At 42.8% G+C, this 288358-nt stretch overlaps 1 protein-coding gene and 1 long non-coding RNA gene across 3 annotated transcripts; one reads left to right on the forward strand and one right to left on the reverse strand.

The window, feature by feature from the left end:
• Positions 1-9123: 9123 nt before the first annotated feature.
• Positions 9124-231551, forward strand: KCNJ6 (potassium inwardly rectifying channel subfamily J member 6). 2 transcript variants are annotated; one of them, XM_043538228.1, is made up of 4 exons: positions 9124-9513; positions 69657-69701; positions 170108-171028; positions 226264-231551. In XM_043538228.1, the coding sequence occupies exons 2-4, from the start codon at positions 69677-69679 to the stop codon at positions 226587-226589; spliced, it is 1272 nt and encodes a 423-aa protein (XP_043394163.1). In that variant the 5' UTR covers positions 9124-9513; positions 69657-69676; the 3' UTR covers positions 226590-231551. The 2 variants fall into 2 exon arrangements, with proteins under 2 accessions (XP_043394163.1, XP_007068314.2); XM_007068252.3 differs by lacking the exon at positions 69657-69701.
• Positions 184631-219252, reverse strand: LOC122464083. The gene is made up of 4 exons (XR_006287948.1): positions 219194-219252; positions 191356-191435; positions 187912-188034; positions 184631-185796 (listed from the first exon to the last, which is right to left on the reverse strand). It is a non-coding gene; the product is annotated as an uncharacterized LOC122464083 (long non-coding RNA).
• Positions 231552-288358: the final 56807 nt, after the last annotated feature.

Here is a 288358-nt window from a genome sequence, read left to right on the forward strand (position 1 = left end):
ATATGCCTGTGCTGAGTTCATTTTATTTTATTTAAAATTTACAAGGCAAAAAATCAAAGTGTATTTATAATTATAGGAAGAATGGTATCTATATGTAAAGTGTCAGGGTTTAGAATTACTAGCACAAAATTATGCAACACTGCTGTACGACAGATACAAAACAGTAAGTTCCTCTTGCATTAGCACAATTTGCCCATCTTTAATTAAACAGAAATTCATTCATATTTGTTTTCATGTCTTATTGGAGCTATTTGCTTTAATTAAAACTCCTTTTGGAACTCCTCTTGGAGCTTTGGGTAAGATTCTTTACTTCACACATACTAATGTTGATTTCACCACACTCTATGTCTGTATGTTTACATGTTTAGAGAGGAGTAAGACACTTGTGTCTCCTCTTTTAATCCATTCATCATTCCTTTTAATAATTGTCTGTGAGTCTGGCCAGACGACATCTTTCTTCTCTTTTGCCCATTGGCCAAACCATCACCTACCAAGGTTATTCTTCTGTAAGGGACTGGAAAGTGTGTTTTTGTGTTCAGAGGAGGCTTTGTCTGATCATTCTTCTGGGACAAGGTTTGCTCACCTGAGAAATAGCAGCATGGTCAGCCTCCCAAAACCCATATATCTCAGAAGATCAGTCTGAGGCCTATGACTCCACACTCCCTCCTGGACCCTTTGGGTACACATGGCAGCAAGGTCCCTGCTTGCCTGGGGTTGATCCAAAACCTAGTGAAGTAAATGAAGAGACTCTGTTGACTTCAAGGGGAGCTGCTGTTCAGCACTTTCTAAAATCAGGCCACTTATTTAGTTGCCTAAATATAGATTTAGGTACCTAGCTTTAGGCTCCCACTCTTGAAAATCTTGGCCTGTGTTTTTAATGGTTCGTCAGGATACACAGCTGTTTTTTATAAGCCTAGATTAAAATTAAAAAACAATAATCTTTTTCATTGGTAGTGTTGTTTTAGCCATGTTGGTCTCAGGATATCAGAGAGATTATATGGGTGACGTAATATCTTTTATGGGTCCAACTTCTGTTGCTGCAAGGGACAAGCTTTAGAGCTTCACAGAGCTCTTCTTCAGGTTTGGAGAAGGTAACTAGACTGTCACAGCTAAACAGAAGCTGGGACACATTGTTAAACATAAGGCGTTCGCACATGTTACAGAAGATCAGTTAAAATGAAGTGGTTTTACGGCCCATGACAACTTGTGACACACACTGCTACCTACTAACCCTCCATTGTCCTACAACTGCAGAGATGTTAATTACCCACTTCATTTTATAGGATCTCCTACAATATATGAACACCTTATGTTTAACAATCTGTCACACCTGGTATTTAGCTTGAACAGTCTGGTTTCCCTCTCCAGACCTGGAGAAGAGCTCTGATGCTCACAAGCTTGCTCCTTCCCCCAGCAGAAGTTGGTCCAATAAAAGATATTACCTCACCTACTTAATCTTTCATGTCAAATAACAAAAATCTATTCATAGTAATTTATGGGCAGTTTTCTTTTATTTGATATCCTACTGGCTTTAAAACTGTTGCAAAGGCTTCTTTATTTCTTTCCCCATTCATAGAATCCCTTTTATAGGGTCGCATTCTGATACCCTTACACTCAGTAGCGCCTCATGTGAGTTCACTGGAGCCACTTGTGGAGTAAGGTACTATTCAACACAATTAAGGGTATCAGGATCTGGCCCTAACTGAACCTAGGGCCTGTGAAAGGAGCCAGACTACCACACTGGATGCCAAATCCTCCCTCCCCAGAACAGGTACAGCAAAGGTAGTGGCAATATAAGCTTCTCAATCCAATCCAACCCAACCCATCCACCAATGTTCCTTTTAGTGTGAGAGGGTAGTTCACTCCACATGCTGATTCAGCCCAATATACATTCTATTTCAGAAATTTATTATTTTATACAAACAAATGGCTCAAGGTACTTGTTACACATTTGGAGCCTTACCAATACATAAATAATCCAACATTCAAAAGTGTACGTTTTAAGAAATAGGGATAGGGTGAAAGGTACAATGTATAAGCTTCTTTATACATTTTGATTAGTATATAATTGCTGAATTTTAGCTACTGTTCATTACCTGATGTCTGCTGGCAGTGTTTTACAACCATCTCTTTGTGAACTAAATTGACCATTTTATACTTATCATTTTGCAAAGCAAATTTTGCACTCTCCTCCTAATTAACCATGTTTGCTAGGACTTTTTTGGCTTTCAGTTTCAGCTCCCTGCATAAGTACAACATCTGGGGACGAGTGTAAAAACCAGCCTTAGCATTGAAATGACAATGCTCTAATGGTGATTTCCTACCCTATGTCCATACATAGAACTTCCACTAATGTCAATAGGTGTTGCATGCATGCTGATTGGCTAGTTTGCACAATTAGGTACTCATTAGAAATACTGACCCCAATCCTTTTATATGATCTATACAGGAGAATCCTTGCACCTGTGTGGAGGTTCACTGATTTCAGAGGAGCTTCACATGGACACAGGAGTCCACCCACTGGATCTGATGGCAGAACTGGAGTTAATGACACAAAAATCAATTATTTTGATACAACTTTTGTTACCAGAGTGTTACCAGAGTACAATCTCTTTAATACCTTACATTTGCCTAGGAAATATAACAATAGGATGTGCACTGGAATTCTGATTGTCTAGCTATTTTCTTTCTCCCATGTAGATAAATGAGGCTGTAAATTAGGGGAAACAGGATGAGACACATAACAACATTATCATACATTGTAAAATAGCATAGCATAAAAAAGCAGCAGAGTTTACTGCTGCTTTTTACAGAACAGCAGCCAAATATCAGGAAAACCAGGAGATGGGGGGTGGGGGCTGATTGTATGCAGTAAAAGAGAAGTAGTGTTGTACTTCTCTGTGATATAAAGGAGTGAAACCATAAATCGACCATGAAACCCATCTCCCAGAACAATAACTTACAAGCTGCTAATTAAAATTCATTATTGATTAAGAAATCCAAGCCAAGCAGCTGAAGGAAGTCACTGGTGATTTAAAAAGAGCTGTCATAATTACACAGAAAAGGAATAGAAGGGGATTAAAATAAAACAAGTCTGGACTAATTAAAGTGGCATGTGGAAATGTTTTTGCATATGATTAGTGCATGTGCTGGAGTTTACAAAAAAAGAAAGCAAAGTCCAGAAAAGATCTGCTGTCCAGATAACAAAGTACAGTAGCAGATGAGAAGATTGTTAGCAGATCTATTCGGGAAATTTGGAAAAACAAGTAGGGATTTTGCCTCGCTTTATGCGCAAAAATTGCAGGTGTGATGCCACACCTTTGCTAAGGATGCAGAACAGCTTTACATAAGTAGTTGGTATGATATTCTATACAGATCAATAGTTTTTCTAATGGTTCCCTATTTTTAATCATCATGTTTATTGCGGGGCCTGGGGCCTAACAGAGAACAGGGCCCAGCAATGCACAGATACAATGAAAGACAGCCCCCTGCCCAAAAAGCTTAACTGGGGCTAACACACCTTGCACTTCAATACCCAGAACCGTAAAAGTAAAACAAGTTTACTAACAAAAGAACATTGATTTAAGTGATACCAAGTAGAAGGAATAGGGATAGGAATGGTTACAAACAAAAATAAAAATACGTTTCTAAGACTCTAGTCTAACTTAACAAGCTAGAGTCTTTTGTTCAAAGTAGTTTTCTCAGCAGTCATTCTTCCAGCATGGCTGGCCAGCCTTTAGCTAGGGTTCAACACAGAACCCAAAGCACTCATTTTCTTTCTCTCCTCAGAGGAAGGATACCAAAATGGCTCTCTGTTTCTCTTTATATCTCCCAAAGTTCTTTGACCCTTTTATAAGAGGCAGGAAGGCTTCCTATTATCCTTTCCTTCTTGTTGACTTCCCAACCCCCTGCTGATTCATATGTAAAGGGGCTTCTGTTGTTTTGATTCCATAATGCTTAATTTACACTGGAGATCGGTAGATAACTTCCTTCCCTCCTGTCTGGGACAAAACCTGTTTCTCCCTTTGATTGGTCACAGACTTTAAAGCATACTATCAGTGAGTATTTATAATTCCTCATACAGTATAAACACATACATTGCACAGTGGTATTAATCACCAGTGTGTCACCAGCTTTCATAAAAGACCTTTCTTGGTGCACTTTTATAATACAGTAATATTGTATACAATAAGTTGAGTCAGTTGCTTATTCTTTGGATTCAGACCCTCCGGTCTTCCCCAAGGTGTCTGGACCCTGATTTGTTTTTAAGGTAAATGAACACTGGCTCAGATAAGCAGACTTTAAACATGCAAAGCTGTTTCCCACGCATGAATTGCACTTGCAGGGATTTTCTAGAGATCAAGTCAATCCATATATACCATATTGCATGACTAGTTCATTATATTGTACAATACAGTGTAGATGAAGGGTGGATGGCACTAGGTACCTAGCGGCCTGACCCTGCAAACACTTACATATATGTGTGAGTAACTTTATGTATGTAAGTAATCCTTTTGAGATCAGTAAAGTTGCTCACATGCATTTGCAGGATCAGGCTGTGAGAGGGAAGTTCTGGCCTCAGTTACCCCCTGAACTACTAGCTATATCATTTGAAAAATCAAAATTTATTTTGGCTGGCTTCAGCAGTAGGTCTGAATCATTCGGGACCAAATTTCAGAAGGATTGTTCCCTGTTTTTTACAGGAACAACCTACACCTACATTTTCCATAAACAAGTGCAATTCTTTCGTGGATGCCTATCTGCATAGGTGGATCTCTAGCTACCTGACTGGAGGCACAAATTGGGTAGTTATAAACTCAACTATATCCCTGAGATTTGTTTTTGCAGATAAAAAATGTGGGTGCAAATGATGCCTGCAAAAAAGAAACAGGAGCTGTAGAAATGTATTCCGCATTTTTCCCCCATTTGTAAAAATACACTAGCAATCACTAGTCATACGTATGAAAAACCTCAAAACCACATATATAATTCAATGTACTGGCACGTCAACTAATAGTAATAAACTTCCCAACCAGAAATAAACCTCAACATTTCCCATAAACCATACCTTCAGGAAAAGCCTGAGTCCTGTACGTCAAGCAAATTCACGGGCTGTAAGCCAAAGGGAAAGTGAGTCCCAGAGTTGAGGCCTCTTGATTGAGACCACCTGCCCCAACTACTACAAAGTTAGAGACTGCCAGATCAGATGTCCCATCAGACCTCAACTACGATGTTGGATTACAAAGGGAGAGCTGCCTCAGCAATATGCTAGTCAGGCATTAGCCTGTGATCTTTAGACTATATAGCCCTAAACACTGACTTCTGTGTGTGCTAGCACTAGCATTAACAGGCTCTGTGTGGTTCTGCAGCTAAATTCACATAGCTGGCTTCATAAAATAGATGGAGGAGGTAAGGCAGGCTAAGTATAAAATGATTATCGTACACCTGTTAAAGAGACATTTTAGTTTAGTTGCCTCAAGAGAGAAAGCACCATTCTGAAGGAACAAAGGACCATTCATTTTATCACTAAGCATATTGCTTGGCTTTATTGTGGTTCCAAGCTATTTAATGCAACCATCCATATGCTGCTGCTCATAAAATATTTAACAATAAACATAAAAGGTCTTCTCATGCAGCACTTTGGGTATCCAGCATACAGAGTAAGAGGGGATGAGTCCTGACACATCCCCTCTCAAATTTGAACCATGCCCACTTTTCCTGCTGTTCTGGTAGATAGAATCATAGGATTGGAAGGGATCTTGAGAGGTCATCTAGTTCAGTCCCCTGCACTCAAGGCAGGATGAAGTGGTCCCCTCATCTCAAAAAAGATATACTGGCATTAGAAAAGGGCAACTAAAAGGCAACTAAAATTATTAGGGGTTTGGAACGTGTCCCATATGAGGAGAGATTAAAGAGGCTAGGACTTTTCAGCTTGGAAAAGCGGAGATTAAGGGGGGTTATGATAGAGGTATATAAAATCATGAATGATGTGGAGAAAGTGAATAAGGAATAGTTATTTACTTGTTCCCATAAGAACTAGGGGCCACCAAATGAAATTAATGGGCAGCAGGTTTAAAACAAATAAAAGGAAGTTCTTCTTCACTCAGCACACAGTCAACCTGTGGAACTCCTTGCCTGAGGAGGTTGTTAAGGCTAGGACAATAACAGGGTTTAAAAGCGAACTGGATAAATTCATGGAGGTTAAGTCCATTAATGGCTATTAGCCAGGATGGGTAAGGAATTTTGTCCCTAGACTCTGTTTGTCAGAGGGTGGAGATGGATGGCAGGAGAGAGATCATTTGATCATTCCCTGTTAGGCTCACTCCCTCTGGGGCACCTGGATTTGGCCACTGTCGGTAGACAGGATACTAGGCTGGATGGACCTTTGGTGTGACCCAGTATGGCCATTCTTATGTAAGTATTACCTAGACCATCCCTGACAGGTGTTTATCTAACCTGCTCTTAAAAATCTCCAATGACAGAGATTCCACAACCTCCCAAGGCAATTTATTCCAGGGCTTAACCACTCTGACAGTTAGGAAGTTTTTCCTAATCATAGAATCATATAATATCAGGGTTGGAAGGGACCTCAGGAGGTCATCTAGTCCAACCCCTGCTCAAAGCAGGCCCAATCCTCCAATTTGTCTAGGGCCCTCTATATCCTATCCTTACCCTCCAGCGTATCTACCTCTCCTCCCAGTTTAGTGTCATCTGCAAACTTGCTGAGGGTGCAATCCACGCCAGCCTCCAGATCATTACTGAAGGTATTGAACAAAACCGACCCAAGGACCGACCCTTGGGGCACTCCACTTGATACTGGCTGCCAGTTAGACATGGAGCCATTGATCACTACCCATTGAGCCCGACAATCTAGCCAGCTTTCTATCCACCTTATAGTCCATTCATCCAGCCCATACTTCTTTAACTTGCTGGCAAGAATACTGTGAGAGACCGTGTCAAAAGCTTTGCTAAAGTCAAGGAATAACACGTCCACTGCTTTCCCCTCATCCACAGAGCCAGTTCTCTCATCATAGAAGGCAATTAGATTAGTCAGGCATGACTTGCCCTTGGTGAATCCATGCTGATGTCCAACCTAAACCACCCTTGCTGCAATTTAAGCCCATTGCTTCTCCTCCTAGCCTCAGATGTTAAGGAGAACAATTTTTCTCCCTCCTCCTTGTAAAAACTTTGTATGTACTTTTTGAATTGTAATCCTATCCTCCAAAGCACTTGAAACCCCTCCCAGCTTGGTATTGTCCACAAATCTCTATGCCATTATCTACCAGTTGAACCACTATCTGCCATTGAACAGAACCAGACTCAGGACCGATCCCTGTGGGACCCCACTCAATATGCCCTTCCAGCTTGATTGTGAACCACTGATAACTACTCTCTGGGAATGGTTTTCCAACCAGTTATGCACCCACCTTATAGGAGCTCCATCTAGGATGCAAGCACGGGGATGAGTAAAGGGTCAGCAGTTTGGTTCAGCATGTGGAGTAGCTGCAACTCCATTAGGTAGTCGTCTAGTCTAGCACACTGGAAGGGATGTGAAAGTGGGTGGTTACTGGGTGATACAAGGAGTGCTCCCATGAATCTCCTTGAAGGATGACGCCTTATATTACTACTTTCAACAATCACTGAAGGGTTCCTTTTACTGAAAATTTTAAAGAAACTAGAACATAGTCATTTACACGACTAGCATGATGTAATACATTTCAACATGAATTCTTGTGAGAAACAAATCTCAGACAGTGCATTAGGAAAATATAGGAAGGGGTTGCAGATGAAGAGACTGAAGAGATTTTACAAAATAAAGTGACTCTTTTAAAGGTTCCTGTCATTTTAGAAGCATAAAAAAGAAGGGTAATTGCTGATCTACTGTTACTGAGCAGGTGTGAACTCTGGAGCTGATGGTGGGGGCTGAAACTAACCTTACAAGAACACGCTGGAAAACTGATCAGACTTTCAGAAAAAGCAGTCAGCAGCCACGAGAGCCCTTCCTCCTTCTCTTGAATTATTGTATCAAGGATTATTATCTATATTATAGTAGCACCTAGGGGGCCCATTCTGCCAGGCAGCCAGGCACTGAACAGACAGAGTAAGAGACAGTCCCTATCTCTGTCTATGTACACATGACAAATGAAAAGATGGAAGGGAAAGGATGAACTATACAAACAGAGTGGTCAGAGTTATGACTGGCAAATATTGTGTTGGTTCCACTTTGTTGGATTTCTTTACAGGTAATCTGTTGGTGTTTTTTTTTCTTTACATGTAACATGGGGAAGGATTCATTTATAGGATTACAGAAACAGAAAAAGGGGAAAAGAGGGCATTACTGAGGAGGAGAGGAGGGGAAAGGGAGATAAGGAGATGAAAAGGGGAGGGGGGGTAGTAGGTACATGAGGGCCAGGAGAGTGAGGATGCTATGGAGGGACTGAGGGAGCAGGGCTGAGGTGAAGAGAGGGGGAAATGCCAGTCAAAACTGGGGAAACCAGACTCTGATGACAATAGTGTTGAAAGCCTAATGATGCCGCTGCTGGGTCTCATCCCTGCCCCACTTCTGCCGCTGCCACTCTGCTCCTAACCTTGTTGAGAGTCAAGGGGGTCCCTCTTAGCTCCCTGGGGCTCATTCCCCAGCCTGCAAGGCTGATTAATGCTATTTCCTCCTTCTTCCTTCCCTTTTCCTATTTTGTATATTTCCATTTCCTTAGGCCAAAGTAAAGCAATCAAAATGATCTCTCCCCCTCCCACCACCACCTCATCCCTTCTCAAGTTCGGCTGCAAATAAAAAGAATCCCAGGCCAGTCCTCCCTGTCCAGGGTGAACACTAGTTTCCTTCTCTCCCAATGAGAAATACTGCAGGAAAGGGACCAGGCTGGCTTTGCAAAGCTCTATACAGATCGTAAACTTTCCATTAGCCTCCCTGCTCTGTCAGAAGGTAGGAAAGAAAGAAAGAAAGAAAGCAACCGGTAAAACCCACCCACGCCCCTACTCCCGTCTGCTTTGTGCTGCAGCATTGCTCCAGCAGATGGCACTGTGCACAGTTTCATTTCCTCTGCCTTGTTTGTTACAGCTTCTGACTGGAGAACACAGCAGCCACTCGCCTGAAATTGAGTAGAATTCATTGAATCTGCGGATTTCATGACGTTTCCCTGCGTGGTCCAACACTTTTCTCTCTGCCTGTGCTTTTTTATTCCGCCCGGGTCTTCCCCACCCCACCCCCTGCTGTCTGATCTCCTCCAGGTCTCATTTAACTCTGTCCTAGCAACACAGAGAGAATTGGACTTGAATACTGCACCTGGCTGTGTATGTGGGGAAGCCAAGCTGGATCAAGAGGTGGGCGAGCAGAGGGGAGGATGGAGGCGCGAGAGAGCAGCTTAGGGTCGAGATAAAACTGAGCATCATCATCTTATTGTTTAATCCATCATTGAGTGAACCATCAGCCAGCAACATCCTGCTCCATTCCAAAAAGAAAATCATGATCGAATGAAAACAACGTGCCCCAAACAGGTAAGACGGTGGAGTTGCTAATGGGAAACCAGCTGTTGTCCATTCCCACAAGAAATCCAATTCTTGCCTTTTTCTTTTGTCCCTGAACTCCCTACTCTGGGAGAAATGTCACCCCCAAGTACAGAAAGACCGGGGAGAAGGCAGTTACATAACAGAAGGGAGATCAATTTCATATGCCTTTCATTAGCAACTGGAAACTCGCAGGGACTGGAAAAAACACTGGATTCAGAAAGATCCAGCAAATTGTGGTTTTAAAGATCGGGTCCGCCTCTCTTTCTAAAGCTGGGGGCGCCAGCTGTCAGACGTTGCATGCAATGGTTTTGGGGTTTTTTTGTTTTTGTTTTTTGGGTTTTTTGTTTGTTTGTTTGTTTGTTTTTTGGCAGTTTAGGAAATCAAGTATCCTAGTCATGTGAAGCTCGGGCTTCTGCTTTCTGGAGAGACACCCCCCAGTAGGGGTTTTGGTGAGATACAGCCCGAGGTGTGGTGTGATAATTAAGCAGTAAACGCCATGCAGCGTGGAGATCCCTGGAAGCTGGTGCCATTTCAGCCAGATCGCTGCTCAGGGAAGAGGGGACTTGTGCGTGACACTGAGTTCCACGTTTGCTCGTACTTTTAAGGCTTCCTTCGCTAGATGTGCCTGGGATGGCTCGGGGCTACAGGCAGGGAGAGCTGAGCTGAGCGTGTCGAATCCGTTGTCTCGCGGCAAGGGCCGCTGAGCTCCACGTTCCCAGCCCGCTGGCTGGGTGCAAAGGCGCGTCTCTCGCTGCCCGGGCTGTGCCTGGGGGTAGCGGCACCCGCCGCAGCAACCCACGGAAGCGCGGGGCTGGGGCGATTGGCTCTCCCGGGGCGGGGCGATGGCGGCCTGGGGAGAAAGTCCGAGTGGCATTGTGACGTAGGCAGGGGTACTGTTGCCGTCCGGAGTCTCCCGGCCGGGCGGTGAGCGCGGCGCCGCGGGGGGAGCTGGCTGCAGACTAGGAACAGCTGCGAGCCGGGCTCTGCTAACGCAGCGATGCCCGTTTTGTCTTGAGCCGGGGGAGAGGGAGCTCGGTATCACCATGGCGACCTGGAGGGAGCGGGGAAATCGGCTCCAGTCTCGCAGAAATTGCGGGACAAAACTTTCCTGGGATCAGGGGGGAAATACTGCAGATGCCTGTCATGCCTGCCACAGCTGGCTCGCAGCTACACCGCTCGCTCGCTGGGACTGTCGGCAAAGCTCCGCGCTTACATGCCATTTGCTGCCGCTGAAAACACAGCCACAAGATCAGCGGCCCGGGATTAGAGACCCTGGTACCAGGAAACACGTTTCAGAGGCGGGGAGCGGGGACACGACGCTTGAGTGAAGACGAGCTCTATATGTCTGCCCTAGAGAGGTCCGCTGTGGCGATCCCTCGATCGCTCTGTTAACAAACAGATTTCCATGTTCATGGAAAACTGGGAGACACCTGTTGTTATTCGTAGCATTACCTGGGATTGCACAGCCTGGAAATCATCCATTTCACTCCTGGAGGTGCATCAGAGTTGCTCTTGGGAGTCGAGAGCAGAGCTGAACTGAAAGTGTTCCAGTAGCCAGAAAAGGTCACGGGTCCGGCAGTTAGGAGAGACTTTCCTGGTTTAAATGGTGTCTATGCTCGCAAATCAGTCAGTCACTTCATGCGCGTTGGTTTCTCACTCCAACTTTTCAGGACCCAGAACAGCAGCCGAGAAGCTGTTTCAGCACCTAGGTTAGGGCTATAAATACAGGCCTCTGTGCTGGGTCTAGTAAGCGAGATAAGTGGAAGAGAGACAGTTTTAATGCTAATCACTGTCTCAATGACTGCTCGGAAATAAATGTGGAACTCAGCTAATCAGAGAGAGAGAGAGAGAGAGAGAGAGGTCAGTAGGTGCACTGGCTCCTGAAAAGAGGTTGAAATAAAATTACATTGAGCACGACAAAACTTTCTTTCTTACCCCTAAAGATGGGAAGAAGGCAATTGGACTCTGACCCCGGTCAGTGCAAAGACTGCCACTGACTTCAGTGCCTTTGGATCAGGCCCGTGGATTGTTAGAAACAGACGAACACAAAAGTAAATGATTCACTAAACTCCACCTGTGATTGTTTTCAAGCTAAAATAGCAAAGTTTAGATAAACTGCCTACTAACATTTTGCTGGTCTCTGATCATTGTAGTTTTGCAAAGACAATACTAAAGCGATGTTTTTTAGAAGTTGCACAAGTCCTTTGTCGAGTGCTAAAAAACACCTAAAGAAGCCTGAAGGTTCCAGAGGAGCGAATGCTGTAAAAATCCTGCAAATACTCATTCAAACGTCTTAAATGAATTTGCCTCCGCTGAGGTCCAATAACCCTTTTGCAGTCGCCTCCTAGGAATGTTCTGGCAGTGCTAGTAAGTTTACTGGAAGGACCAGTCACAGAAACAGCATATTTTAAGTGAACTTTGAGGGAGAATTCGCAGAAAAGTGAATTTTAAATTTACTTCCATAAACATTCATTTTGGGAAATTATTTCTCAGAGCTACAACAACCAATAAGGGAGCCGAAGCATACCATGTGATCTACATGACCAATGACACAGCTTGAATTTTGAATATCAAATAGTTACAATGAAGTGCTTGCAAATCAGCTCCTGATCAATAATTATCATCAGTAGCTGGCAAATAATTTCAAGTAATAAATAAAAGTCAATTATTCATTATGCTTATTGACAGTTCACCAACAGCAACCCGGGTATATTCTTCAAATATACTAGTCAGTTGTATATTATTTGCACAGTTCTAGACATGTTAATAAAAAGCTTACCGAACTACTAGTACATATAGATAGTTATTACTTAGCATTAAGAAATATACTCTAGAAAAAAATACAGCAAAATGAATACTCTTCATTCAGGGACAATATACTTGGATTAATCACCTTTGTGCGGTTCACTGTGTCCATATGTTCTTTTTTCCATTAGGCAAACAAGATTTGTTTAATCTTTCCATGGTCCTGTGAGGCAATAAACTGTAGATACTATAGTTTTATATGTAGAATTACAGATTCAGCATCCAGATACCTCCACTCTTGAGGGTATACTTTATCTATGTAATTAAGCAGTTCATTCACACAGCTCACTTTGCAATAAATTACCTGTCTCAAACTGATTATAATCTTGCCCTGTTCTTCTAAGACAACTGAAGGGATGGGCATACATATGGGCATATGTCCCTATGGAACCCTATTGAAGTCAGTAGGACTCTGTGCCAAGGGTGCACCAATGCGGTTGTTTATGAAGGATCACAGCCTGAAAGTCTAGATATAATCTCTTCAACTGTCTGATTTAAAGTTGCCAAAACACCAGTTCTTGACAGGTGGAGCAAGCAAGTGACCTAAATCTGGAAGGGACTGAGTATTTGCAACTCCAATACATGATAGAGAGCATGTAAATGAAAGAAAGATAAAACAGCTACAAATATTCTTGGAAGGATTAGATTTTTTATCAGTAAATGTTAAGAACATAAGAATGGCCATACTGGGTCAGATCAATGGTCCCTCTAGCCCATTATCCTGTCTTCCAACAGCAGCGAATGCCAGGTGCTTCAGAAGGAATGAACAGAACAGGTAATCATCAAGTGATCAATCTCCTGTTGCCCATTCCCAGCTCCTGGCAAACAGAGGCTAGGAACACTTCAGAGCTTGGTTTTGCACCCCTGCCTATCCTGGCTGATGGACTTATCCTCCATGAACTTATCTAGTTCTTTTTTGAACCCTGTTATAGTTTTGGTCTTCACAACATCCTCTGCCAAAGAGTGCCACAGGCTAACTGTGTGTTGTGTAAGAAATGCTTCCTTTGGTTTGTTTTAAACCTTCTGCCTATTACTTTCATTTGGTGACCCCCAGTTCCTGTGTTATGAGAAGGAGTAAATAACACTTCCTTATTTACTTTCTCCACACCAGTCATGATTTTATAGATCTCTAGCATATCCCCCCTTAGTCGTCTCTTTTCCAAGCAGAAGAGTCTCAGTTTTATTAATCTTTCCTCATACAGAAGCTGTTCCATACACCTCATCATTTTTGTTGCCCTTTTCTTTTCCAATTCCAATATATCTTTTTTGAGATGGGGTGACCAGATCTGCATGCCGTATTCAAGATGTGGGCATACCATGGATTTATATAGAGGCAATATGATATTTTCTGTCTTATTATCTATCCCTTTCCTAATAATTCCCAACATTCTGTTAGTTTTTTGACTGCCACTGCACACTGAGAGGATGTTTTCAGAGACCTACCAACAATGACTCCAAAATCTCTTTCTAGACCCCATCCTTTTAATATGTATAGTTGGGATTATGTTTTCCAATGTGATTTTACTTTGCATTTATCAACATTGAATTTCATCTGCCATTTTGTTGCCCAGTCACCCAGTTCTGTGAGATCCCTTTGTAACTCTTCACAGTCTGCTTTGGACTTAACTATCTTGAGTAGTTCTGTATCATCTGCAAATTTTGCCACCTCACTGTTCACAGTTTTCCAAATAATTTATGAATACATTGAATAGGACTGGTCCCAGTACAGACCCCTGGGGGACACCACTATTTACCTCTCTCCATTATGAAAACTGACCATTTTTTCCTGTTGTTAAACATCGATTTCACTGTATACACAAACCAATATATCAATCGGTAATAATAAAAATTTACAGATAGGCAAAATAAGAAAAATACTGCTTGAGAACTTATTAGAGTTTGATTTAAGGATATTTACTATGTATATTTTGATTTGATGTTGAAAATTTGTGTTTTAACAGTTACAAAGCTTTGTATCTTTTTGAAACTCAATGTCTACTGTCATTAAATAATTATTGTCTGTACCCCTTTCCCCACTGTCTGACCTCCCATAATTTCCTGCAATTATGAAAAATTTAAAATGGATTAAAAATTAAAAATGCATAACTTATACTTTTGTGCAACTGTGAAAATTTAAATTGAAAGCAATCAAAAATGCTTTAAAATAAACACTGATATTATCCACTGAAATTATTAAAAAAATATAAATTGAATTCTGACAATCCTACAAATATTGTTTCACTTTCAGGCAAAAACATGAAAAGCATTTTAAAAAGAAAGGTATTTAGAGTACATCTAAAAAGATCACTTAGAAGATTTTAGATTCTTAATTTTATTACACAAGCCAACATTCTAACATGGCAGTCTAACAAACTAATTTTACCTCATATAAAGCAATATAAGAAGAAAAGAAAGATCATTGAAATAAATATGTCAACAGCAAAGCCCAAAATTCTACCTTTTAGTCAGAAGAAGAATTCTTGTATAATTTCTGTGAGTATATTTTCAGTGAAATCAACATAAACTTACAAAGACACATATACTTTTACTCCAGTAAATATTTAATTGGTAGTCAAATGTATTTTGTTACATTATTATTTCAGTGTGTTTTATATTCACTTTACGAAACAAAACATTTTGAAGGTAAAACATGTTCACTCTCCAAAATTACATAAGAGAAATAGAATACCACATGCATTGTCATAACATGTCCCCACTAGAGGCTTATATAAATGCTTCAGAAAGGGAAGCTTTATTTAAGGTCCTTACTTTAAATAAATTAAGGAATTCAGGAGGTTTGTGGGACAATCATTGGGTCTTCACTATCATTTTTTAGATGTTTAGCATTTCCACATGTGCAATCATTTTTCTCCATGTATTTGAAATTTTGTAAACATACTTTATAAAAGGAATGTAGTAAATGTTTAGCTCCTTCCACATATAAGTAAACTGCTTCTAAAGTAACATTATTCTTTAAGCATGTAGAGAACACACATTTGAACTTTATTTTATTGCTTCTACTATTTTCATTGTAATTTAAAGTGTCTCTGCTGAATGATGGAAGTGTTTACCTGGGAAAAAACATTGGCAAATTAAGAAAGACTAGTACTGAATTAGCACATAAGGTTCATTTTGAAATTTGTGTATTTTTCAATATATATGAGTGAGAGGGTGAATCAGTCCAATAGTCTGAAAAAAATGAAATTTCTGATTCTAACATTAAGCATCAATATTTAAATGTTGATCGTTTTAAAACAGATCAGGGGTTCTTCAAGAAGAAATACTAATCCCGGTATCAATTAAACCCAAGGAGAGAAAATAACTCTTCTTCTAGAATGAAGAAGTCTGGAGCTGTGTTTCTAGAAATTCTGGGCTGTATGTAATACTAGAATGCTATTGATAATTGAAATCCAATTATATTGCAACTGGTGGAAAGAACAGCTGAGATGAGGAGTTGAACAATGAGCTATCGGTAACTATTTTCTTGTAATCCAGAAAAAACTTTCAGTTAGAGTCCAATCAGCTGTGCAAAAAGGGTGAAAGTCTCTGAAACACAAAGCCCTCTGCACTGAACCTCACGGTAGAGGAGGTGTGTGTGAGAGAGAGAGAGAGAGACAGAGCCATTCAAGCCACCTCCACACCCGCAGTGCACTGCAGCAGGAGAGTTTCATGGTGCCTCAGAACAGCAATGTACAGAGGAAACTGTGGGGAGGGAGGTAGCTGTGGCTAGGAATCTTGGATGAGCAAGACTGTGGCTATTGCAGTCTATATAAGCTAGAGTGGCCACTGTGCTGTGAGCTAGCTACCCTGCCTGCAGGTGAGAAGACTCGTGAATGTAATCTCCCCCAAAGTCCACTGAATTCCCCACACAAAGTCTGTTTATTTGGGCATTATGTGGCGAGTAGTGACTTTCACAACCAAGAAATTACATTTTGTTTGGGGTTTAAATGTCACAGGAAAATACATTGTTGTTGGCCGGTAATATGCACTTTATTTGTGGGCTTTTAGATTTAGGTTGTTTAGCTGCTACCACTATTCTGCCCTCAGCTGTATAAGCACTCTCCCAGTGAAGTGAATTTCAAGAGTCTTAATGGGCCTATTGCTGTAAGCACTAGTATTTTGTACTGCATCAATTAAAAATCAATCCATCCTGTAGATTCCTAATGTAGGCACGGATCCTACAATCAGATCCATATAGATGGACCATGGCAGCCACAATGGGTTTCAATGAAATCAATGGGGCTTCTGCATGAGTGCAGCAATCTGCCCACACAAACACAATGCAGCATCAAGGCCTTCAGTGCCAGTGGCTAAGAATAAAAGGTTGCTTTGAAGTGTAAAGCAGTAGTTTAGAAGTAATTTGTAACTGAAGTCAACCTGCTAATTAATTCAGTGGTTTTCTTCACTTAATATAACTTTTTTAGTGATATCTGAATATTAGATACACTTTCTAGTATCAGCATCAAAAAAGAACAAGAGTCATGCCTTTTCTTTAGGCTCACAGACTTTAAGGTCAGAAGGGACCATTATGATTGTCTAGTCTGATCTCGGGCACAACGCAGGCCACAGAATCTCACCCATCCACTCCTGTAACAAACCCCTAACATATGTCTGAGCTATTGTATTCCTCAAATCGCGGTTTAAAGACTTCAAGGTGCAGAGAATCCTCCAGCAAGTGACCTGTGACCCATGCTGCAGAGGAAGGCGAAAAACCACCAGGGCCTCTGCCAATCTGCCCTGGAGGCTTAACTGCCTGTAGGATTATAAATTCCTTTCAAAGAAACACTGTTCTATTTATGAATGATCAACAATGAAATATCTGCTTAGTATATTAGAATCAGTCATTTCCTTTTTAGTCTATTAGACATAGGGATGTTATGCTTAAATGTATGCTCCCTTCTAGTATTCCTTAGTCTTCACCCTCAGAAACACACATTCCATTCTCACTTTAGTAGGAACATAACCAAGGTCATATATTTGGTGTAGGATTTGAAAGCCTATTATTTACAGGTATAGTAGAACCTCAGAGTTACAAACACCAGAGTATGAACTGACCGGTCAACCTCATTTGGAACCAGAAATATGCAATCAGGCAGCAGCAGAGACCAAAAAAAAAAAAAAAATTACAGTACAAAACTGTGTTAAACATAAGCTACTAAAAAAATAAAGGAAAAGCAGAATTTTTCTTCTGCATAGTAAAGTTTCAAAGCTGTATTAAGTCAACGTTCATCTGTCAACTTTTGAAAGAACAAGCATAACATTTTGTTCAGAGTTACGAACAACCTCCATTCCCCAAGTGTTTGTAACTCTGAGGTTCTACCGTATAACCTACAATTTACACTGTGTGGCTCTGTCCCTCTCTAGTGCATGGACTATGGAGGTCTGAGTCTGTAAACCCTTTGAGATAACAGAGCTGGGTCTTTTGGCTCAGGTAGTAAAGCACAGAACTTACAGATCCAGAGCTCCTGAACTTGACCCCTACTGCCAACGATCGATCTACAGGGCCACATGGTGACTCATAAGGGGATTTGAGTTGCTGTGGACCTGAGAAACTCAGGATCAGCTTTCCCAGACAGGGGAACATGTAACCTATATGCCACAGGGTGGCTGGTCCCAGTAAATGAAGTACGTCCAGTGCCCCTATGCCAGAACAGGTGCTCCCATTTGTCTAGTTAAGAGGAAGGGGCAGCATCTAGGGGCTATAAAGGCCCAGGGAGAGAACAAGCTTGGGGGTGGGTGGTGACAGGGGGCCCAGAGAGTCAGAGCAGACTAGTTTGATCAGGAAGGGTGGATGAGAGTTGCCCGAGACAAGGGGACTGGAGCAGTCCTGGAAGGGAGCAGAAGTGGCTTCTGGGAGAAGGCTGAAGGCCAGAGAGCAGCAGAGGTAGCTGCCTGCTGGCTCTAAGCCAGAGAGCTGGAGCAACAAGCTGGAGAGGGCTAAAGGCAGGGTGTAGTGGAGGAGCTAACCTACTGACATCTTCAGGACTGGAGAGTTGTGAGAGGGGCAAGGAGAATGAGGGACACTTGCCTTATTCTCCTCATGCTCCCAGCAGAGAGGCTGTGTGGGTTTCTGCTGGGAAGAGTAAGGTTGCACTTCAACTGGAAGAGGTGGGGCGGCTGCCCAGGGACTGAAGTGGACTGGCAGACAGCACAGTTGTGCTTGAAGGCATAGGTATGTGGGGCATCAAGGGACGAGATGTCTTGAGTTTTAATGACTGCTTGCACTTTGGTAAGAAGTGGACTATATATTTAGGACTTTTGTTATGGACTATTTTGCAATACTTTTTAAAAATAATAAACCAGCTACCAAAGAGGGTATTATTGAGTCAAGAAAGCCTTGAAGTGAAGCTAATGAAGACTCTGAAGGAGGGAAACTGAGGCAGCACACCCATTGTGCCATGACCTGCCAAAGGAGGGCACTCTAGGCAGGATGGCCCTATCACTCTGTGTTAGTACAAAAAGTGACTCTGTCCCTTTCTAGTGGCTGGATCATGTAGAGGTTTATGAGCTGGTGCAGTTTTTGCACTAACAGTGTCTTTTAGCTCAATGAGTAGATGCTCATGTTTACATCCAGAAGTCTCAGGTTTGAGCCACACTGTTGATGACTCAGCCAGGACATTATACAGGTATACCCTAAGACCCAGATTTTGATACCCTTATTCTTACTTCATGAGTAGTCCCACTTGATTGAATGTATTCTTTCTTACTATAAGAGTATCAGAATGTGGACCCAAGAATTAATCCGTGCTCATAGCGCATAGGAACTCATTAGAGCAGAACTCTGGGGCTTGTTTTCCAGTAGAAGCCAAGACCCAGTGTTTGTGCTGAAAAGTCAGAAAAGTTTTTTACTTGCTTTCTTGAATGAGAAAACAATAATGTACAGATTGAGAGAATGAAACAGAAAGCTGAAAGGAAGTACAAGATGACAAGTAAAAGAGCAGTTAATTAAGTGGTCTAATCAACCTTGTTGTGCAGTGCTTATCATAGAGGATCCCTACGTTCAGCTCACCAGCTCAGATCTGTGCTGCAGCATTGCAGGAAATCCTCTGCCTTTTTCTTCCCATTATAAGCACTATCCAAAAAAACAAAACAAAAAAAGAAAGAAACCAAACAACAAGTGTCTTATTAATGTAGATTTTTTTGGCAGCACAAGCCAAGGAGAAGTTTGGCATGTGATAAATACTGAATGATTAGGAGGACAATCAAAACTAAGGGCAATTGACAGATTATTCTTCAAAGTATCAATCTGAAGAATGAGAAAATGACATCTCATAAATGCCTGAATTAGTTCCTCCCCTCCCCTACCAGTCTGCAACTTCCATCAGTTTTTCATACCAATTTCTCCCACTTTAAAACAATTATTAACACCCAAGTAAAATTTCCTTCCTCTTCTCCCGGTTCACTAGTCCTTCTGAGGTGAAGAGTGAAATCCTGGCTTCAGTGAAGCCAAAGTCAATGGGAGTTTTGCCATTAATGTGACCAGGATTTCATCCTAAATGATCACCCCTGGGTCACAAAGGAAGATTTTGGAGAAGACAGTAATTGAACCCAGATATTCTGAGTGCCAGGCCAGAATCTTCAGCAAAACATTTCAGCATCTGCCAGCTCCCAGCAGATGGGACATAAACATGCCTAAAGTTAAGTGCATGCTTCAGTACTTTGCTGAAGTGGGATGGGCTGGTGAAACAGGGCCTGAAAAATCAGGGATTATTCAGCCTTTACCCTCAGAGCTTGTAATAACCAGGAGCTACTGTTGCCTCAGAATGGGGCATCTTGCCAGTTATCCTTGAATTATAGGATAGTACCAGTTGTAGGTGTAAGAATTTTAACACTTCAGACAGGAACTGTGTTAAATAAACCGAATATATACTTATCTCAGCAAACCAACAGGCAGAGACATGAGGAATAATCAGTACGTTGTTGCATTTCAGCTGTAGAAAATCTTTTTTAAATTAAAATATGAACAGGACCAGAATTAAAAATAAAATCATATTAATATCTCTAGGGCAGCCTTAAATTAAAACTAGCCCTTATCAACTAGCTCTCACCAACAATCAGTTGTCGTACAGCAATATCTGCAGAATTATGGTGATTTCCTATTCAAAACTGCTGGTAAATGTTCACTTGGGAATGGTGACTGCTGTGCAGTACATGCAAGCACAAGTTTTGGATAAATATTATCCAGATGTTTTGTCTCCATGGCTTGTTTATTCTGTGGCAGAGTGGACTGAAGCTTTGCAGTAATGACCCCAGATCCCTTCTGCACGTGCTAGTGACAAATTCTGTGTCTCCATTAGTGTTCAATGATTGTAAATCTAACCCAAAACTAGAGATGGACTAAGGCTGAAAAATTCAGATCTGGATTTTAAACATCCCAAAGTTCAGTGTATTCAGTTTTCCTGGGTTTGGAGTTGGTCTGTTATAAAGATAAGGCTGTTTGCAAAATCTGGATATAGGCATCAATGCCCATTCCAGTTTAGTGGTATAATATTTCATGACAAAATTTTCCCCTGGACAGAGTTCTGGAATACAAAATCTCAGCCTAGAAGATGATTTGGTTTTGTTTTTTTCCCCTTTTTATAAAATTTCCACACAAAATATATCTTAGCTGTGTTTTTTGAGGAAAGCAGAACATTTATTGGGTGAATCAGACTTTATTTTATGAGGAGAGGAGGTTTTTTGGGGATGCTGGAAATTAACGTGTCTGTAAAATTTAACCTTTGTTTTGCTGAAGTGGTTAAACCCCCATTCTGTTCTCACTCACACATGCGAGTAACTTGACACACCTGAATTCAGTGGGAGTACTCAGGTGCATAAAGTTACAGGTGTGAGTATTTGCAGGATTTGGGTCTGAATTTGGTATGTGCTAAGGAGCCCTTACTATAAATTGGTTTCTCCTGATATTTCAATGTTTGCTTTTTGATATAGCAAAGATAATAACATTTAAAACATAGCTACTGCTTAGAGGCAGCGGTTAATCACACAGAAGGCCCCATCCAGTTCCCAACAATGAGAATGGGAGTTTTAGCATTAATTTCAGTGGGAGAAGAATCAACCCCTTAATTACATTTTGTCATCTCCACTGATCTCAGTGGAGGAACCTTTGCACAGTAACATTTCTCTCCTAGACATATTCTGACACGACAACAGTTGAAAATAAGAATCAATTGCATCAGCTGTCATGTAGTGAGCGTTTATTATAGTGCAGGCAAGTTTCTGATTGACTTACACTGATATGGTAGGGGCTCCAAAGAAGCTATTATCATTTCAATCTAATAATCATCACAGAGCAAAGCCCTTGCTAAGGATTCAGCAACTAGTGTGTACCCGCTCTGCTTTGTCTTTGACCAGCCAGTTTTCTACAACTCCCTTCTAAACTACATTGCTACACGTGCCTCTGGCCTGTATCCCTCCCTAGGGTGTGTGTGTGGTTTTTTTTCCCTCTCTCTCTGTATATCAATGAGAAGGCTTTCACCTTCCTAATGAAATTAAATATTTTGTTTCCAAGGACATCCTAGGGCAAAGAAGTGTTGAGATACACTTCATAGCATTACACCAATCACAGTAACATTCAAAACATTTAGAGAGTGTTTTCAAATTCTCAAGACAAAAAGCAGTTATTGTCCTGTTTTAACTCGGAGCACTGTTATAGGCAATTGGACAAAATGACAGAACACTGCAGTCCTGTGGATAAAGATAGAGAAACAAAGTTGAGTTTAGGCTTAGGAATCTTAAAATGATGCTATAGTCAGAAACGTGACTGTGAAAGGTTGAGGTTCCATATTTATTCTCTCTCAATGACCTCTGTAACCCATGTGCTCAGTTTCAAGTCAAGCGATGGTTTCCCTAACTACCAGCACTGTGAATTCTTAGTGGGTTCTGAAAGTCAAGCTGTGTTCTGCTTCTTACAGCATTGCGACTAATAAAGAGCCAATATTTGGAATTTAGCAGGCAATTGTGTTGCTGCTGCATGAGGAAGGCTAGAATTCAGTTTGCTTTTCTGTTTTGTCAGTGACCTAAAAGAAGACTATGATTAAAAGAGATAAAGGGCTATGTTCAGCCCTGTGCAATCTTATAGATTTATGGGGATTGCAGGAGATAGACAGTATACCAGAGAAGAAATGGGCTCAAAGGAAGCAGGTATGGTGAGTAGAAATAGGCACCTTCATAACCACAGCCATACTTTGCAGTAAATGTTACCATAGAGTATTTAGAATTTCAACATGGGCAGGGCACAACTGCGTGGAGGGGGCCCAGAAAGGAGACATGGTGTCTCTCCCCAGTCCTCATGCTAGTTCTATGCTGACCCGATTCATAGCATAGTTTAGAGCAGCCAGGCTGGCCGACTGTCGGCCCACAGGCCTGATGCACCAGCTGGAGACCACTAGAGCACAACAGCATTCTTACCATACTTCCTACATAGTGGGATGGTCACAAAGGCGTTTGGATATTCCTGCATCTCAAGTTAAGCCAACTGTCCATCCCATTTACAACACTGGAGCAGCACAAAGGGTCTGCAGCAGGGTCAAGAATCTGGCCCCAATAGGTGGTTTAATTTTTTCCCATCGGTCATAAATGTTGAATTAAATCATTTGTTTATTACATATACAGAGAGATGCATCTTTTCCCCTGTACACTTTTCTTGTAGTATACATGATCACTGGCTCAGAACTTCTCTCTCAGTTGTCACAAGCTGGACTGAAATTGTTCACCGTTCAAACCGAGTGCACTGCTCCATTCCACTGCTAGTAATTCTTGCCTCCCCATGCTGGGCTGCTGCAATATTATATAACTAGTCATGTGCAAGAGCTGCATGTGCAGGCTTAAAAGCCAAGCTTAACTTGTCACTTCAGTGTGGCAAACACAGGGGAGCAAGCTGTACTTATTCATTTTGATAGGGAGCGTAGGAACCATCAAGTGACCCATTCCTACCAATAATTATGTTAATATGCTGTGGGCCTGATTCTCCCCTGCCTTGAACATCGGGTGGTCATTTACAGTGGCTATAAAGCACTACCAAAAGAGCATGGAAGCATTTCACCTTGGTGTAAATGACCACACAAGGTACATAGCAGTGGAGAATCGGACCTTGTATCAGTAAAATAAAGTGAGAAATTCCTTTTTAAAAATACATTAGCGAGTTAAAGATAACACCTCCAGCATTAGGGTCTCAGAGACACATCTTGAAATGGAGTTTGGGCTTTCCCTCTGCACAAGGGTGAATTTCACCTGATGTGCTTGAATAAAGATTAAAAAGAGATAAAGGCAAGATATTTGACTATCAATATTTAGCATTTGCTACACACTAAGAGCATACTTGGCACTGAATAAAATACAGGTAAAAACACAGTCCCTGCCCTGAGAAGCTTAAATCAATTATTTTATTTTCATTCACTTAAATACAGTATTTATGTTTAATCCTTTCTCAACCAAATAGCCTCTTCTCTTAAGGCCTAAGGAAGGTGCTCAACACTTCATAGGACTGGCTCCTTCATTGAGATAGCTGCTGAATCAGGCTGTTCATGAAGTGAAACAGCCTAGTAGTGTGTGCCAGAGACACCCATCCTCTTAGCAGATGTTCATCCTACTTGGGAAGGATTAAGTGGATTCTGCTGACTGACTGAGGGAAGTGGCTCATTACCCTGTCTGGACAAGGAGGAGAGGGGAGCAGCTTTTTAGAGCAACAGAAAGGACAAGGAGGAGAGGGGAGTAGCTCTTTAGAGCAACAGAGATCTGTGACGTGAGCTTAGCAGTCCTGAGGTAGGAACCTTAGGAGCAGCCATGCCTGGAGAGGAAGCTTGAGCTGAACTTTGATTTTTATTCACACTACAACATAAATGCCTAGAATTTGTGTAGGATATGTATGAAAGCAGGTTGGAAACAGCACCTGTTCACACAAGGTTATTTCAATGCTCAAAAATCTGAGATCTTTTCACTCATGCATATTAGAACAACTCATTGTCCCTTTCTCATTTTTGGTGGAAAACCAACAATAACCAGATGTTAAGGCAATATTTTTTTTTTTTGCCACTGGCATCTGCTCCCTTGGCAAGATCCAAGAAACTCTGTTGGCATCTCTAGCGTTGGAGTCAGTTGGACTGCAGAATTGCTTCCTTTATTTATACAGTACCATTTTCCTTTGAATAATCTTGCTGCTTTATAATCCATCTTTTGGCAAGTCCCTCAATTCTAATGTGGTACTCCCCTGTTGTGTATGTGCTTATTCGTGCTGAAATCTGTCAGTTTGCCTTAGAACCTGCAGGAGTCTAGTATGTATCTCAGTCACACAATAAGTTTTCATGATGAATAGGTCATAAAATGCACAGCTTCTCTGCTACCCACTCAAAATGTACTTTCATGTCTGTGTGAAGGTGGACAGAGCTTTACTTCTACTGTAAAAGTATCAGCAAACATTAAACATCAACAATTTTCAGGGTTATTTTTCCAGTTTATGGTGTTACATTAAAACAGGAGAAAGACTTTGATACCATATTATACATTCCACTTTGATGTCTAACGAAAATATGTAATTTTAGCTAAAATACAGAAAACATCTGCAACTTAGATGTGTGATTTTAAAGTAAAAATGTCAGTCTGACAAGAAATCTTTTGAAAGATGAGTGATATGAATTTCAGCATTGAAAACTGGAATTTCAAAAATAATTTCCAATAGATCACATTCATTCTGATGGGATTTAAATGTGGTCTATTTTTTTAAAAAAAGCATCAAATCAAAGACCTGAAGGTCTAACCTGAAAAACATGCACTTGATCAAGTATAAGGAAGCTGATCCTGCAAAGCCGTATTCTTGGCAGGACATCAGAAATAACTTGCACTATATTAACCAATTATAATCTTCACTTATACTTTACAGTTTCAAAGCACTGTACAGACATTTACTCATTAACTCTTACATAACGCCTATGATACTAGGTAAGTGTTTTACAAATGGGGAAGCAGATAGAGAAAAATCAGCCTGGTATAAGTGGGTACAATTCTGTTGAAATAAAAAGTATGCAGCCCAGAGAAGTGGTGTACAGTATAGCCAAAGGGCACATAGCAAATTGTTTTCAGAAATCTGACATTCCTAGATTGTAGCTGTGTATTCAGCACAATAGACATCAATAGAGGCTAAAAGTGCATTTTTCATGGGTGAATGGTATGGTAAAAGAAAAAAGTGGAGAATTCATCCTTTATATCTTCTTTAATCCTCTGTGAAATATCTAAATGTGGTATTTCTACCTATTTCAATAAAAGTTTACAGAACGAGTTAGAAATAGGATGTGTCAATTTGGGAAAGCACTGTAACTGAACTCAGACACAGTAGTACTGTTAAAAGATCTGGGGGTTATAGAGGATCACAAATTGAATATGAGTCAACAATGTCAGATAGCTGCAAAAAAAGGCTAATGTCATTCTGGGGTGCATTAACAGGAGTGTTGTATGTAAGACACTGGAGGTAACTGCCCCATTCTACTCAGCACTGGTGAGATCTCAGCGGGAGTACTGTGTCCAGTTCTGGGCACCAAACTCCAAGAATGACATGGATAAATTGAAGAGAGTCCAGAGGAGTGCAACAAAAATGATAAAAAGGTTTTAGAAAACCTGAGCTCTGAGGAAAGGTTAAAAAACCCTATGCATGTTTAGTCTTGAGAAAAGAGGCTTGAGGGTGGACCTGATAATCTTCAAAATATGTTAACGGCTGTTATAAAGAGGATGGTGACCAATTATTCTCCATGTCCACTGAAGGTAGGATATGGTGTAATCAGCTTAACTTTTAGGAAGGGGAGTTTGTTAAATATTCAGAAAAATTTTCCAACTACAAGGATAGCTAAGCACTGGAATAGGCTTTCTGGGAGGCTGTGAAATCCCCATCATTGGAGGTTTTTAAAACAGCTTGGACGGCATGGTCAGGGATGGTCTAAGTTTACTTGGTCCTGCCTCAGTGCAGGAGGCTGTTCTTAATGACCTCTCAAGGTCCCTCCCAACGCTAAGTTTCAATGATTTTCAGATTTCATTGGGCATACGTAGGATGAAGGATGGGAGAAAACTGCAAAACACAGAGACCAAAACTAATCCTCCTTTTTGTGAACCTTTCTACAATAATACATTTGTTGTGCAGTATATCAGTGAATGCAGCTTATGCCTCTTTGTGAATCATGGATGGAACTCTAGTAGTCATTTATACATGGCTGCATGTTTTCACATGACATGAATTTAAATTTAATACAAAAGGGAAAGGGATACAAACTTTTAATTGATCTTAGAACTCCAAGAGTTTGAGACCACTGCAATAGGTGGTTCAATACTAAAAATAAAGAACCAATACTCGAGGGGTAGAAATGTAAAAATATATCTTGACTTAACAAAACAGGTGATTAACTAGTTGAACAACAATAGAATGTGTCACACAGGGACAGCAGAAAGGTCTGCTCTCTAATAAAGACAGAGCTGGAATTGTATTAAATGTTCATTATACTTATACATTGCAGAACTCATCATTAATGGCATGTGATTCAAAATCAACTTAAATAATTCATTAGGTTTTTTTCCCCTAAGCTGAATGTAGTTTTAGTGAAACACGGTTAACAGAAAGCACTAGAAACTGAAGTCCACAATACAGGTATGGCACAGGTCCCATGCTGTCCCACCAATCTGCCTCAGCACTAACCTGGAGGGATCGCTCTTAGGAGACAATGGTGTATTTCTGGGTCCATTCAGCCCTCAGCTTTACTATTTTATTCTGCTCTACTGAGCCTGCCAACAAGGAAGCCAATTCATTCATAGATTTTAAGGCCAGAAAGAATCACCTAGTCTGACTGCCTATGCCACACAGGCCATATAATTTCACCCAGTTGCTTCTGTATTGAGCCCAACAATTTGTGTTTGACTAAGCACATTTTCCAGAAAGGCATTCAGTCTTGATTGGAAGACACTATGAAACAGAGAATCTATCACTTCCCTTTGGTAGTTTGTTCCAATGGATTAATCACCCGCAATGTTAAAAAAAATGATGCCTAATTTCTCATTTGAATTTGTCTAGTTTTAACTTCCTGCTATTGGTTCTTGTTATGCCTTTCCCCACTAGATTAAAGAGACATTTGTGATGTAACTCCATTTATGATGCAGCCAGGAACTGGAATGAAATGGCCAGATAATTTCATAGAGACCTTAGATGGTAGGGACTTTCAGGACATGCTGACCTAAGCTAGACTTAAAACGAGGACCTAAAGATAAAAAGTTTTGTAACCTATTCCACATCCTCTGATCTATCAATCCAGATCCGTGCGCCAGTGTCCTTAGTCAAAAATCTTCTTTTCCCACTACTGTTTTGTAGTATGCTATATATCACCTGCTGCCTTCCTGCCTAGAGAGGGCTGCATGTATAAAGTTTTAAAGTCATGACAAATTTTAGTATTAAATATACTGTCATGCATAATAATAGTATGCCAAAATGAAATATTTAAATGTCTATAATTTTAGGTCAGTTGTGAAAATCTGGAAAGCTGTGGAGTTCCATAATAGTTTAAATAATACCATACATCTTTTCAAGTATATTTTAAGCCCAGGAGTAACTTTTGTGAACCCTTTTTTCCTGTATCGGAGGTTACTGGAAATGTAGCTAGAAATCTATGAAGGAGCTAGTTCATCTACAAGAACTGAATTCTTTCCTCCAGTCTTCACTGTGGATCACTCTTGCACACTCCACAGTGGCTCTGAGATCAGAATGCCCATTGACAGTATGGAAGGTGCCACATTCTTGAATGAGCCCACAGTTTACAACAGATACACACTGTGGTCTGCAGAGGAGAACTTTTCTCATGCCCTATTCCCTTATGCTAACTTCTCTGCTCATTTTCCTATGATATTAACAGCAATACTAAATAAAATTATTTAGGAATCAATGAGGAAAAAGGAAGACAACTGAAGTCACATAGGCAATAGCAAGGAAAAACAGAAATGCAATGTAATTGGGGTTAAAATTAAATAGTGGATGGTAAATGAAGGTGTGTATGTGCACACACAAATGAAACTGAGGTTGCAACATGTCTCTTTCCTGTGATTGGCAATTGCTGGATATTTATATGACCCACATCACTGAGTGCCTTGCAAGTATCACCACACTGCTGTGAGGGAGGGCAGTATTATTCAGATGGAAACAAACACTAAGAATAAAGTGATTTGCCCAAGGTCACACAGGAGGCCTGTGGCAGAGCTGGCAACAGAACCCAGATGTCCTGCATCCCAGTCCAGTGCCTTAGCAACCACACATCCTTCATGATAATTAAGGTAAATCTGAGGGGGAGGGGAAAATATACATGGTTACCACTCACAACCACCTGCCCCCAACGAAATTTTTCCTTTTACCACCAAATTTAAAAAGCAGCCTATGCATGTTTGATATACAAGTGTCTCAAATCCCTGGTACTATCAGCAAGCTATTTTGGCTAAACCACATTAAACAAGTCCAATTGATAACCAAGAACTTCTCTTTATTGAAAGCATATGGGACTTATTTTCTGATGTGTTTGATAAGCACCTTGCAACATCTTTAGAACTACTGCAATAGTCACATGACTAAAAAGTCATGTACCACACTGGAAATGCAGAAATTACAAACATACAAAAATACAAACAAGACAGTCTTGGAGGCACCGGTACTGACCCTTAGGGATGGGGTCCTGCTTGGGAGTTTCAGGGACGACACTGGTCCTTCTCTGAATGAGTTCTGTCTGGGGGGTCTTTGATGCAGTGTGAGACCTTCTGGGAGCAAGGTCCCGCTGGGTGGTCTTGGAGGCCGTGCTAGTCTGTCTAGGAAAGAGGTCCCATTGTGTGGGTCTTGATGGGCGACCTGTGAGGTAGTGCTAGCCCTTCCGATGACAGGATCCCGTGAAGTTACCTGTGGGGGCTGGGGGTGCTGACCCTTCTGATGATAGCATTGTGCTGGACATTCAGTGAGGAAGCACTAAGCCATCTGGAGACGGAGTTGCCTTGCATAAGCTACAAGGGGGCGCCAATCCTCCTATTGGTGGGATCCAGTTTAGGGATCTTTGAAGCAGCACTTATACTTTTATTGGTAGCATCCTGTTCGGTGATCCAAAGGGACAGGGGTAGTCCTTCCATCAGTCGTAAATTGTTGGTCCACCTTTTCTTATTGTGGCTCTGGGGGAGTTGGCTGGGATGCAGTAGCCAGGGTATTTGGGGAGTCGGAAGCTGGAGCTTGCAGCGTTTCTGCATTTGAAAAAGAGATGGGGCAGGGGCAACATAGTCTGCTAGCATAGGCCTCTTCTGGTGCAAGATGTCCTTTGCAGGCGACTTGATGTGACTTACATTATCTGCATCTCCAAGGCAGGTCGCAGAGGGCACACTGGAAAGCGATCCACTTGCTATGGGTTCTCTTCAGGTGTCTGCTAAGACCACAAGGGTTTGTTTAGGATTCTTCCATGTGTGACCACACATTCCCAGGAGAGCTGGTTAGCTCAGCTGATTATCAGGGCTTAAGTTCTCCCCGATGAAGTGTCTTACTTTGCAAGTAGTTACATTTTTTTCACCTTCCAGTGAAGCAAGGTTTCACACTACATGAATAAGGGCAGCAGACCTGGGCTATATATAGTTAAGATTTAACACATAATATAAAGAGGTATTATTCCTCCCTAACAGAATCTTGACTGGGAGGCTTATGTGATAGGGAGAAAACCAGGAAACCCACTTTTCATGAAGTAGTGTCAATTGTTAGCTGGAAATTAATAATTTATTGTTCAGTGAAGGATAGTGAGGGATATCAAACCACAGTGAAGACAGCTGATGTAAAGGGTGGTAAATATAGCACCAAATCATTTGTGTGCCATGAAAATACACCAGAAATAATTAAAATTAGTACCTCTATCCATAAAAGTGTGTTTATGTGTGTGTGTATTTTGTTATGTATCAGAAGATTTTTTTCTGTACAAGCATTACTGTTAATTATAAATCACTCAAATTCAGACAGCACTTTTCTTTTAAGGACCTTTAGATACAAAAAGGATCATTCGCCCACCCCTAAAATGAAGCCACCTCCAGGGTGACATCCAGAAGTCATTTTACACCAGCAACAGTACAGAACAATTTTGAGGAGGAGGAAAATTAGGAGTCACTTCTGCAGTTGAAACTACAGAGGAAATGTGAAGACTACAGAATGGAATTACAAACACTGGGATTTTGCCAGGACAGGAGCGTTATCATCAGTCTTATAAAAAGTGACATTAGAAATGCAATTGCCCCAACTGACAAATCAGATGGATTTGTTTCTGATCTGAAAAGTCGCAACTCAAGTAGCACAATGCCTGTGGACTTGGTAGAGCAGACAGTATCCCCCCTCCCATCCCTAAGGACATATTCCTAGCCCTCCTGAAAATCCTGCAGATCTTATGTATTCAATTCCCAAGGAGAAAAAAACCTAGGAGTTTTCCAGTCATAAAGACGGCACAATTTTCTCTTTAATGAAGAAAACTATTTGTAATTTTCCCCCTTCTCTTTTTGTTCATCATGACCCAGACAGAGGATAGTAACTCTCCAGCATGAGCAGTCCTACTAAAGCCAATGGGAACACTTGTGGTGTAAGATACTACTCTGTGTAAGTAAGGATATCACAATCTGGCCCCAAATGACTAGTTGGGAATCTCAGAAATCACAAGAAAGCATTCTTAAGTTTCAATAAAATTAAATTAAATGGAGCATCTATAATTACCAGCATATATTTATTTTCTTTTTCTATAGCTATTGCATACATTGATAAACCGAGCTATGTGGGTATAATTTTCAAAGGCACCTAAGGCCCAGATTTTTAAAGATATTTAGACATTGCTTTGCTCAGTGTTGCAACACTTAACTGACTTAGGAGCCTGTCGTCTCATTTTTTTAAATTGACTTCAGGACTGGCTCCACAAAGGAAGTTATACACCTAAGCACCACTTTAGGAACATAAGTCCAAAAATTAGGTCCTCATAAACCCTGCTCAACTGCCGCCTAACCCTGCAGGCACTTAAACTTCCATCGTGTCTAAATTTCCGCTGGTGGGCATGTGAAGAAACATCTTAGTTCTTACACTGCCAAGCTGCTCAGCACCTAAATCCCAGCTACATCCTCAAACTAGGCGTCCCTCCATCTATCTCCTTCCAGGGCCTTATCCAGTAGGCCTTCTCAGAGGGTACTTAAGAGCAGGCCTGCCAAATTGAGCTCTGCATGAAACCTCTTGTACACTATAGCTAGGCTTCATGATTAGATTTTTTTTTTTAAATCCGTAAATGTTGGTGATCGATTTTACAGTACACACACAACCAATAAAAAAACACTTCCACCAATCATAATTGAAATTTACAGATAGGCAAAGAAAGAAAAATGCTCCTGGAGAACGCAGAGTTTGACTTAAGTTTTGACATATGATGTTGGCAAAATGTGTTTTAATGGCTATAAAGCTTAGCTTTTTGAATCTCAACATCTACTGTCATTAAATAACTATTGTCCGACTCTTCCCATTGTCTAACCCCCCCCCATAATGTCCCACAATTGTGAAAATTTAAATTGATGAAAATAAAAAATGCTTTAAAATAAACATCAATATTACCTGTTGAAATTATAAAGACAAAATTGAATTCTGCCAAGACTAACTATAGTCCTATTACTTAATATTTCTTCACTGCTCAAGAGGTGTTACCCAAATGGTTTAATCCTGCAATATGGTTTGAATCACAGAGGTTATTACTGATAATGCTGTTTTCACAGGTCTCTCAACCCTTCCAGTCTGGAAAAACTAAGGGCTAGATTTGTAGGTGTCTAAAGAGGCAGACTTCAACAGGTACAGATTTTCAGAAGTGCCTACGTGCCTATCTCCTTAGGTGCTTTTGAAAATCCCACTAGGTGCCATCTGCATCTTTAGGCACCTAAGTACTGTTTAAAATTCTGGCACCGAGTTATTTTTAACATAGAAATGCACCTACCGCCCTACCACTAAGTCTTGTCAGCAGAGGGATGTGTTCTATACAGAATGGAACTATTCTGTAACTCTGTTATCCCTTTTAGGAACTGAAAAAAAAATGATGCAAAGATTGCACTACTGTTCCTATTAATGCTGCATCACCAATTCTTTTAAAATTGGTCTCTAATCTATGCTGCAAACACCAAACACATTTTTGCAAATACTAGCAAACTGCTTTGAAACTGTATTTAGCAATATTCCTAATTTTTCTAGAATATTGCTGGAATTCACCAATTGGGGTATACTTTTTTTTCAACAAAAGAGATAGTATATTGTTGTCTGGCATTCTCACCTCAGGGCCAGACCAACATGTTTTGTCATCCAGGGCAGAAAATGTTTTCAGCATCTCTCAAACAACCAAGCAAAAAACAAAAACAAACCAAAAAAACCCCCACACCCAACCCTATTTGGTACCCCACCCTAGATGTTGATTTGACACCCTTGGAAGTTGGTGCCCAGCGTAACTGTTCTGATTCCCCACACCTAAGGCCAGCCCTGTCTAATCTTATGGTCTATGGCTCCTGTGTCCTACCCCCAGGCAAGTCACCTTTCAAACCTAGTTTGCTTCTGAGATAAAAGAATAGTCGCAAAAGCTCTGGGCCTTCCCAGCAAGCCCTCACTCCCCTCGGATACCTTCTCAGTCATGTCTTTTCCCCACCCTGAGGCTCAGACTCTCTCCTTTGCTGAGGAAGAGATATGGAAACCCTGGCCAGTCTTCTCCTTTGGGTTCCAGAGCCGGACCCCACGTTGGGCACCTACAGATTGCTCCTTACAATTTCTCAGCACTTCCCTGGGCTGCTCCTACCTTTTCCCTGTTTGTTAGCATCCCTCTGAGGGTCACAGCTTCCACTCCTGCCACTCTGAACTGCTCTCTTTTCAACCATCTTCTTCGCAGCCAGTTACTGACGAGCATCCTCAATGCCACACTTAAAGCTGGTCTACACTACATCTGTAAGTCGAGCTAAGTTGTGCTGCTTAAGTTACGTAACTGAAGTCAACGTAACTTAGGTCGACTTACAGCGGTGGCTACACTGTGCTGTGTCCATGGAAGATGCTCTCCCACCAACTTACCTTATGCTTCTCAGGGAGCTGGAGTACAGAAGTCAATGGGAGAGCGCTCTGCCATCAACTTTCTGGATCTTCACCAGACCCGCTAAATCAACACCATTGCATCAATCACAGCAGTTTTGATTTAGCCATAAGTATAGACAGAGCCTCAGCCTCTCTGGTAGCACCTGGGTTGTACTTCAGGCAGCCAGTCTCTCTCTCTCTCCTTAAGACAGAAGTCCCCCAGCCCTCCTCATGGAGTTGCAGTTGTGGCTAAGGCAGTCAGGATCTCCGTCCTTGAACCAGGGGTCCCCACAGCTCTCCTCTGGTTAACAGACCAGCTATGGGGCCTTAGCCAGTTTCTCCTCCCCCCTGAAGTTAGTCCTCTAGCCCAGAGAGTTCAACAGATGAGCCTTCTTCTTGCATCTCCATTGATATGAGGGAAGAGACATCAGATATCTGGTCTACTTCCTAATGCAGAAAAGAAGGGAATCTTGCCCCACCAACTCTGCAGGGTTCCTGGTCCCCCTGATCACACAATAACAGGATTTCCTTCCAAACACTGCTTACTTCCAGAATAATTTCCTTTCTTCCAATATCTCCTTGGTCTTTGTATATATCAGACCTCCCAAAATTTTAGAGAGCTCTGCTATGTGATGGAGGTGGGCAGACCCTTAGACTCCACTACCATTAAGTGGACAGGCTACTCCATCACAACTGCCTTCAGAATATTATTTGCTTTTATGATTTGGCATATATCAGTGAAATTGTCTGCTTAACTGTAAATTTCAATTATCAGTTGCACATGTTGGTATTGCCCATACTTTATTTTTTTACTTAGTGAGAAATGATTGGGCTAATAACTTTTTCAGGTTAGACAAATTAAAGTTTAATAGTAGAAAATGTCAGCAATGACTACTATTAACCACAGATTTCAGGAGCAAAATGGATTTCTAACCTGTCCTTTTTATTTCTAATCCATAATTAATCTGTTTAGGCGCTGGACCAAATATCTAAACTGGCAAAGACACAAACCAGTCTATAAAACAGGGATAGTCAGAGACCCATGATATTAAATTGTGGCTAAAAATAAATGGACTCATTAGAATTAGAGACCAGTGACCTAATCTGGATAAAATAAGAAGCCGCCACTCTCCAAAGCTTTAAATTTATAGCACCACACTCAAAGGGTTTGTCTACACTCAGAAAAAAATTAAAAGTTAAACTGCATTAAATTCCTGTGGTGGACACTCTCATTCAGAATTAAAGTGGCCTTAATTCAGGTTAGTTTAATTTGCTTCCATTAAACTAAACCAAATTAAGGCCACTTAAAATTTTGAATGGAAGTGTCCGCCACAGGAATTTAATACAGTTTAACTAATTTACTTTAAATCCACACCTTTAGTTAATTCAGATTAATTTTCTTGAGTGTCCCCATGTAGACAAGCCCGAAGTGAATTTGATAGAACCAGAAGCAGCAGAGCTGAAAATCACCCGAGAGAGAGAGTCAGTCCAGTTTTTATAGATGGCTTTTTTATAGATAACATCTGAAATGAACCCTGGCAACTACTCATGTGTAGTTCTCATCTCTGATTGTGGATGGGAAAACGAAGCTTTTCAGAAAAACAAATTAAACTGTTTGCAACTCTTTTAAAGAGTTAAAAATACTTTCACAAGAACCTTGCTTGTCCAAGGAAGAGAATTCAGTGTGATTTAAAAACTACTTATTCTAAATGTTGTATATATCTAAATTCACATTCTGTGGCACAAAAGCTTCAATAATCCAGTCATCTGAGTTCTCCCCTGTTGGGAATCTCTAGATTTGCCCTGCTACTGAAGTGATCAGAATTATTGTCTCTCTTTTCCTCCTTTAAAGATCCTCGCTCTGTCACTAGTTTTATGTTTTTTCAAGAGCGATGTCCTGACCTTGTTGGAGTTTGAATAGATCTATCCACAGCACAGATGTATGCCTGTACTGTCTACACCAGTATTTCCCAAACTATGGATCGCAACTCCCAGTGAGGGAGGGTAGCAAAAGGGTACTGTGAAGGGGGTGATAGTGAGATGTTGGGGGGTGGGGGCAGATGTATGTTTTTGCTCCCCTCCTCATAATGTTTTCCACTCCCACACATCTCGCAAAAATAAGAGTGGCAGCCAGAGGAGGGGCTGGAGCCACCACTGGGGCGGACTCGATCAGACCAGCCACCATGGAGCAGGTGGGAAACACGTGGTAGAGACACCCCACCCAGGGGAAGGGCAGAACTCAGAGCGGGTGCACCAAACCATCACATTGGAGTTGGGTAGGGGAAAAGGCACCAGCACCTCAGTGGGGGCACGGGGTTATAGGTGCACAGGGCACACACACCACCAAGTCTCAGTAGCTCCTCTTGCTCCCCCTCCTATACCTCTGGTGGTCAAAAACAGTGTTCATGATTTTAATTTTCAACCCCCTGTCCACATCTCAGACTCTGGGGGGTCACTAACAGAGGTGAACAAAACATTTTGAATGTCATTTCAAAATGACATTTCAATTCAAAATGATATATTCAAAATGAAATGTCAGTTAGAAAAATTATTTAGCTTAACAAAGAGAAGGGCAAGTGGTGATTTGATCAGAGTGTACATGGAGAATAAATATTTGATAACGGACTCTTCAATCTAGCCGACAAAAGTATAACATGATCCAATGGTTGGAAGTTGAAGCTAGACAAATTCAGACTGGAAATAAGGTGTTAACTTTTAACAGCACAGGTAATTAACTGTTAGAACAATTTACCAAGTGTTGTGCATTTTCCATTTTTGTTTCAACTGAAACTGCTCACTGAATTTTATCTGAATTCACATATTCTCTCAGATGTGAAAAAAACCACACACACACACTTTTGATGAATTCACTATTCATTGAAAAAATTCCACCCAGCTAAATAACTATTCAACATGTTTTCTAATCCTTTAATAATTGTTGCGGCTATTATCTGAACCCTCTCCAATTTATCAACCTCCCTCTTGAATTGTGGACACCAGAACTGAACACAGTATTCCAGCAGCAGTTACACCAGTGCCAAATACAGAAATCAAATAACTGTTCTACTCCTACTGAGGATTCCCCGGTTTAAGCACCCCAGGATCGCATTATTCCTTTTGGCCATAGCATTGGACTGGGAGCTCATGTTCAGCTGATGATCCAGCATGACCCCCAAATATTTTTCCTGAGTCATTGCTTCCTAGGAGGGAGTCCCCCATCTTGTAATGCCAACATTAATTTTTCCTAAATGTATATGTTTATCCATATTAAAACACATATTGTTTGCTTGCTCCCAGCTCACCAAGTGATCCATATCTCTCTACATCTGTGACCTGTCCTCTTCATTATTTACCAGTCCCCAATCTTTGTGTTATCTGCCACCTTTACCAGCGATGAATTTGTTTTTTTCAAAGTCATTGCTAATAAATGTTAAATGGCAGAGGACCAAGAATTGATCTTGTGGGACGCACCCACGCAGTGACTTCCCCTCCCCCTTTACAATTACATTTGGTGACCTATCAATTAGCCAGTTTTAAATCCATTTAATGTGTGCCATGTAAATTTTGTATTATTCTGGGGGGGGTAATCAAAATGTCATGTAGTACCAAGTCAAATACTTTACAGAAGGCTAAATGTATTACATCAATGCTATTACTTTTATCAACCAAATATGCAATCTCATCAAAAAAAGATATCCAGGATCTATTTTTCAGAAACCTATGTGTGACATTACCCAAGGTGCAATCTGGTCTGTCTGCTGAACAGCAATGTCTCCTCAATCCTCCAACCTGGGGTGCCTTTTACACTGCTTCGCTATAAGAGCCACCACTCCTGGTCTGCTCTCGCACAGCCTCCAGCATGTAAACCACTCCGAACTACATTATATGAATGCTGTATCCAGCCACTCTTGAATTACACTACAGACTAACACCAGTAAATTCTCACTCCCAGACTGTCCCTGAAATGTTCATCTTATACTGCCCATCACCCTCCCGGAAGATACAAGCTCATATAAAGTCCATCATTTCATTAACAGAAATGGAGTTTCCTAAACACTTCAGTCCAAACATACTGCTTTAAATAAAGACAACAAAATAAGTGTATTAATTACAGAAAGATAGATTTCAAGTGATTACAAGTAATGAGGCATACAAGTCAGAACTGGCTACAAAGAAATAAAAGGTAAAATGCAAGAAACACCTTGCTTAACAAGCTGAGTACAAAGCAAAAGTGCCTCTCACCACATGTTCCAGCAATCTTACTGCCTGAACCTCTTTCTGTTAGAATCTCTCCACCAGTCCAATATGGCTTCCTTTGTTATTTAGGTGTTGATGATGCCTGGGTGGAGAGAAAGAGATATTTGGGGGCATCTGCTCTCTCCTCTTAGAACCCTTTCTCTTGTGCAAGACTCATCTCCAGTTGAGGTTCAGGGGGCAGAAAATTTGTGTGAGCAGGAACCGCAAGCTATTTCTTTGTCAAAATGTAAACTTATTTTTGCCCGCACCCTCTCTCCTGCGGAAGAGTGGCCACTTAATCAGGTGATGGTCCATTTGAGTTCATTTACACCTGTCTGATGCATTGGCGAGCCTTTTGTCTCTGGGGAACTGGTTTGTGACTGCCCTCCAGAACACATTGGAATATGTCTTAGTAATATCATGGAGTGGAATCTTGTAACTTTACATACAATGTTGCCACACATTTACCAGGACACTAATGATCAGCAAATCGTGAGTTTTCAAATGATGCCTTACAAAGCATACTTTGTACAAAATTTATCACAGTCAATGAAAAAAGGGAGAACATTGGGGTACAGACTGTCAAACCATGTTGATTAGCATTAATTATATTGCCCTCCTTTAATTCCTTATCAATCAGGATGGGTAACTCACTGATAAAAAGGAAGTCTATATTAAGTAGTGTGCTCCAGAGGCTGGATAGCATCTAAAAAGTTAATCTACTGAACATAAGATGACATTCCAGTTCAGAACATAACGTTAACTCAGGTCACTCTCTCTCACACTCACACACACACAAAGTTGGGCACAAAACCAAGCCCATGTCTTACCCCACTTGCAGCCCCAATGTGAATATTCAGCAGTATATGGCCCAGCTAACAGGAAGCCAGTGAGCTTACGAGAGCATATTTTGGATTGAACCATGCCACGGTTATCAGAATTTAAGTGATTACAAGTAATGAGGCATACAAGTCAGAATTGGCTACAAAGAAATAAAAAGTAAAATGCAACTAACAACTAGCTTAACAAGCTGCATACAAAGCAAAAGTGTCTCTCACCACATGTTCCAGCAGTCTTACTGCCTGAATCTCTTTCTGTCAGAATCTCAGACTGGTGAGAATCAGAATTAGCAGACTGGTGAATTTAAAAAAAAAAGCGAGAGACTGACTCAAGCCCTTCCCCACCTTTCTTTTGCAACAGTTACTTTTTCCAGATTAACACAATAGCAATCTTCATATTTTCTACTTACTCTGCACATCTGTTCTTCTTTGTCAGTGTTATTTTGGAACTGGAGGCTGGGATGTGCTTTTGTTTTAATTATGGCTAGAATGTGGGTACAATATTTCACCTAGTTTGGCACCTAGGTTATGGCTACGCTTGGAGCTGGAGGTGTGATTCCTAGCTCAGGGAGACACTCTGACTGCCAAGACATGCCAAGCTAGCATGCTAGAAATAGAGTGAGTATGAGGGAATGGCCACCCCACATAAGTACCTAGCATCAGCAACAGGCAAACACTCAGAGTGGCTAGCTCCTCCCACAGTGCTATGTTTACTTTCTATTTTTAGCATGCTAGCTCCATGAGAGGTAGCACAAGTATGTCTCCTCAAGTTGGGAATCACACCCCCAGTTCCAAGTGTAGACATATCCATAGATTGCCAGCGTTATTTAGATTGTAAGCTCTTTGTGGCAGGAACTGTCTTTTTCTTCTGTATTTGTACTGCACCTAGCACAATGTAGTCCTGCTCCATGATTGGGGCTCCTAGGCACTACAATAAGTAATAATAATTACAGATGCTTTATATATTTGCACTGCTCCCGAATCTACCAAGTTAACTTTCTCTTTCTTGATAAAACTTGGCAGAGTTCGCACCTTGAAGTTGGTTTGTTTAATAACCGTACTGGCTTGATACATTATTTTGACAAGTTCTTGTACTCTACCTATCAGTCTTAGCATTGTGAGGAAAATACACATTTTCCAGCTTAGGACAAATATGACAATGGAAATAAGAAAAGTATTTTCAATCTGGATAGTTTCACAGCACCTGATCATGCAGCACTGAAGTTGGTGCTGTTGGTGTAAAGATAACCAAGTTAATTTTTATTAGGTGTTAATATACTGCATCATGTTCCTTCTGAAAATCATTTCTGAGGCTCAAAATGCCCAGTAAATAGATAAATAAAAGGCTATACATGGCCATATCTATTGATGTTTTGAGGTAAGGAAATGATCCTCGATTTTGAGATGACACTTTTTACAAGATATAAAAACAGAGGAGTAACACAATACAGAGCACTGGAAATCAAAGATATGGTTTTTTGAGTTCCTGTTTGGAGTGCAAATCCCAGCTATAAGAACCACATGTGTCTTTGTGATACACTGTAAGTCAATCTTTATAGTCCTTTATGCCACAACCTTTGGAGGTGAATGTAGGCACAGCAATAAGAAGGCTGTTGTAGGGGAGCTCCTATTGAGATTTACTAGAACACTATGTATCCATTAGTAATTAAGTAGTCATACTATTGATGATCAAAGAAGTAGAAAGGAAAAATTGAGGAACATAATGCAATCAAAGAATGTCCAACCTTTAGATTTCTTTTTACCAAAACTGATATGGGCCTTAAGTTGAAAGAAATGACAAAATTGGTACCATTATCTTATGGAATCAGTGGCTTCCAATTCTAGCACACCAGCCCATCTGATACAGCTGGCCAAGCAAAGTCTTACCAGTGACAATATGTTCTCTATGGTTAATTCCACCCCCTGCCAGCGTTTCAGAGCCCAGGCTCCAGCCCAAGCCTGAATATCTATTCTACAATTTCTAGCCCTGCAGCCCAATCCCTTAGAAACCCAAGTCAACTGACCCAGACCAGCCATGGCTGGGCCACAGCTTCTGTTGCAGTGTAGACATACCCTTAAAGTCTGATCCAGTGCCCATTGAACTCCAGGGGAGCCTTTCCATGGACTTCAGTGGACCCTGGAGCAGGTCCTTAATTAGCTGTATTTCCGTTATTGCTCACACGTGTGTAAAGGCACACCCCTTATCAACTGTACATCTGGTAGTACCTTCCTGTCTCTTTTCTTTAGAATGTTTCTTTTATTGAAAATGTTATGCTGAACCTCCCTAAGGCTACAATGAAAAGGGTTTTTTTTGCATGGTTACACACTGCTCTTTTTTTTTTCCACATGGAGCAGCTTTTCCACATGCAAACATCCTACTAACTTCAGCAGGAGAGACTGGAGAAGACACTATAGGATCTAGTCTTAAAGTACATAGGCGATTATGAAAATTATAACCTAAGTGACTTTGGAGCCTAAATTCCATTTTCAAGTGACTTGGGTACCTAAATCCCATGAATTCCCATTGAAAATCAATTGGAGTTAGGCACCTAACTCACTTAGGTGCCTAGTGGGATTTTCAGAAGCACATATATGCATCTTTATGCACCTAAATAACTTTGTAAATCAGTTCTAGGGCCCATAATGCAATTCTTTAATTGGGCTTCTAGGGCCCATAATGCAAGTGCCTGATTCACTTTTGAAAATGGAACTTAAGCTCCTAAATCATGTAGGCCCAGATTTTTATAAAGTGTACAGGCATTGTTCTGCTCAGCACTGGAAATCTTAACTGACTGAGGAGCCTAAATCCCATTTCCAAAAGTGACATAGCCATCTAGGCGCCTAAGTCTCACTAAAAGTCAGTGTGACTCAGGCTCAGCATTGCAATGCCTAATTTTAGGCACATCTGCCACCCAATGGAATCCTGAGTTAGGCAAGCAGGCTCTCTATCCAATGCATGGGAATGTTAAGGAAAGTGAGCCTAAGAAAGGTATTCACTATAGCCAGCATACTCAGTGGGGAGCTGCCTAAACTAGCCAATAAGAAAGGTCAAGGAGAAGGATGGTGCCAAAGCTCCGCCCCTCAAGAACAGTTAGGCTTATCGCCACAAGCGAGTCACAGCTGTGATCCCTCTCCTGCAATTAAGCCAGGTCAGCCCTTTCACACAAAAAAACCCCAACACCACAGCAGTGGTGGTGTGGTTTTCTCTTACCTGGTTAGATTCCTTACTTGGGCCAAATTAGTATCTGGTGTAACTACATCTGAAGTCAGAGTTATTCTAGGGATACATTTGTGCCTTTGTTGGTTTGAACATCAAATGAGATGCCTTATAAAGAAGTTACGTCTTCGCTGAAGTCACATCAGGGATGGATTTGACCCTTTGTTGGTATGAATTCTCAATGAGATAATTTTTTAAAATCCCTTTATGTACTAAGTGTTGATCATAACACCTTCACTTATAATATCTGGAGCATACAAGCCTGATCTAGTTTTGGCATAATAGTTAAGACATTAACATTGTGTAACAGGGGTATGCCTTTGAGCCTGTTTTCTTGCCCTGAAAGAAACTGCACAGACTCCATTAGTTGTGTATTCAGAGTGCCTTTTATTTTGAGTTCCCCTTCCCCCATTTACCCCGAGGCTTTCTTCCTTTGGGTCTTTATCAGAGTTGAGCTGATGGGCTAGTTGGCATTTTATCCCACTCAGCCCACCAGCCTGCTTCTCTAATTATCTCAATCAACTTTCCCTGGTGAACCAACTGGCCTTTAAGTGATCAGAGTGCAAGCTGATCTGTTCACTCACTCCCTGCATTCTGTCACATGTCAACTGGCTGCAAACTGAAGAATTTAGTCAATTTTTTTTTTAGTCAAAAATACCTTTTCTAAAGCAGTTTCTGTTAAAGTGTGAAGGAAATGTTACCATTTTAAATTCATTAACTGGGCCTTGCCAGACAAGGCCCATGATTCATCCATTCAACTACCATTGTTTTGACTGGGGAAAAAAAATTTGAACCCAAATATCAATGGTATTTATTTGAACCTGAATGTCACCTCCCCCTCAGAATATTTGGAAAAAATATTCTATTCAGAGCTTTTGTATTCTTCTATTAAGGCAATGGAAATATATTGGGCCAGAAAACCTGAGGTTAACTTCTGAGGGCCCCAAACCACCCCCTGTAATCTGATTTCAATGGGATTAATCACAGAGGGCTAGATTCTGATACTTTTACTCTCAAGAGTAAGGTACCACTTTATGTGAGTAAATTTGGTAGAATCCGGTCCTGAATTAAGGACCTCAAGATTGGATCCAAAAAGAATACACATATTAGAGAGAGAAAGGAATAATGGAATAAAGGCTTTATAGTTCAAATAGAATATATTCCTTAGGTCACAGTTAGATCTATATAAATGGAAAATATAATGAAAATCAGATTTAAGCTTTATAATTCAAATAGAATTAATTCCCTAAATCAAAATGACATCTACATATATGAAAGATATAATGAAAATCAGATTTAAGTTATAGTGAATTTTACTTATTAACAATGTATAGAGAAAACAATCATGCTTCTATATTTTGGCTATACATTTAATCCAGAAATAGAACTCCCAGTATTACTATTATTATTCTAGATTGTAATGATAGAGTTCATTATCTAACTTGGCTCAAATTACCATTGTGATTTTCCACATGTACTGAAGATATATTCCACTATCTGTATCAGGCAGGGACTGTCTTATACAGTGCTAAGCACATTGTCTGTGCTGAACAAATCATTTAAAATAGTAAAAATTCTGCTGAAGATTAGCCCAAGAGTAAGGAGTATTTGGGTGTCATTTTTTTAAAAAAGCATATAGGTTGGATAGCAGGTGGTACCTTTTTATGGAGGCAGTGCTTTGACATGATAAATCCATTACTTCCTAACTACTACTAATTTGTATTCTGTAACGCCAAAGTGATTTTGAGAAGCAATTTAATAATATTTTAATAGTGCCTTCATGCATTAACAAGTGATTTTGGAAGTCTCCACCATTTTGGGAATAAAGTTAAATGAAGCCAATAAAACATAAAAAACAGCAACTAAGCAAGGAACTAAAAACATTTCCAAGGTGCTAGATGTCTCAAAGGACTGATACTGAGACAGAAAGACTTTTCCTTTGGAGACCAAGGCAAAAGTGAACAAAATGTAATTACCATATGACAGCTTACTGTACATGTAAGGAGTTGGTAGCTCCTAATGGGCAGGTGTCCACATTAGAAAAGCCATTAGATTGTCACTAATTGGTACCCTTACTGTCAGTCTCAAGCAGAGAGACATATGACTAAATGAGCATGGAGACCACAATGCTTCCTGTGGTGATAATTACACATACCCAAATTTATTGCTATTTACAGATGTAATTTGCCATTTAGGTCTCTACCCTTGAAGGGATTCAGCTATTCTGAGAAAACACAAGAATAATGGCTGTAAGCCTATTGAAACTTTTATGGCCTGATTTTCAAAGGTACTAAGCACCCATAACTTTAATAGAAGCTGTAAATACCTAGCACCTTTGGGAGACTTACCAATAATTTCAGTGTAACTAAGAGTCACATCTCAAGAAGTAACTATAGCTGCATCACTAAATAATAGAGATCACAATATAATTAAGTTCAACATCCTCTGAGGAGGGATCATAGGAATAACTAGCCTAGATACACTAAACTTCAGAAAGGATTTCATAACAATGAGGAAGCTAGGCAGTAGACAGAGGTAGCAAATGTTGTACCCATCTTTAAAAAAAAAAAGAAAAGGGGGGGGGGAGGTGTTAAGTACTGATCCTGGGAATTACAGACCAGTGTTACTTACTTCAATACCAGAAAAATTGGTTGAAATGATACTTGAAAATAGAATTATAAAAGCATTAGAAGATGTAATGGAAAATTGTGCTTCTTTTATCTACAAGAACAATTTGTGAATAAAATAATGGACGGATATGGTTTATTTGGACTGTTAAAAATATTTGTCAAAGTCCTTCACATGAGGCTGTTAAGAAACTAAGCAGTCATGTAGAGAAAGATAAAGTATTAGAATGGGACAAAACAAAAATCAGGAATAAATGGTAATTTTTCATTAATGGCAAATTTATTCAGATCACTGTATTCATTTATTTCATGGCAAAAGGCTTACAGTGGGGCCCCCATGGTTCTACACTTACCAGTGTTATTTACTCAAAATTTGGAAAGAGGGATGACCAATGAGATGGCAAAACCTGCAGATGATACAAAATTACTTGTGTTAGCCAAGACTTGAGAAGATGAGAGAATTTCAAAGGGACCTAACAACGCTAAATGAATAGGCACAATCTAAAAATGAAGTTCACTGTTGGCAAATGTAAGGCTAGGACATTAAAAAGTATAACTTGTACACATTTCTGGGTTCTTAATTTACTGTACCCTGCTCGGGAAAAAGACTAGATTCACTGGTACACTCCATCTGCTTTGCACTACTCTTGTGATATGCCATAAACTTATCTGCTCAGTTACAGTAGCAATTACCTATTGTCCTAAAACACAAAAATGAATAGTTTTTTCTTTGCACAATTGTAAGAAGACTTATTTTCTACTTTAGATTTTCCAGTTATTATTATTATTATTACTACTATTATTATTGTATCATGTCCCTTTTAAGTGTTTTGTACGAAACCTCTGTGGCAATGACTCTTAACAACTCATATATAATTAGTAATTAGAAAGCAATCATTTAATTTACCAAAATGAAAAACATCCCGAGAAGAGAAGCCACATTGAAAGCAACCCTGATAGTAGATACCTAACAGAAAAATAGATATTTCAATCCAATAAATGAAGGATGAATCTCCTAGTTTTGATCTTGGCCCCTTCAAATACTAAGGCAGAGCTCCTTGGCAGATTAGAGTCCTACACCCTGAGCATGAATTGAGGGCTGTTCAGGTAGATCCCGGAGCCCACATGGAGTCCCACTGTATTCAGCCCAGCTCCATGCAAATAGAAGGTCATGACTGTGTGCAGCTAATTGCAGGATCGGGCCCTCACTTTTGCACTGAGTAACATTTTCCAGACTTCCACAGATAAATCTACTCTTGAAAAAGAAGGAAAAAATCATTGATTATGTTCCACATCATTCTGTCCCACAAGTCAGACACAGCTGGCTGACTGCAGGCAAGAATGCCTGCAGCAGATTAGCTTTGCCTTCCTGGAAAGTAATGCTGCAGAATGAATGACAAAAATCCAGATTTTGGAAACGCTGGAACTTCACCTCAAAGATTTAAAGAAAATATAGATAAAAACAAAACATGTTTAGCCTAAGTCTTTCTCTCCCTTTCTATAAAACAAGCAAGATTTAGCACTAAGTTATCTGAAGTGCTATTATACAGTAAGCAAGTCAAACTAAGCTGAAAAACTCAGTGTGGTAATGTATCTCCTCAGTTCAGCACAATGCTAGAATGCTTATGTTAATACGACAGCACCGGAACTGTCATTTGCTTATCCTATGTAACACGCGATTGGCTAGGTCTGACCATAATTGAATCAATATTAGACTTAGTCTAGAATCTTGTGGGGGGAGGGGAAAATCAGGAGAACAGACAATACACAGCCTGAGGAACAAGTCTTACAAAAGGAAATAGCAAATTGTAGTCAAATGCTCTTTATGACCGCAAATTGTTCTTGGTGATTATTTCAAAAGCAAGCTAAAAGAATATATTCTCAAATGTTGGTAAGAATGTAACTTCAAACTCAGTTTAAATACAGGAAATGGTGTTTGGTCAAAAAAGAGAGAGACACAGACAAACCCAAACATCTTGGCCCAGATCTACAAAGGGATTTAGGTGCGTAAATCCAGGCTTTAGCTATGACTGAGATCCACTAGCTTCCCACTCAGCTGCTGTCTAATCCTGTAAATGCCTAATTCAGCTCCTACATTTTTGCTGTAAAAGTTCCCTAGGCACCTACATTTTTGCCCCTGGGCACATGCACAATGCCTCACTCTAAGTGCCTATATGCTTTTCTCAACACCTAAACCCACTGCAATCCTCAAACCAGGTGAAGAGAGACATTCCCCAGTTTACCTCACCTAATCTCAGAGCACACCTACCAGATCGGGGCATATTCAAAATCCAACCATAAGGAGGAAGCCCCTTATAACTTTCAGCCCAGTGACTAGAGCAGGGATTGGCAACTTTTGGCATGCGGCCCGCCAGGGTAAGCCCCCTGGTGGGCCAGGCAGGTTTGTTTACCTGCCGCAGCCACAGGTTCGTCCAATCATGGCTCCACTGGCCGCGGTTCGCCGCTCCAGGCCAATGGGGGCTGTGAGAAGCAGCGGCCAGCATATCCCTTGGCCCGCACCACTTCCTGCAGCCCCCATTGGCCTGGAACGGAGAACCACGGCCAGTGAGAGCCGCAATCGGCCGAACCTGCAGACACGGCAGGTAAACAACCCAGCCCGGCCCACCAGGGGGTTTACCCTAGCAGGCTGCATACCAAACGTTGCTGATCCCTGGACTAGAGCACTCACCTGGGATCACATTCCCCCTCTCCCTGATGGAGACAGGATTTTAACAGGGGTCTCCTACCTCCCTAGCAACTGGGCTATTCTGGTGTGGGTCTCTCACCAGTTGAAGCTGTTCCACACTGGATAAATAATTAGTCATGGGAGCTGGGGGCCTGGACCTCCTACCTCTCAAGTGAGTGCCCTACCCCCAAGACTACAAAGGAATTCTCACACTCACTCTGAGCCAATGTCTGTTTAAGTATTTAGCCAAAGTGAAACAGCTACAACAGAAGACACTGAGGGAGCCCCACCTCATGATATCCTATGGCTCAATGGTGAGGGCACTCTCCTAAGAGGTAGGATTTAAACAGAGGTCTCCTTTCTGCCTGTCTGGCAGAATCATAGAATATCAGGGCTGGAAGGGACCTCAGGAGATCATCTAGTCCAACCCCCTGCTCAAAGCAGGACCAATCCCCAACTAAATCATCCCAGCCAGGGCTTTGTCAAGCCTGACCTTAAAAATATCTAAGGAAGGAGATTCCACCACCTCCCTAGGTAACGCATTCCAGTGTTTCACCACCCTCCTAGTGAAAAAGTTTTTCCTAATATCCAACCTAAAACCTCCCCCACAGCAACTTGAGACCACAGTCTAGATCCATCCTCTTTGGAACCCCCTTTCAGGTAGTTGAAAGCAGCTATCAAATCACCCCTCATTCTTCTCTTCCGCATACTAAACAATCCCAGTTCCCTCAGCCTCTCCTCATAACTCATGTGTTCCAGTCCCCTAATCATTTTTGTTGCCCTCCGCTGGACTCTTTCCAATTTTTCCACATCCTTCTTGTAGTGTGGGGCCCAAAACTGGACACAGTAGTCCAGATGAGGCCTCACCAATGTCGAATAGAAGGGAACGATCACGTCCCTCGATCTGCTGGCAATGCCCCTACTTATACATCCCAAAATGCCATTGGCCTTCTTGGCAACAAGGGCACACTGTTGACTCATATCTAGATTCTCGTCCACTGTAACCCCATGGTCCTTTTCTGCAGAACTGCTGCCAAGCCATTCGGTCCCTAGTCTATAGCGGTGCATGGGATTCTTCTGTCCTAAGTGCAGGACTCTGCACTTGTCCTTGTTGAACCTCATCAGATTTCTTTTGGCCCAATCCTCTAATTTGTCTAGGGCCCTCTGTATCCTATCCCTACCCTCCAGCTTATCTACCTCTCCTCCCAGTTTAGTGTCATCTGCAAACTTGCTGAGGGTGCAATCCACACCATCCTCCAGATCATTTACGAAGATATTGAACAAAACCGGCCCCAGGACCGACCCTTGGGGCACTCCACTTGATACTGGCTGCCAACTGGACATGGAGCCATTGATCACTATCCATTGAGCCCGACAATCTAGCCAACTTTCTATCCACCTTATAGTCCATTCATCCAGCCCATACTTCTTTAACTTGCTGGCAAGAATACTGTGGGAGATCGTGTCAAAAGCTTTGCTAAAGTCAAGGAACAACACATCCACCGCTTTCCCCTCATCCACAGAGCCAGTTATCTTGTCATAGAAGGCAATTAGATTAGTCAGGCATGACTTGCCCTTGGTGAATCCATGCTTACTGTTCCTGATCACTTTCCTCTCATGTAAGTGCTTCAGAATTGATTCCTTGAGGACCTGCTCCATGATTTTTCCAGGGACTGAGGTGAGGCTGACTGGCCTGTAGTTCCCAGCATCCTCCTCCTTCCCTTTTTTAAAGATGGGCACTACATTAGCCTTTTTCCAGTCATCCGGGACTTCCCCGGATCGCCATGAGTTTTCAAAGATAATGGCCAATGGCTCTGCAATCACATCCGCCAACTCCTTTAGCACTCTCGGATGCAGCGCATCTGGCCCCATGGACTTGTGGCTCGTCCAGCTTTTCTAAATAGTCCGGAACCACTTCTTTCTCCACAGAGGACTGGTCACCTCCTCCCCATGCTGTGCTGCCCAGTGCAGCAGTCTGGGAGCTGACCTTGTTCGTGAAGACAGAGGCAAAAAAAGCATTGAGTACATTAGCTTTTTCCACATCCTCTGTCACTAGGTTGTCTCCCTCATTCAGTAAGGGGCCCACACTTCCCTTGACTTTCTTCTTGTTGCTAACATACCTGAAGAAACCCTTTTTGTTATTCTTAACATCTCTTGCTAGCTGCAACTCCAAGTGTGATTTGGCCTTCCTGATTTCACTCCTGCATCCCCGAGCAATATTTTTATACTCTTCCCTGAGTCATTTGTCCAATCTTCCACTTCTTGTAAGCTTCTTTTCTGTGTTCAAGATCAGCAAGGATTTCACTGTTAAGCCAAGCTGGTTGCCTGCCATATTTACTGTTCTTTCTACACATCGGGATGGTTTGTCCCTGTAACCTCAATAAGGATTCTTTAAAATACAGCCAGCTCTCCTGGACTCCTTTCCCCCTCATGTTATTCTCCCAGGGGATCCTGCCCATCAGTTCCCCGAGGGAGTCAAAGTCTGCTTTTCTGAAGTCCAGTGTCCGTATTCTGCTGCTCTCCTTTCTTCCCTGTGTCAGGACCCTGAACTCGACCATCTCATGGTCACTGCCTCCTAGGTTCCCATCCACTTTTGCTTCCCCTACTAATTCTTCCCGGTTTGTGAGCAGCAGGTCAAGAAGAGCTCTGCCCCTCGTTGGTTCCTCCAGCACTTGCACCAGGAAATTGTCCCCTACGCTTTCCAAAAACTTCCTGGATTGTCTGTGCACCGCTGTATTGCTCTCCCAGGTGATATCAGGGTGATCGAAGTCTCCCATGAGAACCAGGGCCTGCGATCTAGTAACTTCTGCGAGTTGTCGGAAGAAAGCCTTGTCCACCTCATCCCCCTGGTCTGGTGGTCTATAGCAGACTTCCACCACGACATCACCCTTGTTGCTCACACTTCTAAACTTAATCCAGAGACGCTCAGGTTTTTCTGCAGTTTCATACTTGAGCTCTGAGCAGTCATACTGCTCCTTTACGTACAGTGCAACTCCCCCACTTTTTCTGCCCTGCCTGTCCTTCCTGAACAGTTTATATCCACCCATGACAGTACTCCAGTCATGTGAGTTATCCCACCAAGTCTCTGTTATTCCAATCACATCATAATTCCTTGACTGTGCCAGGACTTCCAGTTCTCCCTGCTTGTTTCCCAGGCTTCTTGCATTTGTGTATAGGCACTTGAGACAACTCGCTGATCGTCCCTCTTTCTCAGTATGAGGCAGGACCCCTGCCGTCTCACGCGCTCCTGCTCGTGCTTCCTCCCAGTATCCCACTTCCCCACTTACCTCAGGGCTTTAGTCTCCTACCCCCGGTTAACTGAAGGGGGAATTGAATTGAACCCAGGTCTCCCACATCCAAGGCAAAGTGTATTATTCCCCTGTATAGCCTACAAGAAGAAAAATCCCTCATGTTTGTAAGCTTAAAAAAAAAAAAGTCAATATTACGAATAAGGAGGTGGAGGAAAAAGAGGAATCTTGGGACGGAGAGATAAGTAGGATTGCCCTGTAAATAGAGAAAGAAAAGGAGCCTAACATAGGTATGTCAGAACCCACAAGGGAGAGCCACACTGGAGGGAATGGGGAAATCTATAGCTAAGAAGTCCCTAAGGACTGAAGAGATGTTGAAGGACATGGAGCAGCTTAGGAAACTCATTTACTGGTGCCTTTGTAACGGAAGTCTGATAGGCACTAAAATGCTAAATATCTCAGTTCTACTGTGGCATGTAACTTTTTCCCCCTTATGAGCCAATAACTATTAACATTTTATTACCGTTAACACTTAATTAGATTAGAAGAGACAAATTGATGGCTTTATGAACTGACCTTTAATTTCTGGCACCTAGTGTATTATTTCAGGAAAGACTGAAGTTTGATAAATCAACATGATAAAACTGGTGGCTCCACAACATGCTGGAAGTAGCTTTGGCTGCGTTTATGAAGCATAGCCATGTGAACTGGCTCAGGGAAGCACACAACTTGGTACGTTCTTTGCAGGGGCATCATGTACATCTTTTGTTGTGGTTTGCATCCCACTCAGTTTCTCTTTGACACTCCAGTTCCAACACACCCAAAATCCAAAGAAAACTGCCTTTTGCCTTACTGTAGATTGAAACCACTGAATCCTAGTTGTCTCCAGTTTTAATCTGAAGCCATAAATCCCTCTCCAACACTAAACACAGGTTTAGTGGCAGGCTCAAAAAACCTTTGTTAACTTAGCTACAATATCATGATGATAAAACCAAAGCCAGTTAAGATTCACCTGCTATGGAGGTTGGTTAATAATGTTTTGCACAGCTTTGGGCTTTACATCTGCATGTTCTGTACATATTATTAAACGGGATTATTATGGTTGTGCCTAAGGACCCACCATTGTGCTAGGCCCTGTACAGACTCAGACGTAGATAGTCCCTGTCCCAAAGAGCTTAAAATCTAAATAGACAAGACTGACACAGGGTGGGGGAAGAGAGGGAGGGTGAAGGGAACAGAGCAAGGGAGAAGAGGGTAGGAAGGACAGGTGTGGAGTTAAACTGAGATGAAGAGGTGGGGGTGCAGTTTGGAGCAAACAGCCAATCAGCACAGGGCAGAGAACTTCCAGTCTAAACTGCAGGAAATTCTCAACGTCCAATGGTCCCAGCTTTGGAGTCTCTGGCTGCTTCCTCTCTGCAGTTTTTCCCCAAGGCCACATGTTGGGGGACAGGGAGAGGCATCACCTGAATCCAAGTTCCCCACAGAATAATGCCGGGGGGGCAGGAAGTCTTCTCTGAACAGTACTGGATCAAGAGAGGTGGTGCTGACTGGGCTCCTTTTTACCCCCTCCCGCAAATTGCACCAATCCCTACTCCGGCTGTTTCTGTAGCTGCTCCTATCAGATTATGCCTTAGCTCTGAAAAGCTGTATATTGTGGCACATAAAAGTCCAAATTGATTATTTAATTTTGAGCAGACTTGTTTCACACTGACATTATTAGAAGGTGGATAATGTCAGGCTTGGGTATTAGTCTTCAATAAATACAAACAAAAAACATAACTTTTGTTTGACTAAAAAAAAGTCTCTTTCTTTCCTGCGTGGAGATACTAAAGCAACTAAGAAACAGCAATTGTTGTTAAGGAGGACGTTATTGTGAGCATGTGGACTGAAGAAAGAATCAAAATATTTTTACAAAAATGTTTTGTACCTCAGTGGGTACAGCAATGCTACAGGTATGCTAACTCCATGCGGAAGACATAAAAACTTAACCAAAATCTGGATTTTTAAAATCAAACAGCCTGATTTACCTTGGCATTACTGTAGTTTGACACTGGTGTAACTCCACTGAGACACAGCTGGGTAAAACTGGAGCGATACAGTGATAAATTAGGCCCAACAACCAAAATCAATAACTGGAATTTAAATTTTGGCTCGGGGAGTAAATGACAATATTTAAAGAAATATTTTCATTGTCAGAGTTTCCATGCTGCCTGTCACAAATCCTATGCCTTATTTGTTTTCACATACATCCATTTTTAAAAGAACATGTTTGTAATGCTTAAAACACACATGGCTGCTAAAAATCTGTGATTATCTGAGCTACATTGGCATTACAAGGCTAAAACTGAAGAACACAGAACAAGGGAGATTACCATTTCCCATTAAAATAAAGTAGTTATACTTAAATACATATAATCAGAGGACAAAAGGGAAGGTTGGTTCCTCTTGTAACATGCTCATCATTTAGGCCCTGTCAGCTCTGGATATTAAATGATTTGGGATCTGGAATGCTCAATCTGTTAATTTGGCTACACAAGTGATTAATAAAACTTATTTTATTAGGCCCTTATTCTCTGAGATAATTAAGAGGTTTTCCAGATTAGTTCAAATGTGTTATCTAATTTTCCATTTCAAATTCCCAGTCTGTGAATATACTTTAGATGTATATTACAGAAGGGATATAAAAATCCTGGATTGTGATTGGCTAAACTAATTGTGTGACCATACAATAGGACTATCAATCAGTTTGGAAATTCCCTCTATACAGATGACTTCATGATAACACAAAAATTTGGATCACCATCAATTAAAATTAGAGTAAGGATTTATAAGACCCATTTTATAATAGTGTAGGTCTTGTTCTTATTTATTTTTTAAATTAATCAGACTTTTACATTTAGATAGCATCTGTCATCCCCAAGCACGTCAGTCTTTATACAGAGTATTTATGGGGATCACCACAGAAATATAGTCACCTCAGCACGGGATGAAAGTTTCTTAATGGCTTGATCCAAAGCCCATTGAAGTAAGTGAGAACACTGACTACAATGAGCTTTGGATTATGCCCTAATACTACACAGCAACTCCACATGGAATCAGAAGATATAGATGGAAAAGGTTCATTAGCTCATCACCTGAGGAACGTTCTCTGAGATACAGGATTATTCCCTGAGAGACTATTTCTAGTGTTTTGTCCAAGCTAACTTTTAAAATTGCAAGCAATAGGGTGTCCACCACTTTTCTTCACATGCTATTCCACAGTCTAGTTCATCTCATTGTCAGGAAGGTTTTCCTGATTTTCAGCACCAAGTTTTCCTGTCTTAATTTTCCCCTCGTAGTATCCTAGGTATTAAACATACTCAACAATTCCTCTCCCACCCTGGGGCCTACAACATTCAAGTACCTGTAGATGGTTACTGTGTCCACCCTTGATCATAACTCAGGGAAGCTATGCATATTTAGCCTTGCCAATCTTCTCAATTCAATCCGTCCAGTCTTCTACTCGTTATTGTTGCTATGCTGTGAATTTGCCCCAATTTTTCAATCTCTTTTTGGAAATCTGGTGCCCCAAAATTGACTGCAATATTGCAAGTGCAGTTGCAGCAGAGTCATCTAAAGGGGGAACGTTATGTCCATGCTGCATAATCTGATATTTCGGCATTGACAGCCCATAATTACTTTGACCCTTTTTGCTGCCATATCTCCTTGTAAACTCTCATCTAATTTAGTGCCTTACTATCACCCTGAGGTATTACAGCTTTCCAGGTTCTCCTTCCTATTGAGTACATGTGCTTCAGATTACTTCCCCCCAGATAAATTAGCTTAGTTTTCTATATGGAAGCTCATTTTGTTACTTTCTGCCCTGTTTCTAATTTCTGTGGGTTCCTTTGTATTATATCTCTCTCTTCAGTGGCATTTATAACAGCAGTTTAGGAGAGAAAGTGAGAAATACCTTACCCTATTCTAAACCAGAGGTGGAATTTGGCTTTGCAGAATGTAATTGCCCAGACTGGAACTTTTTCTAGAACTCCCAGTGGACCTGTAGAAATACCGGGAAAGGGAATGTCCCTGGTGAATTCTCTTTTAGAGGTTCACATGCAAATCTCAGAGCATTCCAAATTCACAGCTAATTCTGAAACCCAAAAACTGTTGAGTTAAAATAATCACACAGCTTTACTGACGGATACACAGCTTTAGCTGCTTCATCTGAAGTGTGCATTGTATGATATAATTTACAAAATGGTATCTACATAACTATACTCCACTTTCCTTATAGGGCTCTCCTGCAACACTAACTCTGTAGACTTCATTATTAGGCTACTTTACCTTGGTGCCCAACTGCCTTAAATCCCCATTGCAATGACTCTCTGACACGGCTTATCCCCCACTCCGGGGTGCCCCCTGATGTACTGGGGTTCCACCAGCCTGGACTCCCTCATCCTGTCCTGCTGTACACACACACGCACGCAGGAACACACCCAGTTGCACAATGACACCGATATTGAAATCGGCGCTACATGGGAAGGCTTTCAGCCAGGCAATTGCCCAGCAGTCAGGTGCACACCTCCTTTGGGGTGCAAACCCAAAATTATATTGTCTTGCACTGTACAGAGATCTATAACAACATAAGCTCATGAAGTTTGCTCCCTCCTTCAATGTGGAGGAAGATATGCACAGTTTCTTGGCCCCCATTATGAATTACACAAACTGGTTATAGAACAAACAAAAAAGTTTATTTACTACAAAATATATATTTTAAGTGATTATAAGGGACAGCAAACAGATCAAAGTAGATTACTGAGCAAATAAAATAAAATACGCAACCTAAATTTAATACACTAAATTAATGGTTAATAGTAGCAAATTCTCACCCTAAACGTTGTTTCATGCAGGTGGCAGAGTTTCTTGAAGGTAAACTGCACTGCTTGCAGCTTAAATTTCCAGGTATTCCTTGCAGGCCAGACCTTTCTTGCCTGGGCTCAGCCCCTGCCCCCCTCCCAACCTTAGTTCCTTTGTTCTTCAGGTGTTTTTTAGCAGTCTTCCTTTTTGGACAGGGAGGAAGTGGAGAAGAGCCAAGATTAACTCTTTGCCCAGCCTTAAATAAGATTTGCATATGGCGGGAATCCTTTGTTTCCCAGTTTGGCCCCCATCCCCCTCTTAATGGAAAAACACTAGAAATCCAAGATCGTATCCAGTACCAGGTGACATGATCACCTGACCCTGCAGTGTCAAAGCAGCATCCCAGGAAACTTCTCAAGAAGGAGGGAGATTAGTATATTCAAAATCCTATTGTTCTCCCTAATGGCCCATTCCAGGTTGATTGCATAGTCTGGTGGGCTATGAAAACACAGTTGAAATTGTTACATAGTCAATATTTCTAACTTCAGATACAGAAATGATACATGCATAAAATTGGATAATCACATTCAGTAAATCATAACCTTTCCAATGATATCTCACATGACCCATCTTGCATAAACCATATCTTAATTATGCCATATTTATATCATAAGCATATCTCTACAAAGAATATGGGGCATAGCGTCACACTTTCATTACTACCTTTTTATAGATTCCAAGGCCAGAAGGGACCATTGTGATCATCTAGTCTGACCTCCTGTATAACACAGGCCACAGAACTTCCCAAAAATATTTCCTAGAGCACATCTTTTAGAAAAAGATCTGATCTTGATTTAAAAATGGTCAGTGATGGAGAATCTACCATGAACCTTGGAAAACTGTTCCAATGATTAATTACTCTCACTGTTAAAAATGTATGCCTCATTACCAGTCTGAAATATTCCTGTAATTCTCCTATTTCCATCTATTAATGGACAAATACCATTGTTAGGATTCTTTTTCTTCCCAATATACTTATCGTCATTCTTGTTGTCCTTAACTCAGCTGTCCATAAATTTCTCCTTATGTCCCTTTGCTTCCTTTTCAATTTTCCACAATTCCTAGCTTCTGATTTATATTCATTATTGTCAACTTTCCCTTTCTTCCATTTGTTTTATATATAATAGCTGCCTTCACTTCCCACCTAAACCAGGTCTTTTTTTTTTTTTTGGTACTCAATACGGCTTTCTTCCTCAGCTGTGAGATTGTGGCTTTTGGGGCATCGAGTACAGTGATCTTCAAAAATTCCCAAATATTATTCCTATTTTTTCTGACTAAATTCTTCCTCCTAGCTGATCTGGTTCATAATTGTTTTCATCTTTGTGCAACTGGCCCTTTTAAAGTGCCAACTATATATATTACTGGTCTGGACTTTATCATATTTATAATATGAAAACACAATAAAGTCATGATCACTTGTACCTAAGCTACTATTAACTTTTAGTTCTGTGATCATTTTCTCTTTATCGGTGAAGATGAGGTCTAATATAGAATTCCTCCGCATTAGATGCAACACTTATTGAGCTAGGAAAGTGTCATCTATAATATTTAGAAAATCCAAGGATGTTTTAGTGCTGCCAGCATGAGACCTCTAGTATGTGTCACTCAAATTGAAGTCTCTCGTGATCAAACAGCTTTTATTCCTGCATATTAGGAAAGATATCAGGAGGGCCAAATCGCACCTGGAGCTGCAGCTAGCAAGAGATGTCAAGAGTAACAAGAAGGGTTTCTTCAGGTATGTTGGCAACAAGAAGAAAGCCAAGGAAAGTGTGGGCCCCTTACTGAATGAGGGAGGCAACCTAGTGACAGAGGATGTGGAAAAAGCTAATGTACTCAATGCTTTTTTTGCCTCTGTTTTCACTAACAAGGTCAGCTCCCAGACTGCTGCGCTGGGCATCACAGAATGGGGAAGAGATGGCCAGCCCTCTGTGGAGATAGAGGTGGTTAGGGACTATTTAGAAAAGCTGGACGTGCACAAGTCCATGGGGCCGGACGAGTTGCATCCGAGAGTGCTGAAGGAATTGGCGGCTGTGATTGCAGAGCCCTTGGCCATTATCTTTGAAAACTCGTGGCGAACGGGGGAAGTCCCGGATGACTGGAAAAAGGCTAATGTAGTGCCAATCTTTAAAAAAGGGAAGAAGGAGGATCCTGGGAACTACAGGCCAGTCAGCCTCACCTCAGTCCCTGGAAAAATCATGGAGCAGGTCCTCAAAGAATCAATCCTGAAGCACTTACATGAGAGGAAAGTGATCAGGAACAGTCAGCATGGATTCACCAAGGGAAGGTCATGCCTGACTAATCTAATCGCCTTTTATGATGAGATTACTGGTTCTGTGGATGAAGGGAAAGCAGTGGATGTATTGTTTCTTGACTTTAGCAAAGCTTTTGACACGGTCTCCCACAGCATTCTTGTCAGCAAGTTAAGGAAGTAGGGGCTGGATGAATGCACTATAAGGTGGGTAGAAAGCTGGCTAGATTGTCGGGCTCAACGGGTAGTGATCAATGGCTCCATGTCTAGTTGGCAGCCGGTGTCAAGTGGAGTGCCCCAGGGGTCGGTCCTGGGGCCGGTTTTGTTCAATATCTTCATAAATGATCTGGAGGATGGTGTGGATTGCACTCTCAGCAAATTTGCGGATGATACTAAACTGGGAGGAGTGGTAGATACGCTGGAGGGGAGGGATAGGATACAGAAGGACCTAGACAAATTGGAGGTTTGGGCCAAAAGAAATCTGATGAGGTTCAATAAGGATAAGTGCAGGGTCCTACACTTAGGATGGAAGAATCCAATGCCCCGCTACAGACTAGGGACCGAATGGCTAGGCAGCAGTTCTGCGGAAAAGGACCTAGGGGTGACAGTGGACGAGAAGCTGGATATGAGTCAGCAGTGTGCCCTTGTTGCCAAGAAGGCCAATGGCATTTTGGGATGTATAAATAGGGGCATAGCGAGCAGATCGAGGGACGTGATCGTTCCCCTCTATTCGACACTGGTGAGGCCTCATCTGGAGTACTGTGTCCAGTTTTGGGCCCCACACTACAAGAAGGATGTGGATAAATTGGAGAGAGTCCAGCGAAGGGCAACAAAAATGATTAGGGGTCTAGAGCACATGACTTATGAGGAGAGGCTGAGGGAGCTGGGATTGTTTAGTCTGCAGAAGAGAAGAATGAGGGGGGATTTGATAGCTGCTTTCAACTACCTGAAAGGGGGTTCCAAAGAGGATGGCTCTAGACTGTTCTCAATGGTAGCAGATGACAGAACGAGGAGTAATGGTCTCAAGTTGCAATGGGGGAGGTTTAGATTGGATATTAGGAAAAACTTTTTCACTAAGAGGGTGGTGAAACACTGGAATGCGTTACCTAGGGAGGTGGTAGAATCTCCTTCCTTAGAGGTTTTTAAGGTCAGGCTTGACAAAGCCCTGGCTGGGATGATTTAACTGGGAATTGGTCCTGCTTCGAGCAGGGGGTTGGACTAGATGACCTTCTGGGGTCCCTTCCAACCCTGATATTCTATGATTCTATGATTAGAGATAGGTGCATAAATCACTGGTCATCCTGTTCCCTACTGTGATTTGGTGGCCTGTAGCAGACACCAGCTAATCCCATATCTTTTACTTTACTGTTAGGACATTTATCCGCAAGCATTCAAGATTGATAACTCAGACAAAAACAGTGACTTTGAAACAGACAATGCCACTTTTGACATTGAATGCCACTCTCCTTCCTCTTTTGCCCATTCGATCCTTCCTAAATGAGTTATAATAATCAATTTTAATATTCCAATCACATGAATCATCCCACCAGGTTTCAGTAATACCAACTAGATTAAATTTATGCTCATAAAATGAACAATTCCAGTCCTCTGGTTTGTTACCCAGGCTCCAAGCATTGGCGTATAGGCAATTAAAGAATTTCTTCTCTTCATATCTTTTGGTTCCTTGATAAAAATTTTTCCTCAGTATCTTGATTTTGTGCTAAATGAGTATTCATTTCTTCCCTCTTTTTATCTTCCCTTTTTGCTATTACTTTAACACCCTCTTGACTACTCTAGCCAGCCTGTCCCAAGGTGATTGGTTCCCTTTCTATTAAGGTGAAGGTCATCCAAACTATACAGCCTCCTCTCCCCACAGAAGGTGGACCAATGTTCCACAAAACCCAAACCCTCCACCCTGCAACACTTACCTAGTCAGCACTTCAGTTTCAGAATCTTCTGTGCATTCTATCTTCCTTCCCTCATGGGACAGGAAGGATCTCAGAGAAGGTCACTTGGACATTCTTCTTTTTCAGCACCCTTCTGAGTTCCCTGAGTCATCTGTTATCTGTGAGATATTGGCACTGATGACACTGTTGCAGGATATGAATCACCAGCAATGGAGCCTTGCCTGTAAACTTCAGAAACTTTTCCAGTCTTAGAGTGATGTCTCATGTCTTGGCTCTGGGAAGACAGCACACTGTCCATCCTGCTGTCTGCCTGTCCTTTGCAGAATTTTTCATTATTGTTATTCTGAGTATTGAATACCCTACTAGGAGCATCTGTCTTCCTTGGGTGGCTGGAGATTTTTGTGGGCAAGCTTGATTTTCTTACAGGGTGGGCCAAGCTGCCATCTATGGGTGTGTCCCTTATATTTCTCCTAGCTGCTTCAAGGGAATGATCTCAAAAGATTTCTTTCACAGTTTCCATGCTGGGGACTTGGTATCAATTGGTAACTTTTAGTTATGTGGAATTCCTCCTGGTCCTCAAAAGGACTAGTTTTTTTTTGTAATTACAGACATGAAAGTTGCAATTCTTCAACAAAAAAAACTTCAAATCCAGACTTCAGTGAGAAACTGTTGAATTGGAATTCATTTGCAAATTGGATGCAATTAACTTAGGCTTGAATAGAGACTGGGAGTGGCTAAGTCATTATGCAAGGTAGCCTAACCCCCCCTCCCCCAGATGTTCTTGTTAAACCCTGGATTTGTGCTGGAAATGGCCCACCTTGATTATCATGCACATTGTAGGGAGAGTGGTCACTTTAGATAGGCTATTACCAGCAGGAGAGTGGGTTTGTGGGGGGAGGGGGGGGCGAGGGGGTGAGAAAACCTGGATTTGTGCTGGAAATGGCCCAACTTGATCATCATACACATTGTAAGGAGAGTGGTCACTTTAGATAAGCTGTTGTCAGCAGGAGAGTGGGGTGGGGAGAGGTATTTTTTCATGCTTTGTGTGTACAAAAGATCTTCTACACTTTCCACAGCATGCATCCGATGAAGTGAGCTGTAGCTCACGAAAGCTTATGCTCAAATAAATTGGTTAGTCTCTAAGGTGCCACAAGTACTCCTTTTCTTTTTGCGAATACAGACTAACACGGCTGATACTCTGAAACCTGCATAAGGAGAGTTATGCACCTAAAGAATGAGATCTACAGAAGTCAGCATGCTGAGCATGGAGCCACTTAAACTACCCAATAGGAAATGCTAAGGATGGGGGTTGGGCCTAGGCCCCACCTCTCAAAGCGACTTAGGTGCCTAAATTGAGGCTAGAGGGAGGCACTTATCTTCACTTGGGATTCACAGCAGCCATGAACTATGCTGGAATTAGGCACTACACCCAGCCAGTCCTTTCTCACAAACAAAGGAGGAGGAGGAGGAGGAGGAGCCCTCCTGATTCCCTACTGGGTAGAGTACTCACGTGGGATTCTGGCCAAGAGGAACAGAGACTTGAACCTGGGTTTCCTACCTAGACTAACCATGAAGCTATGGGGTACTCTGGGGTGGGCTGAACTGTTCCACTTTGTATTAAATATTTAAATATTCATTGCAGGAGGGGCATGATTATGACTTACCCACATCCCAGGAGAGTGCCCTAACCACTGGGCTACCAAGTCATTCTTACTTTCTGTCTAGCTCTACAAATATATAAGTGGCCTCAGAGCATGCCGACCAGCTCAGACCTCACTGGCAAGATAGGCAGGGAAATGCCTAGTGGGTGAATCTGGTTGAAGTTTAGGTATGAGCTAGGCACCGGACACATGAATTTTAGCAGCTCTGCACATGCTCAGAGAAGTTTAGGTCCTATGGGGACTTTATAGACAGAAACTTAGGTGCCAACAGGGTTAGGCAGCAACTGAACAGGGGTTTTGAGGATCTAAAATTTGAACTTAGGAGACCAAAGTGGATCTAAACAAAAAAGTCTAACTTCTCAAGGGACAGAAGTACATATACATGCCACCTTGGCTAAGAAAATAAATAAACGCTCTGTGGTTTTAGCTAGCACAGCTGTGTTGGTAGAGAGATATTTAAAAGGGCTTGAGGGCTTCAAGTTAAACCTTCAGGTGTGCTGTAGGACTTTTGTAATGACAGATGAAAATCAGATGTGTATTTTGTCTTTCATAGCAAAGAAGCTAAAGAAGCTAAGATACTAAGAAGCTAAATCTGCCTTTAATTACATGACAATATCACCACTTTTTTTACCTTTTACTTTTGCTCCACCCCCCCGATATTTCATCATTATTCTACAAACTGTAAATGCTCCCATTATTTCCTTACCAGTGCCTTCAAATGCTATTTAAATAGCTGTTCTACAGCTGACAGCAGAAGCTGCAAGTATTTAACTGCATAAAAAGGTAAAAGAGAAATGTTCATAAAATAACCTGCGTATCTTGGCAGCATTAGCACAATAAATTAAGTAGATTTTTGAAATCAGCAGTGCTGAGACTCACTGCCAAAGGTGGCTTCTTAAAAATATTTTTCAGATTCATGTTCTCTGCAGTGGAATATTTTTAATGTAAAGATATGAGAAAATCTTAAGGTTATTTGATCAAAAATGATAAATTGTGATTTACTGTAGCTCAATCCTTACTTAAAATGCCAAACATGACTTTCTTTCTCGTGAATACAAGTACACTGTACTCTCTCTTGCTCATAAATACACATCTTAGGCATTTTCTCCTGTTCAAAATATTCTTTCATTTATTCTTATTCTGGCAGATTCAGGGAGACTAATGAAAAGTATGCTTACATCCTAAGCATAACTAGGATCAACAACATTTACCTGTTATTCCTGCTCTTAGAAAGCATTTCTACCCCCACACCTATCCCACACCACCACCAGTGTGTGGAAAGATTATTCAAATGCTCCTAAGATGTTAATGCTTATATTATGCAGCTAATCAATTCAATTTTTTCTACAGCAGATTTCACATACTATTCTCCATGCTACGTACCTTGGCTCTAATAGGAGCTGAAAAACTTGCTCAAAGTGAGAGCTTGATTTTTGTGGCTAGGAAAAATTGAGGTTTTCAAATGCATATCTCATGGACCAATGTGAATGACGGGGAAAGTGCTAATACAGCACAGTACTAGAGTGTGCTGCATTATTTGAGGTCCTACAGATGAGATGTTAAACGTGGTCTTTTCTTCTGTGTCTGGTATGTGCCCAGGTGGAAATGAAAGATCCTGTGGCACTCTTTTGAAAAAAAAGAGTAACTCCAACACCCTAGTCAGAGAGGATTTTGACTAAATTAGGCTCTACTTTCCAAGGTTGCGTGTAGGCTATTGCTGAGCGAATAACGCATAATGACTGCTGCATTTGCCTACACACCATCACTGAACAACAAGTCTCTAATTCATTTCTGTAAAGCATTTGGGGATGTCTTGAGTATGAAAGGCGCTATATAAAATGAAATTCTATTATTCTCTTTTAATAGTGTATCAAACAGAACACCATTTCTGTGCAGTTTTGAAAAGTAATTTAAGATATCCCAAGATAGATTACACCATCCTACAAGCTCATTGAGGTAAAAGTTGCATTTAGTGGTTAATTAGCTACTACCAAAGAGGATATATCAATGAAATTACTAGGGATTTGTCACTGAATTTCTTTTGAAAATGACAAAACTCCACAAAAAGATAGTATAATAAAAACAGTATATTTGCGTTCTGATCCATAGTTGGAAATGTATGGCCAATAATAAGGTAAGGAAATACAATAAGAGGTTTTAACTAGAGATGTGCTAAACGCCCTCCAATTTATTAGTGCACATCTGCATATATAGTACAGTCACTCTTGTCACCACCTTGTTATCAAACCAAACTAAAGGACAATGATCTAAATAGCTTAATCCAAGTCAAAGGAAACACTATAGTCAGTGATGAGCTTGAACCGGTTGTTAAATTTAGAAGCCCTTTTAGAACCGGTTGTTCCGCGATGGACAACCAGTTCTAAAAGGGCTTCTAAATTTAACCGGCCAAAAGTGGCACCCTAGGCGCCGACTCCATGGGTGCTCCAGCCCTGGAGCACCCAAGGGGAAAATTTGGTGGGTGCAGAGCACCCACCGGCCCCAGCTCACCTCCGCTCCACCTCCGCCTCCTCCCCTGAACGCGCTGCCCCGCTCTGCTTCTCCGCCCCCCCACCCCAGGCTTCCCGCGAATCAGCTGTTCGCACGGGAAGCCGGAGCAGGCTGAGAAGCAGGCCGCAGCTTCCCGCTCAGGCCCATGGAGGTGGAGGGGAGCTGGGGCAGGGGGGCATGAGGAGGGCCGCCTGCGCCGCAGCAGGTAAGCCAGCGGGGGGGGTGGGGGGGGGCGCAGGGGAACCGCTCCCTGCCCCAGCTCACCTCCGCCACACTCGGCCTGAGCGGGAAGCCACTGCCTGCTTCTCAGCCCTCCCCGGCTTCCCGCCGAACAGCTGATTCACAGGAAGCCAGGCCGGGGGGAGGGCGGGGCAGAGAAGCAGAGCGGGACCACAAGTTCAGGGGAGGAGGCAGAGCGGAGGTGAGGTGAGCTGGGGCCGGGAGCTGCCAGTGGGTGCTATGCACCCATCAAATTTTCCCCGTGCATGCTCCAGGCCCTACACTCCTATCCCTACACTCCCCCGCCCCTAGGAGCTAGAGGGACCTGCCGGATGCTTCCTGGGAGCTGCTCCAGGTGAGCACCGCCAGGACTCCTCACCTCATGCCCCAGCAGGTGCCCTCTGGCTCTTAGGCGTGGGGTGGGCACCCACTACGGTGGCCCATAAGACCCTCCTGCCCGGTTCCGGGGGCAGTCAGGGGACGGGAGGGGGATGGATGGGGCAGGTGTCCCGGGGGGCGGGGGTGGGCAACGACCCCCTCGTGGGGTGAGGAGGGAACCCATTGTTAAGATTTTGGCAGCTCATCACTGACTATAGTTGAGGAAAACATTACAATAGATTTTACTATCCTTCCATAAGATTCACAGAAGAATTGCAAAAAGAGTATGTCTCATCCAGTGCTTATTCACTGCAACTCAAGTGGCTTTAATACTCCACATTTTGATTACTCTTGGGTTTCATTTGGGATACAGGTGATTTTCCCCTTCCACTCATGTGTGATTCACATATTGTGATGTACAACACTAGGACCTAAGGAATTTCAAGTCTCTGCTACCTTTCCAGACCGTCCTGATATACATACTGTGACAGAATGCCAAGGACTCAGGAGCAGGCAACCAGACAGGTTTTTACACAAGGGTCACCATTTTTCTTTAGAACACAGTGCATGATATGAAGCCAAACATGGTATACTGGCCAAAAGGGCATAATAATGCGGCTGCCACTGTCTCAGTACTGTGTGTGACACTGATCTAGACTAAAATCACAGCAAGTAGTGCCGTGCCACAGTCTGACAATGCAATATCAGGCTGGTCTATATTTGCCTTAAGACAGCATATAGAAAGCATGTATCCCTAAGTTTCTCAAAGTACATTGGAACAGGTTAACAACAGGGAACAACAATGGTGTTTGAAGTGTACTGCAGCCTCCAACAAACCCATCAAAAAGAACCACGGCTGAACGTGTAGCTCAGAGAAAGACAAGAAATACAGATTCTCTGGAGGCAAAGAGAATCCACAATCCCTTGAGTGAAATAAGGCCTGCTAATAGCTAGCCCATTTCAATTGAGGAGTGTGCTTTGATCAGGAGCCTTGTTACCAGCTCCTATCCTACACAGTGATCCTGGGTTGGAATGAAAGAGGCCATCTGAAAGTACTAATATTGGTGGATGGGGAGGAAGGTGGGATTTAAAGCAGTTTTTTTTAAATAAAGTCCAAGCTAATGTGCTTTATGTAGCAATATATTTTTCATACACCAGTTTACTAACACTACAAAAAGGTAGAATCTGCCTCCTGCACTTTGCACGCATATTGTGCTTTCCTTGCTGAGATGGATGTGGGCATGCAGGAAGTCCCTTATCCACACCACACGTTTGTTCAAGAGCAGGACATAGCAGCAGCCCAAACACTTAGGGCAGGTCTACACTACCGCCTAAGTCAATATAACTTACATTGCTCAGGAGTGTGAAAAAGCCCCTCCCCCACCCCAAGGGACACAAGTTTCGTGCAGTCTACACCGGCGCTATGTTGGCGGGAGACACATAGCTTCTGCTTCTCACCAAGGGGGAGCTGTTATGCTGACGGGAGAACAATCTCCCACCAACATAGCGTGTCTTTACCAGACGTGCTACAGCGGTGCAGCTGCACCCATGTAGCGCTGTAGTGTAGACTTGCCCTCAGAGGAGCACAAGGACTGCTTGCTCTTGCTTGCCCCAGGATCATACAAGAGGTGGGGCCATGGCCCTAATACGCCCTGTCCATCAGCCAGTAAAGCTAATATACCAGAGGGATCATTCTGTGCCAGCCTAATACTAGTGCAAACAACACACCTCCCTGTATCTGGAGAGACTGAGTGAGAGTTAATCTCCCTGGTGCTCCATCTGGGGTGGCAGCTCTGTACCATCTCTTACCTAAGGGAGCCTGGGAGCTTAAATTCATAAGTTTGCTAGACACTAAAAATCATGGTCTTAATAAAGACACTGATTTATGGCTTATTACAGCCATCTGTAACCCATTAACACCCCCCCCCCATTTCATCCTATGACTGCAGGGCTGTTAATGGCCCACTTCACCTTGAACTGTCCCTTAGAATATGTGGTAACTACTTATGCTGTCCTATCTGTTTGATCATGTATTTAGCTGTGGCACTCTGAGAACTTTCCCAGACCTGAAGAGCTCTGTGTAGCTTGAAAGCTTGTCTCTCTCCTCAACAGAAGTTGGTCCAATAAAACATATTACTTCACCCACCTTGTCTCTAATATTCTGGGACTGACATGGCTACGACAACACTGCATACAACAATGTCCACATGAAGTTCAGTTCTACTCTGAAAAGTGACAATGGTAAAAATAGCAACTTCTGTCTCCCATTGTGTGTTCAGAGTCAAAAAAAATTTTTTTTCTTTTTAAAAAATGTGTGTCAGAGCTCATCTAGCTAGAGGAGTGAGCGCTAGATTCCTTCCTTTTCATTAGAGCTGGTTGCAAATTCACAAAATTTGCAATTTTGACAACAGTTTGTCAGAATTTTTTTTAAAACAAAATGGGCTGAAATTTCTGACTAGAATTTAATTCTGCTTTTGGAGGTATATGAAAATTTCAAATCTTCACAGAAATTTTGATTTTCAACAGTAACAAAAAAGAAATGAAATTTTTTTTCAAACCAGCTCTATTGTTAACTAAGTTCCAAAAGCAGATTCTTTACCATCTGAAGAAGAGATGCCAGAGTATAAGATGATTTAGTAGTTTCCAATAGACAAAAAATGATTTGAATATTCTAAAACTGCTGCAACAAGCTGAATCTTGGTTGTCATCTTGGGTTCCCTCTGTGATAGGTGATCCAGGTTGGTAATGTTTTTAGAAGCTTGAATTGCTCAGATTTCTTTTTAAATCTGGTACAATACAATGGCAAAACTGCTAATTGAAATTCAAGTTTTTGCTCCAATAAGAGTCTGTTACTGATTCACTGATCATTGTCTCTGCTTCACGTAAGCATTTATCGGTGAGTGTTTCAGGTCATTATTGTAGGAAAGTGGACATTCTGTTAGGATTTCAGTGTGCTAGGTTCTCCTAAACCAGTGCTTCCCAAACTTGTTCCGCCACTTGTACAGGGAAAGCCCCTGGCGGGCCGGGCCAGTTTGTTTACCTGCCACGTCTGCAGGTTCAGCCGATTGTGGCTCCCATTGGCCACGGTGCTCACTGGAAGCAGTACATCCCTCGGCCCGCGCCACTTCCAACAGCTCCCATTGGCCTGGAGCAGCAAATCGCGGCTAGTGGGAGCCGCAATCAGCCGAACCTGTGGACGCGGTAGGTAAACAAACCGGCCCGGCCCGCCAGGGGCTTTCCCTGCACAAGCGGCAGAACAAGTTTGGGAACCACTGCCTAAACAGATACTTGGTCATTATCAGAGTTCAAAATGACAAAACTGTCTAGCCCTAGCCCTCTTTATTACACTAGATATTTTATTTTAACAAGTAGAATGATATTCTAGTCTCCTCCTCCCTCATTATGAGGCCTTATCATTAGCAGGGCTGTTCAATAATATTGAAGACTAAATACTTAATTGTTAATATTATAACTTGTTTCTGTCTGATAAATCTAGCCCTTTGTCTTCAGAGCCAAAAGTTTGTCTTCAATTGATTATTCGTTCATCTGTCAACTATAAATTCGGTAACAGAATTTGATCTTAAAAACACTTCTAAGTAATTTAAAAAAACAGACACATGATACGGATAAGGATTTTCAAAGGAATAAGTGTTTTGCCTTGATGCTGGATATTATAGAAGTCACTAATCTACAATATTCTGAATATTTCTCTCTATTATTGGCACTGCTGCGTTGATTCTAATTAGTGCTCTCTCTCATTCTTCCTTTTCACAACAATGCAAAAACCTGGCTCCACATTGCTACCTTATGAGTATGGCTTGGGCCATTAACCTCACTCACCTTCACTGACTCGGAGTGTGACCTTAACTCTGTCACACAGTGCGAAATATATTGTGTGACAGATACAGCAGTGCAACATTATTTAGTATCCTTCTGTTAAAGTCACAAATTCTAATTCTTTCTATTGCTAAGAAATGTTAGATTTGTGGGATTTTTGTTAGTAAAACTCTTGGATTTTGAGATGAACATAGAAGCAAATTAGTTCACATACAATTTTTCAGATACTTGTTCTGAGTAGCAGCCAGTGCTGGATTAAGACATGGGGACTATAGGTCCCGTGCCTAGAGCCTTGGCTCCCAGAGCCATGTGATATCAGAATTTCAGCTTTCATTTTAAAAAAAATACATGTGAGGGTTAGCTCTCATATTTGTGAGCAGCATGAAAACATGACCCAAGGTAATTCATGCAGTGATGTCTGTAGACCCATCTTCCAGCAGACAGAGTTGCCTGGCTCCCAAACCACCGCCTCCTACTCTGGGTGAGGCCCCCACAACAGATGCTCAAGGGAAAAGGGGTCCTTACCACTACACCCACCACTGGCAAGGGAGACAGCACCACCAGTCCAGAGTAGAAAAGTGGTCCCCACCTCCTGTACACAGCCAAGAGATGGGCCCCAGACACTGAAGAAGGAGGCGTCCCAGCTTCCAGCTCAGGTGTCATCTAGGTACCTGGGAGGAAGGGCATCACAGTCACTACCGCATCTCCTAGCAGATGGGAGAGTCCCAGCTACTGATACCCCACACAGGGGTGAGGCCGTGGGCTTTGAAGGAATTTGGGGGACACAAATCAGGGCAAAGTCCCAACCTGGGACACGCCCAGGATTATTTTAATTCTGCACTGTTAACTACCTGAGTCTGCATACATCTTGCACCAGAGAGAGCCACCAAACCCCAGACTGCCACTAGAACACACCAGGCCCTCACTGCTCTGACCAGGGCAAGTCTGCATAACAAACCATGCTATGCTGGGGACCAAACCACAGCCCACTGTCAGTCAGTGGGAGTCTATTGAATTCAATTGGCTTTGGATCAGGCCTTAGCAATGAGGGGCTTAGCAGCAGCAGACCCAACAAACAACGTGACCAGAACAAGGAAACAGATTTTAGGAAGTTTTTTATTTTTAAGCTTGTACAGTATTTTTTATGCAAACAAACAGCACAAAGGAACAAGTGGATGGTTAGGTGGAGCATATGCATCCTTGTGTGCCATAGGGATAAATGGACTGACTTGTTGATTGGTTCCTTGCAGTGTTTATTTTCAATGGTTTGACATTCACTCAAACTGCCTAACCTCTCTGAGATTCACTGATCTCTACAGTAGCATTTCTTTATCTAAAGTGTCATCTAAGGGGGTTCACTAGAACTGAGATGTCTTAAAGCATTGCAGGGTGGAAAAGAAAGAGCAATTTCCTCCTCCACCGTCTCTTTGATAGAAGAAATTCAATACCTCTATCTACACACATATGCTTCTCATACTTCACGAACACAATTCAAGCACAATAAGAGCTCCCTAAGGTAGGGCCCATTTAACAGCAAAATTAGAACAACAAAACACTGTAGAAGTATCTGGAGGATTTTCCTGTTCAAAAAATGTGATCATTGATTATTCCAACATTATTTAGGAAATAAGATATACAAAGAAGTGATTCAGACGACAATATCCCACATAGCACCACCTCCAGTCAAGTGTATTTTATATATATATATGTTTGTTTTTATTTTGTCTTTAGGAGAAGCACAAAAGAGAAAGATGGCCAAATTGACAGAGTCGATGAGTGAGTACAAATAGGAAGTTCAACTTTTTTCCTCCCTACTCGTTTTGTTTTTTCCATACAATAGCACAAAAAAATAGGAAATACTCCCTGGAAACAAAGATTTCTTCCAAGCCCACTACTCACCCCCACCTCCATGCCTTGAATCATTCCTTTCTTAAACCCCCCTTGAAGAAAAGACAAATTTCTCCTTCCTCACACCTATTCTTTTATTAAAGTAGATTTATTTGGGTCTTTGTGGATTTAGGTCCTTATCCAGCTAAGTACATGTTTGACTTCAATGGGATTACTCTTAGTTCTAAAGTTGATAGGACTACTAAAGTCAAGCACATGATTTAAGCACTATACTGGATCAGGGCCATAGTGTAAATTCTTACACTCAGCACAGTCCCACTGAATTCAATGGGACTGCACAGGATGCATGTCTGCAGAATGTGCCCCATATGAATTATGCCCTCAGAGGTACGTGAGAGGCCTCTCAATGATTTTTTAGGGCTCTGGTATACGTACATTGTTTTGAATATGTAACCTCTAACTGTATGTTTGGGGCTTGTTCTATAATTTGAGATATGGTTGATGAAGAATTGTCTATATTTCATGTGAGCCTGGAAGAGTAAGACCCAAGTTCATAAGCTGACAAAGTTATTTCCCCAATAGAACTGAGAGAAATTAAAGGAAGATCCTGGAAACTGACTATTTTTCCCCTGAAAGCTTGTCCAATGCATGGGTCTAGGAGAGATAAAAAAAGGTGAATTTTAAAAGGGAGAAAAGAAAATATTTTACTCTGTCTGGCTAATGCTAAGATACTGTTTTATAAAAAGTGAAACTATTCTCTTAGGGTTTTTCTGCATTTGAAAGTTGATCCAGGTTACGATTTTCCAGGTTAAGTGATCTGAAACTACTGTTCTAAAAGAAGTGCTATGATGAAGTGGGAGTTTTTTTGTAATATTTTTATGATGCCTATGTGTGCCTCAGTTTTCTTCTATACCTTGCATGGCTACCCAGTGAGGGGAAAAAAGATTATGTTTGATCTAAGGGACTTAGGTAGCTAGGCAACACACTCCCCTGGGTGGACTGAATGGGTCATTAAAAAGAATGGTCAAAGGCTGATGTGTGTGCTCTGCCTCACCAGGACCACAGCTTCCTCCCTGCACCTTGTGCCTGCAGGAATCAGGTGTCACTGGCCCTATGGCAGTACAGGGAGCCTTCTGGAGCCCTGCTGTCATGGGAGTGAGCAAGCAAGGCAGCACAGAGAGGCGTGGTCAGGACTGCAAGGAGGAGGTTGAGCCCTCAGCTGTGGGAGGAGGCCACCTCGCTGCTGAATGGCTCCTGCCTTCTTGATTACCCAAACTCCCAATTACATGAACAAAATGCGTGTACTCCATGCTATTCAGATAATCAGGAGTATACTGTTACCTTTTACAGATGGATTGTGTGTGCATAAATGCTATCTTCTGTGTGCGCAAAATCACTTGTGTAAGTAATTTGCATGTACACAAGTAGAAGCCCTTTGAAGAACTGGCCCTAAGTATCTATTTCTATTCTACACGACTAGTAGATCTCCCCAACAAAAAACCCAATTAAGTGAATCATGGGTCTCAAAAAGTGTTCCTAAGCATTATGATGAACTGTACACAGTATGACTTCTCGTGTAATATTTGAATACTGATGTGTCACATTGTTTAGTCAGAAACTGTGACTGTATAACTTAAAACAGATTTTTACTTTGCAAAATGAAATTGCAGAAACTCAAAGGAAGTTTTTGGGGGAAGTTTATGGCATGTGTTATAGAGGAGCTCAGACTAGATGATCACAGTTGTCCCATTGGGCCTTAAAATCTACGAATAAGACATTTAGAAGGCTAATTCAACTGAGCTATTATTAGTCTGTGCTTAAAGAGGTTTAGCTCTCCAACATATCCCGTTCCAAGGTGTGTTTGTTCACTTTTTCATCATGGTTTATGAACAGTAGAATAATTAGAGAAGTCTGTGTCATTCAGGTGACAGAATATTAATCTTTGTTTCCCATAAAATGTGTTTGCAGGCTCTCTTCTTATTCCAGCAAGGGAAGGGCCCTGTTATAACAGCTAATTACAGAAAGGTAGTTTCACAGTGGATACCAAGCCACTGCCGTGAATAGGGTGTTCTATTAATTTATATTAAATGGAACATGAATCACACTTGATTTGATCCTGCACGTACAGTTTGATGGAATTAATTTCAAGATTAACTCTCTCTTTGGGCAAATTCAAACTTAAAACAAATAAAAGCCTGTGTTTTTTTTCTTTCAGATGAGATTAGCCTGATCCATGTAATGAATAGAAAAGAACAGAGAGGACAATACAGTTGTAATAAAATGAAAATACAATCTCTTCTTCATGACAAAGGTTGAGTTCTGTGAGGAGAATGAAATTCTAAAATAGAAGTTCATTATGCAATAAAGCAAAGAGCTCTCTTGCCTCTATACAAATATGAACAGCATTAACAAAAGAATAGCAGGATTGTGAATTTATATCTATAATGAGAAATAACACTGAGGAAACAAAGATTTGCCTTAATCAGGAAACTATGTTATTAATACAGTATTGCTGATCCCTACCATGCAAAAAATCTTGATCCAGCCCACCATCATATAATATTTTAAAATAGTTGAGTTTGTTTGCCTTATGGTTTTAAGCCTTTCAGGTTCAAAATTTCAAGCTTTTCTCAAAAACTGTGAGGGACAGAAACTTACTATTTAAATGAACGTTGACCTCCCACATAATCATATGACTCCATGAGCTGGGCCTTACGAAACTGATCAGCTATCATCAAGTGGACAACACTGTTAATTCTACCATGTCAAGATGAGAAAATTTTATTTTTCTCAAACTCAAAAGAACTAAAGGCAGGCTGGCCAAGAACTGAATTCTAAGTGAAAGGAGTCATTTCTGTTTGCCTAAAGAGAAACGATGATTATAGGTGGGGCTCATTGCACCACCTATTATTAAAAGTTGGCCAACACATCACATTGTATGACCCAGTTTTCAACTGCTTATAACTTTGCCACACTTTAACCAGTTGACCTGAAATTTTCCATGCCAGGTGTCTGCCTTAGGCAGATATACTTTTTTAATGTATTTAAGTCAAAATGGTTCAGTTATTTCTAGATAAAAAAACATTTTGATCTGCCCACATTAAAAAATAATTCTGGTGATTTTTTCTTTGAAAAGCTCCAGAGCCCCCCATGTTTTGAAGCAGGGATTTGAAATTTGGCAAGGGCATGGCCTGTGTGTCAGGGATGCACCTTTTGCCTTCTCCTTGAAAATCTGCATAAATCTGGACAAGTTATAAGCCTTTGAAAAACTCACTGTTTGCACATGCTCAGAGACTTGCAGATTTTTGCAGCTAAAATGTCTAAAGATTCCGTCTGCATTGAGCATGCGCCAGACCAGGTTTGCACAGGATTTTCCTTGCAATTGCAGCTTTGGGCTATGGTGAGCTGTGCTGGTCCAGGGATAGGAACCGAAAGCAGGGAGACTGTCTGTCCTTGTACTCTAATACAGTGGTTCTCAAAGCCGGTCCACTGCTTGTTCAGGGAAAGCCCCTGGCGGGCCGGGCCGGTTTGTTTACCTGCCGCGTCCGCAGGTTTGGCCGATTGCGGCTCCCACTGGCTGCGGTTTGCCGCTCCAGGCCAATGGGGGCTGCGGAAAGGGGCGGCCACTTCCCTCGGCCCACGCTGCTTCCCACGGCCCCCATTGGCCTGGAGCGGCGAACCGCGGCCAGTGGGAGCCGCAATCGGCCAAACCTGCGGACGCGGCAGGTAAACAAACCGGCCTGGCCCGCAAGGGGCTTTCCCTGAACAAGCAGCAGACTGGCTTTGAGAGCCACTGTTCTAATACACACCCTGCTGGCACTCAGACACATGGAAGAGGAAGCTTCCTGATACAAATGCAGAGAAGATAAGAGCCAGGCCAGGAGAGTGGGGAATAGATACAAACAAGGAGCCGGGGGGGAAATGGACTGGTGTCTGGGGAGGGGTGGCGGCGGCAGGGAGTCTGGGACTGACTGGGCAAGTAGACTGGTACTGGGAGCCAAGAAAGGGAAATGGGGCGGATCAAAAGCCAGTGGGTTAGGGGTGACTGAAATCAGATGAGGAGGCAGAAGGAGGAGACTGGGACTGGGAGCCAAGGGGACAGGGGACATGGGCCAGGAGGAAGGGGGGACTGGAGGCTAGTGGGATATGAGAAAGATCAGATGAGGGGTCAGGAGGGTAGGAACTGGGAATATGGACTGGGGACAAGAGGGAAACTTGGAATGGCTGATCAAGGAGAATGGGACTTGGGTTGGGGAAGACTGGGATGAGAAGCATGAAGAGTGGAGACTGGAACTGGCTAGATGAGCAGAATGGGACTGAGTTGAGGCGCTAGGACTGGGACAGGGCAGAAGTTCTCTAGTTTGGGGGCCAAGGGGAAGAGTCTGTGCCCATTAGAGCACACTCCCCTCTAGATCCTGGACTGGACCCCAAGATTCCTGAGTCTCACCATTACTCTGTCAGCAAATATCTGTGAACCCACTGGCAAAATGTCCCGTTTACTTCTAGTCCTGGTGCATAGAGAATGCAACCTATTGTTGCTATCAGTTACTCCATTAAAGTGGCAGAGGTAGGAATGGTGGATCTAAAGATTACAACCCTGCTAATTACCCATGTGAGTATCAATATAATGCCATAAGATTCAATTTTTTCAATTTGCTTTTAAAAAAAAAAATCCTAGGAAGTGACACACATTAGATTAAAAGAACAGTATTAAAGCTGAAAAGTGGCAAGAACTCAAAAGTTAGGAAATACCAGAATTAAGGTTGCCCATGTCACTTTAAATCAGCTCCCTTGTGCTTATATATTATGACACAATCTTTAATTACATCATATAGTACCATTCTCCTCCCCCCAAGAGGCCTACCTCATTCATTGCACAGGAAGGCTCTATTCTGGGGATGAATCAGTGTAGTGTAGTGACATAGGCTGTTGTCTGTAGGACCCTTGCTTCATTTGTTGTAGAAGTTGCAATGCGTGTGAAGAGCAAGGTAGGAGATTACAGGACGAGAAAGACTGGGCTCATGGTTAAGGCAGTTGAATTCTGCCCTGAAGAACTGAATTCTATCCCTGCCTTTGCCTCACGTTCCTGTGTGATGCTGGGTGAGACACTTAAGTCAAACTTTTCACCAGTGATCACTAATTGTACATCCTTCATTTTTTCAGTTGTTAACTTGAGACCCTCGGGTCTGATTTGCAGAAGTGCCGAGCACGCACTATTCTAACTGAAGTCAATGCGTCTTTTGCTTTGTATTAAGTTCTATAGAATACTAAGTGCTCTGAAAAAAGCTTGTAACTTGTGAAAATCCACAGAAATTTGGCCAGGGAGGGCAAAGATTACAACCCTCCCATTCATTTAACAGGTTGTTGTGAAAATTAACTAATATTTGTGAAGCCATAGTGATGAGCACCAGAGAAGCCCAAGAAGAAATTATTAATTCTGTCTTCAGAGCAGGGTTTGGATAGTGTGCAGTAAATAAGGCCTGGGACCACACATTGAACAATGAGGAGAAAACAAAATATTGAATAGCTGCCCATTAAGTGAGCACAGTCCGTCCTGTGCACTGAATGAGGCAGTAGGGCTGTGAAAAAAAAAATTGTATGTGATCATGTAATTAAAGATTGTATCATAATGCATACACATAAGGGGGACAAATTAAGGTTGCACAGACATCCTTAATTCTGGTATTTTCTAACTTTTCAACATTTGATTTTGCAATCTTAATAATGTTCTGTTAATGTGTGGGGAGGGCAATTGGTTGGTTTTATTATGTAATATTTATTTCTTATCAGCTTAAATTTTCCAGAGATACTGAGCCCCTGCACCTCCCTCCACATATACTTCTATTGGAGTTGTTAGTTGTCTGCAATTCTGAAAAAGAACCACTACACAGAAAAAGCAGTAAGCTGGTGCTGACTCAAGAGAAGAAAGGAATTTAAAAATGACTCAAGTACTGATCAATTGTCTTCACACTGAGCAGATGACAACAGTGAAATGGTGCAAGAAAGGATCAGTGTTTCTGAAAGCTATACAAAACTGTCTGACCTGTTAGCAGGTTTATTGAGCCATCAAACAGATAAAGAAACTAATGGATTTCAGTTCTAGGATGTAACCACGGCATGATGAACACACAAAGCTGGTGAACGTTTAACAGAAGAGTGATCCTGAAATAACTGTATTTGAGGTAGAAGAGAACTGCTATTCATAAGGTAGTGCCGTAAAACTACTGGCTTTTAAAAACCCTAGACTTTGAGGGAAGGTAAGTTGCAAAACCCTGTAGAATCAAATGTCTGGAAAATCTTGTCATAGAAAAGTAAGAGCTAAAGGATTTGATGTGAAGGATAAATATCCCACTATCAAAACAGGGTCAAGTCTGAATTATTTTATACTCCTACCAAAGGGAGGTGGGTTTTCCCAGGCTATGTTTAGTGACTAATTTTTCAAAATCCTGTAATCTGCTATCAATTAAATCATTAGGTTAGACTGTATCCTCCCATCACAATCTTCTATTAGGCATTCAGCACAGGTAAGGGGTACTGTACACTACAGCAATACTCCAAGTTACAATATCTCATGGGGCCTAAACACCTTTTATTCACTCAGACTATGCTACTTATACACAGCCAGCTATCCCCACTCAAAATGCTGGATCTTCCAACTTCTTTTAAAAAAAAAAAAAAAAAACCTTTCCTTTTACCTTTCTTTTAACATTTTATATATAAAGAAGAGAAAAACACCAAAAGTTTAAAAAGAGCTATAAAAAAAGAAACAAAAATCATAAGAAGTTAGAGATGGAAAAGACCTATTAGAATACACAGTTCACCTCCTTTGCCAATGCTTTGCTTCCTTTAGCCTGAATAATACACTAAAAAGTGGAGAGTTTTTAAAATCTCTAGCTATGGGGATACTGCCACTTCCACAGAGAGGCTCTTCAACAGCCCAATATCACATTTTATGTAACTTTTTCCTGCTATATAGCCTAAGTTTTCCTTTTCTTAGTTTCTGCCTCTTACTACTAATTATACCCCCCACCCATGTCACACTAAATAATTCCTCTCCTTCATGATTACACCCTTCAGATATATGCAGGAATTTGGCCCCTTTAATAATCTCCGAGCTAAACCACACATTAAGCTCTTTTAATCTTGCCTCATCATTCAGTCCCTTCAATCTCCTCATCATTTTTGTGGCTCTTCTCTGAACTCACTCCAGTTTTTCATAATCATAATTCACAATTATTTCTCTTAATTAAACATCCACATACACAGATTTGAGAGCTGGTGAAAAACATCAAGGCCCTCTCAGAAGAAAACACGCTCATGCAGCTGTAAAAACAAGCACAGAGGGCTTACTTCCCTAATGGGCAATTTACCACCACCAACAACATCCACATATATGAAGTGTTTAGAAATGCTTCTTTTCTCCCCCTCCCAACACAGGAGCAGCTGCAGAGCTTGAGCATGCATCCCTGCCACAACCAGGAGCTGCTTCTGGGGGGCCTGTGCCTTTAACTAGCAGGCTCTGGGCACTGGGGCAGCACTGCTCACTTTTTCTTTGAGTTCTTCTACTCAGTCTGTCAAATGAGAGCCAAAACCAACACGGACTTTCTACTTCTCTATGCACCCAAAAAAACTCACGTTTCCATGAAAGGAAATGACAGATGTTGCTGGAGACAGAGGTGTAGTTCTCCAGATTCACCCTGGAGGACTTCAGCATCCAAATTGACAAGATCCACAAAAAAAACCCACATTCCCTTTCCACCCATTTTAGGACTCTCACAGGTCATTTCAGTCCAGCCCAGATAACTACACCTTAGACCTGGGCATGTCTATTCACCCCTCCTGACAATGTGAGTACAAGGGAGACATGCAATGAAACTGAAAGGCAGTGAATTTAAAACAGATAAGAAGAAATGCTATTTCTCACAACACACATTTAGCCTATGGAACTCATTGCTGAGAGAGAGAATTAGAGCGTTTAACAGAAGTCTAATAAGGAATGGATGGTATATATGAATATCCAGTTTCATAATAATACAGATTTTATAAAAAATGGTTTTGGAAGGGATATACAGTTTCACATTTAAGGGGATAAAACTTCTAATTACTAGAGACTAGGGAGAAACTTCCCCTTGAAGAGATTATTCCATAACAGCCCATTTTAGAGATTTTTACACCTCTGTCTTTAGCATCTGGTACTAACCACTGTCAGGATACAGGCCTAGGTGAATCACTAGTCAGATCCAATCTTTCTATATTTTTAGACTACAGATATCATAATCCAGCCTCTGTGTTGGACACAGTATCAATTTATGCCAGCACTGGTCAGAGCTTCCCCATGTCTAAAGCAATGTGACTGCCAGGCAATTACAATTAATCCCCAAAGGTTTATGGACCCCACCAAATTCCAAAATATGCTCAAGGCAATAGCTGAACAACAGACTGAGGAGCTATGGCGCCCATGAAACATTATGAACATACACTAGCTGCCACCACCACAGTGGCTTTCACATAGCTCCTTTCTCCCAGTTGCCAACACAGGTATCTATGGTTCTCAGATGCCTTGATTAAGGTGGACTGTGGTGGACACATGATTGACCAATAGCAAAATAATTCTTGGCCTGAAGCAGACAGTTTGAAACAAAGTTTCTATAGACTTATACCTGGGCTATATTACATGCCAAGAGATCCCTCTTCTCTGCCTCCATAGCGACCACCAAAATATACTAAAGGGAGTTATAGGGTAGCAAATCACTTCATCAGTAGAGTATCTGAAGCCCACAGCAGAATCTAGTACTACTCACTGCAAGGGGCTTTCATCCTTCTTTGAAGAAGGCTACACACATATGAGAAAAGAGGTAAAACCATACACAAATGCACAAAACCTTACCACCTTCCTCCCCAGATTCCTCATTCAAAAAACGAATTCTACTTCCCACCTAAACTCATTCTTTATTCTAACTGTCTCTGAAGAAACCCTTCCTAGATGCAGTGGACCTTGCCAGCGTCAAATCTACCTTTCCTAAGCAAGCTTATTAAGGACACAGCAAATATTTGTCACCAAGCACATCTGTCCACAACCAAAATCCCAGAACAGGTTTCAGGCCAGGATGGACTATTTCTGTTTCCCATGGATAAATAAGAGTCTCCTGCTCTTAAACCTCACCACAGCATACATAAGATCAGTCATAAGATACTGTTATCCTGCCTGAGAGCGGTCGTTTGAATCCTTCGTCACGAGCTGTATTTAGAGTAGTGATCACTAACTACACCATGGCCCTGACCTATTTGGTACCACAGAATTCTGTTCTCTCCCTGTCCTGTGCTATACTGACATACATCCATTAAGAGAAATAATGAGATTTCAAGGGCACCAACACCAAAAATATATGTCTGTCTCCTAGAGGATAGAAAATTTTTCAAAACCATCACATTTTTGTGGGAATGGATTTCCATTTTCTTGCCAGCTCTCTTTATAACCCAGAATACAAGACAAGGAACAATTTCCTGTATTTACATGCGTTCACTGAGGTCACCTTAAGATATTTGCATTGAGCAGAACCCCTCCGCATATTTGGCCTGTATAATCCCATGCTTCCAACCCACCTACCATAATCATAGAGCTCACAGATAGTACATAAAGCTGTACGAGGCTATATCCTACTACAGTTATTGTAAATGATTGATACCGAGAAGATTATGCACCCAAATCATGACATTTAAAAATCACATCTTCATTTCATTCATAAGAAACAGAATGATTGTCACAGCCTGACATGTTTATCATTGTCAAGCTGAGCCAGCTATTACATACAGTAGATTTCCTCTGTCACTCCTAGGAACTAATATAATGGGATCATGTCATGCAGGGTTTGCTAATCTAACTGTACATTGAAAGGATAAAAAAAAAAAAAGCACAATTACTTGTCCTTAGAAACAGCACATTTCAGTTTAGTTCAGAGAACTGATACCACATTTTTGAAAGTTTGGGATGCTGTTTTATTGATCTGTTTGCCTGTTTATTTGGCTAGCTGGGTAAAGATTGGTCCCACCAAATCTACAAAAACATAAAATGGTGTCTGGAGTTCCCATATCCCTATAGTTGCTCTTTTGTAGGTCAGGAAAGGACTAGCTAGAGTATTCCTATCAAGTCAAGTCAACTTGTTCCTAGGGGATATTGCTCCAAATGTTAAGAGGTGGGGGGGGGGGATTGTGTGTGCACCAATTTTCTATTTAGGGGTGTATTACTAGTCAGTATGTAAGACCCAAATAATTCTTGCTGTTGTATTAATCTGTGGCTGAATATTTATTTGTAGGACCCGTACGACTACATTTGCTTGACTTAAAATGTCCTTTATCCACATAAAAATTCTTTAAAAATTTGTTCATTAAAAACCTGATCTAAACACCTCTAAAGTCAATAGAAAAATTCCCACCGATTTCAATGGGCTTTGGCTCAAATCATCCTCCCTCCTTTTCCCCCACTCTCCTCATCCCCTATATGGTGATCTGGCTACTGATGTGCAAAGGCGACAAATGGCCTTGTGCATTAGTCTGAATGTGTTTCTGTTATCCTTGAGTAGGCTTGTAGGTTCCAATTCTGCATGTAATTCTGTATAGGCAGACACCTGTGCTTCTGTGTAGTGTCACTGATTTTACTGTGGATACGGGTCCACTTGCGTGGAGTCAGTTGCAGTATTAGGGCCTTAATTACCATGTACTGCTAAATTACCTTATTTGGGAAGGGTGGGTGTGCGAATGTACAACAGCTATGCAAGGCTTGATGTCTTCTCCACTCAGTTTTATGCCTCTACTGTAATATACTCTGGTTTGCATTTTGCAATTTGAACATGCAATGGTTTGATATTTTGTATCATCACATCTGCTGATGAAAATGAAGCCTCAGGTAGGGATCTTTGAACACAAAATTGCAATGCAACTTAAATGTATAAATTGCTACATTTGATTTCTTCTCGTTTGAAGAAAGTAAATTGATTGTTGAATAGAGCTGATTGAATAGTATAAAAAACCTGTTTGCAAACAGTTTATTGAATTAGGAAGCAGGTTTTGAATCACACTATTTGCACCACCTCTATTATTCACTGTTCATGAACGTTTGCACAGCTCCATACAAATGTTCATGAAGTATGGAGTCCATAACTGACCATTTAATTTTTAAAAATGTATTTGGGGTGTAAGTAATTTACAAAGTTTAAGGTCATACAGTCAGAATAGGAATGTAACCGTGTGCCTTATGTGACCAATTACAAAGCTTGAATAGCAAATTACAAATCATCAACTGAATGAACATTGTGGACAGAATACACCTGATCCAAAGTCCATAGAAATCAATGGAAGGATGCTCATTGACTGCAATCGGATTTTCATCAGATACCACCTGAAAGTCCAAAGCATAAACATGGTCATAAAAACTATTTGACAAAAGTTTTCAAATATGCACCATTCACAATGGCTTACAACTTCCACCCTGAACATCCCAATGACTTTGGAGGCAAGTGGCTGGCCTCTTCCCTCTTGCTAGGAAACTCACATGCCAACCAGTTGCCTCACTCCCTCAGCTCCCATTTTGGCAGGTGCAGTTGGAAAGTAAGCCACCTTCTCTCCCCTCCCCCCGCACCCCAAATCCCTGGAAAGAAAATTCAGTGTAGATCTCCCATTCAGCAGTGGGGAAATGCTCCTGTCCTGTTGCTGGCTCTTTAAAGGCACTGCATGAATAGGGAATCTCCATCCCAGGACTGAATGGGAAATTTTCATAGAGCTTCAGTAGAAACAAAAGCTAAACAGTGCAGTCTAATTTCTTTGCCAAGCTAAGTGAAATGCAAACCTTAAACAAACAGCATGAGCGGTGAAAAGTCAATTAGATTTTAAAAATGCATTCTGCTTTAATCATCTCACTAGTCAACTGTAACCTTTGTAAGTCTTGTTTCCTTTGAATACACAATTATCTTTTCTGCACATTATGAAATAGACAGCAGTAGTGATAATTAAAATTATTTAAGCACAAGATGAGGCCAAAACCTGATGAATTATACAGAATTCATGATGCTCATGTATAAGGAAAATGATTGCTTGAAAATGTGTATTTTTAACTTCAACAGTGCCATTAGATGCAGCTTCTTTTTAAAATGAGGAACTATTTTCAAATGTGCCACTAGAACAGAAGAGAGGTGTACCTCTGTGGCAAAGTCACAAAATTTAAAAAGAAACCTCACTGTGGGGAGGAGGGGAGGAAATACCCTCATCTTTGTTGAGAGATTATAATTTCAAATTAAGTCTGCATCATGTGTTACTATAGAAACTTCCATTTTGTGGCATGTTTGTGGAGAAAATAGTCAAAAGTTGCATTTTAATGCAGGCAAATAGCACATTTTCTTCTGCAGGGTAACAAAATAAAATAGAATTTTTATTAGAAATAGAATAATTAGAAAAAGGCAAGCTAATTAAGGTCATGAGGAAGGGGCATTAAATCCTGAAGTGACATATGCCATGTTAATTTTCAACTGCATCTCCGCCTCACAGATTATGTATTAGATACTGCAGGAGACTGATGGATTGAGAGGCTTGTTGCCATGGTGATATTTGCTGCTTTGCTGGTATTCCCTACAGAAAGTAAAGGATTTTTTTTTCTCCTCAGTTAGACAAATTGGCTATATATAGCAAGAGACGCTAGCAAACCGAAACAGCAGAGTCTGGTAGGGGGAGGCTGAGAGAAAGTCTAAGGAACCACAATAGACCAGAAAGCGGGGAGGGGGGTGAAAGAAAGAAGCTTATCGCATTTCTATTATTTTTCCCTCTTCAGGATGAGGGAGGAGAGCAGAAGATAAAAAGGCAGTGTTGCCTAAAAGACGGCTACAGCTCCCACTGGTTTAGTCTGCTTGAGATGGGTTATAGCCTGAGGCAAAGCTAAGAGCTAAAAGCCTCTCAAGTGGGCAGTGAAACAATGGAATTGCTTACCACCAAAACTGTCAGTGTAAATCGCAGTTTGAGTTCCAAATATAAGGTTTTTTTTAAATCTTTGCTTACAATGTTTTTAAGGCAAGGTGTTGATACCATTTCCACCCATTTCTTGGCACTGTGAAAGTGCTGTAGTCAGATACTAAGCACTGTATCTTATGGTTAAAATCTGTTGCTCCGAGGTGTGGGAAGTGTGTGACAGTGTGGTTTAATTTTTAATATTAGCCCATCTCAGCCAAATATCTAAAGACTATTGTAGAAGGCAAGAAAAGACAAGGTATATTTTGCTTTGATTTCCCACTCCCTCAGTCCCCTTCACACACACAGATGCATGAAGGAATTTACAGCATTTGCTCTGTGGCTTAGCAAGCTACTATCCCATAAAGATATACTGGGCAGTTCTCACTACACCCCAATTATAAGTTAGAATATCGCATTTAAATGTTTCCTATTCCTTTTCATGCTTATATTACAATTATATATATCACCATCAACTTACAGTGGGCTGTACAACAAGCAACATATAGCAAATAATTAAAGTCCCTGCCCTGAAGGGTTCACAGTCCTAAGGCAGGAGACAGAAAAATGCAATAAGGAATAAGCACAGGATGACTAGCGGTCGTTAAGGTTGGAATGCTGAGAAGAGGGATGACTCTTGGTGGACAGCACATTGACTGATGGGCTGTTTCACATATAAGGTGCATCCCGACAGAAGGTGTCTTAAGGTAACAAGATGAAGGAAAGCGCAGAGTATACTCAGGGTCAAAGTTACGGGGTACTTTTGAAAGGAAGAAGGAGAAGCTTGAATTTAATGAAGAGAGGAACCCAGTGCAGAGACAGAAGAGGGGGGCACAGGCAGAATGGGGGATGCAGGGAGAGAATGATCTTGGCACCAGCTTTTCTCCAATTGTTAATTATGTAATTAGACAAAAGGAATAACTAAATCATGGGATAGTGTCTTAGCAAGTAGAGAAACTCAAAGGAAGGGATGAGGGGAGAAGGAACGAGAACTCAAAGGATTACACTAAAATTATAAGCTTTGGGGACAGCCATCATGGAACTTGTGTTCACAGGGATACAGAACTGGGGGCAAGGAGAGGGCTTGGGAGGAAAATAAACCCACTTGTAGCCATGTTGAGTTTGGGGTGTCAGAGACACATCCAGGAAGAGAAAAATGGCTCTAGAACTGAACAGAGATGGTTATTTAGGAGTTATAATTGAAAAGCAGTAATAGAACCTACAAGATTTAATGAGATCCTGCAGGAAGATAACATAGGGTGAGAAGTCCAGTCATGGAGCTCTGAGGGATTCAAATTCAAATACAGAAAACAGCTGGTATCCCCAAAAGGGAGAAGACAGACAGAAAGGAAAGGAGATAGCAAAGATTGTGTAGCACCTTGTATGTGGAAAGGAAGGGACTGATCAGCTCTATTAAAGTAAACTGATCAAGGAATCTATTAATAACGTGAATGGGAGCTGTTTCAAATAAGTTAAATGAGTGAAAGTGGGATTGCACAGTAGCAAATCATAGACCTGGAGGAAAAGAATGCAAGGCTGACAGATGGACTATTTTCTCCTTGACAAAGCATCTCATAATTTCTACCTCCCCAAGAAAGACACTTGATACTTTACAAAATGTTAACTAGTTAATCCTCACAACTCTGCTGAGACATACCATTGGGGAAACCTTCTTCCTACTCCCAACGGTAGGCCATGAAGTCAATGGGGGCAGGTTGTCACGTTGTTGTTCTGATGCAGAACAAAAACAAATTTCAAACATCAAAAAAAAATTGCAAAAAGAAAAAGCTCTTGTTTTCCTGCCAGCTCTAAATTCATGTTCCTATACAAGTCTATACAACACTGTGACATGAGTTTCAATGGCAAACTTTGAGAGTCTTGTCAGACCAATTCCAAAGATCTACATGGGGTGTACAGTAGCAATCATTCCTTGTCAGGAAAGTGAGAGCAGAACACCACATGTGATGCCTTAGCTCTGATCTACCACCAATACTAGGGATAATTTGTCAGGAGTATCTATTGATTCATACTGCTTAGAATCCATTTATAGTGGTTGCCTGTTTGGAGATATTATAATTTACAGGGTCATGTAAATTATTCTTGGTCTGTGAAATATTGACCCCAATATATAGAGATGCTGTGCATGCACATGTAACTCATCTATTAAAATCCTTGGGGATTTTTTTTTTGGGCGGGGGGGGGTATTGACAACAAATTATTGCCCATGTGCATTAACCACTTTAATAAACAGTTCAGTTGTTCTGTGGTTTATCTTCCCTCAAACACCCAGAGGCAATAATCCATACAGTAAGGATTAAAGGCCTAAAAACTTTAGTTTAAACTGAAAGTTGTTTCTGAGATACAGAAAGCATTTCTTTTAATAATTTGCTTTCATTATTTAAATGCACAAGTTTTGAACTACTGATTTATTACAGGAGGTGCTGTGGAGGAATAGTAAATTTACCCTGGACTGAGACCTTCTATCTCAGATTTCAGAACAGAGCAAAATTTACAGCTAGCAAAAGGGATGTATGATACCAATATGGAAAGATATTCATAGCATGTATATTACACACACAAAATGTCAAAGACTTAATAAGGTTCAGAAGTCAACCACTCGAAAGTTAGGAAATACCAGAATTAAGGTTTCCCTTGCAAACTTAATATAGCCTCTTGTGCTTATTAAGTTTCCTCCTGGGGGTTTCTCGTCATAGTCTCTAAGTGCTTCACAAACACTAATGGATTTGACAGACTCCCTTTCAAGACAGGAAACTATTATCATCCCTGTTTTACAGAGAGAGAAACTGAGACAAGAGAACAAAGGGTTAGATTCCCAAAAGGATTTAGGTGCCTAACTACGACTTTAGGTACCTAATCCCAGAATCAGACCTGACTGGGATTCACAAAACCTCCATTCAACTGCCCCGAATCCTGTAGCCACCTAAATTTGCTCAGCCCCAAATTTTTTGCTGTGAAATTTCCCTAGGTGCTTATGTTTCTGCCTCAGAGTACATGCACTGCTACCCCACACCAGGGATCCAGATGCCTTAGCCCAAGTGGAATGAACAAGTCAGGGAGAAGTAGGTTTCTTCTGCCTAACTTGTCTGAGAGGCCCAATCCAGTAAGCATGCTTAGACCTCACCTACCAGATGGGGCCCCAATAGGCAAACAAAACAGAGAGGGAGCAAGAAAGTGGAGGCAGTGCCATCATCCACCTTATAACTACTAGGCTGGTGGTTAGAGCCCCCACTTCAAGACCCTCTTCCACCTGAGGGGGAGAAGGGATTTTAACTGGGATCTGCCACCTCTCAGTTGCATGCCCTAGCTATCGGGCTACAGGATATAAATAAATTTGGGGCACCAAGCATAGAACTTTGCACTTGTCTTTATTGAATTTCATCTTGTTGATTTCAGACCAATTCTCCAAAGTACTTACAACCCCTCCCAGTTTGGTGTTGTCAGTATTTTCATTAATGACTTGGATAATGGAGTGGAGAATATGTTTATAAAATTTACAGACTAGTGCTGGACCCAAGACAGACCCCTGTGGGACCCCCACTAGATACATCCTCCAGTTTGTCAGTGAACCACTGTAACTATTCTAGGAGTTCGGTCTTTCAACAAGTCATGCACCCACCTCATAATAATTTCATCAAGACCACATTTCCCTAGTTTGCTTTGAGAAGGTCATGTGGAACAGTGTCAAAAGCTTTATTAAAATCAAGATATAGCACATCTAGTGCTTCCCCCCACAATCTCAGATGACCAGATGTCCTGATTTTATAAGGACAGTCCTGATATTCAGGGCTTAGGTGCCTATATAAGACATTTCCCCTACACACACACCCTGTCCGGATTTTTCACACTTGCTGTCTGGTCAACCTACCCCACCCACTAGGCCAGTAACCCTGTCAAAGAAGGAAATTAGTTTGGTTTGGCATTAATTTGTTCTTGACAAATCCAGCTTAGCTGTTACTTTTCACGCTATTATCCTCTAGGTGCTTACAAACTGATTGTTTCATAATTTGTTCTAGTATCTTTCCAGGTATTGAAGTTGGGCTGACCATCTATAATTTCCTGGGTCCTCCTTGCTCCCCATTTTAAACACAGGTACTAGGTCTGTCAGTTTCCAGTCCTCTGGGACCTCACTCATCCTCCCTGAGTTCTCAAAGATAATCACTAATAGTTTCGAGACTGCCTCAGTTAGTTCCTTGAGTGCCACAGGACTCAGAATCTCCATGCTTAAGTTTCTTTGTGAATTTAGGCCAAAGTTATTTGTCTAAGGCCACAAGGAGAATCTGTTGCACTGTCAGGATTAGAATTCAAGACCTCCTGACACCCAAATCTGCCAAAGGTGCTGAGAGCCACAGCTCCCATTTGTCTGAGCTGCAGGTGCAAGTGCTTAGTGCTTCTGAAAATAAGTCCCCAGGTGTCTCAAGTTGGGCACTGAGAAAATGAAGCTCACACAATTAGTAGTCACCTACCAAACTTTTGGTTTAAGTGACTTTCCCAGCATCACACAGGAAGACTATGGCAGGGATAGAATTCAATCACAAAACCAGCCCTTTATCCACACACCTTCCATCTTATAGGGCAAATGAAACAGGAGTCCTACAACCAACAATCTTATTCACTACACGACACTGATCATCATCCATCCTGCGCACAGAATGAGGTAGGGGTTCTGTGGGGGAAAAGTATGTGACCATGTAATTAAAAACTGTATCATAATGCATACGGGCAGGGTAGCCAAATTAAGGTTACACAGGCAACCTAAGTGATGGCATTTGCTAACTTTTGAGTGCCTGACTTTCCAACCTAAATAGCTTTCTTTTAATATAGTTTCCTGTGTGTCATTTACTAGTTGTTTTAAAGGGAAAAAACAATAAATTCAGTTATTTGCAACTCTCCACCAGATAGCAGCTGCAGGATTTGATTCCTGAATCTTCAGTATTGCCGCAAAAAAGTCTACCATTTGAGCTATAGAACTAACTACACTAGCAGATGCCCAAAGACGACTTATCCTGCTTGAACCAATTACTAAGAAAGGACACAACACACTGAAACAGTGTGTTACCTATTTATGAGAAGCCCCACTTTACAAGGGCAAGGGCAAAAAAACACCGAGTTCTTTCTGAGAGGTAGTATAGGTAAGTGGATGAGTAATCATGCCTCTCACCTTCAGAGCATGTTCAGGTGCAATGTTGCAAGGGGGTTTGCAGTTTAGCACTCCCTTTACCTGTTCCAGTTACGCAGTGATCTGCCATTTTCCATGGCTTAGCTCTCCAGCCAGATCACTACTCAGTCCATTCCCCTTCCAGGGTAAACAGAAAAGTCCAAAAATAGGAAACAAATGGCCTTCAAACCTGTCTCCCAACGTCTATCTGAAACTTGCCTTTCTTGGCCTCTTAACATCCACGCATCTTCTGTTGGTCTCGGGGACAGGCAAAGGGAACACAGGCCCACTCTTTTCCTGAGGTCCTTTGATCCTTATGCAGTTTCTCGGAGCTGCTCCTATCTTCACCCCACTTGTTGACATCTTCACCAGTTCTCTGGACTCTGCTGTCCCAGCCTGGATCTGTGGTTCCCTCACAGCTTCTCCTTAGCCCGCTATGAAGACCATTCCCAGCCCTTCTCTGCAGCAGTTTGACCGTATTACATGCACTCCCTCTGCCTGTCACCTTTCAAGCAGTCATTATCTTCCTCCCCCAAACAGGAGTTACCTCTCAGCCCTCTTGCTGGAGCTGAGCCTATGTCTCAGGCCTCTTGCCTTGGAATAGTCTCAAGTGCAAGGCTTTTGCCAATTGGCCACAGCTGAACACGCTCTTCAGTTAGCCTTCCAATCTGGAGGGTTCAGCAGGCCAGCTTTCTCCTGTCAGCATCCATGTATTGTGAGGGAAGAGGCAGTTTTTATGCTGGCCCCCATTCTCCCATTTTCTTCCTAGCTGATCGAGTGAGCAAGGCAACCCTGCCCCCTCTGCAAGGTTTTGGGCCCTTAAAGGTACAGTGTCAGGATACCTTTCCCCCCAAGCACCATTCATTCCAAGGACCCTTAGGTCTCTCTGTACATCTACTGGACCTTCCAAACCCTGAAAGGATCATGTCAGGTGGTAGGGTGGACTGAGCACTAGATGCTACCACCTGCTAGGCACTTTATCACAGGATGAGATTAGAGTCTGATGTATTAGAGAGCTAGGTTCTATTTCCAGCTAGTGTATCTTCTCAGTGGATTATAAGGCCTAAATTATTAATAATTCTGTACCCTTCACCACCCTTACTAACATCAGTCACGATAAGAAATGAGTCTGGAACTCATGATCTCCTGGCTCTCCATGCAAAGTACATTTCTTTCATAAGAGAAATCCTCCTCCATCATCATCCTATCTGTGTCCATCCAGAGTTTGAGCTCTGTATGAAATGCTGAAGAGACACTAGGGCAGTGCATGCCTAGTGGTATACGACATTGGGGTGGGAGAAAGTGGGGTTGGCATGCACCCTAAAACAAACTACACTACACAAATAATAAATGGAAAATGGTAACTTTCAACAGTTTATAACTCACCCAAATCTAGGCAGATTTTCACAAGCCCAGCAAAAGGCACCTCCCGGGACTAGGCCCTATCCTCTTGCCAAATTTCAAAGTCCTGCTGCAAACAGCACAAGCCACAGAGCTTTTCAAAGAAGAGGTTACTAGAAATTGTATAATGGAAAGCCTTAGGAAGCCTTAACATAGGGATTGCTCATCTGCAATTGTAGATGGGAAGGAGGCTGCCAGGTTCCATGCATATTTTCCATGGTGATGAAAGTTCTCTGTGGGAGAGCAACATTTAAAGAAGATTCTAGATCTGCTCTATCAAGTTTATTCAAACCTCTAGGCCAAGTCTGCACATGGATCGTGGCACAGAGGAGCATCTAGCCCTCAGAAATTCTGATTAGCCAATCAGATATACCAAATGTTTGCTTAAAATGTTCCCATTTCTTTTAACATCAGTGAAAGGTCATCATTTAGTTGGTGCAAGATATCTGGCTTTGCACAGCAAATGACAAAGTAGTTTGAGATTATCTTGAGTATATTTGCAGAAATAAAATAGAGAAACTATTTTCTCATCTGTCACTTGTTATGTTGCCTGTCATATATCATTCAGCACATGGTAACAGTAAGCCAGTATGGGCAGAGGAAATTTTAACCATGTATGGATATGTCCATTAATGCAGTACATGAGACACAATATATCAGTATGTTGTGATTAATCCAGCAGTTCACATTTTCTTTTTAAAAAGGAAGACTAGTAAACCAGTTTAATTAACATGTCACGGGGTCCACTCACCACAGCAGAGCCTCCTGCTGGCCATCCTGGGGACTAGCTCTGCCAGTTGGTGCGCCCTCTTCTGGTGGTGCCTCTCCCATTGTCCTCTCACCCTGCGGCCCTGCCAGAAACCATCCATGTTTCCCGCTTCTGGGGTTAACCAAGTCCTTCTACGCAAACAGTCTCAGGCAGTCTTCTCCTGGGCTGTCCTGGAGGTGCCACTTCCCCAGTTGCCAGTAGGGGAACCCTGCCTGTCCTCTACTCCAGATTCCAGTCCAGGGACCCTCAGCTCAGCAATTCTGGGCTCTACCATCTCAGCCCTCACTGTTTCTTCCCTGAACTGCTTCCTACACTTCCTGGTTCCCCCACTTTTCTGGGAGTACCAGCTCCAAGCCAATTCCTTCCTCCCTCTTCCCAGAGAGTGACTGCAGACTATCTCCCTGCAGCCTCTAAACACTGCTCCCTCTTCTCAGGGAGTAACTGCTCTTTCCCCACTGCCGTGTCTGTTCTCAGCTCCTGGGCATTATAGGCCAGGTGCAGCCTGGGCAGTTAGATGGCCTACCTAACCCCTTCTAACCCTGTGTGGTGTGAACTCCCCATCATATAACTTAAAACCGCTCAGGGATAGATCCTCAGCAGATGGAAATGAACATAGCTCCACTGAAGTTAATGCAATTATGCTAGTTTCCACTATTTGAGGATCTGACTTCTATATGGAATCTCCCAATTACTGGAATCATTGCTATGGTCACCATTAACAAGTCAGCACTTACCAGCAGCTGTCATACAGTGGTATCTGAGATCACCTGTGTTTTCCCTTATCTTTATGAGATCACTATATTCCAAATTCTTGTATTATTCAACTTTGACAAATATTAACTATTTATGGATTCTACCGAGCTATGTTTCCATCTGAAAATCCAACATGCCGCTGATGTGTTTTTCTTATTGCCCGATCCTGCAGTCTCAGCGAAAGTTACACTGAGATCACTGCAGGATCCTAAGAAACTGCTGTATAAAACTATGAGGGAAAATAGTCTGTGGAAAAGAGTATATATTTAACAAAACCATTACAGTGTGGGCTCACTCCAGTATATTCAGACACATACATCTTAAAATAGGATTCAGAAGAAAATTTCTATCAAAATTTCAACTCTATGTGATGTGATAGGTTCTCCCCCCCCCACACACAGAGGAAGTATTTAACCAGATTGCAGTCATTTAGCACCATCTTCAGAATAATATGACAAAGTAACATAATACTCCCTTAATGCAGCAGTCAGTTCTCTTGTAGCAGTGCAGAAGGATAATGTGGTATAGGGTGACCAGATAGCAAGTGTCAAAAATCAGGACACTTTTTTCTCAGGTGGTGCGGAAGTATAGATGCATATATGAGACAAAGCCCCTAATATTATAGAATCAGAGAATCATAGGACTGGAAGGTACCTTGACAGGTCAAGTCGTCGAGTTCCCTGCACTCATGGCAGAACTAAGTATTACCTAGTCCATCCCTGACAGGTGTATGTCTAACCTACTCTTAAAAATCTCCAATGATGGAGATTCCACAACGGCCCTGGGCAATTTATTCCCATGCTTAACCACTCAGACAGTTAGGAACTGCCCTAGCTGCAATTTAAACCCATTGCTTCTTCTCCTATTCTCAGAGGTTAAGGAGAACAATTTTTCTCCCTCCTCCTTGTAACAACCTTTTATTGACTTGAAAACTGTTATGTCCGCTCTCAGTCTTCTCTTTTCCAGACTAAACAAACCCAGTTTTTTCAATCTTCCCTCATAAGTCATGTTTTCTAGACCTTTAATCACTTTTGTTGCTCTTCTCTGGACTTTCTCCAATTTATCCACATCTTTCCTGAAATGTGGTGCCCAGAACTGCACACAATACTCCAGTTGAGGCCTAATCAGTGCAGAGTAGAGTGGAAGAGTTATTTCTTATGTCTTCCTTACAACACTCCTGCTAATACCTCCCAGAATTGTTTGCTTTTTTTTGCAACAGTTCTACAAAGTTGACTTGTGATCCACTATGACGCCCAGATCCCTTTCTGCGGTACTCCTTCCTCGGCACTCATTTCCCATTTTGTATATGTGCAACTGGTTGTTCCTCCCTAAGTGGAGTACTTAAGCTGACTGGTCTGTAATTCCCCAGGTTGTCTTTATTCCCCTTTTTATAGATTGGCACTATATTTGCCCTTTTCCAGTCCTCTGGAACCTCTCCCATCTTCCATGACTTTTCAAAGATAATCGCTAATGGCTCAGATATCTCTGCAGTCAGCTCCTTGAGTATTCTCAGATGTATTTCATCAGGCCCTGGTGATTTGAAGACATTTAACTTGTCTAAGTATTTTTTAACTTGTTCTTTCCTATTTTAGCCTTTGATCCTATGTCATTTTCATTGTTGTTCACTATGTTAGACGTCCAATAGCTACTAACCTTTTTGCTGAAAACTGAAACAAAAGAGTCATTTAGCACTTCTGCCATTTCCACATTTTCTGTTATTGTTCCCCCTCCCCCATTCAATAATGGGTCTACCCTGTTCTTGGTTGTCTTCTTGCTTCTAATGTATTTGTAGAATGTTTTCTTGTTACCCTTTATGTTTCTAGCTAGTTTAATCTCATTTTGTGCCTTGGTCTTTCTAATTTTATCCCTACATACTTGTGTTATTTTTTTATATTCATCCTTTGCAATTTGACCTAGTTTCCACTTTTTGTAGGACTCTTTCTTGAGTTTCAGATCACTGAAGATTTCCTGGTTAAGCCAGGGTGGTCTCTTGCCCTACTTCCTGTCTTTCCTACCTAGTGGGATAGTTGCTCTTGTGCCTTTAATAAAGTCTCTTGGAAAAACTGCCAACTCTCTTGAACTGTTTTTCTCCTTAGACTTGCTTCCCATGGTATCTTACCTACCAACTCTTGGAGTTTCGTAAAGTCTGCCATCTTGAAATCCATTATCTTTATTATACTGTTTTCCCTCCTACCATTCCTTAGAATCATGAACTCTTATCATTTCATGATCACTTTCACCTAACCTGCCTTCCACTTTCAGATTCTCAACCAGTTCCTCCCTGTTTGTCAAAATCAGATCTAGGACAGCCTCTTCCTATAGCTTTCTCCACCTGCTGAAGTAAAAAATTGTCTGGTCACCCAAATGTGGTGACACTGTGTTCTCTCATTCTGTATCATTCAATATTCCCTCTACCAAATCCATTCCAAGAGCACAAAGTTATGCCATCATATTACTTGCTGATAGCTTCAATGTATACACAGTATGGTTCAAAATAGAATAGGAAGTTCTATAACTACAGTGGTAACATCCTTAATGAATAAAGTCATTTTCAAGTATATTATAATTTGATTAGTTTTGATAGAAGGCAGTACATGAAAGTTATGAGACAAAAATAAATACTATGAAGGCTGTAAGAAGCATGACAGTATTTCATGTAACTATTTATTTTGGCTTTAAAATGCAAATAAAAAGCTCCTTGGAAAATCCCCGTTAAATATTATTTTAAAACCCTTTTGTACAAATGAATGGTGAAAACTTTCATTTCAGTTCCCCTCACATTATTACAGGAGTTTGTTAAACAGAAAATTAAAAAAGGAAATATTGATCAAAATCTTATCTCAAATAAATATCAAGTTTGAATAGTAGCCAATACATTTCAATGTCTGTATGTATTTTATAAATTTATATGCACAAAGATATAGAAATATATTATATTGCTCACACTATTTCTAAGGATTAATATTTATTACTCAATGTATTTGAGGTTGCTAGAAGAGTTCTGACATTACCAAAATTAATAATTTATTAGTTGAATTTCATTTCATGTATATTTTAACAAATTTGCATAGGCAATATTTCAAATAACTGATGTCTGAGAAATTTAAAACTTCCATTTTGAAGGACACGTTTTAGGGCTTATGCAAATGAGAGACTGACAATAGATAAAGCCCAGAGCAGTTCAGGGAGATGCTTTGCACGCTTCCCTAAACAGTGTACCGCTAACTTGATTTATATCACTGCTGCTATTCCAAATCCCAGTTATGTCTTAAGCAACCATAACTACAGTAAGCTTGCATGTGTTTGCCTATGCCATTCCACTTCCAAATTCCCCTGCAAGATTCATTTCAGCACACTGGGATGGGGTGGAATATTTCCAAACACTAAGTATCAGACCACAAGAAAAGCAGCAATAATGACAGAAGTCTGCTTGGTGTCTGGGATCCCTAGTGAAACAATGACTTGTAGCTTTAACAGGAATAGAGGGGTCCTCTTCCCTCCATGTGCATGCATAAGAAGTTATGTGCACACATTGAGCCTTTTATTCATCTCAGCAAAAAAACATGCAGAAAAAGAACAATGGGCTTTGTTTCCCCATCATTCCTACATGTCTCCCCTATTCCCAGAGGCAGGGTTACTCACAGAGCAGGGTAGTGAAAAGGCATGCCACCAGTACTCAAACAGCTTAGATCCCTGAGAAAAACAGGTCTGTCTCCCATTGCTTTCAGTCTGTCTGCTCTCCTCCACAGGCTCCTCTGCAAATACAGAAGTCTGCACAGTCATGCCACCCTGCCCCCCCCCCCACACCCCCGACACAGTTCTCAAAGAACAGAGCAGGAGTTACTATGGCTCTGGAGAGTGGTGGCTTACGATGCATTTTGCACCAAAACAGAGGCTACTCCAAGATGGATATGTACAAATTGGGCAGTCCCTTCTCTCCCCACCCCAACTACTCCTTCCGTCTGGCTGGTCACATCTCCAGCCAGAGAGAGCTCGGAACCAGTGTATCATCCTAGAAGGATGGGGATGAGCATACTGCATAGCTACCTCTCCCTTCCATGTTCTGTCCCCAGTCCACTTCTTGAGGGTTTCTGCATTGTTTTTGGCTCCCCTCCATACCACCCACCAGAGGGGACAATTCGGGCTCAAGAGAAAAATATATTTCCTAAACTTCCTGATGACGCGAGGTTTCCCAAAACATAGACAGGCCTAAGTGGACAATCCAGACTGCAGAAACAAAACAGAAACAAGCCAAAACCTAAATCATTCCAAAGCACACTTGAGAAATAAACACCAGACGAGACGGAAAATGAGTGTTTACTACTGATTAACATGCAGTTGTGTTAAAAAGTACTTCACAGAGTTGGCAGGGATTGCTTCAAAGCCTGCAATTGCTTCAAAGCCTGCAATTCAAAGTCTGTTGGACTGGCACTGGCCCTTTTTGTCCCACTATTCCTGTGGCCCCCTGCTTTTTTTTTTTTTTTTAAACTTCCCCATATAAAGGAATGAGGAGTTTCTGGCGCCAGCAAGGGTGGTTGTTGGTCTTGCATTTACTGTAATCACAAACTAGAACGTATCATGTGTTCTATTTCATGACTGGAGCCTTAGCCTTCAAATGAATGAATGAGCACAAAACAAAATGTGGCAGTATTAGAGCTGGGTGAATAACTGATTTGTTGGTTCACTGGGAGTTCCTAAATAATAATCATCTGGGGGAAAGGGTTTGGTTCAACCTGAAGTGAATCCAAAATTTTTGGCATATTACACAAGTCCATTTCAGATTGAATGACACATTTCATTTGACCCAAACCATTTGTTTCTAGGCTAGAGTCACAAAACAGCTGGAGGATGAGGAGTTGATGGTGCCCTCCTTATAATCTTTAGCCCAGTGATTAAGGTGCTCACCTGCGATGGGGGTGACCTAGATTCAAATCCCTGCTCTGGGATAAGGATTTGAACCCACATCTCCCCACCTCCCAGGCGAGGACCCTCACCACCAAGGTATTGGATATTCTGGGGTAAGGATCTCTCAATCTCTCCAGTTGAAACGGCTTTACTTTGTATAAAATAGTTAAATAGTCATTGGGCCAGAGAGAGAGAGAGAGAAAGTGAGAACGACTCTCTAGCCCAATGGTTAGGGCACTCAGCTGGAAGCGTGGGGATCCAAATTCAAGTCAAGTCCCTGCTCCAATGACTATTTAAGTATTTATACAAAGTGGAACAGTTTCAACAGGAGAGACTAAGGTCTGGTCGACACTACAGACTGTGGTTAGATGTTGATAGATGTTTGGCTGCGTGTGTGTTCTCTCTGTGTGCCGCCCCGGGCCTGCGCAGACAGCTGGAACAGCAGACCTCAAGCGAGCTGCCCAATGACCACAAGATCTGTTAAGGTACAAAGGCACCCACCAGGTTTATGGTCAATGAAGCACAGTACTAGTATCCCACAGATTCTACCACTAATAAGTGTATGCCCGTAACAATGGACCTGCTCCTCCCTAGGCCAGACAAAGATATTCCCTCTGAGATACATTTTTATACCCCGATACAAACAAGTTAGTACTGCTCCTCTGACATAGTTAGTTACTGTCCCCTGATGTGGCTACTTATCACCCATCACCTTATACATGTTTGTTCGATAAAAACATCTCTATTACATACTGTTATCCTGACCTTATCTTTTAGGAGAGGTCAGTGTGTTCCTGTTATCCTTGGGGAATGTTTTTGGATCATCCTTGATATCGGGATGTTCTGGTACCATTTGATATCAGGATGTGTTTGTGTGAACACTCTGTGACTAGTACTTCTTAAAAATGTGTATTTCTGCAATATCAGCCCTGTTCTTGCCAAATTCTGTAAGCAGGTCCTGCCTTATACCAGGCCCCTTAAAGAAGGGCTTGTGTCTCAGGCTCTCTTCCTACTACACAGACCTATATTGGAATAGCTATGTCACTCAAGGCTGTGAGAAATCCACCCTCCTAAGCGACACAGTTATACCGACCTAACCCCTCATGTAGAGGAGCTCTCTTGCATGGTCTTAGAGAGTCTGCATTAAAGCACTACAGCTGCACCAGTGCAGTGTTTTAGGTGTAGACTTGCCTTAAGAGACCTACCCCAGGATAGCCTGGAAATAAGAGAATTTAGCAAGGAGGAGGGAGAGCTGGGTTCAAATCCCTGTTCCAGAATGGGGATTTGAACTTGGGTCTCCTACATCCCAGATAAGGGCCTTAACTACTGAGCTAAAGGTTACAAGTAGGCTTGGCAGAATTTGATTTTTAATTTATCGTGTTGATCAAGAATATTGATGTTTAGTATTAAGCATTTTTATGGTTTTGATCAATTTACATTTTCACAGTTGTGCAAAATTATGCTTTTGAAGCTTTTTTTATTTTTAATCACTAAGTTTTTACAGCTGCAGGAAATCATGGGGAGAATCAGACAATTTAATTTAAGAGTAGATAATAAAGATTCATAAAGTTAAAGCTTTCTTTCATTCGAGATTCATCAAGCTAAAGCTTTATAACCGTTAGCAAATTGTCCACATCATGTCAAAATATACAAAGTAAACAGCTTCTAATAAGCAGCATTTTTCTTACTTTGCCTAGCTGTAAACTTCAGTTATTAATAATGGAAATGTTTTTGTCTATTTGTGTGTATGCGGTGAAATTGACGTTTTCTGACATTTACTGATAATCTAATCCTTCTAATCCTAGTTATGGGTGGAAAGAAAGGGAGGGCTCTGTGTTGTGAAAGGGATTCTAAATCCCATTGAGAATCTAGCCCAGAAACCTTTTGGCTGAAACTATTCCACAAATTCGTGTCAAATTCACAGGTAGTTTTGGATCCACCAAAAACTATATTTTTCAGCTAATAAAATATTCTTCCAAAAATTTTCACCCAACTCTAGCAGAAATACAATTAAGCATAACAAGCAATTAGAATGATCTCATTTGAAGGCCATTTCTCCCTGCATGCCTACACCCATTATTTCCCAACACAGCAATATTACATGCTTCATGCATGTCTCTATATGGCTATAATTGCCCCTGCAAAGAACATCTACTGTGCGTTCCATGCTGACACATTTACAACACTAATTGCTCTTTGCAGCAGTAACACTTTCTTGATGCAACAGAGCGTGATTTGTGCTGACATCTTTGCCTTTTGAACCTACCCAGTGATCCATTCAGGATCACATCAGACGATTCTGATTTATAGGTTGAGAACTTCATGCAGCAGGTTTCCGTCTCATACCAATGACTAACATGAGCCTGCCAACATGAGTGAGATCCAGAGAGCTGTCAATCGAAAGCACAGGGACCTCAAGAGAAAAGATTTGAACAGATGAACATAATAGACTGCTCCTGATTTACCTCTTCACCACTTAAATAGGCTTAAGTGAGATGTAAGTGACTGAGGGGTCTTGTTTGGGCTCTCTGCACAGGAGGGACTTTCACCATATATGTTTCAGGGCTTAAAATAAAGATAAAAACATTCTTTTACTGATCATTCTCATTTAGTAATAATGTAGAGGGTTGCCAACAGTCTAATCACACAAATCCAAACACCCTTGCCCCACATCTGCCCCGCCCGTGCCCTGAGGCCAAGTCCCTTCCCTGAGGCCCCGCCCCCTGCTCACTCCATTCCCCCCTCCCTCCATCACTTGCTCTCCCCCCCTCACTCACTTTCACCAGGCTGAGGCAAGGGGTTGGGATGCAGGAGGGGGTAAAGGTTGAGCCTGGAGCAGAGGCTTGGGGTGCAGGCTCTGAGAGGGACTTTGGGTGCAGGAGGGGACTCAGGGCTGGGGAAGGCAGTTGGGGAATAGGATGGGGTTCCGTCCGGCAGCACTTACCTTGGGCGGCTCCCAGAAGCAACCAGCATGTCCTGCTCCTACACTCAGGGGCAGCCAAGTGGCTCTGTGCATTGCCCCTGCCTGCAGGCACTGCCGCTGCAGCTCCCATTGACCACGCTTCCCAGCCAATGGGAGCTGTGGAGTCAGCGTTTGAGGCAGGGGCAGCACACAGAGACCCCCTGGCCACTCCTGCACGTAGGAGCCAGAGGGATGTGCCAGTCGCTTCTGGGAGCCACGCGGAGCCGGGGCAGATAGGGAGCCTGCGTCAGCCCCGCTGTGCCACCAACCGGACTTTTAGCGGCCTATTAAAAGCTCCTGGATTGGTTTCAGTAGCCACTGGGAGATCGATTTGAGAGACTCCCGGCCAATCTGGGAGGGTTGGCAACTCTAATAATATAAAACTAATGTTGCAATATTTAAAAGTGGGAGCTTGAGGACAGTATCAATTTTGATAGCAATGGCTCCCTGAAGCACTTCCAGCTAACATCTAGTAATAATAATACTTTGCATATTATATATAATATGCAAAGCATTATTTTATAAGTAACTTCCAGCTGAAGATCTCAACACACTTTGGAAACATCAATCAATTAAGCTTTGAAATATTCCTGTGAGGTAGATATTAGAATCTCCATCTTACAGATCAGAAACTGAGTCACAGGGAGATGAAATAACTGATGAAATAACTGGCAAAAGATCATACAGGAAGTCTATGTCTGACATATAGTCTATTCCTGGCTCTGCTACTGACTTGCTGTGTCGTCACTTCGCACTAGTCCCAGTAATCACCCAATGCTTCAGTTTCCCCATCTATAAGAAGGGGATACCAATGGATTACCTCCCTTTGGAAAGTGCTTTAAGATCTATCAATGAAAAGCTAAATATTATTACAACACACACACTGTATATAGATACACATATACATTGCATAATTCTATCTCAACACTTTTCAACAGAGGCATCACTAGCTATGGGAAAAGGGGTGAGTTGCCCCTCTCCCCCAAGACTTTTCATAGCTCTGTAGTTTCCTTTATGTCTTCCACTTCCTCTCTCCCACCCCCGCAACTTTAGACACTGTCATTAGGAACGCAATAATTGTCTAGTTTTTCTTCATTCATGATGCTCTTTGGAACAGAGAACATTCTGTATGCTGACACAACTTTGTCACTATTGCCCTTGAATTTTTCTGAAATGATGCTCCTGTTTTTCCAAGGTTGAGATTTTCAAAGCTCTAAAGATTGTCCTTTCTGCCTTTGAACATCTCTCCCTAAAACTATATCAATAACCTACCTACATACGTATACACGAAATAACTAGCAACTTTAACTTAAAGGTCAAAGTTAACACTACAGTTGAAACTGATTTGTGCCAAAAAATGCTACAATCAGAAAACAAAAAACTAATCAGTTAAAATATGGAAGTTAATAGTTACAGGAATGTAGTTAGCATATTACAGTATCCTCACCATTTATACTATCACTTAAATGAATGTATATGTGTAAAATACCATATTGCTAATTCTAAAAACAATCTGCTTTTGCATACCTATTCACGCAACAAGGAAATACCTATACCAAAATAATTACAACTTTAGACAGTCTTTTAATCATTAACTATAAATGAATAATAATACATCCTCCAGTGAAACTGTGCCCTGACTGGCTTGTTCTGCTCTTCATGCCAGCCTTTTGAAAATGTAAGCAGGGTATTAGACTTCCGGCATGACAAGCTATGTTACCACAGGGCATGGCAAGATTGGATTAAGGACAGAATTACTTATAGCTTTAACTCTGGGTCTGAGTCAAACTCTTCATATAATCATAGAAGTGTAGGACTGGAAGGGACCTTGAGAGGTCATCTAGTCCAGTCTTTTGCACTCATGGCAGGACTACATAAAATAACTAGACCGTTCCTGACAGGTGTTTGTCTAACCTATTCTTCAAAACCTCCAACAATGGAGATTCCACAGCTGCCCTAGGGAATTTGTTCCAATGCTTAACTACCCTGACAGTTAGGAAATTTTTCCTAATGTCCATGCTAAACCTCCCTTGCTGCTATTTAAGCCCATTGCTTCTTGTCCTCACCTCAGAGGTTAACAAGGACAATTTTTCACCCTCTTCCTTGTACCACCTTTTATGTACTTGAAAACAGATATGTCTCCCTTCAGTCTTCTCTTCTCCAGGGTAAACAAACCTATTTTTTTTCCCAATCTTCCTTATAGGTCATGTTTTCTTGACCTTGATCCTTTTTGTTGCTCTCCCTGGACTTTGTCCACATCTTTCCTAAAATGTCCAGAACTGGACACAATTCCCCAATTGAGGTTGTATCAGCACAGAGTAAAGCGGAAGAATTACTTCTCGTGTCTTGCTTACAACACTCCTGCTAATACATCTCAGAATACTGTTCACTTTTTCTGCAACAGTTCTACACTATTGACTCATATTAAGCTTGTGATCCACTATGACCCCCATATCCCTTTCCACAGTACTCCTTCCTAGGCAGTCAGTTCCCATTTTGTATATGTGCAACTGATTGTTCCTTCCATTTTGAATTTTAATCCAATCTTCCAAAGCAGTGGTTCTCAAATATATTTGATATCCCCCCCCCACACACACACACCCATTCTTTCTGTCTATAGTAGTTTACGCCCCACCCCCAAGTACATATAGTGCCACCCAGCTCTGAAGGCAGAGCAGAGCAGCAGCAGCTGCTGGCCAGGTGTCCAGCTCTGAAGGCAGCGCCGTGCCAGCAGCATCACAGAAGTAAGGATGGCAATGTGAAAAGTGATATTAGTCAATTAAAATGTGACTAGTGATATTAGTCAATATCACTTTTCACAGCAGATTTAGCACCCCCTTGCCACCCATAGTTCTGCGCTGCTACAGCTACCCCAGAACTGACAGGTGGAGCCCCGCTGCCTCCAAGTGAGGGATTAGAGCGGCAGGGAGGAGAGCCTAAGCCTGGGCTGCCTCCCAGTGAGGGACAGAAGGGTGGGAAGGAGAGCCTGAGCCCGGGCTGCTTCCTGGTGAGGGATTGAGGGGAGAGGGAAGGAGAGCCCAATCCCTGGAGGCAGGGCTCTGGCCGTCTCTGTCCCCACCTCCCAGGAGTGCACAGCCCTTCTGCATGAGCCCTAGCCACCCAGGGATGACAGCCAGAGCTCTTATTTAAAAAACAAAACAGAGAACTCTCGCCTCCCCTGGGAAGCCCAGCCCATAGCTTGAGAACTGCTGCTCCAAAGTACTTGCAACCCCTCCCAGCTTGGGTATCATCCACAAACTTTATAAGTGTACACTCTATGCCATGATGTAAATCATTAAACAGAACCAGACCCAAAACTGATTCCTGCAGGACCCCACTCGATATGCCCTTCCAAGTTTGACTGTGAGCCACTGATAATTACTCTCTGGGAATGGTTTTCCAACCAGTTATGTGCCCACCTTACAATAGCTCCAGCTAGGTTGTATTTCCCTAGTTTGTTTATGAGAAAGTCATGCAAGACAGTATCAAAAGCCTTATTGAAGTCAAGATATACCACATCTACTGCTTCTCCCTATCCACATGGCTTGTTACCCTGACAAAGAAAGTTATTAGGTTGGTTTGTCAATTTATTTTTCACGTTACTTTGTATTTGCATTTCCTGAGCTTTAATAATACATCTTCAGTTGTTCGGGTCAAAAAGAAAGTAGCCAACTTATAAGGAAAATTCAAGCAATGGCAAGGTAGTTTTATTTTATTTTTATTATCTATAGGTATTACTGTAATATTTGAGCACCTCTCAAACATTAATTAACTTAGTCTCACAGTACCCGAGTTAGATAAGGAACTATTATTCCCTCAGGCACAGAGAGGTTGAGGCCTACATATATTCTAAGATCTCAGCTGAGTTTGAGTGCTAAACTGGAGACACTTAGGTGTGTGAAGTTGGACACACTAAATCAGTGGCCAGTTTTCAAAAACTTTGCCTACAAGACTTGCCCAAGGTTCACATGGGAGATCTGCGGCAGTACGGGGACTAGAACTCAGATGTCCCAGGCACCTGCTGCTGTGTCTTGAGCACAATACCATTCTTCCTCTGTAAGATATTACTTTATTGGCATGTCCAGGGAGAGTGCCGATGGAAATACACCTATGTATATAGCTCACTGCTATCCCATAAAAAGGAGTAAAAATGCCCGAGAGACTGATTTTAAATCTAGCGACATATATACACACACATTTGGCACAAAGAAACAGCACCAAGCTGACTCCGTCTTCCCTCTCTCATTCTATTCATAAGGAGTGGCCCATTTCACATAACCACATTGTAGCTTATTATGGGGGTGGGAAGGCATCTCTGCAGACAGCCAAGAAGGTAGAATTTTCCCTCTTAAAATGATACCTTCCCCCTAATTATGTATATAGTGCTAGAAGTGTGGTTACAGGCACAACAGCCTTCCACCAAAACACAGGCTCTGATTCACTGGATGCAACAACTCACTGTCTACAGCTTTGGAAGCTGTCTTTGTTCTGCTCTTTGTTGACTAGCAATATTGTATCCATTTAAACTTCCAAATTGGGGGTGGCAAATTCAGATAATTTCATAAACAATAATTGAGACTCCTGCCCGGATTTCTCAAACTGGAGCAAGCACATAATCCCTTTGTTGCTTTCACCCATGCTCAGTTAAACCCTAACATTAGGAGTGGGCAAATTTCCATGTATATTGGGGAAGGACATATGTTTTCCTTTTTTCTGGTAGCCCGAGTTGAAGGAGGGGAGGGTAATGTCAAAGAGAACTCGAAAACTCTGGCTGAAAAGGTGTTAGCTTGGTTCCAGACACAGAGTAAGACTCTTAGGCAGCTGCTCACAGGCCTGCTGATCCCCTGAGGCAAAAACTGCAGAACTCCATATTTTTGCTGGATAGGTCTGAGAGGGATGTGCCAAACTGCTCTTAACTAATAATCCAGTAGCAAATACAGAGAAGGTGCTTTTATTGCCTTCAGTGGGAAATACTGAAGTGAGTCTTTACATTGTGTTCTCAAAGACCACCCAGGTGCAGGCAAGATTTTTTCTGCGTAGTGCAAGTTGCAGAGGGGACTATTTTAAATGACAATTCAGAAATTGAATTGTACGGCGGTTCAGGAAGCAGAAATTACAACTGTGTGTCGGCTGGCAATCACATTGACAGGCGTATGATTTGTCCTGCAGATTCAGAGTTTTGCGCTTTCTCTCGCTCTCTCACTCAGACACACACACACACACAGCCTAGCCTCAATCTACAACACTAGAAGAACAGTACATATTTTAGGAGCAGACAATAGTCTAGGTAACTGCCAGCTCATAGTAAGAAACATTTATGAAGGAAAGCAGATCTTTTTCTTCCAGCTATCACTGCCTACTTAGGAGGCAGGTGAGATGTGTCATTCATATAAGCAGACATATCAAACTCTTAAAGGGACTGCTTCAGCTACAAAGCAATAAAGAGAATAGCTCAATACCAAACTTTGCTCCAAGGCACCTTATGGTTTTCATCTATGACCTCAGTAATGTAAGTACTGAACCTGAAATTCAAAGAAAATTTAACCCCTTCTATGCTGTCCATGTCAAGGGACTGATTTATCTACTGATTCCAATAGGGAAAGAACCTAAACACACACTATATGACTTTTTTTTTCTTTTTCTTTTTCTTTTTTTTTTTTTTAAAAAGAGGTATGTTCTATTCTCCATCAGTATTTCAACTTACTGGACCAAAAGCATCTTAGAACAGATTGTACCCAACAAAAACATATGAACTCTCATGTTGCAACACTTAGCAGACACATGAAAGACAATATAAAATTATTTGCAGTGTTGGTATATTAGACAGACTAGACACAGAGTTGTGTCCCCAAAATTGCATGAAAAATAGTAATATATAGATTGTATGTAGTTCTATTCATCCATAGATCATCAAGCATTTTACAAAAGAAGGTAAGTATCATTATTCCCATTTTAAATATAGGGAAACTGAGGCCCAGAGAGGGGAAATGACTTCCCTAACTCACCTAGCAGGTTAGCAGCCCAATCAGAACTGGAACGCCGATCTCCTAATTCTAAATCCAGCTCCCTGTCCACTGGACCAACTGCCCCCCAAAGAGTCACCACAAAATCCCACCTGTGCATTGCATAAAATTCTCCAAGTGAGATGGGTCAAGACAACATATCTCTGGGAGGCTGACCACCACCAGGACGAAAAATAGAAATAAGTCATTTCCAAGGAGTTAATGATGTGTCCAATCAAGAATGTACCTTAGGAAAAAATTCATATCCTTAACCTATGTATTATTCTGTGGTTTCTTCCCCACTTCTTTCATGGTGCTTCTCAGTTCCATATCTGAACTGTTCTGATAATTTTTACAGCCTTGTTTCATATCTTTGTAACTGAAATGCTATATTTTCCTTTCAAAAACATTACTTCTCTTGGGAAGGTGGTTAGCTTTATTTACATTGGTGGCATGAGTTCTTCATATGGAGATCAGAAATTCACATTTTCCTCTCAGTGTCTTGTTTTACTAAAATCAATATAATCATTCCCTAACCTGCCATATCAAAATATACATTTCACCATGTTTTTGTTACATTTCATTTGAATGGAGACACTAAGGAGGAGTTTTTATTAGTGTGTGTGTGACAGATGTGAGACTTGGGAAGTATAACGAGTTTAAATGACTATATTGAAAAGTTCCAGACAAGCATGGACTTCTGGGGCAATAAAGGGGCTAAATGGGTTTCCTGGGGAATCCTTGTGAGTGTTTTATGGGGATAAAACAGCCTTTTGAAGCTACACCCTGAAGAGAGGGCCATTAGCTGGTGATTACCTCTTCCCAGAGACTGGAGTTCAGAGGCTCAAGCCACATAAAGAAATGGCTGATCTACCCAGCCATAATTCTGGTTCCTTATGTAAAAAAGGATATGAACTTGTAACCTCAGGGAAAACCCAGCTGGGGAGGATGGTTGAAAGACTGACTCCTACCAGAGCCCTATGTTGGAGCTGAGAGTGACCTCTAGTAAGCTTTTTGGCATGCATGCTGGCTCATGTATTGTTTTAAATGCTTTTACCTTAAGAATAAATGTGCTTGCTTAGCAGGAGCTATGTGCTAACTTATGACTGCTGACAATACACTGGTCATAACCTTCAGAGAGAAAAGCAAAGCTACATTGGCCATGTAGGCTTGCTGGGGTATCAGAATGTAGATCAGGGGGCTGTGCAAACTTCAAACTCCTGGTCAGAAGGGAGTGACAACATGGAGTTCTGCCTGGGAGAGGTGATGGCTTGGAGCTGGAACCCTTTTAATGGGGCCCCTGAAGGGACCATCGAGGAGGAACTACAGGTTCAGTTACCCTGGAACTGTGACACTGTGTATTTTAGATCTAAAAGCAGGCTGTGTGCTCTGTAATAAACATGTACGTATATATTCTCTCTTCCCTTTATTGTGACATTTACTGACTATGCTCGAGACCAGATAGGTTCTCATAGATTCTAAATTTGTGCTTCAGCTGGACCATTTGAGCACAGGCTCTAGATCAGAGACCAGGAACTATTTAAGAAAATGAACCAAATCTAATAAAGTTTGATGTACAGAGAGTAAAGTGGAATGGCAACACTTTTCCCTCTGGCCCTTCACCCTTCTCCAGAAACAACTTTCCCCCTTTCCTATGCTCCACAGAACATAGACAAATAGGAAACTTTAATGCAATAGTACCAGGTACTGCTGAGTTGGAAAAATCTGCTAGTTTTTCTTACTCAGTTTACCTACAAAAAAGCAAGCCACGATTTCCTTTACCATGATACAATCCAGAAGTCATTTTACAAAATATCAGTGGCACTGTTCCTAGAAATAGCAAGTGACATCATGTCTCTTTAAATCATGCCTCTCAATTTCCATATTCAAATTAGGGGCCCAATCTCACAACCTTTACCTATGCATGCAGTTCTTACAAAGACGTGATTCAGTGGAATTATTCAGAAGCTAAAGAATCAAGGTCTTAGGCCCATTAAAATAAAGCAGTAGTCAATTACATACTATAGTTGTCTAACTGAAATGTCACCCTCATAAAAATCTGTAGTGCTGGGGAGACGAGGGAATTTTTTTTAAATTAAATTCAGAACATCTGTCATCCCACTTAAGTAAGCTGAGCTTTTGAAGGATACTCTTCTATGCCTAAATCATTGTATAGACTTCCTATAGTTTTGTTTTTAATGGCATCATCCTTATGGGATAAAAAATGTTTTCTAAACTCAAAATTGTGAATTTTGAGAGGTTTTGAAAAAATTAAAAACTTTAAATATTATAGCTAGGAAAGGGTGAACTATGCAGAGACTTGTTCATGTTGTTTTACTGTCTGACCACTGATTTGATGTGATTGAGAAGGAACTTGAGCAAAGTACAGAGGGGAGAAGGAATTAAAATAGCTACATTCTGTAGACTGCAGCCACTTTGCTAGATTATTTCTGAACGGACTTCAAAAATGTTTTTTGTTCTAAGTGCCTAAAAAGGCTTCAAGTTAGATTTTTTTGGCATATATAAAGGCAAAGCTGAGATTTATATGTTGGGTTTGGGGCATTTTTAAAAACGCAGTAGGCAGCAGTAAAAAAAAATACAAATGTCGTTGCTGGAGTATGTCTGGCTGACTAATGGGTACTGTAGACTGCAGAATCAATTGCTGGCATAAAATTCATCAAGACTCACTGCAGTAGATGCACAGACTATCTTTTATAGGAAATTATCTGCATCCCTATTTCTCAAGTGTACTAGCATTGTGTTGTTATGCTAATGATTCAAGACAGAGAAAGAAAATTATGCTATTCTAGGTACCTTTCAGTACCATAGTTTGACATACCGGAATAGAGCAGAACCCAACTACATAACATTCTCGGCCATTTGCAGGGAGTATTCTTTTTGCAATGTATTTGTTTATTTTTATTTTTAAGATCTCTTAGATGGCCCAACAAAGCAAGGCCTTACAGAGAATTATTCTTGAGTTGAGTGTAACACAATAACTTTGGAATGCCACATCCAATCAATTCCAAAATTTTAGGGAAAGTTCAGGCACTAATTGGCGGAACCCTGCTGATTTTGGTGAAAATCTGAAAAGGGAAATGGGGGACACCCAGAGCCCCCAGCAGCTGATTAGCAGAGCCAAAAGCTTCCATCACCTCGGTAATGGTCTATAGCTCAAAGAACCAGTGGATAACAGCTTCCAGCATAACAATACTCACCATCTCAGCTCTCCTTTTCCTTTCCATGGGGTCAATGTTTTAACGCTGTATTAGAAGGATGAGAAAAGAAAAGAAAAGAAAAAATAAGAATGGTGGGAATAGAAGTGTACACAGAAACCCTGAAAAAAGAACAGGAGGACTTGTGGCATCTTGGAGACTAACAAATTTATTTGAGCATAAGCTTTCGTGAGCTACAGCTCACTTCATCGAATGGAATGGGAAGGAGAGTGGGGACTCCCAAAACCCCTGGCAGGTGGAGAATGGAGACCAGGGTATAGAAGTAAAGGGGAGAACAGGACCCATACTTTGTGATGTTCACGAACAATTCTGCCTGATAGTCAAGATGCGAATACGGTCATGTATATAATTTTCCATATATTCTTTTTAAAGAATAACTTAAAATTACTTTAAGAATTTTGCAATTTACTGCCTTGGTCCTCAGTTAGTCATTAGGCTTGGCTGCTTACATGTGAAAATATTTGTCACAGCATCTTTGTGACTAAACACTCTAGAAAGAAGAATGTAACCCGACATTCCTTGGGTAATATTGCCTAGATTGCTGTCATGACCCGTACAACAAGGAACTCCGTTTTAATAAAAACGGTCTGACGTGTGTTGAAAAGTGGATCACAGGATGAAGGATTAGGATGCAGATCTGAGAGGCAATATCTAACAAGTAAACTGTCTTCTAGTTTGACATGTGAAAGCCCCATCCTTCTACGTAGGGAATCTGGACAAAGTAGCCATTTTCTAGTTTTTGGCATAGCTATTTCATTCGAAGGCCATTGCTTCCATGAAATATTCATTTTTCAGAGTATTTTATTCCAGTCCAATAAGGGTTAAATCTCTCACAGCATAGGTACATAAATTAAACTACAGTCCATGTGAATAGCTGTGTGTGTGCTTCAGAACATTAAAGGTGATAACACTGTTGCAACTAATGGTCCAAGCCCGAAGGAGCATTTAATGAGGCAAGCGAGATGGGTGATGTTTTCTCCGCCGGCTAGATTGTCATTCTGACCTTTCACTCTTCGGAATCAATTTTCTCATTTAAATGAAAGGGAGGCATTTTGTTTAGAAAAATCCAAGGTCCTGATCCTGCCTTGTGACCCACACAGGCAGACTGGCATACCCACTGCAGACTCCCAGTAAACACAGCTAGACTGGGGGGAGGGATAGCTCAGTGGTTTGAGCGTTGGCCTGCTAAACCCTTCAATCCTTGAGGGGGCCATTTAGGGATCTGGGGCAAAAATGGGGGATTGGTCCTGCTTTGAGCAGGGGGTTGGACTAGATGATCTCCCTGAGGTCCCTTCCAACCCTGATATTCTATGAGTCTATTCTATGGACTGCCCACACAGCTTGCCATGCTGCTCAGCAGCCTAAGCGTCTGCTTTGCGACTCTTCATTATGTAACAGGATTTATTATCGGGCAAGTTGTGGCTTGTTCACCCTATTTGACTTGGCATAGTCAATGCTGTTCATTCTTTTTACTAGATATAGTCAGCTAAACTACAATAAATGATGAGTCCTCACCATTTCTATTTGGCATTCAAAAAAAACCAAAAAAGCTTGGTGTCATCGCTAGGAGCAAATAATCAGGTTTGTGAACCAAAAGGAAAAGATAAGGGATTATTCATTAGGTGACACCAGGAAAACCTCACAGGCTGCTGTTTGTCGTATCAGAGTAATGAAAGGATCCACTGTCTCTTTAGATTAGTATCCTGGGATGTCAGGGAAGAATTAAGGGCGGCCACAGGGTCTTTGTGATCTGCAGAATCAATGAGCATTTCAGCCAGACACTTCACCATCAGCTCATCTTGAATATTATTTAATGTTTTACAGGTTTTTTTAAGGGTGTGGGGGGGGGAGGCAAATCAGCAACTGTCTCCCCCACCCTGCACTCCACTCCCGCTTTTACATTCACAGACACACACACACAACTCACTCACTCACACTCGGAAGAATGACCTTACGATTTTATGTTCCAAACCATGAGGGAATGCTTCGCTGCTGGGTCAGACCAGGAGTTGAACCTCTGACCCTAATCCTCAGTCCTGCTGCTGGAGGTTTGGGGGAGAGAGCTGCGCCTATGGAATGGTTTCCTCCCTTCCCAGTCCCACTGCTAGAGAAGAAGAAAAGGCTGGCCCACAGGTCTGAGCTTGAATGTGGCGTTGGGCCCAAGCTGGTGCTTGCTCTGATTGTGCTCAGATATTGTCTGATCACTAAGAATCCTTTTCCCTTCCTATAATGCCCTAAAATATTTATTACAATGAAAGGTCTTCCAATTCTTGCATTTCAGGATTCCTGGTAAATTGAGGTTTTAAATCATTTACAAGCATAATCCACAGAAAACATTTAACCCTGCGAGTGCGAAGTACTAGTCTGGGAGAAAACTAATCTGTTATCTCTGGCACGTTGTCATGCTGGATGTTCATCTGTGGTCTACAACCAGACAAGTTAGTTCAGTTTCCTTTGAAATTAAACCTCTATAGTCAAATTTGGTGGTTTGGAAACCCACCAAGGCATAAGTGGAATGACTTTAGTTATTCAAGTTCCACCTCTTGCTCCCTTCTCCTTCCCCTTATTATTTTCCTCCATTTAATCAAAAGCCCTGCTATCATCTTGTGCCATGGAATAAGAAGCAAATTTTCTTATGCTCTGTGGATATCTTGGGTGTCTGATCTGCATGAAATGACTGTCACAATGCGATCTAAGCTGCACTACATAGATGATCAATTGATAAATAAACCCATTTAGTGTTCCTGTTGCAACAGCGCACAATTCCGACAATGTCCTTCAATAGACAAAGAAAAGGAGTACTTGTGGCACCTTAGAGACTAACCAATTTATTTGAGCATAAGCTTTCATGAGCTACAGCTCACTTCATCGGATGCATTGGATGCAGCTGTAGCTCACGAAAGCTTATGCTCAAATAAATTGGTTAGTCTCTAAGGTGCCACAAGTACTCCTTTTCTTTTTGCAAATGCAGACTAACACGGCTGTTACTCTGAAACCTTCAATAGACATGAGTCTCTCTCTCCATACTCTTCTGCACCCAGGGGCCAGTTCTCCGTCAGGCCTCTGATTTCTACCTGTAAGGAGCAGAGTTATTTTTTCATTTGGAGTTCAGCACCCTGCAGATTGAGACCTATTCTCCCTTCCATACATGTACATACCTCCCATCAGCATCAATAAGAGTTACACGTGTATGAAAGGGAAATAATAGGCCTGCATCCAGCTCCTTTCACCTGAAAGACTAGGGAAATAAGTCACATGTACTGTACATACAGATAAGTTACACACACCAACTTCAGTGTAAACTTGATAGATCAGAATCTGCTTATTGTGCTAATGATTGGTTTGCTCTATTCATAAAATAATTAAAAATGAAACAGCTTCTTGCTTGAAAACCGTATTTCAACAACAGTCGTTACTGCAGATGGTAAATGGGTACAGGTAGCCACAGGTTTGGTTTTCAGTAAACCTTAATCTCTTCTTTTAAGTCTTGTCCTAGCAAAATAAATTTAAATTACAGATGCTTGAGTCTTCCTTTATTCATTGCTATTTTAGACTGAGCAACTCACAGTCTCATTTGTATTGTACTGAATGGCAGTGTTCTTCAGTAAACCTGTATGTCTGCTGCCCCCTGGGATTATCACAAAAAAGGAATCCAATTCTCAGCTCCCATCTGTGTGTATCGGGAGTATATCCACTGACTTCAGTGCAAACCTGGTGTGATTGAGAGGGGAAATCAGCCCCAAAGTGTTTGTGCCCCAAGTTTATTCCAGAGAACAACATTTTAAACAAACAAAATAGATGTTCAAGCTCCTGGGTCTCACATTCCTAAAAGAATCTGAACTATCAAAAAAAAATCTTCATAATCAGGAGCAGCCAAGGTTTATTATTCACACACAGCGGAAGACAAGGGAGCAGACTGATAACTAAGGCTAAGATTTAGTCTTGGGTATTTTTAGTAAAAATCATGGACAGTAAACAAAAATTCAGGGCCCATGACCTGTCCATGACTTTTACTATAAAAATACCCAGACTAAAACTTAGCAGCTCCTGGGACCCTGGGCACTGCTGCTCTCGGGGGCCCCAGGACACCGCTGCTGTGGTCACCCGGGGGCTGACGGCTAGCCCTTGCACTGGCCGCAGGGGCTGACTGCCCCCAGCCACACCTGTCCTGAGGCCCCCGGGACCGCTGCTTGGGCGCTCCTCAGAGCTGCCCCCAGAACCAGACTGCCTGAGCAGTGGCCGGTGCAGCTGTCTTCAGGGCCACTCCAAAGTCACAGAGGTTGCGAAAAGACATGGAATCCGAGACTTCCACGACCTCCATGACAGAATAGCAGCCTTACTGATAACATTTCCACAAATTTCAGGATAGAACAGGGGTCAGGAATCTTTTTAAGCAATCTGTTCAAGCTTGACACAGAAGACAATATTTTGAGCCACATCACAATGCCACCTCCCATGCCTCTCTCTCCCCCATTCCCCCCAGGCACATTCCGCTTTGAGGGGCATTGTAAGGGGGCGGGGGAGGGGCACGGTGAGGAGACCGGAAGCAGGGGAGGTTGGATAGGGGGTGGCATCCTGGGGGCGGTCAGAGGACAAGGAGCAGGAAAGATGGATGGTCGGGAGTCCCGGGGGGCCTGTCAGGGGACAGGGAGCAGGGGGGGTTGGATAGGGGGTGGGGTCCCAAGAAGGGGGCGGTCAGGGGACAAGGAGCAGGGGGGTTGGATGGGTTAGGGGTTCTGAGGGGGGCAGTCAGGGGGCAGGGGCCAGGCTGTTTGGGGAGGCACAGCCTTCCCTACCCGGCCCTTCATACCGTTTCACAACCCCGATGTGGCCCTCGGGCCAAAAAGTTTGCCCACCCCGATGTAAGAGGTAAGAAGCTGTCAGAGCCCACTCCACATTCACATTCACTGTCCCAACATTTAGAACTTGCTCAGGTGGAAGAAATTATTCTGAAGCTGAAAAAAAAAAAAAAAGTTTAAACAGGGGATCCGGCCTCACTTAGAACAGCTGGAAATATCCAGGGTAATTCCCTGAAAAAATGTATGGCATCTCAGATCAGAACTGTATGAAATACAATAGCGTGCCTGGAAGGTGCCTGGTATTCTGTTCTAGATTAATTTGTCAGTGAAAAGTTAGCTTTTGTTAATACATCCACCATGGCAAAAATAGACATATGTAGACCATATTCTTACCAGATACTCTACTTGATTCAAAACATTCTGCCACAGACTGTTTTGTGAAAAGCTGAGTGGAATAGAATCCCACTCTACCATTAGGTATTTTGTTCTTTTTCTTATACCCCTCCACATTTTTCTTTCCTTCTATACTTACTTAGTCTGAGAGAGGACATTTCAGTGTTTTACCCTCCATTTAAAGTCTTCCCACCACCACTTTGCTCTCTAACTCTTTCCCTTCATTCTTCTTCTCTCCTCTGATTCTCAACTCCTCAGGCACTCCCCTCTTCTGGCCAGCCAAGAATACACACAGCAGAAGAGATATCTTCATAAATGATCTGGAGGATGGTGTGGATTGCACACTCAGCAAGTTTGCAGATGACACTAAACTGGGAGGAGAGGTAGATATGCTGGAGGGTAGGGATAGGATACAGAGGGACCTAGACAAATTGGAGGATTGGGCCAATCTGATGAGGTTCAACAAGGACAAGTGCAGAGTCCTGCACTTAGGACAGAAGAATCCCATGCACCGCTACAGACTAGGGACCAAATGGCTCGGCAGCAGTTCTGCAGAAAAGGACCTAGGGGTTCCAGTAGACGAGAAGCTGGATATGAGTCAAGAGGGTGCCCTTGTTGCCAAAAAGGCCAATGGCATTTTGGGATGTATAAGTAGGGGCATTGCCAGCAGATCGAGGGACGTGATCGTTCCCCTCTATTTGACATTGGTGAGGCCTCATCTGGAGTACTGTGTCCAGTTTTGGGCCCCACACTATAAGAAGGATGTGGAAAAATTGGAAAGAGTCCAGCAGAGGGCAACAAAAATGATTAGGGGACTGGAACACATGAGTTATGAGGAGAGGCTAAGGGAACTGGGATTGTTTAGTCTGCGGAAGAGAAGAATGAGGGGTGATTTGATAGCTGCTTTCAACTACCAAAGAGGATGGATCTAGACTGTTCTCAGTGGTAGCAGATGACAGAACAAGGAGTAATGGTCTCAAGTTGCAGTGGGGGAGATTTAGGTTGGATATTAGGAAAAACTCTTTCACTAGGAGGGTGGTGAAACACTGGAATACGTTACCTAGGGAGGTGGTGGAATCTCCTTCCTTAGAAGTTTTTAAGGTCAGGCTTGACAAAGCCCTGGCTGGGATGATTTAGTCGGGGATCGGTCCTGCTTTGAGCAGGGGGTTGGACTAGATGACCTCCTGAGGTCCCTTCCAACCCTGATATTCTATGATTCTATGCTCTGCTTATTTTTACTCCCTCTTGGGCAACTGCAGGTTCTCTGAGCAGGGAGCAGAGGTCACAACAGCTCCTTCAACTGTTTATTGTAGGAGGCTTTGTGCAGGGAGAAGCTGAGCTGCTGCAGGGGGAAGCTATGCTGTCTTCTTCACGGTACACATCTGATGCTTAGTATTTGCATTGGGCCTCCTTGAGTGTGGGGCATTTACCAGGAGTAAGTGCCAGAACGCCCAGCCACTGTCAACAGCAGCAGGTCTAAATCTACACAGTGGCAGAGGACAACATTAACAACAGAACTACATGTCACTGCTATGCTGCAAGTTCCCTAACAGCAGTATAGGGCATTTGTCCACCTGTTTTCCTTTGTTAAAAAGATTTTCTGATTAGGGGGTAGTTAATTTTACTTATTAGGGTTTATAATTTGCCATCTTAGCTATCTGGAAATATAGTTCAACATGTTTTAACTTTTCCCTATGTTGTTACATTTTCTTTAACGTGCTGTAAATCCCTAAAAGCAAACCGTTCACATGCAGAGATTTCAACAGCATCTTGTCTTGATTAATAAGCTCACGCTGCTCCCAGAATAAGAAGTTTGAAAGTGTGACACAAAAGAGGTCTAAACCCATATAGATTTTGAAAAAGTGTTGCAATCTAAAGTCAATTGATTACAAAAGGGCAAGACATCAGGAGAGCAATACCGCACTCATTAAGTGTTTGGCATTACTTCCCATCGTTTAATGTCTCAAGAGTGGCTGAAAAGGGGACAGCAGGGGCACTCAGAGGAGCAAAACAAGGGAAGTCAGGAAGCCAAAAAAAAAAAAAAAATCGACAAATGATTCTCACAGGTATAAAAATACACTCAAATAGGGAAATGACAATGAGCAGAATGCAGAACTATTAACAATTTTCTAGAAACTTCCCAAGCATCATCATTAAAACATATTAAATCCAGAATATTTAATTGTACTTTATTACTTGAATCTTCAATTTCAGTAACAGCAAAAGGAAGAGAAAATCTTAAAGTAATTTCTAACAGCCATAATAAAGTCTCAGATCACACAAAGCACTCTCTCCCTATGCTATCCTCCCATAAATGTCCACAGTTGCACAGTAAATTTACCTTGTAGATCAAAAAATCATTTTCATCCTCTAAAAGAATTTGAAGACTAAAATAAATACTAAATTTGAAAAGGTAAAATGCAAAGTTAATGATGAATTTACCTATTAAACTGTAAGCTTTGTTTTCAGTAAGTATCCTTTGGGATAACCACAGTATGTAAACTGTATTGAATACTCATTTTGAAGATTTGGTTGTGTTTTGATATGTTGTCTAGATTGGAACCAATTCTTATTCAGAATGACAGTTTTTAGATTATTAACCCTTCTTTGAATAAATTGCATAATAATGTACTTCAGTAAAGTTCTTTCAAGACTTACCTGTACTTATATAGTATCTTGTTTATATTTTTAATAGAACATAACTACTTTAAAAGTCTTGGCTGTAGAATCCAATTCCAGCTGCTTTCTGTCCACCGCACAGAACCTTGGATTGTTTGACTAATTCCCAGAGCAGAGAAAGGGATATTTAATTGGGAAATAGTGCAGAGCCTAGGATCCAATCTGACACTGGGATTTACTCATTCAGAAACAGCAGGATTTTTTGAAATCCATGAAGTTTAAGGATGGAGGATAATCAAGTAGTGTCGGTGCTTTAATTAATATTGGATGATAGGTGAAGTCAAGTTTCCCACTCTTCTTTAGGGTTGCCAGGCATCCAGTTTTCGACCAGAACGCCCGTTGAAAAGGGACCCTAGCAGCTCCAGCCAGCACCGGCTGCTAAAAGTCCAGTCGGCAGCGCAGCGAGGCTAAGACAGGCTCCCTGCCTGCCTGGCTCTGCTCGGCTCCCAGAATCGGCCGGTATGTCTGGCTCCTAGGCACAGGGACGGCCATGGGAGCTCCATACACTGCCCCCACCCCACCCCCAGTGCTGGCTCTGCAGCTCCCATTGGCCGGGAACCACAGTCAATGGGAGCTGCAGGGGCAGCACCTGTGGGCACAGGTAGTGCGCAGAACCCCCTGGCCCCTCCACCTAGTAGTCAGGCAAGCTGGCCGCTTCTGAGAGCCACCTGAGGTAAGCGCCACCTGGAGCCCACACCCAGACCTCCCTCCCACACCCCAACCCCCCACCCCGCCCTGAGCCCCCTCCCGTACTCCGAACCCCTCGGCCCCAGCCCGTAGCCCCCTCCTACACCCTAAACCCCTCGTCCCCAGCCCCACCCCAGAGCCTGCACCCCCAGACAGAGCCCTCACTTCCTCCCACACCCCAACCCCCTGTCCCAGACAGTGCAAGTGAGTGAGCGCGAGGGAGAGAGAGTGACTGAGGGAGGGGGGATGGAGTGAGTGGGAGGTGGGGCCCCAGAGAAGGGGCAGGGCAAGGGTGTTCAGTTTTGTGCTATTAGAAAATTGCCAACCTTACCCGCCTTATGGTTACCAGCACCCTACAAGTAAACCATTATGTGATCTATTTTGTTTTGTTCTCTCAGAAGCTGATCAAGGGTAGCACCTTGACAGGCAGCTAAAAATGTGATAACATTTACTATCTCTAAGCCCCAAACTAGCAGCCAGCTCCATAATGCAGTTTGTTAGATCTTTTCAACAGCGAGTAAATTAAAGTGGATTTTTACTGCCAAATTAGTTTTATTTGAAGTGTATATGATGGGTTGGGCTGGTAGCACTACCTATGACTAACATTCTATTAGAAGACCTTACCTTAGAGCAGAAGGGGTCAAAGCTGGGGGAAACAGGCAGAAGAGACTGTACCCAGTAGAGCATATCCCCGCCCCTCCGGCCACAGAGTCTGGAATGGACCTCAAAATTCCCGAGTCTCACCATTCCTCTGCTGTCAGCATATATCTGCAAAATACACTAGCAAAATGTATGTCTCACCCCCCTCTAGTGTGCGTCCCTATAGAGGATGAAAACCTACGACTGCTATCCGTTACTGCTTTAGCTCAAGTGTCAGATGTCTGTGCACTGGACATAAGGGTTCCAACCCCCCGATGAACTATGTGGGTGTCAGTATGATGTCACATCACAGAATTTGTCTTTTCCGTTTCCTTTTTTAAAAGCCTAGGAAATTCCACACCCAAATACAGGCACACACACATACCTGTGTTAGAAGAACATTATTAAGGTTGCAAAGTCAACTGTGCCCAGGATGGACAATCCTCACTTAATGAGCAGCTATTCAGGGTTTTGCTTTATCCTCTTTGTTCAATATGTGGGCTTTTGTATGGCACCACAATAATGAAAAGGGAAAGACACAGAAAGTTACATTGTATTTACAGAGTCTAAAGCATTAGTGATTGGCTCTATGTGGAGTAACGGAAAATTGAACTAGCCTTGAAAGAACAGCTGCAAGAAGAGAAATTGCAGTGGATAATTACATTATTAATGAACACCTCTCTCTGTTAGCACCCTTGCCCTATCTAAAAAAAACTGGTTTTATTACACAGAAATTATGTATTCTTTTCATCCCCTTGCCTCCTCCCTCACTTCCTACCATCTTGTTTCTCCCCAAGTCATGAATAATTTGGGTCATGATTCTTCAAGCTGCTCTGTTCAGGCTGATCCCTCTACCCATTCCAACTCCCATTGATTTCAAAGAGAAGAGAGGGAAGTCAACCCATCCAGAGCAGCTTGTAGAATCAGGGCGTTACGTCTGTCCCAAAGACCTCACAAAGAATCATGTCTTTTCTGTTTCCAGGGGTGTCCAGTCTTTGGATGTCAATATAAATAATAAGATAAAAACATTCAAAGTATGTTTTAAATATGTTTTCTGATGGAAGCTTTATACTAGACCCCTATACCTCTCGGTCATTATTTGTCTGATATATAGGTTTGTTTTTTTAAAAAAAAAATTAAAATAAATGCATTCTAAAAAATCCTAAAAATCTTATCTGCAGCACTGAGAGAATATATAGAGGCCACTGACCTGCAATAAATCTATATGGACACAAGGGTCTGTCTCCCCCCGATCCAACTGCAGAATCAGGATCAGGACCACGCAGTATTTCTAACCCTCAAGGGGCTTGGTTTCATGATGGCCATGAAATACCAAATTAGTGAAGAAGAGCTGTCATCTATATCCATGCCGACATCCCCAAAGACACTCAGTCTGGGTGCTGACAGTACCAGGCCCTTAGGTGCTGGAACTAAGGGTGCTGCCGCACCCCTGGCTTGAAGTGGTTTCCATTATATACAGGATTTATAGTTTGGTTCAATGGCTCTCAGCATGCCCACTATACAAATTGTTCCAGCACCTCTGAGAAGGCCTTATCAGGTAATCTCTGCCCATTGCAACATTTATATTCACGAGAATCCTCTGGTAACTAATATTTCTGCACCTGAGACATTTAGAGTCTGGAACCATGTTCCAGACCAAATAATATTTAACTATTCATGATTTCTATTTGTGCACATCCCATATTTTCAGTAATCTTTAATGATCTTAAAGAATGGCATCAAGGTTATCTCATGTGAAGCAGAAAGATGACAGTCCATTAGATGGCAAATGATTCATAAAAATAAGAAAAAAAGACATTACAAACTTGTTCCCAAATGTAGGCAGTCATTCTTAATCAAATATAGTGATAACACTGAATATCAGGGGTTCCCAGAGCTTTTCATAGGGTATGGCTACATTGCAATCACAGGATGTAAGCAAGCTCGCCTGAATCTAGTTAGATCAGGTATATCAGCAGTGAAGCTGCAGCATCATGGACTTCAGCACAGACTATAAGCGCCCACCTGGAACGCTGGATAACTATTCAAGCAGTTAGCCCACACTGAAGCTTGCACCTGCACACCTCCACTGCTCCAATACCTGAGCTAACTAGATTAAAGCTAAATCAGGCATGTCTATGTGAGCTCCAAATTAATTGCTGCTGCAAAGCAGACATACCTGTACCACAGATAGAGAAATTTTTGCCTCCCTTTCCCAATTGTACAGACCATCTACTTATGTAAGCAATCCCAGGACATCCCTTGGATAAAGTACAGCAATTGTTTAAGCAGAAGAGTAACATTAGCAAAGTAAAGTATTTTAGAAGTCTTTTTCATATAAATTTAGCAGCAGGAAACAAAGAGAAGACAGCAGAGTATGACCAGTCAGTTCTCTGCAGACCCCCAAGAAGTGCTGTAGGGCCAGCAGTGGTCTACAGACTACAGTTTGAAGGCCACTGCTCTAGTCAATCTACTAAACATCTTTTAGAAGTCAGAGCAGCAGCAACTTAGGAGCTATGTAGTTTTCTTTTAAGTAAATACGGACAAATAGCAGGTCCAGTTCTGCAGACTGCTGAGTGCCATCAGCACACTGGAGGATCAGGCCCAAAGCAGGTTGGTTCCTAAATAACCAACAATGTTCTTAATGCATGCAAGAACAAGAATCCATCAAGTACTGTATAAGATTTTCACACAGCTGAAGAATTTTCACAGGTACTTGACTTCTCCCGTCATATTGACCTGTGTGGGGTCTTAATTGTATCAAAGTGTATTAAACAAGCTATAGCAGAAAGATAATGAGGCCAACATATGAAAGAACAGAATCAGAAGACTGTGTGACTCATCCTACATAACCAAAAAAAAAAACAAAAACACAATTTCATAGACACCCACCCATTTCAATTAAAAGAATTTCCCAAGTCTCCTGAAAAAAAAAAAAACTCTACAGGAAAAAAAAAAAATTATAAAAGGTCTAAATCCCGCAGTAACTGGGGATTTGTGCCTAAGGAAGGAATACAGAGACTTTTCATTGTGGAGTTTTTTATTCCATTTTTTTTTTGCGGCTTTTCACAGATTCATAGATTTTAAGGCCTGAAGGAATGATTAGATCCTCTAGTCTGATGTCCTGTATAACATAAGCCATAGAATTCTATCCAGTTACCCCTGTCGTGTATCCAATAGCTTGTGCTTGGCTAAAACGTATTTTCCAAAAAGGCATTCAGTCTTGAACTGAAGCCTTCAAGAGATGGTGAATACACCACTTCCCTTGATAGTTTGTTCCAATGACTAATCACCTTCTCTGTTAAAAATGGTGCCTGATTTCTAATTTGAACTTGTTTTAGGGCTCCCAGCCTCCACCAACTACTGCATTTACCAATGACAATCTTCTCAGCCAGCGATCCACATCTCACTCCCAGCACAGAACAAAAACTGCCACTAACTGGAAAAGTACTCTATGTACACATAGAAAATATAGGATATTGAAATACCTATCTTGGTTTCTCTCCGAGTCAAAGAAATGAATATAACTCCAGAATAAAACAACATCAATTATTCCTGACCAGTAGGACTCTGCCTATATATACACTGAGCACTACAGCTTCAGGGTTGCATTTCACCTGCCCACACCTCCAAACCCAGAGCTTCATGCCAAACATGAGCCTAAGGGTACCTCCACACTGCAATTAGACACCCGCGGCTGGCTGGTGCCAGCTGACTCAAATTCAGGGGCTGTTTAATTGCAGTGTAGATGTTCAGGCTCGGGCTGCAGCCCGAGCTCTGGGATCCTCTCACCTCACAGGGTCCTTGAGTCCAGTGTGTAGCCCGAGCCTGAATGTCTACATTGCAATTAAACAGCCCCTTAGCCTGAGTCCCGCGAGCCTGAGTCTGCTAGCACGAGCCAGCTCTGGGTGTCTAATTCTAGTGTAGACATACCCAAAGAGCGCATTTTTAACTACTAAGAGGTAAGGGAAAAGCTGGCTGTGATGTCAGTCTTGATGCTCTTTGTCTACAGAATGCACCATCTCTAGTGTAAGCTTTCCACTACTTGGCATGCGCAACATGCACTGTGTCTCCCATGAACCTCCCTGCAAAGCAGTTCAGAAGAAGGGCAATGTGCCATTTCCTAATGGGGGTGGGGGGCAGAAGTGTATGATATCTATCTATGGAGCAAAGTGGGCTGGACAACATTATAGTCAATGGAACCCAAGAGAATTCTAATAAATGTTTGCATCTAACAAAAATCTCCAAATGCTGAAGGAACATAACACTAAAGTCTATTGGAAGTTAGTGTAACGCTGATAGACCCCGGTCATCGGGATTGAAACTGGGACCTCTGCAGCTGAATACCTGAGCCTTTACTGCATGGGCTAAAAGCCATATGGCCATTAGCTAAGGCTGTAGAGCAGACTCATTAATCTAACCTAATCCTCCCCCTGTCTCTTGTCTCAGTGCCCCTAGATGGGACAGAACATCACACCCAGGAGGTGTGTGGGTTACATTAGCAGCAGTACAGTACTTTATTTTAAATGTATAAGTAATAAATAATGACAATGCAGTCTTGGTTTGCCGTGGGAGGGGGGATTCTGAGGAGTTGAAATATTCAAGCTACTTATTAAAAATTAAAACAAAAATAAATTGTTCACATTTTTTCATTTCATATATTTATAGTTCACTATTAAGTAGAACAGATGGAAGGAAGATGGTGAGGGAAGGAACACTAGGATCAACACGTACATGCATTTAAATAATCTGGGGCCTGATCAAACCAAACGCAGACACATATGAGAGTAAAAAAAAAAAAAAAAAAATGCATACAAACTGGGCATAGGAGTTCATCTTTCACTGGAAAGGAGAAAAATGACAGGCAAGCCAGCCAGTCAAGGATGGAGCCATGTTGCTCAAACCATGGCCCTATAAAGGACGTAGAAAGGAATAGAAACATCCGAAAATCAGCTCACCCCAGGGCAGGCATCAGCTTCTCCTCCCCAAGGAAACCCTGTTTGGCAGGTAAGTCAGTGAGTAAAAGGAAAAACCCAAACACTGGTAGGTCAGTCAAATGGAGGCGAACAGCTCTTGGTCTTAGCTACTGTCATTCACCAAAGACAGGCGGAGCAATGGAAAAACTAAGCACAAGAAGTTCGAAGCACATTTTGCAAACCAAAGTATTAATGCACAGTTGTAAGGACGTCACTGACAGTGTGAACTTGATTCAATACCTGTCATCAGTGTAGAAGGTCTAACAGAACAGGGCGAGAAAGCCATTCACTACCAAAATCCACAAGCTTATCCCATGACAATAAACCAACAACATATCAGCCACATCCTGGGAAGATGCCCAAAAAGCAATGGCCTGCACCATAATTTTAATATAGATGGCCTTTTCTATTGTATCTTTGTGGCTGCCATTGTTGAACTTAAAGTGAGTTAAAGATGGTATTAGTTTGTTTGTGCTGTTAAATTTTGTGATGGCTTGGAGAGTATTGTGTGGGGTGTGAATGTTACCTTAACTTGACTTTTATGGTTTGCTCTGTATGAGGAAATACATTTGAGCAATGTTAATGCTAAATTAACAGAGATTTTTGTGGGGGTTATGTTATGTAGACAGATGTTGGACCAGATTGTTGATTGATGTAAATAATTATTTACACCATCAGAAGGATCTGGCCTGTTATGATAAAGAGAGAGCAATTTTCTGAACACAGCACTACCTCTCATCCAGCTCCAAAACCAGATTCTAAAGAAATCCATCTTCTCTTTCAAACAATTTGAAATTCTCTATTTACCAGAGTGTATATTCTATTATGCCATCCAGACATATTTAATTCAGACAGAATTTCCTACTATATCACACCCTGCTATAAAAGATGTTCTTACCATGAGATGAATTGTTTCTGCAATTTATTTGGAGACATGGTCATTTTCACATCATGGAGCTCTTAGGTTGCTCAAAATATCTTTGCAGAGAAATCCTGTTTATCATCTTCAGTTTAGAAGTGGGGGAAGGGGAACAACAATTTATCTGTTTATAACCTGGATAATATTTTAATGGATGTAGACAGGTTCTAAACAGCAAATGATTCAGGAATTCTTATTGCAGAAATACTGCCCCATATAATTTCTGTGTAACTAACAGATAGCACTAAAAAAAAAAAAAAAAAATCCTTGTAAGAGAACACAAATTCTTGTTTTTATGAAAAAACAGTAGTCCCCTTCTTATTGCACATTTTACCACCCAATAATTTATTGGAATGCTAGTTATTAAAATACCCTGGCTGAAGGGAAACGCGCACAATGCTTTCCAACCGTAGCTTGATAGAACCCACCACTAAAATGAACAAATTCTTACTACTATTTTTAAAAATAGCAATAAAAGAGCACTTTGCGATCTGTACCCTAGAGCTATCTACACATGCGTTTGTGGGAAAGATGGGAACAGTCCAGTAGGTTCTGGTTCCAACATGAGTCAGTGTTCAGCGGAAATGTCTTCTGATTGGCTGGCTTAGGCTGTAAGCATTCTATTATCTGTCTTATCACCCATCTGATGTTATGGCCCAAGGCTCTTTTTCAGCTTTATTTCATAAGGTGATTGTGCTGACAAGCCACTCAGACTGACAGATGGCTACTATGAACTTTTAACCAGCCAGCTGTACAAACTGGAAAGAAACACTCGGGCTACTAAATTCATATGAACTGATTAATTAAATTACCTACAATCACAGAGCTCCCTCCTCACTGAAATCTGTCTTGTTTTCTCCCACCGCACTTAAAAGAAAAAACAACACAACACAACACCTTGGAGAAGATCCTCAGCTGATATAAACAAGCGTAGCTTCAATGAAGTCAGTCACTGAATCTATGCTGATTTACACCAGCTAAGGATCTGTCCCCAAAATTTTCTTTTTACCAGTGTTTTAGAACGACTATTCTTGGCCCCTGCCTACCTTCCCTTTAACAGGTTTCAGAGTAGCAGCCGTGTTAGTCTGTATTCACAAAAAGAAAAAGGAGTACTAGTGGCACCTTAGAGACTAACCAATTTATTTGAGCGTAAGCTTTCGTGAGCTACAGCTCACTTCATCGGAACACTCACTCTCTCTCGTTGTGTGTTTCTACATTGGACCCCAACATTAGTTTGCCTCTTATTCTTAAAAGATTGGTGTTTCAGGATTCTATTGTTTTTGGAACATACATGTTTTTATTCTGGTGCTCAGTGCCCCGAGTGTTGTTGGAAGAGGAACACAATCACTGAACTACAGTTATCGGAGATGGAGATCTCAGAGCTGAAGATCAACATGCTTCACAATTCCCCAGCATAGGAGGAATCCTCAGCTGCATAGGTCTCCTATGCCAGATCCCCTCCAGCTTCTGCATAGTGGGCGCTGCCAGAGCACTACTGCACTCCAGCTACTCTCTGCTGGCAGAGAGCCTCCCAGGGATCACTACCAGCTAGTGTAGTTTAGAGCAGCACCAAGTCTTCTCTAAACTATGCCAGGCCAATCCTGAAAACAAAGGCACTCCAATTATTGTCTACCCAGAGGAGACTGGGCACTGCACTGAATCTGACCCTCTTTCCTATTGCTTTTCCTCATTCTATAGTAAGCTGCTTCTTCTGCCCAAACAGTGATGCAATGATTAGCAATACAGCAGTGAACTGAAGCAAAGAGAGCTGGTGTATTGTACAGTACAGCAACACAAGGAAACCGAGAACGCAATTTCAGTAGCATTATTTGAATGCTTTCATCTTACAGAACCCTTTACCAGCTGTGGAACTGTGTGTGTGAGTGCGAGAAAGATTTTTCCCCTAAAAGCACCCTGTCTAAAATTTCATTTTAAAACATTCACCTTCCCCTGGAACATGGTACAGTGTAACTCTCATTTTTAGAGGCTCTGGGTCTTGCAGGGCAGGCTGTCAGGAAGCTTTGAGATTTTCTGGCCATTCTTTCATTTGTATTTCTCCCAAGAGTGGAAGAGAGAAGGTGCATACTTCATTTCTTTCCTCCCAAAACCCTCACCACATTTCCATTTAATTATTATAGTTTCTCTCCTGCTCTAGGCAGGAATGCCTTTTGTGTGAATTCCTTTTACTTAGAATCTAAATCACTGTAGGACTCTAGGTACCCAGGCTACATAAAAGGTTTGGCTGGAACCTGAATCTGTCAGAAATCAATATGGGTTTGGATTCGACCCCAACCCGTGAACAATAAAGCCAGAAGTTTTTGAGACTTGGGCTGATGTAATTTAAACTCAGCTATCCCCTCTGACTTCCCCCCTTCATCTTTCGCTACCTCTCTCCACCTGTTCCAGAATCCACATGGAACCCACACATGCAGTCCCCAGGAGATGCTAGGGTGGGTCAAACAGACCAACACCTGCTTCCCCATCAAGCAGCTGAAGAGTGAGATGTTCTTTCACCTCCTATGTTAACGGCAGGGTGGATAATACCTTCTAAGGTTTAGCAACTGGCTGTACGTGATCTTGAGCAGAAGGCAGGGCTCCTCCTTTGCCTCGCTGGGCTCAGCATTTCCCGCCTCTGATGAGGGGGCGCCTAGAGTAAATCACTCCCGCTCTGAAGAGTTTTTATTCCTCGCTCAGGTTTTAATTTTTTTTTTTTATTTTTTTTTAAAAACACAAGTTAGGCCTCAGAATAGGCCCTCTTCCACCAAACCAAAACCACAAATTCACAACGCAGAAAGGAAATACCTTTCCCTCACCCCTCTCTGGGGTGTTGCTTTGTTATGCTGGCTTCTGGGTGCCATATCGTCCCCCAAACAGTCGCTTCCCCCATAGGGAGGAGACCAGTCTTCCATCTAGGAGAAGCCTCTCTTCCTGCTGCAACTTGTCTCTCCTTTCTCTCTCTCTCACACACACACCCCACAAGAGGTCACAGGCAGCCCTTAATTAGACTCAGGTGTCCTTAGTTGACCTGAGGTGACCTCTTTTCAGCTCCTGGGGAAAAGGGCCTTTACCATTCTAGGGCTGATATACCTGCCTTGTGGCCCTATCTTACAGCTGGCCAGTCTGACTTTGACACAGTGGTTAGAAAATCAGACTAATACTCAAGTGATATTACTATTCCCCAGTGAACCCACCCCAGCCTCATATGACCACCATCTTATTTTTTGGCTTCTTTCTATGGCTTGCCCCAAAATATAATCCTATTCCTCCCAATATCTTGGGTCTAAGCAATACAAGGACTGTGAATCCCAACATGAAAATGAATTGCATTATCTATAGACCAGTCTTTTCTATAGACCTACTCTGGACTCCTTTGCTTATGGCAAATCTTCACTTAAGCAAGCATAAATGTTTTTAACCATATGATCCCAGTGAAGCCTGGTTGAGGAGAAGCCTTTTGCCAAATTATGCCCAAATACTATTAAAAGAGAGAAAGAGTGTGAAACTTAAATGAGTTGAGATAGATTGGGTCCAATTCTGACCTTGGATACCCCTCAGGATATCTAGAATCAGAATCAGGCCGAAAGTTTAAGGCCAGAGTCTAAAAACAGGAGCCCTCTGGTTTAACTGTTCACTCCTGTTTGACTAGGAAATGTCTGGTTACGGAGTGGGAAGAGTTCAAGATATGTTGTTCTCTCTAAGCTCTGCTGAGTGGAGACAGGCTCACAGTCATATTATGACACGTTAATGCATTTCCTGAGTATTATATATTAATGATTTTCTGTTGCAGAAAGTGAAAATCTCATTTGGCTTTGATCTGTAGTGTGCTGGTATTCTATATTATTCTGTGTTAACTCAAAAAATCAATGTTGTCATCGAAGTATCCATTCCTTTCATTACTCTAAACAGCATTTTGTCCTAATACTCTACATTGAGTCATTGCAGTACAAGCAGTAAAAAAACACCACACACTGGGTGTTTCATGTCAGAGTCTAAACAACCCTTAAAATCATCAATTTATTCATAGAAAAGTTCAACAAAACAGAAAACATTGGGCTGGGCTTCGTGTAGAGCAGCTCATTTATTTTTCTCTGGAGTGAGTGGGTTGTTTTTTTTTTTACACTATTATTTTGTTTTGGGGGGGGGGGACTGCGGCGGGAAGCACGAGGCATGGACGAGACAGATTGATACAATATGATCATGTTCCTCTGGACAACTTAAAACAACAATCAGAGAGCAGGTCAGCTAACTCTAATGATATCGTTAGGGACTAGATGTCAGTGCCAACTGGGCCCTGATCAAATTAAATGATTTAATGCATCTCTGACACTGCTGTCCTCATAAACAATGTCAGACGAAATGCATACCTGGGTGGGAGAGTACAGCAAATGTGACTAAGGGGAAACCTTGGTGGCACATATTATTTAACACTGCAATCCCCAATCTAGAACAGTTCACTTAAGAGGCTAAACTTACATTTTGCCAATAATACATGAGTATAAACTTCCCATTTTCTTTCATGTTTATGAATCTATATACTATGGCCAGCCAAGCAATATAACGTTCATTAGAATCACTGCCTACTCATCAGCCAGTAAACTTCCAGGATTCTACAAAGTATTGAAGCTTTCCTAAAGCTAATATGTCCTCTCAGGTCCATGTGACAGATCAGAGGAGATGCCTGCCCGTAGGGAGGGCAGTTTATCGGAGTCAAAATCCTCTACATGGATCAGAGAGGACAACTGTGCCCTTATTTGACCAATAATATTTTAGTAACCCTGACCGGTTGATGAAGAGCCACTCCCCCGTAACACTTTTATTACAATATGTTTATATCCAAGGTCATCAGGAAATGTATTCAGTTACAGATTAGATTGCATGTCTCTGGAGGCAATTTCTCCTCAGTCACTTGTTCCCAAATTGTAAGCATACTATTGATGTAAGTGAGAATTTCTCTGGTCATTCTTGGACTGAATAAGCTCTCCATCCTTTACCAGCCCATCTTTGGTAAACTGTTTATCAAAAATAGTCTAAAAGAATTAAAAAGGCCAAATGTCTTGAGGTTAGCAACAGTTTGATTAAATATAAAACTTGAAGAAATGGGAACTTTAAAGTAGGGAAAAACCTTTGCACTTTGCCTTCGCCAAGCACAATCTCATTGAAGACACCAGCACTCCCAAAGTTTTCATTTAACTCACAGAGTTTAGACCTACATGGCACACTTGTGTGAAACTAAGTTGTTTCAATTCAATGTGTGCAAACTTTTTCTTCAGTTTCTTAGGTTTAATGTTCCAAGTTCAGATAAAGCCAAATCAGTAAAGTCCACACATTTTGCATGGTTTCTGCAGAAATCTTTGAGAACACAAGTTCTCCCAGAACTGAACCTATGCTCCCTTATAAGTAGAACTGGTTGAAACATTTTCAACAAACTTTTCCTCAAAATATGCTGTTTCATCAAAACTGAAATGTTTTGGAGAGATGTATCAACTAAGTTTTCAATGGGAAGATTTCTAAGGTCCTTATCTCTTTCTCTCAGACCAGAGAGACCAAGCCAAAAACCTATCCTTTTCAATCCAAAACCAGATGTTTTGCTACAATTCTGTTTCACAAAAACCTTTTTGAAAGGTTTGGTTTCCTCCAATGTGAAACTAAAACAAATCTTCCAACTTCAAAAGCTGTCACAAAATGGAGTGACCGTTCTCTGGCCAGCTCTATTTGTAAATTTTTGACAAAGGTGGTCTGAGTTACAGATTTGTAAATGTGCCAAAAAACTGGCAAGCTTTCTTGAGATTTCAGATTTCATACCAGAAGTTAATGCACAATTCTACCTCATTCTATTATGAAATATTTATGAGATGGAAGAACCTTCTGGGTGCAGACTTGCCTCCTAGTTAGTTTCAGAATCCCTGTGTCTGGTGCTGCTACAATGCATTGCTTATACTGATTTAGAGCCTAGTTTACAAGCCTTGAGGGTGCATGACTCCCACTGAAGTCCATGGAAGTGCCATACACATCGACTACTTGAAGGGTTGAGCCCTACAGTCAGTAACAGCAATTTAGTTAGCACTTCAGCAGCTTCTATCCCTTGTGTGAAGCAGGCATTAGATGAGCAGCTCTAAGACTGTTAATGCTACTGTAATGATCAGGAAATCTTTTTCGGTTTAGAGAAGAGCAGAGACAGAGATGAGACAGCGAGAGATGTAACCATTTTTCAATGCTAGTGAAAACACTTGTTTTAAAGATTCCACCTCCTAGGCTCAGACTTCTTTAGAGCTTGCCAATTGTGTCTCATCACAGGCCCCCACAGACTGCAGGTACAGCCCTAATTCCCCAGCACATTGCTTGGAATGGTCTATTCAAAAGGAAGAAATACGAATATGACCCTAGATCTGCATTGATTCAGGTGCTTTTGGTTTCCATGGAATCTGGGTTTTTCTAGCTTGATTAAGCTTGTTAATTTACAGTCTTAATACACTAAAATAAGCCAGTTGCTATATATGTTGATAGCAGTGCAAACTGAATTACCACTTGCCTGCCAAGTCCCAGTGTGTGATAAAATATACATAGCAGGTTTTCTGGGAGGATTTAAGATGATTTGGTAGCAAAATCAAAGACATGATTACAAGTGTTTGATCTCACTGCTGTAGATTAGTGATTTTTAAGTGCTGTTGCCATCTTTTTTTTCCCCCCCTAGGCTCACGCTAAATTTTAATACACATTTTGCTGGTGATTAGATACCGAACATTATCCTTTCACCTCAATCCGGTATGAACCATGACCAGGAATAAATGCTCAGGAAGTGCCTTTATTAGCTTTTACAATTGTTGTAATTAACACGTTACAAAATGAATGAAAAACAAGTCTAAACAAGGTCCTAGGACAGTGAAAGATTCAGGAGTCAGTAACCCAACCAAATATGGAACCTAGAGGTCAGTGGACAAAATCTCACAAAAAGTTTTATTTCCAGAGTTGTCAACTCTCACAATTTTAGCCAAGTTTCACAGTATTGGTGTTTTTACTCAAATCCCAGCTTCTGGAATCAAGAGATTGCATGGGACTCTCGGCCTTCATTAAAAAAAAAAAAAAAAGTTTCTACCCCTCATGGTTGTGGACAAGTGATGAAAATGTGCAGTGAGTTGCACCCTAAAGGCTCAAAAGCCAGAAGGCAAAGAAAAATATCCCCAAAATTGTTTTTTTAAATAAATCTCATTATTTTTAAGTCAGTCTCATCGGGTTGTTTTTTTTTTTTTTTTTTGGGGGGGGGCGGGGTTCATTACAAATTTTTGAATGGTTGGCATCAGCAATACTGTATTTATTTTTTGACAATTTAGACAGACTCAGTCTCATGATCAGTTAAATCATAAATGGCAAAAAAAGTTGCATTTTTGACTTTTTCCAGAACTGGCATAATCAATTTCACTGATTTTGCTGGGTGGCTGAGTTTTGGGTGTGTGTTTGTTTTTTTAACCTTAACTGTTTCTACATCCTTGTATTTTAAAATTTTAACAACTCCTGTGTTATGAAAATGCTATGATTAACTTCAGCGATTGGAAAGTAGTTAAGTGAATTAAACCTGACAATCATTCTCAGTTAGACTTCACCTACAGTACATCCACCCAATCTGTAGCTTCCATAGGTAGGGGACAGTGTGTGCAGGTGCACAGGGACATACTAAATATAGTTGGATGTGTTATGCTGAGGCACTGATATCCTTTTTAAAGTTTGCATAATGCATCCTTTATTCAGTTCTGTAGAACTTCTAAATAACTGCTGGAAAAAATATCGTTAACATAAGCTAGTCTTCGTGCTTTACATTCATATCAGAAAGAATGAAAATGCAATAAAGCCATTGACTGTAGCTGATCATAGATTAATCCAAATAATCCACTTTAAATTTAATTATGTAATTTCCTGTAAATCATTGGTTACCTCCTGTTAATTACGGGTTTGTTGCTCCACTTAATAGTTTAAACTAGTCATTCACTACTGGTATCAATAGATGTCTGAGTTTTCTTCTTAAAAGTATCACTTGGCAGAATATAAAAGTAGTAAATTGTGTCAAAGCAAATGGAATATTTTCACTTTAATAAAAAAAAAAGTCACCCTACCAGCATTTGCCATGGAGACTTCCACTGTATGCCACAAGAACTAGCAGAAGTGACAAAAACATTTAGCTTCCAGCATTTGTGAATTGCAAGATTTAGACAAGAGGAGAAGTACATTGGTTCAATTCACTACAGCATTTGTTGGTTGCATTTTCAAAAATTTAGTTTATATTAGAGTTCAGAGATTAGTGCAGAAATGTTGCACGTATGTTTTGAATTTAACAATAAATGTGTCTCAGCTTTGCTCCTGCCATAAGCAGTCTAGTTTTACTCAGAAAAAGCTCATATGAAGCTTGCATTCTTGAATATTTAGGCTAGAAATGGCATATTTTATGTGGGCTTATATACCATTGGACCCAGCAGTGGGACCCTATTCCCAAAGTTCTTGTCAGAGGATCTAACTGCATCCTTCAAAGCTAGGACCACAGATGCAAATAAGATTACTGAGAGTGAATGCAAGGAAACATTCCTTTTTAACTCTGTAGTAGTCTTAAAGTCTCACAGTAGCTTAATTTTTCTAGGAATGATGCCTTAGCCATGGCTTGTGTGGTTCTGAAAAGAAAAGGGGGCTAATATTTTCCCCAAAATCCCCTCATCCAGCTTGCCTGAATCTCTCCACAAACTGAGGACTTACAGTTTCAAAGCATTTTCATTCATCTAATTACAGAACAGGAACAATACCATGTAATTTATGTAACCAGTCACAAACAGCTAATACAGTTCAAATTTAAAATACAGTGTATTTCAGACAGATAGCCAACTCTCAGGATCAATCCATCAAGGGGGGGGAGAAATTTAAACACACACAAAAAAAATCACAAAAATATTATCAAGTAATTTCCAACAACAAAAATATATCCCAGGAAATCATTAACAGCTCACAACTTGAAAATGAGACAAATCAATTGATTACCTTCTTCTCTACAGACTATCCAATTATTTTTTAGAGGAAGTGCAAGAATTGCTTGTTTCACCAGTCCGTCTCATGGCCAAACCAGGAGATCACCAATGTTCTGTTCTCTCTCTCTGACTGACTTACTGTTTTATTAAGAAAAAAAATTACTTCACTCTGCATGTCTAGCCCATTGCTTTGAATGAGGGGAGCACCACATCCACTGCACAATTTGCAATTCCTTTGACTTCAGGTTTTCTTTACTGGCCAGAGGGTGGAGAGAGCATAAGTCAAGATCCTGCTTGTGGCTCTGAGTAGTTTGATCTGAAGCTGGAAAAGCAGCATTAAAAAACACAGATAAAACTTTTCACGTTGTGAGTCATGGAAGCTTTATAGAATTACAAACAATGACCTCATGAGTGGGTTTTCAGCAGGGCCTAAGCCCCAGACCTCTAGCTCTAGTGTACAGGTCTCTACACCCTGGGCCAAGGGGCTCAGTCCAACAACTGGACACAGTAGCAGACTTCACTTCTTTTACATGATCCAGTCACTGGGAGGGGGACAAAGACACACAGAGTATTTCACACAAATAAACTAAGGAAAGTATAATAATCAAATATAGCTAATAAAACTATTCATGTGAGAGCTCTTAGAAGCATAGACTGGAAAATGAAGAGAATTTAAAGTATTCTATAGAAAGGAAACACTCCCTCCCCTCACCCACTCCCATCCAAAAAACATGCTGTTATTTTAACTTTCAAATGTGTAATAGGAAAATATAGTGAATCTCAGTTTTAAAAAAAGAAAGAAAGGCCATACAGTTCTCAGGCAGAATGCTGCTGGGAGTTGAATGCAGTAATTAGATTCACACTGAATTTCAGTCTTCATGGAGGAGGCTCTAAATTTTCCTCAGACTAGAGGAACTGTAAATGAGCTGCCTCCTTTTCCCGAATCCTTCCCTCCAATTCAGGCAGTAGAACAAATAAAAAGTGAGGAGAGGCTGAGCATAAGTTATGGATGCTAGTTTAACACTGAAACTTGTATTTATTCCATGAACAATTTCTGTAGCTACTTAAATGAAAATCTGATGCTAAGATTACAGTCTTATTATTCTGAAAACTTCAGTTCAAAGTTTGTGTTCTACAGTGAATGTGGTCTTAGGTCCATAAAGTGCTACCAAATCTTTGTTTGCTAATTATATATTGTTTGTAACACAGAAGATGCACAGGCACCAAATGTGCCCAAGAACATTGAACTGAAAAGCCTGACTCCAAAACAAAAATGCATGTAAAATTACACTTGCAGGTGTAAAGGCTGTTGCTCTCAATAAGGCTGAAGTGATACTGTGAGACATAAGTGCTGGATTCTGTATGTAGAAAAAGATAACAGCTCTATTCTTTTTGTCACCAGAGACAGAGAGAGTATCCAGTATTAGAGACAACTCCAGTACTGCAGTGGGATCCAAGCAGGCAGGTCCCTGCAGAGAGCCCTGAGCAGGTCAACAGGTCTCCACGCAGGTGCATGGAACCCCCAGGACAGAATTGATGGCAGGATTGGGGCTTTATTTACCAGATGGCATTATTCCTTTTGTTTACCCTCAGAACAAAGTAACGCACAGAGAGAAACTAAGAACCACGCCACCACCACCTGTCCATCAAACTTTGCCCCATTCTTGAACCTATGCCAAATGGGATTTCAAAGGTGCTAAGATTTTCAGTTAACTATTCCCTCCCCCCGGTTTGTTTCCAAATTTTACAGAATCAAGACACTCTCCTTAACCTTTAGAAATGAGATTCTCATACTTTATCCAGCCTCTTTAGGCTGCACAAAAGGGTAGAGTGGCATAAAGAGGCCCTTAAAAGTCCCAGTTCTGGCCAGAGGAGGATTCCCCCAGAATATACACTGTAGACTACAGCCATCAGGCTACTTCCCCAAGACTCCTTTACAAGACCTGACACATGACCCTCCTGCCCCAGGTGTCCCTCATGTCAGCAGGGAGGCCATGTTGCTTCAGAAATTCCAAGCAGTTCCATAACCCGAACGGCAGCAAAAGGGGATGACATAACTTAGGGTATCTACACTGGAGCTGGAGGTGTAATTTCTGGCTCGGGTAGACACACCTGCACTTGCTGTGAGAGAGCTAGTGCACCAAAAGTAGAAGTGTGGCTATGGGGACAAGCGGCTAGCCACCGGAGGACATACCCAGAGCCTTGGATGGTGTCATACCCAGAGTGGCTAGCCCCTCCCACCGCTTGTACCTCCATGGCACCACGTCTATATTTAGCACACTGGATCAGAGCTAGCAGAGGTATGTCTGTTTGTGCTGGAAATCATACATCCAGCTCCATTGTAGACATACCCTTAGACAGGCCCCCAGGGATGTCTAAGTTACACTGAAGGCCTTGATACAGGCCAGGGTGAGAGGGGCACAAAAGATGGCTTAAAACCACCGTAGTCCACTCCATCTTTCAGGGCTGCGAGTTTGGCGCTCCTCCGTTAAAGGCACAGCAGAGAATCTCACTCTAGCTGTTTGTTCAAACCAAACTCCTGAGCTCGTTAGCTTTTCTGTCACCCATTTTTCTTTATAACGATGGTGTTCATAACAATTAGTATCTGGATCATAGTGCTATGCATCTATCTGCCCTAACAAGTCTAATACTTGACATAAAAGCTGACAAGTATCTGATTTGAGATAATAGGTTGATAGAGTCCATAATAGTAAACAAAGGTGTTCTTGATAGTGTTAATAGCTATATTGGCATGAATAATTACTTCAATGCTAGATCCTGATTATCGGCAGATAAGATTTAAAACAAAAACTTTGTAGCAAAATGGATTTGAAAGAACCAGAACAGTATTTCAGTTGTGACTTGGTTGACTTTTCCATTTTTTTATTGCTCATATTCTCCGGCAAGCTGTTCTCCTGTCTCGATCAGTGATTAATGGCGTGTATAACACAGAGATTCCAAAGTTTTACATATCTATCCATGTGCAAAGGTGGTTATCACTGATAGCTGGGTTGCTCAGCAGACAGGGGGAGCGCACATTAACCCTTTAACAGCAGAAAGGCCAGAATATTCCGTGAGCTTGAACTAATAAATTAAAGTCCCGCAGGCTTTCTGATATGTGAAAATAGCACTCGTGCAGATTTGGCACTCGCGATTCATTAGAAAACAGAGAACTATGGGATATTAAGGTAGCATCAGCTTCTCATCCTATTAAGTCACAAACATGCATGTTACAAAGCTCTAAAAACCAGAAGGTTGTAAAAATGCAACCACCAAAAACAACAAGGGATTAGAAAAACAAAACACCAGCATTGGATTTAATATTTAGAGGACAGCAACCAACAATGTAATTTAGAAATAAATTATATTTCTCTTTCATTTTAGATAGAAATGCTACTGGAAACTAAAAACCTAATTAAAAAACCCTAGAGGCAACCTGTCTGAGATTTCTTTGCTGCTTTAGTCCATTGCAACTAGCATATCATTATCCCCTTCTCTAGAAAACCCTACTTACATTTCTTTCTCTGGGAAGCCTTTCATTTATAACAAATTTTTCACATTCAGAGCACCTCACTCTTCCCTCCAAATGCCTTATTTATTTGTAGTGCCATAGTACCTAGCAGCCTTAGTCATGGACCAAGATCACACTGTGCTCGGCACTGTACAAACAGAATGAAAAGATGGCCCTGCCCCACAGAACTTACAATCTGAGTATAAGGTAGGAGACAACAGATGGATAGAGACAGTTTGATGGGAGAGTACAAGGAAACAATGTTGGTCAGCATAATAGACAGTGGTATCAGCACAACAGCTGCCTAACCATTATCAAGTTTTTTGTAGACATCATGGCAAAGGAGAGCTTTAAAGATGGACTTGAAGGGATTTTAATGCAATAGTTTTGCGGATGTTTATAGAGAGCTTCCACAAGTGTAAAGGAAGAATGGGAGAAAGCATGAAAGTGCTTGTTAACAAGTGAGCAAATTAACAAGTGAGCTGGTACTATGGGCCATTCATAGTTGGCAATCAACATCTCAGTAGTGAAAGAGAGAGGATGGGTTGAGTGGGGATAGCCCATGAAGGGCGTGGAAAGTAAATACAAGCTGCTTATGTTTGATGTGATAGAGAAGAGGGGGGGATGCAAAGAGAGAGGTGACATGGGCAAAATGGTGTTTGCAATACATTCTGAATGGCTATAAGTGAGGCAAGACTGCATTTGTCAAGGCCAGAGAGATGGATGTTGCAGTATCTGAGACGTGAGATGATGAAAGCCTGGATGAGAGTTCTAGCTGTGTGGATGGACAGAAAAGGCTGTATCTCAGAGCTGTTATGCAAAAAGAAACTGCAATATTTACCCATAGCCTCAATGTGATGACCTAGGAAAGGGGTGGGCAAACTTTTTGGCCCGAGGGCCACATTGGGGCTGCAAAACTGTATGGAGGGCCGGGTAGGGAAAGCTGTGCCTCCACAAACAGCCTGGCCCCCACCCCCTATCCGCCCCCTGACTGCTGGGACCTCCCACCCCTATCCAACCCCCCCGCTCCCTGACTGCCCCAACCCCTATCCACACCCCTACCCCCTGACAGGCCCCCCAGGACTCCCACGCCTTTTCAACTCCTTCTGTTCCCTGACAGCCCCCCCAGAACCTCCACCCCATCCAACCACCCCGACAGGCCCCCCGGGACTCCCACACCTATCCAAGAGCCCCCTGCTCCCTGCCCCCTCACTGCCTCCCAGGACCTCCCAGTTCCAGCCCCCTTTCCATACCACTCAGAGCAGCATGTCTGGCAGCCGCACTGCCCAGCCGGAGCCAGACATGCTGCCACGCAGCCTCGCCGCCCAGAGCACTGCCCGCGCAGCGGCATGGCTGCAGGGGTGGGGAGATAGTGGGGGAGGGGCCGGGGGCTAGCCTCCCCAGCGGGGAGCTCAAGGGCTGGGCAGGACGGTCCCACGGGCCATAGTCTGCCCACCTCTGACCTAGGAAGAGGTCTGAGTAGGGTGACCAGATGTCCTGTTTTTAAAGGGATAGTCTCATATTTAAGTTCTCCTGAAGGTGTCCCAACTTTTTCTTGAAAAGGGGCAAGTTGTCCTGTATTTTTTGTCTCCCCCGCATCAGTACCGGTGGGTCCTTGCTGCTGGCCAGCTCCCTACTCGTCAGCCACCCACCCACCAGCGGTGAGTGGGGGAGGAGGGGGCAAAATGGCCGACGATTGGGGTGGGTGTGCAAGGCTGGTAGCGGGGCAAATCTGCAACATACAGGGCTGGCGCTCCCCCTGCTGGTCCATCAGCACAGCCCGCTCTGCATGCCGGCTCTCGGCCAGCAGGGCCCCACCTGCATCCTGTTTCTGGCCGGCACTGGCTAGTGAGTGCAGGCAGGCACCAGGCGACGGCTGGTTACTTGTGGCTTCTGCTGTCCACCCATTGGCCCTTTACATGCTCCCCCTATCACTGTCTCCCTGCTTTGCCCCTTCACCCCCACTAACTCCACTGCTCCTACATATCCCCCCCGGCAGGGCAAGTCCTGCCCCCAGCGCTGTGCAGAGAACCAGCTCCTGGTCGTAGCACTCAGCTCACCACAGCCTGGCCGGCAGGCTCCTTCCTTCCCCCACTGCCTCTGGCTGGGACAGCACCCCAGGAAAGCCCAAGACCCTCCGGCCTGGGGCGCTGGCCAGGAGGAGCCGAGCCCTGCATGGGCCAAATCCCCACACAGCCCTGGCACAGGGAAACCTCTCCACCCCTCAGGGAAGCTCGGAGTGGCGGGGGGAAGTGATTTCCCACCTGTTCATGCCCTGACCCTGCAGGCTCCACTGCAGCCCTTCACCTGCCCCTCCACTGCCCTGGGCCCTGCCCCCAGGGAGTGTGCTGCTGCTCTGTTCTCTAGGCACCCTCTTCTGCTGAGCTACCTCTCTGGCCGGGTTTGCTGAAGCCCCTGCAGTCAGGTTCCCTGGGCCCTGGTGCACAATGCATCCTTAGGGCTTAACCCCTTCCTGCCCATGCTGTAAGTGGGGGCAAGAGGCGGCTGGGGTATGTCGGTGGCCAGCAGCAGCCTGGAGGTGTTAGCTGCCTTTCGACACTATGCAGGAAGGAAGGAAGGGGCAAGCTGCTTTGAGCCAGAGGAGAGGAGAGGGGGAGAAAAAGAGATGAGCTCTGCAAAGACACAGGCCAGGTCATCCCTGCCCACGCCCCACCCCTTTCCTTCTGCACAGTGCTGAAAAGTTGCTGCTGGCCACCTTCTGGTGTGAACCCTGATCCGAGTGGGAGGGCATGTGACCCTGCATGCCGCCCCCCCCCCACATGTGTTGCCTCGGGAAGATGTGGCAGCAGGTACCAGGAGAGATGGGTTCATCCCGGGGGCCCGGCCATGCATGGAGGGCAGAGAGGGCTGAGCAGGGAGGGTCGGGTCAGTCGGTCACTTCCCCCCTGTGTGAGAGTGTACAGGAGTGTGTGTGTGTGTGTGTGTGTGTGACACCTCTCCCCAAGTGGGGGAGGTAGGAGTGTGTGTGTCACCCCTCTCCGTGTGAGCCCTAAAGCCTTAAAGATAAGAAGGTAAATAAAAAGATCCCAACTATGCAGTATTTCTTTTTAACATGGGCTCAGTCAACTTGATGTTAATTTGAATCTTTGTACTGTACAGTTCTGAGTGATTGCCGTTGAACTTGCTTGAATAGGAGTAATTTTACCAGGTGTCCCGTATTCAGCATAGGGAAATATGGTCACCCTAGGTCTGAGTCAAAGATGGATGCCCTGGTTACAGACCTGAGTGACAGGCAAGACGGTGGTGTTGTTCACAATGATCAAGAAAGAAGGTAGAGGGGAGGGCCAGAGGGAAAAATGATTAACTCTGTTTTATCCATGTTGAGCATAAAGTGACAGCTCAACATTCATGAGATGTCAAAGAGACAGGCTGAGATTTTTATCTGGACAGAGGCTGGAACAGAGAGGAAGATCTGTGAGTCGACAGCACAGAGATGTTGAATTGAATTTGTGTTTACAGATTAAATTACCTGGAGATCAGGTGTAGACGGAGAAGAGAAGGGGACCAAGGACAGAGCCCTGTGAAACCCTCACACAAAATGGAGGATCCTCTGAAGGACATAAAGAAGGAGCAATTAGAGAGGTAGAATGAGAACCAGGAGGGGACAGTGTCACAGAAGTCAATGGAGGAGAAGATTTCAAGAAGAGAACATGGCCAACTGTGTTGAAGGCAGCTGATGGATCAAGGAGGACAAGGATGGAGTACTGGCTCTGAGCTTTGGCTAGGAAGAGGTCATTAGATACTTTGGCAAGAGCAGTTTCAGTGGAGATCGGGGGCAGATTGGAGTGGATCTAGGATGAAAATGGAGGAGAGACTTCAGATAGTGATTGTAGACACCAAGTGTAATATGTTTAGAGATGAACGGGAGATGGACAGTAGTTGGAGAGGTAAATGCAATCAAGGGTAGGGGCCTTTTGGTTGGGAGAGACTGAAGCAAACATCTATCATAACTCCACCTCTTCATAAAGCAAATATAAACCATCAAGTACTGTAAGAACTGACAATTTCCTAGTTGAGCAGAGTGACAAACACACCTTTGTTAAACAACATAGCATTCAATAATTACCAAATATTTCTCCCATATGAGGAGTCTGTCTAGGTCTTTTTTTAAACGAAGTCTTCATCATAAAATATTTGCATGATGAAAATAAAATATGTACATTAAGAACAGTGGATCAAACCTTCTTACTTTTGTATTATTATTTAAGCATGTAATGAACTCAGTACAGTACAGTTCACGAGTACAGAGACAGTCCCTGCCACAAGAAATTTATCATCTAATGACCTAATCCTGCAAATCCTTATACATATTAGTAGACCTTAATCATTTAAGTCAATGGCAACACTCAAGTGAGTTAAGGCCCAGATCCTTTAAATGGTAGTTAGGCACCTAACTACCATTTAAATCACTAAGAGTCAGGTGCCTAATACCTTTAAGGATCTGGGCCTAAAGATTTATAGGATCAGATTTAGGCCCCAATTCTGCAATGAGTTTCATCAGAGCAAACCTCATGCATAACAGTGTTGCAGGATTGGGGCCACAGAGAAGCCAGGACACAATGAAGGACCCAGAGGTGCATGAAAGTATAGCCAGGGCAGGGTAGTTTTTTTGTTTTGTTTGGGGCTGGGGGGGTTGGGTAAGTACCTCATTTTTATATATAAAAACTCTTTAAGAGGAATAAATAACAATAGCAAATAAATTTTATACTACCAAGTAGATACACTTATTCATATGAGTTTTGCTTTACTTTTGCATCAGTATTTGAAGGAGGAGCAAAAACAGGTGACTGGAGTACTATATGGTAGTGAAAGCTATGCAACAGCAACAAATATAAGTTACAAATAGCACTGAAGACAAAACTTTGCATCTGATTTTGAGAACAATTTGAGTTGGAACCTGGATCCAGATCTGGATCTAAATGTTATGTCTGGCTAAACTGAGACCAAGAATCCATAAATCATTGAACACTGCAGACAAGGCTGAAATCTAGATCTCAGCTATCTAGTTCAGGCCCATCTTCAAAAACTAAACCAGCCCTCATGAAGAATCAAAACTGTAAGCATCATTACACTCAAACACAAAGGTAATTACAAAAAAAAAAAAAAAAAAGAAAAAAAAAAAACACATCACACACACACCCTGAGGAAAGGCACATAAGCAGGTGAAAATGTGATTGTAAGGGGGATGATTAAATATAATTGCATTAAAGCCAAAGGGCCTGTGACAAAGAAGTCTCAAATACTCCTTGCGCTGGTGAATTCCAGGGAATAAATCTTTAATTTCCTTTCTCCCTTTTTCTCTCCTTACTTGTTAATTTGGGAACAGGTGGGCTGGACAGAAAGGATATGCTCCCAGCATTTTACATCCCTCTTGGGAAGAAATAAAATGCATTACCTTTCTTTTGCTTGAAGCAGACCTACTTGTAGCTGCTTTTTATACAGGAACTATGTTTGTTTGGAGAAGGAATCCAAAATGGAGGACAAGACATTTGTAGGATGAGCCACAGATAAAGTTAATAAGGCTTCAGCACCATCCCTGCCTTGTATTGTTCTGAGTCAGAACAATACAGAACAGACACTCTGGAGGAGGTGGAGAAACTCAGGCTGCTTCCATTAGGATGGTCATTTTTCTTCTTTGTCTATATTCCTTGCATATAGACAGCACATTCTCTGCTGATTCACGTGGCACAAATGCAACACAGAAGCCTCCTCTAAATTCCCTCCTGAATATATCCCAAGTGTGTGGGATTGCCCTGTAGACAAACAACTGCCAAAGCCAGCTTCTACGCCTCCTTTCCTTCAGCCCCCACTACTCCAACTTTTGCCGGGTACTACAGTCTGTTTCAACTTGTGCTGGAGCAGAGAATCAGGGAGCCAGTTTTCCAAGACCCCCACCCAGGTAAGCTCAGCAGGAGCTGGACTCCACAGAGAATCTGCCTCATCGTCTACAGGACTGAACAGTTTATTTATTCAAATCACATCTTATTAAAAAAAAAATCACAAGTGCTAAGTGAATTGTTGCAGCTAAAATCTGGATATTGGGCCATTCTTTACCTCCTTCCATGTTGCGCCAGACAAGTATTTCTGTAAATATTATTTACAGCAAATATAATACTTCAACCTCTCAACAAGGGATTTCAAAGGGCTTCACAAACACCAAGTCTTAGAACATCCCTGTAAGGTAAACATGCCCCATATACAGATAGGTAAACTAAGGCATAGATAAAGTGAGACCCCTCTCGAGTGATTATTAAGGGTCGTACATCGACTCATTGTTAGAGTCTAGCTAAGGTACTTAATGTGACCTTCATTATCATAGTATCTGAGCACTCACAATCTTTAATGTATTTATCTTCACTCCAGTGAGGTAGGGAAGTACATTTGAGAAATGCGGAACTTATGCACAGAGAGAAGAGGGTATGTCTATATTACAATTGAAAGGTGTGATTGTAGCACAGGTAGACCTACTCAAGCCAGCTTCAACCTAGCTAGCTTGGGTACCAACAGTAGTGAAGCCATAGCAGCAGGGGCAGGTGGCACAAGCTAGCTGCTAGAGTGTGTACCCAGGTTCCCAGGCAGGCAGGATTAGCCCGTGACACCACTGATGCTGCAGCACCTTCACGGCTACTGTTACTCAAACTAACTTTGATCTAGCTAGATTAAAGCTAGTTTGAGTGTGTCTACATGTGCTGTAATGACATTGCAATGTAGATATACCCTACGGAAGCCTATGCGAACTGAACCTGTATTCCCAAGCCCCAGGCTAGTGCCCCAACCTCTGGAGAGAGTGTTAGTCAACCAGACTACCTCTCTCAGAAAAGAGAACTCAGGTGCTCTCCCTCTAAGTACCCTACTGCAACCACTAGATAATCTGATAGATGAGGCAGAACACATGGATTAATGTGATTATACCATTCACAAAAGGTAGAGAGACACCTGTGTTATACAGATCTTCCAGGACAGGTGGCAATAAAATCTTTATACCACCATCCTGTAGTTTATGCCACATATTTCTTTTATTTTGCTAGAGCTTGAGGCTGTTTTTACTACTACCTACATGGCCCCCATGACAGTAGTGTCGGAGTGCTTGTTTCAATCTCACAGTTTTTTCCCCCCATTTGAAGCCCTTGAATCAGTAGGAAAACAATGGCATCATGGTGGAACTTAATGCCAAATACAGAATCCATCTCCAGTGTTGCATATGTGGTGGACTCTCACAGATAATATGAAGGCCTTCCTACTCACATTCAATATATGTATTCTCTTCAGTTCACCTTCAACTAACAAGAGGCTTATCAATCACTGAAAACAGAGGAATGGAAACACATAATAGTGCAGTTCAGCTATTCCTGAAATCCAGGAGCTTTAATGGGGTTGGTTGGGAAGGAAAACTAGGGATGTCACTGCCTTGCTACTGCAAAGCCTTCATGTTTGTCAGTCATTCCAAGCTGACACTTCAGGAGACCCGAATAGCCATTCCACAGAGCCTGTTGTTTTGAGCCCTGAAAACATATTCACAGAGTTTAGCTGCACTGGAACACATTACCCATAGAACGTCAGAATAAGCCTCTCCACTTAGTGGAGTGATTCATCGACTAGTACTAAATGATAATACTTGGTTGTTATATAGCGATCTATAAGTTAAAAGGTGCTGGCAGTATTGCAGTAGTGCAGAGAGAGACTGTTTCTCCCCTGCCTTTTGGTACCTTTGCACGCCCAGATGAAGAAAGAGGGATTGGTCCCTGTATTCCTCTGAGAGGAGAGACCTCATTTATGCTTGGCCTTCTCATGTGGGCTATGCAAAGGCAAATGGGATGTTGGACCCTCCCCCATGCCATGTAAGCACCAGGCACAACTGGGCCCTCAGAGTACATCTACACTGGAATAAAAGACCCACAGCATGCCACAGCTGGCCCTGGTCAGCTGACTCTAGCTCACGGGGCTAAAAATTGCCATGTAGATGTTCACACTTCCATTAGAGCCTGAGCTCTGGGACGCTGAGAAGGAGAGTTCCAGACTAAGCCTGAATGTCTACACATCAATTTTACAGCCCCGCAGCCCAAGCCTTGAAAGCCCAAGTCAGCTGACCTGTGTTGTATTGTGGGTGTTTAATTGCTGTGTAGACATACCCTAAGGGACTTGGCTAGTCACAGAGCAAATCATTGACACCGCTAGGAATAGACCCCACATTGCCTGCCTAATCCACTCTACATATTGAAAGCACTGCACAAACTTTACCTCATGTTACAGCTCAGGAGACAGGCACTGGTTAAATGACTTGACCACAGCCAAACAGTTTTGTAAATAGGAAGAGAACAGAAGTAGTGAAAACAGTGGCAGCTTCATGGCAGGAGGAGTAGCAGGAGTTTCATATATTTTAAGAGCAGAAAGGTCCATTATGGTAATCTAGTCTGACATCCTGTATAACATAGGACATATAATTTCACCCTGCAATTCCTGCATCAAGCCTATATCCTGTGGTTGAGCTAGAACATATTTTCCCTTGGTTTTTCAGGAAGGAGGCAAAAAGGGAATCTGAAGACCCTCCACTTCAAGGCAATTCTTGCTCCTCCTCTAAAACAGCGGCTCTTAACCTTTCAGGAGGCTGATTTGTCTTGAATACCTCAAGTTTCACCTCACTTAAAGACTACTTGCTTACAAAATCAGACATGAAAATACAAAAGTATCACAGCACACTATTACTGAAAAATTGCTTTCTCATTTTTACCATATAATTATAAAATAAATCCATTGGAATATAAATATTGTACTTACATTTCAGTGTATAGTATATAGAGCAGTATAAACAAGTCATTGTCTGTATGAAATTTTAGTTTGTATAGGCTTCGCTAGAGCTTTTTACATAGCCTGTTGTAAAATTAGGCAAATATCTAAATGAGTTAATGTACCCCCGAAAGACTTCTGTATACCCCTGGTTGAGAACCACTACTCTAAAACATACATAAGCCTGGCACTGTAAGGGAGGGCTTGTGGTAGCACCTCCATTTCAGTTGAAGGAGAGACTCATCACAAACACTCCTAGTACATTATCACAAAATGGTTAATGGGCTCATTCTACCAATTAGGAGAGTCATTGTGTGATGCATGCAGGAATCAGAACTGCTCAGTTTAGCTTTGCACCTCCATCATCCTGGAGACAACACACATCTGTTCCAATACACCCATGCCAGCCACGGAGTATATTAGTATATTGAACTGGGGCTTTTTTCAGCCGGATCCAATAATCCAGTGTGATTAATCTGTACGGAAGGGAAGGGAAGGGTGGGGTCATGGAAGAACCATGTTCCTTAACTCTTTGACAGGGAAACATGACTGCTAACATCATACACTAATGCCAGATGTAGAAACAAATAATCAAGGAAATTGCAAGAGAGAAAAGAGAGGGAAGGCAAAAGCAAGGAAACAGGGCAATTTGTTAAAATTGCTCACACATGACAAGAGATTGCGCATTTAACCACAGCACCACTCCAATAAGGACTTGTACCTAATTTACATGTGAATTCTATTAAAGTCTGGTTGCCTAAACTCAGGTCAGCGATGTAATGCTGAAGTCGGTTGTAACAAACCGACATTTATCACAGTCAGCTGTTATTAATGGCTTGCCAGCTGTTGTTAGCTGAGCTTGGAGAGGGCCCTGTGAGCAGCAGACAATGAGTAAATATATTAATGTGGCCCAGGCTCAGTAATTGTCATGCTTGTAGAAAAAAATCCATCTCCTTCCTTGGGAAGACACAACCTGTCAGCAGATTGCACCTGTTAGATGTTTCATCACCAGGTATAGAAAAGTCCCATAGCAACTGACATCAGCTTTCTGTACAGATCAAAGATCAAGCTAAAGATTAACAAAGAGAATCATTATTAGCACCCTTGGTACTGGTACCAGTGTTGTTAACATCCCACAGAAACCAGCACATCTATCTGTAGATATGAATGCTCTTTATAAAGGTAGGTAAGTATCATTCTTTCCATTATACAGATTATGAAACTGAGCCACTGAAAGGTTTAAGTGACTTAGCCAAGGTCACACAGCACTAGGATTCAAACCCAGGTTCTCTTGCATCCCTCGTTTACTGGGCCACACTTTCTCCTACAAAGAAGTTTTTCTAGAAACTGCTTAATATACTGTACATGCCAATAAAATTATCCTGAGGGGCTATCCAACTGCACAAGGAGGGGAAATGTGAGAGAATCAAGAGTTCCTATTACATAACAACCCATTAGAAGTATCTATGCCACTGCTTTTTTCTACTGTAGACATTTGCTAAGGTGTCAGGAGAGTGAGATGTCACTTTGTATTATTATTACATCTTTCTCCCTGCCTCACTGCCAACAGTGTGTAGGTACGCAGGTAAGTCCCACTTGCCATCCCTCCCAAAGATTCTCCCACAGATCACAGATTGTGATCGGTGGCCAAAAAGAGCAGTGCTTCTTCTGCTTTACTTTAATGATGCTTTGTTGATGGGAGAGAGACTCCCTCAGAAGATGAACCAACTTACTCCTTTTTTTATTTTGAATCAAATAGTGGGTGTTAGGGATAGAATAACTTGAATGTAATGAAGTGAGCTCTAGCTCACGAAAGCTTATGCTCAAATAAATGTGTTAGTCTCTAAGGTGCCACAAGTCCTCCTGTTCTTTTTGAATGCAATAGCAGCTATGGAACTCCCCCTAGGCTGCGAACAGTCAGGCACATCACAGAGAGGATGGCATTCCACTGTGAATATAAGAACACAAGAGTGGCTGTACTGGGTCAGACCAATGGTCCTTCTAGCCCACTATTCTGTCTTCCAATAGTGGACAGTGCCACATGATTCAGAGGGAATGAACAGAACAAGACAACTACTGAGTGATCCATCCCCTGTTGTCCAGTCCCAGCTTCTGACAATCAGCACTCCCTATCACCTGCTTCATAAAGCAGCAGAAAATCAGTCCCTGAGATAGCTGCCTGTTTCTACTGTCCTTCCACAAAGTGTCAGTCTCATGAATTGGAGGGGAACACGGAGAGGGAAGTAACAGCCCAGAATAAAGGAATTGGGTGTGGCCTAGACCAATGGCTTTCAAACTCTCCAGACTACTGTACCCCTTTCAGGAGTCTGATTTGTCTTCCGTACCCCCAAGATTCACTTCACTTAAAAACTACTTGCTTACAAAATCAGACATAAAACTACAGAAGTGTCACAGCACACAATCACCAAAAAATTGCTTACTTTCTCATTTTTACCATATAATTATAAAATAAATCAACTGGAATATAAATATTGTACTTACATTTCAGGGTATAGTATATAGAGCAGTATAAACAAGTCATTGTATGAAATTTTAATTTGCACTGACTTCGCTGGTGCTTTTTACGTAGCCTGTTGTAAAACTAGGCAGATATCTGGATGAGTTGATGTACCCCCTGGAAGACTTCTGCGTACCCCCAGGGATACACGTACCCCTGGTTGAGAACCACTGGGCTAGACAGGTCACCATTTCAGGACCAAGAATCTGATGAAAGAATTCATGTTATGTACTACCTGGGATGGGGTTGGCACCAACACAAAAATATGTATAAATTGTTTTATGTTCCATATCTGCCATTCCACAGACTCCATTTAGCTCACACTCAATACACATTGCTAATAAAATTTGTGTCACATCTCCTGGGTATAGAGGGTCAGTGTCAAGCTCATAACATTAATTGGAGTCCTGTGGAACTCATTATACTCATGCAACAATTCCTCAAAAGTAACAATTACCACTTGGGCCATACTGTATATATTCAATACCTAGGATAAAACTGCATGGTTCAGGACAGGTTTGGTTCTAAATAAACTGTTTATTTATTCCTTTAAATACTCCCAACAGATTGTATTTGGTTAGTTACTGAAAGGCCCTAGCTTTTCCAAAATTAAGACGGCAAACAGCTTCCATTTTAAATCCCTATCTTAGCACCCCCATATATTTGGCTTTGAAAAACTGGGTTAGGCTGAAAATTATGATATTTACTCTGAATGCAAAGGAGAATGCTTCTGCCAAGCCTGAAGGAAATAAAAAACAATTTGATGTGAGTTGTAGGCCATTACAAAAATTGAAATTTTGACTTTTGCTCGTTTGTTTGTCATTAGCTCACCAGTGACTTGTTATTGCCCCTTCAGGCTTTTCGTATTATTAAATATCCTTGGAAACCTAGCTACATTTGAAGAAAACAGGTTGTAATTGAACTTATTAGTGATTTTTGTCCTGGATAGATTAGGGCCCAATTCTCTTCTCCTTGATTTCAGTCTTGCAAAGTACTTAAATGGTCCACAAGGCTATTGTATCTGAATGCTACTTAAATATTTAAAAATAGAAACAATCTCCTCCCTTGCCACCCACCTTTTGTAGGCCCGATGCTGCTCCCACTGATCTCAGCAGGAGTTGTTTTGTGCCACTGACTTCAGAGGGACTAGAATTGGGCTTTCTGTGTTTGTGAGAGTATGTTGCCCTCTTTTGCTTAGAAAGAGCATCAGGGTCCTTCCAGTAGCTCAGTATCTCCCAAACAGTGGGACGCGGGAAGGTTCTAGATGGGTTGGGGGCCCTGGGTGAGAGGAGGCCTGGAGTGAGAGGGGAGACGTGGAGAGTGAGGTCAGCCCTGCATTCAGCCTGCAGTGGCAGCTCCTGTCCTAGGGACTGGGCCCAGCACCCCACCCTGAGTATTGCAACATGGTGCATGGGGTAGCAGCATCATTCAGATTTGGCATAGCCAGCCCTCCGTTATGATGGAAGGGCAGCCAGGCTAAACCTTTGGGGCACTGTGAACCTGGGCATGAGGTAACAAAGCCACTCACTCAGATTTGGCCCAGCCACCTGTCCGTCATAACAGAGAGACAACTGAGCCAAACCTGAGTGGCGTTGTAAACCCATGTGCCCTATCACAGTGCCCGGAGCTGGGAGGTGGGCCAAGCCCCTTGGGACAGGAGCCTCTGCTGCAGGGTGTATGTGGGGAGGGCTTGCACTCTAATACCGGCCCTCCTAGGGGCCTCCCATTTGCACCAGGCCAGGATTAAGGTTGCAGTGCCAGAGCAGAGGGGGCTGCTGTGGTTGGTCAGTGCCCCCACAGCAGGGCAAGAAGAAAGCAGCAGCAGAGGAGGAGAAGGCATACAGTATATATGTGATGGTGGGTTGCAAAAAAGAGACAAAATGCAGGTGGTGGGTCATCTCAGTAAAAAGTTAGAGAACTACTGCAACAGTGGAGTAATTTTGCCCAAAAAGTTATGGGGAAGGAGATACAGACATTCATCTGTAGCACCACAGCATCACCCCGACTATGCACAAACCCACTGAAGTTTTAACACAAGAAACAACTTTTCTCCCAACCTTCCAAAACCACTTACTTTTGCTGCCTCCTGCTTCTCTTGCTCTATAGTGATCCCCCTCCAGTATCTGCACCCCAGTGCCCTCCTTTGTCCCGAATCTCCCTCCTGCTCTCCCACATTCACCTGAACACACAACCCATTCAGTCTGCCTCCCGTTCGCCCCACACACACACACTTCCCTGATTCTCCATAGTTTCCTCACCTGTTTCTAGTCCCTGATGTGACCATCCCAGTATCATTCCCGGCACCTCCAGATTCTCTCGCTTCTTCCCAGGCCCTCACCCAGGAGTAAGGGGACATCATCCTCTCCAAGTGCAGCCTGGCTTCAGCCCCACTGGAAACAATGGGAGGCAGCCACCTCTGAGGGGGGCAGCCTCATGTTCACATGTAAATGTCAAAAAATACGCTGGCCATCTTGCTGAGGACAGCTTGTAGCTCCAGCACCGCTGAGGTGAGAGGAGACAGCAATCATTTTAGATATGGGCAAAAGTTCACGTGACTGAAGCCATAAGTCAGAAACTGATGAGAACCAACTTCCATGCCCAGGATATCACAAGATTTGTTATAAAAATTGCTAAGAGTTGGCAACCAAAGCAAAGCTTCTAACCCTAGCTCTGCAGGTCTCAGTGGTTTTCTTCATAGGAATGTGGTAGTTTCTTCATAACACAGGCAAATTTTGATCCCCCTGAAAACTCCAAAGAAGAAAAGGAAAATCCTCATGCTTGCAAAGTTTTCAGGGTAAGTCTCATTGACTGCTACATCAAGTTCTGAAACATTTGACTGCATCAAGTAAGCACCTCTTGCATTTAAGGCTATTTGCCAAGCCCAGGTGGCAAAAAGGTGACCACCGCTGCTATCTGAACATCCAGCAGCAGCTGGGGAACTGGCATTGCAAACCTGACTAGCAATTGCTAAGTGCCCCCTCAGTTAAGGGAGCCTATATAAACACCACCACCCTTGCAGAGCCTGCACCTTATGAAGGGAAACTCTAGTTTCTTATAAATCAAAATGAAGAAGGGGGAAAACAGGGAGACAGGGAGGGTGAGGTAATATCTTTTATTGGACTGACTTCTGTTGGTGAGAGAGACAAGCTTCCCAGCTTAGACAGAACTTGAAGAAGAGCTCTGTGTAAGCTTGAAAGCTTGTCCCTCTCACCAACAGAAGTTGGTCCAATAGAAGATATTACCTCACCCACCTTGTCCCTCTGATATCCTGGAACCAACCTGCTACAACACTGCACAAGAGGGGAAAATAAGTATTTGTATTATTGATAATATTATAATTGATATTAACCAAAAATATCAAACTGGCCATTGTAAACGTATCTGACTAATCACAGAGATAATGTAAGCACATTAGCCAGGTCACTCCTTTTAACTTCCAAGGGATCCTTACTTAGAATTTGACCCATATTTATAAGTTGTTCTTTTTCATTGATGAAGGAATTGTAGTAATCAATGAAATTTAACTGGACAGTAGAAACCCACAGGGTATTGTGGCTATTCAGTGGCATTCATCTGTTTAAAACACTAATATCAAAGTAAGTCAGAATGCTAGTTCAGTACAAATTATATACAACCCACAGATGTGTGTTCTACCCCTTTAAGGGACAGTGTGGCGCTCCCAGCCAAGACTGCCTGGATATAGTCAAGGAGCATCCCACCTTTAGGGCTGGGATATATAAACAGAAAAAGGCAGCTTAAAGCAGAAATATATATATAAAGCAGAAAAAGGCAGAGAAGGGACTGTTGGCTGCTATGGGCTGTAGGCCCTAGGACATTAACTTGATTTGGGCCTTAGAGACTTTATTTTCTGAATATAAGTTTGTCTGGTGTGACTCAAGGCTCTGAGAAAAGAGCCTTATAAACTTGGCTAAATTGCTCCTTCCCTAATTTGCTGTCTAAGGGAAAGAGAAAAGGCCTGCCTGCCTCTTAGAACAATAAGAGAACTAGGAACTCTGCTGGCTGGGGTCTGTTTGGAGAGGACTTCTTTTTTTTGTCTTCGGTTTTGGCCTCCCCACTTCTTGGATAGCATACAGTGTGCAACTCAGTGGGAGCTGTATATGTGTACACACACATACACAGCAGGCAGAATTTGCCCTTAAGGTATTTTATTTTTCCAAGAGGGTCCTTTAAGTTTTTGTCATTGCATTAAGAATCAATCCACCCGCATTTCTGCCCACCACTTCCACTGAACACTTCTACCTTCAGAGCTATCCCAACCCCTGCTGGCCGAGGAAGTCAGAGACCATGGCCAATAACTGAACGTCTGTGTCACTCCAGGCAAAGTGCTACCCCTCTGTCATGGGCCTCGTCTTCTCTAATAAGCTTCAAATGCATTTTAATAAAGGAACAATACAAACTTATTAAGCACATAGCAAACTATATTTTTATCATCTCAATTTTCCTTTTTTTTTTTTTTTTTTTTTTTTGGATGCACAGATCTGTTCTTAGAACAAGTCTATTCTTTTATCAGGAACTCACTTCAAAGGGCCATACATTCTCATTTACTTCAGAGGAAATCTTTCCAACTAACAGGTCAGTTCCTTTATTAGGCACTCATTTAAATGGGTACCACTCTATGTACCTGCCTACAAAAGACACAGAATTCCTCTTTTATCTCAGTGTACTCCTTCATCTAGTGTCTCTAACAAAAGCAACCTGTGTTTTTCTGATCCCTATGAACAAATCCCTAGAATACAATGCACACACATATTGGAGGTAGATCTTCCCCCTTCAAAACTCAGGGGATTTATGTTAAAAAGTAGAACTACTCCTTTCGCTCAAGAGTTCTAAAGGCTGTGAAAGATTTGGATTATTGGTGCTCATGCTGAGCTTTGCTAGCTCCATTAAGATGGATGGGCTATGCTGGCTGAAGGCTCATATGCCATCTAAAATGTGAATTACTTAAAAAGCATGACATCAGTTCAGCCTGTTCTGGTAACATCCACATAATGGAGAGAAAAATTGAAAATCATAGTAGGATTTTATGTTTATACTAGGCTTTAAATTCAGCAGTCCAGAATCAAATGCCATGAGATTACTTGACAGATTTGTGAGAACGGAATGTTACAGTTAGACCAGCTGGGATGAAATAAAAACTAATCAGGATCAAGTCTTTTTGCCCATTCAGGAAAATTCAGTTCTCTCTTCATGAAAACCATGGTCTAGTGAGTTGAGCGCAGGGTTGATTAAATGCTAGTCTAGACACGAAACAGTGTTTGTTCCATAAGTTCTTATGTTCTACATAAGACAAGGCCACAAACTGTAGTCTAAACAAACTCTAAAGCAGTGGTTCCCAAACTTGTTCCACCGCTTGTGCGGGGAAAGCCTCTGGCGGGCTGGGCCAGTTTGTTTGCCTGCCGCGTCCGCAGGTTCGTCCGATCACGGCTCCCGCTGCCCGCGATTTGCTGCTCCAGGCCACTGGGGGCTGCAGGAAGCAGCGCAGGCCAAGGGATGTACTGGCCGCCACTTCCAGCAGCTCCCATTGACCTGAAGCAGCGAACCGCGGCCAGTGGGAGCCGCGATCGGACAAACCTGCAGACGCAGCAGGTAAACAAACCAGCCCGGCCCACCAGGGGCTTTCCCTGCACAAATGGAGGAACAAGTTTGGGGACCAGTGCTCTGAAGTCCTGATGCAAGGCCTGCAGAGGGCATGTCTACACAGCAAAGACAAACCCACCGCTGGCCTGTGCCAGCCCCATGAGCCCGCATTGGCTGGCAGAGGCCAGCCATGGGTTTTTCTTTGCTGCGTAGACATGCCCTCCCTCTGCAGGGCTGTTGCTGTGTAGACTTTGTAGTCCATTGCTATATAGACTTTCAGGCTTCGTCTGGAGCCTGAGCTCTAGGATCCTGCGAGGTGGAAGGGTCCCAGAGCTTGGGCGCCAGCCCGAGTCTGAACAGCTACACAGCAACGGAATGGCCCCGCAAGCCCGAGTCAGTCGGCACAGGCCAGCCATGGGTTTTTCTTTACTGGGTACACATACCCTGAGAGCCTAAGCCAGAATGTTGCTTGATGCCAGGAATTGAGAGGGCACAGCAGAGGCACTGACTTTGGGATTTCCCCAGGGGTTGCTCAAGCCCCGCTCAGCCCCAGACCCCACCCCCATTCCACCCCTTCCCCCAAGCCTCCACCTCCGCCCCACCTGTTCTTGCCCCCGTTCCTCCCCCCGCCCTGCCTCTTCTTGTGCCCGCTCCTCCCCCTCTCCCCAGTGCCTCCTGCATGCTGCTGAACAGCTGATCGTTCCAGGCAGGAGGTGCTGGCAGGAAGGACGGGGAGCTGATAGGCAGGGCCCACCAGTGGGTGGGAGATGCTGGGGGAGGGCAGGGGAGGAGCTGATCAGTGAGGCTGCCAGTGGGTGCTGAGCACACTATTTTTTTCCCCATGGGTGCTCCAGCCCTGGAGCACCCACGAAGTCAGTGTCTATGCGCAGCATCATGTTGAAATAGGCCCTCACTTTTTGCCTCCACTTCCCTATCTATAAAGTGGGGACAATAATCATCACGATAACTTTTATCTACCTACTTCACAGGGACAGTAGGGGGAATAATTAGTTAATGTCTGAAAAGCTCTTGGATAATGAAACGTGCTATGTAAGAGCTAAGTCATATTTTTTAATGTTGAGCATTTCTGTACTTCCTGGCATCAGGACACCAAAATACCATAGTCCAAAACAAAATAGCAACCCAGCTGAAATGATGAGGTGCTTAAAACCTTGTGACCTCATTTCAAGCATCATTTTCAGTTATCAGAGTAACAGCCATGTTAGTCTGTATTCGCAAAAAGAAAAGGAGTACTTGTGGCACCTTAGAGACTAACCAATTTATTTGAGCATAAGCTTTCGTGAGCTACGGCTCACTTCATCGGATGCAGTATGCTCCGATGAAGTGAGCTGTAGCTCACGAAAGCTTATGCTCAAATAAATTGGTTAGTCTCTAAGGTGCCACAAGTACTCCTTTTCATTTTCAGTTATGTTTTCTTTTCACCCTGTAAATTGCTGGGAATGGAAAAGGGAGGTTGGGAGCTGGTCTTTGTGACTAAATGTTTTTTGGGAGAGGAAAGGAGATGGGGTTACTGATGGTCTAATTATTTAGCCTAAAAAAGAGCAAACACAGCCCCAATTACAAACAGGATTTTGTTCAAAATTCAGAAAGGAAGGGATGAAAGAGAAAGATTAGTCTGTCTGAACAGCTTCCATAAGGGGAAGAAGCCAACAGAATGAAAAACATCACAGCAGCTCCCCAGGAAAACCAGCATTATTTGTGCTGTAATGTTCTGAGGCAGGTGGTTGACAATTTCGGTGTCAGTGACAGTGTTAAACAAGCTGCCACTTATGGTCTCACACAGATATGGTGCAACTGCCTTTATTCCCTTCCCAGCTAATCAGCAAAATGCATTGGCCTTTTTTGTATTCTATTAAGTAACTGCAGAAATCCAACAACTGCAGTGCTGGAAGTCACACAGAGCTGCTGCTCACTTTCAGAGCAGTGCAAATAATAGATTTTTTGGTTTCTTCAGGGTCAACCCAAAATGAAAATTAGTTTTTTGATTAACCAAAAAGGTTGAAAAAAACTGGTTTTGTGTCAAACAAAATATTCATTCCACCCAAAACTAAACATTTTGTTTCAGAGGAATGGGTTTTTTTAAAAAAAAATTTAAATGGTATTGAGGTAAAATCATCAACGAAAAGTTATTTCAGATTGAAAAAACTGAAATGTGTTTTAAAAATGTCAAAACAAAATATTTCATTTTTTCAGTATTTTAGAAGGAACTTTTCTGTTGAAGCTATTCTGCAAATTCACAAAATATTTTGCTGAACTCAAATCTGCATTTTTCAGCAAAAAATGGTGCAGTCTGAAAAAATTCACCCATCTCTCCTGGGGGCATGCATACTGCCAGGTGCACACAGAGGATCTTATAAGACATAACTAAAAACATTTAAATACTCCCTGTCATGCTGTCCTGGGTGGCTCATGAATGTGGTTGCCAACCTCAGGGCAGCCTGTCAGGAAATAAGGGACAAACCCCACATTGGTTATATAGTCTATAATTATTTTTCACCAACCAAGTAACAAGTCTCCTTGGGTACTCCAATCTATCTTACCACTCCAGGTAAGCTTACTTCTGTGATATATGGTCCCTTATACCAGTAATCACAACAATATTCAGGTTACTCCCAGTCCCAAAGGACCCATCACTTACCTTAGATCAATTGTACTCAGATCTCAAACCAAAGACAACACTTTTAGCCAATCCTGTAACACAGTGGTTCTCAACCAGGAGTGCGCGTACCCCTGGGGGTATGCAGAGATCTTCCAGGGGGCATGTCAATTCATCTAGCTATTTGCCTAGTTTTACAACAGGCTACATAAAAAGCACTATAGAAGTCAATACAAACTAAAATTTCATACAGACAATGACTTGTTTATGCTGCTCTATATACTATACACTGAAATGTAAGTACAGTATTTATATTCCAATTGATTTATTTTATAAAAATATGGTAAAAATGAGAAAGTAAGCACTTTTCAGTAATAGTGTGCTGTAACACTTTTGTATTGTTATGTCTGATTTTGTAAGCAAGGAGTTTTTAAGTGAAGTGAAACTTGGGGGTCTGCAAGACAAATCAGCCTCCTGAAAGGGGTGCAGTAGTCTGGAAAGATTGAGATCCACTGCAGTAACCAACTAACTAAAGCTTTATTAAGTAGGAAAAAGAAATAAGAGAGTTATTTATAAGATTAAGGAAGATAAACTTACACACACAAATGGGTTACACTCTTAAGTTCCAAAAGAGGATAGAAACTTCTATAATAAGCAAACTCCATATGTCTTTAGGACTAACCCAGGCAAAACAGCGGGGTGGGGGGTGTTTGCTTATGCTTGGTGATTCTTGCCCCTTCAGAGTCCAAGCAGCAAAAATAATCAAGTTTCTCCTTTTCAGGGATTTTTATCCCCTTCTCCCCCAGAGCCCAAGCTGATGGGATGAGTTCATGCACAGGTTTCCTCTTCCTGGAGAGGATGAAGAGTGCAATTAATAACGTCTTTGTTCTTTTGGGGTATGTCGACACTGCAACATAAGACCGTGCTTGAACCTGGGCTGAAGCCTAACCCCCTTGCATCTACAATTGTGCTAACCCAGGGCTTGGACCCATGGTCCCAGAACCCTGCTGGTCTGGAAAGTCTGAGCTCGAGTTACTCCAGGACCCAGGGTCCGAGTCCTATTGCTCTGCAGTGTAGACACAGACCTGCTTGACTCAGGTCCCGGAAGTCAGACAGAAGTATCCCACAATTCCATGGGACAATTTCCTTAGTCCTCTCTATCCCAACAAACGGTAATCCACTCCATTGAAAATGGAAGCCATCCCCCCGCTTTTGCAAATGGCAGCAACTCAGATCAGCATTAACCCATTAACTTCTGATCACTGAATTGCAAGCACACTATCAGAGAGCCTGGGTTTGCAAAGGAGAGCGACCCAATCAAGCCTTTTACAAAGTGAGCTGCTTCCTAGTAACGTGCAGGGCGGGCAGTAAAATTTTCCTACCATGGTCCTAAGGCTAGAGAAGCCATATTTCAGGCAGGGGCACTAGGAACTGTGAGATATGGTTACTTTGCAGTGTGGACACCAGAGCCCTAGATTCAAGCAAGGGCTAGAAAAGTCTTCACATAGGGTTAAAATATAACATAGATGCTCACGCCCAGGGTTCCTTAACACAGGTCAGCTGATTCATGTCCCACTAACCCTGGGCTTACATTGCAGTGTTGATATACCCTTGATGTGTCAAAGTAGCTCATTTGATTTCAAAGGCCTTCTCTTTGGGCAGGACCAAATGTCTTCCATAGGAAGCCAGCATTTACATTATAGAAGGCTTCTTTCCTGTTTGATGAGTTACAGAGTGCCAATGAAATGAAAACATTTGCTATTGTTTTATAACATGGGGTACCAATAAGTGAGACTAATGCATGCAGCATCCTACAAGCTACTCCTAAGGTCTAAACACCAAACACATTCTTACAACTCTAATATCTATCTTAGCAATACTAACATACAGGTGAGACAGACTGGTTTCCAGCTATGCATTTGTCAGTATTCAGTGAGGCCTGGGGCCTTCGCATGAACTGGCACCAGAGCCCCTTCACCCCCACAAAAAATGTAACTAGCATGACATTTACTAACCACCCCCCATTCTGGTCAGTCTGCTTATCTGTTGCATTCCTGTTCCTCACACTTTTTATCTGTCCTGTCTATTTGGGTCAGTCTTTGTCTGCACCATATACAGTCATTTACACTAGCACAAGATGAATGCAAAATGGATGTAAAACACTACTCAATCAGAGCGGTAACATTTTGCAACCACTTTCCATTGGTGTGACTACACAAAGTGCAGGGCAACAATCCGTTGGACCCTACGCTCTGACATAGGTTTGTAGCTCCTAGCACAAGCAGGCTCTAATCCTGATTGAGGCCCCTTGGTTCTACTACTATAAGAATAAGAATAATAAACTATAAATCACAGCTCATTGTGGCTTGTTAGTTTTATTTTTCTGAGCAAAGCCAGTGAACTTTGAAGCAAATCAAAGGAAAGACTCTTATTTACATAAGGTAGTTAGATAATATTGGTAAATACACCTGCACTGGTAAATCATCATCATGAGATTCAACAGCAGAATTCACAAACTCTTATTCCTCCCAGTCTAGGAAGATGTCACTGTCAGATTCTAGTGATTTTCATTCTCAAGAGAACAAGAACACAACATGAAAATCTCCCTTTTTCTCCATTGAGGATAGTGGAAGGCAGAAGTTTCTGGCCACCTGTAAAACCTGAAGACTAGGAGCATAAACCATTGCAATCTGTAGCAGATTGGGAAGAAGTTATCAGACAAGAAAGGAACAGGATCAGTTAAAAACAAAAGCTCTGGCTGTGTTTCGCCTTTTTTTCTTTTCTCATCCCCAAACTGAGAAAGTAGTGGACCCTTCTGCAATTTCACAAATATTCTGCAGCAGTATAGGCAAAAGAAAAAGCCCAACAAACTTAGGCTTGGTCTACCCGTGAAAGTTAGTCGACATAGCTACGTTGGTCAGGTGTGTGAAAATAACACACCCTGACTGAGATGGCTGTGCCGACACCAGTGTAGAAGCAGCTGTGTCAATGGAAGCATTTTTCTGTTGATGCAGCTAACTTCATTCGCAGAGGTGGTGTTCCTACACTGACAGAAAAACCCCTCCTGTCAGTCTAGGCTGCATCTTTTATGATGAGATTACTGGTTCTGTGGATGAAGGGAAAGCAGTGGATGTATTGTTTCTTGACTTTAGCAAAGCTTTTGACACGGTCTCCCACAGCATTCTTGTCAGCAAGTTAAGGAAGTATGGGCTGGATGAATGCACTATAAGGTGGGTAGAAAGCTGGCTAGATTGTCGGGCTCAACGGGTAGTGATCAATGGCTCCATGTCTAGTTGGCAGCCGGTGTCAAGTGGAGTGCCCCAGGGGTCGGTCCTGGGGCCCGTTTTGTTCAATATCTTCATAAATGATCTGGAGGATGGTGTGGATTGCACTCTCAGCAAATTTGCGGATGATACTAAACTGGGAGGAGTGGTAGATACGCTGGAGGGGAGGGATAGGATACAGAAGGACCTAGACAAATTGGAGGATTGGGCCAAAAGAAATCTGATGAGGTTCAATAAGGATAAGTGCAGGGTCCTGCACTTAGGATGGAAGAATCCAATGCACCGCTACAGACTAGGGACCGAATGGCTAGGCAGCAGTTCTGCGGAAAAGGACCTAGGGGTGACAGTAGACGAGAAGCTGGATATGAGTCAGCAGTGTGCCCTTGTTGCCAAGAAAGCCAATGGCATTTTGGGATGTATAAGTAGGGGCATAGCGAGCAGATCGAGGGACGTGATCGTTCCCCTCTATTCGACACTGGTGAGGCCTCATCTGGAGTACTGTGTCCAGTTTTGGGCCCCACACTACAAGAAGGATGTGGATAAATTGGAAAGAGTCCAGCGAAGGGCAACAAAAATGATTAGGGGTCTAGAGCACATGACTTATGAGGAGAGGCTGAGGGAGCTGGGATTGTTTAGTCTGCAGAAGAGAAGAATGAGGGGGGATTTGATAGCTGCTTTCAACTACCTGAAAGGGGGTTCCAAAGAGGATGGCTCTAGACTGTTCTCAATGGTAGCAGATGACAGAACGAGGAGTAATGGTCTCAAGTTGCAATGGGGGAGGTTTAGATTGGATATTAGGAAAAACTTTTTCACTAAGAGGGTGGTGAAACACTGGAATGCGTTACCTAGGGAGGTGGTAGAATCTCCTTCCTTAGAGGTTTTTAAGGTCAGGCTTGACAAAGCCCTGGCTGGGATGATTTAACTGGGACTTGGTCCTGCTTCGAGCAGGGGGTTGGACTAGATGACCTTCTGGGGTCCCTTCCAACCCTGATATTCTATGATTCTATGATTCTATGATTCTATGTACTGTGGGGTTATGCTGGTATACTTGCTATGCTGGTATAGTCTCCACAGTGTAGCCATACCATTATTGACAGCGATGAAGAGGAAGAAGAGACAAGTGTGAGAGACCCTCTGAACAATGAGGTTGTGGTATTACCAAACATAAGCATTCAAAAATCATTAGCCCTCCAAAAGAAATCAAGAGATTTTTAAAAAACAACATTGGGCTTCTTTCTATTTGTCTTCTTTTTGAGCATATAAGGTTCACATTTTCAAGGTTTTCTCTGCAATCTCTGGAAACTCACTTTAAAAAACTGAAATCTGAGATTCCCATATAATTCACTGACTCCAGGAGCTGGGGCTTCAGGAAAAACAGCAAAACCACAAAACTCACACTAAATCATAAAAGTTGGCAATACCAAGGATGAGAATTGTAGGAATATGCGTAAGTCAGCACACCCCTGAACAAAAAAATCCATTCTGCATAGATCACAGCTATGTACTTTTCAGAAGAAAGTTAAATGTTCACACAGTCTTCCCAAATTCATCATCCCCAAACTGAAGAGCTCAAATCTAGATCTATATTTTGCATCTCCAGCCCATGTCTCTTGGAAAGTAATAGAAATTCTTGTCCTTCATCTGCAGGTATATTCCACTGTATAAGATATTAGCTTCAAAGGACTGGTATAGCATATTGATTGAGCCAAGTTATTCCTTCCAAAGGTGAATATTCTTTTCCCATATTTCTATGTCTTATATTTATTGATCAAAGCAGCGCACATTTCCAGAAGCAAAGGGAAAGGGAAATACCTTTTACCACTGATCTATGCACATGCATCCAAATAATTATTTTAATCTGAGAGAGTAGAAGTTCTTACGTACAATCCTTTTTCAGAACCTGATAGCAGCGCTCTGTGGTCATTACCAATGCTACTAAGCAGAGGCACTGGAAGTAGCACACGCAATACTAGAGTTGGGTAAAAAATTTTGGACATTTTCTCACCCAAAAATTCAGATTTGTGTCAACCAAGACATTCAATGATTGCATGTCCATTTTGCCGAATTGCATTGGTTAAAAAAAAAAATCTGAAAAGAATCAAAATGTTTCATTTTGACATTTTCTAAACATTTTGATTTTTTTGGTTTAAAACAACTTGATGTTTCAAAACGTCCTTCAATTTTATTTAATTTAAAACAAAAATTAAGAAAAAGCTCAAAATGAAACATTTCATTTTGGGTGAAAAAAATGTTTTCTTCAACCCAAAACTTTTTTTTTTTTTTCGATTTGCTGAAAATTTTGAAAAATGTTCAGGTCGATATGAAATTAATTTTATTTTTCAGAACTGCTAGTGAACCAAAAAATAAGTGTTTGGCACAGCTCTATGCAATACTAAGTAAAATGGGTGTTCAACATTACTTTCAACACCTTTCAGAAGCAGCTGAAATATCTGGATTACTGAATAGTGTCTTACATGCAGCTCTTTGTTACAGAAAATTGTAATAACTAGAGTTGGGCAAATACTGAAAAAAGTTATTCACTGATTTTCATTTGAATTTTAAACAAATTCACTTCAACTGCATCCATGTGCCTTTAGCATTCACTTTCTATGAATGTTCTAGTGCATGATTTTACAGCAGAAAGCTTCACCAAAACAGCCAAATGTTGCAGAATATCCAAGTTTTAAATTCATTGTTGTCAGTATTCACATCAGACTTCTGATTCCAATCAGGGAACAGACACATACTGGGTGATTTGCATCCAATCCAAATACCTCAAATTGTAAAAAATCAACTATTTTCAATACCTGCACCAAATTCTTCCTGTTACATGATGTTCGCTCTTGCATCATTGATCAGAAAATAGCAATCATTCTACCCCTTTTTCACAGTGACATCAGGCCAATAACATACACTATTCTCCACTGCTGAAGTAGTTCTTATGGATCTACAAGCTCTTTATGACTGGCACCAGAGAGCAGAGAACTCAGAAAGCATTCCTATGTCAAGTTATTCCATTCTTCCATCTGTTGAAAACTAAATGAGAAAATGAGTGGAAAATCCAGAACTCAGCCAGGCCCTGCCATATGCCATAATGCTGCTTGGCCATTTGACCACTGACAGAAAACTAGCAGCTATTGAGAAAATCAAGACAGCTACACTGTTAGTCTCTCACTTCAGGAACAATCATTTCTGGGCTAATAGTAAACAGAGCCACAAAATGAGGCATATAACCATAAGCAGTCTTTAACTGATGACGTTCAGACATGGGTATTTCTTGTATGCTGACTCTCTCCTTTTCCAACTACACCCCACAGCAAGTCAGCAGAGCCCAGCACACCTCCTACTAGTACATCTTATGCAATATTAACCAACCCTTACCAACAGGCCAGTGGAAAATGAGAGTAAACAAAGGTCCTCTGAGAAAAATATCAGGAGTCAGATAGCTACAAAGGAAATCTCACAGGCCATGTGAGCAATGGTGCCGCTCTTCAGCTACGCTGGGAGACATATACTTTACGTTAAAGTATCAGAAGTAAAGCATTTGGCCAACATTTGCAGCTATTGCTACTAAGGCATTGTTTGCATTGTGAAACATTACAGCAATTTCCAGCAGTGGTGCAGCTTCACAAGGAGGAGAGAAGGTGCAAGCTCTGGTATAGGGAGGGTATTTTTAATGGTAGAAACCTAAGCTGTGTCTACACTAGTGGCTTAGCACTGGTGTAGCGGCACCATTGCTGAGAGCTGCTGCAATATAGAGACTAATCTCTCGAGTGTAAAAATGCATCCTCTGTATCTTGGCTGTCGACTCAAAAAGACTGCTAGATCTGAGGAGGATATGATGGTCAGTAACAACAGAATTGGACTGATGACAGAAAACATAGGAAAACTTTTCTGAAAGTTAATCTCTGCCACAGAGCAGGAAGAGTTATATAACTGCCCCCAGAACTGTACCTGGGTCTAACAAGCACCCATACATATGGGCCTCTCTGCACAAAGATAGCACATAGTTGTCCCAGACTTACCCCTACCAAGGTACCCACAGATCAGACTGTATGTTACCTGTTTGTAAACAACCACAGTGTGGCAAGGTTTGTTTCTCATTAGGGTGTAGGGAAATCAGATCAATGAATTTGTATTTATTGAGCCAAACTCAGACCTGGGATACATGGGTACAGGTCCCATAAAGTCAAAGGAGCCTACACCCACTAATTCTGCATCTGAGGTTGGCCCACTACTTCTCAGAACAGCTGGGTGGGAGGAGACCGTTTTCTCCTCTTTTCGTTCTCTCTCTTTTTCTGTACAGTGGTACTTAGAATGACTGTGTAGCTAGTGTGATCTGATGCTGTTCAGACCCTCCCTGCTGCTGATCCTTGCCTCCTTCTGTGTTAAACTTGCCACCTATATCTTTCAGAGGGAAGAGGGATGGCTGGAACCCCTCCTTTTCATGCACAAAGGATTTAATTCTCTTGTATATGGTGGGGCATTGCTCCTGCATCTCTGTGAACAGCCATGCACTTACCTATCCCTCTGATTTTAATGCCAGCCTGGAATGCTGGCCAACACTCTGGATTATGCATCTCTCTTGTAGATTTCCACGAGGGACCACCATTTGTAAACTATCAGCTGCAGTCCACTTCCGTGCATCATCAGTAACCCGTAACTCAGAGGTGGGCGAACTACGGCCCACGGGACCGTCCTGCCTGTCCCCTGAGCTCCGGCCAGGGAGGCTAGACCACAGCCGCTCCCCTGCTGTCCCTCCTCCCCCGCCAGCCTGAGCGTGCCATGCTACACTGCCAGCGCTCTGTCCCGCCGCTCTTGCTGGGCGGCCCGGCAGCATGGCTGGCTCCGGCATGGTAAGGGGGTGGGGAACGGGGCGTCCCGGAGTGGCAGTCAGGGGAGGGGTAGCAGGGGGCGGTTAGATGGGTTGGGGATTCGGGGGAGGGAAGTCAGGGGACAGGGAACGGGGGGTTGGATGGGGGTGGGGTCCTGGGGGGGCTGTCAGGGGTGTGGATAGGGGTTGGGGCAGTCAGGGGACAAGGAGCAGGGGGCTTGGATGGGTCAGGGATTCTGAAGGGGGCAGTCAGGGGGCGGGAAGTGGGAGGGGGCAGATAGGGGGCAGGGGCCAGGCTGTTTGGGGAGGCACAGCCTTCCCTACCTGGCCCTCCATACAATTTTGCAGCTGAATGGGTAAAATGTGACAGGGAATGCATGTGCGATTGTCTAGGGAGTGTCTATTGTACAGGGAATGAGGATACACCGCAAGCCTGGGAGAATGTGCGCTGCCAGCAATAGCAAGTGCTAGGTAGTTGGAGATAGGTGTGCCTATTGATCTTGCTCAGAGGAACAATAACAATCAACCTTGTCCACCAAGAGCCATCCTGCCCTCGTCTCTGATTCAGCACGGTATTGATGGACATGACTATCTTTAAGCATGTGAGTAGTGCCATGGATTTCAATGGGACTACTCATGGGCTTAGCTACCCCGCTGAATTGAGGCACTAATCCTTATTTAAGATGTTAGAATAATGTGTGTGAAGGTACAGATTTGAGGGGTGGGTTTCCTTATCTAACTGACTCTTTAGAGATTTGCCCATCACAAGTATAAATAAAAGTCTAGTTCACCATGCAAGCAAATCTCTCCCCATTCTGAAAATATCTGCTAGTGTGTGCCCAGGGCTCAGCAAAGCTGAGTTTTTGCAGAGCTGAAACAGCGCCTAAACCAAGCCAGGGAAATCTGGCAAGGCATTTCAAAGCCCCTCTGACTGTCCTCATCAAAACCAAAGGCAACGCTTTGTGTGACTCGCTGTCCAGCCTGGGTCTGGGGCATAAGCGGAGAAAGAACGGCAAAGACTCTGCAGAGCAGGAGCTCTGACAGAGCAGGCATCTGTTTGTACTATGCAGCTGAACAGTCCTCTGCTGATCTAGATGGGCCGACAGTCTCACCACAGCAATGGGGAACAGAGGTTTCACACGAGCCTACCTGAGCTGGGTTCCTGGAGAGCCAGATATAATGTTTGCTTAACAAATTCATAGGGAGAAGGCATCAGAAATAATGTAATAAACTATGTTATTGGAAACAAACTGGAGTGGCATATTAAGTAACTGATGTCCACCTCATTCACTCAGTTTGGCTATAGCAGTGGTCCAGAAACTGTGAGGCACACCCCCCTAGGGGGGCACAGAGGAATGTTTGGGGGACGCGTGGCAGGGCCCAGGCCAGCCCCCATGGGGGGCGAGGAGAGAGCACCACCCAGCCCTGCTTTGCCGGCAGGCCAGCTCTGACCCCAGCCTCAGCTCCACACTGCCCCCAGCCCAGCTCCGCCCCATGCTCCGCCTCCAGCCCAGCTCCGCCTTTAGCCCCAGCTCTTCCCTCATCCCCAGTTCTGCCCACAGCTCCGCCTTCATCCCACACTCCTCTGCTGAGTCAACTGTGCAGCAATGGAGAAGGGGTGCAGACAGATTCCATAACTGGGGGGGGCGAGGGCGCAACAGGAAAAGTTTGGGCACCACTGGGCTATAGAGACTATTCAGATAGGAGGCTTAAATATCATATTGCCCAAATCTATCCTTATAAATAGGTATGACTGAATACTCCCCCCACCAAAAAAAAAAAAAGCTTCTGGGAAATCCCAGAGCACTCAAATCAAAAAGTTATTGTTTTCACGTCACTTTTTGTTCCAATTCCACAAATATTCTAGTAAAGGAGTTTATTGGCAGGAACAATGATGAAAAAAGCAAAGTTAAAGTGAATATTAGAGAATATTAACAAAAAGCAAGATTGCAATTTATAATGTAAGCATCTGCACCATAAACTTAATTCTAAAAATTACACACATCCAACCAGGAAAGGAGAGGAATACCACGTAAACTAAGTCAAACTATAATCAGAACTAACTAATGCTGCATGAATTTTAAATACCTGCAATGAACTACTTGAGAATAATCTTCTTTGAAACTAGATGAATAACTTTCAATTACTAATAAATTAGACGAGATAGTAAACTGTACACAAACAATTCACAGACCCATAAAGAGGCTTAATTCATCTCATAAGTTATTCACTAGGGAACAAGTATCAGAGGGGTAGCCGTGTTAGTCTGGATCTGTAAAAGCAGCAAGGTGCCACAGGACTCTTTGCCGCTTTCACTAGGGAACGTTCATGTGGCTCTATTTATACCAGAGTTCTGTTGCAAATGGTAAAGGTTGTAATTAAGGCTAAGATTTTGTCATGAATATTTTTAGTAAAAGTCACAAACAGGTCACAGGCAACAAAGAAAAATTCATGGAAGCCAGTGACCTATCCGTGACTTTACTAAAAATATCTATGACAAAATGGGCAGCTCAGCTGCAGGGTCCCCACACCGCCCACAGTGGCTGGGAAGCTTCAAGGTCCCTGCTCGGAACTCCGGGGTCCTCCACCACCTGCGGCTTGGAGCTGCGAGGGACGCCTGCTGCCCAGAGCTCAGAGCTCTGTGGGGCCCTGCCACCCGTGGCAGCCAGGAGCTGCGGGTTACCCCCATCGCCCACCGCCGTTTGGAGCTCCCCGTAGCTCCTGGCCACCATGGGGGGGACCCTGCAGCTCCCGGCCGCTGTGGGCTACAGTCACGAAAGATCACTGGAAGTCACAGATTTCACAACCTCCGGGATAAAATGGTAGCCTTAGTTATAATTCATACTGACCTTAGCAAAACCACTTAATAATTTTGTATATTGTCACCTCCAATGTAATGTACATTCACACTGCTCTACAGTCACACTGATATGAGTATTTCATTTAGAGAGATATAAGCCCTATGGAGCAAAGTCCGTCTTTTTCTTCTGTTTGGCAGCCCCTAGCACAATGGAGTTTGGGTCCATGACTGGGGCTCCCAGGAGTTACCGCGAGTTACCACAATACAAATAAGTACTATTGCCACCGCTAACAACAACAGTTAAGGTATCGTTATTAATTTTTGTTCACCTGCGGCCCTGAAGCTAATGACAGAGCTATACTTTTGGTTTCCCATACAACTAATAGTTCATCAGTAGTATCATATTCCCGTTATCCAGGACTATACAGATCGCTTTGTTTGTGAAGACATTAGAGGATTCCTTTTTGAGTTCAAATAGAGACAAGAACAAACGCGCATCGCTAGGTACTGCTATGATTAAATAGGACTGAACCAGTAAGGGGACTTATTAATGTTTACACATTCGTGTAATTGGACAGAATGTGACACGAGCACCCTGCAGGCATCTAGGCACGAAATTTAACCGTCTAAGGGATGCCCCACTGGATATTACATTGAACAGAATATGCTCAATAGCCAGGGCATTGCTACCTGTGTCATCGTGTTCACACAAGTTTAATACAGACTGGTCTATAAACAGTACAAGGTAGAAAATACTGATTCAGCATGTGGGTTAATTATCTATGTATATTTGCCATGAAGAAAACCACTAAGAATAAAAATAGCTTTCAAGTCAGATAGCAGCCATTCACTCCTGCATCCCTGGAATTATGACAACCATTATATAACTGCAGAGAGAATGAAATGAGATAAACAGCATAAGCTAATTGGCTTGATACCAAGTAAAAATATCATTAGACTAAATGTCTTGTGGCTACAGCGCCACCCATGTGTGACTTTTCACTGGCCCTGGGGATGTACAAGGGATCCTGCCAGGTGCTTAAAAGATGTTTGCCTGGCATCTCTGTCAACACACAGATGCACATTCCTGGCATCATTTAGTTAGGGACTTGCTGCTCTTGTGTTTCCCTTTGGAGCTAAACTCCAGACTGAGAGCGTGTCTAGTTGCTGACAGCCACAAGGAGGGCATGTTTGGGTATGACTTGCTTGGGTGGTGGAAAGAGTAATAGGATTAATTGGGTATCTTGAATTGCTGGGAAAAGGTTGGAGTATTGAGTTTAACTTTTTTGGAGACTGCCTGACAGTCTAGAGAGGTTGGCATTGGGAATTGGCTGAAGATCCATGCAGATGTCTCCAGCGTAATCTAAGTCTCTGTGAGCACCTATTTGTAAGATGTTCTATTGAAACAGTTTCAGATTAAAGTTAGTGATTGTCTTTGGTTAATAAACGTGAGTTTGAAGTGTTTGGTTTTTTGTATGCAAAGAACCAGAATGTGAGCGGCCCTTACATAGCCTTATGGGTGTGAAAGAGGCTTCCCCCCACTCTACAGAGAGAGGTCTGTGAGGGCCACTCACACTAGAAGTCTCTGCACTCCCTGAGCTCCGGGGTGCATAAGGACTGCTCATTTCTACTAGAAAATCAGTGGCCACCTTGGAAATTCTGGACCTAAACCTTTCTTGTGCTTCAGATCACTCAATGTGGAGGATCTTACTTAACATAAAGCACTTTGTGAGCTTCAAATTAAATATGCCAAATAAATGCAAAGTAATAGCAGTATTAATAAGTGCTTTAAAAGCAAAAATAAACCTACAAAGTAGGCTACAGAGTGCAGTACCTGATTGCTGGGAAGTTCAATCTCTGGAGACGTCCTTTCAAATTTATTCTTAAACCACAAGTGAAATTAATGTGTTTGTCTCCTCCTAGTTCCACTACATTATTTGGTGCCATTTGCAGTCTCTGCTCAAGAAAGGCTCGGAACTGGAGTTGTGCAACAAAGTTTGCTTGAATAACAAAACTCAGCAGAGACCATCTGTAAAGACTGAAATGCATTGTCAAAGCTTACACAGTGTCTCTTTGCATATGCCAGAGTCTAACTGTGATGGGAAAGCAAAATATTTCAAGCATTTTAAATATAATAAACCATTACATGGACATTACAAGTCTAACTAACATTACATTAAAACTCTAAGCCAGAGGCTTCATAACCCACTCCTGGCTATTTCAAGGGGCTGCTACTGCATTGATTTTATGGATTCCAGGGACTGAAATTCCCTTAGACACAATTGTGAGTTAAGCATAGAGTGTAAAGCCTTAACACCAAATTTCCTGGCTTTAGTTTAAGTCAGCCCCAAAAGGTTTCTTGAATGCGCTTTTTATGTGTTTATTTCATTATACTGCATTAGTGGTAATCCAAAAAGGCAGCACTGTCACCAGCTGGGATAAATGCATCCAGAACTGACTAGCTGGAACATCGCTGCAAATGCTGCCCCTGAAATCAGCTGGAATAAAATTCTTTTAAAGAAATAGTAACAAGATTAGAAAATGACACAGGATGGAGTCCATAACATGAACACACAAAAATGCTAGCAGGTTTCAACGCTACTACCAACCTTCATGCCTTTATTTCACAGAAAAGGCTATTGGGTAGACAAGGGCATGGCTGACAGCTGGATGGGGTAGAGAGACAGTTGTATTTTTACGACATCTTCTTTTCATGTGTATTTTACCTGCACCTAGAATTTTACAGAGAGCTTCTGACTCTGCTCCAGAGGGATGAAGCTATACACACCCCAAAAAGCTCGAAGTGATTCAAAACTCAGCAAACCATCTGCTTAGCTACACAGGTTGCTAAAAACAAATCACCTAAGTGTTCTGCAATCTGAATAGAGAGCCTAATTCACAGATTCATAGATTTCCAAGCCCCAAAATAATTCCTTTTGAAGTAGAGCCAATCTCATAGTTCAAGGCCTCTGTTTTGATATTCAAAGCCTTCTATGGCATTGCTTCTAGCTACTTGAAAGACTGCTTCTCCCTCCACTATATTCTATTGGAACAACAAAAATCAGCCAATAGGGTGAGGTTTGGGAGAGCAGGAGCTGTAACTCACACAGGAGCTCGAAATGCATTCCTACAAGAAATAAGAAAAACCACAGGTCTCCCTGTGCTCGGAATGAAGTGCAAAACTCGTTCATTTGACTTAGCTTTCCCTCAGTAAGTTTTTCACACCCCCACATTCTCACACACAAACAAAAACCGTATAAACTAATCAAGCTATTTCTCTCAAAAGGGTGGGAAGGAAGTGGGGACAGAAAAAGAGATTGTTACTGTTGTTTCCGTTTTTTAAATATTTGGGAGGCACTCAGATATGAGGGTGGCTAGGGGCTCGCATCCATAGAAAGGAAGGTGCACTACGATTAATAGCCTCATTCTTGGGTCCTCACCCAAGTAAACTACCATGGCACCAACTTCTGAAGTACTGTGTGTTTTACATTAGTGAGAGGAGGAAACAGACTGCCCAGGCTCAATATAAATACATCTATTTTGTGTAGCAATTAGTTAGAATTGCTGTTGGTGTATATTATTCTAAGGCCCAATCTTTCTTCCATTGAGGTCAATGACAGCAGAAAATAAAGTGTTTTTTAAAACCACTTACATGTATTTAATTCTTTTCCCCTTAGTAATGGCATCAATGTAAAAAAAAATAGTCTAAAAATTGCTCATTTTCTCTGCTCATATTGGTGACTTAAGCCCCAAAGCAGATCTGTTTCTTCATTTATATAAGTGCTATCTCCAAGAAGATCATTCTTGGCTTATAAGCAGGACTGATGTATTACATTTTCAAAGGGGGTAAAACATTTATTTGAATATTTGTTGCAGAATTTAAACACTGGTGTAGACAGGATCAAATCTCTGAAATGATAGATAGGAAGCCCATGACATAAGAAAAAGTTTCCTTTCAAAGTTATTTCTATTAGATAATGAATTAATACTTGTTTCCTACTGCTAATATAGAAGGAAGTTGTGTGTGTATTCAATTGTCTGTAAACACATAAATATTAATGTCTTTTTTTTAATGGCAGCTAGCGTATTTGAAGAAGACTCAATGGAGCAGGACGTGGAGAGCCCTGTCACGATACAGCAGCCAAAGTTGCCCAAACAAGCTAGAGAGGATCTTCCAAAACACATAAGCAAAGTATGTACCAAGAGAAAAATTCAGAGGTATGTTAGGAAAGATGGGAAATGCAACGTCCACCATGGGAACGTGAGAGAGACTTATCGTTATCTGAGTGATATCTTCACTACCTTAGTCGACCTCAAATGGAGGTTCAACCTTTTGATTTTTGTCATGGTTTACACTGTGACGTGGCTCTTCTTTGGAATGATCTGGTGGCTAATTGCTTACATCCGAGGTGATATGGAACATATAGGAGACAATACATGGACCCCATGTGTCAGTAACCTCAATGGGTTTGTCTCGGCCTTTTTATTCTCAATAGAAACAGAAACCACCATCGGGTATGGTTATCGGGTCATCACGGACAAATGTCCCGAGGGAATTATTCTGCTTTTAGTTCAGTCTGTTTTAGGTTCTATTGTCAATGCTTTCATGGTTGGTTGCATGTTTGTGAAAATATCCCAGCCCAAGAAGAGGGCAGAAACCCTGGTCTTTTCTACCAACGCAGTCATTTCCATGCGGGATGGGAAGCTGTGCCTGATGTTCCGAGTAGGGGACCTTAGGAATTCACACATTGTGGAGGCATCAATACGAGCCAAGTTGATCAAATCTAAACAGACAAAGGAGGGGGAATTTATACCACTCAACCAGACAGATATCAACGTAGGTTATTACACAGGGGATGATCGTCTCTTTTTGGTTTCACCACTGATCATCAGCCATGAAATTAACCAGCAGAGTCCTTTCTGGGAGATTTCCAAAGACCAGTTGCCCAAAGAGGAACTAGAAATTGTTGTAATTCTAGAAGGCATGGTGGAGGCAACAGGTAATGTTTCTTATACCTTGTGTAAAGTATACATTTTAATTTTTAAAGTAAATTGATTTCAGATACAAACTATATTCAGCAGGGAAAATACAGTAAATCTGAATTGGACTGGTCGTTATACTCCATTTGGTGCCTCTTGTGCCACAGAAAACCTTTGTTTTCACCTCACTTTAAAAGAATTACTTCAACAATGGAAGCAGACATTAAATTTGCAAAAGGCATCAGCAGTATGGTTGGGTTTAAAATTAAAAGCGTGCTCAGTTTAATTGTGTGCTCAACCCTGCCCAATGAAATCACATTTGTTTCTGATCTGGTTTGAAAATGATATAACATTTATTGCTGTCTAAATTTTCCAGAGCATGTCATCCCAGTATTTATCATTCTATCACAAGCGTAAATCAAGCCTGTAGAACCTAGTGTGATAAACTGCTTTACAGTGCTTTGTAAAAATCTAATCTGAATCCCTGATTAGACATAATGTGAAAATATTGTAGTACCTGCTGTTCCCAATTATTCATAGATAATGCAAAAAGAACTGTGTGCTATGTGCAAACTTCTACCATGGAATTCCCCAAAGATGTTTGCATCGAGTGTGAAATGATAATATGTTCAACTTAACACTTTATTTTTTAATCCTTGTTTTGTTTTAACTTTTAGGCTGGTTTTACTTTAGATTCAAAATATCAAGGACTTGATTCTCATTTACACTAAGGCCCCTTATGCCATTCTGGCAGTGTACAGGAGCCTTAAAATAGGTGTATACAGCTAAGGCTAAACTATCTGTTCGCTCTTGTATTTAGCCGTGACATTTTTAGTACCTTTCCCAGAAGAAGAGCTTTGTGCAGCTTGAAAGCTTGTTTTTCTCACCCACAGAAGTTGGTCCAATAAAAGATATTACCTCACCCACCTTGTCTCTCTAATATCCTAGAACCGACATGGCTACAACAACACTGCATATAAACAATGGAAAGGCATACAGGATGAGGGGAGCAGCGTCACACATGGAATAAAAGCAATAGATTCATAGATTTAAAAACTCTAAGGCCAAAAGGGGCCACTATGATTGTCCGGTGTACACAGGCCATGGAATTTTTATCAGAAACTGGATTAAGACATATCTTTTAGGAAGATAGCTAAACTTGTTTTAAAGACCCCAAGAGACTGTGAGTCGACCACCTCCCCTGTTAAGCTGTTCCATCGTTTAATTACTCTCACAGCTAGAAATTCCATCTTAGTTCAAGGTTGAATTAGTCTAAATTAAACTTACAGCCACTGGATCTTGTTATGCCTTTGTCTGAAAGATTGAAAAGCCCCTCAGTGTCAGATATCTGTTGCATGTGTAAACAACCAGGCACATTGATCAAGTTATCTCTCAACCTTCTCTGTCACAAACTGAATAGACCGAGCTCCTTGAGCCTCCCATCAAAAGGCTTGTTTTTCAGCCCTTGGATCATTTTTGTGGCCCTCCTTTGAACTCTCTCCAGTATTTCCACATCCTTCTTGGAGCGTGGGCTCTGTATTCTAGAACTGGACACAGCTCTCTAGTAGCAGTCTCATCACTGCTGTGTGCGGCACACAGAGGCAAGATCACCTGCCTACTTCTACTTGATATTTTCCTTTTACTTCGTCCAAGGGTTGCTTTAGCCCTTTAAGTCACAGCATAGCACGGAGGGCTTATGTTAAGTGTGTTCTACAATGACGCCCCCAACGTCCTTTTCTGAGTCTCTGCTTTCCAAGACAGTCTCCCATCCTGTAGGCATAGCCTTATTTCTTTCTTCCCATTATGTATTACCTGGCATTCATCTGTATTGAAACACATTTTGTAGGATTGTGATAATTTAACCAGGCAATTCAGATCACTCTGTAACAGTAACCTGTCCTCCTCCTTATTTACTATCCCATCAATCTTCATGTCACCTGCAAATTTAACCAGCAAAAGATTTCATCTCATTATCTATATCGTTGATGAAAGTATTGAATAGTATTGTACCAAGAACTGAATGCTGGGGGCCCCTGATAGTCATGGCTTCATTCACTTATATTGCTTAGCACATATTGCAAGGAAATATAAAAATAAAATACATCCTGGATAAACAGCTGGAGCTCAAATCTCTGACAATGACAACACAAAAAATTATTTGTTGGGTCTCTTAATACATTTACAGATCAAGGAACTACAGCAAATTGGTCTGTGACACTGGAAATAAATGAACAGAAAGCAAATCTCAAAATAGATACTGGTGCTAAATGCAATGTAATCACAGCAAACTTACACAAAACGATTAGTGACTGACGCATGTTCAAATTGCAAACATAACTTGTTTCATTTAATGGGAACAAAATGAGCCCATATGGCAATGCCACACAGGCACGTGTAGAGAAGAATAAATACTTCTCGTAGAATTTGAAATGATGAAACAGAAAGATCCATATATGCTTGAGCTGAAGATAAGTCTGTAAATGTAGATGATCAAATGAGTGTATAACTTCGTCTACTGAGCAGGATGCAAAAAGGTATTCTTAAATCATTTGATGACTTGATAAAGGGACTGGGATCCTTTAATACATCCTATTGATATAGGTCCCCTTGTCCTGCTCAAGCAAAATCACACTAAACTGACAGAAAGTAAAAGCTGAACTCAACCAGGTGGTAAAATTAGATGTTATTGAGCAAATGCAAATAGCACTGACTAAGGCCATGTCTACACATCACATCCCTCCTGAGCACCATAACTATGGTGACCTAACTTTTAAGGCCTAGATTAACAGTATAGTCATTGTAGTAAAACCAAACTAGTTAAGAATTCGTATAGAACCAAAGGATTTGAATACAGCACCAAACTGCCTCAGAAGAACAGCTGAGAATCTACATTTCATAATGCAAAAAGTATTTTCAGTTTTGGATGCAAGGGTTTGGGCCAATCCAAAGTACAGAAAGTGTACAGCTCTGCAGTTTCCACTTCCCTTTTAGTAGATCTATGTTAAAGTGACTTGTCTTCTGCTGTGACTTGGTACCAAAGTATTACATAAGAACATAAGAATGGCCATACTGGGTCTTTGAGAATCCCAGATCTTTCAGAATTTATACTTGAAGGAAATGACTGTTCATTATCTGCTGATTCGGGGCAAAATGAAGCACACCACAATGAGAGACTGTTATAGTCTGCAGCGAGAGAAAAAAAGCAAACAGGAGAAATGCTGATCAGGGAGAATCAGATTAGTCACACATGACACAGCCTGAGTAACAAAGGATTTTGATCAGAGTGTAGAAAGATGGCAATTGTACAAACAGATCCCAAAACAAGGAGGCCTTTCAGAGATTCACGAGTATGTCAGCATATCTAAGCAAATTCATCCCTAGTTTGTCATACTTAAGTGTTCCACTCAAAATGCAGACAGAGGACAGGACAGAATGGCAGTGGGACGACTGGCAAAAGAAATGTTTGGGGGAGTTTAAAACAAATATTTTACAGGAGCCCTGGTATTTTGAGATTAACAAATACCCTAAAATCTCAGTCAATGCAAACACACATGATATGAAGGGTTATCTTTCTGCAAAAGTGTCACTCATTGTCATGCGTTCCCAAGCATTGAGTAAAACACAACAGAAATATGCTTAGACTTAAAAAGAAATGCTCAATATAATCTACCATGCCCAGAAGGATATTCAGAAGCAGAATACACCCAGGAGAGTTGTGTGCACAAAGGTAGTTTAAAGTTCAACTTTTCACGCTCCTGATGCAGTGCTACGTAGCGCTGGTCCCTTTGTGCCTTTCTGAAGCGGTCTGAGGCTTGCTTTAACCTGTGATGAACTGCAGCAGTTACAGGGAGCCACACATTTACCCAAGAACTGACATACTTGAGGGACATCCAAGCTATACCCTCTTTCCACAGATCATGTTCTATTTTCACTCCAGTGCTGAGAGCAGGTGGGGATGTTGGGGCATAAGAGTGCCTATGTCAATTTATATCACTACAAGATTAGGGAGGTGATCCTTCCTGGGCCAGTTAAGCCACTTTAGGACCCCAGATTACACTGGTGGCATGATACACGGTGGCTACTCCCCTACGGAGGATCTGGCCCATGTTTGTACAGTCCTGGGAAGCAGGATGTAATGTTCCCATGTGCCTTAAAAGGAGAGTTCCACTTTGAAGGGGGAATATGCACTCTATTTTCCTTCCTATCTCTGGCATAGACAAGCCTCTGATAGGAACACAACTTGCATGATGCAGACAATTTGTGTTATCACTGATTAATATTGGCCAACAGGTCATAATTTTGGTTTATATTAAAATGTCACCATTGATTTTATATTGTTTTACAGAGGAATTAGAGGAGTTTTTTTTTTTACACTATGAACATTTTTACTGTGCCTGAATATGAACCAGAACTCCTAGTTAGAGGGGCTGTTTGCCACATAGGACTTGGGTAGATTTTGTAGATCAAAAGAGCCTCAACTCTGTCTGCCAGAGGAGCACGTCTAAAAGGTAATACTAGGCTGTTTAATTGGGTTGGTGGGGACAGGGATTATTTTTAAACAAAGTTTTAAAACTTCACTCTGGGTATTCTTCTTTGTACAAGCCCCAAAAATGCTTTTGAAGGTTTAAACCCGTTGCCTTCTGGAGAAGGCAACTATTTAGTGAGTCACAAAACATGGGCACCAACACTAATAACCTACACACATTATGATGTGACCACTGGCAGCGGGGGAGGGTGTGCACTAGAAAACCCAATGGCAGTTCCCCCCTTGTGAAAATGAAAATGTGAAAAGTGAGACAGTAGCTATTATAAACATTTTATAATGTGTTAAAAATAAAAGGCAACACAGGAAATTGCATGGCAAAGTATATAGACATCTTCAGGTTCAGATGGAGAATGATACAAATATATTTGTAATAGAACTCATTTATATTTCTGACACATGGACAGCTTGAGACAAATATTTGCAGAAGGGTTTATAGATACATAAACAAACATGCTCACTAGCTGTAGAAAATGTGTGTGAAAAGCAGTCAAATGTGCGCATAAAATGTTATTTATATAGCAAATGAGGCAATTGGCTAGGCACACATGGTAGAAAGTTGTGTCTGCTCTTAACTACAACCCTGGTGATTGAATGATTTATTGTCTTTTTGCTCCAACGCTGATCGGTTTTCACACTTCCCCCTTATGATTGCCCTATCTTAACAAATGCCTCCGTTTGATATGGTCCTGTTTGCCATTGTAATACCCTTTTGATATGTCCTTAAGGTCATTGTGTAACCTTCCCTGGCCCTGCATAACACTAATATACACATAGGAGTACGGCGTCAAAGGCTGATAGCATCCTCCCTTCCTACTAGAGAAGGTACATACAGTGCCACGACACATACACAACTGCATTTTTAATACAATGCACCCGAAAGGTATTAACCCTAATTCAGTAAAGTTTATCCTAATTCCACAAGGTTTGTTCAGGATATTACTGATATGGTCAGTCTGTCGCATGGCTCTTATTTAATGATATTGAGAACAAAGCTAACAACTAAGGCTGTCAAGCAATTAAAACAATTAATCATGATTAATCACGCTGTTAAACAAACAAGAATATCATTTATTTAAATATTTTGGATGTTTCCTACATTTTCAAATATATCGATTTCAATTACAACACAGAATACAAAGTGTACAATGCTCACTTTATATTTATTTTTTATTACAGATATTTGCACTGTAAAAAAAAGAAATAGTATTTCAATTCCCCCATTACAAGTACTGAAGTGCAATCTCTTTATCATAAAAGTTGAACTTACAGTTGTAGATTTATATATAAAAAATAACTGCACTCAAAAATAAAACAATGTAAAACTTTAGAGCCTGCAAGTCCACTTAGTCCTTCTTCTTGTTCAGCTAATCACTCATACAAACAAGTTTATTTATATTTGCAGGAGATAATGCTGCCCGCTTCTTGTTTACGATATCACCTGAAAGTGAGAACAAGCATTCGCACGGCATTGTTGTAGCCAGTGTCACAAGCTATTTACATGCCAGATATGCTAAAGATTCATATGTCCCTTCATGCTTCAACCACCATTCCAGAGAACATGCGTCCATGATGATGACTGGTTCTGCTTGATAACAATCCAAAGCAGAGTGGACCGACGCATGTTCATTTTCAACATCTGAGTCAGAAGCCACCAGCAGAAGGTTGATTTTCTTTTTTGGTGGTTCGGGTTCTGTAGTTTCTGCATCGGAGTGTTGCTCTTTTAAGACTTCTGAAAGCATGTTCCACACCTCGTCCATCTCAGATTTTGAAAAGCACTTCAGATTCTTAAACTTTGGGTCGAGTGCTGTAGCTATCTTTAGAAATCTCACATTGGTACCTTCTTTGCATTTTATCAAATCTGCAGTGAAACTATTCTTAAAACGAACAACATGTGCTAGGTCATCATCCGAGACTGCCATAACATGAAATATATGGCAGAATGAGGGTAAAACACAGAGCAGGAGACATATAATTCTCCCCCAAGGAGTTCAGTCACAAATTTAATTAACACATTATTTTTTAACAAGCTTTGTCAGCATGGAAGCATGTACTGTTCTCACATTCAGGTGACATTATAAATAAGAAGCGGGCAGCATTAAGTCCCGTAAATGTAAACAAGCTTGTTTGTCTTAGCGATTGGCTGAACAAGAAGTAGGACTGAGTGGACTTGTAGGCTCTAAAGTTTTATATTGTTTTCTTTTTGAGTGCAGTTATGTAACAAAAAAAGCTACAGTTGTAAATCGCACTTTCACAATAAAGAGATTGCTCTACAGGTGAGGTGAATTGAAAAATACCATTTCTTTTATCATTTTTACTGTGCAAATATTTGTAATAAAAATAATATAAAGTGAGCACTGTGCACTTTGTACTCTGTGTTGTAATTGAAATATATTTGAAAATGTAGAAAAACATCCAAAAATATTTAATACATTTCAATTGGTATTCTATTGTCATTTAACAGTGTGATTAAAACTGTGATTAATCCCGATTAATTTTTTTAATTGCAATTAATTTTTTCGAGTTAATCACATGAGTTAACTGTGATTAATTGACAGCCCTAGCAACAACATATTTTCAGTAGAGGAGCTTCTCTTTTTGGTTAATTTGGCAGAGAGACCTTTATTGGTAGATTTGAGCTCATAACTAAGACAATACTGGGATTTAAAAACTTGTACAAAAGCCACAAGGACTGCTTTCCACTGACCCTGAGTCTGCTGTCAATGCTGCTCCACGGCTGGCACTTTAGAGCACATAGCATGAAGCAGAGCAACTCAAACATTCTGCTCTTCTTACGCCCTATCACTCTGAGACCAAACATGTCACCTCCATGATGCACATGATACCCACAGGCAGAGTAAATGAGGATCACAAAGTTGCTCTGAAACCTGGGTCTCTTTGGTTGATTTTGCTTCTGTCTCCATGTCATTAGGCCAAGCCCATAGTCATGCTTCATGTTAATGGCAGCATCACAGGGGCACGGTGCATCGCTACAGTCCATTTGGGGAACCCAAAATTCCAGTTTGCAATTTACCTTTAACTGTCACCGTTGAGAAGTGTTACCTCACAGAGGGCTATATCACCTTCTCTCACGGAGAAACACATGGGAAAGGGCCATAGGGGACTGAAAGTACTGCACAGTTTTCAAGAAACTGACCCCACCCTTCCTCAGCTGGAAGAGCTTTGGGGAGTTGCAGAATGGGCAGCTTCCACATTCTCAGATGCAAGGAAAGTAGCTGAGCCCTCTGCATGGCTCGGCTGGCTCCCTCACCCTGGATATCATGGGTCAATGCTACCATTGGCTGGGTTCTCCTACCACTGCTCACTATCAGACTCACAGTGGACGCAGCAGGAGTTAATCTCACTTAAGCAGCGACATTTCCATTTCTTTATGGGAATCCAAGGGGTCCACTGAGGATGATGTTCCAGAGAGATCTTGGATCCTCAGATTCACCCCTAGCCTCGCCTCAACACACCATGGAGCTTCAACAGAGGAACTTCTGCAGGGGCCAGGGCAGGATAGGATGATGGCACTGAGCGGCTTTCCCTGTCCCTCAGGTTGCTCCCAGTCCCAAGAGACAATGCTGGTAGCCAATTCTATAGTAAACTAAGTAAAGGTTTATTAGCTAAGAAAAGGAAATGAGAGTTATTGAGAGGTTAAAGCAGGTAAAACATATGCACAGGTGAGTCACAGTTTGTAATTACAAATGGTGGCAGTGATGTAATAAACTGCCAGTTTCCCAAAAGTCCTTTCAGGGTACCCTGATTCTCTGTGTGGATCTTGACTTTGTATCTGGTACACTTCCCTAGAAGAGTCAAAACATCCCGAGATCCAGAATCTTTCCCTGAATCCACACTTATAGCTTCTTCTCACAGAAAACAAACTGACAGGGTCACTAACCGCGTGGGCTTTTCCTTTGATGACAGAGAGTGAGGAATGCATTTTGAGCCTTTGACCTCCGATCCTCACACACAATGTCCACTTGCTAAGAAATTAGCACTTTTCTGTTAAAGTTCTTCATTTGCATTTCACAAGGTTTCTCTCTCCTTTGATGGATTATTTAGTTACAGGGTATACACAAATGTTTGCTATTACACTATAACGGGATACAGATAAGTGAAAACAATGCAAGTAATATCCCACTAGTTTTCATGAAGTTTAAACACCAAGTACACTTGTATACATTTAACAATCACTTTGATTTATACTAATACACAAGTGATTTGGCCTGGAGCTCTGGTATGAGCTGGCCCCTGGTCTGTCAACATCACTGTTACAACAAACTTTTCTAATAGCGTTAGGTTCTCTTTAAAATCACAGGTAATTGCATTAGTGCATGTTATTAGTATGTTGTTCTTCACATTCAACTGTAGCAAAAAGTTTTCATTCAGAATATAACAGAACCGTTACTATGAGGGCAGAAGTGACAGAAAATATAAAAGAAACAGCAAATACAATTGTCGGGCATACTGTAAATTCAAGATAAGAATTTGACAGACTAAAAAGGACAAGGCTATGGACTGCAGTTAATCCCACAGGACATTTGAAATATGTTAAAAGGGCCCAGCTTTTTGATGTGCCCTTCTCGTATCTAAAGGGGCAGTTACCAGCACTAAAAACTCCTTTTATGGCATTGCTTCTGGGTTTCCTGAGGCCACCACAAAAGAGTTCTCCAGAGGTTAGAGCAAAGAAAAACTGCAGAATTACAATGAACCTCAGAGACTCAAAAATTATAATATGGCATTTAAAACACATAGAAGCAAACTGAGGATCAGCTTCACCAGTACTGTCTGGCTGCTTTGCACCACTGATAACACAAAGCAGCCATAAACCCAGCTTAATGGGATGGTCACAATGCATTTACAGCCGCTTTGCGTCACCAGAGAGGTGCAAAACAGCAAGAAAGAGCCAAAATCAATCTGGACCTGAGACTTTACCAGGTATTACAGTTTTTTTTCCCATGGTATATGAATGGAGTTGTTTACGTTCTGTGAGTTATACACTGCTCAGGATTCAGACCTGCAATTCCTACCAACATTAATCGGAGTTTGCTCACATGGATTGTAGTTTGCAGTAAATTTATAGACATCTTCCAAACTATAGGTCTACAAAATAGTTAAACAAGTTCTTTCTTTCTAAATGAAGAGGGCTATCAAGAGCTCCAATATGAGAATTTTTGGGGGGTATAGCCATATTCCAAATTAGTGTTTCCTAAATCGTCATGGAACAATCAGGCTAATTAAGTAGGTCATTTACTGTTTGATGTTAAAGCCCAAATAAATTAATCTGAGCATCTTCAGAAAAGTCTATGGCTTAGTTTAAGAAGGCCATTTTTTAGCTGGAAAAGCCATTTCCTGAGCAGTTAGGCTATCTTGCTGCTAAGCAACACAAATCTCATTTTTCCTCAGAAACGGAGACCACCACTTTTACACATCTGCTGTTTTTCCCAACCTGCTGTTTTCTCTTGTTGCAAGGGTGGGCAGGAGAGGGTCTGTCTCTTCTGGGAGAGACCAGGCAACGTATCTTCCACTTTGACATTGGTGCCTTAAGAGGCAACCTCAGGACCCACTTAGTTCAGTCAGGTCTAGTTTTCTGAGAATCTATGGGGGTTCTGTTTGCTTACAGAAAGTCCCAGAAGCCTGTATGCTGGCTGCTCCAGGCTACCATTCCCAAATTTAGCAGAGAATCTGCACCTTAGTCCTCAGAGTGTGCTGCAGTTTTAGAACATCCCAGAGCAAGGCCTTGTCTATATAGCTGCACTGGTTTAAACAAAACATGTAATGCTAAGCAGATTTGGTTAAACTGGTGCAAAACAGTGTGAATATTCTATTCAATTTAAATCTGGTTTATATTGATTTAGTTTAGCTTGGTAACCAACAGATTTAAGATAAATCAGTATAAAACAGGATTCCATCACATTAAGAATTTATTCTTTTTGTGTTTTGTTTAATTAAAACATTTTCTTTAATTTTTTTTTAAACTTAAAATGATGAAATTCTAAATATAGACAAGGCTCAAGAAAACTTTCTCCCCTCATTTTCCAAGAGATTCATCAATCTCCAGAGCTGGTATAAAAAAAAATTTTTAAAAAATCTGAAAACTTTCCCAGGGTATTCATTGAATTATGGAAAATGTTGAGAAAAATCAAGCTGCTTTTTTTAGAAATGTTTACTCATGAAAAATGATCAAATTTTACCGAAAAATAATGGTTCAGATAAAAAAGTCTAATTGAATTTGTGACTCAGAAGGTAGAAGTCAGCTTTTAATATTTCAATATCCATCTATTTGAGCCCCAATTTGGCAAAGCACTGAAGGACATCTAAATGATCACACATTCAAATTAAACTGCCAGCGCAGTATAAAGGGGCTGAGAATCAGGCTCCAGTTGTGTATCCTGGGAGGATTGTGACAGTACACATTTCCTTTCAGTTTTCTTTCTCTGTCTGTGCTGCCCTCACTTTGCCCTCATGCTGTTCCTTGACACCGCTTAAGAGCAGAGGGCTATATTCTCTCTTACAGTCCATGGCCACAATGAGGTTGTCACTCACACCACTTCTACCTATTTCTGGAGTTATGTCTTCATTACCAACAACTATGTGGGGCTTTTTTACATCATGACCATTACCTTGATGTAAAATCTTAGTGGAGACAAGGCATAGGGAGTGGACATAGCTAGTGGAGGTCAGTTGTGTACCCCACCCCCCAAACCTAGGGCTGGCCTCGATTAAGCTAGTCATGATCAAAACTAACTGTGCCTTGTCCTCCACTAGGATTTTACATAGGCAGCTTTTTGTGTGTGGTGGAGGATACAATCAAAATGAAAGGATCAGAGAGCGCAGTTTACACAAAATAGCTCAAATAGGAGAAAAATACAGAAAATTCCATATTTTACAGAGGGGGAAACTAAGGCATAGAGAGGTTAAGTGACTTGTCCAAGCTCCCATGGGAAGTCTGTGGCAGAGCTATAATAGAACCTAGCCCTCACCCGACTCATGGCCCCCTCTTTACACACATTTTTGCCCATTAACTTACACATTAGCTCGGACCGGGCCCCCAAGTTTAAAGTAGTTCTCTGTAACTTTGGACATTCAAGCAAAGTAAATGAAAAAATGGTAACCTGTGTATATTTTTCAATTAACTGTCTTCGTCTGATCAAAGCGTATTTGACAATCCCTAGCAAGCACTACATGTATATGCAAATTAACAGTTAACACAGGTCTGTGATACTGGACATTCTGTCTGTCTAGATATTTATATCTGGGCTTCATAGGTGCACTGAAGTGTTCAATTCTCTGTTTAAGATTTAGAAGAAAGAGTAATACGTCAAACAAAAATATTGGATAACAACAAAATTCAAGTACAGATAAATTCATTGATCTTAAAGTTATATTCAGATACCCACTCTGATGGGCAGTGATAACTGGGAATAGCATGCATTCAAATGAAAGCAATTGTATTTAAACTTTCAATCATACTGAACTTCTTGGTCTGGAAACAGACACTAAACTTTTACCGTGTTGTTATCATGTTGTGCATTAAGAGATGCCTGGGGCGACCATCTTATGCAGTCCGACAGCATTCCAGCCACACTCCACACTGTGTTCTACAAACTGCACTTGGAGACTCTTCTGTAAGGTTCAAATGTGGTTGTAACAGTTTTTAAACTATGTGGATTCAAACTCCATTAAGTCATTTAAAACTTATGATGAGATAACTGGCTCTGTAGATGAGGGGAAAGCAGTGGATGTGTTATTCCTTGACTTTAGCAAAGCTTTTGATACGGTCTCCCACAGTATTCTTGCCAGCAAGTTAAAGAAGTATGGGCTGGATCAATGGACTATAAGGTGGACAGAAAGCTGTCTAGATCATCGGGCTCAGTGGGTAGTGATTAATGGCTCCATGTCTAGTTGGCAGCCAGTATCAAGCGGAGTGCCCCAAGGGTCAGTCCTGGGGCCGGTTTTGTTCAATATCTTCATTAATGATCTGGAGGATGGCATGGACTACACTCTCAGCAAGTTTGCAGATGACACTAAGCTGGGTGGAGTGGTAGATGCGCTGGAGGGTAGGGATAGGATACAGAGGGCCCTAGAGGATTGGGCCAAAAGAAATCTGATGAGGTTCAACAAGGACAAGTGTAGAATCCTGCACTTAGGACGGAAGAATCCCATGCACCACTACAGACTAGGGACCGAATGGCTCGGCAGCAGTTCTGCAGAAAAGGACCTAGGGGTTACAGTGGACGAGAATCTGGATATGAGTCAACAGTGTGCCCTTGTTGCCAAGAAGGCTCGGCATTTTGGGCTGTATATGTCGGGGCATTGCCAGCAGATCGAGGGACATGATCATTCCCCTCTATTCGACAATGGTGAGGCCTCATCTGGAGTACTGTGTCCAGTTTTGGGCCCCACACTACAAGGAGAATGTGGAAAAATTTGAAAACCTCCAGCGGAGGGCAACAAAAATGATTAGGGGCCTGGAACACATGACTTATGAGGAGAGGCTGAGGAAACTGGGATTGTTTAGTCTGCAGAAGAGAAGAATGAAGGGGGGATTTGATAGCTGCTTTCAGCTACCTGAAAGGGGATTCCAAAGAGGATGGATCTAGATTGTTCTCAGTGGTGGCAGATACAGAACAAAGAGTAATGGTCACAAGTTGCAGTGGGGGAGGTTTAGGTTGGATATTAGGAAAAACTTTTTCACTAGGAGGTTGGTGAAGCACTGGAATGCGTTACCTAAGGAGGTGGTGGAATCTCCTTCCTTTGAGGTTTTTAAGGTCAGGCTTGACAAAGCCCTGGCTGGGATGATTTAGTTGGGGATTGGTCCTGCTTTGAGCAGGGCGTTGGACTAGATGATCTCCTGAGGTCCCTTAGAACCCTGATATTCTATGATTCTATGAAAACCTTGCAATGGAGTAGGCTTAAGCCCATTCAGCCATGCTGCTTGTTTTGTCTCTTACACCTCTGCAAAATGGGTGTAAAATGCTGGTAGCATGTCACTCCTAGTTTTCACAGATAATAAATGACTCCCCATCGAAGGTGAGGCAATGAAAAATCAGGCCCCGAATGTCTGCCTGAACATTGAAATTCCTGTCAGTTTGCATCACAAACTTAATGTACATTATGGGCTTAATCCAAAACCCCTTGAAGCCAATGGAAAGACTCTCATTCACTTCAAAGGAATTTTATAATAGTCCTGAAATAAAAAATGTAATTTACAGGTGCCTGTCAGTTTTCCAGTCACCTCACAAAACAAGCAATTAAGACACTAATTAAAATACTCATTAATTAAGACAGATTAAAAGCAGGTAAAAGATTTACAAGGAAGTCAAGGGACTGATACTGGAAGCTTTGTCTAAGAAAAAGGGACTTTATGCCATTTAAAAAAAAAAGAGTCAATCTCTATTGAGGAGTCAATCCTCTATGCAAGAAACCATTCCCTGGGGGCTCTCCTATTGTGTAGCTACCCTTCTTTACACATGTAGATGTAAAAACACCCAGTGCAGAGTTGTATCAAAACAAAGCTTTCATATTTCATCACATGAACATGTGTTCATGGTACATACAAATACTGCTATGTAATTATTTGATCAGACTGCAGAAATAATCCTCACCCTAGTCCTCTTCTTTACATACGGTCATCCCTCACGACCTACCAAACTTTCCATCTCTTGCATGTTGTTGTTTAGTGTTTAATCTGTTAGAAAAAAGAAACAAGAGCCAAATTCATACCAGGTATAACTCCCCTGAACAGAACGATGGTGGATTCATTAAAAATTTTTGTTAATGAAATCATTAAAAAGATTAAAAAACTATGGAAGAGTCCTATGGACTCCTGTAAACACACACAGCTCTCAGGGCTGTTCCTCCTAATTTTTTGTAACTAAGGCCAAGATCAACCTAGCTAGGTTTTTCTAAGATCACCCGTCATCACAGTATTTGAGTAACTTTAAGCCAATCAGGAAAATCTGCAGGAGAAGCTTAACAGCAGTATAGGAGTCCAATCAGGGAATCTCAAGGAGTTTCCTCCAAATTTTTCCATCAGAGCTGAGGTTCTCCACCTTGCTTCTTCCAGAGCAGGAAGATGAAAGAGTTAGTCCACCAAAATCTGTGGATATCCCGAGATGCGTACAGTTCTGGGAATAGGACACAGGCCATCGCTGCTCTGTCCAGGGCAAGCGCTTCTCCTTCATTTTCACTCTTCCTGGCCCTGCCTTTTCCCCCAGAGGAATGAATAGGCCAATTCACCTGAAAATTTCAATAAAAAGATGTTGATTTTAAATATTCTGAGGAATGATGCCATTCCTGGACCACACCAGCCCAATCGGTGCACTGCTAAAAAGGCAGCCATTTCAGAGAGATTTGTATTCTGTGGACATAATAGAATACATAACAAAGCATAAATAATAATTCATACTATCTTGCACTCAGGTTGCATCTTCCACCCAAATATTTCAATGTCAGCATCAGAAGGTGATTTATGTGTGGGCCCAATTTCTTGGGGCAGTCCCAATTTTTGGCTGCATATGATGCAATGCTCTGGTATATCATGATGTATGCGGGTCAGACTAGAGGTTCACAATGGTCCCTTCTGGCCTTAAAAAGCTATTAAAAGATGTCACATGATGCAATATCAGGATGTCATTTTTTGGCCCTAGGAGTAGCAGTTGCAAAGCTGTATGTAGATTTGAAAATAGATGTGTGTGGCTGAAGTGAAATTGGTATAAGGTTAGAGGAGTTTTGACAGACTGGAGGGGTATTGCATAGTGTGCTGATGGGAGATTTAGCATAGTTTATCAGTGCGATCATTTATTTACTATTCAATAGCAACATAGACCCCATTAATAGGGGAAAAGGTACACCTACTGTGTATTTTATTAAAAATTAAACCAAACTTAAACAAAGGTAGTTAAAAAGTTGTAGTGTGTACATTTAAAAATTCACAAACTAGGTAAGTGTAAGAGCTCATTTGGTTTGTAGCATGTGCTGTTGCTTCCACAGAACTCAATACTTTAGCTTAGGGTAAGTGTCCCTCAGAACCACTACAGTTAATCTTCAGAAATATGGAGACAAGGGAAAAGATAATGCTAAAAAGACCATAAAGAAATAGCCAATGCACCTTGGGCTAGATACATCCTATGGCTTAGAGAAAGAATGTGTATGAAAAATAGGTCCACCATAGACAGGACACAACGCACCCATGCATGGACTTCATTCTATGGTGTGAGAGTTCCACTTGCTTGACACAATCTGGGTTCAAAAAGGTGAACAACTTGGGAGTTGTGGGAGAGAGAGTTTTGAAAGCAGAATGAGGCAGAAACACAGCTATCTTGGTACAAGACTAAAGGCAAAGACAATATTGGCAGACACCAGTTCCCTCAAGCCCAGCCTTGCTGTTTAAGCTCGTCTCTGTCATAAATTCAATACAAATAGCGATTGGCCAGATTCTCCAGGATGCTCCCTTTGTGTCATTTTGCTGGTTCAGAAGAGCCATAAAGCCAGCGGAACTGGTCACCTGGGCATTCCTCTCGTGCAGGGGACTTCCTGGGTGTTGAAGAGCCAGCACAGTGTCTCTAAACCACCTGCTCTCGCAAACAGCAGCAGAGGGGCGTGGCAGAGGGAAGGGAGCATGGTTACAATGCCGCAGCACTCTGACTATTCCAGGCTGGTATGGCTCTTTGGGACCATTGGCAAATGGGCATAGGTCATGGCACAGCCCTGAGGCGGCTTTATTTTAGGCCTCAGAATCAGGGAGCTGCCACCTTTCCCCACTGGGTTCTGTGCTAAGCAAAGCTCTGCCAAATCCAAGAATTTGGGCCATTATCAATGACTATATATTTGGTAAGTATGAGCCAAATTTTCAGCTGGAGTAAATGGACATTGACCTCAATGGAGCTTTACCCATTTACACCGGTTTAGAATCTGGCTCTCTAGATCTAACAATGTTAAAAATAGAGGGAGCCAAAGGGCCCTTATTAAAATATGTTTGACGTTTTTTAAAAATGGGTCACATTTTAATGGTTCTAACTTTTAACTTATTTGATGCCAGCTCTTAGAACATTCACAAAAATTCTAACTGTGAGAGTGAGAGTATGGGAAAGGAATACTTCACTGACTTTAGAAGAAAAATGAAATATGGCCCCAATTTAGCTGCATTTTCAACACAAACTTCAGAATGGAGTCACAACTAGAACCATCATACTATGGAATACACGATAGTGTGGTATGTTAGAAAGATTTTATTGGCATTCATTTTTATACAGCTACATTATTACTTATGAGTTACGATGCCATAGGCGTGTTCTGGAGCTAAATCCAAATTCATGCTGATGAAACCTTTATGCCACACGAAATCTTCTCTACCTAAAAATGTCACCTTTATAGCCTGATACGCCATGGCACGACAGGTCCAGGAGTAAGTGCTGTTTCCCACTGGGAAACTGAGACTTTCCCCTTCCCTGTGGTTTAAATCTTCTGTTTCTAGTCCTGGAGGCATGCAAAATACTTTAAATAAATTATTTTTATTTGTGGAAAGTTGGCACAGGTGTAGGATTGAATCTTGCCTGTCTTATGCTGTAGGCAAAAGTAATATATTTGTGTGTGAGCATGTGCAGAGAGTACCTCACATGCAGAGAGACATGGAAGAACATCTCTCCCTGAGGATGATTTTCTTTTCTAATTTGTAATAGTGGCTATCTGAAGCCAATGAGCAGTTGAAAATGTTACCATCAATCCCAGGGGAAGGGATTAGCAGGCCGAGGGCAGTTAAAGTGCTTGATAAATCTAGTTCAGAGCAATGTAATACAGTTATCATATGGTTCTCTAGATGATGGCATGGATTTCACTTTCACATATGTGGGAGAGAGGAAGAGATGTGGATCAGAATAGTTATCATACAGCGATCCATATACATATCAGTGCTTAGAAACTTTGTGAACCACAGACATGACAAATTATAGCAGCCAACATGACCTATCATTAAAAGTCCTTCTCTTAAAAGCTCTTGGAAATGTTAGTGTAGAGTATTTTAAAGGGGAAAAAACCCACAACTTTGTTCTGGTAAAACAGCCCCCTTTCTACAGATAATAAAATCACTCAGCTATTTAAAATAATTAAATGTACTGTTTTACGTAATAATTGTATTAATTTCATTAAAAAAATGTAAGGCCTTCTTACTGCAATTTGATCCATACAGGTGGACCCTGGCATTCATGTATAGCCCCATTTTCTTCAGTGAGACTCTCCACAGGACTAAGGGTTCATCCATGTGCATCAAGTAGCAGGATTGGGTCTTCCATTATAAATTCCTTGGAGCATGGATTATGTCCTTATGCTCTGTTCAATGCTGAGCATACAGCAGTGCCCAGCAAGTAATGGTAAGTACTAGTACAGTTCACTAGGTCCAATCCATATGTGCCCTGCATGTGGAACCCCCACTGACTTTGATAAGAGTGCCACACACGGAAGGGTGCCACACATGCTTAAATTATTTCTGGTCAAAAGGAAACTCAAAAGCAACAATTCACAGTTAGTGTTTTGTATTTTCAGGTCTTAAAAAGAGATCAAACTGTTTATTTCAACATTTTATGGAAAGTAATTCCTTCTCTGGTCTCTGGAACCAGGCATGATAAATTTCATCCCACTTCAAAACCATCTACATTTAACTAGTGCAAACATACATCTCTGTGGAGTTTGTCATTTACTACAATGTGAAATCCATCTGTGGATGAAAGAAATCCAGCATGACCCAGATCATTCGAGTTCCCAGACTCTCATGTCTTTGGAGACGGCTCCACACATGCCCCAGCAGCCCGCTCATGTGGAACATGGTGCAGGACCTGACCCTAAGTTATGTAGTAGTGACTTATGATCATGGCTAGCACTCTTGTTCAGTCAGCTTTGTCACTGCAAACTCCGAGATTGAGAACACGGCTGTAAAAAGCATCTGCATGCCAAAACCTGGAAAAGGGGATTTCCTTGAGGGATCAAACTTTATTTTATTTCTTTAAAATTGGTTTATCCACTGAAATGTTGTCTAAGTTCTGCCATAGGGAGGAAGGAGTTTTGTTGTACAGATATTTTCTTGTATTTTTTACAGAACAAAAGCATCCTGAAGATGAAATGTGAAATTTTCAAGGGACTGATTCACACTGTAGACTACTTGCCAGTGAGCACTTGGTTAAATGAAAATGGATTTCTGAGATTTAAGAAGTCGTTACTAAGAATATGCCATAAGGGATTGAGCCAGAGCCCACTGAAGTCAGTGGAAAGGTTCCTAATGACTTCAAAGAGTTTTGGATCAGGTCATAACTACATTTTCCACAAGGACTCCACTTCGCTACCCATAATTATATGAGACCTCACTCAATCCGAAGGAGGCAACAAACACTGTCTCCGTTTCAGTACACATTTCATTTTTACTATACTTTTTTCCCCTGAAAAAGCCATTAAATACAAAGCATTAAATCAGAAAAACCAATAATGGCCACACTAGGAAAAGTGCCTCAAACCCGGCTGCTAAATTTGAACCTGCAATTTTGCACACACCGTCATTTGCAATGACAAATTTGGGTGAGGCATAAATAAAATGCAAGGCCCCAATCCAAAGCCCTTTGACTTCAATAGGCTTTGGATCAGGCCCTTGGTGTCCGGCTCCCTAACTTGCAGATGTAAATGTTATTTAAACCCACAAATCAGATATTCTATTTTGTACCCAAAAGCAGTTAGCATGCAAGATTATGCCCTGATAGAGCAAAGTACTTAAGCACATACCAAACAGAGCCCAGGAGTAACCCCACTAAAGTCAATACATGGAACTGAGGGTATGTCTCTATTGCATTCCAAGGTGAGATTGCAGCTCAGGTAGACACACCCACGCTAGCTTTAGACATGCTAGCATTGCTGAAAATAGCAGGGTAGGTGCAGCGGTGCAGGCTTCAGCAACATGAGTAAGTAACCAGGGTTCCTGGTGAGCTTCTACAGCCTGCTCTGCAGCCTGCCCAACCACATGTACGCTGCTATTATTAGCAATGCTATCACAGGTATGTCTACCTAAGCTGCAATCACACCTTGAATTGCAGTATACATATACTCTGATAAATGGGACTACTTACATGCTTAACTTGAGACACATTCTTAATTGCTTTGCTGGATTGGGGCTTTAGAGGCCAATTTTAAAAATCTGGCCCTCGAAGTTAGTTTTGAAACCTAGAAATTCTAAAAGGAGAAAAAGCACTTTCTGATGGGGATAAAGAAATACTCCACGGGGAAGAAAATAAAGCAGTGGAGTCTAGAACTGGATGATCCACTTTTGCTCAAATCAGACTAAGCAAGGTGACTTTTTAAAAAAAATTGAGGTGAAATTTACAAATGGTCCAGAAAATAAACCTCTATGTCATTTCAGAAAAGACAGACCTAGCTTGATCCGAAAGAGAATGGTATAACATCTGCCTATTTCATTCAGTGGTGTGACTGAGGCTATGTCTACTTTACAGCAGCCACAGCGGTGCAGCTGCACCAATGCAGCTGTACCACTGTAGCACTTCTGGTGAAGATGCTCTAAGTCGATGGGAGAGAGCTCTGCCATTGGCTTAACTCCTGCCTCTGTGAGAGGCGATAGATATGACAGCAGGAAAAGCAATTCCTCTCACAAAGTGCTGTCTACACCAGCGCTTAGGGAGGTTTAATTTATGTCGCTCAGGGGTGTGAATTATTCACACCCATTAGTAACCTAAGATATAGTGAATTAATTTGTAGTGTAGACGTAACTGCTAATACAGTACTCAGGCTAACAGAAGATATACTTACATATGCACTTAATTAAATAATCCTCCAGATATCATGGACCTGATTTTCCACTGCCACACACTGTGTACTCATTTATATCTCTGCAAAGAAAGTGTAAAAGTTGGTGTAAACTGCTGCTCTTCTGATTTAGTAGCATTTTATATCCATTTTGCAACCACTTTGCACAGGTCAATAAGTACAGAGAGCACAAGCCAACAGAAAATCAGGCTCTAAATCTATTGTTGATGGTCACTTTAATAATATCAGCCCAGCATTTCTGGAAGAGAGCATTAAACATATTGGAAATGTAATAGTTTTAAAGTGATAGCATTTCTTCCCCTCCTACATCATATCTACCTTAATAATCCCACATCCTTGTAACCGGCTCGACTCCAATGACGCAGTCTCCTCTGCTTACTTAAAAGGAATGTTTCCACTATAACTAAAAATACATGATTTTCAAATAAAGTTACGAATTTCCAAATACATGGAACAGTGTGTGGGTGTTACTGAGATAGGCACATGGTAGTGAAACAAGATCTCTCCTTTCCTCCACATCAGGGCCAGCTGTTTGTTCACTCATGGACCTGCATAAATCAAGACAAGCATTAGCTAAAGAAATCTGTACACAAATCTGGGTCCCACTGATCTGATCCTGATCCTAGCTGGAAATAAACAAAAACCCATTTCTCTGAACACTCCTCAGCTACACTTTGTGCTGTCAGATGAAGTGGGACCCAGATCTGAACCACCCTTACTTTTGATTTTTAAAAAATAATAATAAAATCTCAAACCTTGAGACTTTTGCAGAATCAAAACTATCCCTTAGTTTTGTCTATGTGCAAAGACTTCTGGCCCACACCACACAGGATACAGAGTCTGGGCCATGAGGAAACCCATTGCTACCATGAAGGTTCTGCCGGGCCACTCCACTGTCTGAATGGAAGCTGACCAATGACACCAATGCATGTGAATCTGCTCAGTGAGATACCTTATAGGAGTAACCCACAACAAGCCTGATGCCAGTCACCTACAGAGATTCTTACATGTGACACAGAAAAGAACCTTTGTAATAATTTCTAAAAGGGCTTGTTTGAATAATTTCTTCAATTCCGATCTACGTAATTTCACCTTGAGCTTTGAATCTGAAAGCACCCCAGCATTCAAATTGAAACTCAAGTTTGACCTGCTTTTATGCTAATCCAATATGAAAATCACAGATTTCACAGGACCTCTAATCATCCCAGATTTATAAACTACTTGCTGGCACTGTTCTAAGTTTAGAATTTGAAATTAAACCCCAAACCAAATGGGTTTTGTGAGAATTTCAGGTTTTGTTCCATGCATTTCCCCACAGCTCTTTTAATAACTGGCAAATCAGTACAACTCTGTATCTGCCAAATCTGACCTCACTGAAGTTCAACTTCATAGAGGCTCCTGTTCAACAGGATACTTCAGCACATATAAAGTCCCACTGGCTTCAACCGGACTCCCCACATGCTTTTAGGGCAGGGTGGGTGGGAGTAAAGTTTAGGAAAAATCCATTTAAATGGGGCATACATTATTAATGAATGAAGCCCTCCAGCTATAGTTCTGTTTTAAAACGCTGTTGCTGTTTCTAAACCTGTCAGAACCCCTTAATCAAGTTACAATCTTGTATTCAACTCCAGATAATCCATGATGGTGTGTCAGTTTGACTTGTAGGCATCTGTCATCATCTAATACTGAGAGAGAGAAAAAAACAAAGAAAATTAAACAATGCTCATAGCTCTCCTGCTTCCCTCCTTTGGACAGGTCGGCTAGTCTATATTTATCCCCAGATTTACATCCCTCCACATAGGCCTGGTGTTATTTTCATAGCTTGATCACCTCAAAAATGCTGAATCATGCAACAGGTTATAGAACATGTTATCTGTGCAGGGAAGAGACTGGCTCAGGACATTGATAATGGATATCCATCTTGACTGGGCTTGTGATCTTGCTCTCTTCCCATAGCATCATTCAAACATCCTCAGAGCTTATATTCATTTTTTGAAGTTGTGCTCTGTGCTCTGTTGCTGACAGGCCTACGAGCATGCTGAAAGTTATGTCTCCAATTGTCCTGCAGTAGTGCTGCATTTTAATATCAACATTTGGGAAATAAAAATGGCACTTTGAGTTGCCAGTGAAACTCTGCAACCAAGCAATAAATAAATTTACAAAACCTCAAGAAATTAAGTATAATGAAGCCTCAGCCATGTAAGTAGGGGCTTACCTACTCCAGTGCTGGGCCCATCCACCACTTCAGCTTCCCCTCACATAACATCTCTGTCCCACATTGGTTGTCGTCCATGGTGCTCTTACGCAGGAGTCGTCAGTGCATTGACTTAGCCCCCAACTAGCCCACTGAGTTTACCCCTTCCAGCGTATCAAATGAAGTCTTAAACCAACACAAACAGTCTTCAATTCCAGCCTCTTGTCAAGGCACGACCCTTCTTCTGAGGGTCTGTCCTCTTCAGCCTTCAGTTTTACCATTGGGCTCAGTTTTCCATTTCCTGGGCACCAATCAACCTCTTCTTCCCTTTGTCAACAGGGTGACTGCCCCACTTCCCAAGATGGCAGCAGAGAAGGGAAACCCACACCTGCCCTTTTCTATGGGTCTCTGCCCATGTGAACCCTCTTTAAATGGGCTATCTGCCCTTAGCCACCCAACCTTTTGCCCCATCCTTCAGTTTTTCCCAGGGCCTCTTCCTCCAGGAGCCTTCCTCTGGCCTCCCCAATATTTAAACCCCCATCTCAGCTGTGGTTCTACCAGCAGGCTACTGCTCCCTGCAGGTCTTGCTCCATGCACCCTCTGCCTGGAAACTAGGAAAAGTCTCCTGCTCCCACTCCGCATCTCTTTCTTAGCTATTCCATTCTGTTCTCTATAGGTTCTTGTACCACCTTGTATACCCTGTACTATCTGAGCACCTTCCAGCAGTGCATTAAGCCATGTGACTGACATCTGTCATATGGGGTTCATTCTCTCCTCCTCTCCCTATGGGAGAACTGCATGTTCTGATGGGGTGTTTGTAAATAAATTCACTCATCGCTAGGCAACCCTTCATGGCCAGGTGTAGCGTAGCAGCTCTCTTGCTTCTCTAGCACCCCTTACCAACAGTTGTTCCAGTGCTGTGATGTCATCTCTTCCAATAACTTGGCACTTGGCCAAGTCACCATCTTAAATTCACCCCTTCCACAGTCACAGCTGTCCACACTTAAAAGTCCCAAAATGTTTTTAAACATGAACAAAATCCTTCCTCCCTCACTGGGGTTTTCCTCTTTCCACCTCTTCTCAGCTCTAGTCAAGGTCTCTCCCAGGCCTCCCCCCATGGAGTCCTTTTGTTGCTGTGCTGCATTTCCTGCCTGGCTCTCCCTCCAGCTGGGTCTCATCACTTAAGCTTGGCTCTTCCTCTCTCTACTATAGCCACCTTTATGGGGAATTGCCCTATTCCCCCTGGGTGGGCCCCATTCTGGAATCAGGTTGGTTTAGCCCCAAGCTCTCTCGCCCACAGGGCAAGCTACCTGGTTACAGTTTTGTTTATTTAAATGTACACACTGCTCTGTGTTTATGGAGAAGATCAGGTCAAAGGTGTGCACCTTGCACTTGTCAGAAAGTGGTGAGGTCTGTGATGGTCCTGTGGGGGTTTGTTCCACAGTCTTGGACTGGACCCTGAGAGAGCTCGGTCTCCTGCACAGATTAACTTTACCCTTCTGGTAGAAAGTTCCATTATGCCTAAGGAGCAGAGTTGTTGACCAGCGTCTTCATCCCAGAACTGTTGGCGATCTTTTAGATATACTGGTCACAGGCCAAAAGCACCGAGACTTGAATGTGACTCTGTATTCTACAGGAAGCCAGGGTAGTGGGTGGAGGGCAGGTGTGATTTGTGCACAGTAGCCCTAGCATGCTCTGTACTAGTAGGAGTTTCCTAAGGCTTGATGGCTTCATTCCAAGATACACTGCCTTACTGTGGTCCAGACAGGAAGCAATGACGGTTGTGTAACCAATGCCAGATCATCATCCACCAGGAGGAAATTCAGTCTCCTAGCCAACCAGAAATGGTAGAAAGAGTTATTTGTGGATGCTGCCATGTAAGACCTTAGTATCAGCAAGAAGTCCAGGAGTACTCCTACGCTATGGACTGAATTGAGGAATTGTGGGTGTATACCTTAAACCAAGGGAGACTGCACCATGGCTACAAACTGAGCTACTGGCTTTCCTAATATACTGTGGTGCGTCACTTCGCTGCCAATCCTACAAATCTCATTCTCCTCACCTGGGAGTAACTCCCTTAAAGGGTCAGCCTTAGAACAGGCACACTGGGATGCACATGCACCTCAGGACCAGTGCACAGTTTAAAAACTACCTCAAAGACCAAGTGGCTCACGACCATGAGTGCCAACCCCAGGGCAGACTGGTTGTGTATTCTAGCCTTAGATTTCACCAAACAAGTATCAAGCGTGAATTTCTCAAGCCCTACAACAGCCTGACCATGGGGTCACAGTCCCTTTAGGTCAGGGATGGGCAAACATTTTGGCCCGAGGGTCACATCAGGGTTGCAAAAGGGCATGGAGGGCTGGGTAGAGAAGGCTGTGCCTCCCCAAACAGCCTGGCTCCCACCCCCTATCCGCCCCCTCCCACTTCCTGCCCTCTGACTGCCCCCCCTCAGAACCCCCAACCCATCCAACCCCCCCACTCCTTGTCCTCTGACCATGCCCTCCTGGGCAACCCCGCCCCTAACTGCCCCCCCTGGAATCCCACCCCCTATCCAACACCCCCTGCTCCCTGTCCCCTGACTGCCCCACCCCCAGAACCTCCACCTCATCCAACGGCTCCCTGTTCCCTGACTTCCCCCCGGGACCCCCTGCTCCTTATCCAAGCCCCCCTGCCCCCTTACCATGCCGCTCAGAGTGGCAGGACTGGCTTATTGGAAAGCTTGGGAGGCGGGCGCAAGCTGCGCTGCCCACGCAGTGGCATACCTACAGGGGAGGTGGAGCTGCGGGGGGAGGGGCTGTGGTCTAGCCTCAGGGGCCGGGCAGGACAGTCCTGGGGGCCGGATGTGGCCTGAGGGCCATAGTTTGCCCACCCCTGCTTTAGGTACTCCAGTCTCTCTTGCCACTTAGGCAAGTTTGTCTTTGTGATCTATGGTCCCTTACACCAAAATCACAACAAAATTCAGGTTACTCCCAGTCCCAAAAGACCAGTCACTTACCCCAGGTTAATTGTATCCCAGACCTCTCACCAATGACTGTAGCCAATCCTGTAAAAAACTAACTAAAGATTTATTAACTAAGAAAATAAATAAAAGCTATTTTCAGGTTAAAGCAGATAAACATACACACACACACACACGAGTTACAATCTTAGGTTCCAAAAGGTGATAGCAGCTGCTATATATGCAAGTGTTCTTTGTCCTTTAGGGCCAACTCAGCCTAAGCTGCTTGGGGATCCCTTGCTTATGCCTAGAAATATTGCTCTCTCCGAACTCCAAGCAGCATAGTGATACAGTTCCTCCTTGTCAGACACCTTTATTCCCTTCCCCCAGAGTTCAAGCAGATGGGATGAGTTCATGCTCAGATCCCCTATTCATGGGGGTGGGGGGAGCAGTCAACAAAGTCTTTGTCCTTTGATGTTTCACAATGGTTCATTTGGTTTCAGTGGGCTTTCTTGTGTGCAGGACCAGCAATTTACACTAATGAATGCTTCTTTCCTGTTTGGCTTTTTACACAATTACGGAGGTTTATAATGCAAACACTAAATATAACTTTATATATCATGGACTACAGATGTTATAAGTGAGATCAATACATGCAGCATCCTACAAGCATTTCATCAAGGCTAAACATTAAACACATTCTTATAACTTAACATGCATTTTAACATGCTAACACACAGGTGAGCCAGACTGGTTTCCAGCTGTGCATTTTTCAGTGTTCAGTGAGGCCTAGGGACTTTGGCAGGAGCTGCAACCTGGTCTGCCAGCATCACAAGATGGACACAAATTTTACCCAATATATTTTAGGTAACCTCTTTGTTGTGTCTTTTGATCTTTATACAGCAAACATAAAATGAAAGAACCACATGGGCACAGTGGGGTCCACATAACCATGTTCACTAACTATACACAACACACAAAACCTCGCTAAACATACACTATGCTGCTCTGCTAAACAGAGAACACAGAGTGCATCACTAAAGGGCTGACAACTATTTAAAGGGATTCTAGCCTATTCCTGTACACCACAGTCTGCAGCCTGGAGATTACCTAACAAGGGCATTCTCTTATACACGTGTCACTGTATCTGATCCGAGCCAATTCCACACCTTTCTAAAAGAGGGAAGAATTGTCAGTTACAGTTATTGAACCAGCCAGAATAAACTGTTTAAGATTCTAATTCTGGATTCATTTCAAATGAATAATTAGGTCCCTCCAGTTAAAATCCATTAATGACTTCAATAATTTCTCTCATGGAAACAGTTGGGTTGGAATGGATCAATGTGGAGTCAGTCTGCTACTGTGTATTGTGACAAATTGGCTGCATTATGCTGAAACCACCCCAATAGATGGGTATCAAAATCTAGCACTGGCAGATTTTATTTTCCATTTGCAACTGCTAAGTTTTCCACTTCCAGACGCCCCTTTTACATTATTCGTATACTTTGGATCTGTAGTCTCCCCAAAATGAGAGGACTACATTGCTGTGAATTCAAAAAGGCACTCTTAGCTTGCTAAGTGATCAACCAACGTCTCAGCAGTTCTCCCTAGCTCAACGAATACAATCTGCAGTTCCTAGATTCATCATAAAGATTTTTCGTAAATCCTAGCTTGGACCATGCAGTTGTGGAACGATGACAGCTGGCTACATTACAAGACTCAGATAGGTGATTAAATCTACAGCACACAACACTAGCTTCTAACCCAGGCTCTTCTTTGTATATGGCAAGTGAATTTGCCTACGCCCACCTTATGAGAATATTCACTTTTTAGGACCTAGTAAAGCTTCTACTCTACCTCATTGTAAAATGGATTTCTCACTTCCATAATCCAAGAGGTAAAATGGCTACTACTAATGTCCTGTGTTTTGTTGGATCACTAGAGCGGAGCAGATAGTTTGCTAGTGATAATTGGAAGTTGTAATGTTCAGCATTAACAGCTCTGAGGTTCTCATGACGATAGCAGACGTTTTGGATTTATTCTTCTATTTTAATGCAATATATACTAGTGCAATGCCTGCACAGGGATTCACGTGTACACCAGCACTTCATTTGTGCCAGGGCTTGCTTGGGCTGAGCCCCGCGGGGCACCTCTAGGCTCAGCAGTTCATAGCCCCAGCACCTCTGGGCTTGTCACCTCAGTTATGAAAGTAAAAACACTGCTTGAGCCCTAGCACCTCTTTCATTACAACTTAAGCACTGGTGTGTACATGCTGTCTGGAACGCAGCTGCCTAGCAACCCAATGAGCTCAGCTGGGCCCAATAAACCCTCGCTACGTGACTGTGCTCCCTGGTTGGTCAGAAGAGCCAATGGGTCACTATTTAAGCCCGATAGCAACAGCAGCACAGTGGCTGTTCAACGCATTCCACACCTGCCGCTGTGCCTGACCTGCTTCCTGTCCATCCCTTGCTCTACCCTTTGCCTGCTCCACTCCAGCCTTAGTCCCTGCCTGCCTCTGAAGTGCTGCCATTTAACTTCTGGCTCTGATCGCTTGCTTGTCTTCGGACATGAGTCTGGCTGTGCCCTTTGGTTCTGATCATTGGCTTGTTTCCCTCCATGACTCTGGCTCTGTTCTGACTCCTGGCTCCCACCACTGGTTTGTCTGCTCACCACAATTCCAGATCTGCCTTTTGGCTTTGTTCAGGCTCCCAACTCCTGGCTCCACCCTTTGGCTTCTCTCCTGACCACAGGTGATTCTGCTCTGACCAGTAGGTCGCACTGCCTACATCTCAGTATGTGACACACACACACACACACTGCCTGACTCCAAGAGCCTTCCTGAGAGATTCAGTAGCCAAGTGAGGCCGATGTGGAGATTTCCAAATGCACTTAAATAAAGGATTTAGGAGCACAAGTCCCTTTCCCTTAGGAGCTTTTGAAAATCTCTCCCTTAAAGCCTGATCCAAAAGCCACTGAAGTCAATAGGAGACTTGCCATGTCTTCAGTGGACTTCTGATCAGATCTTTACATTTCAACTGGCTTTGGACACCTCATTTGTGGCTGTGTGACAGTTTGTGGAGAATGGGTCTAGCTCTTGCCCAGAAGGCGTGTGACATGACGAGAGCAGTAGATTTGCTCGGGGAAATAATAAATGTCTCATATTCATTATTGGTTAGAAGCATAAAGAAGAATTTAAAAAAAAAAAAAAAAAAAAAAAACCAAGTGGGCCACAATTTCTTTTCCGTCATAAAGGGTTTTATTACATGAAATTTACAGTATTTATCAAAACTTTTTGAGGAATGCTTGTAGCACTACTTGGCTTCGAGCCAATGTTTAGGGAGCAGCATACAATTAGTTGCACAATTATCCCTGTATTTGCATTCAAGTTGATCACATTTATTTCACCTTGCTGTGCAGGGTAAAATATTTTGTGTATGATTAATAGGTGGTTAAACTATACCTCCAAAAAAATTAACTTCTCAATACTTATGGGAACATTTGCAAGACTGAAGAAGTTGGACTCTATAAGCTCAAGATCCATCATTTATTAAGGCTTTTCTCACAGCCAAATTTTCACAGGGGTTACCACTAAATTTCACTGAACTACTGAAAATTTTACTGCAACTTTTTGCAAAATTAGAAATTTCAGTAATTTTCTGTGTTGCAAGGACTTTTCAGACATAATGCAGTTACAATGCAAATATTTCCAAGATATGAAACCTAAACATTTCCCTTCTGTTTGGGTGCTAAACAGTTTTAACTGTTGGTTGATTTCATCTCAGCACACCACATTTCAAGATCTTGTGGTAATTTGTTGTTCAATTTCACCATCTGCTTATAATAGCCTGATCTATCCATCATTTCCCACTTATTTTCTTGTAACAATGTCTTAACTGTCCTAGTGCCTCTCTGAAGTCTGCTAATTGTCTTCTCACTGCTGACAGTTAAATTCCCTTCTCCTCCCCACATATGACAGAGGTAATTTTCATTTGATGATGATCAACAGACCTTTTTATCTATTTGAAGGGATTGAGGGATCTCCCTGGCATACTTTAAAGAATGCTGGAGTTGTTATTTTGGGAACACCTGAATCACAAAATCAAAATCACGGCTGTCTTTGTGTATATGACTGGCCTTACAGCATCTGGTGCTGCAGTCCTTACACAGGGAAGACTCCCATTAAGTCAATGGTGGTAGTATTAAAATAATGATTAAAATGAAGGGCATTCAAAAAAGCAGACAAAGAGAGAAACCTGCAGAGATACAGCACCATCACAGCAAAAATATCTATTTCACCACTCTGAAGCACCACTAGACAGGGTAGAAATGGTAGTTCAAAATTATGTTATGTAAGCATGGCCATTAATGGAAGCTTGGCCATCAGCATTTCCATATGTTGATAATCCAAGAAAATGGCAGCAGTGCTATTGCCAAAAAGTTCAGATGGCAGACTGCAAAGGTTAAATGTAACCTTCACTCTCCCAAATGAATGCCCAAGTTATATATCCATATACCAGGAGCATTTTTTCTTGGCTCTGCAATGGACCTACTGAGACACCTTGGGCAAGTCACCTCACTGAGCCTCAGTTTCTCTCTTTGATATGAGAATAGTACCGCTTTCCTTGGTTTGTAAAGCATTTTGAGAGCTACAGATAAAGAGTACTAAATCAGAGGTAATTATTATTACTATCCACCCTGGGCCCCAGTAATTTCCTCCCACCTGGGTTTCCGGATTCTATGAGATACAAACTGTGACTCTAGATACTGACGTAACATATATTCTCCCATGTTATTACATTTGCATTGACTTCCATTTCCAGTAAAACCAGAATAAAATGCAATTAAAAAAATGAAATATAGGAAGCAAATAGAGATAGATCCTACCGAATGAGAAGTTAATATTTTATGCACAGCACATGTCCAAGTACTGTAGCTGCTTTCAAAATAATGCATAACACCCAGTAAAGATCTAAGTTCTCTACAGCTCAGACTTTCTGCATTTCACACATTACCTTCCAGTGCTTACGTGCACGCTGGGAATTAGCAAATACATTTTGCTCCTTTTGCTCTTTAAAAAAAAAGTAATTAAAACCCCCTTACTTCTTTCTCGGATGTACTGACGCCAGAGCGGATCATGGATTAGCCACTCAGAAATTTCACCACAGGAAATTAACCAACATCCTCCCACCCCACAGCCCAGATCCTCAGCTAGGCACACTTGGCACAGCTGAGGCGGGGGGAAGCAAAGCAGCTCTATCTGCCACCCATCGCTGTAGTATCTGAGAACATACCAGGTTTAATTAGACTGGCAAAGCAAGGTCTCTAGTGGCCTGCATGGAGTCTTTTACTCTTATTATTCCTTCTCTCGTTACAGAAAACTGTGCTTGGAGTAGGGTTTTCTTGGGGCCTTTATATTTTAGATTGTAATAAAATTTTCAAAGCCTCATGACACACGCACACCCTGAGGGGTTATGACTCACCAGCTGAGAAATACTGCTCTAGTGACATCTAGACTGGGCTGTTATAATTGTTTTGATGCAGTGCTTTTATATTACAAACCTCACAAGCTCCAGCTAGTGCAGGCTGTGGGCCTGATTCTGATCTCACCAGTTTTATACCTCAGTGGAGTTACTGTATAAATCCTGAAAAATTCAACAAAAGTGAAAAGAGTTAGTCCAGACTTGCACTGGTGCTAACTGACAGCAGTGTTTGGCCTTGCATATTCCTTTTACATCAACAATTTAGTCCCATATAACTTTAAACCCTGTTTAAATAACTTATGTGTAACATTCAAGGCAGATCTCATTAGTCAGTAGAGACTGTTTTTATTTTTTTTCCCCCATTTTACCTCTGAGATTTGGGACTTGTTCTAGTTTATACACCAAGTGACAGGATATCAGCATTGTGAAGGATGGGCAACCTCACCCAAAGTACATATCAACAAACTGCTGCAAATTAGCAATGGTCTGACAGCTGTCGTAAAAGCTCAAAGAAAGAAACCATGTCATTGTTTTGCTTGTCCTTAAGGAGAATGTGGTCTGGAGCTAGTTTGCTGAAGTGCTTCATGTCTATAGGGGAGCTGGAAAAAAAAAAAATCAAAGGAAGTAGCCATAATCACTAACTCGACCAAAAAGGGTTTGTTTTTCCCACTTCTGGCAAGACTTCTTAATGAAATACTACATTTAAATGTGATCCACCACAAAAATTCCATCATCCTGGTGGTCAGCATTGTGTATAGACATTTCTAAAGTATCCTTCACACTAGTGCATGAGCAACAGATTCAAGGTGTAATTTGCTTGTTGGGTTAATTGTATATACATTGTTAAATCTTATTGTTGGCATCCTTTATGGTAGAAGAGTGTCATCTCATGACTGGTATGGGGGAGTGAACTGACCCATAGAAGTAAAGCTAAGGGTTCCATTACAAATGGAGAATTAATAGCATATCCGTAGATCCAGGCCCCATGCCAAAGGGAACGTAAGAGCACAGAATTTCCATCATGTATCATGACATTCTGATGCAACAGGCTGTCTGAAATGCCACTCCTCTGTGGCATGGCACAGAACCTCACCATTGCAGGTGCAATTATCTTCTCTACTTGCCCCCTAAAACTGCTTTCCCAGGCCTGACCACCTCCTTTCAAGACTCAGCTAAAAACTCATCATTTTTTTCCCACCCTCTGAAATTCTTTATTAGTAAAACTGTGAAGTATTTTGGGATGCAGTTGGTAGGAAAAATGCTATGCAAGTTGTACCAAACCTTTGTTATTGCAATATATGAAGCATGTGTTAGAGAACTGCCAGCACAAGAACTCAAATTTCCTTCCCTCAACTACCCATCTGAAGTGTTTGTGGGAAGAGCAAACACAACCAATTTTCCTGTTTTGGTGGGCTCATTTCTAGGCATTGGATAATAATTTGATATCTTTGCCAATTCGATCTAATAAAGCTGACAAGAGTGTCAGTTACAACCCTTGATGTGGGCATCACCCTCCTAGCAAGTGTGCTACACAGCATACCAAACAGTTGTCACATGGTAATAACTTTTGGTCACTGCTCACTAGTGACTTCATCTGAATTTTAACCACAGATTTAGAAGTGCAGTGTTCTGCTTCTCATTTACCTGTGGCATCCGGTCCTTGCTCAATCCTACATTTTTAAACAGACACTGCCAAAGTTGATGGGTATCCAGTATTAATTAACAATGTGAAAGTTGTAACTGATCTTAAATCTTACCCTATGAATTCCAATAAAACATTTCATTTGCTATGGAATGGTAACAAAACAGAACAAAACAAAAACCAGAGATGACTTTCTCTGCATTCCAGACATGCTTTTCTAGATGGGGAACTAGGGGTATGTATGCAAAAGTTTGTCAGTATTCTGAGTTGTATTAAGTCTGGTATTTGCTGAATTGCTTGTTTGCTTCAACTCTCAAACTATACCAAATACACTAATAGGTTTTGTTTTGTTTTTTTTTTAAATACCTAGCTGGAATTTAAAGTCAAAAATACGATAGGGCACTTTTTATGGCAGATCGATTTTTAAGATTAACAAGTTTGACAATGTCCTTTAAATCAAAAATCAGTGTTGTTGAATCACGTTAGAGAATGGCACAAACAAGTGTTTAGTGATCTAAACTTCCTCAGGTTTGAAATGCGTAGGGGCTAAGGTCAACTACCTGGAACCACAGTTTCAAATCCTAACAAGATTAACTCAGGTTTCAGAGTAGCAGCCATGTTAGTCTGTATCCACAAAAAGAACAGGAGTACTTGTGGCACCTTAGAGACTAACAAATTTATTAGAGCATAAGCTTTCGTGGGCTACAGCCCACTTCATCGGATGCATAGAATGGAACATATAGTAAGAAGATATATATATATACATACAGATAAGTTGGAAGTTGCCATACAAACTGTAAGAGGCTAATTAGTTAAGATGAGCTATTATCAGCAGGAGAAAAAAACTTTTGTAGTGATAATTAAGATGGCCCATTTAGACAGTTGATTAACTCAAACATTCCTCCTTCCGGAGTAGATAATTTAGTTCTGTGCAATAGGTCTTTTAGATAAGAACTTAAAACTGCGGCCCTGTCTGCTCTGCACAGACATTGAAGCGTTTTTGTAAAATTAGGTATTTGCTCCAACGTCTTTTGCCAAAATTTTCCCTGTTATGCAAGGTGCTATGTGCCAGTTGGGTGCCTCTAAGAGGTGGCAGCATTTCCGTGCTGCTGTATGAATTTAGGGAATGATCCTTGGAGGTGCTGAGCCCCTAAACTCTCGTGAAAGTCAACAGTCTGTAAAGCCCTTTGGGACTCTTCAGAAGGAAAAGCACCATGTAAATTTAACATTTAACCTCTGGCAATATGGTGCGGAAGGGGCTGGGGGGGGAGAACACTACTTCCTATACATTATCATTTCCACAAGCAAACTCACCTGTCTAGATTTTTTTCCTACCCACTTGAAAAGATGCACTGTTAACATAAAATTGCTTGACTGACCATGCTAACTGACAGATTTTGCTGCTTGCCAACTACTTAGATGATCTTGGGGAAAAACAGTACATCTTCACTTTACACTAATTTCCAGACATCGTGTCTTGTTAACATTTGCCTGGCTGAACTGAATGCTTTGCCACACAGATTTCACTAAAGCCAAGCAAGGCTACAACACTGCCATTAACCATGACCATAGAAATAGAAACTAGAGGACTTTGAATGTGATTCATGGATTGTGATGTCAAAAGCTATTGATCTGTATCAGCTGCTTGGATTTTAAGACATGTCAGAATGGGCTCACAAAGGCTCGTTTTTAATCCCTGTTTCAGCCACATCCTTGATGTAGTAAAATGTGACATTTTATTAAAAACTCTATATAAGTGAGTCTTAGTGTGCTCCACATTTAAGGGTTTTTTGTTTTTTGGGGGGCGGGGGGGTGTTTAAATACAATTTTAGATTATGTTGGATCAGAAGCTGCCTAAAGTATAAATTCAAACTTTGCATTTGATTAGACCAAATAAGGAAATATAATATAGCTTCACATAGTTATATTTAATTAAATGTTTAACTCACAGGTCTGACAACTACGGAGCACTTAAACTAGGAAAATAAAAAAGCCAGTCTGGCCTATACCCCTTACCCAGCAAGTATCATTCTAACTAAAGATTTTTTCTTTCCCCTGCACCCCTGAAATGCACAATTATAGTAACCCCAAACATGTTACATTTTATTTACACTCCCCCATTATAACTGCATGTTAGATATATCCTCCCCGTTATATACTAACTCCCTCTCTGAGGTTCGTATATGCTGTTATGTCACATGTAACAGATCAATGAGGAGCCCTTCTGCAAATTCCACCCGCCATACACACAGTAGAATCCCTGTTACCACCATTTGACCTATGGCCCCCAATGTAAACTGCTTACACAAAAATTTCCTTCTTATCCAAAGTGGTTCTGCTGTAATATTAGGAAAGTGAAACCTTTGTACGCACACACACGGATTTTCCTGCTCATACCTCTCAGTCGTCAAACCTCTCAATGGGTGACACCTCCCATCAACATGTGTGACATTCCTTTTAAGGCTGTTTCCACACTATGTCAATAAAATAAATCCACTTTGTAATCGCTGACAGATGGGCGGGAAAGGACTTTGCCCGATCAGCTTCGGCTTGGAGGGGGTTGGAGAGAGCATCCGACCCCCCAGAATCACAAGGGTTTTTTTTTTCTTTGTTTGTTTTTGAAGACTAGATTGGTGGGGTTTGGCCTTTATTTATTTTTTAACTCTCCCTGCTCGCCCCCTGCTTGGGTGTGACAGATAGTGCCGCCTATGCTCCCAAATGTACTGGGTAAGGGGATTTTGGCCTCTGCTGCAGGAGCTCTCACCCCCCACATCTGCCCGTCCCCTGCCCAGCAATTACTCCTCTCCCCACCCAGCCCCCATTCAGTTCAGTGCCCCACCCCAGCTCCATCCCTGCTCCTCCTGGAGTTCTTCACCCCTGCCTCCCAGGCCTGGGGGCTCTGCAGCAGGGTCTCCTCTGCCCTTTACACCTGAGGGAGCAGCTGTAGCAGCTCTTCACCTCCCTCTGTCCCTGCCCAGGCAGGTGCTGCTGGGAGGAGGAGCAGAGGAACTGTCCTGTCCCCATTGCTCACAGGAAGGGGAGGGGCAGGCAGGAGGGGAGCCGCCCTGCGATGCTGGGCTCTTTAGGTCCCTCCTCCCATCCTGTGAGAACAGCTTTGGGCTGCTGAGAGCAGGAGAGGAAGAGGAGAGAGGTGTCTGCCTGCAGCACCTCTGGTGGGTTGCTCAGCCCCAGGACGAGCAGGGCAGCAAGACAAGCAAAGGACGTTTTCCCCCAGGCAGACCTCAAACTGGTAGTGAGACAGAGCTTTGCGCCTCATGGCAGGCTGGGTCCAGCCCAGGTCCCATCACTCCTGGGGAAATCAGGAGAGTTGGTAACAGTGACAGCACAAATCATTTAACCCCTGCCCAACCCCATTTGTTAATTTAGGCCCATCCCGACTGCAGCCACTGATGTTCTGGGCCCTGCTCCACTCCCCTGCCTCCCACCTAAGGAGCACAGAGAGAGAGCCCAGTGTGGTGTTCAGAGGCTGCCTGTAATGATTAGAACTGGGAGCACTGGCTGTTGGGAGTCTGAAAGGACAGGAAACGGGGTGGGGGGGAGTTGAGGAGGCGGAGTGAGAGCTACCGAGGGTGCAGCAGCAGCTTGGTAAAGAGGTTTCCATTTAAAAATAAAGTCCTGTTGAAGTTTGTTAGTACCTTGCCTGGTTGCTACAACACCCAGCTGCTCAGGACCTGACCTGGTTTTCCCTAGGATGGAGGGGAGGTCAGAGTGAACAGGCTGGGCCACAAGAGAATGGGAGTACAGCCTGCCAGCCTATGCAGAGCCCAGCAGCTCGGGACCCACTCTAGTTCCTCCTCCCCACTTTCCCATTTGGATAATGTAGCAGCCCAAGCTGGCCCATCGTCACCCCTCCTCTCCCCAAGTAAACATCCCTGTTGTCTCTAGTGTCTCCTCCCAGGGAGACTCTTTTCCTCTCTTTCTCCAAGGAGCAGAAAGGTCCAGGAGGCTGCTGCTGGAGAAAAAAGGTTCCCGCATCCCTACCAGCCAGCGATTGCTGCTCCCTGTCCTGAGGGGACACCGCCTGAAAATGTGATGCAGCAGGACAGGGAGACAGAACCAGCTGTAATGCAGGATGTACTGTGCAGCGGAGTACACTTGAGATGACTGTTCTCCCATTCCCCTCCTCCCTCCCTCTATTGACATTTATAAGGGTCTTTTTCAGCAATGGAGAAACCAACTACTAGAGGGACAATAAAGCTGACTTTGCACAAAGTGTTCTCAAAGGCTCAAATAAGCAAGCTGGAAAGCATGGGGAAGGATTTCTGGTTCGCTAACATCTGCAGTTATAGGGATTTTAGGTGTCACATGGAAAGAAAAGAAGAAACTCAGGCACATAATGTGATTTTCTAGTGGACTAGTCCCTTTAATTTGGAAACAACCTAGCCAAAAAGAAAACCTGACAGATCTAAAAACGTAAGACACACTGTAAATCTTGATACACTTGCAGTTTTCCTCTCCCAAACTCAGCCCAAAGCCATAACTGAACCGTCTGGCCCAGCCTCTACCGTTAGCCTTCCTCTGTGGACGTGGCTGCAGCAGCAAAATATCTTGCAGAGACTTAATTCAAGTGAAGCGACAGCAGGAGGCTCAGCTGGAACACTATCCTTTTGCTGCCTGTTCCCTACTGCTCTCAGGAAACTCAGGCAGATCTACCAGTGGCACCTCAGCATCACTGGAGACAGACCCGTCTGCAGGTCAGAATTAAAGGAGGAATTCCACTGTTCAACAGGATGTATTTTCTAAAGGCTTTCAAAAGGTCAAAATGAGTCTTCAATTTCATCCGAGCCTCATATTTTAAAAGTGGAGTCACTGAAGATAGCCACATTATTGCAGCTTTTTAAATCAAGTGTTAGAGTGCTCCTACCTCCTCAGAGCAGTTCTGAAGTAGAAATACAGCAATAAACTCCATCTCCTGCTTGGTGTTGGTTTAATATCCAAAACACCAATGAAACTGTAAAAATTCCAGATTAGTCAAACACAGAGGAGGATACAACATCCTAGTACTGTACTCCATGTTCCCATTCCATAGAATTGAGCTGACTGCTTCCAAGGACTCCGAGTACCAGCCGGAACACACACTTCTTTCTGGTCAGGACTCCGTTATTTGATCTGATTAGATTTCACAGATTAGCCGGCAGAAAAAATGCAACCATCATTCATTTTATTCCATTTAGTCTTGAAAAGGCACAACTCACAAAAAGATTAAAATTCATACATCAGATTGGTCGGTTTGCTGGGCATGTACCAGATCTGTGGCTTCAATGAAGTTTAAATATTGTTAGCTGGGTAGTGGTCCCAAATATTTGGGATAAAAAAGTTCATTGCTTTTCATTTTCACACGACACAGTCTGGAGGTAGAGTCAATGTTATAAAACCAGCCATTCGTCCAGGGGTAAGTAGTCCTGCCCCTTTTCCCCTCCCAATACAAACACACACACACACACACACACACGTCAGGGATGGTGGGCCCTTAGTGCAGCTGAACAGTTTGGATCCATTGTGCAAAATAGCCATGGTACAGGGAGGATGCACAGGAAGTGTGCACCCTCTGAATGCAAAGAATTTTGTGCTTAGTGTTTCAGGTCAAACTGAAAACAAGATGTATTAGAAACTGCACTCTGGAGTAATAAGGACATGCAACAACAAAAAAAAGCCCCTAAACACTAGCACTAATATGAGTGTAACAGGCAGGGCATGCATGTGTGTGTGGAAGTCTTAGCATGTGGTCAGGGACTCTGAGCCAAATTCTGTATTGCTATAAATGAGTGAAACTTCTGAATTCCCTGGAGCTGAACCCATTACACTGACAGAGAACCTGGCCCCACATTACTAAGTAAAAGTCTCACACTACAGATGGAGCCAACTTAAATTGGAAAGCCACCTTTCTAGAGGACAGGTTAAATGGTGCTATTTTCATGAAATGTCCTGGCAATTTTGTACACCCAAGGTGGTTTCATTCAGACGCAAGGCATCCCAATCAAAGTCAGCCTCTCACTCTTTTTGACTTTGTGATCATCACCAACCAAAAAGATGCAGTATATGGCACTCATAATAATGTGCATCCTGATTTCATTTTGAAACAGCCTAGTGGGATATGCTTTAATACAGACACTAAATTTGAAATGAAAAAGAGAGACCAGTCCCCAGTAAAAAGGCCACGAAAACAAAGATTGGTGCTGAAGTTCGTGGCACCTCGGCCAAAAAGTTTATTGTGTTTCAGGATTCTACAGTAACAATTTTTTTCTAGCCTTTTCTACCTCTTATGGTTTTGCATTTGCTGTCTCCCATCACATAAAGTGCAGTCGCATACAGTGAGGGAGCGTAACACAACACATTATTGTGTGCGTGGGTGTGAAATCTTCCATTAGGCCTGCTGTGAGGAAATGTGTCAAGTCACAGTAGGTCACCACACTGAAATCTGCAGCCTTGTAAACCAGTGCTGAGACATAAGCCTAAATAGCAATAGATGGTGCAAACAAAATGTAATCCCAAACTAAGTGCGCACGTGCCACTTTTCAACTCTGATGAATCTGGACCTGCTGTCAGCTTTGTTATTGATCCTAATCAGTCAAGGGGCTGGTTTGTAACTTGGCCCACATTGTGAATAATGGCCCCAGGGAACTATGATATCTCATGTTGTCATTTTCTGTAGACTGCACTGGGTACATGCTAAGCTTAATCAAACCTTGAACGCTGGCTGTGAGACAAAGTGCTAACATAATCTACTGAAGCACTGTCCTTGTTTAATGTTCTGACAGAGGGAGCAAAGTCAGTCACACCGTTTCATTTAATCTTTCAGACAGTTTCTAAAACACATTTATATATATTGAGAGGCAGATGGGCAAGGTGCTAACCCTGGAACTTGGGAGAGGTGGGTTCAATTCCCGGCTCTGCCACAGACTTCCCATGTGATCGTGGGCAAGTCACTTAGTCTCTCTGTTGCTTACCCTCTCTGTAAGAGGACCAATACATTAAAGATTGTGAGACATTCTGATTGTATGGTATTGGGAGTCATATAAGTGCAATTACCAAATAATATTGGCTTTAGATACATACATAGTGTCCCAGTGACTTCAAAGTGAGCTCTGTGTGCCTATCTGAACCAAAAAACCAACAACCTTTACATATCACCTTGGCTGGCTCACACAAAGCTGGACCCCCTGGCACAAATATTGACTGGGCTACCCACAGTAACCAAGGCCAAGATTCAAAGCATCAACTCTCTCCATAACGTTTTATCTTATGAGTTGGGAAAGGGAAGGCACTAGGGAATGTATCCAAAACGGTGCATTTCTCCCACAGAACTTTTATTACTGGCAACTTTTATTACTCCACTATTATTACAACATAGAGCTACAACTTAACTATAAAGACCATTTTAAAACCGCAAAGTAGTAACACAGCAATTAATTTTACTTTATAGGTAGTTGGCCCAGCAATCTACTCCTTATTTAATGTTTGTCTGTGGTTCCATGGTCTCCATGCGTATATAAAATAAAGAGACCAAAATTATCTTATTAACTTTAAGCTAAGGTTGCTCCCTAAAATTAAAACGTATACAGAGGAGCATCACAATTAATTAAAAATGCTCACCATGTAAAAGAATGAAACAAACATGAAGGGAAATCTTCAGCAATAAATAAATGTATTATGTTGCACACTGAAAACAATGTTCTAGCCATATGTCTTTTTAGGTTCTTGCGCTGGTGCACATCACAGTAGTATTGGAGTGCCTCTAGGGTGACCAGATGTCCCGATTTCATAGGGACAGTCCCAATTTTGGGGTCTTTTTCTTATATAGGCTCCTATCACCCAACCCCCCACCCCCGTCCCAATTTTTTACACTTGCTGTCTGGTCACCCTAAGTGCCTCCCACTTTTTAATAATTACAACAATGGTCTCTCTCTCTCTCCCTCTTCCTTCCCTGCCAGCAAGAGGCATTGGGGCAGATCCTCAACTGATGTACATTGGCCAGGGCCTTGCAAAAGGGTATTCAAAAGGTTCCGGTGGAACCTGGCCCATAATGGGCCCCATTTTTTGTGTTTTTTTTACTTACTTGTCATGCTTTTATTTTGTCGTGGGGCCCTAGCCTTCTCTGTATCTGCTCCCTTCACTTGACCACAATTGCCCTTATTCTCATTCCTGAGCTCTGGCTCATTGGCTTCACCAGGTATAGCTCTGAGTTTCACAGAAATGTTATGACCTTTCAACTGATTTCTCTCAGAGTTTCACAGAGATAGTAATTAGATCTTTCACCCACCCTGCAGTCACTCCAAGCCTAGCAATTCATTTGTGACAAGCTTGGTGGGTGAATTCTGATGGTCAGCCTTGATTTCCACCAGAATACCTACAAACACAAGCGTGGGGATCAACAGCACAATCTGCAGGAGGCCCATGAAAAAGAAGATCCAAAAAGTGTGAATAGGCTACAGAGTTTCTTGAAACTTGCCAAGTTCAGCCTTGTTCCTGGTGAACAGTAGTTTCTGCTACTTGCGCTACTGGGCCTTCCATAGCTCATGAGGATTTTGATTTGGGTTTGTCAGGCTTGTTGGGTGCTGGAGTCTCTGATTCCAGCACAGAGCTTGGCATTGAACTGTTGGGTCCTAGAGTCTCTGATTCCAGGGCACAAAGTTGGTCATTGGTTGCTAGTGCAACTGTTATGAACATGGATACTGAACACAGTTTGATTACTGAAAACGGGGGCAGAATTTTGACACTGACAAGGCAGGTCTGGCTACTTGCCCACAAGTGATGGATCCTATTTGCTGGTTTTTGGTAGAAAACAGTCCCATTATTAATTTAAAATAAGACTTTTCACCTAGTTAATACAAAGGAAGGAAAGTATTAAAATCATGGGTCTTTGTCAAAATTCCTAATGGAGAATTATGCTAGCAATCTTGATTGATGTACAATTCGATTCTTTCCTCCGTTTCGCTTGTTTGCTTTTCCAGCTAAATTCCTCATCTTCCTTTCCAAACCATAAAACTGGGTTCACTGACTTTTTCCACGATAGTGATCAAGTATGCCAAACATGAATGTTCGAAGGAACACACGGAGACGATCACTCACTGGATGGAACTTGTAGAACAGTAGGAAAAGAGTTGCACAATTGACAAAAGTATGCAATACAAGAAACACAAGTGGCGCAATATTTTGCATCATTTCTTGGATGTTTTGCTGGGCTTAGGTGAGAGATGTATAGCTTTGAAAGACTCAGACGAAATTAGACAGGCCTCATAATGATAATTTTTTGGATTTACTTGAAGTGCTTGCAAGGTCTGATAGTGTGTTGTGAGATCACATGGAAGCTATTAAGGCTGGTGTCACAAAGGTGACATACTTATCAAATCAAATTCAAAATGTTCAGTAGGATCACAAGAAAAGTATGGCAGACTATTTTTGACAAAGTTAGGAAAGCTAAATACGTCTCTATTATGTTTGCTTGCACTCCACAACTGTCCCAAATGCAACAAATGTGTCAGGTGTTAAGGTATGTCGAAAAACAGATCAAAAGTTGTTCAGAGCTTCATAGGTTTCATCGATATCCACACCAAAATAGGAGGTTATTTTAGAGAAGCTGAAGAAAAAACGATTTAAATATGGCTGATTGCAGGGGACAAAGCTATGACAATGGAGCATCATACAAAGGTGTTCAAAATTAAATTCAGCAGGTAAATCAGTATGCATCTTTTGTCCCAGGTGAAGCTCATTCACTGAATCGTGTCGGAGAAGCGGCCACCAGGGCTATTCCCCAAGCTGTTATATTTTTTTGAATTGTTCAAATATTGTCTAGCCTCTCTTGCACTTCTATTGGTTGTTGGAATGTGCTGAAAACGCATATTAGCCTTAAATTAAAATGCCACAGCAGAACAACATGGTCAGCAGAGGTAGAGGCAATCCAACCACTACAAAATCAGGTTAAGGGTGTCCTTGACACTTTAGACAAGATCAAGACTTCACACAATCTTACGCCAAAACTTATGTCGAAAGCGGACAGCTTGCAAGTGAACAATTCAGAGTTTTCATTTCTAGTTTTGGCTGAGATGTGGTATACTATCCTATCAAACCTTAACGTTGTGAGCCAAAAAATAGCAGAGCCTGGATCTTGGCATTCAAATGGCTCGCAGTTCACTTGGTGGCCTTTGAGATGCTTTACCAGAATGATGGTCTTCTTCTGGAGTCATTGCATGTAAGGAAGCTGCTGCATGACAGTCTGAAACATTAGGAATATCCACACAATTCAAAGGCAAATGATCTCAACGGAGAAAATTAATGCCAGGCGAACTTGCAAAGGACAAAAGTTCATCAGATCCTGAAAAAGCTTTTGAATGAGAGGTTGCCAGCGCCATCTTAGACACAATATTGGATGACAGGATGAATAAGTACAATGGAGTTGAAGGAAGCTTTGTTTTTCTGGCAAGCAAGAAACTGAAAAGTCTCAGCAGCGAAGACCTAACGACAGAGAGAGAAAAATTAGCAACCAGCTATCCTGAGGATTTAAAACTCTGGAATTTTGAGAATAAGATTGAGCCCTTCACCAATTTTTGCAAGAAAATCTTCAAGGATAAAGGTGTCCACTGATCTCCTTAGCTACATTCACAAAAGGTCATTAGATGCAAACTTCCCTAAGACAGAAACAGCACTTCATATTTTTTGCTGTCTGCCAGTAACCATGGCTGCTAATAAAAGGAGTTTCAGCAAGCTAAAATTAATCAAGACCTATCTAAGAATATCCATAGGGCAGAAAAGGTTAAGAGATCTGGCAGTTACTTCTACAGCCAAGGGAGTCAATTAGTTGTTTTTTTTTTTGTCAAGGTCTAAATTTCTTGGTCAAAGTATAGTCAAGGTCCAGACTCCAGAGAAAATAATAGTAATAAAATAAAATAAAATAAGTAAATAAAAATATTTTGGGGTCCATTCAAAAGCATCTGGCTGTCCAGATTTGACCCCTGTTCTATAGAGAACTTGGAAGCAAGGCAGATAGAGCGGGATGAGATAATTAATGAGATTGCTACAGAGAAGGCTAGAAAAGTCCGTTTGTAAAAGTACGTAGTGGTGATAACGCTGGCGTTTCTGGTTTTGGTTTGGTTTTTTTGTAGCACAGGGGAAGAGGGCCTGGACTGGAGTCTTTGAACCAGGCCTAGAACACCCTTGGCACAGTAATGACCTTGACCTAGCTCCATTGAAGCCAACAGAGCTACAAGAATTTATGCTTGCTTAAGATCAGCCCCAATTAATTCATCTAACAGGGACAAGCTTATATCATAAGTACTACAGCTTCTAAAGGCCGTGAGGCAGATTCTCCCATTTCTGATCAGAGCTCAGACTCACTAAATTGGGGGAGATGTCGGGGAATGGTTGCAACTCCTTGGTCTGAAGTCACCTGGCCCCAGCATAAGTGAGAGCTGCAGGGGAGTAGTTCTAATTTAGACCATTGGAGAACTGGGCGAAGTAGAGCTCTCCTCCTTTGTACCACACTCTGGTACATCCCCTCTCCTCTTGCTATACCAGGAGATAGAGGGTGATAGAGAGGGACAGCTGGTGCAAGAGGCTACAGAGCTGCCTCCACCAGCTTTGTGCTGGCAGAAAGTTCCCCTGCATAGGGGGAATTCTCTGTTGGACATGTCCAGCCATTTTAAACCCACTTTGCACCACTTACAGTACAGTGGATTTAATAGACCAGAAGTTCCAGCTCTCAGGAATTTTCTGGACTCTAAACATTCCTCTTACATTTTAACTATCATTTTAATTTCAATTAGCTTGAAGTTAATTATTCTGGTTTCTTGATTTCCTCATGTATTAAAAAAATCTGACTAATATTGAGCAAAAAAGATCCCCCCGGGACCCCTGCTCTCACCCACCCTAGAGGGACCCCATCAAAATTGGACAGTAGTCAAAATTTCAAATCACACTGATTTTTAATGCCCTCATGCAACAACTCCATTACTACCAACAAATTACACCACTGCTGAATAAACCATACAATTCCTAGGGCTAGAACTCTGCTCCTTATGTCTCAGAATGCCTCTCCCACCTGAACTAAAGTAGAACTACCAATGGCTGCCAGCAGTAGAAGTAACTTTTTGTTTTAGTCTCTTTAAGCAGTAACCAGCCACTAGAGCAGGGGTGGGCAAACTTTTTGGGCCGAGGGCCACATCTGGGTGGGGAAATTGTATGCAGGGCCGGGGCAGGGGATTGGGGTGCGGTGTGCAGGAAGAGGCTCAGAGCAAGGGATTGGGGCAGGGGAGGGGTGCAGGATATATGAGGGGACTCAGGGAAGGGTGTTGGGGGGGACGTATGAGGGGACTCAGGGAAGGGGGTTGGGGTGCATGAGGGGTGCGGAGTGCAGGAGGGGGCTCAGGGCAGGGGTGCAGGAGGGGTACAGACTGCAGGAAGGAGCTCAGGGCAGGGGGTTGGGGTGCAGGAGGGGTGCAAGGTGCAGGCAGGGGGCTTAGGGCAGGGAGTTGGGGGGCGGGGTGCAGGAGGGGTTCAGGCTCCAGGGTGGCAGCAGCATGCACCGGGGCCAGGGCAGGCTCCCTGCCTCCCTGGCCCCACACTGCGCCGCTCCGGGAAGCGTCTGGCACCACATCCCTGCGCGGCCCCTGGGGGACAGGGAGGCACAGGGCTCCGTGCCCTGCCCTTCCCATACCTCTAGGGACCTCCCCTTAAGCTCCCATTGGCCACAGTTCCCCGTTCCTGGCCAGTGGGAGCTGCGGTGGGCGGTGCCTGGAGGCAAGGGCAACGCACGGAGCCCTCTGCCCCCCCTCCCCAGGGCCGCAGGGACGTGGTGCCGGCAGCTTCTGAGAGCGGCGCAGGGCCTGCAGCACCATGGGGGTGGCAATCCAGCAGACCCGATCCAAAGCCCCGACGGGCCGGATCTGGCCCACGGGCCATAGTTTGCTCACCCCTGCACTAGAGAGCACTCAGAAGTCTGTCTCTCTCACACACAAACACACACACAATAAAAACAATTGTTAATGACTTTGCTTTATTTCAACTTATTTGCTTCAAAAATCACCTACATTCTAGTTCTGACGGTGTTTTAACTAGATAGGGAAAGGGAAGAGACATTAACATTTCATATTTGAGCTGGAAAGAGGACTTTGATATTTCATCATTTGGTTTCATTCCTATTTGTAGCGAACACCAACAACTTTGAAATTTGCCCTAAAAAGGGGGTAGAGCCCTGGCTCTGGGGCAGTCGGCATGGTGGGGCTGCTACAGAGCCATGGACACTGGAAGCCCCATTTTCCCAACTCCAAGGTAGTGTGCCTGGCATACTTCATGAGAGCTGCAGACCTTGGAAGCTCTGGTGTTCCCAGCCCTAGAGCACAGGACCCTGGATGTGGGCATGCAAGCTGCCAGGAAACCAGGCAGGGTCCAGGGCTCCTCTGGCACTTCATCAACACATCTCCACAGAATGTTTTGATTTCAACAAATCAGCAAATTCTGACCAAAATATATGTATGTTTCATTGGAATTTTTCTGACCAGCTCTACTAAATAGATCATAATGCATCCTGGCTCGTAAACTTAACTGGGGAGCCATGACCATATAATAATTGTATCTGTATATGAAGGGATACAGATACAGATACAGGGCCTGATTGCTGAAGTCACAATTCCATTTGAAGTCAACAGAAGCTACATATACTCAGCCTCTGAAAAATCAGACCCACAGGTTTTATATATAGCATGATTTTTACTTTACATTTTACATTATAGCTATACCCACATACATATAGATATATTGATCTGCCAAAATGGGCTAGTGGCTTGTCCATTGGGGTCATTGACGTATAAATACCCACCCACACGGTAACGAAACAATGTGGGTTAGGGGACATTCCTTTGGCAGTTAAAGGTCTCCGTTTTTTTTCATATAGCAAAGTAGCTACTTTCAAAAGGTAGGTTGATACCCAGACTAATTGTTAACCATGTGGTCCCAGATGAGAGGCTTTGAGGTAGAGGCGCTTCCCAGGTGTAGACTTAGGGCGAAAGAGAAAACGTGAAGTAATTTAGCGTTATGAGACCCTAGGGAAATGCAGAGGCCCAAGGCAGCTCTCTCTCTATAGAGGTGTCTGTAAAAAGGGCATTGTGTCCCTTCAAGGACGCAGGACCCATACACATTTCATAAAGAAATCAATTACATTAAGAAAGTACCCTGATTCCGGGTCACCAATTTCTGCTTCCAAGAAGCCAACCTGGAGAGCCTCAGAATCTGCTCTTGCTTGACAAAGGGGTAACAATATTAAACACACACAGGCTATATAATAGCACGGCAGTGTGACAGAGGAAAAGTTGATTCAAAAATATATAGTTACTTTGCAGAACGGAGGACATGATTTATAAGCCATGTTACTTTGATGAATGTTACAAATAATAAAACCGTAAAGTGCTAACCATATGTCTATCATGTTTAAGTATGTACAAGTTACTTCCTACTGGGCACAAATTCATGTCTCATTTGATAATAAGACCGGTGTTTATTGAAAAGCTTTATAAAAACGTTTTCACTTGGCTTGGTTTGGGAGGTAGCACATTCCCGAACTATTATAGTTCAGCGATCTGCCTTTACATTTGAGTGCACAGAGGACTCGCCATTAACCGGAACGACAACTAGGAGTGCTTTCTAAGCCCTCAATCCACATACATAAATCCCCTTAGTGTTTGCGAATCAAGAGTAGCATATGGCCCACAAAGATGTAGATTATATTATCACAGCAGCCTGTCTCAGACAACTTTTCAAAATAATTTCCTAACAGCTTACACCGGCTCTTCTGTATTGTGATTGCTAGTTTGCTGATGAATGTCATGCTTCTGTGAATGTCACATTCCTTTTAGCTAGTTCAGATCCTGGTGTCTGGGGCAAAAGATCGCACTTGCATTAAGACAGATTTCAGAGTAGCAGCCGTGTCAGTCTGTATCCGCAAAAAGAAAAGGAGTACTTGTGGCACCTTAGAGACTAACCAATTTATTTAGCTCACAAAAGCTTATGCTCAAATAAATTTGTTCGTCTCTAAGGTGCCACAAGTACTCCTTTTCTACTTGCATTAAGAATGACCATAATGAAAGAGCAGGGGGAAATGGAGAGTACTTGAAATGCAATAGTATTTCTTCAGTGTATTTTAGAGGGAATATTACTTACTTTGTATGAGCTGTGGCAGAGCTCCGGCTTTGCCTAGGGGGGTCCTGCACTTCTAGGCAGTTAGGGTTTGCCTCAGAGGTTTGCTGTGACCCTCACTGTAGCCTCTGTCCCCTCCTAGAGGCAAGGGTTACAGCTTACTGAGCCACCTTCATCACTGGCCAGTCAATGGGTTTGATGTAAGAGCCCTCGTTAGTCTCTGTCTTCCTACTCAGGGAACGTTTTTGTAGAGATGTGCGGTGGGTTGGGGGGGGGTACCCCATCCTGCCCTCTTCACTGGGTTCCAGCCCAAGGACCCTAATAGCACTGGCAACAGGTAGTTTTCCTATACTACCGGAGCTATAGCTCTTCCCTGGGCTACTTCCCCAAACAGAGCCTCCTAGCACCCTCCTTGTTACCTGACCATGCTTGTCCTCCCAGATCTTTCACTGCGCACCTTCTTTCTCCCAATCTTCCCACACCACACCTTCTTACTCCCAGCTCCTACCAGCCGGCCTCTCTGAAGGAGCTTCTTTTTAAACTACTCCCAGGCTGTTCTAAATGGGCTTCAGGTGATCTGACTTGCCTGTTTCCCTTAATTGCTTTTAATTAGTTCTTAATTGGTTCCAGATGTCTTATGGAGTCTGCCTGACTTAATTGCTTCTAGCACCTTCTTGACTGCTCTGGGGCAGCCCCTGCCCTGGTCACTCAGGGAACAGAAAACTATTCATCCAGTGTCCGGTATATTTTCCTTCAACCAGACTCCTGCACCCAGCTGGTCTGGGTCTGTCACAGAGCATACAGGGGTTTTCCATTGGGCAAATTTCAATGAAGAACGCAAATGAGACGCTGAAGGAGCAAATGAGCACAGTACAAAAAGGAAAGCAAATTACCCCAGGAGTGATGACATTAATCTCCACAACAGGATAACACAACACAGTCTCAGCAACATCATCAGATATTCTGTGTTGACCAAGTGTGTCATGTGTTGTGTGTTTCTGACACAAGTATGAGGCTGCAATTAAAGTTTTGTGGTATACTGTGAGGATGATTAACGTGTAGTGAATAGTGTGTTTCTTTATCGGTCTGAAGCAGCAGCATGTTCCCTGTGAAGATGTGGAGTTTATCACAGGCTGTAGGACAGTGCTGTGGGGGCATTAAGGTACAGTTCAAAGGTCTGCCATTCCCTGATTCTAAGAGTCTGTGTAGTGAGGGATTTTAACCAACTTTATTAACAAAAACTCTTTTGAGAGGTATGTAATTTCCTGGGTTCTTAACATGGCAAGTGCAGGAGGGATTCAAGGAAGAGCGCTGTCCCTATGCCACGTATGCTCCACTGAGCCAATCACGGCTCTTCAAAGCAAAGGAGCCTTTGTTCATGGTGCTGTGCCTCTAAAATAAATGGGACTACTATAGAGCATTACAAACATTAATTAAAAGTCTCCGTACCCCTGTGGGGCGGATCAGGATTCTCTCCATTTTAGGCCCAGAGAGGTGAAGTGACCTGTCCAAGACAGCAATAGTTATTTGTGTCTCATAAATTGCAATGAGCGGATAACAAAAGTGAGCGTGTCTGTCGTTGCTGTTCTGGGACACTTCCTTCAAGAAGAGGTCTGTGTGCAAAATTGCATTCATACATGTTGCCTTGCATTTTTGGCTGAGTACAAATAGGCCTTTACCCTTTGGGAACTTGCCCTCAAATGGCCACATTTGATGGAGGATGTGGGCCTCCATATTATTCCAGACAAAGCACTGGATGGCCGAGACGACAGCACTACGAAGCGAAGGGAAAATAATGCTACAAGCAGAGGAGGATGACTACATCAGCTGCAGGTTCTACAACAGCTCCACCCCCATCCTTATGATGGACAAAATGCAAAAATCCTCCAAACATCACAACTATTTTCCCTTGGTTGCTTCCCTATAGAAGAAAATTCCCTCCCCTTATAGAAAATGGTCATCTCACCCAAGAGAGAAGGAGAAGCAGAAAAATCCGGATGTGGACAGAGAACTAGAGAAGGGGAAGAACTGTACGGATTGAGGGTACAGATCTACAGCCAGGGACTGTGGGGGACCTGAATTTCTCATGCACCCTCGTCACCGCCAAGGGAGATAGGTGAAGCAGCATCTCGCTAAACCCAAAAAGTCAGGCCCCACATGAAGTTCTGTTGGAGCACCCAAGGCCTGCAGTTAGCTGATTGGCTCACACCTACTACTTAAGCCTACAAATGACCCAGGTGGGCTGTCTGAGCAATGCACAGACTTCCTGCTGCTGCCGCTGCCACATCAGACCATACTCTTGGCTGCCTCCTACAATCCTGATCCAGCCCTGTTCCTGATTCCTGCTCCTCACTCCTACCTTGCTCCTTCTCCATGCCAACTCCTTGCCTCTCTCCGGTTCCTGCTCTTTCACCTTGCTCCTGACCATCAGCTACCAATCCTGACTCCGAATCTCTGGCTCAACCCTTGACCCTGGCACTGGGTATCTGACCCCAGCTCTGACTTCTGATTCTGGCTCAACCCTGGGCTCTGGCATTCATATTTAATCCTGACTTCAGTCCTCAGCATCGATTCCTGGCCCTGAGTCTGACTTAACCCCTTGATTCCGGTATTTGGCAGTTGACTCTGGCTCTGACCCCCTCTTCCGTTCCCCAACCTGTATGCCTGCTCTGCCCACTAGACCTGACACCTTCTCTGCCCATTAGGCCAGACTGCCTATGTTCCAGTTCCTACCAAGAATACACAGATGGTCTCTAACTCCTGATGGAGGTATTTCTTCCCCTCAGTTCTTCAGATCCAGTTGTAACTGCTTGAATCACAGAATCATAGAAGTGTAGAACTGGAAGGGACCTCAAGAGGTCATCTAGTCCAGTCCCCTGCACTCAAGGCAGGACTACATAATAACTAGACCATCCCTGACAGGTGTTTGTCTAACCTGTTAGTAAAAACCTCCGATGACAAACATTCTACAACCTCCCTAGGCAATTCGTTCTAGTGCTTAACTACCCTGATAGTTAGGAAGTTTTTCCTAATGTTCAACCTAAACCACCCTTGCTGTAATTTAAGCCCATTGCTTCTTCTCCTATTCTCAGAGGTTAAGGAGAACAATTTTTCACCTCCCCCGTTGTAACAACCTTTTATGTACTTGAAAACTGTTATCATGTCCCCCCTCACTCTTGTCTTCTCCAGACTAAACAAACTCAATTTTTACAATCTTCCCTCATAGAGCATGTTTTCTAGACCTTTAATTATTTTTGTTGCTTTCCTCTGGACTTTCTCCCATTTGTCCACATCTTTCCTGAAATGTGGCACCCAGAACTGAACATAATACTCCAGCTGAGGCCTTATCAGAGAGGAGTAGAGTAGAAAAATTACTTCTCGTGTCTTGCTTACAACACTCCTGCTAAAACATCCCAGAATGACATTTGCTGTACATGAGAAGATTGCTATGCTTTTAACCCATATCCATAGACACCTAATGTGAGTGGACACATCGGGCCAACTACGGGCAGGTCTACCGTACACTACCGCTTAAGTTGATCTAACTTACGTTGCTCAGAGGTGTGAAAATGCACACACACACACGATGCAAGTTTCACGCTGTCCACACCAGCACTTCTCACCGAGGTGGAGTAATCATTCCAATGGGAGAGCTCTCTCCTGTCAGCACAGCGCATCTTCACCAGACACGCTACAGGGGCGCAGCTGCACCACTGCACTTGCGCTAATGTAGCACTGTAGTGTAGACTTGCCCTAAGATGAAAACATGGGAAGGAGGGTGCATTCAGGAGGAAGTCTGAGAACGATAAGGTAGCTCATTAAGCAATGGTCTGAGACAGAAGATGACACCTGGAAAATTATCATGGACCAGATCAGTTAAATATGCTGTATACCAAGGAAAGCAGGAATAACTCTCCTCATATGGCCATCCTGCAATCAATTCCACTTTTGTTCCACATGCTTTTGTGAGCAGAAAACTTTAATAATTCAACTCTACGTTTTCCCATTAATGTTTTCTGTAGATAGCTGCAATTTTTGGTTCTTCACTTATGCAATTGTGTTTGTTCGTTTTATTTCATTTCCTTATTATATTAGTTCTTGGTTATCTTTACAATTCGGCGGTCACTCCACAATGTGTAAACAGAACAACAAAATTACTCATCACAGATTCATCTGATCTGCGTGGCTGATGAAGCCAAGTGCACATGCTTTCCCCTTCTTGTTTCTGTATCCTATCTCGAATAAAAAGAGTCTGCTAGTCTCCATACGTTTTCCTAGACATAACTTTCATTTATATTGCACCCTTTACACCAAAGAGCTCTTAAACATTTTGCAAACCATATACAGGAATTGCCCACCACTGAAAAGCACAGCTGTCATTGGGGCAGACCCTGGTAGCAACATACACTAAAAGCAGTTTAGGGTCGGAAAGTGCAGAGCATCATTTCCAGCTGAAACTTGTGTTGCTATCAGTGTAAAAACCAAGGCTTCACCCATTCAGAGCCTAATGGAAATCAATGAGGCTCTATGTAGGCATTGGGGATCTGCCCCTGCAGAGCTCACTGCAGGATCAGGGCCCAAGATGGTAACGTTGTGAAGCAGAAGGAGTAGTGGCATAATCTTGCTGCCTCACTTGCTATCTCATGATTTGAAACAAATGTCAGTAAACAGTCAAATATCATAGTTTCAGCTCACAACTACCAATAGAGATCAGTTTAGATACATGAAATGCTACAGGGGAGGGTGGTTATATGTCCCATTTTGGCTGAGACAGTCCCTTTTTTAAGCCCTGTCCTGGCCATCCTGACCTTTTTTTTTTTTTTTGGCAAAAGCGGGCATTTGTCCTGTTGCTCTTGCCAGTTGTCAAAGAAGTGGGGGTGCAGTGCTGAGAAACATGGGTGGAGGAGTGGTGATGCCAGCCCAGCACAGGGAGGGGGGGCAGGGCTGGGGCAACCAGCAACAGCCTTGTGGGAGGCGGGAGGCAGGGCTTGGGCAAGTGTCTCGGGCCAGCCCCGTGCGGTGTCCCATTTTCCCTTTGGAAAATTTGGTCACCCTACTACAGGGCCACGTATTCAAAGTTGCGTAGACCACAAAAATGCATGTCATTGCCCGAAAAAAGACTCAGATTTGCATATAGAAAGGGGGCATCTGCATGTATAACTACTCCATTTTTTTCCATAAAAATTGGCCGCTTTCTTTTAAGCAATTTCTTGTAAGTGTTTGCAGACACTTTTGTGGATTAATTTTTCCCCCGCCTTTAAAATTTGACTAAGAATCTTCCAGAGTTCATATTCCTGGAGGACTAAAAACATAGTCCAGACACTCAAGAGATCGAGTTTTGAATTGCAGGAACAGAAGTGAAAAGTAGCAGATAAACCCTAAAGAATATCAGTTTATCAGTTTCCCTGCTCATTGATCCTGTCTCTGGTTTTCAGATCTTCACTCTCTATGAAGGTCCCAGGCAACCTGGATGAAGCAACCTCATTTTCATCCCACCCCATGACCAAAAGAAAACCCAAATCTTTCTTTCTTTCTTTCCCTCACTTGGCTGAACAGGGGAGGTTTGTGTTTCACTCACTGGGTAACAGAAAAATTGAAGACGACACATCTCCACACTTTGCCTTTCGTTTCACTGAGAAGTCTTCATGAAGTGTGAATGGATGAACGATGGGGACGCTCCAAATATCTGGAGGTTCAGTTCAAATGAGCAGTCAAATGGTTTGATGCAAAATTATCAAAAAGTAGACGACCCGCTTTAGACTGAAATTGCAGAAGAAATCTCCCTAGAACAGGATATCTTGTAAGACTTCTAGGGTCCCTCATCTTGTTGTTGGGTAGCAAACTGTGAAACCAACCTCTCGTGTGATTTTTCAGCACCTCTGGTGCTGCTCCTAGCTGGGAAAAAAGGGAAGGGTAACAGAGGTACAGCAGTCATCATGCAAACAGTTACCCACAGTTACCCCCTCCTGCAGCAGCAGAAATGCTGCACCTACTTGCAATTCTAAATACAGGGAATGCTGCAGAAGTACCACCGTGTGGCAAGGGTCAGTAAACGTCTTTTTACTGGCAACCAAGATCAGCGAAAATAAAAAGTAATGATATAGTACAGAGGTCAACGCAATGTTTTCAGAGCTCCACAATGATTCTGCTTGAGCTTGGAGAGAAGGCTCAAAAGGGGGTAGGGGCAATATTATTTTGTCTAAGGCAATGTGGACATCCCTGGAAAGAATCATAATACCCAGCCACGAGCTTATGTACTTCCTGAAACTCCCTGCGTGACTTGACTGGCAGGAGCAGCTGCAGAGTTGCAATGTGAGATCCTAAAGATTGCGTTTTATTATCTCCAAACTCAACATTCTTTTTTTTATTGCCTATGATTATCTCCTAAATAGTTTCACTTCTCATTCTTCAGTTACATGATCTTGCTATTCATTATGTTTTCTTGCCATTTTATATTAGTTGTGTGACCACTGTTATTCAAAAATTGTGCAAACAATGTGGAAATAATTTAAGGAAAACTGCTATATCATGGCCTCAAAATCCCACTTTTTTGGGAAAATGTTTTTATAACCTTCAATCCCCCATTCCTTACACTTTTTCCTGTCCCTAATCACAACCAGTATGTCCCTTTCCCATAATCCTTTATTACAGTGCCTTCCTCTGGTCAGTTTGGTTTGAGGTAGGTTCTCCTGAGAAAATCTCTACACTGTGGACGGACGTTTCCTCATCCAGAGGACATGCAGAACTATAGTTTGAACTTGGTTTGGCTGCTTTCCCCAAGCTTCCTTAACAACATCCATAGGATTCCTTAGGGTTGATGCCCCTTCGAGCATTCCAAAGGGCAAAAGTCCCAGTGGAAGCCGTATTGTGAAGAAAAGTTAAGGCAGAAGTTTATCCCAATCCTTTCCATCCCATGCCACAAATTTTCACAACGTACGCTTGAGAGATTTGCTAAAATTTCGGAGTAGACTGTCAGTTTGAGGTTCAGAGTGACTTAACTTTAAGGGTGTCCCAAACCTTTGGGCAAGACAAAGTCGGTCCCTGTGTCAGACTCTCAGTGGACAGCTCAACCGGAGTAAAGGTTTTTGTATTAGTTCTTCAGCTAATCTAGGCAGAGTTACTTACACAAGTCCTCCATCAGGGAACAGAATAAACACGGTTACTAGTCTCAGCAAATTGACTGTGACTCATCTGCAGCCTGAGAATTACTTGCTGATGAAATTCAAGACTACTTCCAACTAAACAAATAAATGTGAGAATTTTGTGGACCATACCCACAAAAAATAAAGGTAAAGTTTGTCAAATGGCACATGGCGAATTTTTGCTTAGTTTTAATTGTCAAGGGGCAGTGAACTTGTGACTTGTCTGGCATATCACTTCTATCATGCAGTACTAAATACAAACCACTCGGCTATGTAAAACTACAACAAGAATCATTTTGGGGCACTCGGTCCGTATTACCATTTTCTCTCCCTCTCTCTCTTTACAGGAATGACATGCCAAGCTCGAAGTTCTTATGTAACCAGTGAGATCCTGTGGGGTCATCGTTTTACACCTGTCCTCACGCTGGAGGATGGATTTTATGAAGTTGACTACAACAGCTTTCATGAAACATACGAGACCAACACACCGTCTTACAGTGCCAAAGAACTGGCAGAGATGGCCAGCCGAGCAGAACTGCCCCTGACTTGGTCTGTGTCCAGCAAATTAAACCAGCACGCTGACCTGGAAACTGAAGAGAGGGGAAAGAACCACGAAGACCAAACCGAAAGGAATGGTGACGTGGCAAATTTAGAGAATGAATCCAAAGTTTGAACCAGCAGAGGTTCACCACACAACCTCTTTTTTCTTTTTGATCCTTCCCTTTTTTATTATTATGACAAGAAAAGAAATATTTAAGGTTTGACATGTCTACCTGCCCAAACAAATCAAGTGATTCCTACAATAAGCAAAGACGTGAGTTAAAGCTGCAATATCCCTTATATACAATGAAATCTCTGATCACTGCCCTTCCAATAATTGCATATTTCCTCTGGATAAATACAAGTTCACGACCACAGGTGTGTTTAAAAAGGAACCAAAAAAAGGGGGGAGGGGGGACAGGGGGAAAAACTCATTATCTGGGATAATAAAAGGAAAAAGACTGATTAATGTTTGTTAATGCCGTGGGCCTTGGCTCTAATTTTTATATATTTCAAGACAGTTTCATAAACAGGATGTGATGCCTCCAATGAAAAAGGGCATTGCAGCTTTAAGACTGAGGTGAGCAGAAAGAGCGGCAGCTCAACAGGATACTGTACATATGCCTTATGTAATTACTTGCTCTTTAAATTTCGTAATAAACCCAGCATGTACAAAAGTACTGTAGTAAAGAACTTCTAAATAATGTACAGAGATGTGTAATTAATGTAGGTTTCGATACATAAGTCTAGAAATATTGGGATGCAAAAAATTGAATCGGCATTTCTGGTTTAATCTTTGGAGTATGTTAGTTTCTTCCCTGTATATCTGGCCCTTTTTGTGCCCAATATTTTCTTCAGTGTACCAGACTGGCAGCTAGTTAGAAGACCTCACTGTCTCCCTAACAAATCATTTTACGGATTCTCAAAAGCCATAAAAGTCTGGGGGAGGGCAGGGTGGAGAAATTGAAACATTACTGAGATACTGTGAAACTGTTTACAAAAATGATTCTATCTTTTGTAATATTACAGGGTAAACCATTCCTGGCTATTTTTGGCAGTTCAGCCTGAATTAGACTGTGGCAGACTCTTGGAAAACACAAGCATCTCCGGTATGCTGCTAATACAAAGAGCAAGTTCATGTTGGGCTAGGACCCTGTAAGTGCACTACCGTGGGAAACGATTCTTTTTTTCCCCAAACCACTGGATTAAAACTATGTAGTTTTCTATGTAAACAGCATAAGCCATTAAAAATTCTGAATGTTATTCATAGGTAAGTAGGGAACACTTTTAACTACTTGGTCTGGGAAGACATAATTGAATTTCATCTAAAGTTGTCGTCAATGAGATTCATTCATTAACATCATTAGCACTTTGTTGGTCCTGAAAATTCCCAACAGGCTTTCTGGCCCTAGGTAATTTTCGTCAGGGTTTCTCATATAAAAGCCCACTCCTGACATCTCTATTCAAATGAGTAGACCCTCCCACCCTTATTCATATTGGGCCAAATCCTCAGCTGATTTGAATAATTTTGATTTGATGCAACAGAACTATGATGATTTGCATGATTTACACCAGCTGAGGATCTGGAGCATAGAGTAGTACCTAACTTCTCAAATACACTCAGTGTGAGGTGACTCACAGTGTATGGTATTACTCAATGTAAGGATTGTTGCATCAGGCCCAGTGTGCGTAAAATAGTATTAATTCAAATAAAAGACTCCCATAGACTTCAACGGGCTTTGGCTCTGGCCCATAAAGAGTACCATTTCCCTCAGTCAAGAGAAAAACAAACTGCAGCCTTAATTTTCTTTTGGTACCTGCCTAGTCTGGAAAGGAAAAATACACTGAAAAGAATTTAAAGGGGGTTTTTTGTACAGAAGCTTTTAAATTCAAATAGAAGGAAAAAACCTCAGGAGAAACCTAGTGGGCAGGTGGAAATTTTGCACTGTGATATATCCTTCACATTAATTTCACATCTATACACTGTTTTTACTGCAACGCAATTGCCCATCCTTAATTTTCATTGAGTCATTAAGAGTTGATTTGGCCCCTACAGCTAAGATGGTCTCCAGGCGGAGGTTTTGCACACCCGGATCACACCAATCAAAACAGCTAAGCCTCGTGTTTGCTTTATTTCTGAAAATTTTCCTGAACAGGTTTTCACAAAGAAGCTACTCGTACAATTCCACAATTTAAGCAATTGTTCAAAAGATATATTTTCATCCCCTCCACTAGGATGACTGATTTCATCAGGTAGTTACAGATTGCTGCTTATTTTCATTTAGTTTGGCGAAATAAAACTGGTTTTGCTACAGACTCTTAAAATACAATGGTACCCTTTGTTTACTGACACAGTGTCAGAACCTGCTCAGTACTATGGTTTATACAGCACACCCTGTTTTTTAGGCTGTTCTTGAGAGCCAAGGAATTCACACAGTAGAGCAGGGTGTATGCGTGCTTCTTAAGGTGTTTTAAAGGAAGAGTCACTCTGAAATTTCATTGGAGAACACTAGTCGCACATCAGAGATAGTCTTCTAAGGGAGAGCCCCGTAGCAAAGATACTTGCTAAAAGTAATGAAGCACCACCTGTGGGGGGGGGAGCTCAGTCTGTGTGTGTCAGCCTGTAGTCCTAGAGCAGAGTACATGAGTTTAAAGCAGAGAACTCCTCATAGGATTAATCTGCTTTTTGCTCTTGTAATTTACTGGGCCCTTCTATAATCCATCGCTGCAGTTTAAGAAGAGCTTCTCGTGTTCAATAAAACAGCGGCTTTTAAACCTTTTTGTGCCCTTTAGTACAAAAAAATAGACTTTATGCTATTAGGGCATGTGCATGGGTAAGTTATATTTTTGTGACTAGGGCACTTAAAGCATAAGGTCTCTCTCTGTCTCTCGTTGTCTTTGCTATTAATGTGGTATGAAATGTAAAGTTTACAAAAACTCTCATTTTTGTAATGTAAGCTTAAAAACGAAAAGTCTCCAAGGCTTTCAACGGGAAAGCTTCACAGAAACTTTGTACTATAATGTCCCTATCAAACACCTCTATTTTTCTACAATGATTGATTAAGCAGTTTAACAATGTATTTTGTGTCAACAACTTCAACTGAACTGTTAAAAACAATTAAGAATTGAATGCTGTTAATTAACAATGGATTTTCAAAGCTGACCGTACTGAGTTGTGTTTTTCATTACTACAGTATATACATTTATCTGATAATTTTGACTCATGCTCTTATTAAAACAATATATTTGGAAATGCCAATGCCCAGTAATATTGTTGGCAAATCAAATTTAAGGAACATAAATAATGTGACATTTTTATGTGAGTAGCTAGCTACATAAGCAACCAAAATCCATCCAAAGCTCCTATTTCATGTTCATTTTTCTGCACCCACATTTTCTGGGTCAGATCATCAGCTGGTGTAAATTGGCATAGATGTACTGACTTTAATGGAGCTACATGAATTTATACCACCTGAGGACCTGACCCTCCATTTTTATTTTAAGGCAAGTTCTGGTGTATTATTTTAGGAATAAAAATGGTATTCCTTAAATTACAACAAAGCTGGCAACTCTGGGAGTTGAACTTCTAGGCCCTGGTCCTGCAAATACTTAAACACGTGAGTAACGTTATGCACATGAGCAATCCCTCTGAAATCAATTTGTGTGAGCAAAGTTACACACAAGTGTGAGAGTTTGCAGGTTCAAAGGCATAGTGAGACTGGTAGGTCTGTTAGGATCACAGATTCCATCTGCAAACAATTTTCAACAATGCACAAATTTAAGATTTGGGGTATTTTTGGTGTACGTTTCATCAAAATCTATTTTGAAATTTTTTGCTGAGTGGCATTTAAATTTGAAAGTGGAAACCCTATTTATAACTTTAAAAAGAAATTTCCATATGTATAAAGTGACTTTCTGATCACATGACAATGATTTTAGTCACCCTTTCTATTTCCCACTAGGAGAAAGTATATACCATTTTCTTTCAATAATACTGGAAAGGCATGAGCAGGAGGTGGCACTAAATCTTAGAGTCTTAATTCAGACTTGCTCCAAATAGTCTTGCTGTATTCAAGAGGCTGAGATGTAACAACCCTTATTTTGTATCTAGTGGGGATTTCTAAATAAGATACAATGGAAAAATGTATTTCAGTATTTTCTTTTCTCAATACATCTTTGCTTTCAGGCAGTTTTGAAGATGGTTTGTCTTCTGAAATTCTGATACTATGTGACATCATTCTGATAACATGATGCAAATCATATACAATAGAAGAAATACAGCTGGACTCTCACTATGAGCAGGGGCGGATTAGGGTTTTGTGGGGCCCCTGGGATTTCCCCCCCACACACACACACCCCTATCACAATGCTCCTGCCAGGGAAATGGGTCAGGGCACAGGGGCTTGCCCCATTCCACACGCTTGGCACTCCTGCTGGGGAGTGGGGTCGGGGGCTTTCCCCATTCTGCCTGGCATTCCAGCTGGGGAATGGCTTGCCCCGTTCTGCCCACCCACCTGCCCCCCGTGCCGGGTGGGAAGAGCAGGGAAAGCCCCCATGCTCCGATCCCACTCCCTGGCTGGAGCACCAGGCAGGCGGAGCAGGTTAGGGTGTGGGGACATTCATTTTTCTGGGGCTCCCCAATTGGCCAGGGCCCCTGGGCACGGGCCCCATTGGCCCAGTGGCTAATACACCATTGACTGTGAGGAAAGGGAATGACATTAATGACAGTTGGGGGAACTATTTGACACAGACTTGGACTTTGTGAACTAAATTCTTCTTAATGCAAGAGCCTAAGGATCCCTCGTTTAGTTTAAAGGATTGTGTTTCATGCCCCTGAACAAAAATTTAAACTAAATATTAAAAATGTAGACACTAACAATATATCCATCTTCCCTCTCTCCCACCCACCACTTCAAACTCCACTGGATTTCCAGAATCACTTGTATGGGTGACTATAGCGTAACTGAGTCCTGCTTCACCATTAGCAGATGTATTGTAAGCAAGACCCAAGAAGTATTCTTCCACTCTACTCCACACTGATTAGGCCTCAGCTGGAGTATTGTGTCCAGTTCTGGGCACCACATTTCAGGAAAGATGTGGACAAATTGGAGAAAGTCCAGAGAAGAGCAACAAAAATGATTAAAGGTCTAGAAAACATGACCTATGAGGGAAGATTGAAAAAAATGGGTTTGTTTAGTCTGGAGAAGAGAAGACTGAGAGGGGACATGATAACCGTGTTCAAGTATGTAAAAGGTTGTTACAAGGAGGAGGAAGAAAAATTGCTGTTCTTAACTTCTGCAGATAGCACAAGAAACAATGGGCTTAAATTGCAGCAAGGGAGGTTTAGGTTGGACATTAGGAAAAACTTCCTAACTGTCAGAGTGGTTAACCACTGGAATAAATTGCCTAGTGAGGTTGTGATATCTCCATCACTGGAGATTTTTAAGAGCAGGTTAGACTAACACCTGTCAGGGATGGTCTAGATAATACTTAGTCCTGCCTTGAGTGCAGGGGACTGGACTAGATGACCTCTCGACGTCCCTTCCAGTCCTACACTTCTATGATGATTCTCTCAGAGATTTACTGTATGTTGATACCCCAGATGGCATGTAGATGTAACACTTATCATAGCAAAAGACAAACTCTGTTCTAAAACCCGGCAAAGTATGTATTTCATCTCACGGGTGTGAAATTAGTTTTCTATTTTAAGCAAATTGACAAATGCACATCACACTTCTGGCCCATTCCCCCCTAATGTGAGAATAACCCACACAGCAGAGTCAAAATTCAGAGTTTCATTTTGTGTAATCTGCTTTGAATTCTTCTGTCAGATGGGCACAATTGCCAGCTCCTTCCTTTGCCTCCCAATGAAGAAGCCAGTGATTCCAGCCCCAAACCTGCAGCTCTCGTAGGATCTGCTGGAGGAAAGGGGTAAATCCACTTCAGCTGCATTCCCAAGCCATAAAAAGGAAGCCTCTCAAGTGACTGTGGCCTCTGTGTGAAGTTATTTGTGGTGGCATCATTTGCAGATTGAATGGGAGGAACTGATGAGGAGCTACTGGTCCCATCCCATCCATTCCAGCCTGTTGAAACTGAACCACTCTGGACTTCCACAGGGCCTGGGAAAACAAGGATGCGTGGTATTGAGGCAAGTGTCCTCACTTCCATATCCCTTGCCTCCTGCCGTAGCAGGGATCTGCTGAAACATGAGGGCCTGAGGTCCTCACTGACAGATCTATGTTAAATGACTTGTGATGCAGGGATTGGGATTGTCATTTTCCAAGCACCACCCATAATGAAAGGATTATAGCATCCTGTGCTGATTGATCCATTTGACATGTACAGTATATAAAGCTCTTAGGTGGGGAAAAAAGTATACATTATCAAAACTCACATTTTATACTTATACAGAGTTCTGCTGAATGACAAGTGATCTCTCTAAGAATATGTCTACAATCAAATTTGATTCCAAGGTAAACTTATGTTAAAGTAAAAACCACCAGTATCTCACTTGAAATTTCTAATCAGAAGGGATTGGTTGGGTCAGGGAAAAACAAATGTGTTACTTCTAAGTCATTAGAATGAATTTGGCTCAGGCCATAATGAAAATTGGTATCCTCTGCCAGCAACATTTTAGGCTCATGTGAAAATTTTCAGAAGTAGAGCAAAAAGTTAAGATCCTAAATCCACAGTTAGGCACTTGCCTAATTTTCAGAAGTGCTGAAGATCCAAAAACTCCCACTGATTTCAGTGGGAACCGCTGGGCGCTGAACCCTTTTGAAAAATCAGGCCACTTAGTTGGGTGCCAAAGTAAGGATCTTGGCACTTCTGTTTGCTCTTACTTTTTAAAATCCCGAACATGGTGGTCTCAGGAGAGGCATCCACATCAATGAAACACCACCAGCATTTATACCTCCATTCAGCAAACCACTTAAGCATGTGGTTAACTTCAACCATGTGCTTTAAGTCCCATGGGAGTATTCCGATGCTTAAAGTTAACCACATGCATAAGTGCTTTGGTGATGTAAGGCCTATGCACCCTTCTTTGCACACTCGCTAAAGAGGCCAAGGATCAAATGAATGTGGAAGTTGAGCTTCGCTCTCCCTCTTAGAGATGGTCTCTCTGAATCAGGGTGCAGGGCAGGGAACCTGCACTCCTTTTGCTTGTGCTGTACCTTTTCTGGGGGCAAATGAAAGACTTCAGTCTCACGAGCTGTCAACCAGCTCATTTCACCAACACAAAATTTCGGATTAAAAAATAATAAAAAAACAAAATTTCTACTTAAGAGGTGAAGTGGCTCTTACTAGATACAAAAGATCCCTGACAAATATAGGAAGAATTAGACTGAATTCAAGTATATATACAGTCATATAGGCCCAGACCCACCAAAGCACTTTAGCAAGTCAGTAGTCCCATTAAAGTCAAGCGCTTAAAGTTACGCATGAGCTTAAGTACTTTGCTGGATCAGGGCCATTTAAAAAAATGTTATCAAAGTAAATGAAGACATTTATAAACTATAGAAAATTGTTATAAATAAACAGAGCAACAAAAATATACTAGATCAGCGAAGTCCAAAACAAAGTTTAAAAATACTGAATAGTGCTGTTGATCTGAACTCTGTACTGTAGGGGAATCAGGGAAGGGGGTTTACAATTCATATGTGTTTTCGCCTTTTCATTCCTGAGACAGCAATTAAAAAAAGATACAATAAATAGCTACTCTGTAAAATTCATGGCATTTGAAAGAAAAAATCTCATGTTACAAATCATTATGTATCTGCTATTACTGGCTTTTGCTACCATCTAGATGGCAAGGACTGAAACATATTTTTGTCCTGTGTCTGACACTAAGTGTCTAGTAATATCTATGGTATTGATTATATACGAGCTTATTGTGCCTTGAAATGCATGGAACAGCTTTACAATAAAACTGAAGAAAAATCTCAGAGATCAATCATGTTGATTCTAATAAATGTAAAAGGAGTCAAACTTTTACTTAGCTCATTGCCCAGGTAAGAAACAACCTCACACACACAAATTAAAAAAGGAAAAATCTTGAGAGGAAAAAAAAACACGAGAGATTTTCTTGTGAAATTTATAGGGCTCTGTTTCATAGGACTAAGTAAATGAAGATCTTAACCTTTTCTTTTTTAAAATATATATATATATATTACTGTTTGGGCTCTTTTTTATACAGTCAACAGTCTGATTTGCTGGATAATTGCGTAACCATGAAAATATTGAACTTTTCAAAGGAATTCTAATTTTTTAAAGAAAAAGTTTAGCATGATGCTTTATTAACTATTCCAGTTAATTAGCACTGTTAATGAGCACTATTACATTACCATATTAAATCAGTCAATATACCGTAAAAACTCTCAGGGCTAGACATCTGTAGCAATGCAGGTTAATCTGCTCCCATCCTTGCCATTATGGTATCTATTAGTCAGCTATTACTTTAACTCTCATGACAGTTAACATTAAATAATGTGTGTAATAGAAGCTGAATAGCTCATAAGCAGAGCTGTTCAGGGGACACCAAATCCATTATGCAGCTAAACAAGACTTTTTGAACATTTGCACGAAAACAGAATTGTGTTTAAAAGTAGATGTTCAGATCAAAACCTGAGTGTTTCTGTATCTGATGTGGGGAACCTGGATCTCCCAAATCTCACAGCAGTGATCTAACCACCATGCTAGAGAGACTCAGTCTCTCTCTCACCCTTGCACACACACCCCTTCAGAACAAAAACTTAATTAAAATCAAAACATTCCAGCCAGCTCTACTCATGAGATTGATAGTGAGATTCAAGGGCTTTCGCTAGTCACCAGTTTTAATCTGACCCCAGCTGGTAGTGACTGAAAGTCACTATCATAGGCCCTCGTGGCCTACTTGGAATGAGCTGGTGAGTGACAACTCCTCCAGTTCCTAATAGACTAACGGTCACATCAGAAAAACACCATCACAGCTGACAGACTTGTCGGCAGTAACACAGAGGCCAAGCTTTAAAAAAGCATGAGTGATTGTTCCTCCAGGTCATGGCTGAGGCACACTGGATAAGAAGCTAGGGGAGACTTATATTGCCGTCTTCTATGTTGTACTTGTTCTGTGGAGAAACACAGAATTTCAGACTCCACTGTTACTCCTCTCACAAGATCTGATAATATTTCCTTGGGATAAACAATTGTCAGCATCAATTCTAAGTAGTCCTGAAATAAGAGTGCCTTAAAAAAAAAAAAACCCACTTTCTTCCCTTTCTTCTCCAGATGAACATCTCCACTCTCCACAAACAAATATTGTAGCTTCATACCTCATTTTTCACCACCTCAGCTTGGCAAGAGAGTGCTTTATTGTCCTTCATGATAAAAGGTACAAACGATATGAGAGGACTCCATCGGCAGGCACGGTCTCCAAGAGCCAGTCCCATTTGTGCAGCACCCAAAGATTGTTGAATCTTCTATAAACCTCAGCTGAACAGAGGCTTCCTGTCAATAATTCATTGTGTTGCTAGGCATGTCACCTGTCAACGCAGTAGCTTCACAGAATCAGTACTCTTCTTGGAAGCACTGGAAAGTTCCTTCAACATAGGAAAAAATACAGTCAAGCGTTCACCTGGCAACTCTGTTCAAGTGTGCTCTCTCAGCCTGCTTGCTCTTTCAGTGACACACACTGTTGACAGCCATCTTGCTAAAAAAGTTTCCAAATTGCTTTTCTATTCTATTCTATAGATGACCAGTATAACAATCATGGAACAAACTTGCATGTTTAATATTAAAACAAAGGCCAACAATTTCTAGTATAGGTGCCCAAAAATCTTCAAAATGCAAATCTACTGTAGACTAACAGAGCTATGTCTGTCTGGGTCAGAAAACAGCCTGAAACAATAGCTCTGAAAGGTATGGACTGTTACCAATGATCTCAGTGAGGTGTTAGCTCTGAACCGCAGTATAAAATATATATATATATACATTATTAACTATTTAACTGCTGATCAAATCACACAATAAAGACAATATTATGAAGATCTGCACACTCTGCTGTGAGTGACATCTCATTTTGGCATCATAAGTCTGGATTTCCATTGAATTCAATAGATGGACAAATAAAAATTTAGGTAACTAGTTTTAGGTAGCCAAGTTCGAGCCCTGGTTTAGAAGTTCCCAGCTACCAGAGTCACAAATGCTGTCATTTTTTGGAAAGATGGCCACAATTTAGAGTAGATTCAGAAGTGACAAACGTAATTAAAACCTCTATTTTCTATGAAGCTGATGAGAGATTTACTCAGTTAAAGACTGCAGAATTTGGCCCACAGTTTACTAATTCTGAGAAGTGCTTTTTACATTTGGAACTTTTCCACTAATGGGCAGCATAAGGTTAAGGGTGACGCTAATACGAGTCCCCTGCTATTAAAAGATCTAAAATTTTACTGAATTACAAAATAAATCATGCTTAAATTTCAACATATATCTCAGCTTCTAAATAATAATAGAATTTGGCTAGCAAATTTGGAAGCAAGTTTAATCTACCCAAGATTTATGGAAGTTCATTAATAATAATTAAAAGCTGCAAACAATTCATAGGACTATCAATAAGAAAACATATTAAAAACAAACTCTCAGAAATCAAGCCAATGTTTCTACCCTTTCTTCATTTCTCCGTTTATGTGTAAACCACAATTAACTATCTATGCTCAGGCTACTACTTATACAATTGTTCTATCATATAATAAGAGACGATAACAGCTGGGAATGGCTAAAATACTGGTTTGGCTCCTGAACTATCTTTGAATCCTTTTGTAACTCCCTTGAACCAGTTTCAATGTATCTTGCACGGGCAATGAAATGAAAGCACACTTATTATGGAAGCACAAGACAAACATGTATTTAGAAAATTTACAGTGCCACATTTTTAAAATATAAACATCTTTGTGAAACTACTGTTACAAAAACAGTTTACGCATTGGGGGAAGTTTTCCTCTTTTGGCTGGAACAATAAATAACTTTGGACATGGCCTTGGTTTAATTTGTCTTTATTTATCCACTAAACTCTACCACCATTGTGCAAGATGGACCATGATTAGTACTAATTTAGAGCAAAGTTTTCCAGTGGATTTCTTGTGCAGCTTCCAGGACAGAAAATGTACTTGATGTGTTGCTTTAAAAAAATATATTTATTGGCAGCTCTGGTTGTAGCTGGAGATCGGTTTTCTTCCCATTTCCATCACAGATCACACATGGTCATTTCCTCAAGCCTATATAAGCCTGTATGTGGGTTGAAAAAGTAAGTAGCAGGTAGGAGCAACCACATTTTGCTTTAATTTCAGCTTCACAGTTTTGAAATTGCATTTGGGAACTTTGCTGGACTCACATTCTACCTCGCCTGAGCAAAAAACAAGTTAACTTCACAGATAGTAACTTCCACTGAACTTCCTGGTTCACTTGGGGATTACTTTCCTGCGATAGCAACAAATGTCAAAAGAAGTTTGAATTTCGTTAGTCAGTGATTAATCTATGATGGCCTGAAAACTGAAGGTCCCGAAAACTAACCATACAGAACAATAGCCAAAATATCACAGCTAAGATTTACATGCTATTTTCCATGTTCCCAAAACATTACATTCAATCAAAATCCTGTTCATGTTTCTTCACTGAATTATGTTCTTTATTATTTGCTATTGAGGTCCGAGAGTTTCAGCCAAACACTGCTTATTTGTTCCTTTTAAAAAATCATTAACACTTTTCTAGGAGTTAAAAATGTGGCAGCCATCCAGTAGCTCCCTTCCCCCCCCCCCCCCAAAAAAAAACCACACTTCTGAAAAGACCTGTGGACATTAATCAACAGTATTACAACCCTGGAGTGTTCAAAAACCATGAGTCAGGCCCCCAACAGTCATGAGATTGGTTTATAAATCATGAGATTACAGATTGTGAGGCACTCAGATACTATTGTAATGGAAGTTTATGCTCCTGGGACTTGTGCTTCTAACTTGTTTAGGGTACATTTACACAGCCCCCAGGAGCAAGCCTCCCAGCCCAGGTCGACAGACTCAGGCTGCTGGGGCTTGTGCTGTATAAACCGTGCTTCAAAGTTGCAGCTCGAGCTGGAGCGTACAGCTACGTTTAGAATGATAGCATGAGCCTGAGTCTGTCAACCCAGGCTGGGAAGCTTAGTGCCACAGGCTGCATTGACACACCCTTAGGCACTCTTGAAAAATCTATCCCTACTCGCTTTCTCATGTGCTTGCTTTTATAGCTATCTATCACCACTTTCTATAGCTGCGCTAGTCTCTGTTTTGGGTCAGATGGCATACTACACATCTAACTATGAGGGACAATAGTGTACCAGAGCAATTAAATTCATATTAAACCATCTGTGTTACCTCTGTTCTTTGGCAACACGCTGCTATTCGGTTTGTTTCAGTCGACTATCACTGAAGTTGGTTCCAAAGGGCACAGAATAAAATGTCAAGTTTATGAATATAGAATACATCCAAAAATATACTGCATGATACAATGAGGTTTCAGCCATCAAATGATGAGATGTCAAGAGCAATACCAAGTTTCCAGGCTCCACGACAAAAGTCCCATCCCCAAAATGTCCCCTTTGAGTGGGATGAGGTGTGAGAGAGAGTCCCCACTTCTGCAACTGCACGTGCATAGGCAGGTCCCTGCCCCCATGCAGAGCCTCATTGAAGTCTCACATATAGTTGCAGGATTGTGACTTGAAACATGGAACAAAAGAGCTATGGGAAACGCATGTACCAAAACTCCAAAGCAAAGAGTATCTTCTCTACAGCCAGCAGTAATTTACACATCTGATATAGCATCTGATATTGTGGCTATGGAAAGATGGTAGCAAAGACAAACATAAGCAGTTTACTAATTCCTCCCATTTCCCACAAAGTTTTCCACCTGTATAGAAGAGCCATTGTGGTGAAGGCACCCTGTCAAGGTGCCTTCCCCACTCTGAACTCTAGGGTACAGATGTGGAGACCTGCATGAAAGACCCCCTGAGCTTATTCTTACCAGCTTAGGTTAAAAACTTCCTCAACGTACAAACTTTGCCTTGTCCTTGAACCCTATGCTGCCACCACCAACCGTGTTAAACAAAGAACAGGGAAAGAGCCCACTTGGAGACGTCTTCCCCCCAAAATATCCCCCCAAGCCCTACATCCCCTTTCCTGGGGAAGGCTTGATAAAAATCCTCACCAATTTGCATCGGTGAACACAGACACAAACCCTTGGATCTTAAGAACAATGAAAAAGCAATCAGGTTCTTAAAAGAAGAATTTTAATGAAAGTAAAAGAATCACCTCTGTAAAATCAGGATGGTAAATACCTTACAGGGTAATCAGATTCAAAACATAGAGAATCCCTCTAGGCAAACCCTTAAGTTACAAAAAGACACAAAAACAGGAATATACATTCCATTCAGCACAACCTATTTTACCAGCCATTTAACAAAAGGAAATCTAACGCATTTCTAGCTAGATTACTTACTAACTTAACAGAAGTTCTGAGGAGTTATGAAAAGCATTCCTGATCTGTTCCCAGCAAAAGCATCACACAGACAGACCCTTTGTCCGTCCCGTCTCCCTCCAGCTTTGAAAGTATCTTGTCTCCTCATTGGTCATTTTGGTCAGGTGCCAGCGAGGTTATCTTAGTTTCTTAACCCTTTACAGGTGAAAGGGTTTTGCCTCTGGCCAGGAGGGATTTTATAGTTCAATATACAGACAGGTGGTTACCCTTCCCTTTATATTTATGACACCCCCCTTGCTGGAAGTGGCTTTCAAACTCCCACCCCTTAACTTGGGATGGAGATCCCTCCTACAGCCTTGGGGGAGGCAGAAACTAACCCAGAAATCACTTCCACACCTTTATCAGCAAACAAACAGTCCCAGTGCCCCTCCAGCATTAATACCTCAGTCACTGATCCAGTGCATCCTTCCCTTTGGGCCCTGGGCAATTCATACATGTAGTTACAAGCCCCTGGTGGCCACTCAGACAGACTGCTTTCTAGGCCTCTCCTGCGCCCCAGCTCAAAACTCCCACAGGTCTGCCCTCTAGCCCGCCTAGTCCTTTCATGAATGGCATCCCCATCCTCCAGTGCGAGGACAGCTGGCAACAGGGATGGCTGCCAATAGGGGATTTTAAAGAATGGTCATTGGCTCATATCAAGTATTGAACTGGGAAAATTTGAAACTGCCTTTCACCATCTTCTGTCTCATATAAACTGGACTTCTTCTTGTTATTGTTAAAGTACATCACCTTATATGATGTCACAGTGTACCAACAGCCATGGATTACACTTATGACTTTCTTTCACACTGATATGCTTTTGAAAAAAATCAAGTTTTATGTTTAAGATAAAACAAGAGTTCAGTTCTTACTATAATAGCTCAAATTTCTACTGTGCCTTCTACTGCAAAGGACCCCAAATCACCTTACTCATCAGGGCCAGCCCACAATATTTTGGCACCTGAGGCAGGGAGCTCAAATGATGCCCCCATGCCCCCTCGCTTGGGCCAAAACTTTGAAAGTTCTCAATTCTGCCTTCTTCCTGTTCTACTCCTCTCATGGTACTGCTCTGCTACCTGCCCCAATAAAGGAGAACTAACAACTTAAAATGCCTTATTCAAAAATGTTAAGTAACACTTAACTTTTCTTGTCTGCATAGTAAACACTGGCATTTTTATCTGTTTGAATAATCAAAGTGGTGCTTTCTGTGCTGCCTTGGTTGCAAAGATTTGAACTGCTTCCTGAAGGTTCACGGTCTGGACCAGCTCATGCTCTACTGAGATGGTTGCAAGGCCAACCAGCCTCTCCTGTGTCATTGTAGAACGTAGATGTGTTGTTGTTAACTTCAGCTTGGAGAAGCTACGTTCTCCACTGGTAACTGTTACAGGAAGTGTTAGAAGTACCCACAGAGCAATAAAAGCATTTGGAAAGAGGGTGGTCATCTTATTTGTGCACATATATTCCAGAACAGCCTTTGAGTTGATCCTGCTGAAATGTATCTTGAAAGGGCTTTCAGTTCATCACCTAAATCACTTGCATCAATATCGCGCATGTCATCATGTGTCACTGTCTCTACTGCCCTGCATTGCTGGTGTAAGTCTTCAGTTATAGTGAGGAGTTCTGGAATATCATACAACATCCCAAATATTCTGCTGTGTTCCTTGAGCTGCATGAAACTTTCTTCAACTGACTGTATTGTATTGTTATTTGGGGTCTCTTATGGGATTATCCCGTGCCTCGTAATCAAAATGTCTTCTTCTTCGGTGACTCCTGTATTCTTGAATGGGTAGGAAAATAGCTTCAGTGTGAAGTTCCTCTGCCAACTTCTGTGCACTCTTCAGAACGTTTTGAAATCCCTCATCTGACCGGTAAGACTGTAGGTATGACTTTGCTTTGTCCAGTTGTTCCATTGCTCCAGATATATCAAGGTCAACACCTTGGAGTCTCTTGCTTACAACATTTATTTCAAACAGTATGTCATGCCACAACACTAAGCCACACAGAAATGTGAAGTTATGTATGTTTCTGGTGATTCCATTTCCCTCTGCCACTGTTCTCCCACGAACAGTTCCTGTCATAGCATTATCCTCCATAATGGCAACTATGGCATCATCAATCTTCCCAGTTTGGTGTTTGATAGGCTTTATCGCCTCCATTCGACTTTCCCATCGTGTGGCACTCAGTGGTTTCAGTGTCACAGAGGATGTTCCCAGATGTTGCTTCAAAATTTGCCATCGATGAGTTGATGCAGAGAAAATACATAGATGCTTTAAATTACATTAAAAAATTCAGAAGCCTCACTAAAAGCTGATGCTGCATCACTGACCACCATGTTCAATGAATGAGAACTGCATGGGACAAAAAAAAAGGTCGAGGGTTTAACTCTCGGATCCGTGTCTGCACGCCTCTCTTCTTTCCTCTCATTTTGGCACCATTATCGTAGCCCTGACCTCTCATGTCAGCTATCGCAATTCCTGTATCTTCCAGCTTTTTAAGAAGCACATTTGTCATACCAGCTCCTGTAATATCATCAATGTCAATAAATTCTACAAAATTCTCTCTGACAGAAGGGTGTTCTCTCTGACAGAGGGGCGTTTTCTTCTTTCACTCATGACTGTTGTTTTGTGCCAGCTATAGTGGTTCTCAACACTCAAGTGAAGGGGACAAATAAGCAGGCTGGTAGCAGGGCCTGAGTGAGGGAAGATATCAGCATCTTAAGGGCCTAACTGGCTCGTACTACTTCAGTTGACTGCCTGTTCTCCTCAAGTGGGTTCTGGGAAGCAGCAGGAAAGAGGAAGCTCCCTGAGAAGCTGGTGTTAATCAGTCCAGGCTCCTGGGGGTGCTAGAGAGGTACGTAAGAGGCTCCTCCTCCTCTCTCTCCCTGCAGCTCCTGCTGCTTTCTGTTATTCCCTCTCACCTTTTCTCCTGCCTGTCTGTTATGTCTCTTGTGCCCTCCTTCCTCCAGCACAGCACTCCACCATCTCTGTGTATCTAGAACAGAGAGAATACATATGCACCAGCAGCAGACACAATTTTCTACACTCTGGGTCCTAGTGATCCCTCCCCCCCACCCCCAGTCTGGCACCTGAGGCAGCCGCATCAGTTCACCTCATGGTAAGGCCAGCCCTGTTACTCATTTACAGACACTGGGGCAAATCCCAAACTCCTGAGACAGGCTGAATACACGACATGATATTTGAAGTCACTGGGAGTTGCAAGTGTTCAGGGTCTGACCTCCTTGAGAGTTTTTGCCTGGCAAAGGGCTTCAGGATTTGGTGACAAAACAGGTGTCAGAGTCCCAGAGGGAGCTGCTCCTTCTGAGACCCTGTTACAGCCCCCTTCTCACAAATGCACCCCTTTCAAGCAGCAGGCCCATGCCTCCACTTCTCTTTGGAGAAGGATCCTTCAATCCAGTCACTCTCTGACTGCCTTCAGGTTACATCTCCCTGGCTGCCACCTGTGTCTCCTAGCAGATTCAGCTGGACTTGGACCCTGCTTGAAACCTCCTTTGTGAGCCTGTGGTCAGGAATAGTATGCAGACACACACAAGCAGTTTATCCAAACTACAGTATGATTTATTTGCCCAAACGGTATACAGAGCTGAGAGAAGAAGAGGAAAAATTAAAAAAAAAAAACCAAAGAGGCTTATATGCATATTGTCTTACCTAAGCTTGGCATTCCCGCTCAAGCCCCTGGGTACACATGACTTAGCCTTGACATCCCCTGTTCTCTCTGAGCACCCAGTTACAGCTTGCCAGCTGCTGACCCTGACTCTCGAGTCAGTCTGTCTGCATGACAGCTTCCCTGCAGGCTGACATTTGGTCCTTGGTGGCTTCCAGCTGAGCGGATTACTCTCCACCTCCTTTTCTGCTAAGGCACCTTTTAATCCCTGAGGATCTTTTGGCTTGGAAAGAGAAAAACATCTTAGTTTGGAAGGTGCCAGCCAGATAAGTTCTTCCCCTACCACAGCCATCTTCATTCCTTTGAAGCGGGTACCCGAGAGGTTGTCTTATCTGTGTCAACAAACCCCCCTTTACAGCCTTCTTTGAATTAACTCTGTAGATTCAGACAGGCAGTGATATAAAATTGAGCAGGGAAACCAAGTTGCACGTAATATTCCTAAGAAATACAAACATTTTCCTGATTCATCATAATAGGAGTCACCTCCTCCCACCGTGAAATGATGCCCTTCTGTGGCTAAATGCAACAGTTGTTTGATAGCCCACAGCAACACTATACAACATTTTAGGAGCAGCAGTGAAAAGGAATATATCCAACTGGAACAGTCTGCACAATGAATTTTAAATAAGCAGAACAATATGGCAAGGACATCAGGGGGTCTTCAATGACCACGTGTGTTCAAGATCTCAGTTCTCTCTCTGAAAGGAAAAACAGCACCTCCGGCATTACATAGCTCCATAGCACTATGCTCGGCACTGAGCCCAGAGTGACGGGGCACAAAGAGTTCTACATACTAATCTGTTCAGGCAGATTGCTATGCTCACACAGAACCCTCTGACTTTAATGGGGGTTCCAGTACTCTGCCCGTGGGCACCACAGAGCTGGATTTGTGCCTAACTCTTCAGTACCACTTCCTGCAGCAAGCTGGGATATCCAGTACGGTCACCTAGCCAGGTACTAATCTGGCCCAAGTGTATGAGCTCTGATGTGATCGGACAGTCTGAAGTGACATGGCTGCACTTATAGAAATGCATTTAGTAGCAGTGGGCAGAGAGCCTTTCTGAGCTGAACACCAAACAGATACAAACATTTTATTCTGATAATTGTCAGGCACAACCCTTAGCTTGGCTTCCGCTGCTGCTTTGCTTGCCCTTTCTACTCCACTCCTTTCCTTTGATCCTCTCTCCTTGCAGGGCTAGCTTGTAACTTTTAGCCACAAGTCCTGAGTGGGAGGCAGTGCAGAGCAGCACCACCGCCAGAGGACAACTGAAGAAAACTTATCTGAGGCAGGCCCCATCTTCCTCAGTACTGCTCCCTGTAAACAGGGCATGTGCATTTTGTGCCAGCCCTTATGGACAGAATGCTCCACCGAGCGTGCTGGGCCCATGTGACAGGCTTAGTGCAATCTGGGGCCAAGGCTATGGCCCTGCCTCCTCCCTCCCGAGGAGAGACAAGGCCAAGCAGTCCCTGCACTTCCTAGAATGGAGAGAGTGCTATTGTGTTCTGCCTGTGACCAAGCCATCCCTCATACTGACTGCTGTGACATTCTTCTCCCCGCTTCTCTCTCTAGTCTAGCAACGCAGCCAGGCCATCTACCTGTTGCATTGCTCTGATCACAGCCCCCTCTTGGAATCCCTTCACCGCCTTCCTGTTTGTTTATGCATCAGATTAAATCTCCTTGCCTTCCTCTACAAGATCATACATAATGTCCCCCCATGCCACTACATCTCTCTTCTCATTTCCTCTTCTTCTTTCACTATCTATGCCTCCTAGGGTCTTTGTCTCCTTCACCCAGGCTGCCCCCTGTGCTTGGGTAACCCTCCTTTTCCTGTCCACCAATCGCCCTCTTTTCCTTCAAATTCCTCTTCAAGACCCACTTGTTCCAGGACCTTGCTCTCCTACAGGATGAGACATCCCCAAACCTTATCATCATTGCTGTACCGGTGATACCATCCACACTGCTACTTCATTTCCTTCTCCCACTCCCATCCTATCTGCTTCCTCCATGCCCAGAACTACCTCCCTTTCCCAACCAGACTAGTATCCCTCCCTCCTGTCATTTATATCCTTCCTGAAACCAACTTTTCCCCAGAGGCCCACAAATACTGATCCACCTCAGCATTGTGCCATCACTGTCTCAGAATTTATGGTTTCATCCAATCACTATGTAAGAAAATGTAAGCAAATGCTCACTCAAGTTACGGCCATTCCCTAGGCCTTCTCCTGAATATTACTGTCTAATCTACATTGTCTTTTAAACTGTGAGCTCCTCAGGGCACAGACTATGCCTTGTACAGCACCAAGCACACAGCTAACACTTAATAATAATGTGTGAACTGAACCCTGATCCCGATCACAGTTTTGCAGATAGCCACTTCTTATAATAAGCCAAACACATACCCCGAGTCTTTGAGAAATTGGAAGCCAGAATCTGAATTTGTAACTTGAGCCTACCTCTGATAAGTGGTGCCCCAGTGGCTGCAATGCACAATGAAATCTTTCAGCAAAATACCATTTGACCTATTCCCATGTATCTGCTCCTGGATTCAATTCTCACAGATAGCTTTGTCCTCTGCTATGCAAATTAGTACTTCCAAAGGTAATATTTTCTGTCAGCAACTAACAAGAGGCACATTTACATAGCATGGCCCTTACATAGCAGCAGGGAGACATTTCAATCCCCAGAACTGGCCTATCCACAGCTACCCACATACAGGGGCCTAGCTAGAGCAAGCCATATTTTGTAAGTGGCTGCATGGGTAAGTTGGGTAGCAATGTACAGTGCATATAGAGGACTGACATCAGAATGCACAGACCAGGCTTCAGCATCAACTTTCTACAATTTGGGTTTGAAAATATGAACAGCCTGAGGTGAGGGGGAGCAGACAAAGAATTAGTGCTTGGAGGCAGAGAAAAAGGTATCTCCCCCTTCCTTTCTCCAGCGCAAAGAGCTCAAAAAGCACAGGGGAATCCCACACCTGGACTCAGAGGGTAAGAAACTGCATCTGGAGCTGCCCACACCTCAGACTTCAAGAGACTCACAGAGTTCTTACTTTCCTCTCGACTCTGTATAATAATAATCATGCCTATGTATGTATGTATAGAGCACTTTATGGGCAAGACTCTCCTGTGCCCAGCTTGCATTAGGTGCAGCAGAGCAGGATTGGCGGGAGGTGAGGGGGCACGATCATGGCTTCCTGCTTGTCTCTAGTTCCAGCTCTAAGCACAGCAGCTGGTTTAACCTGCACCAGCAGGCCATGTCCCACAGGACTGCACTCTGGACACCCACCCACCCCCGTTCACTCCAACACATTCCCTGCGCTGGGGGCTGTGGGGAGAGCAGCATAGGAGCTGGCTATATCTGCTTTACATCTACTAGGGGCTCCCTAAAGCTAGGAGACTTCCCACCAGGGAGACTTGCAGCAAATATCCTCTATCTTTGCACTGTCTGAGGGCAGGTCTACACTTAAAACGGTGCATTGATGCAGCCGCAGTGCTGTAGCACTTCAGTGACTATGCCAATGGGAGAGCTTTTCCCGTCAGCAGCATTAATCGACCTCCATGAGAGATAATAGCTATGGTGACTGGAGAAGCTCTCTCATCAACATAGTGCTGACTACACCAGGGGTTAGGTTGGTATAACTGCATCTCTCAGGGGTGTAGTTATAGTGATGTCCGTTTTTAGTGTAAACCTGGCCTCAGTGACCGAAAGGTAATGGAGCTATATCATCAAACACTACACAAATATTAACTACTTAATCCACACAACCAGCCTATGATGTGAGTGTTATTGTTACAGTTTTATAGGCAGGAAAGACAGACAAAGGATTGAATTTCACTCTGCCATCATTCAGTGGGAGTTGTGCTTACCCACTGCATGGCTGAATTTGGTTTAGAGAGGTTAAGGCTAATTTTGGTTGCCTCCATTTTTTGGTGCCTAACTTCAGATGTCTGGTCCCTGATTTTTAGAAGCAATGAGTACCAACAGCTCTCGCTGAGCTTCAGCTGAAGTTTAGGATCCTCAGCACTTTGGAAAATCAGACAACAGCATGAAACTCAAACATAGCACCCAAAATCAGTGGCCTCTTTTAAAATATTGGTCATAATATTTACTATATTGGTGAAAATTATTTAATAGATTCATAAATTCTAAAGACAGAAGGGACTACCGTGATCATCTAATCTGACCACCTACTTGCCAAGAGAAAGTGATTGAGAAAGAAGGTGAGAGGGAGGGCATGGGAGTACAGATTAAGAACGCTGTTTGAGTCATGTTGAGCTTGAGTTGATGGCTAGACATCCACAAGGAGATGTTAGAGACAAACTGAGATTTTAGTCTGGACAGACAATGACAATTCTGGAGTAGAGAGGCAGATCTGAGAGTCATTAGCTCAGAGAAGGCAGCTGAATTTGTGTTTTAGGATGAGATTACTTAGAGATGAGGTATAGGGAGAAGACAAGGGGACAAAGGACAGAACCCTGTTGAATGCACTCAGAAAACTAGAGGGTGTTAAGGAGTTTCCTCCAAAGGACATCCAGAACGAGAAAATAGAGATGAGGGGGAACCAGGAGAGGCCAGATTCACAAAAAGATGAGGGAGGAGAAGATTTCAAGAAGAGAAGCACAGCCAACTGTGTCAAAGGCAGCTGACAGGTCAAGGAGGATGATGATGGAGTGCTGGTTCTGAGCTTTGGCTAGGAAGAGGTCCTTAGAAACTTTGGAAAGAGCAGTTTCAGTGGAGCGCAAGGGGTGGAAGCCAGACTGGAGAGAGTCTAGGATGGAACTGGAGGAGAGGAACTCCAGACAGTGATTATAGACACTGTGCTTAATATGCTTTGAGATGAAAGGGAGAAAAGCAATAGGGTGGTAGTTGGAAAGGCAAGTGAGCATAAGGGTGAGTTGTTTTAAAAATGGTGGAGAGTAAAGCAGGCTTGTATTGTGGGGGTGAAGAGCAAGAGGCGAATGAAAAGGGTAAGGGAGGGCACAAGGGAGATGAAAAGAGGTCACTGAGGCAAGTGGAGGTGTTAAAGGAGAAAGGCAGATGAGAAAGTCCTTCCAATATTCTGTCTAGAAGCTTTTTTTACTTACTTATTTGTATCTACAATACCTCTTAGCAAATATTTAGTGCATATTTGCTAGGTGGCCAGGTATTTTGAAAAATTATTTGGAGTGAAAAGCAATAGGGACAAAGGATGGCGATATGGAAAGATTCATATACATATCAAACTACCACAGTATAGATCTAAAAAACAGCTTCTGTATTTTTAATTTAGTTATGGAAACAAAGAGGAGGTACAGCAGCAGTACCCATGATTCAGTCCCATGCTGGTAATAAAGAACTGAACATATTCTGACATAGTCTTACAGTACTGTCACAGGACATTTTGAACATATGCTATCTTTGAATGAAAGGAACTATATTAAATTACATCCATTTAATTATTATTAAATATTGTAGGTTGCAAAAAACATTTTCTTAAAATTCCTCTCTTGGGTCTCGTAGGCCAGGTTGTTTGCATTCCAATGTGACTGGAGCGGGGTTTTGCACTTATCACTTGGCCTTCCATTTCACCTGCACATGGTGAAACCTCAGTCCCTGGAAAAATCATGGAGCAGGTCCTCAAAGAATCAATCCTGAAGCACTTAGAGGAGAGGAAAGTGATCAGGAACAGTCAGCATGGATTCACCAAGGGAAGGTCATGCCTGACTAATCTAATTGCCTTTTATGATGAGATTACTGGTTCTGTGGATGAAGGGAAAGCAGTGGATGTATTGTTTCTCGACTTTAGCAAAGCTTTTGACACGGTCTCCCACAGCATTCTTGTCAGCAAGTTAAGGAAGTATGGGCTGGATGAATGCACTATAAGGTGGGTAGAAAGCTGGCTAGATTGTCGGGCTCAACGGGTAGTGATCAATGGCTCCATGTCTAGTTGGCAGCCGGTGTCAAGTGGAGTGCCCCAGGGGTCGGTCCTGGGGCCGGTTTTGTTCAATATCTTCATAAATGATCTGAAGGATGGTGTGGATTGCTCTCTCAGCAAATTTGCGGATGATACTAAACTGGGAGGAGTGGTAGATACGCTGGAGGGGAGGGATAGGATACAGAAGGACCTAGACAAATTGGAGGATTGGGCCAAAAGAAATCTGATGAGGTTCAATAAGGATAAGTGCAGGGTCCTGCACTTAGGATGGAAGAATCCAATACACCGCTACAGACTAGGGACCGAATGGCTAGGCAGCAGTTCTGCGGAAAAGGACCTAGGGGTGACAGTAGACGAGAAGCTGGATATGAGTCAGCAGTGTGCCCTTGTTGCCAAGAAGGCCAATGGCATTTTGGGATGTATAAGTAGGGGCATAGCGAGCAGATCGAGGGACGTGATCGTTCCCCTCTATTCGACACTGGTGAGGCCTCATCTGGAGTACTGTGTCCAGTTTTGGGCCCCACACTACAAGAAGGATGTGGATAAATTGGAAAGAGTCCAGCGAAGGGCAACAAAAATGATTAGGGGTCTAGAGCACATGACTTATGAGGAGAGGCTGAGGGAGCTGGGATTGTTTAGTCTGCAGAAGAGAAGAATGAGGGGGGATTTGATAGCTGCTTTCAACTACCTGAAAGGGGGTTCCAAAGAGGATGGCTCTAGACTGTTCTCAATGGTAGCAGATGACAGAACGAGGAGTAATGGTCTCAAGTTGCAATGGGGGAGGTTTAGATTGGATATTAGGAAAAACTTTTTCACTAAGAGGGTGGTGAAACACTGGAATGCGTTACCTAGGGAGGTGGTAGAATCTCCTTCCTTAGAGGTTTTTAACGTCAGGCTTGACAAAGCCCTGGCTGGGATGATTTAACTGGGACTTGGTCCTGCTTTGAGCAGGGGGTTGGACTAGATGACCTTCTGGGGTCCCTTCCAACCCTGATATTCTATGATTCTATGATTCTATGAAATCTATAATTTGCCATTGACTTAACTGGAATTGGGCCCTTCATTTTCTGCTCAGACTGATACTACAAGCTTTTTCTATATTGTTCCTGATGTAAGCAGAGTCAGGCTGAGCTCCACCCTGACATCTGGTGGTGAGGTGTGGCAAGTTGTGGAAAAGAACTTCAGGGGTGGATCTCATTTGCATAGGCACACCCACCCTGCCTAGAATGAGGCCATAGCTGCCCAAATGGTCACTTTGGCTGCTGTGGGATCCCCAGTGTCTCTGTTATTGGGGCAGGAAGAATAAATTGTTATTACCCTGATTATGGGAATCAAGGATTGTGGAACTGTACTTGGCCTTTTGTTATGATGGAGGGACTCGCCATCAACTGAGTAGCACTCGCTAGGCAAGGGACATGGGTTCCAAAACTCTGGGAATTGAGAGAGGCTGGGGATAGGTATTAATACTTGGTGCTTTGGGCCCCCTGGTGAGGGCCTTATATGCTAATTGTACTGTCTCGTCTCTCCACCGTGGAATATCAGAGCTAATTTTGATTTCATTAGGAGTCTAGTTACAGGCTGATGAGCTGAATTCACTTTGGGCTAATAGTGCACCAGCACTGAGGCTCCCCTATTACAAGCTGAAATCACAAAAAAGCTAAACTTACTAAGAGCTGAAATCACTGAGTGTTGTGTTAAGTAGTGGGGGAGCCTGAAGATATGTGGTGGAGCAGTTTGCGGGACGGCGAGCAGAGCGGCTTGTGGAGCAGAGCAGTTTGTCGGATGCCTAGAGCAGCTCATGGGGTGGCTGGCAGAATGGAGCCCCATGGAGAGGTGGGGCCATCAGCTTTGGACCACGTAAGGTGCCCCTTAACTCTCTTCCCCCTCCCCCCCCCCCCCATCTCCATGCAGGTTGGGAGGTAAAACTCTGCAGATAAACTTTCGAACTCTGGGGCTGCCCTGACCAGGGACAGAGACTTTTGGGTCGTTGGACTTTTGGGTTGCTGGACTCGAGAACTAAAGGGAAAGGACACACCCCAGTTTGCTTTGGGTGGGTTTTTTTGCTCATGGGTTGTGTTATGAATCCTGTTGGTGGTGTTTCCCCAACATAATGCCACATTGTTTCTCTCTGTTATTAAAAGGCTTTTTGCTACACTCAGACTATGTGCTTGCAAGAGGGGAAGTATTGCCTCTTGGAGGAGCCCAGGGGGGCGCCATATATTTGTCCCAGGTCACTGGGTGGGGGCTCGAGCCGGTTTTGCATTGTGTTATTGGAATGGAACCCCTAGATACTTGTTGCTGCCAACTCTGAAGGGTTACACTAGCAAAGGGGGGGGAAGTTCCTGCTCAGTGAAAAAATGAATACATCAGAGGAGCAGACTGATGTCATGTGGGTTTTTTGCCAACCCAAATTCTTTTCCTTCTTGTAAGCTTTATCCACTCTGCTCTTCTTCCTCTCACATTCCATTCCTGATTGATGTGTACAAGGGTTTTTGATTTCCATGTTATATCAAATGTAATCTTCTTGTGGTCATTTGATATGGCAGCTCAGCTATTTCTGTGATACCTTTATTCTGGCATGGTTTTTGCTTGATTCCAGACCTCCTCTAACTCAAAGATTTCTGAGACTTCAATTCAAGAAATTATCATTTTATGTTTCCATTGCTTCACAGGCATGACTCTGAAACGTCCCCTTCAATCATACCTTACTGTTTTTATAAGCCATTCTAATAGCATTACATTCCCATCTACCCATGTGGGATTTTTTTTAAATGTACCATTATTAATAGCCTTTCACTCTTCATATTTCTTAGCTCAACTCACTGAGAGTATTTCTGTGTTGATAGTTGCAACCTCTGCATTTTATCTAATCTACAGAATCTCTCTCTCCTTTTTTTAATTGTCAGGATTACAGTCTGTAAGTATTGATGTTAGGATATAGATATTCAGGCTTGTCTGTAAAGGCCTATACTCTAAGAATTTAGGTGTATTCTTATCACTTAGCTAGTTATAGAGGTATGAAAGAAAGAATCAAAATCACTGTCTGCCAGTGTAAGGTCCTTCTCTTACTGTGACAGTCTGAGGCCCTGTTCTTAGGCTAGGCCTTTGGCTAAGCAGCAGAGGCAGCCATAAGCTGGGAAGCGATCGGTCACCTCCTCACATTCCAAACTAGTCACATTGAAAGAAGGTGCTATTGGGCTGTTAGGAATACAATCCTGTCCTGATAATGCCTGTCACCTCCAGAGAAAGGAAAGTGCCTAGAAGATGCAAAAGGAAATTTAGTTTGATAGCATCCTGTCTGGCAAGAACTCACTTATCAATAGCTGGGATATGAAATCCTCATTTTTTCATTTTTCTATCATTGTCCCCATTTCCCTATTGTTTGTCTGTATAATCTCTCTCTGGTTCTGTGATTGTTTCTGTCTGCTGTATAATTAATTTTGCTGGGTGTAAACTAATTAAGGTGGTGGGATGTAATTGGTTAAATAATCATGTTACAATATGTTAGGACTGGTTAGTTAAATTTCAGTAAAATGATTGGTTAAGGTATAGCTAAGCAGAACTCAAGTTTTACTATATAGTCTGCAGTCAATCAGGAAGTAGGGAGGGAATGGGAACAGGAAATGGGGGTGGGGAAATTGGAATCATGTTTAGCTAAGGGGGGGAATGGGAACAGGGACACAGGTAAGGCTCTGTGGTGTCAGAGCTGGGAAGGGGGACACTAAGGAAGGAAACTGGAATCATGCTTGCTGGAAGTTCCCCCCAATAAACATTGAATTGTTTGCACCTTTGGACTTCGGGTATTGTTGCTCTCTGTTCATGCGAGAAGGACCAGGGAAGTAAGGGGGTGAAGGAATAAGCCCCCTAACAATTGACATAGAGAAAAAGTATTTAATAATGAGCTCCTCAGTCTAGCAGAGAAAAGTACAACACAATCCAATGGCTGGAAGCTGAATGCAGACAAATTCAGACTGGAAATAAACTGTAAATTTAACAGTGAGTACTTAACCATTGGAACAATTTACCAAGGGTTGTGGTGGATTCTCCATCAAGTCTGGCAATTTTTAAATCAAGACTGGATGTTTTTCTAGAAATTATTTTGGGGAAGTTCTATGGCCTGTTTTATACAGGCGATCAGAATAGATAATCACAGTGGTCCTTTCTGGTTTGGTATCTATTAATTTAAGAATCTGGGATTTATGAAAATGTATGAAAGTGATGGGTGTTCAGATAGTACTCAAAAAGGGACAAGAGCCCATTTCTGGAATAAGAGAGAGGGCAGTCTGGGCTTAGTGATAGAGGAAAGGGCTGCAGGAGAGACCCAGGCTGCTTGTCAAAGCGATTTACCTCTCTAAGAATGAAAGAGCTGCCATATTGGATCAGACCAATGAGCTTTCTAGTCCAGTGTCCTGTCTATAACAGTGATGAGCACCAGATTTTCAGAGGAAGAAACCTTCCAGTAGGCAGTTTTGAGATAACTTGCCCTGCAGGGCAAGTTTTCACCTAACACCCAATAGTTAGAAGTTGGCTTATGCCTCTAAGATTATATGGCTTATATTACCTCCAACTTTTGTTTTTTAATAGTCACTATAATAACACTGGCTATTCTTGTTATCCAGATAAATACATAATCCTTTCTTTTGAACCCTGCTAAACTCGGCTTCAGTGCCAGCTTACAGCAATGAGTTTTATGGACTAATTGTGCCATGTGTAAAACAGCACTCATCTGTTTTCAGGTTTGAATTTGCTATCTTTAAACTTCATTGAATGTAACAATTTCACCTTGTTCTTCTATTATGAAAGAATCTGAACAGCAGGGCTGCTTTCCTTTCTCCATATCATTCATTACTACAGTGGTTCTCAAACTAGGGCCGCCACTTGTTCAGGGAAAGCCCCTGGCGGGTCAGGCCAGTTTGTTTACCTGCCGCATCGGTAGGTTTGGCCAGTGGCGGCTCCCACTGGCCACGGTTCATTGCTCCAGGCCCATGGGGGCTGCAGGAAAAGCGGCCAGCACATCCTTCAGCCTGCACTGCTTCCCGCAGCCCCCATTGGCCTGGAACAGCAAACCGCAGCCAGTGGGAACCACAATCGGCCGAACCGGCGGGCACGGCAGGTAAACAAACCGGCCCGGTCTACCAGGGGCTTTCCCTGAACAAGCAGAGGCCCTAGTTTGAGAACCACTGCATACTTATATTATGGCCCTTCTTATATGTCTCCTTTCTATGACAAATGGTCCCAATCTTTTTAGTCTCTTTTCTTGAGAGCTTTTCCATGACCCTAATCATTTTCCATTATCTCTGCTAAACCGCCCCCTTCTATCTGTCCTGTATCCTTTTTGAGATGGGGTGACCAGAACTGCACACTGTATTCTGGATGAATTCCCTATCTTGGTTTGGTCCCTCTGAAGTTCCTCCAAGTTTTCTCCAGTGTTTTTTCTGCACATTTTGCCACTTCATTTCTTAGCCCCTTTTCTAGGTCATTTAAAATATTTCAGATAATACAAGTGCTACTCTGGGACTTTATATATATTGTTCCATTTGTTGTTTTCCCTCTCACATGCCCTCTGTGATTACCTTTTTATCCTAAACATCACACAAGTAGTGTGTGTATTGTGCACACACACACAATTCTGGAAGAACGTTATTTACCAGCCTCCTCCTCTCCCTGTCACACAAGGCTTTGCATCAGTTGCCTTTAATAACTGACCATTTTAGTGACAGCAGATTTTTCCCTAACAGCACATGGGCTGAGCGGAGCCTGAGCTAATAGGGAGGTTGGTATTTGTCGCACAAGATCTTGGTCAGGCACAAATAGTTTCACCACTGAAAGGGCACCCAGGAGGATATCACCTCATTTCCTTGTTTAAGCACAGATAAAAACATTGCCAACAGCTCTCATCACACCCTTATTTCATATGTGGTTGCCTTCCACAACCATTTCATTGATTGATTCATCTGTCAAACTTGCTTTACCAATTTGTAGGCTTCCATCCTTCATTGATTTGATCCTTCACTACTGTTTTCTGCCACAATGCTGAACCTTTGATGTTTAATTGCAGTTACCACTTAGTTCATTCCACCCTCTCCTCTCCCACTTAAATTATCCTTGTTATAACCCTTAATTACCCTCTCTACATTTTGCATTTCAAACTCCCACTCAGTTAATGTGATACTGTTTCTTGTCCATGTCCTCTGGAGCCTCTCCTTCCCATATATAATCATACATTTAAGCACTCAACTCCTGCTATCTCTGAGCATGACTGTTTCAGCTGAAGACTTTCTATACAAGAAAGTTGCACCAGTTCAATTTAAACCATTTTTATATCCATTTAGTTAAACTGATGCAGACCCCATGTGGAGATTCATATATTGGTTTAAGAGTGGCTTATTTCTCTTTAGCATAAACTGATGGTTAATCTACTTAAACTAAACTGAAATAAGTCTAATTTAAATGAAAATAAGAGTATCCGCACAGCCTTTTGCACTGATTGGTCACTCTTTTAGTTAAAATGGTTTAATAAGGTAGTGTAGATAAGTCTCTACTTCCCTATTCTCACAAATCATCTTCTCTCTCCAGGTCTCTCTCTGTCTCCTCCCTTCCTTACTGCCAGTAATCTGGGTCCCAACCTTCTTCTCACCTTTATATCCATGCGGTTGCATATTGCAAACTCATAGCTATTTTGCAATCCATTACCACACCAACACCTCTGTTAGCATTACAGGTTTTCCCGCCTCCCATTCAATACATAGTATTTTTCCCAGGCTAAATCTCATTTTGTTATTTCCCACTCAGATTTTTGATAAGCAAGAGCACTGATTATATGTTGCCTGGCTGTTGATAAACCCTCAGCGTTGAGTTGTGAGACTTGAATTGCAGGCCTGATGGTATGGAAGCCGAGGGATTACACATTCTTAGGGTTACTGGAAGCAGCGACACCGGGATTCTTCAAGAATGAGCTTGCTAGGATCATTGATTTCCCCAGATTGTGCCAGGTACTGACAGGTGGCATGACAAGAACGCTGATCCATTGTCAATCCCTTTTTTTTTTTTTAAGCTCACCAGCTACATGTCTTTCTTCACAGCACTCACTGTGGTTGAGGCTGCCAGGCCAGGATGTGACAGTAGAGTCCCTGTGGTGGGAAGACTGGTGCTTAACACCAACCAGTTCCGTGTCACAGACCTTACTGATCGCATGCCCAGCTTCAACCTGCCACATCGTCAGTGGGCCCTTCTTAACTGATTCCGGAGTGGGCCAGGCCTCCGTGCAACCAAACAGCACCCGTGCAGTCTTCGAGACAATCCAAGCTGCAGCCACGGCACAGATCAAACTATGATACACATTGTGGAAGAGTGCCCGCTAACCCCATTCAGTGGTGGGCTCCGAGAGCTCCACTTGGCCACTACGAATGCTATTGCTTGGCTCGACGAATATGCAAATGCTAAATAAATACTGATTTTTAAATATCCTAGTGCCCTCTCCACTACAATTTCTGTCCTCGCTAGTGCTCATAACAATCCCCAGTTTGGAAAGGAAGGGTTGTCCAGTGGTTAGGGCATTAACCTGGGACTTGGGAATTCCAGGATCAACTCCATTCTCTGCCACAGACTCCCTGTGCAAGTCATTTAGGCTGTCTGTCACAGCTTTCCCCATCTGTAAAACGGGGATAATAGCACTTCTCTACCTTACGGGGATGTTGTAAGCATAAATACATTGATGATTGTGAGGCACCTATATACTACAGTAATGGGGACCATACACATAAAAATAGGTGATTTTAATACACTGTTTATTCCCCCTTCCAGCTCTTTAATAAAAATACTAAATTAAGATAGGACTTAGTAAGGGCCACAGACATTCATGCTAACACATTTCCTGCTCTGTCCCAAACTAGATATATTCTTATTTATGGCTAGCCTTTGTTTGGAGCTATTTAGATGGTTCATGTGATAGTTCTTGTCCAAGGCACTGGAATTTTCTTTTTTGTCCCTGGTCCTTTAGCACCTCTCCAGTTATTTGAAAAAAGTAAATGAAGTCATGAGGAAACGCAGGAATTTGGCTTCTCTGAAAAGCAGGCCACCTGTTTAGGTGCCTAAATATTGATCAAGCTGATTAACTTTAGGGGAGAAGATTTGGTATTCCATCCTGAATATACGTGAAAGAGAGCACTGCTAAGGGTAAAATGAGTTAGTGCACTAATCTTCCCTTCTGGAGGTCTGGTTTAAATCATGATTGGGTTGTAAACAAAATGAGTTTGGGGGGGCTCAGCTTCATCCTTAACAGGCATTTGCCAATATCACAAAGTGAGCCCTCAGATTTGGCATTGTAGTTCTCTTTGAGGTCTGGGACAGTAGGGTGTAGGCAGGGGTGAAAGTGAGCTGGTACAGGCCGGTACTGTGTACCGGTAAGAAGCTGGTACCAGCCCACATGTAGCCCACATTAAAGCTGTGGCAAACTGCCAGCACTACTTTGATGGGTCTCATGCTTTCTCTTCTTGGGGAGGGTTCAGGGCACCATTTCTCACCCCTGAACTGGGGTATTAACTGCCCCACTAGTGTCCTAGAGGAGGGGAGTGGAGAGGGAGGGGCCTGGGCCTGCCCTCTACTCCAGGTCCCCGCCCAGGGGCCCTAGGGATAGCAGTAAACCTCTTGAATTAGCAGTTCCTTCCCCTGGGCTACTTCCCTCTCCTGCCCTTCAGCTTGTGGGGCTTCCTGCCCTCCCTCTGCACAAACCAGGTGTCCCTTTACCTCGGGTCTTGGTCTCCTTAACCCACCGCAGCACTTCTCCAAACTCTCCTCTGCTGCCCTCCAAACTGCTCTCTACTCTAACACCAATCCGCCCTGCTTCCACTCCTTTCCTTGTCTGATTGAAGCAGGGGGGTTTTATCAGGTGACTGGCTTCAGGTGCTCTCATTGGCTTCAGGTGCTTTAATTAATCTATAGCAAACTTTCTTCCCTCTACAGGGAATAAGGCTCCTTCGAACGCTCTCCTGCTGCCCTCTGGCCATGCTGTATCACAAGCGCTGACACAGCAAAGGACCCTGCTGAAAGCGCTTTAACATCTCTGCCCCTTTTGCTCCCCACCACGGCCGCCAACTGGCCGGGGCAAAGGGAGCAGCTGCTCTGGGCTGGCGGTTTAAAAGGGCCCGGTGCTCTAGCCGCCACTGCTGCTACCACAGCAGCAGAAGCCAGAGCCCCGGACCCTTTAAATCACCACTGGAGCCCAGGGCGGCATGGGCCAGGTGGTGTGGAAGGGCTGGCTGGGGAACGCTGACCCCTCCCAGCCCCTTCCACCCAAGGCCCAGACCCCGTACCAGTAAATCTTCGGAGTTACTTTCACCCCCGGGTGTAGGAGATCAAAATTGGGTTTTAATGGTAGGAAAGCTTTGTTCAGCTCCAGTCAGTGATGCTTGTCTCAAGTCCATGTTAATAGGATCACATTCATAAGCACCAAAATCCATTCAAAATCCAGCCATTAGGGATGGCTAACCATATTCTTTCTGTCAGTGCCTCAGCTTTAGATGCCTTTGTAATTCCTAGTTTGGATTATTACATCATGCTTTACTTTGGACTAACGTGGAAGACCACTTCAGAAGTTACAATACAGCTAGTGTAGAATGCAACTGCCTTCATGTTAGGCAGTATTGGCCTGCTCCTCAGAGAATATGCTACGCCAGTTCTCTGGGCACTACACTTGCTCCCTACTCACTTCCAGGTCCATTTCAGAGTGTATTGACTTTGATCTATAAACCTCTACATGTTCTGAGACCTTCATGAGACATTGCATCTCTCTTCTTAGAGCATGGAAATTTAAGTCAGTTGAGTTGCTCAGAATTACAGACCATATGTTTCTATGTTCCTCGGTTTGGTGGGGGGGTGTTCTTCGCAGAAGATAGTCCAGACTGGAACTCATTCCCTACAGTGGGGTGACAGAGCCCAAATCTATTGACCTTTAAGGTACGGTGCATGCCCATCCTTCTCCAATGTTTAAAAGGTTTGGTTGAGTTGCAGGCAGGAGAATTATTTGGTTTTAGGGAAATCTTTTCTTTCTGCTTCTTGAAAAAGAGGCAACATTTTATGAATTTAGTAAATGTATATGCACCATGAAACATACTAGAAAGGGATGCTTTTATAGGTGTTACAATTAATAAGTAGTTATAGGGGAACCAAGCTGGATATACACACCTTATCAAAAGTCCAGAGCAGGGATCGGCAAGCTTTGGCACATGGCCCGTCAGGGAAATCCACTGGCGGGCCGGGACGGCTTGTTTACCTGCAGCGTCTGCAGGTGCAGCCGATCGCAGCTCCCACTGGCTGCGGTTCACCATTCCTGGCCAATGGGGGCTTTGAGAAGCAGTGGCCAGCACATCTCTCGGCCTGCGCTGCCTCCCGCAGCCCCCATTGGCCTGGAATGGTGAACCACGGCCAGTGGGAGCTGCAATTGGCTGAACTTGTGGACGCCGCAGGTAAACAAACTGGCCCAGCCCACCAGGGGATTTCCCTGATGGGTCGCATGCCAAAGGTTGCCAGTCCCTGGTCCAGAGGATTTTGGATAGGTGCATTTTGATAAATCTCATGCAAATCTTGCATCCCCAAACGCTAGCAATCAAGACAACATCCAAGAGCATTAAATTTCATTTTAGAAATAAAAAAATTAAAAGTTAATGATCTAAGGAGCTCTGTACTCAAGAACAGAATATTTTAAAGCCTTGGTTTATTAATTATTTTCTTTGCATATCTTTTGTACCACCATTTTAATGGAAGAGATGAAATTATAATTACCCAGTTACTCAATAAATGCTTTACATTACTAGATGCTTATTTTTCTTGGCACAAGTCACACTACCATTTTAGGGTTGCATTAGTTACATATAAAATCCCTACTCTCTGTAGGAAAGTATACACAGATGTTCAGTCATGGTTATTAAATATAGCACATACAGAGGCAGAGGGAAAGCATTTTTCACATTTGAAATACAAAATCTGTGCAGTTTTAGCTTTAGAATGAATTTGAAAATATCTAAAAAAGGATTGTTTACTAAATTGTTTCATAGGCCAAAGATGTAGCTCTGAAATATGACAAAATGTTGGGGAGCCCAGCAGATTATTTATGAAGGACTAGCTTCTCACAGCCTTGCCTTAGCCAGCTAAAGGTACAGGCCCTCCTTTATCTATCTTAAGTACTTACACTGATCCCATCACTGTATTATCTGACAATTTTTAATATACTTATGCTCCCACACCCCTGTGAGGAAGGAAAGTGCTGTTATCCCCATTTCACAGATGGGCATCTGAGGCAGACGGACTATGCCTGGATAGCAAAGCAGACCTGACCTCAAGGTCCCAAGTAGTAGGCTAGCACCTTAACCAATGGGCTATCCTCCTTCATAGACTAGCCCAGCATTTCTCAAATGCAGCCACCAGTAGCTTTTCTTGTGGCCACAGCCTTCTGGGCTGTGACTGGGGGTGGGAGAGAGGGCAAAGCAGTGCCCCCGACCCTGCAACCCATTTCTCCTGGATGCACCACCTTGGTATTGTCTGCTGGTGCTGCAAGCAGGGGTTGGGCCCTCCCCCCCCCCGGAGACAGCTGGGGCACAACACTGGAGGAGCAGGCAGCTGGTGAGTTCCCCACCTTCCCAGGGGTGGTAGGGCTCAGGCTTTGGGCTTCACCCCTGCGGTGATGTGGCTGCAGGCTCCAGCCACACGACTTCAGGCTCCATCCCTGTCCCCCGGCCACGGCCTTTGGGCTCTGCCCCCCCACTATCTCCCGTGCCCCTCCAACTCCATCGCCCCTGACCCCTACTGCCTATCCCGACCCACCATCCAGGACTTAATTTGTCCCCAGGCTTGGCAGGGTTGAGTAAGTCTGCTGTGAAAAGTGATACTTTTATGTTTGTTAATATCACTTTTTACAACAGACTTACTAGCTAGCAATAAATAAACTACATTTATATGGGCATGTATATGAGCACATTTATTTGCTTTTCCTAAAGCTAATTAAGTATTTTAGGGAAAAAGTGTTAGAGCAGCCACCAGCAAGAGTTGATGGCCGCACTCTGAGGCCACCAAAAAATTTGTCCTGAGAACGCAACACTAGCCTTCCTCTCATTCCTTTTCATTGCCCCACTCTGATGATGATTGGCCAGAAGAGGAAAGCAGCAGCTATTTGCTGAATATGCATCAGAGAACAGGTAGGCAGGGGTGAGAAGTGGGATGAGCCCTGGCCAGAGCAGCTGATTATGTGCGCCAGGAGGGAGTGAACGAACTGTTCCATGAAAAGAGGAAGTAAACTTGCTCCCTCCAGAGCAAGGGAGAAGCAACGGAGGAATTTGACAGTCTTAAGTCACAATTAATTCTCTGGTCTGTTCCTGAGGTGATGCAACTCGCTCCAAGCCAATTGTAAATTTATAATCTAGCCCATAATGTCGTAATTTTACATCATGCTTTACAAAGAGCAGAAAATACCGCAAAGGAATGGTGTGCAGACTTTATTCCCTGTAGACTCTGCAGAATAGATGGGCTTTTAAGAAGTGTGTCATTGTGGTGATGTGGTATTTTTTATTTTATTTTGTTTTTAGGAGGAGAAGGGGGTCAACATGCTGGGAAAATAAGAACTAAGTCAAATACCTTCCTGAGAAACTGAACTCTCCCACTTTGGTTGCAGAGTTTACAAGATTATTACTAATAGATAAAGCTCATTAACCCCATGTTACAAATGGGGAAATTGGGGCCAAGAAGTGTCAGGGTTAGGACCAAGATTAGAATACTGACTCTTTGCTCTCTTCCTAATCTATTTTTGATAGATCACTGTGCTTACACAAAGACCTGTATGTGTATCTGTTAGAAAGGCTGTACAAACAGCTAAATATAAATTTATTTCTAAACTACTGATGCTCCCTGTACGAATTTTCTAGATGCTGTTCACTGCAGTCCAGTCTCCACAGGCAAAAGTGGATTTATTTTATTCTAAATTAGATGTTATTTTACTTAGAATGACCAACGCAGAGTGCTGATTCAATTAGTACATTTCAGAAAGATTTTAATGGTAAGAAAGAGCATCAAATCACTAATAAGAATACTAATGAATAACATGTTACATAGAAACTAATCTGGAAAAATTTACAAAATTGTGCAATGTTTTGTATTTGGGGCATTCGTAATTTTGGCCCTGATTCAAAAAGGTACTTAAGCACATGCTTAATTTTAAACATGAGTACTGCTCACATGATTAAAGTTATGCTTAAGTACCTTGCTGAATCAGCGTCATAATGAACAGAACTGAACCCACTGATAAGATTTCTGGACCACTGAAAACAATCTACTCTTGCTACAAGTTTTATACTCTCAAAAAAGGCCTGTCATTATTTCTTTAGGATTTACAATTTACCACTAACAAAACACGTATCAGATTTGGAAAACTAAGGGCAAAAGCTTTCAGACTATAATAAAGTGTACATCATTTCTTGGGCTGGTAAATGAACCCAAAACAACAAGCTTCTTTCTTCTTGACAAAGAACTGAATTCCAGACCTTGGGTGAAATGTTGACCTAACTCTCTTCACTTTAGTGGAGCCAGGATGTCACCCCTTAAATTTCTCATTTTGGCTCCCATTAAACTCAGATTATGGGTTACAAGAGCAGTTCTTACTTTATTCCTATGATCAGGCTAAGTATTTGTTCTCATCTCAATTATACAAATAGATCTTGTCAGTGGAAGAAAATGATTCAGTTTTATCCAAATATGACTGATTGTACTACCTTTCTTATGTATTTATTTGGAAACAAACTTTGAAGAGAGTTTCTTATAATAATTTTTGAATAGTTGCATGCCAAAGTGTTGGGATATTAGTAATTAATGTATTTTTATTTCTTTGCCTGAGAGATGGAAAGGAAGAGTAATGATTTTTACCATTCCTCTCAAAGATTTGTCTATACTGGTGGTATTTTGGGAACTTTATGGATCAAGTCACCTTTTGTCTTTTTGATGCATTCATGATCACTTGCAGCTTTTTTTTAAACCATGTTTTATACTGATAATACACAATTACATATTTTGTCATTTTCCCAAATGGTTACGTGAAATGGAAAAAACCCCAAAGTGTCATGGGATCTTTTAGAGACAATTATAATTATGGAGGCCCAAGAGCTATGTTGGTACCTCTCATCAAGACAGCATATACACCAGCTGGAAAGAAAGTCTGCACCCAAGTAGCACCAGTGGGACTAGATTGTATTTTTCCAATCTGTTTTTGGCAAAGAGTGTGTGATCTTTTCTTTCAAAGGCACATTATATCATAACTGTATATTGTGAACTAGCTACTAACATTTCCAGGGGAAGTTCAGTGTATTGGTTTCAACTTATAAAGCTCTAAATGGTCTGAGATTTGGTTCCTTGAGAAACCGCTTCTCTAGCCATTCCCACAGTTACGATCAGCAGAGCTGTTTGACTCTTCAGAGTCCATCCCCAGCCTGGAATCTAAAGAATCTGAAGAGCTGATTTCTGAGAAGGTGCATAGAGGCCTCATCCCACCCTCCTATTAACCTGGGAGACTCTCTTCCCCAGCCCCACATCAGTTAAGGTAGACCACCAGGAGTCAAGTGAGATTTGTCCAACTTCAGGAATCAAAGGGACCCATTGACCACCCATCCCACTGTCAGAAGGGATCCACTACACCCTAACCAGTCATTCCACAGCCAGGGGCCACAGGACAACGTACTTGCCACCAGAGCTGCCAGCAGAAGCCACAAGACACCCCACCTGCCAAGAAAGGGGACCACCTAAAGGAACCTCCCTGAGATACTGGGAAGGGAGAAGAATAGTGGGTTGAGGTGTACTGGGCTGGAGGGTGGGACTGGAAGGATTGATGGATTCAAATTGAGGTGGGTATGGATTTTTACAGATCTTTGAGGAGGGAAAGGGTATGGATTACTGAATTTTTGGTGCAGGAGAGAAGAGTATGGAGTCAATTTGTGAGGTGGCATTCCCAGAAGAATTGTGAGGAACTGATTGATTTTTTTATTATTTATTTAGAGGGGCGGGGCAGGAAGAAGCTAGGAGAAAGTACTTTGCCCAGGAAATGTTGAGAGTATCACCAACGGAGATGAAATATATTTGAATACAGCCTTGTCACAATGCTGTCGGCAGTTCGCTGGTGGCACAATTAACGGAAACTGCTACATTTTACTGGTTTGTTATGTAACATCATGTAAACAATTTTGGGCACTTAATAAAATCCTTCTCAACTCCATTTGACGTTGAAACATCCTTCATTAATTGCTCTTCAGGAATTTGTCATGGAAATGACGTGCTTTCCATTAGCCATCAAATAGATAGGGCCACTGCAGCAAAACAACTTGCAAAGAAAGCTGCTAAAGACAACCTGTTCCCTCAGGAAAACGTTTTAATCAATTCAGTGCATCACGTGTACAAGCTGCTAGATAATCTCTAAAATGACAAAGATGTTAGATGCCACTAATGTATTTATTTTTTGACAGTATTGCACCATTATGGGTGGAATTTTCAAAAGCGCTCAGCATTGGCTTAACTCTGCACCCATTAAAGCCAATGGGAGTTTTACCATTGGCGTTAATAGACTCAGTAAGGAAAACAGTATTGTCCTTTAAGCTCTTTTGTCTCTCTTTGCTTCACTGTACAGCTGCTGCTACAAATCTTTCCCAGTCCTTGCCTGGCTTCCTACTACAGGTGCAGAGAAACTGAACATCTATCCTGGCACACATAAGTCCTCTTCAAAAACAATTGATAGACCAGAAATAGACCAAAGAAAGGGGGACTTCACAACCAGATCCTCCTACAGTACTTTTAGGGCTTGTCTATAAGGTGAGTTAGTACATGGCAAGCTAAGGTGTGACTACAGCACACTAGCCTGCTGCGTAGTAACTTGCTGCGTGGATCCTGCTACAGCTCACTACAGGTTCCATAGTGTGCTTTGACGTACTCCCATTTCAAACAGCAGTAGGTCAAAGCACACTATGGAACCTTTAGCGCACGGGTGCAGGCTCCACATGAGGAGGTGATGTGTAGCAAGCTAGTGTGCTGCAGATTCACACCGTTGCTTGCTGCGCATTAATTCTCCGTATAGACAAGCCCTTACATGAGTTTCTATTCTGTGTGGCTGAAAAGGGAAAGACCTAGCTAAAGAAAATAGTTACCAATATGATTTAGATTTTACTTAGCAGAAATAGGATATTTCCATAAATAAAATATCACAGAAAGGTTTAAATTTCTTGTATACGATAGCCATTCTCCTCTTCTTAGGTCTCCTCCTTCTTTCTTTAAAATACGTTTCCAAGCACAGAAACAATCACTTAACCATGCTCTAAGGGTAAATTTAAAAGGAAACCATCTATTTTGCTTGACAATACAACTTTCTGAATGATCATCTGGTGGAAAGCACTTCATACCATTTATAAACTGTGAAATTTATTCCAGAAAAAAAACATTTTTTATTACAGTTGCTGGCAACCATCTTGCTGAGAAGCAATATTGTTTGTGACACTAACAGTAAGAAAGCTCAGTTTACTCTTCAAGACTCATGATTTTTTTAAAAATCGAGTAATTCTGATTATGAAATCTATTTTACACCAAGATAAAAACTAGTTGATTCGTTCTTACTTTGGACTCCTTTCCAAAAGCAGAGTCTCAGATAATGCCATTTCATAGCAAGTTGGGCCCCCAAGAGTTGTAAGCCCAAAAGTGCCTGTTGCCATACACAAACTGCAGTTTGAAATGCATTTAACCCTTTACAGGGCTTCCCAACATGGGAACTTTCTGAACACTGCACTGAGAAAAATGGGCAAAATTCCAGAGTGGCTAACTATGTTAATCTAGAAATGGCAGTTCATGACTTACCTATATCAGGGTTTTGCACAGTCCCTATCAGTATAATAAATGTATTTCCTCATACTTCAGAAACATTTTACATAGGCTACTAAGTGTGCTTGGTGCTGTACAAAGCAAGGAAGACATTTCAGAGTAAGAACCTCATCCCCACTCTGGCCCCTTTTATGACAGGTTAAAAGCCAGAGCAGAATAAAGGGCCTTGTTTCCTCCAGGGCAGGCACTGAGGAAGACAGTCATAGGCTCTGCTCTGAGGACTCCCAAAAAAGCCCTAGGGCTGGATGTGGGGTTGTGGGCAGAAGGAAGTCAGAGCCAGAGTGTACAGTGCTACAGAATCTCACTCCCCACCCAAGTCTTTACCTCAAGAAGCTGACAATCTAAATTAGACACTGATACCACAGCACTACCATAATATTAAAGATAGATCACAATGATGTAAGTGCATAATGTATAAGCAGGTAAATGGTGAAGCTTTCATGCAGTTGGTGATTACTGGTTTATTTAATTTCTTTCCCCCCTTCCTTTCTCATCAGAATTTATATTAGATGGGCTCTATAGACTATTCTAAGAGAAACAGATTCATTACCCCTCTGGAAGAGCTGAGATGCTGTGAAGAGACGATTTGACTGTGGAAAGGGACGTTGCTTATGGGGAAAAGAGAAGGAAGGCATTCCAAGCATGTAGATAGCATGAAAGAAAACATGAAGATGTGAATATAACTGTGATCAAATTAACATCTAGTTATCCCACGATGATAATGGTCCATTTCATCAAGTTTTTGGCCTTTTTATCTTCTATGCTATCAGTTCTGCATTATCCCCCTTTTTTATGAAAAATAATCCTGGAGTAGCTTTGTCATACTGAGGATTTTAAACAGCTGTCCCAGGGAGATGGTTTTACAGCATAATGTAGGTGAACAGATCCGTTTTATTTTCATTGTACCCAAACCTTTATTATACAGTGCAAAGAAAGGCAAACAAAATGTAGGTAAAGTTCTGGGCCTGATCTGCTAATGAAAATAAATCTGCTGCTGGACAGAGTATCTTCAAGTAATCTCACCGAAGCTGCCTCTAGATGGCATACTGGATAAAACTATAACTATTTTTGTAATAAGAAAACAAGAGAAAAGCTTGTATCGATAAAAATCTCTCTTTAAGGAGCATGAGGTAAATCATGAACAGAAAAATCATTCCTGCAATCAAATTTTATCAGTGGGAGCTACAAAATGAAATACAAAGAGGATCCTGCTGCTCTAAAAACATTCATCTTCTGTGTAAAGCAACAATCAAAACATTTTAGTTTTTTTTTAAACTATTTGTAAGCTTTGAACAAAAAACAGTAACAAAATCTCAAAGACAGGTTCGTGTTGTATTGGGATGGGCAATGGTCACTTCAGTTAAGGTTGCATAAATCTTGTCATTCTGGTTTCCTGTCACTCATAACTATCTAAAACTTTCCCTCTTTGGGCTAAAATTCCAGACTTGGCTTAGTCTAAAAGTGATTTTTTTTTTAATTTTGAGGAAAAAATTGTTGTTTTTTTTGTTTTTTGAGTATTAAGATAATGAAAAAAAAAACCATTTCCCCCCTTAGTAAACAAAGTCTTTTATGGCTTTTTTGAAAACATGTCTATGCAGCCAAAGGGACTGTGAATAAGCTGACATTTGGTCTGGGAAGAACCCTTGTTGAAAATTATTTTGAGTGGATCTTTTGCTGTGGCCAAGGTACATATACTGCACTTTGGGAGAGTGGGTGCAAAGGTTGCAGTTTGGGAAAAGTGATGCAAAGGTGGCATAAAGATGACCTTTGAATTCTTCCTAACTAGATGAGATAGGTTAGAGCAACCTGAAAGCTGCTCTAAGCTACAACAGCTACCAACAGCCCCATAGGACCAAAACCATAGTAAGAGAATTAGCCTAGTATAAGAGAGCTCTGGCCATGCCGCCTTTGCTTCAGCCGTGTCCCCCTACACTGGCAGTCTGATGGGGGGAGGTGGCATAAGGATGTCTATTCTAGCTCTACACATCAGGGGGATCATTCCCCCTATAATGGAATGATCCTCTTGCAGCTGGATATGCTGGCTTTCAGGCCTTGTTAAATGCTATGTAAAGCAGTGCACTGCAGAACTTTGGCACAATAAACCAAGAGTAGTATGCCATCACTCACCACATCAACAGAAAGAAATGGGGAATAGCAGGATTCATGCCCAGAAAGACAGACTAAATATCATCGGTGATCCCTCAAGGTCAAGGATGAACTCTTTCACAAGTATTATTTTTCATAGGTCCTTTGGTGACTGAGGAGTCTGATCCTTGAGCCACAGGCTCATTGGCAGACATTGCAGGAAGACACGGTTGGGCCGTGATTGCTGAGTGACCGTTGTCTTTCCTTTTCTTTTCTGGCATTTTTCTGCGACCAGGGCGAGTGATTTTCCTCAAAAGTGGATGTTCCCTCTCTGACAAGTCTTCACCAGCTATCCCTATCCTGGGCTGCTGTCTCCCAGCATTAAACATATCTTGGTGTTTATCTTGAGGGTGTCTTTAAAGCGTTTTTTTTGACATCCCCGTTTCCTTTCTCCTTTGGTGAGCTGGGCATACAGCAGTTGTTTTGGTAAGCGTACATCCAGCACGCACACATAGTGTGGCAACTACTGAGGCATTGCCCTCCTCGCCATCGCTGGGGAGATTCTTGCTAGAATCTTACTAAATTGCCAGCTCCCTCTTGCAAAGGAATTAATTCCAGAGTCCCAGTATGGATTTAGACCATCATGAGGCACCACCAACATGATTTTCCTGCACCTCAACCACATCCGGAGCATATCAGTTTGATTCTCCAGTAGCCTCAGCATTGCATCCTGCCTCCTTTCATCATGCTGCTGCCACCTCTCCTGTTGCTCCAGCCATCTGTCCTCTTGTTCATTTTGTGCTTTCCTGGACTCTGCCATTGTTTGCCTCCATGCATTCTGCTGGGCTTTTTCAGTTTGGGTGGGCTGCATGAGCTCAGAGAACATTTCATTGTGAGTGCCTTTTTTTCACCTTCTTATCTGCGCTAGCCTCTGGGACAGAGATGCTAGTCGCAGCGTTGAAACATTTGCAGCTGTGGGAGGGAAAAAAGGGGGATTAACATTGAAAAAGACGCATTGGCCATTTAAAAGGAGGGGCTGATGTTTTCGGATTAATGTGCAGCACAAACCCAACTAACCACCCCCAATTCTCTGGGATGATCGCTTTACCCCTTCCCCCACTGCGTGGCTAACAGCGGGAATGATTTCTTTTCAGCCACAGGCAAACAACCCAGCAGGAACGGCCACCTCTGAATGTCCCCTGAATAAAATTCCCCTATTTCAACCAGGTGACCATGAAATGATATCACTCTCCTGAGGATAACACAGAGAGATAAACAACAGATGTTGCTTGAATGCCAGCAAACACCAGGACCACACGCTGCCATGCTTTCTTATGCAATAATTCCAGACTGTGTGCTACTGGCCTGCCGTGGTAAAGTGTCCTACCATGGAGGACACAATAAGGCTGCGCTCCCCAGAAACCTTTTGCAAAGGCTTTGGGAGTACCTCCAGGACAGCTTTATTGAGATGTTCCTGGAGAATTTCTGCCCCATCCCCAGACACGTTAACAGACTTTTCCAGTAGCTGTACTGGCGGCCATGAATGCATCCCAAGTCTTCAGGGCAAAGCAATCATTAAACGCGCTTGTTTTTAAACCGTGTGTTATATTTACAGAGGTACACTCACCAGAGGTGCCTTCTCCGCCTTCAAGGTCCGGGAGCCCAGGTTGGGAAGGTTGGAAGGGTATTGGATCCAGGGTAATAAACAGTTCCTGGCTGTCGGAGGGCATGGTTTCTCCATTTGCCTGGTGTGCGCTATCTTCAACCTCCCCCTTCTCATCATCTTCCTCCTCCCCAAAATACTCATCCCTGTTGCGTGAGACTCCCCCCTTGCAGGAGTCCATGTACAGGGATGTACTGGTAGGGGCACCCTCTAGAATTGCATGCAGCTCATCATAGAAAGGGCATGTCTGGGGCTCTCATACAGAGCGGGTGTTTGCCTCTTGGGTTTTTTGGTAGGCTTGCCAAAGCTCCTTAAGTTTCATGCTGCACTGCTGCAGGTCCCTGTTATAGCCTCCGTCGTTCATGCCCTTGGAGATTTTTTTCAAATATTTTGGCATTTCATCTTTTGGAACGGAGTTCTGATAGCACTGATTCGTCTCCCCATACAGCGATCAGATCCAGTACCTCCCATTCGGTCCGTGCTGGAGCTCTTCTGGGACTCCATGGTCACCTCTGCTGATGAGCTCTGCACAGTCACCTGTGCTGATCAGCTTGCCACACTGGCCAAACAGGAAATGAAATTCAAAATTTCGCGGGGCTTTTCCTGTCTACCTGGCCAGTGCATCCAAGTTCAGAGTGCTGTCCAGAGTAGTCACAATGGAGCACTGTGGGATAGCTCCCAGAGGCCAATACCATCGAATTGCATCCACACTAACCCAAATTTGACCCGGCAATGTCGATTTCAGCGCTAATCTCCTCGTCGGGGAGGAGTACAGAAATCGATTTTAAGAGTCCATTAAGTCAACAAATATGGCTTTGTTGTGTGGACAGGTGCAGGGTTAAATCGATCTAATGCCGCTAAATTCGACCTAAACACGCAGTGTAGACCAGGGCTAAATCTAAGAGGTACTGCTGCAATTAGCAGTGACCATTCAGCTCATGGACAGAAAATATAGAAACAAAAATATTTGCGATAGGAAGATTGTTTCATTATTTTGTTTTTGCAATTTATGGCAAGGGTATGTAGAACCTTGGTCCCCTTCCTTACTTTTGTACAAATCTAAACAAATCATAGTACTTCCCTACCTCACTGGGACGCTGTCAAGATCAATACATCCAAGATTGTCAGATGTCTCGGCTATTATGGTAATAGCGTCCATATAAGTAACTAAGATAAATAGATACTACTACTCATATCAGGAGAAAAAATAGCCAGTTAGTGTGAGAAGATGTTTTTGTTGCATCTAAAATTGGTTTGCCACCAAACTATTCAAATGGTAATTCACATGCTGTAATTATAGAAATAACAGTTGAGACTTGATGGAATGAACCACCCACAAGTGCAAACATTATTGATTAATTTACAGAGATTCACAATGATAGCTATTTGTCTGTAAAGCACCTGTGTTTCTCATTGGGAAGCTAATACAAACACTGAGGACAACCTGAACCTTCCATTTCTTCAGTTACTGCTGATGATTAAGGCTCAGTATGCGATGTCATATATCACAACCTACCGTCTCTGTGATAAACTACATAGTTTTGTTTGTTTTTGAGAGCTCAAATGCATTAGCTGCTTAATATCCAAATAAAGAGAAATTGAGGACATTTCTGCAAATATCTATATGCATCTTATCTTTTTTCTTCCTAGTTCATAGGTAAATGAAAAGCAGTTCAGTTCACTGTAGAAGTGGGCCTGATCCAAAGTCCATGAAAGCCAATCGGAGTCCCCCCATTGACTTCCTTGGGCTTTGCATCAGGCCCCCTAGCTATCAATGCAAAACCACCCATAGGCGCTGACTCCGTGGGTGCTCTGGGGCTGGAGCACCAGCCAGTCACCTGCCGATCAGTTGTTCAGTGGGCCCCGCTGATCAGGTCCCCCCTCCCCCGCACCTCCCACCCACTGCTGATCAGCTGTTCAGTGGTGGGCGGGAGGCACTGGGGGGGAGGGGCAGAGTGGGGGAAGGGCCTTGGGGTGGAGTGGAGGTGGAGCACCCCCTGGGGAAAGCTGAAAGTCGGTGCCTGTGAAACCGCTGATAGTCAGTGCATGGAAGCGGAGCCTTGTGTTTGGGATACATATCCCTGTTTTCCTAACAGATAGTGAATTGATTAGGAGTTGCAGCATCATGCCCAGAGAGAACAGGTGATTTTTCCAGTCAGTCATTCAGTGGCAGAGTTGGAATGAAGAGCTCAGGACTCCCAGAGTCTCAGGCTCAGACTACTAGACTACATCATCTCTTCTGTCTCAGGTTAATTTGATCTCCCTTTTAATTTAGCCAAAAGCTCAGGAACCAAATAATTCGTACTAATGTACCCTTTATTCTGATTTGTTTTTTCATGTTAGGCCGGTGTTACTGGATAAAATCAATGAGACTATAGAAAGATGCCACACAATTATAAAGAAGGCTAAAATCCCATGGACCACATGCTCCCTGTCTGAGTTATTCCCATATAGGAAACTTCACAGGTTCCAACTAAAAGAATTTCCCCATTCTTTCACTGGGAGCAGGGTGGGAGGCAGAGCAGCCCTCTTGCAGAAGAGACCAGGGGTTAACCTGCATAAGTTCATGGATCTTGGGAGACCACATCAAAGCAATGGTCACCTATGTGGAAGCCCTTCCCTCCACACTGCTGCCTTCAAGGCTGCTTGACAGCAAGGTTCCACAAAGCACAAAGGCAACCAATATAAATTGCTGCAGGACTGTCTGCAGTAATCTGTGCCATTTTTCCCTGTGGGTTTGAAATTTGGAGGCAGGAGGAATTCTGCCATGTTGGCTGGACCCTTTGCCCTGCTCCCCCAATGATCTGGATCCCCATAGAGCTTTCACATATCCACCACTTTCATGTTGTCCTCTCCTGCTGCTGTTCTCTGCTTGACAGACTGTAAAATCTGTTCTCCCCCTCTCCCCCCACCGCCCATCTCTAGTGCTATCTTAGAATCTTGTATGGGCCCCCTGTCATCATAGTACCTGAGTGCCTCACAATCTTTAATGTATTTAGCCTCTGTGAAGCAGAGAATACAATTATCCCCATTTTACAGACAGGGAATTGCAGCATAGAAAAACTAAGTGACTTGTCCAGTGTCACACAAAGTTTTTAGTGAAGCAGGGACTTGAATGGAGGTCTGGCAACCCCGAGGCTAGCCCCCTAAGCACTGTACCATCCTTCCTCTCCACCAACAAATGTGACTACTACAAAAAGTTGTATTAGAAAGATGTTATTGACATTATAAGCACTCCCATTGTGCTATATCACTAAACTATAATTGCATTCCAATGCTCATTCAAATTATAAAATCAATCCCTTATCTCAATCAAATGAGACAAATGGACTTGACGGAAGTAAGAGGAGGAAACATAGAAATATTTGCGAGGTATCAAACTGACGCCTACATACTATAAATTAAGGATGATAAATTATCGTTATTATTGATAGCTCATTTTTCTCTCATTGAATTTCATTCCTTTCTGTTGGATGTATTTTATCCCAGCTAGAAAGGTTAATTACTTGATTGCTGAAAATCTGTTTATGAATGAGTGAAAAAATGGCCAATAAATAAGGTTCTTCCTTGTAAGGAAACATACTATGTTGTCAGGATGAATGGTACAAAGAGGGCATTTCTTGACAAGATTACTGTAAATGTACTCTGGATGCAAGTTAAAACAGACCTAAAGAAACTCTCACAACAGCTGGGGGTTATTTATTCAATGTATTCTCTTCCCATATTTTTCTTTTCTTTACTGGAAATAAACCATAACTGCATGCTTGTGACAACAGTAATTGAAACAGAAAAATACTATGTTTTTTGAGAAAGGAAGTGGAGATGTTTTCAACTGTCAATATCCCTCTTTTTGAAGAGCCTGTTAAGAATGTGATATATATTGGCCTTTACACTTGTTTTGCTTGCTATAAATTATTGTCGTAGACCAGCAAAAACACTTAACTGCCTGGCACGTTATTCAGCGTTAGCTATAAATTTCCTGCCTCGTTGCCCTGTAGTGAATCCTTCTGGAAGATTTTCCTACTTGAGTAGTGAAGGAAGCTACTACATGATCAATATCACTCTGGGGTCAAAATGCACCATCCATTTTAAACAGTGTACAGCAAAGCTGATCCAGGTCTGGCAATTTTAAGTACATGGATTGATATTGCATGGGAAAAAATGTCTTCTAAAACTACAAAAACCAACCCTGGGGGTTTGTATTAAGGGCTTGATCTGACACCCACTGACTTCCATGGGAGCTGGAGTGTTGTTTGTATTACCATAGTGCCTAGAAGACCTAGTGATGGACCAGGACTCCCTTGTACTAGAACAAAAGAAGACAGTCCTCTGCAATAACAGCTTACAATCTAACATGCAGGAATGATTGAAACCAAATTTCAAACATTTTCACAGGATTTAGAGTCAGAGTTTAAGGCCAGAATGGACTTCCAGATCATCTAGTCTGACCTCCATAAGCCACGCAACCCCACCCAGCCACTCTCACACCAAGCCAACAACCGGAATTAGACAAAAGTATGTACAGCCCTCGGAGGTTAAACTGTTGTGTTCCCCATGCAGAGAACAGGAGGGACCGAGGTGCACATGCCCAGGGGCCCTGAAATGGCAGGGAATTTATTTGGTGAGATATACCAAGATGATCCTAGCAAATGACCAGTAACACCAGGCTTCAGAGGAAGGTAAAAAATTCTCAAGATCCCTGCCAATCTGACCTGGGGGAAAATTATTTTCTGACCCCGACTATGGTAATCAGTTAGATCCTGAGCATGTGAACAAGACCCACCAGAGCCAAGCACCTGAGAAAGAGAATTCTTAGTACGACCTCAGAGTACCAGTCCATTCCATTCCATGTCCCATTTCCAGTGGTGGCCATCTCTGATGTTTCAGAGGAAGGAGACAGACAAATAAAATTGAACACAAATTCCCTTCCTGCTGAAGGATCTACTGAAGCCCTGGAGCATGAGATTTTAGGAATGTAAGACATAAACTGGAAGGGACCCCCAGGCTGCTGAGCCCTGCCCCCACACTATCATAAGCAACCCTGACATACAATCCCACCCAGATTTAATCAAGCTCTATTTTAAAACTAGTTAGGTTATTTGCCCTCACAATTCCTATTGGAAGGCTGTTCCAGAACTTCACTCTTCTGATGGTTAAAAACCTTCTTCTAATTTCCAGCCTAAATTTATTCATGGACAGTTTAGATTCATTTGTTCTTGTAACAACATCATCTTTAGCTTAAATAGCTCTTCTCTCGTTGTGATCACCTGAATCAAAAGGGTGAAGCCACCCATGAAATTTGGATCCAGGGTTGTATTCAATCATCCTCCTCAAGGTCCAGGGTTTTGTTCAGGCCCATCTTTAGCAGATATAAGCAGTGATAACATAATAAAAATCTTTCCACATGTCAATATATATAACAGGGTTGGGCCAGATGGCTACAGGAGAGTGGTCCTATTGGAATCCAGGAAGTGGCAAAGCCCACCCACTGCTAAAGGATCCCCCCCAGCCTAAAAGGGGGATCCACAGGACCTGGACACCAAATGAGTACGGGGGACAACTATGAAATAACAGGGACAGGAGTGTGGTCAAAGGGTCAAATGAAGGGTACCAGACGGGGACACCGAGCAGAGAACCCCGGACAGCGCCCACTGCTCCTCAAAGGCGTCAAGGGAGTCAATGGATGCCGCCCAGAGGAACTCTGCCTAGATACGTGAATGGACAGAGGATCGGAAATAGGCCCCACAGTCACAGGAGACTCCATCGGCCAACCTCCTCACCCTGGTTTTATAGATGGCCATTTTAGCCAGGGCCAGGAGGAGGTTGACCAGGAGGTCCTGTGACTTTGTGGGGCTGCAGATAAGGAGTGCATAAATAAAAAGGTGAGGGGAAAAGTGTAACCAAAAGCATAACAAAATATTCGTAAGGAGCCGGAATAAGGGCTGCAGCATGGCACACTCCAAGTATATGTGTGCCAGGGTTTCCCTCACACCACAAAAGGGGCAGGTGTCTGGGATAGGGGTGAACCATGCCAAGTACATGCCCGTGCTCATGGCTCCATGAAGGAGCCACCAACTGACATCCCGGGCGGGCTTCGGGACCAAGATGGAATATAGGCTGGCCCACCAGGGCTCCTCACCCTCCAGAGGTGGCAGAAGGTCCCACCATTTTGTATTGGGGCGGGACGCAAGGGTGAGGACATGAAGGGTGTGGAGCACGAGCATGTATAGATGTTTCCTTGGCACAGTCTGGAGGCAGACCGGCTGCAGCTCGTGCAGTCAGCTCATGGTGAAGGGGAGGGGAGGTCATTTGGGTCCACGGGGCAGAGGCCCAGTGAAAAGGTCCGGCGGGCCTGGGGTGGAGGGTGGGCGGGGCACGCCCTTGTGCAGGACCCGGTCGAAGTAAACCCAAGCAGCAAAGTGGCCCTCACCTCCTGAAGTACGCGCCGGGGAGTACAAGGTCTGGAGAGCCCCATGTGCTGAGCGAGCATCAGGGGATCCAGCCAGGCTCCCTGGTCATAGTCCAGAAGGTCTCCAACTCTTGTGACTTCTGCCAGGACCAACCTCTGGCGCACCGAGGGGGACTCCGCCACCTGTACGCGGAGCTGGGGGTTGTGTAGCAGGGGCTCCGTGAAGAGATCTGTCCCCTCAGTGGCCGCCACGGACCTGGTCATTGAAAGCAGTTTCCAGGTCCAGAGGAGGTCCTGGTAGAAGACCGGCAGCCTGGAGAGGTCTTGCAGAAGACCTCTCGGATGGAGATAAAGGATCTGCCAGTCATATCTGAGCCCTCAGAAGCGGCGCAGGAAGGCGTGCACCAGTACGCTCCACACCGGGCTACCTGCACCATAAAGGAGCCTCTGCAGGGCCTGGAGGCAGAAGACGTGGACCTGAGTGTGCAGACATTTCAGGCCCTGCCCTCTCTCCTCCAGGGGTATATGGAGAACCCCTGCAGAGAGCCAGTGCAGTCCTGACCAAAAGAACTCCAGAATCGATGTCCGGAGGTTGGCCTGGAAACCCAGGGCCAGGACCAGGATGTTGAGCCAGTACCAGAGCATGGACAGGACTAGTTTATTAAGCACCAGCGCTCTCCCTCGGAGGGAGAGGCACCGGAGTAGTCCTGTCCATTTCCGGAGCCGCTCTATCACCCTGCCCTCTAAATCATGCCAGTTCTCTGGTGGAGAGGGATGTGTGGCAGAAAGGTAAATGCCGAGATAGAGCAGCGGACCCGCTCTCCACTGGATGGCCTGAAGCACAGGTGGGAGGGAGCTCGCCTGCCAGCCGTCCCCGACCACCAGGCCAGAGCTCTTGACCCAGTTGACCTGGGTGGAGGAGGCTGCCGAATAGACGGCCTGGCAAACCTCCACCCGCGCCAAGTTGCCCGGGTCCTGGACCACGAGAAGCACATCGTCAGCGTACACCAACAGGACCAGCCGCAGCTCCGGCTCCTGCAGCACCAACCCCGTCAACCTCCTACGGAGGAGACAGAGAAAGGGCTCGATCGCCAGAGCATACAGCTGGTCTGAGGGGGGACACCCCGCCATACTCCTCACCCGAAGATGACCGGTTCGGTCAGGGTCCAGTTGAGCCTGACCAAACACTCTGCAGAGGCGTACAGCACCTGGAGAAAAGCCACAAACTGGTGTCCGAAGCCAAACACTTGCAGAGTGCTCAGGAGATACCCGTGCTCCACCCTGTCGAACGCCTTCTCCTGATCCAAGGACAGGAGGGCAGACAACAAACCATCCCTACACCCGAGTTCCAAGAGGTCCTGGACCAGATACAGGTTGTCAAGGATGCTGCGGCCCAGGATGGTGTAGGTCTGGTCTGGGTGGACCACATCCACCAGCACGGACCCTAGCCGCAGCAAGATTGCTTTTGCTACGACTTTGTAGTCCGTGCTGAGGAGCAAGACGGGATGCCAATTTCGTAAATCACGGAGGTCCCCCTTCTTTGGCAATAAGGCAAGCACGGTTCGTCTGCATGGAAGAGGGAGGACCCCGCTCTGCAAAGACTCGGCCCAGACGGTGACTAGGTCTGGGCCGAGGACGTCTCAGAACACGCAGTAGAACTCCATGGTCAGCTCGTCCATGCCCGAAGATTTATTGGTGAGCATGCGGCGGAGGGCTTCCGAGAACTTGGCCAGAGTGAGAGGCAGCTCTAGCAGGTCTCGGTCGCCCACACTGACCGTAGGGAGCTTGTCCCAGAGCACTCTGCAAGCATTAGGATCGGTCGGATCTGGGGAAAAAAGGCTTGCATAGAAGGCCCTGGCCCTCCCGCTCATCTCCACCATTTCCGTGAGGGGGTTGCCATCTTCTGCTAGAAGGCAGGTGATGGTGCTTCTTGGCCCCTCTCCTTTTCTCAAGGGCGTAGAAGAAGCGGGAGCCGTGATCCATCTCCTGAAGGAGATGGATGCAGGATTGAACAAAGGCGCCCCGGGCCCGATGATCTTCGAGGGCCTGGAGCTCCTCCCGCTTCTCCCGGCATGCTCCGCAGAGGGATGGATCCTCAGGGCTGGCGGCCAGACGCCTCTCCAGCTCTAAGACCTCCCGTTCCAACTGCTCTATCGCCGCATCCCTCCGTCGGCTGGCGCCCCGGGTGTAGTCACGCCAGAAGAACCGGGCGCACACCTTTCCCAGGTCCTACCACTGCCGCGCCAAGGGAAAGACGCACCTCTACCCTAGCCAGGCCAGCCAGAACTCCTGAAAGGACGCCATGAAGCCCACATCCTCCAACAAGCTGTTGCTGAAATGCCAATAGGACGGCCCCAGCCTCTCCGAGCAGAGGGAGGCCATCACAGTGGCTAGATGATGATCAGAAAAAGGGGCCGGCCGGATGCTGGAGGAGTGGGCCCGTGAAAGGTGGAAGCATGATAAATAGATGCGGTCCAACAGGGAGTGGCACGACCAATGGGCTTCCATCTGGACAAAGGTGAACGTCGAAATGTCATCCGGGTGGTGGTCGCACCAGACGTCTACCAGGGAGTGATGTTCGACTATCTCCTGGAGGACGTCTGCAGCGGCCGGGCACTGCTCGGTCCCCGAGCAGTCCCACTTCTCGAGGGTGGTGTTAAAGTCCCTGCCGAGGACCAGGCACTCGCAAGGATCCAAGGTGGCAAGGAAGGCGGATGCCTGCTGATAGAATTGCAGCCACTCCAGGCCTAATGTTGGGGCATAGACATTAACAAGGTTGATCACAAGCCCCTCCATACAGACCCGGAAGTGCAGCAGGCGGCCTGGCACAGCCTCGGTGACCCCCAGCACTTCGGGCCGTAGGTCGGGGGAGAACAGGGTCGCCACTCCAGCTGTACGAACTGTGAGATGGTTAAAATAGACTCTGTCCCCCCATTCCAGCCGCCAGCTGTCCTCAGGAAAACCACAGAGTACCCCCACTCCCGAAGGAAGGAGAGCACCGGGACCTGCGGAGACCCATCCTACAGCCCCAGGTGTTCAATGTTGTGATGACGAGTGGTGCCATGAGGAGGGCTGGGGGGAATCCTCATCGGCAGGGACGCTCGCGGCCCCCATTGCGCTGCGCAGCAAACCGTGACCTACCCTATAGGTAAGCAATGAGTCACGGAAGCCGTGGACCCAGTAGTAGGCTGCGGCAGCCTGCCTCCTGGTCCCTTTACCATCCCCCATAAGGGCCCTTGCAGCCCGGAGGATTTGATGAAAGTCCCCCCATCACTGGAGAGCAAGCTGTACCTTGTTGCGGGAGCTGCGGACATCTTCAAGAAACTCCCGCAGCTCCTCTCGCAGCGCATGGAGGGGTAGGATTACTGCCTTCTGACCATCCTCTGGCAGGGCCCGTGACACAGCCCCATGGCCCACCGAGATGGGCAGGCAAGGGGCGGAACCCCAACGTGGCGCCCGATGGGCTGGCGCCTCGCAGCCCATCTCAAACCCTGGGTCAATAGGGGCCGGTGTAGGGAAGATAGCAGCCCCTAGTGGCTCGGGACAGGGAAACACAAAGGCTGCTCTCTGGGGGGTCATTCACCGGAAAAGGGAAGGAGACTGCCCCAGGGGTGGCAATAACATCACAGGAGGTGGAGAGGATTGGGACAGGGTGGGCATCAGGGGCAGGGCCAGGGGCAGGGGCAGGGGCAGGGGCAGTGGTGAGATTCCAGGCTCCAGAAGCCAAGCAACTGGGTGGTGGCACTTCCCGGTCAGGTTCAAGGGCTCGGGGGGTGGAGAGGGAGCTTAGCGATGCTGGGTGCAAGCTCTATGGTGGGTTTGGCAGCCATGGCACCAGGAGGTGGACTGTCTTCTGTAGGGCCCCCGCTCGGGAAGGAGGTTGATTGCTCCACACCAACGAGCGGTGCCCCTGGTGGCTCGGGTCCCGGCCACGTGGCACTGGCCTCGACAGGCTTGGCGGCCATCAGCAGGGTGCCACCTGCGGCTGGGTTGATGGAAGAGTCTAGGGGCTCCTCGGAGGCAGGAGCAGAAGTAATGGTTAGCGGGAGGGAGCATGGGGAAAGGGGGCCGGGGTGAGGTCACCCAGATCGAGGCCCACTGGCAGAGGGTCGTCCTCCCCCTGGGTGACCAGGGTCAGACCCAGGGCCTCGATCTCCTCGTAAATGGAGGGGAGATCACCTTCCACCACCCCGGGATTCTCCCCGCCAGCACCTGAAGCAACGGTCACCTCGGGGCTCACAGGGCTTCGGATGGTACCGGGGCAGGAGGGGCTCCATCGGGGGCCTCGGTGGGGATGGACTCCCATGGAAGGACGATATGACCCTCCAGTGCTGCCACGTCTTCCCCAGCTGGCACCGGTGGATGGAACGCACCTGTGGGCAAGGCAGAAGGCCCGGCGTCAGTTAGAAGGCAGATATATTAGTCCCAGATTAAGCAGGTCCATTTTCCCTGGGTAGGGTAACAGGGGCAGTTCCAGAACAAGAAGGTACTTGCTGGAACAAATTCAGGGAGGCAGGCTAATTAGGACACCTGGAGCCAATTAAGAAGCTGCTAGAATCAATTAGGGCAGGCTGGCTAATCAGGACACCTGAGTTTTAAAAGGACCTCACTTCAGTTTGTGGCATGTGTGTGAGGAGCTGAGAGTGCGTACTGCTGGAGGACTGAGGAGTACAAGCATTATCAGACACCAGGAGGAAGATCCTGTGGTGAGGATAAAGAAGGTGTTGGGAGGAGGCCATGGAGAAGTAGCCCAGGCAGTTGTAGCTGTTGCACAGCTGTACCAAGAGGCACTCTGGACAGCTGCAGTCCACAGGGCCCTGGGCTGGAACCCAGAGTAGAGGGTGGGCCTGGGTTCCTCCCAACTCCTGATCAGACACAGGAGTTGATCTGGACTGTGGGTTCCACTAGAGGGGAAGGTCTCTGGGCTGTTCCCTGACCCACATGGTGATCAGCAGAGACTGTGGGGATTGTTCTCCTTTCTTTTTCCCATGCTGGCCAGTGATGAGGTTAGCTGAGTGAACGGCAGGTTTGAGCCACTAGCAAAAGTGGCCAAACTGAGGGCTGCCGTGAATCTCTGAGGCGAGCAAATCTGCCAATAAATGCAGGACCCACCAAAGCAGAGGAGGAACTTTGTCACAATGGATAAAACTTCATGAGTAACCCTTCATTGCTTTCATGGGAGACAGAAAAAGCACAACTTCTACTGTTTACTGAGGGACAGACTGTCCCCATCCCTTGCATGAGCACCAAACACAGGGCACAAGGAGCCTGTCTCCATCCTTACAAACCCTGTATGAGGACTAGCCACACTTGCAGTCTGTGGGGCACTAGCCAACCCAGAGAGGGCAGGATTATGCCCTTCCCTCCTCACATTAGAATGGTGGAGCGGCACATGCTGGCTAGCTTAGCAGTTGTGTGGTTCTGCACCACACCCATCATAGGCATCTCTATTAAGGCACAATCTTCCCTTAGAAAAGCAATTTGGCTATACACAAAACCATGAGGTGTTCCAATAAAGAACAGGACACAGAGTCTGTCAAACTCCCACCAAACAGCTGAACTGAACAGTAGTTAAGTAAATCAGAACAGGAGGGAAAGTTCACCAGTTTGGGTGCCTGTAAGGCATCGTGGGTGTTGTGGCAAAGAGACACTACCTGACCTTAGGTGATAAGGCATGGCTTGGGGAAGAGACTAAGGCCGAAGGAATAAATGAACCTTGGGGATGTTCAGGTCCCTGGCGGATCCACAGCCAGCCAGGCAAAAGTTGTACAGAGTGCATATCCCTGCTGTATAGGAGGGAAAATCCTTGTGCTGCAAGCCCCTCCAAGTTCCCCCCTCCCCACGCACAATATGGAGAGCCAGGAGGGCAGAGTCACTGACAAGACTGTTCTGTTTCCCTTTGATTCTAGCTGAAAAGAAGCCAGTGGCAGGTTCTCTCCTTCTTCCCCTGAAAGGGAGGGCGAGACAGAAGTGGCAAACATCTACCTCTTTCTCTCTGTGTTTCTCTGGATGGGAAGGGAACCAGCAGGGGGACCAATCTTCCAGCTGAAGAAAAAAGGCAGATTGTGGTTTCTCAGCTTGGACAATTCTTCTCTCATCAGGTGCTGCTGCCAATCCACCCACTGGCAGGAAGGCCTGGAGCTCCATAAACTCCCCAGCCAGAAAGAGCTCCTCCTGCTACTGGCATTACAGACATTCCTACCTGGTATCTCCTCATTTCAACAATAGTGGCTGAAGGATGGGAGCTGAGTTCACCTAAACCCAGGAGAGGAAGAGGAACAATTCTTCCACTCCCACCCACTCTCCCTTACATAACTTCAGTTCAGCATCTGTAGCTTGTTGGGCTGATATCAGGGGACAGGAGTTTGTGAGGTGATTAGCTCAGGAGCATTAGGATACTGGGCTGAAACCAAGGCTCAAGGTATTTGTGAGGTTATTGGATTAACACACCCCTAGTTTCCTAGCACTTTGTGAGATCACTGTCTCAGTGCTAGAATGGGTTAAAATAGTTTTAACAATAAGTGTTTAATTGAAGAATGGAGTTTCATCAAAACATTAAAAAAATTCTAACGTAAAGCTGTTTCAAAATAATCTCCTAACTTTTATTTATTTTATATTTTCAATATTTCAAATTTTGAAATTTTTGTAACATTCCTGCTCTTCTCCCCCCCCTCCCCCCGACTCTTTTCCCACCACCACTGGAAAAATGGGGGAAGAGGCAAAACACTGAAAATGGGACCAAAACACACTCACTTATGTATTTATTTCCCACTGGGAAAAAGCGAGACCCATGTGCTCCCCCATGTGGCCATGGAACTTGCTGCTGTTTCTCAAACATTGAGAGCAGCCTGGAGAGCAGTGTGTACCACGAGCTGACTTTCAGAGACAAACTACTTAAATTCCTCTCTGCTGCCATGGGGGAGTTTGTCCATGAATTTGGAGGCACTGTCCTAATTTAAATAATCCTATTTTGCCCATAAAGCCTGACAATCAGCACACCTCATTTGCAAACTGGCTGAAGAGTAGTTTTGGCAGCCAGAGTGTCTCTTTAGCACCTGAGTCTTAGTGGTCCCTGTTACCTGGTCCTTTCATGTACTGCAGCTGCAACAAAAGGCCAGGGAACAGGGTGCCTATGGAATTGCTCAAAACCTGGTGAGAGGGCCTGGGTATTGCCAATCTCCTCATTTGGCTGTAGGCACTAGGGATGCTGGCATCTGCCAGAGGTGTTAAGCCGGTTCTAACACACCCTCATTTATCGGTGTCACCAACTGTCCAGGCAGCAAGTTATGCACATCTCCAAGAATTTATGGAATTTTTCCTGAACAACTTCCCCATGTATTTCAAAAGTGTCCACCATAGAGTGTAACAGCTCTTGGAAGGTCTTATAATCATTATTAGTCTGTGCGCTTGATGAAAGGAATACCTCCACGTCGAGTGAAGAAAAGGAAATAGGTGCTGGTACAATCTGTTCATCAGCGTGCAGATCTTTTCCTCAGAGCCCTGTTCCTACAGTTATTCAGGAGGAGAATTGCCATTTGAGCTCCCTGCAGTTCTCTGTGATGTCTCAAGGGAAATCTGACCCTAGATGGAACTGCAAAAGCTAGATGTGAACCCCCACAGAGTATGTCTACACTGCAATTAAACACCCATGGCTGGCCCATGTCAGTAGACTTGGGCTCATGGGGCTTGGGCATAGGGGCTGTTTAATTGTGGTGTAGACATTTGGGCTTGGGTGGAGCCTGAGCTCTGGAACCCTCCCCCCTCATGGCATCCCAGAACCGGGCTCCAGCCTGAGCCCCCATGTCTACACCACAATTAAACAGCCCCTTACCGCCAGCCAGCTGATGCAGGCCAGCTGCGGGTTTTCAACTGGAGTGTGGATGTACCACAAAGGGGTCAAAAGATAGGAACCTTAGAGAGTGAATCAATGATGCTTCCCTGCTATGCTCAAAGGCTGAAGAGAAGAAAGAGTATTCCTCTTCCAGAGGTGGAGCAACCTGAACTGGGGTCCCAGGTCAAACCCCCAGCCTCCTCCTGCACCCCAAACCCCCCATCCCTGGTCCCACTCCAGATTCTCCATCCCTAGCCAGAGCGCTCACCCCATTCCGCATCCCGACCTACTGGATCAGCCCAGAGTCCCCTCCCACACCCTGAACTCATGTCTGGCCCCACCCCAGAGCCTGCATCCCCAGCTGGAGCCCTCACCCCCTCCCACACCCCAACCCCCCAAGCCAGCCTGGTGAAAACGAGTGAGTGAGTGGGGATGAGGAGAGCAAACAACAAAGGGAGCAGGGATGCACTGAGCAGGGGGCGAGGCAGAGCAAGGGTATTTGGTTTTGTGTGAATAGAAAGTTGGCCTCCCTAATCACTCCTGCTTCCTGGGTCGAGATCTCCCTGACCTCTCAACTCTGCCCCTGCTCCACTAGTCCAGCCTCGGTGCAGCCACTGGGCTTCTGACTTGGCACAGCTCACCGACTCTAACTGCAGTCTGACACCTGTGCAGGCTACAGCTTCAAGCCTGGACGTGTGGCCTGCAGCAAGGATCCTGACAATAAATTCCCAAGTTGTGAGTTGTCCCTGAGTTCGCTGGAGCACTTCTTGAAGAGGTTTATTAGTCTCAGCCACTCCTGGATACAAAAAGGGGCACATAGATGTCTCCAGTAAAAAAGAGTGTCAGGCAAGCCATTCTCGCTTTTTGCATTCTCAAAGAAAGACTGGCAAGTGACATATTTCTCAGGAACGTCCTCCTCACACGGGCACAACAGGCACCTCATGTTTCCATCAATAAGCAATGTCACTGCATTGCAAGAGAGCCAGTTTCCAAATCTAGGAGAGTTTAGCTCTGTCATAAAGGCTGAACCCAGCACAAGGGAAGTCTCACAAGAAAAAATGCTTTAAAAAAAGGTTAACTTGTTTTTGTTTTTGGTTTTTTTAAAGGAGGTAAAAGACTATCTATCTAACTAGTACTAAAAAATATCTTAGGAACTATTTACACTATTTACAGTGAGCAAGAGACATAGATGCTGCTAGAGTTCCGATTCATAGCCATGGGCAGTAAGAAGGAACTGAGGGACAATTGAGGTCCCCCTGTCTTTATGCACCCCCAAGGTCAGGGGCATGAGAAAAACAAGGGCATAGAAGAGCCCCAACAGGCAGTGCTATCCAAAAGAATCTGATCTTGAACACAAGAGTGCATATACTCCAAGAGTAGACTATATATAAACAATCAAAGTAGTAGTAACACTTTTTCTCAATTTTTTTTCTTAAAAAAAACCTCCTCCCCACCATTTTTCAAATAGAAAGAAGTAAAAAGAGAATGTGTGTGAGGAAAACCATTTCCTTTAGATTTTTTACTCCCTCACTGCCTCTTTTCCAGTGGTGGAAAAAATAAAAAAGTTTTAAAATGTTCAGTTCCAAACTTTTTTGCTTCCCTCCTCCCCCCATCTTTTCCAGCTGAAAAAATACAGGGAAATAACTGAAAACCAAATGCTTATTGTTCTCAACATTGAAAATCTCCGAGTTACAAATACCTCAGGAATGGAGGTTGTTTGTAACTCTGAAATGTTCATAACTCTGAACAAAACGTTACGGTGGTTCTTTCAAAAGTTTGGAACTGAACATTGACTAAATTCAGCTTTGAAACTTTACTGTGCGGAAGAAAAATGCTGCTTTTAACCATCTTAATTTAGATGAAACAAGCACAGAAACAGTTTTCTTACCTTGTCAAATCTTTCTTTAACTTTATTTTTTTGTAGTTTACGTTTAACACAGTACTGTACTGCATTTGCCTCCCCTCACCCCCCCCCCCCCCCCCCCCATGTGCTGCCTGATTGCATACTTCTGGTTCCAAATGAGGCGTGTGGTTGACTGGTCAGTTCATAACTCTGGTGTTCGTAACTCTGACATTCTACTGTAAAATGAAAAAATTCATTTTGTTTTGAAGTTTATCAAGAAATTTCAAATTAAAATGTTTCATTCAAAAAAAATTGTGGAGGAAAAAATCCAGTTTTTCCCTATCAGCTAAACTCAAGCACTTTCACCTTGTTGGGCTGATTTCCAGCCGTTGGCTTCTTTAAGATTCCTGGTTCAGTATTTCTAGCTTAGTAGGCTGATGTCAAGGCACAGATTTCTGTGATGTCACTGCCTCAACACCTGTAACTTGCTGGGCTGATGCCAAGGGACAGATTGCTGTGACATCACTGGCTCAGTATATCTCGTTGCTCCAGCTGGTTTCAAGGCACAAGTGTCCGTGATACCATTGGCTCTCAGCACTTGTCATTTGCTGGGCTGATGTCTTTGCACAGTCCTGTGTATAGTTATTGGCTCAGCTCCTCTAACTTACTGGGATTATGTTAGAGACTGGTCTCTCTGAAGTTACTAGGTCAGTAGACACTAATCTTTTGATTTCCAGCCCCACTGAATTTATTTACTCAGAGTAATTTGTGAACAGTATTTTTATAGACAAAATAAAAATTTAGGTAAATGTAATAATTCCTTACATAAATCAGAAAAATTATTTTTTCATGTTCAGAAGACTGCATTGGAGGAAAAATAAAAGCAATGAATACTTTATCTGGTTGTGGTAAGGGGAAATGGCAAACAGTGCAACAGGTTGTATTAATGGAGGGGAAAGAAAAAGCAAGAGATGGTACAGAGAACCTTTTGAAAACTAGATAATTCTCTGACAGATGATTGTGTCAAACCCCGATGGCCCCCTCCCTCAAGGGGTCCCCTGGGGAAGGCAGATCAGCATTGTATATTGCTAACGCTGTTGCAAGCATTGCAGGATATTTTGGGAAGGGTCAAAGGTGTGAGTGAGCGTGGAATGGAAGATTCTTTTGCAGGCTGCGAAAAGCCAAAGGGGGAAGGAGAAAGAGAGCAGAGAACGGGTTAATGCAATACTGCAGCTAGCAAGCTCAGTCCGACGATAAGAGCTGGCCCAAGTCCAAGGTCACGGCGCTAGACGAAAAATCTCACCCAGCCACAGCCAGCCATGAGGAAAGAAAAAGTACATTGAACCAGGGCTGCGGAGATGGAAAACACCAGCGAGACGACGAGGTGGGGAGCAGAGCTTCATGTCCCTGGAGCCATTTTGGAAAAGCGGAGAAGACCACCAGGAACAGAGGTCGTGGAATGGAACACCCCCAAAGGAGCCCAGGACTTAGAACCCTCCTGAGAGCTGGAGCAATTTGGAGATTGGCAGCGAACCCTGGATGACCTATGTGCACAGGACAGAACTCCCATCCACCCCTCCCCCTCTTTTTCTTACATTACACCCAGGCCTGGCCAGCCTCGGGTAGTGCGGGTGTGAGTATGAAAGTGGGTTAGGGCTTAGGGCGCTAACGCTTTCTTCCTTCCTCTGAGTGACGTGGGGAGCACCCATCATTCTCCACTGTTATTTTATTATTTTATCAATAAAGCTTTAAAACTTAAGACACTTGGTGTGTTCCGTCATCTCCTCCCTTAATGATCCTGTGGCCTCAGCCTGATCACCTGACACCTCAGGCAGATTGGTAACAGAAATCTGTCACAATTGACATAAGGCAGTTGATTAATTTCTAGGGTGTGGCAGTCACTATTGGTGCAGGTAGTGGCAGGGTTTTCTGCAACTGTGAAACAGAACAGGTCAGGACTGACACCACTCTAGGGGCCCAACCAATCCTCCTTCCGGCAACTCTTCTTCACCCTCTTGCATCCACTCCCACCTTGACCCCATTGTTCCCTTAATACTTGGAATG

This window comes from Chelonia mydas, chromosome 1 (genome assembly GCF_015237465.2).
Source record: "Chelonia mydas isolate rCheMyd1 chromosome 1, rCheMyd1.pri.v2, whole genome shotgun sequence".
In the NCBI taxonomy this organism is placed as follows: Eukaryota; Metazoa; Chordata; order Testudines; family Cheloniidae; genus Chelonia; species Chelonia mydas.

Excerpts from the sequence above, each read along its gene's own strand:
- KCNJ6 (XM_043538228.1), top strand. The coding sequence starts at position 69,677 with ATGGCCAAATTGACAGAGTCGATGA. Across the intron at positions 69,702-170,107 it reads CAAATTGACAGAGTCGATGA|CTAGCGTATTTGAAGAAGAC; the intron begins GTGAGTACAAAT and ends TTTTAATGGCAG. Across the intron at positions 171,029-226,263 it reads AGGCATGGTGGAGGCAACAG|GAATGACATGCCAAGCTCGA; the intron begins GTAATGTTTCTT and ends CTCTCTTTACAG.